This window comes from Drosophila willistoni (assembly GCF_018902025.1).
Source record: "Drosophila willistoni isolate 14030-0811.24 chromosome 2L unlocalized genomic scaffold, UCI_dwil_1.1 Seg196, whole genome shotgun sequence".
Classification (NCBI taxonomy): Eukaryota; Metazoa; Arthropoda; class Insecta; order Diptera; family Drosophilidae; genus Drosophila; species Drosophila willistoni.
Window position 1 is genome coordinate 5,522,914 of NW_025814048.1, and position 279,040 is coordinate 5,801,953.

Here is a 279,040-nt window from a genome sequence, read left to right on the forward strand (position 1 = left end):
CCTATTGACGACACTGTACTTAGTTTTTGTCCACATTTGAAATGTATTAAAGTAATATTTTTTGTTCCAAATCTATCCTAAATGAACAATACACAAATATTATCAGAGGTAAACATGACATTGGAGTGGTTAAATGAAATAAACATAATATTGTATCCTAGATTTAGGATTGTAAAATGTAAAACACTTGCACCCAAAAGTATGCTGTAGGCAGTCGAAAATTTTACATTTTTAGTTGTAAATGATTATTAAAATCGCTAACATCTAACAATTAGCTTATTAGTCATTTTTGCAACACGGAACATTTTTTTAATAAATAAATAACTGTAAAAAAATTTCGTCGACAATCTGTAGCATACTTTTGGGTGCACATTTTACAATCCCAGATCCACCACTAATTTCCATTGCTTGATAAATATTCAAAATGATCAATATCTAGTTAAATTTCTAGATATATCCAAGGCCCTTTCTCTTCACTCGATTATTTCTACAGATAATATCGCTTGATCAAAAGGCAAATTCTTCTTAATTGCATTCAATGTTAAACGATTACTTTTGTTTACACTTGTTTTTATTATCTTATCGCTTTAACGTTTATTTATATTTTCATTAAATTGTCATCATATGTTTTCTTTTTTGAATTGCATTGCAATATTTTATTTCACATGCTATTGCAATCATTAACGAATATTCACAAAGAAAATTGACCATGAAAATGGCATTGAATCAAGCACGGAAACAAAACAGGTGAACAAAACACCTGTATGGCCACAATTGTCATTTTCTAAGAGTTATTTAGTATGGATAGCAATTTTATAGTAGATTTCAACAAACCATCATTACCTTGACGTTGAAACTTTTCGTAAAACTGTATCGACAAGAAAGTCTCTTCGGGAAAAGGTAAAGAATACAGTGAAAAACTATGAAATTTTTTAAATATTTATATATTTTCAAAAAGCAAATATTTTATACCATTTAATTTGGCTAAATTTGCATAATCTGTGTGATCTTCTACACCAAAAATTAATGACATTTCTCTATATGTATATGTATTTTTCATAATCTATAGTAGATTGTCATCTATTCTATTCCACGTTGCCCAATCGAAATATTAACTAATTTTCTTCTTACCTTAGAGAATTATTTTGTCTCCCTTAAATTAATTATGAACTAACCATTGGAAGACAATTTCATTTAATTGAATTAATTTACTAAAAGTTCTACGACTGCAGAAGGTAGAAAACGTTCACAATTGATAGCAATTTTTGTTTCAAAGTAAATTGAAATATATCTGACAATTAAATAAAACGTCATAGGAGAACTGCAGCTGTCTCTGCGAATGTTGAAAAGTGTTTCTCTATCCAAATAGATTGACATATAAATATTTTATAGGGTCAACGTTTAGTTTACTTTCGCTTCACCTACATATATATATCATATATGTACTTGTGTAGTACAGGTTAGGCTTAGCCCACTCGATGACTTCTCATCAGAGTTTCCATTTTTCTTCAATTTCGTTATTTTTTTTTTTGGGTGTTCGCATGCAAGCAATACTTGTAGCAATGGCAAAACCATTACCAATATTCGATATCAAAAAAAAAAGAAAAAACGAAAAAAAAGGGTAACAACATTCACTCTCACTCACCCATAAGGCCAGAGCTAAGCAAAAGAAAGAGATAGTCAGGCAGTTAGTACAAGAGTGAGAGAGAGTATGAGAGCAATAGGTTTTGGGTGTATGCGTGTAGAAAAAAATTAGATAAAACACCTACGAAACGGCTGAATATGCCACAGTCGAAAAGGAAAGCGCGCGCCGAGCAAACCAACTCGAAACAAAAATCGAAGAATAATGTATGTAAATGAATAAAACCAAATTTAAGTGAAAAGTGTAGTACAAGCCATTGAAAGTGAAATTAAACATTGTGAAAGTAAAAGAAGAAAAAAAAGTCTCAAAGGACCTCTTGACCGGTAAACGACTGTTTGACGTAGACAGGGTCAAAACCCATTGTCAAGTTCAATGCACTACTTGGCTAAGAAAAACCACTTGAATGCAACTTTTGAATAATTCATATATGTTAATTTACCACAAAATAAGTGTCTGCTATGTGTGTTTGTGTAGGCGCGTGTGTTTGTGTGCATTTTCAAATACAGTTAATTGGCATTGACGATATTACTGGTCTAGAGGGTAACATGATTCGTTTTGCCTACCCCAAGGGACTCATCAAATTTGGGTCAAATTTTTAACTAATTTACTTTTATTTCTTACAAAACTGTGTCAATTGCTTACACGCAATTGCCTTAAATTGTTCATTTTTTTATTTGGGGATGGAGGACCAATTAGTCATTTTGGGGTTGTAAAATTTTTTCCTTTTCATTCAATGAAAACTTTAGCACGTGCCCCAAAACAAGTTGAAAAAAAAAAGGAAATAGACAAAAGGGAAAGAACCTTGAGGTTGGTCCGTTCATAAATACTAGCTTGAATGATTCAAACGGTATACAAAAATCGATTTCAATGGATATTCCTAATTGGTTTGTTTTTGTCAGTTAAGTGCGCGACCCATATAAGTATGCTATAGTTTCTTTTTTGCTTTTGTTTGACGTAAGAAACAAGTTAAATGCATTAAAAAAATACTGACCACAGGAAACTATAAAACTGTAGTTAAAATAAACACACATATGCTCTTTTAACCTCTACCTCTACCTCCCCTTTCGACCATCCGATTGCCGCGTTGTTCCCATTTCAAAACTGATTGTCTATGCAAGCACGCACCTCAAAAGGACTTCAACTGACCACGAACCAAGTCAGACACTGTTGAACTGTTAAAGGCAACGGATCTAGCCTAACCAGCCTAACCAGAAGCTTCATCATCCATACAGAAATGTTTCAAGTGAATCACTCGGATTGGAGTGATGCCCGAAGCCGTGGACTTTAATTTTTGTTCCACACACACGTTTAAATAATAAAAATAAAGCAAATAAAGGCAATTCATAATAATGCCTCCCAAACGACGAAGAAGATTTCATGGACTCTATTACCATTCATCGCCACCAAAAGGTGAGTAAAATATAATAAATATGTATATAATACAAACATAAAGGAATAATCATGTTAAACTTAATTGTTGACGGAAAGAATGGCTGAGGGCCAATAGCATGCCATCAAAAAATTTGCATATTGCGTGTTGTCCTCGTCGTCGTCAGCTCAACAAGTTTTTCGTCTCCCACCAACTTTACTCTGAAGTGTTTGTGTGTGTGTATGTGTGTAGAGTGTATGTTGCGGTGGAGTTGAAGTTGATGTTGGAGTATCTCACAGGCTATTAAGTGGCAAAATGCTAATGCGCCATTTCCGTGGCAATTTCGAATTGACTTTTATGGTTGTGTGTGAGCTAAACTAATTTACATGTCACTAACTAAATAAAATGTCTAGAAATATTCCTTAAGTGTGAGCTATGTATAGAATGTCTTGTACAGAAACCTTGACATATAGTCTTACATGTGGGTAAATGTTAATGACAAAACAAAATTTGTTTGCCATGCTTAACAAAGAAAGAATTTGTCACCTTAAAGAGAACCTACAATTTGGTTAGCCTTTTAGTTAGATTAATTTAGATTTATACGAGAAATGTTTTACCAGAAATCTTGAAAATTTTACTTAACATTCAAACTCAAAAAAAGACTTTCTTAAATATTTTTGGAGCAACTACATAAAAAGATACATAAAACAGCTTTTAAATTTTTATATACAGAGTCTAAAATTTTGTCCTCTTAATTTAAAAATATCATGAATGAGTTTGACAAAGTTTATAATTTCAGATAGATTTTAAATTTTTTAAAAAGAGTTTAGGAAGTTTGGAAACTTCTTTACCCTATAGGGAATGAATTACCTTAAAAATTTGTTAACTTTCAATGCCAAAACGATTTACGTTTCAAATTTTATAAACATAAAGTAAACACACACAATGTCTTTAATTTTTTAATGATAGATCAGAAATTTTGATTCAGAATAGATCGTTAACTAAATTTTTTAATTATAGATCAGAAATTCTGATTCAGAATAGATTTTTAACTAAAGCCGCATTCAGAGTTTTAATTTGATATTTCTAAGGCCCCCTCCCACTTGAAATGTTAATTGAATATTGCTGTAGTGAAAAAAGGCTATAAATTTAATAAAATACTCAAGAAGTTAATAGCAGATATTTAACTACGCAAAAAAGTGTCAAAACAAAAGAAAAAGTACATAATAATTATCTGAAGAAATGCTTAAAACAGTTTTACATTGCATTTGAAAAAGTTGACTTCTATTTGGAAAATGCAAGACATCATTGGCATAAAGGAACCTTCCTTCTCACGTAGTTGGTCCCTTGGCATTTTGGGTTATTTTTCAGACATAAGTTAGGTCAGAAAAAAGGTCAGCACGCGGAGTTTTTAGACGAGTCATGGACGACCTTTTCATTCCTTTGCAATTTTAATTGCATTTCATGTCAGTATTCTTTGATTTCACTATGGATTTTTTCTGCATTTCAATACACTTTTAACTTTAAAAAATTCGAACATTTGCCAAATTTAGGTCTAAAATGAATTAAAGTAATAAAAATTATCAACTTATTAAAGAATTTCAAATATTCACAAAATTTATGACTAAATTAGTGTGAGGAAGTTCTTTAAAAGTTCCCAAAAGATTGTCATTGGCATACTAAATGTAGAATACATTTGAACTAATAAAACCTTAAGTAAGTCATAGAATATCTAATTAGTTGGCAGCGGTAAATCGAACACAAGTAATATAACCCACATTTGCTTACTTAATTTTTAACGAATTTCATGCACCAAATAAGTAGGCTATGAAAACATGTTGAAGTAATTTCTTAAAGAAAGTATGGTTGGTCCCCTGCCAGAAACATATTTCTGGCCACCTATATCTGCTCTAATGAAAATGTTTACTTTTCCACTTACATAACACACACACACACACGGATACACATAAATATATATGTATGTCGGTGATTGTATATAAATACGTGACCTGCCAGTTGTGTTATTTATTCATGCCTCAACGAAGGAAGAGCGCGCGAACAGGACGCAATTATCCCTAGCCATTTTTTTTCTTTTGGTTTTTTTTTACTGTTTTGTTGCGCCCTCCAATCCTTCATCATCAGACGGTTGCTCCATCCTCTCTCCCCACCATTTGCATTTTATTTTCCTGTTTGACCACAACAGAAACAAGTGAATTGAGCTGTCCTAAATTCAACACCTTTCGTAGAATTTTAGTTAGCCAACGTAACTCAAACTTGGCAGACGTTAAAAAATAAACACACACTCACTGAACTAGCTATCCCCAACTAACAGGAAGGCCAACTGAGTAGGCATAGGTTACAAAGTTAGTACAATTTTATTTCGAAACCCACATCGTATATATATATATATTTATTTTGTAACTCGACTTAAACACTTTTTCTGAAAAAAATGACTATTTCACCTGCAGTAATGCCAATGAATCAGAATGGACGCAAGCGACGTGACAATGATGGTAAGTCCGGCCTTTAATCTATATACATTCATATATTCATATTCCTAGTATAGTTATAGTTGACTTTTAATTGTGGGAAAGTAACATTTCCAGCTGCGCTTTTCCTTTATCAATGATTTACATTTAGCCACGTGTGTGAGTGGATTCAATTTAAGGTTTTCAACCTTGAAAGAAACTTTTGCGTATTTTTCAAGTTGCAAAAATTTCCAAAAAAAAAAAACATAAAACGGAAATTGTCTCAAGTTTCACCCTCTTTTTTCGTTTCTTTTAATGCCACTTTAATGTAACTGAAAAGTCAAACATTTATTGCAATTTTACCTTTTTAATTTAGTTTTTTCTTCTCTCTTTTTTTTCTTTTTTTTGGCAAATTGCATGCCAACACGAACAGTTTGTACATCGTTTTTGGACTTGTTCCTCCCCCTAAGAAAAAAAAAACAGAATTGTTTACTCTTTGCGAGAGTTTGGGGTATATGGAATATTTTATTAGGCTATTGAACTGAAATTTCCACTAGTCAGGAGACATCAGATGTAAAAAGCTCTTAACTTTGTAAGCTTATCTATCTACGAATGCTTTTAAGTTATTAGTTTTTATTTCATTAGTTAGATTCAAGATGTTTTTTAAATCAGCTGATTCATCATTTTCGAGTGGACAAATTTTCATTAATTTTTACTTCAATTTGGAATAATTTATGCAAGAGTTCTTAGCTACTTAAGCTCTGTTTTCAATTAAGAAAATTACATCATATCTAATTTTATGATATCAATCAAAGGATATAATTGATAAAATCGAATTTAATTCGTATTGCCTATGACTTATATAATATGTGGAGCTCTATTATTATCATAAAAGATTCTGAAATCAGCAAACTCTCTAAATTTTCTTACCTTTAATATTAGTATCACATTTTTCATTTCACACAATACATTTATTAATCAACTCTTTATTTAAAATATATAGAAAACTTTAAGGATATCATTTAGCTATAATTTTTCTAAGAAATTTACCAACAAGACATATATTAAATAGATCCAGTTCCATAGTTCTATATAATAATACTCATACACAAAAAGAATATAAAAAAGATTTTAAAATTTAAAATGTAGTTCTTCTAGAGTATGAAATCATAATTCTCAGACTAATTGAGTTCGAACCTATTCAAAAAAGTATATATTTTTATAATTTGTATAATTGTTATATATCTTGTTTTATATTCCAACCAATATATAGGTACAACTGTTGTGTTCCACCCACAACTGTTAGTTAGGGTATAAGGAAAAGTGTGATAGATCATAGAAATATAATTTATTTTTGGGCCATGTATTTTTTCAATTTCCAATTTTCGCCTTTTGCGGCTAATAGATTTCTCGGTGAAATTATCAACTATACGTATCTGGATGCACGAAAAGGAGATTGGCAAATTGACTCGCATTCTGTGGGCGGGCCAAGGACATCGCCTATGCCAACAGGCTAGCAATAATGGGCGTGTCAAGCGTTTTTTGGCAGCAGTACCGCACGTTATGGTAAGCCCCATTCGATTTTCCCCTATATATATTCATAGATAAAATAACTTTTTTTCTCTACAATAGAATGCCATTAAGGATTTGCATCAGGCTGTTATAGATAATAATCTAGAGACCCTGCAAGTACAATTAGAGCCACCAGTACCCGCTGCTTTGGTCACTTGCAAAGATGGCAATGGTTTGAATGTTATTCATAAGGCAGCCGGTTTGGGTCATACCAAGATTTTGGAATATTTAATTGGCATATGGCCGGAAGGTGCCCATGAGATAGACATAACGGGCAAAACGCCGCTTCATTGGGCTGCGAGTGCCAAAAATAATATGCGCTGTTATACGCTTCTCACCCAGGCGGGTTGTGACGAAGAGGCTTTGGATTATGTGAGTGGGGCAGAGTGTTGTGTGTTGGGGGGTGGTAAAGTAATTAAAATTGGCTGCAAATTTATTACAGAAAATGAAGACACCTTCGTATTATCGTCATAAGCCTCATGAAATTGAGCGTGCCTTTTTGGTCTATGTGCCGGAAGCTCCACGTGTTTCGCCCGATAGCGTTACCGACTGGGAGGCCTTGAATGATGGCGAGAACGGGGTTGGTGGTGGTGGTGGGGGTGGTGATCACAGTACATCCCAAGAAATTGGCAAGGTTGGTGGTATAGAAAAACATTCCCGATGATAGTGTAAGGTAAATTCTTTTTTCCCTTTTAGAAAGCGATTTCGAAAATCGTTTCTACCCAACAAAATGGTCGCAAATCTTTAGATGATAGTCTAGAGAATACTTCAGAATTGGATACCATTGAGGGGTAAGTAAAGTGATGACGTATGACAGGAGGCAAGTTGGACAAGTGGGAAGAGTTTTGCTTCTTTTGGCTGGCTTTTTGGCTTGGATTTTGTTTCTTTATTTTGTTTTTTTTTTTGTTTTCCCTTCGGTTTTTTGCATTTTGACTAGTCTAAGTGCCAATGATGAGTTGGAAGACGATGACCTATCCAAGGTGGAGGAGAACGGCCAAGAGAATGGCAATGGCAATGACAATGGGGACGCAATGAAACGACGTCCCGAAACCCCAGCCACATTTGATCACAATGGTCAGGAGTCAGAAGAGAGTGAAGATGTGGAGGTTAGTTGGTTCTAACTAAAATATAGATATAGACAAATTTTTTTTGGGTAGATCAATTTTCGGTTTGAAATATTTTTGAGCACTTGAAAGCTTTTGCTGTCATATTTTACTTACTTATGATGCTCTCTTACTTACTCTCTTTCTGTGTGTGTTGTCTATGTGTGTTGTTGTTGTGTGTGTGAAAGTAAGCCATTGTCGGCCTTTAAACAAAAGCTTTTATTTTTGTTTTTTTTAGACCAAAAGAAACACTAAGCTTATTGTACATACAATAATAACAATATTATTGACTGGTAAAGATGAGTCGAAGATGAATTTGTATATATATATATATATTTTTTTTTTGTATATTTTATTTGGTTGTGGAAAGCAAATCAGTTCCCGACAATTGTTTACTTTTACAGAATGTGGCGAGAGATGTAAGCCAAGCAACAGAAGAAAATGGGAATGAGAAGGAGGAAGTTGAAGCAGCAGATCAGAAACAGCAAGATGAAGAACAGGTTGAAATGCAACAAGAAGAGGAGCAGAGCAAGCAGGAGGAGGAGCAGGAGGAGGAGAAGCAAAATGATGAGCAAGTTCTAAACGAAAAGACTGATGACATTGAAGAAGAGGCTAAGGATGATCAAGAAAATGATGAAACTGAATTGGATGAAAGGCAAACTAATGGAGATGATGATAAAGTAAATGATGAAGTGGCTGTTCCTGCTGAAAATGAAGATGATAATGCTTTAGCTGAGCCTCCTGCAGAGCCTATTAAAGATGATGATGATGATGATGACGATGAGGTACACATTGGCGTACTCTAAACTTTGTGAACCCGTCCAATATCACCCCGCCCACAAATACCCTTCTGTATCTCTGTAACTCTCTCTCCCAATCTACCTGTGTCTCTCTCTGTCTCTCTCTCTCTACAAGAAGTGTGTTTTATTGTAGTGTTTTTTTTTTCTCTCAATGCAAATTTTTGATTGATATTTCATTTTCTGTACTTTAATGTGGCGTTTCTAAACCAATGTGACTTGTAAAATGATTAAAAATTTCATCAAAAAAAAACCTAAAAGAAAGCAGTGCAAAGCAAACAACTAAAAACAATTAAAACTAACTGCAGCTTTACCTAAATAATCATTCTATTGTACCTACATATATATATATAGCCTATATATTTTATAAGATGCAAGTGTTAAGTTCTCTTCTAAAATGAAAAAATACAATTAACAAATTTTAACTTTCAATAAATTATTTGCAACCAGTGTCTTTTGTTCAAAAATTGCACTATACAAAAAAGACAACAACTAATTCTCAATGTGCCTCTTTTTTCATGTGTGTTATTTTCTATATATTGTGTTTTTTTTATTTTGGTTTTATTCTTAGATTCAAATCAATGCCAAAATACGCCTCCATTTTTTTGGTTTTGTTTTTGCACCACATGCATATCGATTGGCAAATATCAGCAGCTGTTTACTTCTAGATAGACGACTGACTTTATAATAATATGAAAGTGAGACGGTGGGGAAATGTGCAGCAGAAATTTCACTTTCATTTGCCAGGGGGAAGACTTCTGACATATATGTGGGTGGATTACGGTTTAGAAAGAGAGTGACTTCTCCAAGACACGGGGAGTGGGAGGACCTGTCATTGTATCCAAATGGCAACGGAGCATGCAAACACGTCAAAGGAGTAGAGAAAACAGTTGCAGGCATTAGATATAGCTATTACCATGATGTAGACGAGATATTCTCCTATTTTTAAGGGTCTCGTATAGTTATTTTACTATTTTCCATTTAACTGCAGTACCTTAAAACTGATTTATGATTTAAATTTGCATAAGGTGGCATCAAAAACTAATCTAAAACTGTAATAAACAAAACAATTTTTGTTTTTTTTTAGTGAGAAATATATAATTTTATTACACTTTATTTGTTGTTGGCACTCTTGTCTGCATACAAGTAGTATGCACTGTGTGTAATGTGTATTTATGTATATGTATCTATAGTTGTGGCCAGCACTTAGCCAAAAATGAAATTGTTAAAAACTGAAATGTAAAACCGAAAAACAAAACAAAAACTCCTCTTCAAAATAATTCATCTAGGATGTCATAACAACTGCCAAACAAAATGGTAAACTGGAAGAGACAGAACCCCAAATCGAGGCACAAGTGGAGCAACAAGAAGTCCAGGAGCCAGGAACCACCCAGGAAGATGCCAAGGAGCCAGAAGATGATGGCAATGAATCGCTTACGTCATCACTGGCCATTGAGGGTTTTGTGCAAGGAGCCTCTGAGGATTTTACAGTTCAGTCACAAACTGCAGCTTATCAAGTTGATGATGAAGTATACGATGCTAAGAATTATCCAACTCTATCTCTAGCTTAGTTGCTAATATATATCCTAAAGCACTTGGCTTCCCTCTCTAAGTTGCGCTACATCACCAACTTTCTTGGCTTTCTTTTGAATGGCTTTCAATGGCTGAAATTCGATTTTATTTTTTTATTTATTTCACCTTGCTTTTACCTGAGCACAATGTTAAACAATTGCAACAACTTTTTTATTAATTTTTTGTTATTTCTCTTCTTAGGACTTGCCCATGCAACAGATTGTGGAATCGGGTGACCTTGAACAGTTGGCTGAGATTGTCTTGAATGGCGAAGGTTCACGATTACTGGGACAAAAGTCCAAAGATCCAGATATTCAAGCGTTTCTAAATAATGTGCCTAGCTATATGGTAAGACAGATGTTTTTATTTGTTTGCGATGTAGCCAATGTTGTATGTTGTAGGTTAATCTTTGAGTCTATAGAATACGTAGTACATAGTATATAATATAGAAAATTCAACATATTGCTTTGCTTTTGTAATGGCATGTTTTTGGGTTTATAATGTCTACCTAATGCAAAATTGTCCTTATGACAATAAAGTATAAAAAGTTTGCAAATATTTTATATATTATTAATTATATATAATGGAAAGAACATATAAACTAAATAATTTTAACATAAAGTTACAAATAATATATCGATAGCATTTATATAGCAAGACAAAAAATGGATAATCATAGCACAAGAAACGATCTATCAGCTCAGGTCATGGGCGACTCCCTGGAGGGAGTCCAGGGGCTCTGTACGCCATCGAAATTTCCAATACTTTTTTTTTAACTCTTTTTATTCCGTTAAAAAGTCCTAAAAATGTTTTGTTCGGAGAGATTATCATATTGACAAAATGTCGAGATCAAAAATTACTACAATTACTGAGCCAAAATTCTGAATTTTATGATTCCCAAAAACATTTTATAAATCCGCTCATGGATCGGTTCAATTAATATCATATTTATTTATAAACCAATTTATAATCTTATAAAAGAATGGCTATTTAAATTAAATACAAAAAGATGAGTTCCCGGTCGCTAATGCTTAAGATATATGGAACTAACTTTGTAATTATCCATCCAATTTTAGAGCATCGACATTGCAATTCGTCACCTTCATATAAGTCATACCAGATTAGGCATGAAACCGTCAAAAAGCAGTTTTTGCTATTTGCTTCTCGTGCCTTAAGATTAAGACCATTTTGTAGTAGAGTTCTTTTTGTTAACCTTCGTTTCTTGAATTATCCGTAGAACTAAGCTTGGTATGATTTTTAGGCACATCTTCTAAATGGAGACATAGACTATACTGAGTAATTGACTCAGGTTAACTTATCATATAGACGATCTAGACATGCCTCTATTCCTTTATCTCAAAGTCGATCTACGAACTATGCTTGATAAACATTTTATGATTCTCTGAGCTGATTACAACCTCCCACACTCTGTAATCTGCTAAGAGTTTTCTCTTCCTCTACAAATGTCATTTATTCTTTCCTATTAAGCTCGTATGTATGTAGATAGCCGTAGTGTAAATATTCTAATCTGTTTGGCAGTTTTTTTTACCAACATATAAAAATTTCAACTTTTATCGCAACGAATGTGCTAATAAACAAACATTCTTAAAAAAATTTATGTTTTATTCTATTCAAAAATCCGAAAAAACTTAATCATGACAATTGCTATGCAATGTAATCACTCGATCTTTTCTTTATAGATAGTAATAGATAGAAAAAGCAAGTGATAATGAAAAATCAAAATTAAGAAACTGAAGAAACTCAAACTCATTCATCTCAATTTAGTGTATGGTTACTTTTGAATGAAGGAAAATAGGTAAAGAAACTTCTGGGTAAAAGTTAACTTCTGTCATCATATCGTATAACCAAATCAAGCCCATGGTAAACATTTTTATGGACTTTTCAAGCCATTTCGTAAGCCGAAACATAAACTTTCAACCTTTATGTACGCTCATTTGGGAAAAATGTTTGATTTGTAGCTTTTACGATTGCATTTCCTGGTTTTGGCCTACTAATTATGCATACGCCTGGTTTAATTTTTCTCTAATTTTCTTTTTTGGCTTTCGGCAGGAGAAAATCCATCGCGTGCATGATGCGGCACGTGATGGCAGTTTATTGGCATTGCAGCAGGCTCTGGATCGGCGGAAGTTTGCCATAGCTAAGGACGATATATCACCAAATGGTTCGACACCCTTGCATGTGGCCGTGCTCTTTGGACACACAGGTTAGAGCCAGTTATTATTATTATTATTTATATGCATTGGAGTTCATATTTTTTATAATTTTTCATTCTCCCTCTTCATTCTTGCTCACTCGAACAAGATATTGTACGATATTTGGCCTCTCGTTTTCCGGAGACCATGGCCGTAACCGATAATGATGGACGTACGCCCCTTCATTATGCTGCCACAATTAAGGATAATGGTCATTTTTACAATATGCTAATGCAATTGGGGGCCAATCCCAAAGAACTGGATAAGGTAAGAACCAAAAAAAAAATTAGGTAGAATTTTTTTTTTCTTTTTCTTTTTTAAACTTGATGAGAAGGCCAACACCTGGCTTGACTTTCAAATGTCAGAGCTGCAAGGCTCTCAAATCAATATGCCATAAATATAAAATTACCTCAAAAACAGAACAAAATAACTATTGTAGGGGAATTAGTTACTAAAACTTGCATTTAAAATTCAATAATAAATTACACGCAGCTGGGTCATACGGCCGAGTTTTATTTGGATATGGACAAATCGAAAGATATACTCACCTACACCGAATTGCTCAATGTTTTTGGGGCCGAAGAACTTGAGAACCAGTTGCTCAGTGATCAAGGTATGGGGGCATAAATGTACACTCTAAAAAAATTAGTAGCCGCTGTTAAAAAAAAAAAACACAATTTTATATTAATAAAAACTACTATCAATTCCTTGAAATTCGTCCTAAAAGTTATGACAATTAATAACTTATAATTATTTTCCTTTAAAACATTTAAAAAAATATATTAAATTATAGACATTGATATACAAAATGTTTCCATAAATTAGGAAAGGACCTAAAATGTTGACAGCCTTTCTTTTTGGGACGAATTTCTTCGAGTCTTCGTTTTGTTTTCAGTTTTTAGTTGAGTGTATTTTGTTTACCTACCCCACTCACCCACCAAGTCACTTCTTATTGCCTTGCTTTTTGTCTGACTTTAGTTTCACACACTCAACAAACACACACACACACTCACACTCGATTCAAGCAATCAACTCACCAACCCAAACATTTCAGACCACCCTCCAATCCAAGTAGAAATAATTAAAATCTATTCGTTTACTAACTCGAACTTCCGCACTGGACTGGTTACCCTTATGGCCTTCGTCCATTTAGTTCTCCGTCATCGATTTTCAGTCGCCTGCCGCACGTCCTTCACAGTCACACACTAACTTGACACACACACCATCACTCATTGTTCACTATTTACTGCCTCAATCCATGTTCATGCGTAATTTCGTTCAGGACGACTGTACGTTACTTGGCCTTTACCAGTCCAGTATTATTTTACGAAACAAACTAGTGACAACTGTAGAGCGGATAAAATAATAACTATTAAATAATGGCGGCAAATCGAGAATTCTTTAATGAAATAATTCACAATATTGATGATATATTTGGTATGTGTCGTGAAATTATTTAGCAACTTGCACTAATTGTTAGTTAAGCTTCTTACCTCCCTACCCCCCCGCATTGCACTTGCACCCGCCCAAAATTCTATAATGAATAATATCTTTTGTGCCTCGTTGTGGTGTGTGTGTATTGTGTCTCTATATATATATATATTCTAAATTCTTGTGATTGATAATCATCAAAAATTGAACAAAAATTCCACAATTTGGTTCGCTCAGTTCCCGATGATTTGCATAGCGCACGTCGTGAGTTGCAGGATGGAGAAATTTCGCGAACTTTGGAACGCTGTTTCAGTGTCATTGCCGAGTCGGGCAAACTGCTAAGCGGCACTACAGCCTCAGCCTTATCGCATCGGAAACCCCTGAGTGCATCGTCCTTACAGCTATCGGTTACTAGCTATCTAAGCCGTTTCCTTAAACGTGCCGTCTATGAGAAAATCAAGCGAAGGCAAACACGTTTGGATCACAATCTCTTCGATGTCTTGTGGCCAGCCATGCGGAAGACATCGAAAGCTCGCCATCTTGAAGAGGACATCAATTGTGGCATCATTGCACCGGATTTTGATGTCTTTGTGGTATTCCAGGAGTTTCTAGTGCCACTGCTCAAAGATATGCATTGCCTGAATATTGATGCCGACTTTAAGCCACATCCTCGTTTGGCCTACTTTCCCATGGATAATGGTGAACGTTTGAATACAGCGGCCTTTGTCTATGACGATGAATCGTTGCTGGTCACCAGATGTATAGTGGAGGCTTCACGTAATTTGGATCAATTGGAATTGCCATTGAATCTGACAATTGGTCAAATTGAACAAGCCGAACGCATGATGATGGGAAAAATATTTACAGCGAATTTTGCAGAGGCCATTGGTGAGACGGAATCGGGAAACTATTATACACTCACCGAGCTATTGGAACCTGATTCTGAGGTGGCCAATATGTTGACTAATTTGGGTCTAATGATATCACTGTTGGATACCAAAGATCTGGTTCAAGCGGCAGAGTCCACAGCATTCAACGGGGCCCTGTGGCCGTATGGGCGAGGTGTTTATGTCAGTTCGGCTCACAATTTGGCTTTATGGTTGAATTGTCAGGAGCATTTACGTGTGATTTCATCGACAAGTAGCAAAGATCCGGCTGATATGGGTGCGGCATATACCCGAGTTGGACGAGCTGTCACATATCTGGAAACGCAATTGCATTTCAAGGAGAGCTATCTACTTGGCTATCTGCAATCACGACCTGCCTTCTTGGGTACAGGCCTGAAAATGACAACCATTGTGAAATTGCCCAATTTGATGAAGGAATTGGATAATCTGCGTCATTTATGCTCAGTGCGTGGCCTTAGTATGGTGACGAATCGTCTTTCAAAGCTCACTGTGCGTCTTATCAATATGCAGAGCATGGGCATTGTGGAATATGTCTTATTCCAGGACTATTGTACAGCTGTCACCAATATTCTATCCTTGGAGAAGGACATGTCATTGACAAATTCTAAACATATTGCCACCATGTTGGTGAAAATATTTCGACGCAAGAAAAACAGCATTGTCGATCGAAACTAATGATCCACCATCCACCCATATTCCATCATCAAATTGTATATATATATGCTTATATCTACAGCACCAAATCTTATCCAACGATTAATACACTAATATACTTGTAGCCGTAGACCTTCTCCTCTATTCCTGCTTATGCTGAGCTTCTACGTTTCTACATACGCCGCACCGCCAATATCAAAACCGTGTTTCTCTCGTAATCGTAAGTTTCTGTTATATCCTTTCAGTTTTACACATAGTACCAAATAAAAAACAAAGAAAAAAACAAAAAAAAAACTAGTCCTAGTTGTGTCCTGTTGTGATGATGGCAAAGCCAAAGTTTTTAATATTATTTGCCAAGTTTTAATTTTTATTTTAAGTTTTCATTTCGAGCATCTCTCATGTGAATTGCGTTTACCTGCTTTCAATGTGTTCCATTTGTGGGGTTCCATCCTTAGCATTCGATTGACTAAATTCCTATTCCTCTCTGGATTCAATTTGCAGGTCCAAAGGCATCACAACCCATGAGCAATCTGCAAGCGAATCCCATCTTTAAGACCGAACAAGGCAAATATCTCGCAGATTGTAAGTTTATGTCAATAATTTTTATATTTGCAGATGGTCAAAAGTAAATTTTCTTTTTTTTTTTTATGGCTAAAAGATTTTTTCTTGTTTTCAAGGTGTAATTAATATATTAGTTTAGAAATTGTAAATTAACCATAACTGAATAATTTTTATTTTAATTTGATAGATTAATCTTTAAGAAACAAATTTTTTGCTAAATTATTTTTTAATGTTTAATGGTTAATATCATTATAGTAATTGTATTTACCTTTTTTAAAATGATCTTGGTATTTGAGATTCATTGAACTACAAAGCCTAAAAGTATGCAGTTCGAATTTTCATAAAAAAATCAAAATGTGAGGGAAAGCTGACAAAGGTCGCCAATTATATTTGAGGCAAATACAAGTAAAAAATACGTGTTAAGTTTAAAATTTTTACTTGATAACAAGAAATAAATTAACTTTTGCCCATTTTGCATTCTGAAAGAACAAAATTTATTAAGCACTCTAAAACAAATACCTACAATTTTCCATCTCTCTTAGCCCTCGCTGAGCCACTCATCAAAGCCCTCACGGAAATTGCCCAAAAACGTCCAAAAGATCCAGTGGCCTATCTTTCGGGTTATCTTCAGCAAATTGTGGGCGAACGTAAGCCCATTACAGAAGTTCAAGTTCATTCTGGTAGCAATAATTCCAGCACTTCGACAGCCAAATTGGCCAATAGTACGCGTAGTAATAGTAATAACAGTCGAGGTGCCTTCACCTCGAACAATAATGCAAATACAGATATTATAGAACTAGATGATGAATCCGCAGAGCAACAAGAGGCCGAAGATACACTGACCTCTCAGCATATGGAGGAAAGAGATGAGCATGGACAGAGTATGTTACATTTCGCCTGTGCCCGTAGCCATCGGCGTGGACAACTCTTTACATTGATCGAGGAATCCCGCATAGATATAACCTATCGAGATGAACTATATCGCACAGCCCGAGATGTGGCCCTGCAGGCCAATCAACCGAATAATGCTGCGGAAATTGATCGATATGTGGTGGCTCAGGCAATTATAGGTAAGAAAAATTAAATGAATTTTGTTTTTAAATTTAAGTAAATTTTCTCTCTATTTCATTAGGCAATGTGGAAACCTTTGAGCAACTGGCTTTACAGGGTTATGATCACATATTGGATTTGGAGGATGATAAGGGCAAATCTATAGTGGACGTAGCTCTATCCCGTCACAATGATGATTTGGTATCATTCCTGGGAAAATTACGCACCCTAGAAGAAACGCGTGAGGAACTTCATCAAATGATTAGAGATAATAATATGGAGAAAGTCAAAGAATTGACCTCTATAACAAATGCCAAGTGGTTCATTAAGACCAAAAACTATTATGGTAAGTTAAATGAATAGGAACCTGGACTGAAATTAACTAATCTTATACTTATTTATAAGAACTTCTTAATTTTTTGTTCTAAAAAGGGAAATTTATGCATATATGTAGGAACACCTAGGCGACTGAACAGAAAATAATCCTTAAGCCACTTTATATTTAATAACAATAGATTAACATATGTGTTTGAAAGAAATAAACAGAGACCAACACAACCTCTTCATCTATCAGCTCAAGCCTCAATCCTCTTCGATTATTAACCTATTGATGGATTTAACACTGATATCGTGCTGGGCATTTTTATATGCGTGAAAATAATTCTCTTTCTCTTCTCATTTTTTAAAAACAAACCTTTGTTCAAACGACTCTGACTCTGTAAATGAATTATGTATATTCGAAAAAGTAGAGCAAAACTTTGTTTCTTATTCATTCTCTTTAAGCCGGTTTAATTATAATTAATAATGTCGCTCTCAAAACCTAATTATATACATTCGCTTAAGAATTTACTTACTTACTTTTGGTTACTTTTCTTTACTAATACATTAGTCAGAGATGTAAACACCACTTTACATAAGAATCACTTTATTTTTTTGACACGTTTTGAAGTTTATAGAAAACAGTTTGTAAGTTTCATTAGAATCTCGACTATGCACTTAATCAAAGAGTGGATAGATAGCCATTTAGATAGTATATATTTAAAAACTTGACTAATGAGGCTACATATTGGTGGTTTTTATTAATAAATACAAATATTTTATATGCATTAGTAGTTGTGAGACTCACAAGGTGACTCTATCGACAAATACTTGTTAGGAAAAAGGGTATTTTTGGTACTTTTCATTTAATGCCTTATTATTCTAAGCCTGATTGGCTGGTGCGAATGTCGTCTTAGTATCCCGATAGCCTCTTTTTTAAGTGGAAAAACTTATTGTATGATTCATTGAAGATACTTTAATATCCCCCAATCCCATAAAGTCGTTGCAAGCTATATAATATATGATTTTGATATAAGTTAGCTATATTAAACTTCTATTGCATAGAAACTCATATGCAAAAGTTCAGCATTGTAGCGGTCTAGGAGGAGTTTGCGTTGATCAAGACATGACCTCGCCTCGTCGTGCCAATCCAAAATATATATACATTGTACGTTTTGGAGATGCTCTTTTCTTTTCTTTTCCTTAATATACTCCTTTGACAAAACACTTCTCGACATAGACATACGTAATATGAAAAAGATGTTTTTAAATTTTTGGAGGATACATTTGATAAAAACTTGAGCTCAATTGAGCATTTACTTTTTAGAACACGATCAAAAATAAATGTAGAGATTATTTTTACACTATTAATTTGTGTTTTCTTTTTACATTAAAGGTCGCACTGCTTTGCACATAGCCGTTCTGAAAGAGTCCGAGGAAATGGTTCAACATTTGGTTAAACTTTGCCCCGAGGCCCTAAAAATCACCGATAATGTAAGTGCAACGAGAAAACATTTTCGCTTTTAATTCGACTAATTTTAGTATCCTTTTTTTCCTTTTAGCTTGAGCGCACTGTCTTACACTATGCCATGGGCACAAATTCATTGGAGAGCGTTAGTCGAATTTTGATACAAAACGGAGCCAAACGTACGGCCAAGGATCTAAAGGGTCGCCAGCCTAGCTATTATTTCATTAATAAGGCGGATATATTACGTCTACAGGAGGAAGAAGAGGAGAGTCGTTGAGTTATAAGTGAAAGATCGATTATATTTAATTTTTAGTGAAATAATAATAAAAATAATAATAACAATACGCAAATAGAAACTAATCAGATGTCATTTAACTACAAGTTCCGTTTCATGAAAATCCAGTTGACAACTTTCCCTTGTGGGTATCATTATAAGTGATCCTGAAGTGTAGAGATTAGAGAGCGCCATGCCAACGACATGCCGTTTAGGCAGACAAGTGCAAGGCGTGATGATAATAGTGTTTCGTATGATAAGACCCTAGGGAGCCAGGCAAGCCAGCGAGTCAGTGATAAGATTATACTCAAAACCCCATTACGTTGTTGTTCTTACCGAGCTTCAATTGACTTTGACATGCCAGAGGCTAGCTAGCTAGAAGAACAATGACGTCGCCTTGACATCTGGACAAATGGACAATTGGACATCTGGACACGGGTCTTTCCCTTTTCATCACTGACGTTGTAAACTATGCCAATCATTTGAATTTCACTTTCTTTGACGTACACAACCACACACACACCAAAATGATTCTGTCTGTCTTTTTCTCTATCTCTATCTCTGGCTATATCTCTCTTCGTCTCTCTCACAGCTGGGTATATCATATCGCTTGGTCTCTCTTTGTTTTGACTGTGATTTTGTGCGGACTGAGCTAAACCCAACTAAATCACTGCGTCCGCTTTTATTTTATTATTATGTTCGTGTTTCGTTTTTTTTTTCCATTATCGATATCGATGTTTTTGAAGTGCGCTGATTTCATGTCCATTAGGTGAGTTGTTGGACTACAAATGGGTAAGTGTCAAGCAAGTTGTCAGGCAGTCCAAGTTCGATCGCTGAAACCGAAACTCGTGTGAAATCGAAAACAAAATACTAAAATGACAGCGGAAATCAATAAGGGTTAGTAAACCTCCTTAAAACGTATCCTGAGACCTCTCAAAGTGAACTACAATAAGATGTTTTAGTTTTAGTGTGCATAACAAAAAGGATAATAATAGAATTGCGTAACTAAAGTTATAAAAACTCTAAAGAAAATTAAATGAAATGAAAAAAGTTCGGAAACTTCGTGCCATTGCATAAGCAAGGCAAAATGTCTTAAAAACTTCGAAATACCTACGAACCGTTAAGTTTATTTTTTCGCCACGTTTAGTTTTTTAAAGTAAGAATTTTTATTGGTCCTACTTATGTTTATGGATTGATAAAAAGATATTTGTTTAGCTTTACTTTACTATTATTTTAGATTATCATCAATTTAATTTTAAACGAAGCCTAAAAAGCTCTACCGTGATTCTAAAAAATTCACTGATTTAATGTAGCTTTTTATTTGACATGAAACTTATAACTTCTTTGAGACTTCAATGTTCATGTATTTTCTTTTAAAAGAATGATTTTATAATATATGATAAAAAGCATTGCAAGTTTCTTAAAAATATATAAAAATCGTAATTATTAAGATAATATCGAGGTAAAACTCGTTCAACGGGTCTACAAAAGTGGTCAGAAAACACATAAAATACAGACTAAAATGCATTAATTTTGTAATTAACTTATAAAGTGAATACTTATACAATTTATTGATATTTATCTATAATCCAATGAAAGGATTAAACAACAGGAAAATGAAATATATATAAATATAAGCCATTGTATGGAGAACATCTGTTTTTCGTTTTTTATAGCAAAAATGTTTCAGTTTTGTTATTTTCTGTTAATTAAACACTAATTAAATGTTTAAAATCACTCAAAAAATGTTTAAAATAATTCAAAAAATGACTTCAATGATTTTTGTATATAAACTCTTTAATGGTTGATAAAAGAAGTCATTATAGATAAAGTTTGATTTATTAGCTTTTAGAGAGAAACTTAGTTTCATCAGGTTGAAAATTTTACTTTCCACAGAATACTAGAATATTATACATATCTGCCTACTTATAAATTTTATAATTGATGTACAGATGTTATCTAAAGTATGTAGGTACTTGTGATAAAACAGTTTTCGCAATTGAAGTACATTAAAGGTAACAAAAAACATTGCCAAATAAAAAACAAAACAGCAACAAAAAAAAGTCACATGCTTCAAATAAAATTATTATTCTTTGTGGAAGTCTTCATACTTGAGACTATTAACTATATATGAGAAGTAGTCTCATATAATCTGAAATGGATTAAAAACTGTCTTAACAAAAATCCATAAAAGTCAGTTACCCAGGCAATTACCTCATTGCTATAAGTATTTGTCACCAATTTATAAATAATGCTTATTACGATCGTGACTTTTGGAAACAATAATTATTGAGTTGTAAATAAACAAATTAGAGCTTTGATTTAATTTATTGTATAATCGCGCATTATCGCCTAAACATTTAAGTGGAAGAATTGCAAAGTAATTCTTGATAATCGGGAAGCAACGGAAATCGCTTTCAAATTCGATTGAAAGAAGATTTATTACGTGATTAAAATTAGCCACAATTATGAATAAGAAACCAGTCTAGAGTAGATTAATTGAAGAGGTTTTCCCCATCAAAATAAAAAAATCAAATTAAATATATTTTTTTTTAAGATTCTAATCGTTTCTCTTTTGGCAGGACCCGCGTTGGGCCAAAGACATGTACAAGCCTTTTTGCTCTTCCTTTCCATTGTTTGCAATTATATGGCCAAATTTAATGTCGGTGTGGCAGTTGTGGCCATGACTGATTCCGAGAATACGAATCCTGATTTTCCAGTAAGTATTTAGAATAATTAGAAAGTAAATTTTTCCTTTATTTACACTTGGATTTGTTTTCTTGTTGTTGTTTTTTTAGGAATACGATTGGAATGAAATGGAACGTTCTTATATATTATCCAGTTTCTTTTGGGGTTATATAATGACTCAATTTCTTGGAGGTTGGCTATGTCGTCGCTATGGAGCAAGGATTACCATGTTTATATCGACCATTGGATCGGCTCTGTTGATCCTACTACCCCCAGTCTGTGTATCCTGGGGCGGTTGGGAGGCATATTGTGTGATTCGTGTGTGTCAGGGATTATTTCAGGGATTACTTTTCCCCTGCATACATGCCCATCTGGCCAATTGGTGTCCAGTGAATGAACGCAATCGTTTGGGAGCCTTGGCCAATACGGGCATTGATTGCGGCACTTTGGTGGCCATGTTTGTCAGTGGCCAATTGGCTGCCTCTAGCATGGGCTGGCCAGGAATTTTCTATATATCCAGTGTCTTTGGAATAGTTTGGTGTGTTGTCTGGTTAATTTTTGGTGCCAATACGCCAAGGGAATGCAAATTTATAAGCGAAGCGGAACTCAATTATATTGAAACTTCCATCAATGCGAATCGTAAGGAAGAAGAGGTTAAGGAAAAGAGTCGTATTCCTGTGCCATGGCGTGCCATATGGACATCTGTGCCATTTTGGGCTCTAATGATCGTAAGATGCTGTCAATCGTGGGGCTATTCGACACTTCAAACCGAAATGCCTGCCTATATGAATGGAGTTTTGCTGATGGATATGAAAAGTAATGCCATTTATTCGGCTCTACCCTATCTCACCTCTTGGGTGATGGCATTTGTATATTTAATTGTTTGCGATATATTATTGACCCGCAATATTATGTCTCTGACTGGCATACGTAAGACAGTCAACACGTTGGCTTTGTGGATTCCTGCCTTTGCCTTGATTGGCATTGGTTTCCTGGACAGCAATCAAAAGACATTGGCCATTGTCTTGATGTGTGCCGATGTGGGCATTAATGCTGGCTCCACAATCGGTAGTACCATCAATACTATAGATCTATCCCCAAATCATGCGGGTATTCTAATGGGCATAGTCAATACCGCGGCGAATGTGATACCCATTCTAACGCCTCTGTTGGTGGGCATCATAGTGAAAGATAATGTAAGTAACCATAAAATACAAAACTCTGTCTCTCTTTCTTTAGTAATTTTCTTTTTGATTTCAGCATGATCGTGTTCAATGGCAAATTGTTTTCATAATCTCAGCAGTGGTATTCTTTGTGGGCAATTTGGTTTATATTCTCTTTGGTCAAATGACAAATCAACCTTGGGATGCTGCTGATTTCTTAGATAAGACTCAAACAACAAAGTTGCAAGAGGAAGGCCAACAGGCCAAGGCCATTGAGGCCAGCGAAAATGCATCTAAAACCAGTGATAATAATGTCGAAAAGACTGAAACCAGTTGAGAATTATAACGGCATAGACCTTAAATGGCATTTTACACACTTTTATGTGAATAATAATCTAAGTAAACTATTAACGGCTGGGCCGGTCCATCATACATTTGTACGTTCATATACATACCTAATCTATAGAAATTCTTATAATACATAATTAACTTTAGAAAACCAACAACAAAATGATTTATCTTTACTAAGATAAGCTATTATCAATTTGCTTATCTTAGTAAAGTGCTTAATCTCTGAGAGGGAGATTATTTTGGGCAGTCCGGGTCGAACGAGCTTGCGAATCGGACGTGCTAATTGACAGTGTAAGGATTAAGAAATAAATATAGATTTGCATTCATACATATATTAAACCCGAATCAATCTATTACAGTGAAATAAAACATATCAGAATATATGAATGGAACTTTTATTATACAGCGAATGATTTAAAATCCAAAAACTTAATTCATTACGCCTCGATTCACGTATCAGACAATCAGGTGACAAATAGCAAAATGCGTGACGCTCCAATTAAAGGTAAAACCAAAAAGACTGATTGGGTTTGAGGCTTAAATACAAGAATTAACTAACAATAAAAATAATCATTATTAGGACCCCTAATCGGAGTGCGACATCTACAGATTGGACTTTTATTTATGTGTATTTTCGTATCAAATTTCTCCAATGTGAATGTGGCAATTTCTTTGGTGGCCATGACGGATGCAGCTTCGGCAAATCCAAATCATAACGTGAGTTAGTAACTTTATATTAGAGTAAATTCAATACGACTGATAGGATTCCGAATATTTGTGTATCGTTATCACTATTTAATCAGACTTCAAGCATAAATTTGCGGGTTTTCAGTTCATATAGAATAGAAAGATATAGGAACATGTCAGACCGATCTGCTCGGATAAGCGAATATTACGAATCTTTGTAAAATTACAACACTACCTTGGTTTAAATTGTAAGAGAAAATGTTTATAGGCGGATAGAACCAGATTAGGAGACGGAGACCTCAATTTACAGCATAGAATATAACAAAGTGAATGTTTTAGAAGTTAGATATCGGCGATATTCAAGATAAACCAAATAAATCGAGCTTTCTTCTATATACTAAGAAATATCTAATTGGTTTTTATGATACTTTCCTGCTTTAAAATATTGTTTAGAGAACAAAGAGGCAGTATTTTTTGACTAGACTAAGAATAATCTTTCATCTAACATTAATTTTGTTCTTCTCTCCTTTTCGATAGGAATTCGATTGGTCTGAAACGGAAAAATCATATATCTTATCCAGTTTTTATTGGGGAAATATAATGACTCAGCTTTTAGGTGGCTACTTTTGTCGGTTTTTTGGCGTTAAAATGGTTTTGTTCGTAAGCATCCTAGTCTACTGCATTTTGGTGTTGGTAACACCTGTCACTGTGACGTGGGGCAGTTGGCAAGCCTTTGTTGTCATTCGTGTCCTAATGGGCGCCTTTAATGGAGTCTTGGTGCCAGGAGTACAACAACATTTGGCCAATTGGTCACCGAAAGAGGAGCGTACACGTCTTGGAGCATTTACCTATACGGCGTTTGATTTTGGCTCGATTTGTGCCATGTTTTTCAGTGGTTTGATAGCCACTAGTCCATGGGGTTGGCCTGGGATATTTTATGTGGCCGGCAGTTTCAATCTTTCATGGTGCATACTTTGGTTAGCCTTTGGAGCCAATAATCCTGGTGTATCCAAGTGTATTGGGGAAAAAGAATCTGCGTATATATTAAGATCCCAACCAGCCAAGGATTCAGCAAAAATACCCATACCCTGGAGGGCCATCTTCAGCTCAATACCCTTTATAGCGCTGCTAATCACACGTTGCTGTGGTACGTGGGGTGTTACGATACTGCAAACAGAAATACCCTCATATTTGGGTTATGTATTAGAAATGAATATCAAACAGAATGCTTTATACTCGGCATTACCATTCCTTGGCATGTTTATATTAAGCTATGTTTATTTAGTCTTAGCTGATTTAATATTAGGTCGACAATGTTTAACATTATCCCAATTGCGTAAGACTATCAATACTGTGGCCTTTTGTACGCCAGCATTAAGTTTACTTGGCATGAGTTTTATCGGTGTTGAGCATAGGACTTGGGCCATTATCTTAATGACTTTGGGACAAAGTGCCAAAAGTGGGGCTACTATTGGAAGTGCATTAAACTCAATTGATTTATCACCGAATCATGCTGGCATTATCACCGGAATCCTTAGTACTTCAAATGCTTTGGTATCGCTTTGTGCACCCCTCTTGGCGGGTGTAATCATAACAGATGTGGTGAGTATACAAATAAATATACGCGTATATATTCAGGCTCATCACTTGATAACATATAACTGACTTTTGTTTGATTGTAGAGCAATCGTTCACAATGGCAAATTGTCTTTGGAATCACCGCCTTTATCTATATTAGCGGTAGTTTAATTTATATCAAGTGGGGCTCAACGGAAACTCAACCCTGGAATGATGTGGATTACCTCAAGACAGCAGAGGAAATGAGACCTCAGCCAAGTAGACAGATGTTGTCTGATGTCAGTCAATATGTCAATACTCAAGATTCTTTCAAAAAATAAAAGCTCAATTATTTTTGTAAACTTTTTTTACTCTATTAAATTATTTTGGTTTGCCTCTTTCTTATATCAAAAAGACTGAAACCAGTTGAGAATTATAACGGGATAGACCTTAAATGGCATTTTACGCACGTTTATGTGAATAATAATCTAAGTAAACTATTAACGGCTGGCCGGACCATCATACATCTGTACGTTCATATATATAGTTAATCTATAGAAATTCTTATAATAAATAATTAACTTTAGAAAACCAACAACAAAATGATTTAAGTTTTCCTATTATCGGTTGGCTTATCTTACTATTTGTCGAAAGGGTTTCTAATAGTTGTGGAAAAATACTAAAGCAGGCTTGATCACTGAAGACGAAAGTGCTCAATCTCTCAGAGAGAGATTAGTTTGGTCAGTCTGGGACGAACGAGCTTGCGAATCAGACGTGCTAATTGACAGTGTAAGGATTAAGAAATAAATATAGATTTGCATTCATACATATATTAAACCCGAATCAATCTATTACAGTAAAATAAAACATATCACAATAAATGAATGGAACTTTTATTGGCGATACAGAGAACAATTTAAAAGCCAAAAACTTAATTCATTACGCCTCGATTGATGTACTAGGCAGGCAGGTGACAAATAGCAAAATGTGTGACGCTCCAGTTAAAGGTAAAACCAAAAAGACTGATGGATTTGGGTCCTTAAATACAAGAATTAACTAACAATAAAAATAATCATTATTAGGACCCCTAATCGGAGTGCGACATCTACAGATTGGACTTTTATTTATGTGTATTTTCGGATGCATGACGGATGCAGCTTCGGCAAATCCAAATCAAAAGGTGAGTTAGAAATTAAGAGCATAAACAGTGTAAAGTGGTCATATTAGTTCAAATTCAATTCGACTGATAGGATGACTTCAAGCATAATGTTTTCGTGTTTACAGTTCATATAAAATAGAAAGATATACGAACATGTCAGACCGATCTGCTCGGATAAGCGAATATTACGAATCTTTGTAAAATTACAACACTACCTTGGTTAAATTGTAAGAGAAAATGTTTATAGGCGGATAGCGCCAGATTAGGCGACGGAGAACTCAATTTACAGTATAGAATATAACAAAGTGAATGTTATAGAAGTTAGATATCGGCGATATCCAAGATAAACTAAATAAATCGAGCTTTCTTCTATATACTAAGAAATATCTAATTGGTTTTTATGATACTTTCCTGCTTTAAAATATTGTTTAGTGAACAAAGAGGCAGTATTTTTTAACTAGACTAAGAATAAGCTTTCATCTAACATTAATTTTGGTTTTCTTTCTTTTTCGACAGGAATTCGATTGGTCTGAAACGGAAAAATCATATATCTTATCCAGTTTTTATTGGGGAAATATAATGACTCAGCTTTTGGGTGGCTACTTTTGTCGGTTTTTTGGCGTTAAAATGGTTTTGTTCGTAAGCATTCTAGTCTACTGCATTTTGGTATTGGTAACACCTGTTACTGTGACGTGGGGCAGTTGGCAAGCCTTTGTTGTCATTCGTGTCCTAATGGGCGCCTTTAATGGAGTCTTGGTGCCAGGAATACAACAGCATTTGGCCAATTGGTCACCGAAAGAGGAGCGTACACGTCTTGGAGCATTTACCTATACGGCGTTTGATTGTGGTGCGATTTGTGCCATGTTTGTCACTGGTTTGATAGCCACTAGTCCATGGGGTTGGCCTGGCATTTCTTATGTGGGCGGCAGTTTGGGTCTTTCATGGTGCATACTTTGGTTAGCCTTTGGAGCCAATAATCCTGGTGTATCCAAGTGTATTGGGGAAAAAGAATCTGCCTATATATTAAGATCCCAACCAGCCAAGGATTCAGCAAAAATACCCATACCCTGGAAGGCCATCTTCTGTTCAACACCCTTCATAGCGCTGGTAGTCACACGTTGCTGTGGTATGTGGGGTAGTACGATACTGCAAACAGAAATACCCTCATATTTGGGTTATGTATTAGAAATGAATATCAAACAGAATGCTTTATACTCGGCATTACCATTCCTTGGCATGTCTATATTAAGCTATGTTTATTTATTGTTAGCTGATTTAATATTAGGTCGACAATGTTTAACATTATCCCAATTACGTAAGACTATCAATACTGTGGCCTATTGCACTCCAGCATTAAGTTTACTTGGCATGAGTTTTATCGGTGTTGAGCATAGGACTTGGGCCATTATCTTAATGACTTTGGGACAAAGTGCCAAAAGTGGGGCTACTATTGGAAGTGCATTAAACTCAATTGATTTATCACCGAATCATGCTGGCATTATCACCGGAATCCTTAGTACTTCAAATGCCTTGGTATCGCTTTGTGCACCCCTCTTGGCGGGTGTAATCATAACAGATGTGGTGAGTATACAAATAAATATACGCGTATATATTCAGGCTCATCACTTGATAATATATAACTGATTTTTTTTTGATTGCAGAGCAATCGTTCACAATGGCAAATTGTCTTTGGAATCACCGCCTTGATCTATATTAGCGGTAGTTTAATTTATATCAAGTGGGGCTCAACGGAAACTCAACCCTGGAATGATGTGGATTACCTCAAGAGAGGAGTTTATATAGAGCCAAGTAGACAGATGTTGGCTGAGGTCAGTCAATATGGCAATACTCAAGATTCTTTCACAAAATAAAAGCTCAATTATTTTTGTATACTTTTTTTACTCTATTAATTTATTTTGACTGAAACTAGTTAAGAATTATAACGGCATTGACCTTAAATGGCATTTTACGCACGTTTATGTGAATAATAATCTAAGTAAACTATTAACGGTTGGCCGGACCATCATACATCTGTACGTTCATATATATAGTTAATCTATAGAAATTCTTATAATAAATAATTAACTTTAGAAAACCAACAACAAAATGATTTAAGTTTTCCTATTATCGGTTGGCTTATCTTACTATTTGTCGAAAGGGTTTCTAATAGTTGTGGAAAAATACTGAAGCAGGCTTGATCACTGAAGACGGGAGTGCTTAATCTCTCAGAGAGAGATTAGTTTGGTCAGTCTGGGTCGAACGAGCTTGCGAATCAGACGTGCTAATTGACAGTGTAAGGATTAAGAAATAAATATAGATTTGCATTCATACATGACAAATAGCAAAATGTGTGACGCTCCAGTTAAAGGTAAACCCAAAAAGACTGATGGATTTGGGTCCTTATATTCAAGAATGAACTAATAATAAAATAATTATTAGGACCCCTAATCGGAGTGCGACATCTACAGATTGGACTTTTATTTATGTGTATTTTCGTATCAAATTTCTCCAATGTTAATGTGGCAATTTCTTTGGTGGCCATGACGGATGCAGCTTCGGCAAATCCAAATCAAAAGGTGAGTTAGAAATTATGTGCATACATAGTGTAAAGAGGTCATATTAGTTCAAATTCAATTCGTCTGATAGGATGACTTCAAGCATAATTTTTCGTGTTTACAGTTCATATAAAATAGAAAGATATACGAACATGTCAGACCGATCTGCTCGGATTCATTATCAAAGTAGATGTTATAGAAGTTAGATATCGGCGATATTCAAGATAAACTAGATAAATCGAGCTTTCTTCTATATACTAAGAAATATATAATTGGTTTTCATCATACCTTCTTGCTTTAAAATATTGTTTAGAAAACAAAGAGGCAGTATTTTTTGACTAGACTAAGAATAATCTTTCATCTAACATTAATTTTGTTCTTCTCTCGTTTTCGATAGGAATTCGATTGGTCTGAAACGGAAAAATCATATATCTTATCCAGTTTTTATTGGGGAAATGTAATGACTCAGCTTTTGGGTGGCTACTTTTGTCGGTTTTTTGGCGTTAAAATGGTTTTGTTCGTAAGCATCTTAGTCTACTGCATTTTGGTATTGGTAACACCTGTTACTGTGACCTGGGGCAGTTGGCAAGCCTTTGTTGTCATTCGTGTCCTAATGGGCGCCTTTAATGGAGTCTTGGTGCCAGGAATACAACAACATTTGGCCAATTGGTCACCGAAGGAGGAGCGTACACGTCTTGGAGCATTTACCTATACGGCGTTTGATTGTGGTGCGATTTGTGCCATGTTTGTTACTGGTTTGATAGCCACTAGTCCATGGGGTTGGCCTGGCATTTCTTATGTGGGCGGCAGTTTGGGTCTTTCATGGTGCATACTTTGGTTAGCCTTTGGAGCCAATAATCCTGGTGTATCCAAGTGTATTGGGGAAAAAGAATCTGCGTATATATTAAGATCCCAACCAGCCAAGGATTCAGCTAAAATACCCATACCCTGGCGGGCCATCTTCAGTTCAACACCTTTTATAGCGCTAGTAGTCACACGTTGCTGTGGTATGTGGGGTAGTACGATATTGCAAACAGAAATACCCTCATATTTGGGTTATGTATTAGAAATGAATATCAAAGAGAATGCTTTCTATTCTGCATTACCATTTCTTGGCATGTCTATATTAAGCTATGTTTATTTATTGTTAGCTGATTTAATATTAGGTCGACAATGTTTAACATTATCCCAATTGCGTAAGACTATCAATACTGTGGCATATTGTACGCCAGCATTAGGTTTACTTGGCATGAGTTTTATCGGTGTTGAGCATAGGACTTGGGCCATTATCTTAATGACATTGGGACAGAGTGCCTTTAGTGGGGCTACTGTAGGATGTGCATTAAACACAATTGATTTGTCACCGAATCATGCTGGCATTACCACCGGAATCCTTAGTACTTCAAATGCTTTGGTATCGCTTTGTGCACCCCTCTTGGTGGGTGTAATCATAACAGATGTGGTGAGTATACAAATAAATATACGCGTATATATTCAGGCTCATCACTTGATAACATATAACTGATTTTTATTTGATTATAGAGCAATCGTTCACAATGGCAAATTATCTTTGGAATCACCGCCTTGATCTATATTGGCGGTAGTTTAATTTTTATCAAGTGGGGCTCAACGGAAACTCAACCCTGGAATGATGTGGATTACCTCAAGAGAGGAGTTTATATAGAGCCAAGTAGACAGATGTTGGCTGAGGTCAGTCAATATGGCAATACTCAAGATTCTTTCACAAAATAAAAGCTCAATTATTTTTGTATACTTTTTGCCTTTCTCTTATATCAAAAAGACGGAAACCAGTTGAGAATTATAACAACATTGACCTTAAATAATATTTTACACACTTTTATGTGAACAATAATCTAAGTAAACTATTAACAGCTGGGCCGTTACATACGTTTTCTGTATACATTTGTATAGTTAATCTATAGAAATTCTTATAATAAATATTTAACTTTAGGAAACCAACAACAGAATGTTTTCCGTTTTCCTATTATCGGTAAGCTTATCTTTTTATTTGTTCGACATGTTTCTAATACTTGTGGAACACCACCCACCCACCGACTCAATGCCATTAATTAAAAGTACCTACCTTTTAAAATAAAACATATCAGAAGATATGAATGAAACTTTTATTGGCGATACAGCGAACGATTTAAAACCAAAAAAACAATTCATTACGCCTCGATTGACGTACCTGGCAGGCAGGTGACAAATAGCAAAATGTGTGACGCTCCAATTAAAGGTAAAACCAAAAAGATTGATGGGTTTGATCCAAGATTATCAGACTTAAATACAAGAATTAACTAATAATAAAAATAATAATTATTAGGGCCCCTAATCGGCGTGCGACATGTACAGATTGGACTTTTATTTATATGCATTTCGGTGTCATATTTCTCTAAGGTGAATGTGGCCATCTCTTTGGTGGCCATGACAGATGCAGCTTCTGCAAATCCAAATCAAAAGGTGAGTTGGAGTAATATAGTCTAGAATGATCATATTAGTTTGGATTTAACGCGACTGGTAGGACTCTGCAATTTTGTTTTATTATAGAATAAAAAAACATAAAAAATGAAAAAAAATTTTGTCATTTGTGCCAAAAGTCTTTTAAAAAATTAAGCAAAAGAGAACGGTAAAGTTATTTAGAATCTGTATTAAGCATCGATAAGAGGTGTGAAAATTCAAGAAGATGACTTTATAATTGTATGAGAAATATTGAAAGAAATCGCAGTTAACTACGAACAATCAGACCTATCGGATAAGATAATATTACGAATTTTTGAAATCCGCTTTAAACTTATTAACTATTCTTTAAGAAAAATTGTTTTTTATGCAAGAAAAAATGGAGATTCCTTAACCATTTTCAAAGTAGAATTTATAACTGTTCTTTAAATTTTTAAGGTTCTGTCGCGTTTTTTAAAATAGATAGATAGATAGTGTTGTTTTTTAACAGAAAATTTTCAAAGGCAGATGGAACCAGATTTTGAGAATTTGCAGCCTAGAATATCCAATAAATTTATTAAGGAACTCAACTGTGTATGTGCAATTCTTCAATAACTATATCAATATACCTAGACTCGAGGTTATGAAAGTTAAAAATCAGCGATATTCAAGATATCAATATCAGATTAGATATTTTTGTGTTTCAATGCTATGAATCGAGTGGGCAGAGCTTTCTGTTAAGTATTAAGAAATATCTAACTGATTTTGTCAAATCTTCTTGTTAAGAATTATTGTTTAGAGAACAAAGAGTCATTATTATTTCATTTAACATTAATTTTGGTTTTCTCTCCTTCTCGATAGGAATTCGATTGGTCTGCAGCGGAAAAATCATATATCTTATCCAGTTTTTATTGGGGCAATGTAATGACTCAGTTTTTGGGTGGCTACTTTTGTCGGTTTTTCGGCGTTAAAATGGTTTTGTTTGTAAGCACACTCATATACTCAATTTTGGTATTGGTAACACCCGTCACTGTGACCTGGGGCAGTTGGCAAGCCTTTGTTGTCATACGTGTCTTAATGGGCGCCTCTCAGGGCTTCTTGGTGCCAGGAATACAACAGCATTTGGCCAATTGGTCACCGAAAGAGGAGCGTACACGTCTTGGAGCATTTACCTATACGGCATTCGATTGTGGTTCGATTTGTGCCATATTAGCCACTGGTTTGATAGCCACTAGTCCATGGGGTTGGCCTGGGATTTCTTATGTGGCCGGCAGTTTGGGTCTTTCATGGTGTACAATTTGGTTAGCCTTTGGAGCCAACAATCCTGGTGTATCCAAGTGTATTGGGGAAATAGAATATGCCTACATATTGAAAGCACAACCAGCTAAGGATTCAGCAAAAATACCCATACCCTGGCGGGCCATCTTTACCTCAATACCCTTTATAGCGCTGCTGATCACACGTTGCTGTGGTATCTGGAGTGTTACGATATTGCAAACAGAAATACCCTCATATTTGGGATATGTATTAGAAATGAATATCAAACAGAATGCCTTATACTCGGCATTACCATTTCTTGGTATGTGGATATTAAGCTATGTTTACTTATTGTTAGCTGATTTGATATTAGGTCGACAATGTTTAACTTTAACCCAATTGCGTAAGACTTTCAATACTGTGGCCTTTTGTGTGCCAGCATTAAGTTTACTTGGCATGAGCTTTCTCAGTGTCGAGCATAAGACTTGGGCCATTATCTTAATGACTTTGGGACAAAGTGCCTATAGTGGGGCTACTATAGGAAGTGCATTAAACTCAATTGATTTATCACCGAATCATGCTGGAATTATCACCGGAATTATCAATACTTCAAATGCCTTGGTGGCCCTTTGTGTACCCCTCTTGGTGGGTGTAATCATAACAGATGTGGTGAGTATACAAATAAATAAACGACTATATATATTCAGCCTTATCACTCGATAACTCTTAACTGATTTTTATTTGATTATAGAGCAATCGTTCACAATGGCAAATTATCTTTGGAATTACCGCCTTGATCTATATTTGCGGTAGTATAATTTATATCAAGTGGGGCTCAGCGGAAACTCAACCCTGGAACGATGTGGATTATCTTAAGAGAGGAGTTTATATACAGCCAAGTAGACAGATGTTGGCTTAGGTCAGTCAATATCTCAATACTCAAGAATCTTTTACAAAATAAAAGCTCAATTATTTTTGCATACTCTTTTGACTCTCTTAAATTATTTTGGGTTTGCTTTTCTCTTAAAACGGGGCTTATCCCAAAATATAATCGGTAATCAGTTAGATTAGAGTCCACAAACATAAATAAATTCTTTGGCTTTCTGATTAGAATCGCAGCCAATAGATGGGCTGATTTCATTTTGATTTCATTTATGCCATTTAGTTGGGTATTGCATTTTGAACCTAAGACGTGAGATCAACAATGACCGCAGAGTTACCCAAAGGTAATTAAATTTAAAGTGTGTTATTAATAAAAAAAAAGGCAGATGACTTAAATTCTCCAATTTGATATTGACAATATCCTTGTCATCGTTAGGTTTGACAATTTTAATAGAAATTGTTATTGAAACGGCGCCTACAATAAAACTCTACGTCGAGTGATTGTGAAACGTGTGGTCGAAATTTAATTTATACTTGTTTGAATCGGATAATGAGTAGTGTGATTGGTAAATACACTTAAACACAATCTATGACAACAATAAGTACTTTTAATAAATTTAACAAGCTTTCATGACCTTTTGTTGACTTTTTATGTCATCTTTTTGTTAATGAAAATAACCAAAAAGTTTCGAATAAAGTTTCGCTCCCTGATGGTATATAGCTGGACGAGATTCAAGTTAAGACCTTAGCGATTCTACTTTTTATTCAAATATTATAAATTATGTTCAAATTGTTTCAAAAAACGTTTCTTTCTTTCTGAATAGAGTTACAATCGTCATACCATATGTTCAACTCCAAAACTAGTTGAGAATTATAATTAAATGTAGCGCGAAAAGCAACAAAACCTTTTGCACACCCGAGTTTACGCTTTGTGTTAAAGAAACAAAATTTTTAAAAAACTTATAAATAGGGGAATTTTTCAATAGTCAACAACCAAACTATAATTTAGTAATTTTTATTTTAACATAACAATTTTGTTTCTTTTTAATACAGAAAGTTTTATCGATTTTGCTGTTGTAATTTGTATATCTAAGAACCAAAAAAAAAAGCCAAAAATTAAGGCATTAAACAATACCATGTAATCATCACCATACATACATATAATTAATATTTCTTTGTTGAGTGTAAATTTCATTACACTTTATATAGTTATTGAGTTTTAATAGTTTATAAGGTAAACAACCAAAACACCTCCCCCAACACCCTTCTGAGCACATTCCGCCACCGTTTGCTATAACTGATTACTAACCTACTTACATACATCTATAGGTATAGGGACAGAGAAAGTAATCAAATTGAACCTTGTTCGATTGTCTCCTTAAACTTGACACACTTAAGTTTCCATAGCCACGCGAATTCTGGTATAGTAGCCCTCAGACTGCCCATAAATCACTTAAGTTTTTAACGGGTATTTACAACCAAGATAACATGGTTTCAAGTGCCTTAAACATATCATTGTACTTCTGAATTGTTTGTTGTGAATGAGGCAACGAAAGAGGAAGTGATAAGAAGATTAAACTGAATTCAAAAATTTACAGGACCTACGCTGGGAATGCGGCATGTCCAGGTGTTGCTTATCTTTCTGGATATCACCGCCATCTATATGGTTCGCCTCAATGCAGGAGTCTGTGTGGTGGCCATGACAAATTCCGAGACTACCAATCCCAATTTTCCGGTAAGTTTATTGAACTTAAAATGTTATCTGTCAGTCGATAATTAGTTTGGTTTTTGATTCACTTTCTAGGAATACGATTGGACTGAATTGGAGAAATCGTATATATTATCGAGTTTTTTTTGGGGTTACATTTTTACACAATTCGCTGGTGGCTATCTGTGCAAAAAATTTGGTGTGAAAGTTGTCATGTTCTGGGGTACTTTTGGATCAGGAGTCTTTAGTGCTCTAACGCCTTTGTTCATTGGCTTTGGCGGCTGGCAGGCTTACTGTGGCATCAGAGTCCTACTTGGTGCTGCTCAAGGTGTGATCTTTCCGTGCATTCATCAGCATTTGGCACGATGGTCGCCACCAAAAGAACGCAATCGTTTAGGTGCTCTGAGTCACACGGGAATCGAGTGTGGCAATGTTTGTGCCATGTTTGTAAGCGGCATGATAGCTAAGAGCGCCATTGGCTGGCCAGGCATATCATATGTCTCAGCTGGTGTGGCCTTTACTTGGTGTCTGCTGTGGTACATTTTTGCAGCAAACAATGCCACCGAATCGCGTTTCATTAGCAATGCGGAGAGAGATTACATCGAGGGTTCATTAAAGCATAACGAAAGTTATCATAAAACTGTTCTAAAGATCCCTTGGTATGCCATTTTGACATCAAAACCCTTCATAGCCCTTCTCATTGCACGTTGTGCTGAGAACTGGGGCTTGAGTACATTGCAGGCGGAAATTCCATCGTATATGAACGGTGTCCTTGGTATGGATATCAAGAGTAATGCCTTCTTTTCGGCATTGCCCTTCTTGGCCATGTGGCTAATGTCATATGTGTATTTATTATCGGCGGATATATTGCTCAGTAAGGAGTTGCTATCATTGACTGCTCTGCGAAAGACCTTCAACTCACTTGCTTGCTGGATACCAAGTGCCACCTTAATTGGAATCGGTTTTCTGGATGCCGATCAAAAGACTCTCGCCATTATCCTGATGACCATCAGTGTGGGTGTGAATAGTGGTGCGACAATTGGTAGTTCACTCAATACCATCGATCTATCTCCAAATCATGCCAGCATATTGATGGGTATTGTGAATACAGCAGCGAATATTGTTCCCATTGCAACGCCATTGACCGTGGGAGTTATTGTGGACGAAAACGTAAGTAATGAAAAATGTCAAAGCTGAAAATTTATTGGTTGTTGTTTGCATACAACGTAACAACAATATTTGAAGCTTCTAATTTACTTATAAATTTGTTCGTTAATCCCAATGAACTAAGTTGATTTAGGATCGAAGTCATATAATGTTTGTTGGAAAATGGTTCAAAAGGTGTGGGAAGTCGAAATCTCAAATGTGTCGTATGTATAGCTCCAACTTGTTTTTAATTTGTTTGAAAAATTTCGAATAACACTGTCAAATTACTCTTATAGGAACCATCGAAAACTCATTTATGAAAGTCCATTATGCAGATGATTGCGAAAGTACAAGTCCTACTTTACTATTAGTATTTTTTAGAGCCTTGAAAATATTTAGAAACCTCGTATCTTGGGCCATGACGAAGTTCCTCGTATCTCGGGCCATGACGAAGTTCCTTAGGCAATTTATGCCGTCTAGTGTTTCGTTTGGAAAACCCTTTTACACCTTATCGATGTTCAGTGAAGTATAGCAACAATGGCTTTTAAACTGTAGAAAGATGCACTTACTTAGACAGATTATCCCTTGTTTTCAAGGTTATCGAAAACGTCTTTATCTCTGACATTCGAAGAGTAATAAAAAGTTTATTTAAATTTGGTCAAAAGACTGCAAAGCATAGAAGTAATCATCTTTGACCATTAAAAGAATCTATGCTCGATCAGAACGATTCAGCGATACTGCGAATATCAGAAGATCGTACTGATCAGCCGATCATACGACTATATCTTAAAGTTTCTATTGAAATGATCAGTAGTAAATCGAGATTTAGATTAATCCATCTTTTTCTTAAGCCATTTTGAGTCGTATTTTTAAATGTATCAAATGTATAAAGGAATGTTTAGAATATTAATGTAGAATGTTTTATATTTTTCGTCTATTGGTGTCTCGATAAGATACCTTTTAATATGTACATATATTTGCCGATAACTGCACCAAAAATATATATTAAGTTAATTTTTCGTAGATATAATTCCGTTTTTTGTTATTAGAAAGAAAATTAATAACAACGGCTTTGTTTCACGTAGGATCAAAATATATATGGGCACCTCTTTAATATATGTTTCGGTATAGTCTTTAATTTAGGGTTTATTAAGTTTTAATTTTGGCTGCGAGAAAAGTTTTCCTTCGAGACATTGAGGGACTTATCGACATCTACTTTCAAATCAAATATTTGTGCCCACAGCTGTCTCACAATTTATGTTTTATCTATTTACAGGAAAATCGTTCGCAATGGCAAATCGTATTCATAATATCAGCTGTGATATTCTTTGTGGGAAATTGCGTCTACTTGGCCTTTGGCACAGCGGAATGTCAGGAATGGGACGCAGACGATTATTTATTGCCAAAAGAACCAGAACTGGCAACAAAATCCGCTAAAAATGAAACACTCAATGAAAAAAAGGCACCCGCTACACTTGATTTCACTAGATAGTACTACAAGTCGTGTGTGTATATACCAGAACAAAGCAAAAAACAAAAAAAAACACTCTTTGAAGAGGTAATCAAGGTAGATTACCCATTTCACTTGAGTTTTTGTCGCAAAGAGTTTTTATTTTGTTTTTGTTGGATTTGATTCGACTCGACTCTAGTCGTGGCACTTATCGCCTTTGATTTTTGTATTAATTCTAATAAGAGGTCAATAAATTTTTTATAAACTTAATAAATACCAAAATATTATTTGTTGTTAATTTATACCTTATCGATTTATTATTTATTTAACTCAAAGCATCGCTTTATCAATGGTTAGCAGGGTGCTTTCCCATTGGTTTCTGTCCAATTAGATTAGAATCAGGGTAAAAAAAAGGGTAAATATATAGATTTCCAAACCAGCGACTATATATGCATGTATTTGTGATTATCATTCATTCAATTTTGTGGTCTATTTGTTTAGTTTCTTGAACTTGGCAAAAAACGTAATGTAAACGTGAGCTAAACACAAGCCATAAATCTGTCAACAAATAATAAATAACATCCATCGCACCGCAGTTGTTGTTACGGGAAGAGCGTTAATTGGAGGAGAAAATGCTGTTTTCTTTCTTTTTTTTTTTTTGAAAAATTCAAAACGTTCTATGTGAATCCAATAATAATAATAATAATAATATTTACAAAATCATACAATGGCGATTTAACGACAACGTCATTCCATCATTTTGAAAACAAAAGAGGTTTTTGCGTCAATTTCTGGAGTTTATTTGCTTAAAGATACTGTTTATTGGAGTACTCCCCCGTTTCGTCTATTTAATTTAATATGGAGGGCAAAATAGGTGAATGATTCGTGTATGTTCGTCTAGCCGAGAGCTTATTGTTTTAGAAGCACCGTGCAGTTGTATAAATGTTGCTAATACTAGTCACCTAGACCCAGAACCATTTCGTATACCAAACGGTGCAAATCGTCGAAAAATAAAGTAGCTCAACCTTGCGAAAAAACCGCAAAACACATCCACCCACACACACACACACACACAGACACTATGGGCTATAAGGAAAGTAAAGGTCCATGGATTGGTATACGACATTTGCAGTCACTTTTATTATTTTTGGGTCTCACCGTAATGCATATAGCCCGTTTGAATGTCAGTGTGGCCATTGTGGCCATGACAAATGCCGAATCGACCAACCCAAATTTTCCGGTAAGTTTTTTTGACAAAAGTGTTACAAAGTGCAATCAATTTACTGACGTGGGTTTCATTTGTTTTTCCATTGTTCGTAGGAATATGATTGGAATGAAGCCCACAAATCGTATATATTATCCAGTTTCTATTGGGGTTATATATTAACTCTATGTCCGGGTAGTTTTCTTTGTCGTCGCTTTGGAGCCAAAGTGGTTCTATTTATTGCCTGCTGTGGCACTGCAATCTTTAGCTTCATCACGCCATGGTCCATTTCGTGGGGAGGCTGGCAAGTGTTTTGCGCCATACGCATCATTCAGGGATTGTTCCAGGGTGTCATCTTCCCCTGTGTCACCGAACATTTGGCCATGTGGTCGCCGCCGGAGGAGAGAAATCGTTTGGGCGCCTTTAGTTACACGGGAACCGATTGTGGCACAGTGCTGGCCATGTTTATAAGTGGCATGATAGCCAAAGGATCTATGGGTTGGCCGGGCATATCGTATGTATCTGGTGCTCTGTGTGGTGCTTGGTGTATTCTCTGGTTGATATTCGCCTCGAATAATGCTCCCGAATCGAGATTTATTGGAGAAACGGAATGCAAGTACATTGAATCATCATTGGAGCACAATGAAGATTTCCATGACCGCACAATTCCCATTCCGTGGAGAGCAATTTGGACTTCGGTACCATTCTTGGCTCTCCTGGTAGCCAGATGCTCCGAAACCTATGGCCTGAGCACACTGCAAGCTGAAATCCCATCATATATGAATGGCGTATTGAATATGGATATTCAGAGTAATGCAGTATTCTCATCCTTGCCCTTCTTGGCCATGTGGTTGCTATCCTATGTCTATTTAATTGTGGCCGATATACTCCTGAAGAAGAAATGGCTTACCCTGACGTCAGTGCGTAAGGTGTTCAATACGCTTTCGTTCTGGATACCAGCTGGATGTCTCATTGCCATTGGTTTCCTCGATGAAGATCATAAAAATTTGGCCATTATCTTAATGACCCTGAGTGTTGGTGTAAATAGCGGTGCGACTATTGGCAGTTCTTTGAATACAATCGATCTATCACCCAATCATGCTGGCATTCTGATTGGTCTAAGTAATACAGTGGCAAATGTGATACCAATTTTAACTCCTCTGATTGCGGGTCTTATTGTTGTAGATGAGGTGAGTCAAAACGAGCTGGGAAAATCCAACCAGGAAGGTTCTCAAGAAAAAAAAAAAAAACCAAAAAACCAAAACAATTGACTAATCGTATGTTATTTATTTTGTTTTTCTTTTCTTTTTTTTTTTAGCACGATTCCGGGCAATGGCAAATTGTTTTCGGTTTGGCTGCAATAATATTCTTTGTGGGCAATTGCGTATTTCTCATTTGGGGCACAGCTGAGGCACAACCCTGGGATGCAGACGATTATCTAGAGCAAAACAAGAAAGATGTCGAAACAAATCAAAAAGAAACAAAGAAATCAAAATCATCACCAAAATTAGCCATAAAACCACCAATTGAACCTGTATTAGAACAACAAATAACGTGGCCCGAACGATATACGGCCAAACTCATCGATCCCGAGTGATTTAGAGCGGAAGCAGACATTAGTACTTAGTTAGACCAATTATATAAATACTTATATATTAGTATTAATCAGTATTAAAGTTATAAGCAGGTTGTAATTTATAAAAGAATTTCTGTCGTGGTGCTATTAACTCTATTTATAAGGCATGACATGTTTGTTGGTATGGTGCAAAGAGCTTAAGTAAATTATTTTCAATTGATTTCAATTGAATTGTTGTCAACACTCAATTTCTCAAAGAGTTCATGTTAATCTAATCTAATTTTTTTATTTTTTTTTTAATTTATTTTATAAATACTTGTGTACATTTAGTGTATATATATATAATATTAAACCAAGCACATCCGCCAGAACCATTGTCAATGGAGAGTCGAGTCGAGTCGAGACCATTGAAGTGGAGTGGAGTGCTTTGGCATGGGTCTGAAACCATTTGTGACAGCTGTTTGCTTGTGATACTCGAAAGTAATAAAATTTGTTGACTTATGTACCGTTTCTTTGTGCTGTTTCTTTATTTGCTGTTATTTGTTTCTTTAATTTTGACTAAAAGTGTGCAGCTTTCTATATATAAATATGAAAGAGCCAACGACAAGCCTCTCGTTGAGTTGCCACTATCTCTTGGTCTAACTATTATATATTATTTCATTCTATATATATAAATAATATATGTATATGTATATACATATTATATATCTAATCAGTTAGTTAATTTAGTGCCAATTATCATTTAACGATCGTACATACATATATATATATATATATATATATATATATATATATATATGTTTATATAGTACACGTTTAAGCAATCCTAATGTAATTAGCTCCACTCGTCTGGCCCCCATCCAGTCTCTGGCCATTGAGGTGAGTGTGTTTTATGTTTGTTCATTGATAAGCATTTGGTATTATTAGTCAGTCAGTTAGTCAGTAAGTCTAGCGGCTACCGTTTTGATATTATTTACCCCAGTCATTGTTATGGTTTCCCTAACTGTATAAATATATACAGTATATATCTGCAGCTCTCAATGTCCACTTATTGGCGTAGTCCCCCGCAATTGGTTGTTATGACTTGCAATTGTTAACTAACCAGTCAATAAACTCAATCGAAAGTCGTGTGTCATTTAACTGATCAGTTTTTTTTTTTGTTAAAACCTACGCCAAAAAAAAATGAGAAGGTAAAACGTCACATAAAACTTGATAATCTACGTTTTCGCAACAGCAAGATAGAGATAGCAAAATGCTAGAATGAGAAGGATGATCAAGATATATAAATAGAAAAAGAAGTTCAACACAAAAATAGTTTTGTTTAAATAATTACATTTACTTAGAAATACTTATACTTATATTTAGAATTACATTCTTCAGTTTATTCTTAAGTTTGAGTTAGGTAACTGTAGAAGATTTATTTTTAGAGTGGCAAAAGATAATGGTAAGCTATTTTTATCCAGAATGTTGTTGTTGTTCTGCTAAACTGAATGAAGAAGGTGCACAATTTTAGCCAATTCGAAAAAAAAGTCAATAATAAATAAAGACAAGAAAAATAACACACGGACAGCAAAGTCAACAAATTGTATTGCCTTCGAATATCTCAAACAGCTGTCACAAATGCAATACTGCAGATAAACTCATGTCTAGCCGTATGACTAACCCCGCTTAAATTCTTTAACCATTATTTTCTTCAGTCTTGTCATTGTATTACAGGCGTATATCTTGAGCAATTAAAGAAAAAACGTATATTTATATTTTTTGGCATCAGCCATTCTTGACTAGATAACTAGACTACATGAGCCAACTAAGCTTCCTTTCTTTGACTCATCGTTTCCTTTTTTCAGTGCTGAATGGTTTAACTTTATTTTGGACGAAAATAACTGGTTTGACTTATTTATCAGATAATAACAATAAGTAAAGGGTTTTTATTTTACTGATCACAGGCCAAGTTTCTAAGAGCTGCACTGAAACGGGAAATTCGGCCGAAGATATAAGATAAGTTTGATGATGGAAGTAAATTTCTACTATTTGTAAACGTTGTTTAGTCGTAAGATCGCTTATTGTCATTTTCCAAATTGTACATAACAGAAAACATTTTCAACGTTTCACAGTTGTCCCTACAAAAAGTATTGCACCTTTAAAAAACATTATTGTCTTATCCCCTTTAAGTCCCTTTATTTCTTGAGATAGTCTAGCAGAAATCACATGTTCTACATTAGCATTACCATGAAACCTTTGCTAAGCCCTATGACTTTTAGTATTTAAGTATAAAACTTAAAAGGATTCAAATTTCAGCAATTTTAGAATTTAAATAATAATTTAATTTAATTTATTTTTAGATTTTTAGCCAATTTCTTGGAATGAGCTTTTCTTTTCATTTATTGAGATTTATTGCCCACAGCTAAACATTTTTTTATTAAACTAATTAGTTCCTGGTTAATTCCGCTCCTTCTGATAGTTGTCAAGAAAGAGATTAGCCAAGTCTCTATCTGCCTCTACCCAATAACATATAAATTTCATTGTTATCTTTTAAACTCAATTTCCTTCCTGATAATAATATAGCCCTATCTTGTTTCTAACACGTTAAAAACTAAATTTTGTAAAGTATATTAAAGTTTACGCAGCCAGAAAGTATGCAACACAAATTTATACCCATACACCCATATCTACATATTGCGAATTTCATGTAGATATCTACATACCGCCAGAACGTTTATTCAATTCAAGATTTAGAAAATTTGTATTCTCAACCCAACCCCATAGTGGTCGAAATATTATTTTCAGCCCGAAAAATGGACAAGTTAAGAAAAACCATCTAAGTGATCTAGAAATTGTTCTTTTTCTGAGAGGAACCGATCCTCTGTACATTCGGGGTTTAATTACTTTTCAGTAGCTTATCAGAAACGTTCCATAAATTGTCTAGCAGGACAGTCCCATTCAATAATAAAGAAATGTTGTTAACAGTTTTCATTAAATTTACACTGATTTGTTGGCTAATCAATGCTTGAGCACGTTTTCTTTCCATTTCATCGATAGGGGGGGCCCAACCTAGAGAACCTCTTTTGATATTTTGGTTTTTCATGCATCTAGATTCCAGTTTGCAAGTTGTTTGCAGCAAACTTGGGGGATTTTGTGCGAAAAACGAAACTGGTTTGTCATGGCTATGCCACATGCATTTGGACACACTCGCTCAGTGATTGATCAGTGTGATAAGTAAATTTGTAGGCAACAGACGTCTTTGGGCAACAGAACGTCACCAAATGACTGTTACTTCATTCAATCTGGTGACCAAAGGTTAGTCTTTTAATTAGAATAAAGAACAATTCAATTGAATTTTCAATTTGGTGGTCTTAGCTCCCACATTGGGAGTGCGTCATTTGCAGGTGTTGTTTCTTTTCAGTTGTGGCGCTTTGGCAATCCACCAGCGTATGAATCTGAGTGTGGGCATTGTGGCCATGACCAATGCCAATAGTTCTAATCCAAATTATCCCGAATATATATTCACCGAACAACAGAAGTCTTATATATTGGGTAGCCAATTTTGGGGCTCTTGTTTCACTCAATTGATTGGCGGCTATCTCTCTAGTCGTTATGGTACCAAAATATTGTTAATGTGTATATCATTAATCACATCCCTACTGAGTCTGGCCACACCCTGGGCCGTATCATTGGGTGGTTGGCAATTGCTATGCGGAGTCCGTTTTCTTCAGGGTCTAGCCATGGGTGGTAGTTGGCCTTGCTTCTATACACATTTGGCTAAATGGTGTCCCAAGGCGGAAAGAAATCGTTTGGGTGGCATCATGCAAACTGGCTTGGATATTGGAACAGCTATAGGATTCGCTTTGAGTGGTGTATTGGCTGCTTCACCCTTTGGCTGGCACAGTATATTCTATGTGCCAGGCAAGTCAAAGAAGAGTCAAATAAGTCAAATTTAAAGGAATAATGTATTTTACTTACAGGTTTTCTTGGGCTCTTGTGGTGTCTTTTGTGGTCCCGCTATGGTGCAAGTTCTCCTGCTATGTCGCCATTTATTTCGGCGGTGGAACTCAAATATATTGAATTGGCTCAGGAACAAGAGCATTCCCATGCAAGCACTGCTCCTCCAGTGCCCTGGCTGCAAATATTTACCTCTCGGCCTTACTTGGTGTTGGCGTTTTGTAAAATGAGTCAGGCGTTTAATTTCTATACACTAATGCAACAGATTCCACGCTATATTCATGGCATATTTCGTTATAATATTCAGATTAACGCTTTACTCTCCGCTCTGCCATTTGTGGTGATGTGTCTAATGTCATATTTTTTTGTCTTTCTGGCTGACTACTTGACCCGGCGCTGTAATATACCTTTGGTTGTATTGAGAAAGACCATCAATTCGTTGGCCTCTTGGATTCCGGCCGTGGCCCTGATTGCTCTCTCCTTTGTCCAAGCGGAGAATGTCTTGGGTAGCATCTCTTGCATGACTGTCGCTGTGGCGGCCATTGCAGGACAGGCCATTGGCAGCTCTCTCGCCTAATTTCGCTGGCTTATTATTTAGCATAAGCAATACTTTGATGAGTTTGGCTGGCGTGATATCGCCTCTAATCATTGGATTGACTGTGGAAAATGAGGTAAAAGAAACACTCAAGACACACATGTTTCATATATATCATTTGATTATATCCTTTCCAGTCTGATCGCTCTCAATGGCGTTTAGTTTTCTTGGGCATTGCCCTTATTTTATTTGTTGGCAATTTGATGTATGTGATTTTTGGTCGCATGACTGTGCAACCCTGGAACGGTCCCAGTAAGCAAGAGGATTCTAGTCAAGACACAAGACAGGGCTCTCAGTCTGAAGCTAGAACTAATCAAAGTGTGGAAAAATTTGCCTATTTTTAAATATTATTTATAATTTGTATATTTTAAGCTCTTCATTAAAGATCTAACACAGGAAACATTCTTTTTTTTGAGTGAATTTTATCTACTGTTATTAATGCTAATCTCAAATTAGTGTTCCTTTATGTGGCATAGTCCTGTTTTTTAGTGAAATACATGAAGTACCTCTAATTATTTCTTACTAATTAGGTACCATCTTCTCTGGATTGGATCACGACTGCTGTCAAAACTACCGTTAGAAAAACTTGAAATCTCAAATTTTCCCTTTAGTTTTTAGAAATGATTTTAGACCCGTTTCTTTTCTGAAGTTTGCTTTTAAGCTTACATTGAGTTTGTAAACTTTTTTACTTTTTGTATACCAAAAATTTGCACGCTTTATCCAATCGGATTGGGTTTAGTTATATTAATCTACGCTAATTAGCTTCACTTAAGGCATAAATCTATATGAAGTAACTTACTGCATATTTTTCATAATCTACCAAAATGAATTACCCATTGAATGTCGTATTACTCGCCGGACTTTACCTCGGTCTAAGCCGAGCGGCACCATTCTTAAATGAACTTATTGATTAAAATTTATGGATTGCTTTTGTTTTCAATAAAACATTTTTTGCTTGATTGGATGAAACTTTTTTGGTAGCTTATTATTTGCAGATCTTTTGTCAACTTTCAATTAACTATTCATTACAAATATTAGCCTTAAAAAATATCGTTTACCCATCACTATGAAAAGCGGTTTAACATCTGCTATAATATTGAAGATTGTGCGGTTGTTAGCCAGGTTTCGTAAGGAATCACACGTTAGCCTGACTATAAATGTCAAAGTACTATGAGGTTCAACCAAAAAATCTGTTCTGAATTACAATTAATAGCTTGTTACACATGATCATCTTTCAGATCATCTGCTTACTTACAGTGATCTATTAAGGATCACCCTGAAAACGTTTTCATTAAGGGTTTTTAATTGTAAAATGTTTGATTCAAAAACTGATACTGCAAGTTTTTAGTCATAGACAATTCTATTCTGCATGGTATAATTTGATTTACGTATTCTCTTCGTTCATAAAAATAGTTCTAATTGTTTTCTGTGGATTCGATAAAGTTACTTACAATTTTTTACACCTATTGGTTACACTTTTGCGCGTATATATAGTGACTTTTAAAAGTTTGCATACAATATACCTCAAGATGAAGATTTTAATAGTTGTTGGTCTATTCGCTTCAATTTGCCTGGGTGTAAGTCAAGCAGCTTTTGGAATGACTATCTGGCCTGCTCTGGACGATCTTAATGATTAAAAAGTTTACTTAAATTGTATTTAAAATAAAAATGTAATTTAATTTTGTGTTACATATAACAACTTCTTTTTTTCCCATTAATTGAAATGGACCAAAAGCCACTTTCGCCTACAGCGGTTTCTATATAAATGTTATAAAGATTTTTATATCTGATAAAAAACCGCTTCAAAATTACGCTCAAGGGTTCTGCAACTTGCTCTATCACCTTGGGTTTAGGCAGAGGCTTTTATCATGGCTTATATCACAGAAGCAGACTAGTAACTTGGTTATCACTCAACACCGTCCTCTCTACTACAGCTAACATTACTCGTTATATAAGACAAGCAGGTGCGCTTTCGGAAATATACAGATATTACGCCAATTAGATATACTAATTAGTGATAGTAATGAACTTCTATATAAAGCACATTTTCAAATGCTGTTTAGAAACATAACAAGATGAACTTTTTAGTAGTATTTGCCTTATTTGGACTTTGTCTAGGTGTCAGCCAAGCGGCACCAGGGATTCATGGAATCAACATACCTTCTTTGAACCAACTTATGGATTAATATTTTTCTAGTGCAAATGCATTTTAATATATGTATAAAGATAAAACCAAAAATAAATGTTGAATTTGTTTTGTTTCCATAAGATAAACGAATGTGTCAATATATTTGATATGTCGTAAAAAATATCAGTATTTTACGAAGGGCTAGAAAAAACACTTCTGTTCACATCAATTGCCACTTACAGAATTTCATTTTATTTGATTTCTCTAGTGATTCAAGATTATCTCTCTCTGCTAGAGTGCGCTTATCTTTAATTTAAGATCTTTGTATTGCACAATGGGTGTTTTTGGAGTTTATCATTAGGGATAACTATACTTAGCTTAAATATTACTACAGTTGTATATCGCAATTATACTTAAAAATCGTATTTAATATCGATGTGAGATATATGTATAATCTGTTTAGAGTTTGGGTGTGTTCAAGTCAGTCATATTAAAAAAGAATGGCTTATTATTTACATGGTCTTAGTTGGCTTCCGCAATCCTTTAATTTAGCTTTACCATACTGATTTGTTGAAACTGATTAGATTATTTTATGCTGATTAGTTTCACCTATTGCAGGCAAAAACGATATTGTATATAAAGAGCATTTTTGAATATCGTTTTTTAATTTATCACGATGAACTTCGTTTTGGTCTTTGCTTTATTTGTTGGACTTTGCCTTAGTGTGAGCCAAGCGGCACCTTTTGTTGCCGCATTGGACATACCTTCTTTAAATGAACTTATGGATTAACATTTTTCCACAATCTAGTAAAAATTCTTTTTAATATATAAAAGATAAAACATAGAAAATATATTGAATTTGCATAATGCAAATGATAAATGAAAATAAATAAGGTTTATTACTATTACATCATTTTTGAATTGTTTCCTAATAGTTGCTGTTAGCATTAATGTTCAAGACACTATATATTAGAATAACTGTCTAATAGGGGTAGAAAAATATCAATATTTTAGGCTTACAATGGTGCTCATAGACTTAAGCCACAAGACTTCAACCAAGAATTTAAACGAAAATTAAGTAAAGTTTTTATTTCACAGCTTTAATTTTTTGTGCCACATTAGCTCTTTATATCAGTGCTCTAATAGAATAATAACAAAGTTATAAAAATATATATTCAACGAAAAACTTAAAAAATTTGAAACCATCTCCAAAATGTCCTGCTCACACACTTAAGCTACATTGAGCTAAAATTGTCAAAACTGTGTTATTTTTTTTTTTTTGGAAAGTTGTGCTATTTATCTTCTAAACTAAAATATTGAATACTAAATGCGTTTCCCAAAACAATTTTACCGCTATGGCTAAAAATAAAATCACAAATCCGGCCGAAAAGAAGCTAATATGGGAATATCTATACTAACAATACAAATAGACCAAAATATCATATAGATTATTACATATTAAAAAAGAATGGCTTATTATTTACATGGTCTTAGTTGGCTTCCGCAATCCATTAATTTAGCTTTACCATACTGATTTGTTAAAACTGATTAGATTATTTTATGCTGATTAGTTTCACCTATTACAGGCACAAACGATATTGTATATAAAGAGCATTTTTGAATATCGTTTTTTAATTTATCACGATGAACTTCGTTTTGGCCTGTGCTTTATTTGTTGGACTTTGCCTCAGTGTGAGCCAAGCGGCACCTTTTGTTGCCGCATTGGACATACCTTCTTTAAATGAACTTATGGATTAACATTTTTCCAAAATGTAGATTGGCAAATCTAGTAAAAATTCTTTTTAATGTATAAAAGATAAAACATCGAAAATATATTGAATTTGCTTGCATTCCATTTTATCGCATTTGCAGTTGTACTTGGGCGACGTATTGAATTTCATATTGATATTTTTTGCATCCCTATTCGGAAGTTTGTTTAAGTTAGGCTATGCCAGACAGGATGGGTCCCCTTTTTAATTCGATATACGATTCGATATTTCAAAGAGTAGAATGTAAAATACTGAATAATATATTTTATATTTCTGACACCATGTACAGCTGCAATCATAAAATAAACTAAAAGCCATCAGTTACTTTTTGATGTTAGAGTCACAATGCCAAAACTACAACATAATGGTACATTTTTTAACAGGATGTTTGGGTGGCATTTTCTGAACTCCCTAAAAAAGTCCATATATTTTGGGCACAGAGTTTCATATAAAATATAAGCGACAATAGATACTAATAAGAAATATTTCATTGTGAAAGCTAAAACATTGGGAAATAAAATTGTGCTTATGGGGGAACTTTTTTACAAATCAAATTTTGTAGCTATAGTCCTCATAGTCCCTGAGATCTAAGCATTTATACGGACCTGGCTATATTGACTCAGTTGTTGATCAAAAATTTATATAAGTACTTCATATTTCACTTTTATTTACATATATTGCATTGTACTGCGAATACACCTGACTATTTAAAGCATAAAGTAAACAATTCTTGCAAAGAATTATCAATGTATTATTTTATTACAAAAATGAAACACATAGAAGAAATACATATTCATTGTGGAGTATATCGATCCCCAAAAACTCTTAGTTGACAATGTCATAGGAAATTATTACGCAGTAATAAATTTGACGCTGTTTTTATTGACTTCCGTATTCCTAACCTTTACCATTTCGATTCGTTGCAGTTGTTTATACAATTTTTTAAAATTGGTTTCCCTTCTTAAAGTCCAAGATTTCTATATAAGGAAAAATATTCTCTCACTGTTGTTTAATCTGTGACAATGAATTTCGTATTAGTTTTGGCTCTTTTCGCTGGACTTTGTCTGGGAGTGAGTCAGGCTTCACCAGGAAGACTTTCAAAAGGAGCTCTCGAGCAGCTTGATGATTAAAAATGTTCACCAAAAAGAAAAAAAAAATGCACTAAAATTTAAAATAATAAACAAATAAAAACTTGAACCATTTAGTGAGTTTCTATGAGGCCAATTATTTGTGAGAATCAACTGGGACATTTTTGCATTTAAGTTTTTGAAGACCTTTCAAAAAAAACTATATAAAAACAAGAAAGATTATTTTTCGCTTTAATTGTGCGTGGCGCTTTTAATTTAATTTCATTGGCTCAAATAAGTTTCGTATTCCAAATATTTTTGTATTTTGTATACAACTTTTATGCATTATGAGAAATTTCTTACTAAACTTACTTTAATTGGATTTTTCTATGTTTCTACTACGATAGTCAATAAAGTAGGCTTTTCGACTCTATGCTAGCTATATGTTATCCTTATATTTTGAAGGTCATCATCGATCGAAGGGAATTTGGTGAAGTTTTTAATAAAGCGATTCGACACAGTTGTTTAGAAAAATATTTCAAATTCGTTTCACCTATTAGAGTATAGATATAAATTAAAATATTTCCTTATTGTTGTTTAATTTTAATACCATACACCCATAGGGTGAAATGGTATATTAAAGTCGCCAAAATGTATGTAACAGGCAGAAGGAAGCATCTCCGACCCCACAAAGTATATATATTCTTGATCAGGATCAAAAACTGAGTCGATCTAGCCATGTCCGTCTGTCCGTCCGTCCGTCCGTCCGTCCGTCCGTCCGTCCGTCCGTCCGTCCGTCCGTATGAACACCTAGATCTCGGAGACTATAAGAGCTAGAGCCACCAAATTTGGTATGCAGTCTCGTGTAGTATGTACGCTTATCGAGTTTGTTTCAAATTTTTGCCACGCCCCCTTCCGCCCCCGGAATTTACATAAAACTGTTTTTCTTAAAAAGTATGGCAGATAGAGACATCAAATTTGGGTTATATACTCGTTTAGTTAGCGCGCACAAAATAATTGTTCCAACTTTTTGCCACGCCCCCTTCCGCCCCCGGAATTTACATAACTCTGATTTCCTTAAAAACTATGAAAGCTACCGACATTAAATTTGGTATGTACGCTAGCTTAATAGACGCGCAGATATTGACTATTTAAAAATTTTGCCACGCCCATTTCCGCCCCCGAAAATTAAACAAAACTGATTTTCTCGAAAACTAACAAAGCTAAAGTCACCAAATTTAGTATGTATACTGGTTTAGTATGCGCGCAGAATACATATATTTTAAAAAGTTGCCACGCCCACTTACGCCTCCATAATTTAGAAAAAACCGATTGGCTCTTGCAATTTTTTGACCATCGCGATCAAATTTGGCAGACTAATAAATCTTATCTATTTCTATCAAACTACCAAATTTGATTGAAATCGGACTAGAAACATGCAAAATATACGTATGAATGTATTTTGCTACGCGATCCATAAGGGCAGAATTGGCCGTTGTCTAGTGGCGGCGCTAGAGTGCTCGTGTGTTTGTAGAGTGAGCGAGATAGCATATGGTATAAGGCATGTTAAAACAATTTAATAGACATACATTTGGTTTTCGAAATTTTAAATATTTGTTTCACCTGGTGTATGGTATACCCAAGTCGGCGAGACGACTTACTTACTTCATTCACAATGAATTTCATATTCGTTTGTACTATTTTCTTTGCGCTCTGACTGGGATTGTGTCAGGCTGTACCAGGAAATCTTTTAGTCGGAGCCCTAGACCAGCTTGAGGATTAAAAAGGCAAATTTAAAATAGGCAAAAAGGCAAATTTTCATACTATGTAATTGGTATTAAACAATTCTTAAGTATATTTAAATTCTCAACAGACTTTGCAAAAGTCGGAAATCTTTTTAAGAACTTCTGTGTCTTTAAGTCTGGATATGGTTACGGAAAGTTAAATTTGATTCACCAAATAAAATCAATATATGTACTTTACCGATTTGTTACAGTTGCCATTTTAATTTGTTTCACTTACAACTATTACTTCCTATATAAAGCAGAGCTAATGTCAATTGTTGTTTAATCTATCAAGATGAATTTCGTATTAGTTTTGGCTCTTTTCGCTGGACTTTGCCTTGGTGTGAGTCAGGCATTACCAGGAACTCTTCTATTCTCAGCTTTGGACCATCTCGATGATTAAATATATTTTTATAAAAAAATTAAAAAAACAAGAAATTTATTTTGTTTTTGAATTGTTTTCTTCGAAGAACAAGTTGTAGAAATACATATGTCTTGTAGATTTCATTTCATTTCTATAAATTTTCAAATGGCAATCAAATGTCGCAAATGTGGGGATGGAATGGTAACGCTGTAAGGCCAGACCTACTCTCGAAGCAGCTGATCGACGAGGTGGCAATGAAAGAGAAGACGAAGTCGCAAGGCTGAGTGGAAAAGGAAGCGTCTAGAGAAAACGACTCACGACGAACGACGCGTGTGTAAACGAATCAATACTTAATTTGTCAAAAACCCATTGTTTCTATAATAATTAACTAATTAAATAAATAATATACCTAATATAACAACTATTCTAATTCTTGTGGGCACAAATCCTACACAAATGTTTTCTTTAATGTTTGGACTACCAGATTTATCAAAAAAACTATTGCTCCAAGTGTGTCCAATTTGAGATTGTTGACTGTTTTCAACTCAACTTATAGCTTCTGATATTCTCTGCCCAGGATCAACTAATGCCAAAAGTTACAGTAATACCATTATAATAATACCATTCTCCCCTTCCTCCGCCCCCTCGCTATATGTGTAGTTACGACATTAATCCAATAAACTACTTCTTTAAGAAACACATTATTAGTTTCAATTATATTGGTTTTACAATTAAGTTGATGCTTTATCATATCTCAAGAAACATTTTTTAATCATTCAGTTAATCTGATTGGGAATCCCAGGCATCTAGTGTATCGATGTATGTAGTTTTCGTCTAAGCTTATGGATGGCCCCTCTAGTCTACTCAAGTGATCAATAATTGAAAATAATAATCAGGCTGGACATAAATTTTAATATAATGACGTCTTCTCGTGCAAACTCCTTTAAAAGCAGTATTAATATTCTAGCCATTTCTAGCCTTAAGTTTTATTTAAATGTATGTTTAACCCTCTAATGCCCAAGAGTGCCCAAGGCTCATTAATACTGACTATTTTTTAAATCATTTGGAAAATTAATTTATGTTAACAAGTTTTATTTGTTTATACCTAACTAAAATAAACATCCAAAAGTTTCAAAACAGTACTAGTTTTCATTGTTTCACAAACGATATAAAAAATAGATAAAGAATGTATTTCTATCCTATTCTATCCGATTCCTACTTATCTATTCCTATCTATTCCTTATAATATATTGACTGAAACAACTGAAATTCTTGGTATCGTTACGGTAAGATCGATTTGGAGCAGTTTTGGATTAACTTCCGCATTTCTAGACATCAGAAAAAATAGCTAGAGTGTATCGATTTGTTACAGTTGACTAGAGCATTTTTTATTTAATTGGTTTCACTGATTAGGATTAAGAATTACTTCCTATATAAAGCGGAGTTAATGTTTATTGTTGTTTAATCTATCAAGATGAATTTCGTATTAGTTTTGGCTCTTTTGGCTGGACTTTGCCTCGGTGTGAGTCAGGCACTACCAGGACTTATTCAATACCCATCTTTGGACCATCTCGATGATTAAATATATTTTTATAAAAGAGTTTTGAAAAAACTAGAAATTTATTTTGTTTTTGAATTGTTTTCTTCGAAGAACAAGTTGTAGAAATATGTCTTGTAGATTTCGGTTCATTTCTATAAATTTTCAAATGGCAATCAAATGTCACAAATGTTTTTTTAATGTTTGGACTAACAGTCCATCGGAAAAACTATTGCTACAATTGTGTCCAATTTGAGATTGTTGACTGTTTCCAACTCAACTTATTGGCTTCTGGTATTCTCTGCCCAGGATTAACTAAGGCCAAAAGTTACAGTAATACCATTATAATAGTACTATTCTCCATTATAGTACATTATAATACATTATTAATTTCAATTACATTGGTTTTAAAGCAATCATTCATTACTTCAAAAAGGCTCAATATTTCAATTTTAAGTTATGTTGATGCTTTATCATATCTCAAGGAACATTTTTTAATCATTCAGTTAATCTGATTTGGAATCCCAGGCATCTAGTGTATCGCTGTATGTATTTTTCGTCTAAGCATATAGATGGCCACTCTAGTCTATTCAAGTGATTTATAAAAATAATTAAAAATAATAATCAGGCTGGACCCAAATGTTAAGTTATGCACGTCTTCTCGTGCAAACTCCTTTAAAATCAGATTCGTAGAGAAAAATAGAGGGTTCAGGTGGCTTACATAAAATTTTCTCCAAAAATAAAATCTGTAATACGTATATCATTAAGCAGCTATATCCTGTATTTATCGTGTATTTTAGTAAACTAAAATCTTCCATAACATAACCTCTTCACATTTAGTACTCTAAATGTCATTTTAATGTACATATCGGAGTTAAGTGAATAAATGAATGAATTCATGTTTGCATTTGGTCCTTAACTTACGCATTCTTTTTCCACCACGCTTATTTTGATTTTGAAACCAAAAATATTTATGAAGCATTGAGAATAAGTATATAAATATTCTTGTAAGGGCAAGAATTTATCCCTATCCTATTCTATCCTATTCCTTATAATATGGACTGAAATTCTTGGTATCGTTACGGTAAGATCGATTTGGAGCAGTTTTGGATTAACTTCCGCATTTCTAGACATCAGAGAAAATAGCTATAGTGTATCGATTTGTTACAGTTGACTAGAGCATTTTTTATTTAATTGGTTTCACTGATTAGGATTAAGAATTACTTCTTATATAAAGCGGAATTTAGGTGTATTGTTTGGTAATCTATCACGATGAAATTTGAATTGGTTTTTGCTCTATTCGCTGGACTTTGCCTTGGTGTGAGTCAGGCATTACCTGGACGGGTTTTCGTTTCAGCTCTGGAGCAACTTGATGATTAGAAATGTTTACCCAAAGGATGAATTAAAACTATTAAAAAAAAAATTTATTTTGAAACGTTTAATTTATGTGTTTTAATGTTTTCCAAATTAGATTAGTTAGCTTAATTAAAGGAAGTCCTTTTCTTTGTTTTTTTTTATAAAGTTCAAAGTTTTGAGATTTTGATCAAATTTTCTTTGAAAATATCAAAAAAGCTAATGTCGGCTTGATTGCTTCAACATGTCTGTAATATTTTTACAAGTTCCAAACTCTTTTTTTGGAACGCCTTTAATTAATGCACAGACAAAACCTTTATAAATACATAAAAACATTTTATTATTATCAGTTAAAAATATTTGTTTTACTTGGGGCATGGTATACCTAAGTCGGCGAGACGACTTATTTACTTAATTTTTTCATAAACATATAATAACGAATTCTTCTAATTTATTAAGGCGGATTAGAATAATTTGAATCAATTGGTTTCACTTAAATACCAAACTAATGGCCCACTATATAAAGGACAATTTCGTGTTAGGTTGACAAGTCAATACAATGTACTTTATTTTACTCTTTGCTCTACTCGCTGGATTTTGTCTGGATGCTACCCAGGCTGCGTCTGAATGGGCCAAACTTACCAAGCCTGCTTTAAACACACTTCTTGATTAAAACAAATAAATGAATTAAATATATGATTGACACAAAATAAATATTATCTAAATACATAAAGTATTAAATTTACCTTCGCAAAGAAATACATTTCAGCATGATTCCGGATATCTTCATAATTAGTTCAGTTGCCATTTAATCGGATGTTTATGTGTCAGCTTTTTGTATGAAGTTACGAAGATGTTGAGAAATGTCTTTCTTTCTTTACTTGGTCTTGGATCGTAAAATATTGGTCTGATAGTTTATAGAAGTCCAGAAACAAATTTTCAGCTCTGTAGCCCTGACAGCCTGGGATCAGTTTGCCCTGTTCCAAGCGGACGGACGGACAGAAAGACGGACGGACAGTAGGACGGAAGGACATGACTATATAGTTCAGATAGTTCTGATTAGCCAGATAATATAACTTTAATATGGTCGCAGATGATCCCTTCGGTGCGAATGAGTCATTCAAAGAAGGGACGGTAAATAATGATTATTATTATTTTTTCACTGTGGTTTAAAAATCTGCGATGATTACAGTCCCTGTTGCAATATGAATGGTTTCCTATATAAGGCACGTTCTGGTTCGTTAATGCTAATGAAATATATATTGTTTGCTGCTCTGTTCGCTGGACTTTGTTTGAGTGGAATCCAGGCGGACAATTGGATGAAGCCTTTGTCTGATTTAAAAAGCCTTGATGATTGAAAATATTTAAGAATAAAATTGTAAAAGATTTGCCTTTTGGTTACAAGTAATCAGCAATCATAAAACATAAATGTATAAAACATTTTTTCATATTTGTTTGTACTTATTAATAACAATAAAATATAAGGTAACGAATGTTCCAGAACATTTAGCATTCTAATGTCCAGCCTTGACGGTGATAAGGCATAGGTACCTGGGAGACCTTACTACTACTTGCTATTACTAATACTGAACTCTGGGACTAACAATAAATCAAAACCCAAAAAGCAGAAAAAAACTATTAAAACTATATGTAGTTGACACTTACAAGGCTTTTATATAAGCCACAATAACCAGTCAAGATGATCTTTCCAGTAGTTTTTTTCTGTGTACCTAGTCTTTTTTTCAGGTACAAGTCAATCAGAAACTATTGCATGATATAATTTCAATTGCATACTTTTTTTTATAAGAGAATTTAAATCAATTCGTTTTACTTGCTAAGAAAAAATATTTTTTAAATAAGGCGCAATTTTAAACATTCCGTAGATTACGAACGGATTAAACTGGATTAAAATATTTTGAGTTAATTTGTGTCTCTTAATAGCAATTATCTAGGCTTAAAATAGCTTACTATATAAAGCAGGTATTTTGTGTAGTGTTAATTAATCTATCAAGATGAAATCTGTTTTGTTTCTTGCACTAATCGCTGCACTTTGCTTGACTGGGACCCAGGCGGGCACTATACATAACACTTTTGCTGATTTGAAACAACTTGCTGATTGAAAATTACCAATAATAAAATAGTTAAAGACATGTCAATTTGGATTGGACTAATGCTGATTAGCAAGACTGCTGAGTCATGCCAATAAAACAATTATGATAGTCTTTTGAACATAACAAAGAGAACAACTTTTTTTTGGTGTAGATGGTTTGTTTTTGGGGTAGATGGAACCAGAGTGCTAGACTACCGTCTACCTGACCTAATCCGTTCCTGTCTTCGTTGCTCTCTCATAACCTCTGCAGCAAAGTCGTTTAGTGCCTTCTAGACTTCCGAATCCTGAAGCATCCTGCTTACCAGGTTGTATGGCTTGTCCACTTACCTAGTGTAGCGTTTAGGGATCTTTTTTTTGGCGTCGTATCCCAAGCAGTGGAAGATTCGTGGCCGAATCGTTTCAAATACCTCCTAAAGCGGCCGTGTCAGCTAAGGATTTGGGTTAAGTAGAAGTTAACGCCTAGACTTTGTTTAAGTGAAACCCAGCCTGGCACTCGGAATAATAATTTTGCTGATTTGACACAACTTGATGATTGAAAATATTTCATAAATGATATAATTCTATCAGTCTTGTATTTTTGGTTTCGACTAATCGCAATGAGACTGTTCACACATTTCTCATTCTCAAGGTGACGTTTCAGACCCCATAAAGTATATGTACACAGAAAAAAAGTGCTAGACAAGATGCCACCCACTTGACCTGCCATTTAGGGAGGGACGGACTGGTGATTCCAATCCCATATCATGTTAACCTTTGATAATATTTGCTTATTTAGGATAGGTTGCAAATAAAACCAGAGGGCCGGGGCTAACTTCGACCGCGTCAAAGTTTGTATACCCTTGCAATTTTTGTGGTACGAAAGAACGGCCTACATAGCAACTAACGAAGATATTGATCAAAGTCACTGTTTTCCACCGATCGTTTCTATGGGAGCTATATGATATAGTTACCCGATCCTTATCAAATTTGGCACAATCATTAACAGATATATTAAACTAACAAATGTTTAATTTGAAAGCAATCGCGTCAAAAGTAACGAAGTTATTGACAAAAGTCACTGTTTTCGAAAGATCGTTCCTATGGGAGCTATATGATATAGTCACCCGTTTTTGATCAAATTTGGCATAGTTATTTATATGTGTAATTAACTTACCAATATTAAATTTCACGACAATAGCTCAGAAAATAACGAAGTTATTAAGAAAAGTCACTGTTCGTGACTTTGCCATTTGTATGGGAGCTATATGATATAGTGATCCGATCCGGTTGAATCCGAGATATACAACGCCTGCAGTATATACAAGCCTACATGCAAAATTTCAGCTCTGTAGCTCTTAAGGTCTAGGAGGAGTTTGCGTTGATCCAGACTGACGGACGGACGGACGGACGGACATGGCTATTTGAACGCGTCTCGTCGTGCTGATCAAGAATATATATACCTTATGTGGTCGGAGATGCTTCCTTCTATGCGTTGCACACTTTGGACCAAAATTAATATACCCTTTTTGCAAAGGTATAAAAAAATACATGTATGTACATATTTAGTATTAAGTTTTTCTTAACAAAAAAATAAATTCACCATGAATTAAACTGACTTCCGCATTTCTTTATATTAGTGTTGGTTGATTATCATTATTTATTGTTTCACTTATTATTTACGCTTATTTTTGTTATATTTAAAACTCTTTTTGAATTTTGTTTTATAAATCTAACAACATGAATTTGATGCTGGTTTTTGCTCTGTTTGCAGGATATTATCTGAATGTAAGCCAGGCTGCACCTAATTGGGAATTTGGACCTGTTTTGGATAAACTTGTTGATTAAAATATGTAATAAAATTTACGATTGAAACAAAATTTTAAAAAGCTATGAGTTCAAGCTGACTTCCGCATTTCATTCTATTAGTTCAAGTTAATTTCCATTATTTACGCTAACTTATTTACTTGCTTGGTATTTTCCTATTTAAGCAAATTTTTTTGAATTTATTTAAAATCTAATAAGATGAATTTTATAATGGTTTTTGGTTTATTCGCTGGTCTTTCTCTGGGTGTGAGCAAGGCTGCATATGGAATAAATAGATAATCTATTCATCATCCAGACCTGGCCCAACTTGTGGATTGATTTTCAAAAAACTACATGGTTATAGTAATTAATAGGGCTCAAATAAATACTTAATTCTAGCACTTTGACCTCATAATATACAAGCAAGAGAAACTTTGAGTTGTTTACGATTTACTTTTAAAGGCCCACAAACTGAAAAATAATGGGGAAAAGATCAAACAAATCGAAGAAAACATTTTGATTTCTTTATTCCCAAGATTATATTATACATTTTAATTGAACATTATTTATTCCCAAGATTATATTATACATTCTAATTGAATATATTTATCCGCTTCAGATAATATCAGTTTTAAAGTAATTATTATTAAAAATATCATTTGTCCTTGTCATTAAATTTCATTCTTATCAGTAAATTTGCATGGTATAATTTAATTTAAAAAACAATTCTATGAATTCATTAAAGCGTATTATATCAGTTAAGGTTAATTTGTTTCGTTATTATTATGCCTATATAAGGCAGAATTTCAAATATTCATGAAATATCGAACGAGATGAAGTTCCTAATAGTTTTTGCTGTAATCGCTGGAGTTTGCCTGGGCGTAAGCCAAGCTGCACCTGGAAGGAAATCTGCCTGGCCTGAATTAGAGAATCTTGTTGATTAAAAAATTATAAATTGCACACAATAAAGAAAATTTATTGAAATGGTTGTCTATGTTTTGCTCATGTATATACATCATTATTAGTTATTAGGTGCATTACAATTTTTGTGAAACTAAACCTTACAACTTGAGGTAAAAAGTTTTTTTTGTGTCATGGATCAGTTTCATTTTGTTTTTCACGAATTGATTAAACCAGATTTAAATATTTAGAGTTGATTTGTTTCACTCGGTAGCATCATAAATGGGTTCCTATATAAAGCAAGTTTTTGTTTAGTGTTTCTTAGTCTATCAAGATGAAATCTGTATTGTTTGTTGCTCTGTTCGCTGGACTTTGTTTAAGTGGAATCCAGGCGCTCCATTGGCTTGTCCATTTGGCTGATTTGAAAAATCTTGATGATTGAAAATACTTAAGAATAAAATTGTAAAAGATTTGTCTTTTGGGTTCAAGTAATCAGCAATCATGTTTATAAAACATTTTTTTATATTTGTTTGTACTTATTATTAACAATAAAATATAAGGTAACGAATGTTCCAGAACATTTAGCATTCTAATGTCCAGCCTTGACGGTGATAAGGCATAGGTACCTGGGAGACCTTACTACTACTTGCTATTACTAATACTGAACTCTGGGACTAACAATAAATCAAAACCCAAAAAGCAGAAAAAAACTATTAAAACTATATGTAGTTGACACTTACAAGGCTTTTATATAAGCCACAATAACCAGTCAAGATGATCTTTCCAGTAGTTTTTTTCTGTGTACCTAGTCTTTTTTTCAGGTACAAGTCAATCAGAAACTATTGCATGATATAATTTCAATTGCATACTTTTTTTTATAAGAGAATTTAAATCAATTCGTTTTACTTGCTAAGAAAAAAGATTTTTTAAATAAGGCGCAATTTTAAACATTCCGTAGATTACGAATGGATTAAACTGGATTAAAATATTTTGAGTTAATTGGTTTCACTTAATAGCAATTATCTAGGCTAAAAATGGCTTCCTATATAAAGATGGATTTTTTGTGTAGTGTTAATCAAGATGAAATCTGTTTTGTTTCTTGCACTAATCGCTGCACTTTGCTTGACTGGGACCCAGGCTGGCACTATATATAACAGTTTTGCTGATTTGAAACAACTTGGTGATTGAAAATTACCAATAATAAACTTTTTAAAGACTTGTCAATTTGGATTTGACTAATCAGCAGTCATGCCAATAAAACAATTATGATAGCCTTTTGAACATAACAAAGAGAACAAGTTTATTTTGAAGTAGATGGTTTGTTTATGGTGTAGATGGAAGCAGAGTGCTAGACTACCGTCTACCTGACCTAATCCGTTCCTGTCTTCGTTGCTCTCCCATAACCTCTGCTGCAAAGTCGTTCACTGCCTTTTAGATTTCCGAGTCCTGAAGCATCCTGCTTACCAGGTTGGATGGCGTGTCTACTTACCTAGTGAAGGGTTTATGGATCCTTTTTGGCGTCTTTAGCCGTGTTAGCTAAGGATTTGGGTTGAGTAGAAGTTAACTTCATCATGACGCCTGGACTTTGTTTGAGTGAAACCCAGGCGGGCACTCGGAATAACAATTTTGCTTATTTGAAAAAACTTGATGATTGAAAATATTTCATAAATGATATAATTGTATCAGTCTTTTATTTTTGGTTTCGACTTTTTAACAATCAGGCTTATAACACATTTCTCATACTTTATTAGACTTATTAACTAAATCTTCTTAATTTAAGAATAATTTAACAAAAATTAAACAAAAAAAAAATAAAAAACAATGAAGATCTTGTTTGCCGGCTTTAGACAAAAATACGTATAAGCCACAATTTCATATACGTACATATTTTTCAAAAATTAAATAAGATCATCTTTCTTGAAGTCTTCCGTGTATACGTTTTCCGGGTACAATTACTCCATGGTATAATTAAAATTATATACTTTTTTGTAGCAATTCTTAAAACATAATATAATGATTTAAATTCATTCGTTTTACGAATTAGTCACAGATATAGTTTCCTATAAAACGCACAACTTCAAGTGTTTTTCCAAAATCGAAAGAGATGAACTTCCTAGTACTTTTTGCTGTAATCGCTGGAATTTGCCTGGGTGCAAGCCAAGCTGCACCTGGACAGAAAGCCTGGAAGCCTGATCTAGAAAATCTTCTTGATTAAATTACGACAATAAAGAAAATTTTCTTAACAAACTTGTTAACGTTTTATTCAATTTCAAGAATTTAAGATTATATTCTCTAAAATTAGTTGGGATTCGAATGTAGAAGGTCTATTTAAAATATTAAACCTTTCTTATTGGGCGCATTGATACTTTGTATGAAAATATAAAATTTCTAAGATGGTTGTTTTTGTGGCATGGAGAAGTTAATAATCCATAGTTTAATTTTTGCGAATCAATTAAACCAGATTAAAATATTTTGGGTTAATTTGTTTCACTCGGTAGAATCATAAATGGGTTCCTATATAAAGCAGGTTTTTTGTTTAGTGTTTCATAATCTATCAAGATGAAAACTGTTTTGTTTTTTGCACTAATCGCTGCACTTTGTTTGAGTGGAACACAGGCGGGCGCTCAATATTACGCTTGGGCTGATTTGAAACAACTTGATAATTAAAATTATGTTATAAATAATATAATTTTATCAGTCATGTATTTTTGGTTTCGACTAACAACTAACAACAAAGTAAAAATAATAATTTAACAACAAATAAAAATAAAAAAAGCAATAAAGATCGTATGTGCTGGCTTAAGCCAATAATACTTATTTATATTAGCCACAATTTTGTATACATATTTTTCAAAAATCAAACATGGACGAATTTGATAATTATATTCTCTAAAATTAGTTGACATTCGAATGTAGAAGGTCTATTTCAAACCTTTCCTATTGGGCGCATTGAAACATTGTATGAAAATATAAAATTTCTAATTATGTAAGATGGTTGTTTTTCTGCCATGGAGAAGTCAATAATCCATAGTTTAATTTTTACGAATCAATTAAACCAGATTAAAGTATTATGAGTTAATTTGTTTCACTCGCTATCATCATTAAGGGCTTCCTATATAAAGCGGGTTTTTTGTGTAGTGTTAATTAATCTACCAAGATGAAAGCTGTTTTGGTTTTTGCACTAATCGCTGCACTTTGTTTAAGTGGAACCCAGGCGGGCAGTCGGTATGTCATTTGGGCTGATTTGAAACAACTTGATGATTGAAAATATTTTATAAATAATATAATTGTATCAGTCTTGTATTTTTTGTTTGGACTAACAACTTTAATGGACTTTTTAAAAAAATCTCTGTAAATTAAAAATAATTTAACAAAAAAAAAAAAAAACAATAAAGATCTTGTGTTGCCGGCCTTAGCCAATAATACTTACTTATATAAGCTTTTTATTTCTCAAAAATCAAACAAGATAATGTTTCTTGTGGTGTTCCTTGTGTAGACTTGACCTTTTCTAGGTACAATTATTCCATGGTATAATTGAAATTTTATACCCTCTTTATCGTAGGAGTTTTTAATCAATTAGTTTTACTAGTTAGCAGTAGAAATCGCTTCCTATAAAAGGAACAATTTTAAATGTTCTTCAAAAATCAGACGAGATGAACTTTCTATTGATTTTTGCTGTAATCGCTGGAATTTGCCTGGGTGCAAATCAAGCTGCACCTGGATTTCTTTTTCAATTAAGACCTGATTTGGATAAACTTGTTGATTAAAATATTAAAAATTTTAGGGCAAATTTGTTTTTTTTTTATCTCCATAAAATAGGCACTTTTTTGGAATATGCCTATTAACAGTTAATTAATTGTCGCATTTAGAAATCGAAAACTTTAAAAGTTAAAAGTAAAGTAAAGTTTCTAAAATAAAATTAAGTAAATAAGTCGTCTAGATTCATTTTATAGCAGTATAGCACATGCTATCTCGCTCACTCTTACAAACGCTCCAGCACCCTAGCACCGACAATACCCTACAGCCACCTCCTTATGAACCTGATAGTAAAATACGATTATACGTATAACATAAATATTTCAATTCCAATTTGAAATAAATTTGGTAGGTCGGTGGATATGATAGTATGTGATGATAGTAGTACTTAATGATGAGGGGCGTGGCAAAGATTTTAAATAATCATAATCTGTGAACATATTAAACGAGTCTACATACCGAATTTGGTGGCTAGATTAACAAGATTCTGATCAAGAATATATATATCAAACATATTAATATATATTTCGAGTACTGGCAATCGATCTGGTAAACAGCAAAGCAAATTAAATTTTAGATGATTTGGTTTAATAGTATTCGTTTTTCAACATTGCTAAGCCAAAAAAAGGAGTTTTAAAATTAAAAATACAAATTGGACAGAGTTATCTTAAAAGCCAACTTCTAAAATACCGAAAATTTTGATCGAATTCTAGAATACCGCCATCCATTTAGCCACATTTTTGTTATTATATCTACGACGCGTCGTTAGTTCTGGAGGATAAAGTTTTCCATGCTATAATTAAAATATTTCCAATTATTTCTTTTCATCTATCAAATATTTAATTGAGTTCGTTCCACTTAATTGTAATACAAAGGTTTTCCTATAAAAAACACATTTTGGATCAACTTGTCACAACACATTTTTATCAATCTAAGACGATGACATTCTTTTCCATTGTTTTTACGGTATTCATTGGTTTTTGTTTAAATCTGTCGCCACTTCAGTTATATATGGCTGATTTAAAGCAACTTGAAGATTGAAAATAATTATTATACAACAATGCGCCGGCAATAAAATATTTCTTCACACTTTTTTCTGTTTTTGTCTGTCTAAGAATCTGTCTGTAATCGCGAGGTAAGGTATATAAGGTAAGGTAAAGGGTATACCTTAGTGACGAATATTCTCCATGTATTGGATTTTCTATTTATCAAACTAAGACACATCTGAATACATTTTTTACTACGTTACCCGTTATTTCAAAGGACAGGCTACCAGATTAAAAATTGAAACAGTGTTTAAGCCGAAGCAAAGATGGTATATTAAACATTATAAAAGGAGCAATTTAGGGAAGTTTGACTGTGATTGTAAAAAAAGTTCAGTCAATGATTCAATCTGCAAACGATAGCAGAATTACCTTTTGCAATGCATTTATAGACTGGCTTTGTTTCTTCTATCTATCTGTTGAATTGAATTATTGACTGCTTCTAATTAAGAACATAATATTACAATTTTTAGGTTACCCAATTGGAACTAACACTCAAACGCAAAATACGACTTATATTAGGCTGATCATTTTATAGAGGTTACTTTGTTCGTCTTAGAAAAACAAATTTTTCACGCTAAATTAAAATTCTTCAATTCTTCATTGTTCAGTTGTCGACTCAGCTTCTCATGCTGATCAAGAATATATATACTTTATGGGTTCGGAAACGTCTCCTTCTGAGACGGCATAGCCTACTTCAGCGTCTTTGATATTTGTTATTGTATCTACAACGCGTCGTTAGTTCTGGAGGATAAAATTGCCCATGCTATAATTGAAATATTTCCAATTATTTCTTTTCATCTATCAAATATTTAATTGAGTTCGTTCCATTTAATTGCGATGCAAAGGTTTTCATATAAAAAACACATTTTGGAGCAACGTTTCAATCTAAGAAGATGGCATTCTTTTCCATTGTTTTTAAGGTATTCATTGGTTTTTGTTTAAATCTGTCTATTCGTCATTCGTTTATGGCTGATTTAAAGCAACTTGAAGATTGAAAATAATTATTATACAACCATGCGCCGACAATAAAATAAATCTTCACACTTTTTTCTGTTTTTTTCTGTCTAATTTCCTAATCCGACTATTATCAAAGACAGTAGCGATGCCACGTAAGTTTGAATTGATTTGAGGGCTAAAGTGATTACTAAGCTGCTTACTTAGTAATCAGGAGTAAGGAGGTTAGTAGGCGATTACATTTTTGTATTGAATAATGTTGTACATTGGTGCGATGGTATGTTTGATTACATTTTTGTCTACTGTAATCTAAACTGAGTATGAAAAGTGGCCATGGCCGTGTAAAAGTAAGCCTTGCTGTAAGCGAGAGGTAAGGTATAGGAATAAGGATAGTGACAAAATTGTCCATGTTTTACTTTGGATTTTCTGTTTACAAAACTAAGACACATTTGAATGCATTTTTTTACTACGTTAGCCGTTATTTTAAACAACAGGCTACCAGATTAAAGATTGAAACAGTGTTTAAACCGCAGTAAAGATGGTATATTAAACATTATTAAAGGAGCAATTTAGGGAAGTTTGACTGTGATTGTAAAAAAAGTTCAGTGAATGATTCAATCTGCAAACGATAGCATCATTATCTTTTGGAATGCATTTATAGACTGACTTTGTTTTCTCTATCTATCTGATGAATTAAATCATTGACTGCGTCTAATTAAAAACTTCATATTACAATTTTAAGTTTATACAGTTGGAACTCAAACTCAAACGCAAAATACGACTAATATTAGGCCGATAATTTTACAGAGGTTACAACATACTTTGTTCGTCTTAGAGAAACAAATTTTTCACACTAAATTAAAATTCTGCAATTGTTGTTTTATGGAATTAGTTGATTTTTTTTCACATATTTGCGATAAAAATGTTTGCCTATATAAAGATCATTTTTGATCACGGTCTTTTTCATTTTGAAATATGAAATTTGCTTTGGTTTTCCCTTCTCGCTGGAAGCTGTTTTACTCTGACCCAGGCGGGTCAGGGCTATTGGGCCGACTTGAAGCAACTTGAAGATTAAAAATAATGAAATAATATGTAGTTTTACTATTTCGATTACAAATTAGCGATTAAGCGCTCACAATAAAAAATTCCTTCACAATTTTCTGTGTTTTACCTGTTGGATTGAGATACCAAACTTGTTTTGTCCTGTATAAAAGTTTTGCTCTTTATAGGGCTCATTATATTTATAAGTTACAGTATCTAATTTTTAATACGACTATTTTTAAAGTCTTTCAACACCAGAATTAAAAAGAAAATATAAGATACGAAGATAAATTTGAACAAATACAGATCAAGTTACAAAAGTGTTGATAAAGGGACACAGGAGAATGCCCATAATATAATATAATATTACTGCCACTGTTTGGGAGTTATATACGAATGTGGGTGTTATATATACGAAAACTCCGCTTGTTTTATATATATTTCCATTTGTAAAAATAAGTCTCAAAAGAATAAAATTACTACTATAAGTTAGACTTTATATTAAAGGACAGGCTACCAGATTAAGGAAGAGCAGAATCGTCGACAAAAAATTGATTTATCTGAAGGAAAGAAGATGTATAATATTAGAAGGATTGATTGACTGGTTTCTCTATGTGTCTCATGTCTCGATCGTGGTATTTGTTACGTAAAAATATTACAAATATATGGCTGATCTAGATTACTATGTCGTTGGTTCTGGTTTAGTAAACTTTTCATGCTATAATTTACACATTCTTTGATTTTTTGTAGAATATTTAATTGAATTCGGTTCGCTTATTAGCGATGAAAGTGTCTTTCTATAAAAGGCACATTTTAGATCACATTTTTTCAAAATAACAAAATGAAATTTGTTTTGATTTTTACGGTATTCGCTGGACTTTGTCTTACTGTCAACCAGGCGGGAACTCTTCATTCCCAGTGGGCTGATTTGAAGCAACTTGAAGATTGATATTTAAAATTCAATAATATACACTATTGTAATTTCGATTACAAATTAGCGATCATGCGCTAACAATAAAATATTTCTTCAGAGTACTTTTAACTACTTTCAAACTACTTTTCCTGATTTATGATATATTAAGATTGTGAGCTTTACTTAAAAGTTTGAAAAGAAATAACAGTAAAGCCGTTTTTTGAGCACTTAATTCACAAATGCATTTTTATCAACAATTTTCACTCTCATTGTTTTTTTTTTTTTTTTTTGGCAAAATGGGCGTGTCATTTTGCCCCCCCCGGTGGAACACTTTGCAACATTTTGCCCAAATAAGTATGCTAAATATATTGATTTTCACAGTACTTTTTATACAAACGTTGCAATGTTTGATTCATTCTTCAAATTAAAAGTTAAGATTCATAAAAAAAACCTAAAGAGAAAATCTATAAATCCCAGCATTTATTTTCATACAAAATGTGTTTTGAAAATCAGTAATTTTAGTGTTTTTCTTAGCGTAATGGCCAACTTGGCGCTTTGAATAGCTGCCCTTTGGTTATTTGTTGGAATGTAGCTCATTAGGAACATTTTAGAAATTGGTTTTTCTGTGTGCCTCCTGTCTCGATCGTGGTATTTGTTACGTAAAAATATATGGCTGATCTAGATTACTATGTCGTTGGTTCTGGATAAGTAAACTTTTCATGCTATAATTTACACATTCTTTGATTTTTTGTAGAATATTTAATTGAATTCGGTTCTCTTATTAGCGATGAAAGTGTCTTTCTATAAAAGGCACATTTTAGATCACATTTTTTCAAAATAACAAAATGAAATTTGTTTTGATTTTTACGGTATTCGCTGGACTTTGTCTTACTGTCAACCAGGCGGGAACTCTTCATTCCCAGTGGGCTGATTTGAAGCAACTTGAAGATTGATATTTAAAATTCAATAATATACACTATTGTAATTTCGATTACAAATTAGCGATCATGCGCTAACAATAAAATATTTCTTCAGAGTACTTTTAACTACTTTCAAACTACTTTTCCTGATTTATGATATATTAAGATTGTGAGCTTTACTTAAAAGTTTGAAAAGAAATAACAGTAAAGCCGTTTTTTGAGCACTTAATTCACAAATGCATTTTTATCAACAATTTTCACTCTCATTGTTTTTTTTTTTTTTTTTTGGCAAAATGGGCGTGTCATTTTGCCCCCCCCGGTGGAACACTTTGCAACATTTTGCCCAAATAAGTATGCTAAATATATTGATTTTCACAGTACTTTTTATACAAACGTTGCAATGTTTGATTCATTCTTCAAATTAAAAGTTAAGATTCATAAAAAAAACTTAAAGAGAAAATCTATAAATCCCAGCATTTATTTTCATTCAGAAGGTGTTTTCAAAATAGGTAATTTTACTACTTTGTTGGCGTGATGGCCAACTTGTCGCTTTGAATAGCTCCCTTGGTTACTTGTTGGAATGTAGCTCTTTTGGAAATGTTAAAAATTGGTTTCCTCTATGTGTCACCTGTCTCGATCGAGGTATTTGTTACGTAAAAATATACAAGTATATGGCTGATCTAGATTACTACGTCGTTCGTTCTGGATTAGTAAACTTTTCATGCTATAATTTACACATTCTTCGATTTTTTTTTCTTTAGTTATAGAATATTTAATTGAATTCGTTTCGCTTATTAATGTGTCTTTCTATATAAGGCACATTTTAGATCACATTTTTTCAAAATAACAAAATGAAATTCGTTTTTATTTTTACGGTACTCGCTGGACTTTGTTTTACTGCCAGCCAGGCAGAAGCTCTTTATTCCAGTTGGTATGATTTGAAGCAACTTGAAGATTGATATTTAAAATTAAATAATATATATTGTTGTAATTTTGATTACAAATAAGCGATCATGCGCTGACAATAAATGAATTTGTTTCGATCATTAGTTATAGAGATGATTTTATATTTAAGGATCAAATTTAAATGTTGTTTATAAAAATTAATTTGGTTTTGCTTATTGCTCAATAAACTGGCCTTTATTATAATTGTTTTTATTGCATATTTATTTATATTATCCTGTATGATTAGTAATAATTTATTTTTTGTAGTTTTTGATCAGATATCAGCGATCATTCGCTTCCAACAATAATTTCTAACAGCTTTTCTTGATCTGTGATAAATTGAGTACGATGGTGAGCCCTACTTAAAAGTTTTAAAAGAAATTAAACAAAATTTAATTTTGTTTAACTTTAACTCTTATCCTAAAACTGTAAAATATTGTTCCTGAACAATATAGGTTTAAAAATTTCACACGCAGCAAGCTTTTCTTAACATTGAGAAGCAAATATCGTGGTACAACTATAATGCCACAAAACCTTTTTCTACCAATTCAAAATAACAGACCCTAATAATTGAAGTTTAGTTGTTTCACTTATTAGAAATTGCTTTCTATAAAGGGTTCAATTCCAAATATTATTTAGAAATCTATCGAAATGAGCTGCTTTTGTTGTAGTCGCTGGACTGTGCCTGGGTATAAGCCAAGCTGCACGGTCCCAAATTGATTTGATTTACACAGTACTTTTTATAAGAACGTTGCAATGTTTGATTCCTTCTTCAAATTAAAAGATAAGATTCGTAAAAAAAAACCAAACGAACGATTTTTTGCTAGTCTTAAAAAAAAATCAATAGTTCCAAGCATTTATTTTCTTACAGAAAATAAATCTTGTTTTCAAAATCCGTAATTTTACTGTTTTTCTTGACGTGATGGTTATTTGTTGGAATGCAGCTCTTTTGGAAAAGTTTAAAAATTGGGTTTTCTGTGTGCCTCCTGTCTCGATCGAGGTATTTGTTACGTAAAAATATTATAAAAATCTGGCTGATCATTTCATCTAGGTTACTAAGTCGTTAGTTCTGGATTTCCAAACTTTTCATGCTATAATTTACACATTCTTTGATTTCTTTTACAATATTTAGTTGAATTCGCTTCGCTTATTAGCGATGAAAGTGTCTTTCTATATAAGGCACATTTTAGATCACTGTTTCTATAACAAAATGAAATTCGTTTTGATTCTTACGGTATTCGCGGGACTTTGTTTTGCTGTCAGCCAGGCGGGCTCTCATCATTCCATGTGGGCTGATTTGAAGCAACTTGAAGATTGATATTAAAAATTCAATAATATATACTATTGTTATTTCGATTACAAATTAGCGATCATGTGCTAACAATAAAACATTTCTTCAAAGTACTTCCAACTACTTTCTAACTACTTTTCTTGATTTATGATATATTAAGATTGTGAGCTTTACTTAAAAGTTTTAAAAGAAATAACAGTAAAGCCGTTTTTTGAGCACTTAACTCACAAATACATTTTTATCAACAATTTTCACTCTTATTTTTTTTTTTTTGACAAGACTTACGTTTCATCTTGCCCCCACGGTTCAACACCCGTATTTTGCCCAAATAAGTAGGCTAAATATATTGATTTTCAAGGTACAAACGCTGCAATGTTTGATTCTTTCTTTAAATTAAAAGTTAAGATTCATAAAAAAACTTAAAGAGAAAATCAATGGATCCCAGCATTTATTTTCATACAAAATCTGTTTTGAAAATCAGTAATTTTACTGTTTTTCTTAGCGTGATGGCCAACTTGGCGCTTTGAATATCTGCCCTTTGGTTATTTGTTGGAATGTAGCTCATTTGGAAAATTTTAGAAATTGGTTTTTCTATGTGCCTCCTGTCTCGATCGTGGTATTTGTTACGTAAAAATATTACAAATATATGGTTGATCTAGATTACTATGTCGTTGGTTCTGGATTAGTAAACTTTTCATGCTATACTTCACACATTCTTTGAGTTTTTTTATTTAGTTATAGAATATTTAATTGAATTCGGTTCGCATATTAACGATGAAAGTGTCTTTCTATATAAAGCACATTTAAAATCACTGTTTTTCAAAATAACAAAATGAAATTCGTTTTGATTTTTACGGTATTCGCTGGACTTTGTTTTACTGCCAGCCAGGCGGGCTCTCATCATTCGATTTGGGCTGATTTGAAGCAACTTGAAGATTGATATTTAAAATTCAATAATATACACTATTGTAATTTCGATTACAAATTAGCGATCATGCGCTAACAATAAAATATTTCTTCAAAGTACTTTTAACTACTTTCAAACTACTTTTCTTGTTTTATGATATATTAAGATTGTGAGTTTTACTTAAAAAATTTAAAAGAAATAACAGTAAAGCCGTTTTTTGAGCACTTAATTCACAAATGCATTTTTATCAACAATTTTCACTCTCAATGTTTTTTTTTTTTTTTTGGCAAAATGGGCGTGTCATTTTGCCCCCACAGTGCAACACTTTGCAACATTTTGCCCAAATAAGTTTGCTAAATATATTGATTTTCACAGTACTTTTTATACAAACGTTGCAATGTTTGATTCATTCTTCAAGTTAAAAGATTCATAAAAAGAACTTAAAGAGAAAATTTATAAATCCCAGCATTTATTTTCATACAGAAGGTGTTTTCAAAATCCGTAATTTTACTGCTTTGTTGGCGTGATGGCCAACTTGCCGCTTTGAATAGCTCCCTTGGTTATTTGTTGGAATGTAGCTCTTTTGGAAATGTTAAAAATTAATTTTCTCTATGTGCCTTCTGTCTCGATCGTGGTATTTGTTACGTAAAAATATTACAAGTATATGGTTGATCTAAATTACTATGTCGTTGGTTCTGGATAAGTAAACTTTTTATGCTATAATTTACACATTCTTTGATTTTTTTTGGAATATTTAATTGAATTCGGTTCGATTATTATCGATGAAAGTGTCTTTCTATATAAGGCACATTTTAGATCACCGTTTTTCAAAATAACATAATGAAATTTGTTTTGATTTTCACGGTATTCGCTGGACTTTGTTTTACTGCCAGCCAGGCGGGCTCTCATCATTCCATTTGGCCTGATTTGAAGCAACTTGAAGATTGATATTTAAAATTAAATAATAAATACTGTTGTAATTTTGATTACAAATTAGCGATCATTCGCTGACAATAAAACATTTCTTCAAATTTGTTGTGTTTAACCAGTTGGATTCAGATATATGTAGTTAGTTAGTTATTTTAATATGACATCTTTTAAAGATATGGATGCTGTTTATAGTGTTTATCACTTATTATATAAAGAAAGAAGTAAGTTTGAGTATTGCATTTTAATGGTAATAACAAGGGGTTCATATTTATGAAGGGATACAGGCTGCGGTTTAACAAATTAATTAATTAAAACAAGTTATTACCTAAAATAGTAAGCAGCACTAGAAATGGATAATTCCTGTACAAGGCAAATGTTTTTCAGAAATCGATCAAAATGATGATGCTCTTAGCCTTGGTTAAAGCTAAGCACCTCCTATAGAGCACCAGGCACATCCTGGCCAGGATTGGAGGAACATGTTGCTTAAAAAATTTATATTCACAGTCAAAAAAAAATATATATTCATTACTTTTTGGCCATTTAGCATCGCAGTCGCATATAAAGTTTTAAACTCTTTTCATCGTGGAGAAATCAAATTGGCATATCATTTGAAATTACAAGTTTACTAAAGCATATTAAAACAATTAGTTTCACTTATTAGCAAAAGAAATGCCTACCTATATAAAGGACAATTTCAAATGTTCTTAAAAAAACGATAAGGATGAAATTTTTAGTAGTTTCAGCTGTAATTGCTGGACTTTGCCTGAGTGTAAGCCAGGCTGAACCTTCACTAAGAAGAGCCTGGCCAGATTTAGAGAAACTTATTGATTAATTTTAACATTATGTCAAACACTGTTTCAGTTTCAAAGCGAAAAACTACACTGAAATCAATTTAAAAGGGATAGTTCTAAGTTCTCTAGTTTTAAAATAAATTAAACAAAATAACTTTTCTTATCCCAAAAAGGTAAAATATTGTTTCTATACAGTATTACTTTAATAATTTCACATAGATCAAGATCCCAACATTAAAGAAGACCTTTCTATGGTACACTTCATTAAAGCAGACTGCAATAATTAACGTTAATTTGTTTCACTTATTAGCAATAGAAATGGCTCACTATATAAGGCACAATTGCAAATATTTTTCAAAAATCGATCGAGATGAACTTTCTAGCTGTTTTTGCTGTAGTCGCTGCACTGTGCCTGGGTATAAGCCAGGCCGAACCTTCAGTGAGAAAACCCCGTCCTGATTTGGAGACACTTATTGATTAAGAAATTAAGAGTTGTAGTCAATAAAAAAAAAATGTATTAATGTGAATTAATATGTTTGAACTTTGTTTTTAAATATTAGCTTTATCTAGTCAAAGAGATCTTTTTACATATATACGTATATGAGTAAAATCAATTTCTAAAAGATAAAGCAGCCAATACTTACTTTTGTCATTGGGAACATCGTAGTTCCATTAATTGTAATATTAAGTTGAGAAATATGAATTTTGTTGTGCTTTCTGCTGCATTTGCTGGACTTTGTTTGAATTGTATTGGTTGTTTGGCATTGCCTGTCTTAAGGCAATCTGAACTGATTAAAAACTGTAAGGTTACCAATTTTGTTTCCTTCACATAAATATTCAATAAAGTTTTAAAAAAAAAATTTGTTTTTTCGCAACCTGCTTTGTTATTAATCAACTGACCCTTACAGAAGTTCTATTTATCCGATCTGACTGCAGTTTGAAAGCCGCATTTGGTTTTGCCGGAGATTTTATAGTGTTTTAGTCTTTGACCCTGATAATGTTTTCTCATTCTGTCTCTTTCTAGTTTGCTTGGCCTGCAATTTACATTTCCTCTTCCCCTTTGTAAGGGTTTGTTTGATAAAATACGTATATCTGCAGCTAATTGACTGATGTATCGATGCGTCAACAGCCTTTCCTGAATATAACTTGTGTTCTATTTATCCTATGTTGGAGTTATTTTTCTGAAATAAATTTACGTATTAAAAACTATCTGAATACTTAATTTCATAAAGAAACTCCAAAATCTTCAATGATTTTTTTCTATAGCTCTTAATGATACCTCAGGAAGATTCACTCACAATGATTTTTACAGAAGGACGCACTATCGGATATGGCTATATCGGAGTTTTTATGCAAATAGAACGATCGATTTCCAATATGAAAGTTAGGAAATAAATGAAAATTGGACAACGTTTATCAGAGTTTTCGAGAATTTTCCACAATTTTGAAAATTATTTTTTTTGTCAATTTATCTATAAATAAAATTAGTCCATGGACATATGTAAATATGTCCTTTTTTGTGATAGTAAATATTACCCTATCAAGATTAATATTATTAAATAAAAATGTTTTAAAAGAAATTGGATTAAAAAACATAAGGAAACTTGTTATGCATTAAAAGAGATAAATCTACTAATAAGGACTTATTTAAAGGGATCATTAAGTTTCTGATTGATGACGTGGAATTGTATGGCTAATTCATATAAAAATTATGCTAATTTGTCAAAGATACAGTATGATTATTGTACGTTACGTAAACTTGTTTATATAATGACCAACAACTTTTTGATATGCCAATTTGTAAAAGTTGATTACGACAAGTTACGGTAATTAGTTTCTAATTACAGCGAAAAAAAAAACGTTCTATATAAAGCGTGTTTTCGCATATTGTTTTAACTTCTATTAAGATGAATTACGGATTTGTTCTTGGTCTTTTTGTTGCACTTTGTCTGGGTATGAGCCAGGCCACAGAGGTGTACTACCAATGGGGAGCCCTGTCCGATCTTGATGACAAGAAATAATCATTACAAAAAAATTATTGGAGGACGAATCTCCAGTTAATAAATCATTTCTCTCTAAATTATTGTGTTTTAATTGAAAAATATCAAAGGAGCTAACATCGGCTATGCCGAAGTTTATATACCCTTGCAGTCCTTGGTAATAATAATTTTACATGTTCAAAATTTGTTTTCTGCAACTCAATTCATCAATATACAAACAAAACAATTGTACTCTCTATTTTACGATTTGTTCTTCTTCTTCCCTCATTCCCAAAGCAAAGCAACGCACGCATACACATACAGTTTATGTAGCGTTGCGTCTGTGTGTGTATGTATGTACCCTGTTGATGACGAAAGACGTAGTAGACAGCAAGCAGCGCTGCCGGCAGAGCTGGGAGCAGAGCCGATTATTATATTGAGTGTAACTTGTGTTATATTTATCCGATCACATTCAAATTTTGGGATCTGGGGTTTTATATCCAATATTATCGCATGTAAATTTCATAGCATACTCCAATTTTTATGAAAATGTTTCATCTAGTTCTTCTAGAGCTATATGATATAGTGGTCCGATCCTGATGGTTTTCATACTTTATTTTTCCCGGGTAATAAAAAACCCCGAAAACAAATTTCAGCCCGATAGCTCTTAAGACGGCTGAGTAAAACGCATACGCACAGACGGACGGACAGACGGACATGGCTATATCAACTCAGCTTCTCATGCTGATCAAGAATATATATACTTTATGGGGTCGGAAACGTCTCCTTCTGTGCGTTACAAACATCTGACCAATTTTATAATACCCTCTGCAAGGGTATAATAACAAATACATGTATGTACATATTTAGTATTAAGTTTTTCTTAACAAAGAAATAAATTCACCATGAATTAAACTGACTTCCGCATTTCTTTATATTAGTGTTTCATTTATTATTATTCATAATAAGTTTCACTTATTATTTACGCTTATTTTTGTTATATTTAAAACTCTTTTTGAATTTTGTTTTATAAATCTAACAACATGAATTTGATGCTGGTTTTTGCTCTGTTTGCAGGATATTATCTGAATGTAAGCCAGGCTGCACCTAATTGGGAATTTGGACCAGTTTTGGATAAACTTGTTGATTAAAAAATGTAATAAAATTTACGATTGAAACAAAATTTTAAAAACTATAAGTTCAGGCTGACTTCCGCATTTCATTCTATTAGTTCAAGTTAATTTCCATTATTTACGCTAACTTATTTTGTTGCTTGGTATTTTCCTATTTAAGCAAATTTTTTTGAATTTATTTGAAATCTAATAAGATGAATTTTATAATGGTTTTTGGTTTATTCGCTGGTCTTTGTCTGGGTGTGAGCAATGCTGCATATGGAATAAATAGAGAATCTATTCATCATCCAGACCTGGCCCAACTTGTGGATTGATTTTCAAAGAAACTACATAGTTATAGTAGTCAACAGGGCTCAAATAAATACTTAACTCTAGCACTTTGACCTCATAATATACAAGCAAGAGAAACATTGAGTTGTTTACGATTTACTTATAAAGGCACACAAACTGAAAAATAATGGGGAAAAGATTAACATAAATCGAAGAAAACATTTTGATTTCTTTATTCCCAAGTTTATATTTTTATGCAAAATTTAGTTAATAAAATTTATTATTAGCAAAAATCGATTATAGAAATACTATTATACATTCTAATTGAATATATTTATCCGCTACAGATAATATCAGTTTTAAAGTAATTATTATTAAAAATATCATTTGTCCTTGTCATTAAATTTTCACTTATTGTGCGATAGAAAAAAATTCTTGTCTTATTAGATAACACTTTGTAAACTTTGTCTGGCTTGCACAGGCTTTTTCAATCTTGGAATTCCCTGGGTCAACTTAAGGATTAACAATCATTGATTCGAAAATAATATTCTAGTACCAAACTAATTGCAGTCAAAAGAGATATTCATATATATTTTTTACTGTGTTTAATTAAAGATATAAATTAGATTCATTTCTGTCTTCTGCAAAACTTTGCGAGCTAAGAAACCTTGACATTTTCACACATTTCGTTACAGTCGATCAAAATAATTACCGGAAGCCGTTCCAGAAAAAGATTTCCTATATAAAGGAAACTTTTGTTGATTGTTGTTTAAACTGTGAAGATGAAATTCGTATTTGTTTCTGCTCTCGTAATTGGACTTTTGCTGGGTGTAAGCCAAGCAGCCGTTTTTTATCATACTAAGAATAGCTTAGCCCAACTTGATGATTAACCATAAATATATCTAATAAAATGGTTTAAAACTGTTAAATAAAACATTTGAATATAATCCTGTAGAAAATTATTTCCGCATTCTTAGGAATTTACTTCACAGATCTTGACATTCTTGCCATTTCGTTACAGTTTATGAAAACAACTTAAACTAATCCGTTTCACTTTTAAGCGTTAAAAGAGTTTTGCTATATAAAGGCAATTTTTGATGCTCGCTCGCTAATCTCTAAAAATGAAATTTCTATACGTTTCCGCTATCTTGGTTGGACTTTGGCTGGGTGTAAGCGAGGCTATCTTTTTGAAGGAGGCTCATAATAGCCTAAACCAGCTGGCTGATTAACCATAATTAAAATGAACTAATTAGTTGTTAAACAACAATAAACTTGTTTCATATATACGCTTGCTTTTTAATTGAATAGAAATCTATTTCAATTGAAATATCCCACAAAAATTGATCAAGTTTTTTTTTAAGAGAACTTCACATTTTCACCATTTTGTTAGTGGTAAACTATATTAATTACTACTACTACTATAATTATTATTAAAGCAAATCTTTATTGTTGTGCAGAAGAATTTTGAATTGATTCCGCTCTCTTTGTTGGTTTTTAGATGCATGTAAGCCAGACTGTCAATAATAATTTAGTTTATTAATAATTAGTTTATTTAATAGTTAAGATTGATAAGTTGTTAGCAGATACAAAAATACGACGTTAAGGTATTCGTCAACTAGCTTAGGCCACTGCAACTGGACGACTGCAAAGTCTCGACCTCCACTTCTTGTCATCTTTCTGACGCTCGTTATATTCACACTCTTTCACTTCGACAAAAATAGATAAGACCAATTTAATATACGTACATGAAAATTGGTAAGAATCTGTATAAAATTCTTGGTTGATGTATTTGATAAACAGCAGTAGAACATTTACCTATTTCAATAAAAAGAAATCTATTGCAACTAAAGGTTTTTCATCCATTTTCCTTTACCATCTAAATATATTAAATAACGTTGAAAATAAATGCTATGTAAATATGATATGTCAGCTGCACAGACTTAAAAAAGTCTAAACTCTTGATAAAGAAACTTTAAGTTAAATGAAATAATTTGGAAATAAAACATATATTGAATTGAATTGTATAGAAATTTATTTATACTGATTTATAAATTTATTAAAATTTATTTATTATTTAGGAAGAACTTTTGTCAGTTAGACGTTCAATTAACATTGCCATAATTACTTTGTAAAGTACTTTGATGACGAATTTGAAGATCCACCAATAAAGAAATGCCAAAATTGCCATATTTTACCTAAATAGCAATGAATTTTAACTTTTTTTTTTATAATTGAAATATATAGAATCCTTAAAGAAGTTCCTTTTTAAGTATATTAAAGCACTTAATGAATTTTCAGATTGATTTTTTTGAGTTTCGCAAAGCTATACTAGAAATTCGTTCCAAAGACCTTGACGCTTTCCCTGATTCGTTAAGGTCGATTCAAATAATTAAGACTAATCGGTTTCACTTATTGGTGATAAATTTGACATTTAATATAAATCACTTAATGACATCACTTTTTTATATAATATATATCTATGTATTAAAATGAATTGTATGTGGTTATTATGGAACCTTGGCTTTAGGTGTAAGCCCAGCCAAATGTGTCACGAATCGACCAAATTGGGGAATTCCTTGCGACCGAAATTTGTATCGCGCAGATAATAAACCGTCGATTCGTTAATCAGAGACATTACAATAGTCTTTAGACCCAGCATGGAGGCCAATTTGTATTTAAGAGTGACCGATTTAATTAAATTAACCAACTGACCGAGAGATTGTTCTTCCTGTTGGCGACTTAACACTGCACCTTGTGTAGATTGTACCAAGTATCTAGAGAGAGCGAGGGGCACGAATAGATTATTAGTTTTCTCTAACTATAGTTTATACGTAAGCCATTAACTTACCCCTTGACAGCTTGTTCAATAATGTCGTCATTAATGACTTGATGACAAAGATACTCTTTTAGATAGTTTCCTTTATGAAGGATAACAAATTGACACAGCAATGCCTCACTCCAATTAAGATCGTATCCATAGGCTCGACTCAATATCAATGATTGGGGCACACTAAATGAAAATTATATTAGATTTTTCTGGACTTTTTCTTTTTGGCAGTTCTCACCTTAAATTTGTATTGACCAAGTCGCGAAAATGTTCCCTTGATTCAACGCCAAGAACACTTGCACAAATTGGTGTACTTGACGTGATCATGTTTGAGGTAATCCTTTTTTCCGCATGATTGTTACATAGGTCCAATTGCATGGCCATTAACTCTGCCTTGGCTACATTCTGTTGGGCCAAAAGCAGTTTGTTATCCAATAAATAATTCTCTGTGGAATGGCTAAAGTTCTCCATGGCCCGTTGAAGTAAACTCTGCACTTCGCTGCAACATTTCAGTTTGCCTGCCTGTTCGTATTGGTGACGTATTCGTGTTATCAACCCCTGACCATCTTGGGCCCACATTTCGGCCAGCTCTTTGTACATGAGGAAATGCAGGGCAGCCAATCGTAGCAGTTCTTTGCCATTATTCGGTTGATATTCACGCAAATAGCTTAAGATGGCCTGGCGCAGGCCCAACTTCTGATCATCCTCAAATTGGCCGAGTAGAGATTCAAACTGATCATTGTCTATAAGGGCATCGAAACAGTAATACATTTCTCGATACCGGGCAATGCCGATGAGTAGACGTACAATCAGAGACCAAGATCTCGCCTTGGTTAGTTGGCTGTTCAAGTGTTTGGCTCGCTGCAGCACATTGGCAATGCCCTCCATGGAGCACTCATGGACAAAGCATAGATGGGCCTTTATCAGTAGTTCCACATAGATTTGATTATGTTTCTTATGCGATAAGACTTGTGGTCCAGCATTAACGGATTTCGGTATGCCATAGCGTGCTATGATCTGTGAGAGACGTTCAAAGGCCTCACTCTCCTCATGGGGCTTATTATCCTGAAATCTTCTGTAGGATTTTAAAGCATCACAATAATCCATTAAACAGTTGCCAAGGAGAGTGGTATTCGGGGCCAGTTCTAGGAATAAATGAAAGTCACGATCAATATTATGACCCCAGAGATTGGCATTTCGTAAGGCATTTCTTGGCTCTTCCAGAATATAGAAACGTGGCCGAACCATGCATGTGGTTAGCTCTAAAGCCAAACTTTCAGCTATTTCCAACGGTGTCATTCTCGTCGATATGTGAATATCACTCACAACTAAAAGTCGCTGCAAGCAATCCTCATCGGCAGCACTTTTCAGTAATATTGTGGCATCTTTGGTACGCAACACATCCATGTACTCCTTATCCAAGTACATGGCTGCTCTATAAGCCATAACGATGCGTCTGCCCAGTTCTACGCCATGTTTTAGCTTTGAACATATGCCCAGAAGGGTATCCAATGTCTGTTGCTTCTCTTTGGCTGGAATCTCTTCGAATTCGACGGCATCGGATAGACTATCGGATAAATCACTGGCACATCTCTGATTCAGAGAGATTCTATTGAATTTGGGAAATGCACCTTTCTCCACCTCACTCAGCAGTTGACGCTCTTTGATGGCCAAAGTGCTTATGGTGGTCATACCCTCTGCTAGAGCCATGGCAAAGACTATAAAACGCAGATCATTTGGTCGAAATTCGAATAGTTCCTGCAGCCGCAGAGCCTCCACAATGTCTCCCTCGTCGAGTAGAGTATTTAGGAGTTCATTTAAACGTGTTTCCATCTCTGGGGTTAATTTTGATTTGTTTGCTATACTAAGATCATCGATGCCAGCCAGTTCTTTCAGTTCCGCAAATGATTTATATAGTACACATCGTTCTTTAAGCATTATTTGCTCAAAATATTCTGAATAATAGATTTTAATTGCTGGCAATTCATCTTCGGCTAGCTCCAGATAACTCCATGTCATATCATATTCAATTTGATCTCTATCGAAGGATTCATTGGGAAATAAATGATGTTGCTTGATGACACTGAGACAGCTTTTGAGAAGCTCATAACGTTTCAGACCCGATATTCTATTGGCTGCTTGTAGCAGGAAGTTAACCAATATGGCTGGTGGCAAGAAATGTTTCTCAATCTCTCTTTCATACTCCACTTGGGGACGCAACTCTCCCCTGACCAGTTCATCCAGCCATTTGCCATAGACAATATCATCTAGCGGCAGTTGAAGCATTGAGGCCACCTCTAAAGCCTCTTCATAGGCTTTGACCTCTGTTAAATTCTCCACCAGTCGTTGATATTCCGGACTGTTACGACCCACAAGTTGCTCCAAATCAATAGAAAATTGTCTCATCCATTTAGCGGACACAGCAAAGACCTTGTCCAAGAGGCAAAAATCCAAAAGATCACAAATATCACCCACATCTGAGCGACAAATGCAATTAAGAAATCTTTCTTGTTGCAGAATGCAATCGAAATTCTTTTCCAATTGTGTGAGAAGCAGGTTAATGGAACTCTTCATCAGCAATTTACGTGGCTGTAGAGGACACAAAGGCAAATTAACCCGATCCTGACTTAGGTAATAGAAAAACTGACGCAACTCGTCTATGGTTGAGTCACTAAAGTCCTCCTGGTGACTGGTCAAATGCAGAAATCGGCAGAGATGTGTAAACTTGGAATCCTAAAGAAAGTGAAACTTTGAGAATTTATTTCCCAAGCCCTTAAAAATGTTCACTCACCGTTTGAAATATAATGAAACTATGCAGCAAAGCATTGACCTGACCTTCAAAGACGGCTCCTCGCACCAGAGACCATATCAACTTGGTTGAATTACTATCCTTTAAGGAGAGATGAGCCTCTTTTACCAAAAGTCCCCATTGCCCACTCGTAACAGCCAGCCAGACCAGCCAACACCAGTCGCGATTCTGCTCACTCAGAGTGGTGGCCAGCACCGCCAAAATAGGCATTTCATATTTCACACAATTTCTTAATAGATTCAGCCAAGTGCATTGTGGATTTTGATTATACATCATGTCCATGAATTTTCCAATATTCTCGATTGGCTCTCCATCAGGCAGATTATTCGTGGAGCTGGTTAGCAGAATGGCAAATAGATCTTGATTATTGCACGAAAAAGATTCATCTCTGATTCTTTGTGATAGATTTCCAGCATCTTGATTGGAGCTATTTGAGGAATTGGTCAAAGTATCTTGTGATGAAGCTGTAGTCTGCTCTGTACGTCTGAAATTTCTCTTGTGATGATGATGATGATGATGATGGTGATGATGACTTGTCGTGGTGGAGAAAGGAGGGCAATCATAGCTAAGAGCTTGTAGCATATGAAGACCCAAAGAATTAGTCTTAAAGTGACCTAAAAGTTTTTTTAGTTCACTCAAAGGCAAATCAAAGTATTGAAAAATTAATAGCAAAGGCCACCAATCATCTCGTGAGGCATAATATTTAAGCAAATTCTTTGGAAATTCATCTAAAGCATTGCGATTAGCCAGACATATGAGAGATTGATACAATTCCAAGGGGAATTCTTTGGGCTGGGCTATCAATTGCTTCACAATTTGTTGATCCCAATGGCCAAGCATTTGCGAGTAGCTAACATATTCCGTCTGGGATTTGCTATTCAATTGCCGTTGCAGCAGAAGAAAACTTCTCAAAAGTTGTGTATCGAAACCCAACATCTCACAACAGGCCACACAATGAGTGACCAGATCGGCATCTCCTGCATTTCGTAAGGCCAACTGGGTGACCGTTTCACAGGCATGATACAATTGGGCTCGTGTTATTTGGCCATATAACTGCAGCTGTTCGGTTATCAAATAATAAACCGCATAGGCACTTCTTTGTTGCTTTATATAATGGGTATAATTCAGTTGAGACTTTCTGGCATAACGCTGACTCAAGCGGGAGTTTGAGAAAGACCACAATTCCGAACTATGTGCTTCCAGATTGATCTTTTTGAATTTAAGGAAAAGTTCGTGAGGCGTTGGGACTCCTGAGGGATGACCTGTTGGTCCATGATCGAATCTTGCAGATAAAGACTTGAGATAAGGCACTCGACTCAGACTGGTTGATGTGAGGAAACCCTCTAGCAGTCCAATACTGGGTTCTTGATTTAAGAAATCATAAAATGTCAAAAGTGGATGCTCTTCCAAGGGCTCTACTCCATGATGGGTTTCTTCTAAATATGTCTGAACACTGCGGGCTATCTGCAAGTGGTAATACAACGATAAAGAAGAACGCGGCAAGAGTTTTACATCAAGTCTTACCAGTTGAAATCCCTCAGTTTGGTTTAATGGATGCTTCTTGAGGTCCATAATTAATGTAAGAAGTGGCCCGAGTTCACTTTGACTATTTGCTAGCGCTTCCAGAGCTGCAGTGGGTACACAATCCATCAATAAAAGTCTATAATAGCCACGCTCGAACAAATACTTGGCCAAGGGCTGTTGGCTTAGCCAATCTGCATGCTCTTTGTCCTGAAGACAACCCATGGTGCATAGGCGACGTAGCTGAGTGGAAATATTCGATGATTCATCGGCAAAGAAGTAACCAGCCTTGGCAAAAAAATTACGCAAAACTTCACAAGGTTGCTTCAATTGCTCCACGCCATAATCATACATGGATGCATCAATGGGCCAAGATTCAAAACACTGCTCCAACTTTGATGGGGCAGACTCTGCCTGAACTGTAGCCCCTGCTCTCTGGCGACAAGTGAGCCATTTAAGCAGTTTATCCATTAGTTGATTATCTACCAGATGCTGCCACACAAGCTCCTTGTTGAGCTCCACGAGAAGAGTCTCATTGCCATTGGCAAAGTAAAGTTCAACCAAAAGCAGCTGCAGTGACTCTTCCGGTAAAGACATCAAGGCCTCGATATTTAAACGTGGAATTTGAACCTTATGCCGGGTCATTAATGAACTGCATTCACGTAACTGTTGGACCAAAGACCAATAATAAGTCAGGACAGGCTCTTCCTGTTCATAAAGCTGGGATTCCTTGCTTCTCAAATGGTCAAGAACAAATTCAGAGAGTTCCTCGTCCTGGCACTCGCAGGCGTATTGATAGAAGAAGCATTTCACGTCCTTTTCCACATTTCGTAGAACATTTTCCGCCTTACATACAAGACGTTCGGAGAGCAATCGCTGGACATAAGCCTGGACGACATCAAAGAAATAATGACGATACTCCTGCAGGGGAATCTTACGCTTCTGTGACCAATATTCCAAACAGAAATCAATATGTTCACCTTTGGTGGCAACCTAATCGAATTAATAGAATCAGCATTAAATGTTGCTGTTTTGATTTGAGCCTTACTTGCCTCTTTGATTATGGCGATTTCACCGATGCCCGACCAACTCTTGATGATCTTCTCCTTGCCCTGGACATGAGTCTGGCTCTGACCGGAATGCATTTTGTTTCAGCAGTGGACTGGGTGGGGTCTTTTCACTTTTTCTTGCCTATGCGGGTGACTATCTAGTTGTTCTGGTTTCCTTTTTTTTTCTTTTCACATTCTCTTTGTTTGTCGGAAATCAACTGTTGATTGTTCACAAAGCAAAACGTTCGCTCAGCTGTTGCTTATCACTGGCAATGGAACTGGTTCCAAAAGAACCAAACTCGCTACAGTCTAGCCACCATATAAGGAACCTACCTATCTGGATGTGCCTTAAAGAATCCTAATGTAAGCTAAAAGACTTCATATTTTTTTAGACTGTTGTAAATATTTTATCTTTAGGAGGTCAAGCTGAATTTCAATGTATCAAAGTCAAAAAAAAAAAAAAAACAGAAACAGAAGTTTTAAGTTTACTATTTAAAACTTATAGATAAATAAAACAAATTTAAAAAAATCGAATTCCAATTTCAAATCGCAAAACTTAGAAATAAATATCAAAATGTTGATCTAACCATAGGATATTCTTTAGGCTCAGAATTAATACTCTAAGGTTGAAGCCATTTAGGTTCTGACAACTTTTTTCACATTTTTAAACTTTCTATAAATACAGAAATTATTACTCGAATAAAGTAATATTTATTTATAATTAAACTGCCTTATTTAAAAAAGGTTTTTGTGTAACTATTAATTTGTCAACTTTTCTGGCCAACTTTATCGTTTAATTAGTTTTACCTGTAGTCGGATGTTATCGTTTTCTAGAGTTGCCAGATTGTCAAATTGCTTTCAAATTCCTCAAGTTGGCGGTTCATTTAAAAAACGTCTCACCGCCAGATGGCTGTGTGGGTATTAACTTTCATTCTTTATGCTCTTAATTTCTTTTTTTTTCTCGTTTTTGTTTTTGTAACATGATACTTCAACCCAAACGTCCTTCCTTGTGAAACAAAAGTCAATTTCAAGGAAATTCTGCACTTACAAGTTCATACCAAAAGTTCAACTCAACATGTGGGGCTTGCCTGCCTGATGGCAAGACCACACACACAAAAAAATTGACTACCCTACATTAATAACAATTTTTAGTTAGAATAGGCCATTTAGATTTGCAATACAACAATAAGAACATCCGTTCACAAGTTGAATAAATCAAAAACATAGTAAACCTCAAACACTTACAACACGACCAAAAGACAGAAAACTAAAGTCAAGTTTTCCAAGAAGCAGTTAGTAAATAAACTAAATTATAACTAAGGTCTGAACCCGCTTCCTCAATTCGGTCCCTAGCCACGACTTTCTTCATAATGACATATGAACTTGGCGAGGTGCCATTTATAATTTTCACACGACACACGAGAAACTTGTGTCATGTAAATTTGTTGTTTATATCCCAGTACGGATGGATTCAACCTTTTCAGGTTGCACTAGCATAATTATGCCTACTTATATTCTTTATAAAACAATTATGTTGAAGTAAAAAAAGAAGACCAAACCGAAATGAAAAATGTGAAAAAATGTTGTCCAGATATTGTTATTATTGTTGTTGTTGTTGTTACCGTTTTGGTCACTTTACAAATAGTTAACAGGGGGCCAGGCCAAGAGTCGGGAGGGGAGGAAAGCTTTATGGGTTGCCGTCTCCTCCAGCTCATAGTCTTTGCAGCGGGTGACTTGACTTGGCTATCAAACCGGTTGTCCCTGCTCTTAGCTCTATGTGTGTCTTTCTATGTTTGTATGTGTGTGTGATTTATAGTTACGCACAAGCGCGCAAATCCAATTACTGGACGACTGGCAAACTGACAAACTGAAGCATATAAGCAGATAGAGCGGCAGCAGCAGCAGCAGCCACCAGCCGACAGCCGAGTCATGGCCCGTAGCAAATACCGCCGCCAGGTTATAGGACAGAGAGCTGTCGATCTTCACATATTGAGGCTCCCTCAAACTTGAACCAACTTACAGTAGACATTCGTTAAGATAAAAGACTGCACGAAGAGGCATGTTGCTCCAAGATTGGTAATAAATATCGTTCTGTTCTTATTTCTTTCAACCAAGTGCAATCCGAATTACTATTTTAGAACTACTGATCTTCATTTAGTTCAGCATCACAAAGATATATGTCGTTCGGTCTTTTGAATCAACAGACTCTAAGTCAATCGAAAAATTGAGACGATAAATTGCTTTAAATATTTTTAAGGACTTTATATCTCGGATCACAATTTCAAAACTATTGATTCTTATTGTGATTATCATCATCCCAAAAATCGTTAGGTCTAACGACAAAAGTTATTTATTTTGACGTTTTTGTCTTATTATCAATCTATTTACTTTTAACAGATTAAAGATATGTTAGCAGTTTTAATATCTATTTATGTTCAATTGTTGGATTTTTTAAAGACAATGTATAATTTTCGAGTTTTAAAATATATATACAAAAATATATATTTAAATAGTGCATTCCAATTTAGTTATTTTACTTCGACAAACCCTTTTTGAGACTTTCTAAGTACATATTTGAGGTTTCAGAAACGATTCAATCTAATTTAAGTTTGCAGTTGAATACAAAATTAATCTTAAATAAACCATTTTGGTATATTTTGGTGACCATGTGTATCTAAAAGTGATTTTACTCGTTCTGTTTTCTAAAAGTGTTGTACAAATTTTCCAGGCATTCAATTCCAGCAAGCACAAACTCCCACAAAACGATACGAAAATTTTCTAAAAAACTTGGCTTAAACGAATCCTTACTCGACTTTGATTCAGAAAACTATAATAAGACACGATATTTTAAGTTTTATTCAAAACACATAATAACTAAAGTCTCTTGGTTTTAGTAAATTTTGAATTTTCTCTGGTCAATCTGATGATATTAAATTAAGTTTCTTATAACAAATCTTTACTGTGCCAAACATTAGAGATAAATTTCTGTATTGTATCTGCTTTCGATGTTTACATCATCATTTGGACCCCAAATGGCGGAACTTCATTTTTGGCCACACACACAAAATGTCGTCCAATTGGGACAGATCGGTCGGTCGGTCAGATGGTATGCTTGGTCGTCATTTTCTTTTGTTGCATCTTTTTAAAAATACATGCAGTTGGGGCATCTTTATCTGAGAAAATTGAAATGTATGTCATAATACCATTGGCATGCCGGGCAAAGTCATTCCTCTAGTGAGACGATTGCGTCTCACTGCCTCTCTCTCTCTCTCTACCTCCACCCTCATACTATGCAAATTTTCTGCCATATGGAGGAGCTATAAAAGCTGATGCCAATTGAAATGCAACTCACATGGAGACCTGCGCCGCTCCCTAGTCATATGAATAGTATATATATATATATGTCAATGGAGTGGTGTGTGTGTGTGTGTGTATGTTGAGTATTATTACATTGATTTGTGGCCTTTTTCTTTTTGCATTTAAGGGCCAAGTACGTATTTTGTAGTTGATTCCCACGTTAAATAGGTCTCTTTTTTGAAAAATCCATATCAAGATCGGGGGAGCTCTGAAAACCTGAGCTGGGTGTGTTCCGTAACCCCCCACCCCCACGTAGACATGGACACACACTAGTCCGGCTAACCTTCAACTGATATTTTGTATGTTTCTGGGGCTTTTCCTATGGAAAGTCAAGCCGGTCCTATAGAGATTTGGTAATAGCCTATGGGACAATAGATCGAAAGGGTTGGGGAGGGAGCAAAACAACAAATTGATTGATAGTCGCGGCACATTCCAAGCTTCTTCATCTCCCCTACACACACACACACACACACACATGTGAAACTTGTTTTTTGTCTTGCCAAAAATATATTACAAAAATTCGTTGATATAAAAGTGATGATTAATTGGCAAGAGTAGTTTACAACAACAGAGACAGATTTCTGCCACATTCTGACCTATCGCCGGCAAAATCGGTTAATGAACTGGAGTGGAAATTCATTAGAATCTGAATACATATATTGATTGGATTTCTGGCAACTGTTTAGATTAGGCTTTTGTTCTATTGAAATACTATATCTATCTATCTTTCTAAATATAAATATTTGCATTTGCTTGACCAACCTTTCGTTTAGTACCGTTAAATCTGCAAAAAAAATAAAATAAAAGAAGAAGCCAAAAAGAACCGGAACGATAAATTTACCTTCATTAGCACCTGGTTGTTAAATATTATGAAGCTTTCGATTTAACGGTTAATATATATATAGGTATATGTGTGTACTGAAAAAATATCAATATTTATTTCAAAATTATTAACTTCTCCTGGAGGGTTCAAGTTCGGTTTAAGGCTATGCGGGTGGTCTCCTTCTGGTTTGAAAATCAAAAGTGCAAACAAGACATAAATCAATTTTTCAGTTCTGTATTTTTTTTTTTTTTTTTTTCGTTTTTCAAGTGAATCACCAAATGAACGGCCTTGCTTATCAGCCGTTTATTTTTTTATTTTTTTTGTTGTTCATCTCTTTTGCTGTTGCTTTTTGAGCTCATCCTTTTAGCTACAATTTCTTTTGTATCTTGCCACACGTTTTCTCTCTCGCGGTGTCTTTTCTGTGTGTGTGAGTGTGTGTGTTTTTTTTTTGCCTTTTTGCCGCAACAGGTTCTTGGCTTCAGTTTTTCTACCTTGCTCTGCTTCTTCTTCTTCTGCTGCTTGGGTTTCTACATACTTCAACCATTTGCAAGAACTGGACAGCAAGCAAGCAACAGGTTCTGAAATTCACAGAGAGCAAGACAGCGAAAGAGAGAACCAGTGGGAGAGAGTGTGGCCTCTCGTGTTCTCTGTTGTATTCTCTCTCTCACTGAGTTATTGCTAGATAAGTGTTTTTTTTTTCTATATTAAATAAATAACGAAAGCAGCAAAAATACAACAAAAAAATACATACTAATAATATATACTCGTCGTACTCCGCATACCTGTTTGCTTTCCGACTCGAGTCTCTTGATAAGAAGCAACAGAGTGTGCGACCCCCATTAGTCCGCCTCAGAATGCATTTCAGTTTGTTGTGTGACTTTCCTCTCCCACAACACACACGTGTGTATGGGTTTTGTGTGCCTGTGTATGTTTGCCTAGCAGCTGTCAAATTTCCAACTGGGGTTTTTTTATGCCCCAGTCGGAGTTATACGGGAATATCAGGGGCAAATGCATGTGTGGTACACTTTACCTGATATTCCAGAAAAATATATTTTAACATAGTTTTTCCAATAAACGATAACAGAGGTTTTTAAATCAAAATTTGGTAAACTAAATTTTAAAAATGCAGTGTATAGACAAAGATTTGGAAATTTCCAATGTTCAGACCCATTTTTACTGGTTATACTGTATGAAGTTTAGAGAAATGTTGGGAAATAAACAAGATTACTTGGTTAATAACACTGTGTTTCATAATTACCAAAATTTTCTAGTCGATTCCTATGGAATTCTAAAGGTATTCTTACACATACATAAGTTTTCAAAAAAAACCCTCTTAAAATTATTTCTACTCTAAATTACTTTCATTTACGATATTAAGCTTCTAAGCAAATGTTTAATTAAATGGGAAACAGATAAAGAATTTAGAGGTTCAAAAATTATTTGGACAAAAATTAAAGAAATTCGTTATCCACACAAAAACAAAAAAAGTAAATGAAACATAAGTTTTCAAATTAAGATTCAAATTGTTTTTTGTTTTGAAATAATTTCTGGTGTCATCTGAAATCTGAAAGGGTAGAATTTGCAAATTTTACCAAAATAGTATTAAGCAAAATAGTGTTGCACATTGTAAGTAGTATTTTTCTCCAAAATCAATACTAAGATTTCTAAACCATTTGCTTGCTCTATAGTCGGAGCAAAAAAAATTTCTATTCTAAAAATGGAAAAACATATAAATATTCACATATCCCAAAATCAATTATTTTGAAAGAAGAAAATTCTAAATACATAGCACCCAAATAAACAAATATTTCTGGCACTATGAAATACAATTTTGAACAAATTTTACAAATTACAAATTTCATTAGTCTAAAATCTTATTAAAAGAAGTGCCTACATTTAGGAGCGTTTATAGATTTTGGCGTAGGATATTAACAGATATTTTACGCCATATTCAAAAATAAAGAAAACGGAAAAGTTAAAGTTGAATTCGTCGTTATCTAGAAAAGAAAGATCACATTGAAACTTTTATCTACGATAATTTGGATTACTATACAAAAACTGATAACTATACAAAATATGCCCAAAGTCAAAAATCTCCTAAAATTTCCTTATAAAATATATAAATCGTATAATGGACATGCCTAGTTCTAGATTTCCACTGGGTATTCATATACACCGATAAGGCGCACGCCGCTCATACACACACAGTTACCCAAACATACAGAGCGCACCGCACTCAGGTAAAGTCAAATGCACACGCTCTGGCTCTCTTTCTCTCTCTATGTGTGTTTGTGTGAGTGTATGACTCGCTCTCTTGTTAACGTGGCTTGTGCTGACTGAGGCCAAGCATTTTCGCAATTCTTTTATGAGCTTTGCCTTTAGCTGCTTCTCTCCGATCGGTCCGAGCGGGCCTCGAATTTAGTCTCAATTTAGCTCTCGTCTCGTGCAGTCAGTCAGTCAGAAGAAATCGAAAGACGACGCAAAACGGTGAAAGAAATCTGAAAAGAAGTCAGAAAACCTTTAACCGTCCGACCGACCGCCCCGCGTTGATTTTTTCTGGTTAGACCCCGCTTAGCCTTGCGATTGTGTGTGCGTGTGTGTTTATCTGTCTGTGCCTGTGTGTGTGTGTATTTGTAGTGCGGGTGTTTTTTCTGTGAGTGTTTCTTAAACACATCAAAATTTACACAACAAAAAAATAAGAAAGAGCTACGAAAAAAAGAATTTAAAACTTTATTTTTTAGTGAAAAAGCACGCAAAAAGCATGGTGTAAAAAAAAATGTGCCTCAAAGATTACACAAGAATTGTTTAAACAACAACAGCAACGAAAGAGCAACGAAAAAAAAAATGAAACTCCAACCAGCCAAAAACCAAGCATCTTAACCTTCAGCTTATAGAAAATATATCTATATATGTAGATATATGTATATATTTCTTTTAGTTCTTTTTGTTTGGTTGCATCTTCATCTTGACCAGCAACAAGTTTAACTTCAATTCCTGCTGCCACCAACTACAACAACAACAAAAACGGAATTTTCCCAACCAGTTTATATACATACATATATATATATATTTTTTGGCGCTTGCCATTTTTCCTATGCTTCTTTTTTTCATCTTCCAAGCATCTTCTTCTGACTAGCCAGCTTTTAGTATTATTTTATTACATTTTACTTTAAAGGTGCTTTGACTAGTACGTGGTTTTTAGCTTAGTTTTATTAGTGGCGCCTGACGATAGTGTGACTAAATAAATACAATTAAAATACTTAAACAACAAGAGAGAGAAATGCAAGTCCCATTTGAATGCATCCCCCAACTACACAGAGACCCAACAAAGACAAGCCCCAACATGAGGGGATAAACATGTAGGCAAAGATATAAAGGCTAAGACCAATATGGACAGAACAAATGTTGGCACAAACAATTCTCATTTATTGTTTGACCACATTTTAAATGTTTCTTTTCCCAAACGAAAGCATTTAATTGATTAGAAGTCTATGAAGTTTGTTTAGGTTCAAACATAAGAAGACCAAACATAACTAGACAGTTTCGGTTTTTAAGTTTGTTTAAAAAATAAAGGCAGTCATAGCAATTCAATTTTATTTTCTAAATTATTGTACAAATTTGTATTTGAATACAAATTTGTGTTCATTAAACAGAAAACAACTTTATATTTTTTATCTCAAAACCTGTAGAGCTTTTTCTTTTGTGTTTATTACAAATTGTGAACATTTTTCAATTTTATTTCCAAGTTTTGTAATATAAAATTATTTGTAATGAATTTCTAAAAACAATTTACACATTAATGTTTTTGAAACAAAAGATGCTTATTTTTCTAGACTTATACCAATTTTTATACAAAACAATTTCGAAACATTTGGATTTTGCAAAGAAAAAAGAGGATACAAACTGGAAAATTGTTTTTAAAAGTTTACTAAGGTTTCTTTAGATAATTCATAACATTTTAGTAAATCCAAGTAAATTTCATAAAATTTGAGGGAGATATATAAAAGAGTATTTTATTGGAAACAATTGTAAGAATTCTTAGCTAATTTATATTTTAGAAACAATTCCAAAAAACATTAGTCAATTATTATTTTGGCAACAATTGTAAAAAACTATAGAAACTATTTAATAGCAAGAAATTTGGAAATAAAATTGAACCATTTGATAAGACTTGAAATAAAAATATAAGGGAAAACATTCACCAGATTTCGAAAACACTTAAAAACAACTTAAATTTAGCAAACAAAATTTGAATAGTGATCGATTGCTGATGAAATTCAAACAAAGTAAACGAGGAAAATTTTATTTGTAAATGAAATTTTAATGGATTTCTATTAGGCATTACCTTAATCATCTTTCTTGCTTTTCTCTACTGCTAACCGGGCCATAATATTATATAGGTGGTATATAACAATAGCATCTTCGTTTAGAAATTTATTTTTTAAGGATTCATATAATGAGGCGCCCTGCTGTAAACAGATTACATCTCAAGTAATAGAACAAAAGTTAAATAATACTTACAAGTATATAGTCAGTTAAACGTATTACAATTACGTTAAAACTGTGGACTGATAACGAATGATAAAAACAAAATCTCTCTACCAAAATGAGACACTTTTTGATTTTATTTTGTATCAGTTGAGAGTTGGGAGTTGGGCGGCGGTAGAAAGGGAGGTGAAAAGGTAAATAGTTGGGCCTAGGGTTTCCATTGTCATATTCATGTGACGGACTTATCAGCTGTCTCTCTCACAGTCAGTAGGGACAAGGGAAGGGAGTTGAGGAGAGTCAAAGCCATCAGACATTCTCGCATAGCATCAGCATTTTCAAACTAAACTTGTTTGCTCGACTTTCTGTGGGGGAGGAGCGAGACGATGAGGCGACGGCAATAAGAAATTTGAGTTCAATACACTCAACGGGGCATTCATATATATGAGAGTATACAGAACGGGGGCGATATATATGTATGTGCATATTTTTTGATGTTTTTGAACTCTACGGATTGATTAAATTACAAGTGCTTTCAATTGGTGGAAATAAAGATAAAGATCTATTTAATTAAAACGCTGACTATAGACACAACGACCTTGCCATATTTGATGGAATTGGAATTGTATCTCACCATTTGTGTCAAGCTTCATTGGCAACCAGTTTGTCGCCCTCTCTCTGTCTCTCTCTCTTTCTCTCTCTCTCTTTGTGTATCTCTATTTCTCTTTATCTTATCGCTTTTGTTACCGGCTAAGTCTAAAATTTTTAATCTTATCTGTCACAATTAAGTAGTACAAACAGAGAGCCAAAAATTTAACTGTAACAGAAACAGAAACTTGGTTTTGTTTTTCTGTTTTTCGATTTCATTTCAAGTTCTTCTTAGTAACTCAAATGAAATTTATCCAAGTTGTAAATTGCTCAGAAACTAAGCTAGTTAATGAATTTTTTTCACTAAAACACAAATTGCGCATATTTTTGTTTGTATCTATTTAAGTGAACAAAAAAACAAAAAAAAAATGTGTAAGCAGCTAAGCAAATATATCTGTAGAAAGAGACAGAGAGTGATAAAAATAAAAAGATGGAAAATAATCGCACTAGTTCCAAAGAAAATTTGCCAGTTCATTGAAATAAACTTGAAGACAACTTAAGTAGAAGATTAAATGGTAGAATGATATGGCTAAAAGTTGTAGTTATGTATTTGTACCCAAAAAATCATTTGCCTAAAAACAATGTCCAAAGTTAAGACTTTATTATTAAATCTAATTGATTACATATCAATTTTTGTTTTACTTAAAGCGACTTAAATGAGTTTGTAAAGTAATTTGTGGCACAAATCTAATATCTTTATAAAATAGTTGTTAGGAACTTGTAATCAAAGTATTTTATATTTAATTTCAATCAAAGTAATATTTAAATACAATTTTGTCCATAAATTTGCTTTAGCAACAAAATCTTATAGATTTTCTTCCTTTCTTCCTTTCTTATTATAATGGATCTTTGTAAGAGTGACATAAAAATTCCTAAAGAACGGATTTTTTTTAGATACAGAATTGCTTACCAAAGAATTTGAATCATAAATAGTTTAAAACAGTATCAAATACTTCATATATCTACTAAAAGTTGGCAATATTGATTCAATTTATTAAAAAATATCTTCTATTTTAAGATTAAAAGTTTGCCATTTTCAGAAATTACTTCAATAATAACACTATGTAACTAGATTTTTGTCTATGGGTAATTTCCTAGTCAGTTAGGTCCCAAAAGTGTAGAGAACAGCAATTGTCCCAAAATAATTTTTCTTCTGTGGGAGCATATTCAGAAGACCAAGGCGAGCGCTTCCATCAGGATATAAGGGACTTTGAGCGACAAAAGCAAAGTTTCCGAAAAAATATTAGATGGCTTATAAAGAACTATGAGAAATATTAGAATTTAAATGTTTGACTTTTAAAGAAATAAAATTCCTGAGATTTATTTTAAGAACAAATATAGTTTTTCCTTAATGAAATAAGAAAAGTTACATATACATTATTATTCCAGCTGTCATGATTTCTGCTTTTTAGGATATGCCTTTAATTACTCTACCTTAAAATCAATTATATCATTCTTACATTCATTCACTAATTGAATGATAATCTTAAACAACATTCCACAGAGAACTCAACTAGCCCCACCTTACACAATTCCATATCAGCTGCTAGTTCATATCTTTCTTTCTGTATCTGTCTCGTTGGGGAATTTTTCATGTTAGCTTTCTTCTGTTATGAATTTTTTTTTTTTTTACAATTTTTATTTGCCAGAGCACAGAAAGTAAAGTGCTTTGGGGAATGTGCTAAGTAAATATTTGTGACATTTTGTTGCTATATAAAATAATATATTTACTTGAAAATGTTTCAACTTATGTGGAAAGCATCTCTCTTTCTCTCTCTCTCTCGCTCTTTCTCTACTCTCTTTTTGATAAGCATCGTATTAACCTTGTATGGAATAAGCCAACGACCTTCACAGTTTCCAAATTGTGGAAACAAAAATCTCAAGAATAAATCCGCATCCTGCTGTTTAAATGTGCGGAAGTAAAGTGAAGGAACCACAGGTAGTCGGGGCGCGGATTTTGAAGCGTTGACAAAAGATCATAAAAACGAAGAAGAAGAAGAAAAAGAAATGCCGAAAAACGCGTCGAAAACCAAAGTAAACCAAAAGTAGTTTCAAAATGCGAATTGAGAGACTGCAGCAGGCTGAAAGATACCATTGTGTGTGTGAGAGTGTGTGTGGGTGTGGGGTGTACCAAGAAGTGCAGCTTGGGAATCTGATTTTCCATTGCTTTTTTGTTATTGCTTCAAGCCATGTGAGCAGCGGCTACAAGCAGCACTAAAGAAGACGTTGAACTTGCTGCAGTTGCACTCGGCCCTTTTTGCTGCTGTTGTTGTTGTTGCGGAAATCCAGCAAACGAATTAAATTTAATTGTAAATTTATGCGTCTCTCTCTCTCTCTCACACTCTCCTCCCACCACTCTTTCTCTTTGCTCTAGTTGGTTTTTTCTCAGCTTGAAATGATCTTCACCTTTTCACTAGTGCCATTTCGTTTCATTTTGTTTTTTTTTTCGCTACCTGTGTGAGAATTGACAAAATTATAATGAGTTGGCAGCCTTGCCAACACCTAGGAGGTAGCTCTTTCTCAGGTAAATTTACCTATGTAGCCATAATCATAACATAGTTAGGCGGCAGGTAACAATTTCCATTCATACTTGTGTTTATTTTTTCTATACCGGATTCCGGAATCCGTCTTGTAGATTTTTTTTCTTGTGTTACGCTTGTTAGCTAAATTTATGACAAACCTTTTAGACCAAAAATGTGAGAGGGGGAGGAGGTGTAAGAGTACGAGTGGTGGTGTATCTGACATATCAATCTTTGACAACTCTTTTACACACACACAAACACATACACTTACAAATCCGTAAAGAAATCTAAATTCCATTCCAAGTCTAAGGCCACCTACGCCGCATGCAGATGCCTTGAGGCATGATAAGACCTAAAACACACACACACACTTATACACACACACATTTGAAGGGCCCTCTTATGAGTTAGTGAGATGATCAGTATGAAAAAGAGAACAATAAAGGAATTATATGGTCTCCCATTGTTTCGTCTTCATATATTTATACAATATAACTAAATAATCAACTATCTATCTATATTGAAGAGACTGTGGCAAATGTTTCTTTTAGGTTTCCATTTTTACGACTATTGAGCATGAAATTTAGGAAACTCTTGAGGTCGTTAGATATGATATCTAAATTTGTAGATATAATAGATTGTATCGTGCTTTGTTTCCATTTATGTTGTATTTAATGAAATATTAATAATATTTGAGCTTTATTTAATAACTTTATTAAGATAGAGCAACTATATAATTGATTTAATTGGCTAGTTATTTCTAACATTAGCAATTTATTAGTTGTTTAGCGTAATTTTATTGTAAATAATCCGTATTACAATATTTCCAATTAAGAGATTTAGCCTTGTAAGTTGGATGTAAAAACTTACCTGTTATATTAGATATTTGAAATGATAATAGATTTCAATTCGTAATTAGTTAGAAAAGGATTTTCAGTTTGTTTTGGTCCGTAAACTTGTTTAATTTTTCAGTTAAATAACTTAATGTTGACTGTTGTAAACTTAAGAATACGACAAGTTTAGTTATTTGTGATTTAGTTGTTTATTCCAAGGAATTAAAGTTCAATTACAATAATTTACCAAATGATATGAAATTGAGTGAACATTCGAATTGACGTGTCTATTATAACCTAAAATCCTTTTATTTTTTTTAAACAAGTTCTTCAAAATATTCTTGAAAAACTAGTTCTTAGGCACTTGATTTGAATAATCCTATATATCCCTTGAACAGTATAGTCCAGTCTCATAGATATCACATGAATTGAAAGGTATTGACTAGTAATTTTTAATTATACATGAAATGTGTAATCTTCATCAGCTGCAGTCGATTCAAAAATTAATTTTTTGACATTTTTTTAAAAACATTAAATTTGTAAATTATGTTAAATACATCAATTTTGTCAATTACTTAACGTGGATTTTATTCTGTAATTGGGAATGCGTTTCTTTCATCATTTTAAGGTTAATTTGTTTTCGTTTAACGAAATTTGTATTTGTAATGGAAACCAAATAAGTGTTATTCATATTTATCATCATTGTCAAAAATAAAACGTTCTAGACGCAGTTTCTCAAAATCAACGTATCGTAATTTTTGACGAGCTATTCAAAAAAACATTAAGACCATACATATATATTTAATCAATCAGAAAATAATCATAAAATAGTTTTTTATTTTAATGAAGTAAGCAAGTCGTCTCGCCAACTTAGGTCTACCAAACACCAGTATGATTATGAGCTAACTACATCGACATGGCTGTTGATGCTGATCAAGAATATATACATATACTTTATGGGGTCGGACAAGCTTCCTTCAGCCTTCTTTTGGCGACTTTAATATTCCATTTCACATAAAAAAACATTATTCAATTTGATTTGCAGTTTCAGTCCATGATTCCATTAGTTGTCAAAAGTTATTCTTAAATTTACACCAAAATAAGAGTTAAAAGTTTAAAGAATTAAATACTTATATATTTTGTATAATCTGAAAGCCTTTTTTGTCTGTTATTCGCAGTCTACATAAATATGTATGCAGAAAATGAACATTAGAATAGCATTTGGTTGAGCTCGATATGGAAATTTTTCTTTCTATCGCATTGTCAGAATCAGTTTTGTATTAGAACTATGTATGTACTTTCGAGGTGTCTATAGCTTTGCCTATAACTTTTTGTTGGTTCTTAATTAAAAGAACTTAATCAAGTTCAATAATTTGTTTGCCATGATCTGATCTCTATGTTTAAGAACTTTGCCCTTGTTAATTTGGCTATGATCTAGACTCTAGGCTTACAATTTTTAATACAAGAAATGGATTCTAATCGAATATACATTCTTTGTTATTCAATATTTATTTTAACGTACTATTATAAACAGTTACACTGTTGATTTGCATTTTCAACTCAACATGAAAGTCATTTCATTTAATTAGTTTTAATCGATCAGACTTTGTCTTTAGTTAGAGTAACACTTAAAAGATAACTAGATGGCTTAGCTAACAATTTTTGCTATGAATCAACTGAAGTCATTTACATCTATATATATATATATGTATATATATGTACATTCATTGGCTTAATAAATCATAAAGTGGACAATTTCCTATATGGGTTGGTTGGAGGTGACAAATTTTTGTTTCTTGCGTTCCAACAGCTCTGAGAGATCGTTCTGACCCTGCAAATTGCAATCGATGTGATTGGGCCTAGCCTGAATAACTCGTTCTCCATATAATATGGAGAAGGAGGGGACCACCAAATTGGGGGGAGTAACTGGGGTGGCAACTGTCAACTGAGGTGGCTGCTAGATTGTGTGTGAGAGAGATGGAGAGGCTTGTGCCCATTTTCAACTGGCGCCACTTTGTTTAAAAAAATGTTTTCCGCATATTTTTGTCATTTTGCATTTCGATGTTGTTGAGATTTTGTTTGAGTTTTGTTCAATGCTTGTGAGTGTCCACAATAAGTATGCCTAGACCAGCAAAAGTGTCTAATTTCGCTTTTCAAGCAATAAAACAACATAATGTCGACAGAGACAGCTACAGCTACAGAGGGCGACAGCCAAGGGGGCCGAGACAAAGAGGAGGCAGAGAGAAAAACTATTAGCTGGAAGCTATAGTGCGTCTCTCTGATTGTGAGAGATTTTCATAAATTCTACCTCAGGGAGCAAAATAATTAACAATAAATTGTTATAATGAACACAAAAGCAAGCCACGGGGAGGAGAGTTGTCTGGAAAAAAAGCTTTCACATGCCTCCAAAAAAAAAAACCTAAAAAATCATAAAGAAATGTTATGGCCAAAGGGCAGGAAAGTGCAACTGAAGGTTAGGGCAAATGTCATTGATTATTATTGTTGTTCAAAATTGAAAACTCAGTAAAGTGAAATTAAGTAGCAGTCATTATTACGGAAATGCAGTAAAAAATAGCCATTAAAAATGCACTTACATTTCCCCATAGTTTGGAATTACAAATAATCCCAAATAAAGCTTGATTAACAAATTTATGTTAATCAGCAACCGAAAATCTACATAATATTCTTTAAAAGTACTCTTCATTATATATTTTTATAGCATTTTTAGTAGTTTCAATTTATTTGTCGTAAATTGTTGTCAGAGGTCATGTTTTAACATTTTTTATTTTGCTTGTCATATCATTATTAATTAATAATGGGAATTCTACTTTATAAAGTCACAAATTTATTTCGACATAATGTGGTTATATTTGGTATTCCAATGTTTTAAATTAATGACTATTTAGGGAATATTTTATGCGTTTTTAGTGATAATCTCCACACTAATTCGCCTTTTTAAACTTTATAAATACCCGAAAGCGCTGTAATTCTATAATAAAATTTAGCTCAGAACTAAATTTTAAAGCTTTAATCAAATTTTATTCAGAATTCAATTTTAAACCTTTTGTAGATACGAAAATTTTAAAAATAAATCATACAAAACACAAAACCTATTTGGCTTTACTTAAAATTAATTATTAACATTATAAGCATATTATGCAGTCCAGAAATGAAAAATCGTTTTCGAATTCCAATTATATTTAAAATTTAAGTAAAAGTTTTAATATTTTTTATTTTTTCCAAATTTGACTGAACAATTTTAATATGATTTAGTAGTAAACTTGACACTAAATCGCCATTTGAAACTTCAGAAGAAATTTCAAAACTAAGTTCTATCTTAATCTTAATTTAGATAGATTTTTTACTTATCTGAATTTTGAAGAGAATGTCAGGAAAACTGTTAAGAAATTCAGTTAAAAAATATTTATAATCCCTTACAGTTATCGTTTCCTTAATCAATAGGACATCTTTCTACCAAATATGCCTACCAAATTCCCTAACAAATTCTTTGGAAAAGCCTTAGAAAACTAGGAATGTTCCTTGGATATTTCTTCAAATTTGGGACTGTAGGATAATTAAAACCGTTTTTTAGTAAATTTCATTGGGTTTTGTTTTTTAGAATTTAATTTTAATGTTAAGACCAAAAAAGTAAAGGTTTCTAATAATTTCCAAACATTTTCTCTTCTGGCAAGGGAAAAGCTGGCAGCAGAAGCAGGGCTAAAGCAAATGTCATTGCACTTATAGATTTATCTTCAAAACGTACTTTGCCCTCTCCATGGCACACTACCTCCACCCCTCTCTCTCTCTCTCTCTCTCTCTCTCTCTCTCTCTCGCTCTCTCTGTCTCTCTCTTTCACTCTAGGTGCTCCCCTCCCAATCGAATTTAAGTCGAAGCCTGTTTCTCTAGGGGGTTTTGTCAACCAAAACCAGAATCCAGTTTTTCATCCCAGAGAGGCTAGAGAATATATATATTTTCGCTCTCTCCTTTCCTTTCCCTGCGGCTAGTGTTGGAGCCACCCCGCCGACATACCAGTTCCAGTTCTAAGAGCCTCTCAGATTCAACTATAATTATGCATTAAACACTTGAGTATTTCTCAGAGTGGGGGGAACCCATGCCCATTTGGTCATCATCTTGAAATTTGCATAGCAAAGGAAGAGGGAGAGGGTTGGGGGGGAAACCATATAGAGTAAATGTCATAGTGAAAAAAAAGACGAACAAAAATTTGCGTGGGCCAAGAAATGCATTGGCCAAATCGCATTTAGGCAAGAAAAGAAATGAATAAAACTTGTTTATTGGCTTAGACGGTTGCTTGTTGCGCCGTTGGTTGCCTCTTGGGTCAATGTTATGTAAACCTGGTTCACTTTTTTTTTGTATATTTTTGAGCCACTGCCTCCTCCCCCAACACACACCACACACACACAGACACACACACACATAATACTCTTCAACTTATTACACAAAAACCCAAATAACTCAACAACAAAAATGAAAATGAAGAAAACCAAAACCAAAACTGAAACTAAAATCGATTCAATTTTCTCTCTTTATTTTTTTGCTTGGTGTGCTCTGTGGGCATTTTTTTTTTTGATTTGTTTTGTTTTTGTTTACTGGTTTTGCAGCCTGATGCGGCTGCGTCTGCGTCTGCTGCCGCCTGCATTCCAAAGAGACTCCAACTAAAGTCCGGTCTCTGAAGATAACACCGCGCGCAACAGCAGCAAAACTGACCAAAATAAAAGCCAAAAAAAATGTCAAAAAAGTGTCCACAATACAAAAAAAAAAAAATGTCGCCATAACAAATTAAAATAATTTCAACAAATATCATTTTTTTTCGTTGTTCGTTCGTTTTTTTTTTTTTGCTTTTGTTGTTGTTCGTGGTTATATCATAATGATTTTTTTTTTGTATTTTCCCCCTTCTAAGTAGACAGATGGGGCCTCCGAGATGAAAGGTGTTAAAACTATAATCACAACAAATCATCATTAAGAAAAACTTCAAAAAATATAAAGAAAGAAAAACTTCAAAAAAAAAACGAGACTGTAAAGATAAACGACATTAAATTTTAGTTCAAGAAAATGCGAAATCACAAAGAAAGCAGCGGAAACAGACAGACGATAATATCATCATCATCATCATCGTCGTCGTCGTCATCGTCATCAAGCTCCTCCAATTCCTCCTCCACCTCGACTGAATCCAAAATGGATAAAATGGACAATAATAATCAAAAGCAACATCAACAGTCTGGAGATGGCAAAGTTTTAGTTGTTTCGAAACTTTTGCTCAAATCAACATCAAACAACACATCATCGTCCTGCATGAAGGATAATAACAACAGCAGCAATGGTCATAGCCAACGGCAACGACCTGCATCCATCTCGCCCAGCAGCAACAACAACAACAATCACAGCAATGTCAGTTTCAGTTCCGCCTCAGTTGCCGGCTCAATACAGGTAAGTCATATCAACCGGTTTTTTGTCGTTATTCTTATTAATAAATCCTCTCCAAAATAAAATAAAAGTGCGCAGAATTCCAATTCCAAAAAATGACTCACACGCTGAGTGACTCGAGGCTGCCCTCTACTCCAAATTCCATCCTCCATCCTAAAACCCACGCACATTCGATCTTTGTTGTTCGATTTGATTGCCTTTGCTCCGATTCTTAATTGAATTATGGGACTGACCTGCATTTGCATTTGTTTAACCCGAATGGCCCCCCCATTGATGATGATTTCGTTTTCGATTGAGAAGAGACCCCAAAAAAAAAAAACAATACTGTGTCACGAAGACGAAACGGCACTTTATTTTGTTTATTGTTTCTTGTTTTTTTGGGTGAGGCTTTTTGGTTTTTGTTTTGTTTCTCAGGATCTCTTGCCTGGTAAATAAAGAAGCAGTTGAAATCGAGTTATTAATTGGTCATTTGGCAATGAATGAAGCCGTAGGAATGTTTCATTTGAGTAAGAGTGTGATGTTGCACATGCAACCTCTCTGTATGTGTGTGTGTGTGTGTGTGTGTGTGTGAGGAGCTCCATCAATGAAATGTTTGTATGAGTAGTTTTTTTTTTATGGCATTTTAAGCCTCAGAGTGAAGCTGTAGAAATGTTGCTGGCGTCGCAGCAGCTATTAAGAAGTTTATGTTTCTTTTTCTAAAATATCAATCGAAAGAGTCGCATTTTTTATTGAAGTCTATAATTTAGTTGATCCAATTAAAATGTATAGAAATATTGAGATATCTAGTTTTTGTTTGATAATGGTTTATGAGGCTGACAAGCCTATATAAGCATTTTTTTGTGGTATACCGTATACCGTAAAAGTTATCTATTTTATAAGTTTAATGGACCATAAGACGTCATAAGTTCCACTTTGTTACAGCATTTTGAATACTTTTAAGTGCTTTGTATGTTTTTTTTTTGCAAAAGTTTGTTTTTCGATACTTTCTTGGTTAATAAGTGAATGCAAATATTAAATATTGTAACTAATTATTACTTTATAGTTTTCTCAGTATTTAACTTTTAAATTTTCTTAAGTTTGGTTCATTATTTTTATGTTCTGTGATGTAATTTTTGTTTACATCATTTTTGATATTAGAAATTCGAAAAAAAAGGTTTTATAGACTATGCTTTATAGTTATGCCATAAATTAGACTTGTGTTTAAAGGGTACTTTTGGTTTTTGCTATAAAAAATGTATTATTAAGAGATAGTTCATTGAAATACCGTTTTACCGTCTTGCTATTTACCTTTTAAGTTTGTTTCAAGTAATCTACAAATTTTATAAAATTTATCAACCCTTTTTTACGTTCTGTTTTAACAAATCTTTTCTGGTTTATCAAATGAGTTTTCGCTTTTGGAAAAGGGAATAGAATAAATAAGGAATATAATGCAAAGTTATGATCCGACCAACTCAATAGATGGCTTTAACATTTTTCTTATCAGAGGAGAGATAGATATAATTATTATTATAGATAGATAAATTATTATATTTGGTAATCAAACAAAATACACGAAACAAATTCATTTGACCAAAAACGTTTTTAAACCTTTCTTAACAATTAAATAAATTTCACAATGGAGAATGATATCTTACATTAAAATAAAATTAGTGAATTTACAAATATTAAAAGTTAAAACCGACTAAAATCCAGTTTAGATAAACTTAAAAAAGGTCGAGATCTATACAAGCATTAAAAGTTATATCAAACACAACTATTTGCATATATAGTTGGCTTTTTGCAAATAATTGCTTTGATTTGTATTTTTGCAGTTAAATAATACAAATTTAAAATGTCTAAACAATGATTTTTATTTTTGAAAAAATACACATTAATTATAAAATGATTTGTACATATTATTTTCTGTATAAAAATCCAAAATTATGACATGAGAGAAAAAGCAAAAGTTATTTTTTAGCCTTAAGTAGGCAAACAAATGGAAAATTTGAATAAACATTTTTGTTTGTTTTTACTCTTAGATTTTTAATAATTATTTTCGCTCCCTGTTTGCGATTCTCTTAAAAAATTAACCATTTTTTGTGAATTGATCTCAAAATTTCTAAAAATAACCTTTCATGCGGCATTTGACTCATTGTTTTTTTCTTTTTTGTCTTTATTTGATTTAAATTTAATGATATTTAGCGTTGAAAATGTTAAAGTCAATTATTTTTCCATTCTTATGGCAAGCTGCTCCCATTTCTCTGCAAGAACATTGCCCACATAGAGGGAAGACAGAGAGAGAGATGGAGAGAGAAAGAGAGGAGACCCCACAAAAAAAAAAAACGAAAAAGATTCTCGTCACCCATTAACCTTAACTGAATTATTGTAAGCTTCTCTGCCTTCTGCCTTCCCCACAAATGCCACACATTTCGAAAGAAAAATGAATTGTTTGGTTTGGTTTTTCAGTTTTGGTTTGGTTTGATTGGTGGAGGGGCTTTCGTTTGTCTTTGAAAATGCAAAATAATTTACCAAATTAACGGTACCATTATCAACAGCGACGATCCGATCAATCAATGGTGAATCCGATCAATTAAATGTTGCCTCCAAGCGTAAAACGAAAGAAACTGAACAGAATCAGAAAACAGACAGAATCAACATTGAAGAAAAGAAAAAGAGGTTATGACCAGAGAAAGAATCACACACAGAGAGAGTGAGAGAGAGATAGATGGATAGATGGAGTGGCAAAGAAGATGCCGATGATGGCCGATCAATGGTCGAAATGTGAATGTCGACGATCTAGAGTCTAGCTTTGTCTGTATGTGAATTGGACCAACATTGACCTTATCATTGTAAAGATATTTTTGGTCTTTCATTTGCTTCGAGGGGGCGTTGATTAATCATCTTTGTTTTGCCCCCCTCGCCACCCCCCCAAAAGGCTTCAAATTTCATATGCGCGGATTGCTATCTATTGTCTATGGATGGTTATTTTTGTTTTTCATTAGCTTTTGTAGCTTGTGTAAAAGAGAATGTGCCGATCGATAACCGGACAGGTTATTGAACCGCTTTGCCAAGTTATATAGTAATATGTATTTTTGTAACGCTTTTTTTTCTACTTTTATTTTGAGTTTCTTTGAAAAAAAACGCTAATTACTGGCTAGATGCACACTTTAGTTCCAGTTATTAGACCTGGACCAAGCCAAAACAGCTGCTCTCATGGTCGATCATCTTTTTAGCCTATCTCCACTTGTCTTAGAACAAGTTTCCCTCAGTTGGCCACATTCCTTTCTAGGTTCGAGGTGATGCACCTCGAATCTTAGGGCTATTTATAGCAGCTATGGCAACTCCCTTGCAATCGAATTATTTGTGACTACCACTAACCACGCCCACTAAAACGACGCCAAGAGAGCTGACAAAACAAAACTGTAATGGTTAATGGGCTTGACGAAGGTCGTCAGCTTCTTTGTTTTTTGTTTTTTAGATGAATGCGCAGATTTCTAAAGAAAAAAAAAAACCCAAACAAATTATAAATCTAAAATCTATTATTATTATTATTGTAGACGTATATGTAAAAGGTTTTGAGTAGTTTTTGCCTCTTTGGTGGTGGGTTATTATTATTATTTTTTATTATCTGTTGCGTCTTCATTTTTTTTTTTTCTGCCGATTCAGCCAAAGCACTTGACTTGGTTGCATTGGAAATTTTCTTTTTGTACTCGACAAGACTCTTTTTGGAATGTCTTTAGTTGTGTTGGATGTATGTATCTGTATCTTTGATGCTGTTGAGAGCTAAACCTGAGGCGTCTAATCTGACAATGAGACCTTAATTGTTGCTTCATTTCCGTAAGCTTTCGTTTTTGCTTTACTCTCTGCGGAAATGAACGCATATTTCGCATATAAACAAAGATCTTTAAGCGTTAGGGAACTCAACCGACCAACCACCTCAATTATGGAATTTCTGGGGAACTGTGAGATGTGCCAGTTAAACAGAATCGATTGAGAGCAATTACAAAAAGAATGGAGCAACAGAAAAAAAAGTTAACTAATGAATGGTGTTAACGCAGAGAAAGATAACTAAATAGTTTTGCTTCTGATTTAATGTTTATAAATGGCAATTTCAAAAGAGATTCTAACTTACATACTTATATAAACATATAATAATAAATATTTTATAACAATATTGCGATATTTCTGTTAATTTTTAACCAAATCCAATAGATATTGTTGGAGAATATTGTTTTCAAATATATCGTAAGAAACTAATCTTTATTTGAAAAAAAACTCAATTTCTTAAAACATATTCTCTAACATTTGTTTAAAAAACAAAGCTCAAAATTTTCGCCAAGACATGAAAATTATTTCCACTTAAAGAGTAAAATATGTTAAAAAATAAGAGAAAATTTATTTAGCTTCTTTTTTATAAATTTTTTCATTAAATTCGACTTGTAATTGAGCATTAAAAAGTTAATAAAAAAGAAAAAGGGTACTCAAAAAAATTTAACATTAAGAAAGAAACTGCCAGATCAGTCGAATAGTCCCTAATTCAATAATTCAGATTAAAATATTTGGTTGCCAGGGCGGTTAAACAACGTGCCATATAAAAAATAGCATTTGCCAACACTGAAATCTAGCTTTAGTCGATTTTTTCACTTTTCAACGCTGAAATCTCGAGCTTAAGTTAATATTTACCAAAACTTTAATTAGTTTTAAATTTTTAGATTTCAACTTATGTTTGTGCAAAAGAATGTTAAAATGTTTTCTTTTACTAAAAGTCCTTGTAGCTTAGATCGCTTGAGAATGCTTGATTACATTAAAACTCTATCCAACATTATACATAAATTAATTAATAGTTTTTCATCTTTGCTGTAGTTGGGTGGCTAATCCTGATATCATTTCATTTGTATTTTAAGACTTTGTTTTGGTTAATAAATAAACACTTTGGGGTGTTGTTTAAGCGTAACTAATTCATTTTCATTTCGAATGTCTAAGCTTTCAAGTGGAAACTTGGCAACTCAAACAATCTTGGAGGCTCATTAGTTCTTGTATATGTTGTTAATTTTTTTGTTCTTTTTTTGTGTTTTTGTTCTCCTTCCTTCATTTCTTTTCTACTAACTGAAGTCGAACTCGTTTCTCACTCGTCTCTTGAGCGGCAATTAATTAATGCCAAGCCAACAACAGTCCAGGTAACAACAACAACAACAACAACAGCAAAAACAACAGCAATAGCAACAATGCCGCCTCTCAGCGCTAAATTCTAGCCAGATTCCAGCTAAATTGTTTGTGCCTGGCTTCAAAACTCGCTTTGAACTCGCACCGCCAACTTACTCTGGCTCTTAAGGATTGCCACTTTGTGTCTCTCACTCATTCCCATTCCCTCTCCCTCGTTTTTTTTCTTCTTCTTGTTTTTTTTTTGCATTTTGTTCGACAGAAAAAATTATAACAAATAATTGCGACAGGTGGTGCAACTCTTCGTTTAAGCGGAAAAAATTTCACCTATGTGCAGAGCTCCATTGTATGCATTTTCCTCTCCCTCTCTCTCTCTCTAGGCTAATGTTAATTAATTTAAGCAAAAGCCGAGTGAAAATGCACAAGCTTCCTGCTTCGATTCTTGAACTTCCCCCCACACACACTCACACACTTAGATAGACGACAGATAAAAAAGAAAATTTCACTTTTGTTTCTACAGACACCAAAAAAAAACCAAAATTTGAGGTCAACAGAAGAGGAAAACGAAAAAAATAAAAAATAAAATACTTGTTCCCATTATAAAACAAAAAAAAAGACAACAAACTGATGTCTGGTGGCTGGCTCTTGGCCTGGCTTGTTGTCTTTTGTTGTCTTGGCCATTGAAAGAAATTCTTGTAGTTATTCGACCATCGACAGCAACTTCAAAAACAAAAAATAACAGAAAAAAACTCATCATGTTAAGAGACAGCGGAGAGCAGTGAGAAGAGGATCTGATTTTCCTTTTCTTTTTTTTTAATGAAAAGTGAAAATATATATTTTTGGGGGTGAAAGAAAGCTTATTAATTGGTGACTATTTGTTTTTTCTTTGGTCTCGTATGCATTAGAGCTTGGCTAATTATTACAAAGGGTTTGAGTTTCGGTTTTTGCTAATTATAAGCAAATATCATTCGGAACAGCAAGTTGAAAGTTAGTTTTCTTTCAAGCTTCGTTGCATATGGTTATGACCTTCTGGAGAAGCTTTTTCGATTCTTGCTCTAGAGAGAGAGAGACGGAGACTTGAGAGAAAGAAACCAGTTTAATGGTATTTTGTTCTTGTTCCATGGCATGTCTTTTGATTGTTGTTTGCGTTCCGTTTCATTCCTTGTTGCCTGCCTGGCTAGTTGCCTGCCTGCCTGCTTGCCTGCTTGGTGCCAGCCTGCAAAACTTATCACTGGCCATAAATCTTTTTGGCCAGGCTAAGAGAAACAACATACCACAACACTCAGTCTCACATCAGACGCAAAATCTCAGTGGCCAAGAGACCAAGCCAGCCAGTTGCCATGCCATGACCATTACCAGTTCTTTCTGCATCGCTTGCTTTTCACTCTAAAAAAACTTATTTAAACCATAAACGAACAACAGCAGCAACAACAACAACAACAGAGGGAAAGAGAAGCGAAAAAAAACCCACCCATTGGGGTCAAGGATGCTTCAAGTCAACATTATATCCTGAAAATCAGTTAATGAGTCTCGCCTCTTTTCGACACTTTTCGACACATTTGGGCAAAATCAAAAATCTTATTATTACTAATGAAGCTCCCCCAAAATAAAAATAAAAGAAAAAAAGGGAAAAAGTAAAAGAGAAGCTAAAAGCGCCTCTCAGATTCACTTTCATTGTGCGGCGGCGGCCCCATTTAAAGGGACAACCGGGCCACCATCTGGTTCACTTGACAGCTGGCGAAAGGCGAGCCGAACCAAGTCGGACAGGGTCAGAGTCAATCATCCTGTTGGAAGAAAGTGCAAAGATGCTTGGCCAAATTGAAGATCTTCCAAAAAAAAAAAGAAAACCAGAAAAAAATCCGCACAGTGTGACAAAACGGACAATTATAAAGCGTTCTTTATGAAAATGCTTTGAAATTGGAAGCAATTGCCTAACATATTTTCTTTGTTTATGTAATTTGCAAAACGAAAAATATAATTTTACATCTATTTCTTGAAATTCACATCTTTTAACTTTAAAAATTATTAACAATATTTTTAAAAATTTAAATACTACTTGGAAGCACATTAGGCTTTGTGATAGTTAATTCTTTGAACTAGGACAAGATCTGCTACATTTTACTTAAGTATTTACATTTCTAAAATTGCAGAATAAAATATTAATATTCATTATTTTATTTAATTAAAATACTCAATTAAGTACATAAGCATAATCTGAAGAGCTTTCCTTAATTTAAACATATTAATTGCTTATTAATTGTGATAAAAGAGAATTCTCTTTGAAATCGATAGAAATTATGCACTTACATACATATTTAAATTATAATAATAATTTAAATAAATGTAATTTGATTTCATTCAAAGGTTTATTAGTTATTTATTTAAAATGCATTAAAAATTATATAAAAATTAAACAATTCTCACATTAAGTCTATCAAAATTGAGTAGATTCTTGATTTCAACCATTAGTTAAAGATTATTTCCCATTTGAAAGCATTCTCAAGTTACAGAGTTAATTAAATTTATAATTTTAAAAGATCTGTGATATAATTTGAAACCCATTTAACATTTTCCCTTTCAATGTGTTAACGAAATTTATGTAAATCTCATCTCTTTAAGGGAAACCCTAATTTAGTTTTGTTTACTTGTCTACGAAAAGTCACGTACAAATGAAAGACACGTTTATAAGTAACAAAATATAATATGGTGATCAAGTTGTAGAGTTTTATCTCCAAAGATAAACTATGCTCTCAACATGATATATGTATATCCAGCACAATCAGTTCTTAGGAATAATAATAAGTTGATTCAATTTATGGCATTAGCGTTAAATTTTAATTAAGAAGAAAATTAAAAGCTGTGGCTTGTTAAGCTAATTTAATTTATTTTGGAAATCAATTAATTTGTTCTACTATATGTTCAAAAAATGTTCAAAAAATTTGTTTACAGTTTTTGAGCGATAAAAAAAAGTTCGACTTTCGATTAAAATTTTTAGGAAATGGAAATGGAAATGGAGAATTTGCATTAAATTTTATTATCCACTAAAAACAACAGATTATATCTCACTTTTTTCTCTCCCTCAATCCAAATAAAAGACATGTGGACTTATTAGTAAAAGTTGTCTGCTATTATTCGAAGTTTCTTAGGGTAGAAGCTAGAGATTCTTTTGTAAAAGAAATTTTTAAATACATATTTTACACAAAATTATTACATTACATTATTACAATGCCAAATTTCTCATAACAACTTTTCTTGACAGTAGTAGAACAAAATATTATATCAAATCTTTTTCCTTTCGCCAAAAACCACCAATTGAAATAAAGATTTTATGTAAAGCTTTGGCTTCCTTTGAATGAATGTTAAAGGCTTGAGGCAAGTCTTTCTACTAACTACGTTGTCCTTATGATTGTCAGACTATACAACCTTTTACTTAAAATAACAAAAGGATTTTCAGAATTCCATTCATAAATTTTACTAAAAAATAGACTTAAAGATTTTCTCATTCAAAGACAAATTTACAACAATTCCCACATCCATGTTTAATAAACTTTCATATGGCCTTTTCCAAACAGGTTTTCTTTCTTCCACTATTTCTGTAATTCTATGTCCACATTATCTTGTCTAATTAACAAATATTAGTATCTTTTTCTTACTTAATAACTCAATATTTTATATCAATAAAATGGAAGAGAGAACATTTAAAGCAATAATCTTCTTCTTTATCCTTTTACATATACTTTCTGAATGGATATAAGGACAATATGTATTGGCCACTGTGCACTAGGTTACATACATATATTTGTATATGTTTTATATATTTTTTTGGTTTTTTTCTGGTCAATCGACGGTGCGGGCCTGCCGTTTTGTGACTGTGTCCAATTTGGGTAGAGATTGACAGCGATATGCGTTTAATTTGACGATAAATGTGCAATATGGCACGCAAGCTCAGAAAGAGACTGTAGACCAACTAGGGTGAGGGTGAGGGTGAGGGGAAGTGTGGGGAGTGAGAAGAAGGGGATGTGGAGGGATATTTGCTGGACGTTTAGTTCGCATTTTGCAATTCAATTCTAATGCCTTAAAGCCTTCAGGCTCTGAAGTTTTTCTGTTCGATTCGTGCTCTTGCCAAATTCAAATCGAAAATCGCCAAGCACGATCAAAGTTGAAGTTGAAACTCTTTTTGTTTTTGTCTTTGTTTTGTTTGTTGTTATTTTTCTTTTTGGCCACGTTGGCAAAACTGACACGTTTGCTCGCATTTTGATTGCAATTTCTTTTCTTCTCTCATGTCTCTCTCTCTCTAGCTCAGTTTCTCTTCTCAGACTCTGGGGCGCAAGATAGAGACTTCCACTTCAACTCCATTAAACAAAACAAAAATAGAGTCAAATTCGTGTTGGCCATTAAAAGTCACAGAGCGACAATGGAAACGCAAAACCGTTGGAAATTTTTACTCACGAAATGGAGATGAGCTAAAGTGAAAATTCCAATTGCAATTTCGATTTCCAATTGGCAGTAAAGAAAATAACAACTACAACTCAAAATGGCTTAGTTAGCCCTCTTATCATATTCATATGTATTCCGTCTGACTAACCTCCAACCAAAACCAAATGAAACCAAACTGAACTGAGTCATAACATCAAATGCTGACGTAGCCCACGTTTCGATTGCACTTAAAGCAACAATAATATTAATATCGCATATTATATAGACTAGATAGAAAGAATCCAAAAAGAAGAAAATAATACTTTTCAAGTGTCTGAGTAATCTTTGTTTAAGCTTCTGTCTCTCTTTTGGCCAAATGTGACCCCCCTTTATTAATGGGTGTGAGCAGTAGAAATAGTTCAAGGGGAAGCAAGCAAAATGTTGAGAATTATTTTTGTGAATGAAAACACGGGTGTAGGAATGAATGTGAATGAATGTATGACACACTGAAAGAAAATATTGTTATACCAAACCATTTACAGAGATTGACATAACAGGAAGAGATAATATTTGATATAGAAGAAGAACTGTTAATAGTTTTCTAAGTATGTGAAATTTATTCATTTAATTAGGCCAATTAATAGCTTTAGCCTTTTTAATTTTAATAACTGTTTTTTTAACTGAGTAATTTAGTTTAAATTCAATCATGCAATAGAATAATTTACACTATGAAACAAGACATCTTCTTATAGGTATATAATCGAGAAAGTCTACCAAAAGTTGACCACAATTTAAGACCACACAGAAAAGACTTAAATTCTTTGAGTTGTAATTTAAAATTATTGGAAAATATACATTTAAATTCCAAAAATATAATACAAAGAACCATAATTAATAATTGTCAAAAAGATTGAACTATTTACTTCAGCCAATCATAAAGTCTAAAAATAAATCAACCAACATTCAACATACTTCTCTTATTGTTAGATTCTTCTGCAATTCGTCATTCTTACCATTTTATTATATTTAAATTACAATTCGTTTTATATGCAATATATTACACATTCGATTTAATTTCGGCAGTTTTTTTGGAACCCATTTAACCAGTTAAATGATCTGACATCACGCTAACAAATAGATAAATTTGAGTTAGTAATTATGACACTTTTTCGGTGAGGTATTCCATTTTGACACTTCATAACTGTCTGAAAATAACATAAATCTATTTTTGTTAATAGATTAATGATTGTAACAATAAAATTTGACATCATGGTAAAAGCTATATGAAAGAAATTCAAAATGAAGAACTAGTCATACGTGAAAGGTTTTCCCCCTAATAATAATCATAGGTTTTTGTCCCCTTTAAACTTTCCCAAAGATTTGACATTGGAGTGGAAGAAGAAATCTCAAGTTTCGTTTGGTCTCTTCAATATTAATATTAATCAAATTTCAACTAATTACTTTGCTAAGCGAAATCTCTTGAAATTCTTCACTAACTCAAAATATTTCTGGAAATTTTCCATAATAATTATAAAAACAGTTGAAATTCTTTCCCATCCATTTACCTATAGGAAATTGTAAATTGAAATAGATTTACTTTTTTTTCGAGTTGGATAATTTAAAATGGTTTTCTTTCGTTCGCTTTTGAATCGCCCATGGGCAATGCTTAACACTCAATTCATCAAGTGATTTATTTAACACGCGCCTTTGGTGGACTGAACTGAACTGGACTGGACTGTAACTTGGAACCAGGCCTGGACTCTTTGGAGTCCATTCAAACCATTAAGAATTGCTAAAGGCTGCTCCAGCTGTGTTCCCCTTAAATGGTGACCCACTGCACCAGTTTTCCATCTCCGATTGATTTATTAGGCTTGGGCCTGAATTCTACGCTATGTGATGTTGCTGTTAGCTGCTACGGCTCATCCGGAGCAATTTCCCAGCTGATAATTATAGGGGAGATGAAGGGAAATCTTGAAAAGAAATAACAAAAAAAAGAAAAAGAGCGAGATATATAGTCAAATGGCAAAGTAAAGGGCCGTAGTAAACGAAATGAAAGATTGCCATTGCCCCCTCTGGGACAGTTGCTGATTTAAATTCGTGTTAGAGAGACAAAATAATTACAGCAATTGGCCAAAAGGAAAAAAAAAAATACCCCAAAATGAAACGAAACTGACGGCCACGACGAACAGACGTCAAATGTTTAAAACCAAAAAAGCAATGTGAGTGAATGATTTTGGACTTGCTTGCTTGCTTGGTCTTGGGAACATTTCAAAGATCATTAAAATTCTTGAGCCCGTAGGCCAGAGACACAGTAACTCTAAGACTTTTGGACAGGGACAGAGCATTAGAGACAAACCTTAAGTAGTTGACCCAGAAATAAGTTCTTATTGCCAATTGCAGGCTGTCATATACAATGATTATTACCCTGTAGCCATTTACGTGTGAAATAAAGAACGGGTATGCATGACTAATTGAAAACCAATAAATTATATATTATCAGACAAATCAGCATCATTAGGAAAGTCGATCGATCTGCAAATGTCCTTCATCAGAAAACCCTTTCACTTTCAGCTTTTATATCTTTATGATTGACTGTGTTCATTATTTCTCTTTATTTTAGTAAGTTTCCTGGAATATATGAAAATATTTTGTAGGTAAAATTACGGTTAAGGGTTTACTCCACAAATGTCTAACTTTGCAGATTTTTTTAATAAGTATAACAAAGAAATCTTTGTTTAAGTTTCGTATTTATAAGACGAAGCTCAAAAGCTTTTTGTCTACCGTTTGGAAATTTGGTTATTCAATCTGTTTTCAACACCAAAATTGTCTTAATAAGTTACATTTTAACTAGATTTGGCGTTGATGATATGGCCTGTAACATATGGAGACTTTATCAAAGTTTTAAGATATTTCTTTCAGACTTAAGGCCTTTTGTTTTAGCAATTTTAAGTAACTTGGGTTGTAAAATTGTTGTTGCTTCTTCTATTTTCTTTAATATTTTGCATATTACTTCAAAATTCTGGTTTAATAACTTTTTTTTAAAAGACAAGTTTTAACTCAGAAAACGATAGAACTTAATATTTTCAATACCAAAAATCTTTTTTGATACGGTAAATATGTTTATCAGGTAGATTTATCAAGATTCTTCCATTTTTCGCGTCCCGAAAACTTTTGAAAATGGTAAATACTCCGATTTGTTAGTCTTTCAAAATTCGTTTTAATTTCCAAAACATATTGGAGTTCGAAAATTAAATTAAAATATTGTTCTAACTATTTTGAAAATAAGTGCAAAAGAAAATATCAATGTAGATTTCGAAAAGGTGAAGATGTCAGTCATCTTCATCATATTTTCATATTTCACAATTTTCTAAGGAATAGGGTATAAATATTTAGTAATAATATTTACTAGTAAGATTGAATCTGATTCAGTTTTATACCTACTTAAAGTTTGATGAAAATTCTAAACCGTCAAAAGCTAGTCAAGTTCAATGAGTTCTATTTCTAAGTTTGGAAGTACTGAATTCGGCTTAGTAATAAAAATATATAGGTAATTGAATATTTTTGTTCTTTTAAGTAGCTGCATTCACTAAAAGACTGAACTCTTCTTCTTTTAGAGAGTCCTAAATCATTCGATAGATCATTTCGATCCTATGATTCCTATCACAAAGAGGCCACAGAGTTTCCCATAAAACGAAACGTAATTGGGTTAGGCGAAATATTAATTACTTGTAAAAAGAAAATGACTACATTTAACTGGCCTCAAGTTGTTGGCTTGGATTGGTTAGAAACAACAAAAATTGATGACACATTTCACTTTTATGTCAAATTAATGAAATTGCCCTCTCTTTTATTGACCACAGGGTATCTTTGAAGTTATCAGTCGCTTCTCAATTTGCTTACTGAAAATTTATATATATATACTTATTTATATTTATTTGCCATTAATTTTATATTTCTCTGGCGCCAAAGTCAAAAAGACAATCAACAGCTGCCCACATTTTGGCTACCTCAACCAATCCCCAAACAAAAAAAACCCAAAATGTGCAATAGATAGAGAAAAAGAGAGATAGAGAGAGACACCAATTCAACTTATAAGTCTCCATGTCTCAAGTCAGTCAAGTGGGTATCCAAAGGCTTGGTTGTCGTGTACCTCAGGTTTTTTTTTTCCATTTTTTTTTCTTTTTTTTTTGTATTTTGTTGGATTTAATATTTTTTGCTTTTTGGTTTTTCTTACAATTCGATTTGCTTTTATGAGCCCCTCAAAATATTATGCATACGAAGTGTGTGTTAACAGCTTGAAAACGGAACTATGTACATATATAAACTTACATAGAGATACATATATACACCTATGAAGTGTAAAGTGAAGAGTGGGTTGAAAAATTAAAAATATTTTTCGTAATTGCGTTATAAGCTTTGGGGGCTTAGTTAGTTACTTATGGTTATGTTAAGCAATTAGACTAACAAATCGATTGCTTTTCGGGCTCTACTTTAATTGATCAGTTCGAGTTCTTTCAAAGTGTATGCGAATATTGAATGTTTGGCAAATTTATTTTCGCATAAAGTTTAATTGAGTTTTTTAATGAGATTGTTTGAAGTGATTTTGTAAATGTTTGTTCAGAGTCGTAAAATATTGACAATTAAATTACAAAAGAAGAGATAGTGTTTGAAAATAAATTAAGTACATAAAGACGTAGAACTTGTAGAATCTTAATTTGTAAAACTTGCCTAGACTTTATATACTATTATTATTATAATTATTAATATTATTATCAGAAGAGGATATAGTTGTAAACCAGCAACCTAACTATTTTAGTCAGTAGCAACTATAGCCATAAATTTATTATTGAATTTCATTCTAAACTCTTTCTGTATTACTAAATAAACAGATAAATGTTGATTAAAACAACAAAACTATTTTATTTATTTAAAATGTTAGATAAAAAGTATTAATCCTACACGTAAACAAAAAAAATATGAGTAGCTACAAAGGTCTTGTACGCTTTATAAAACTTATTCTTAAATCAATTTGATTAGTAATAAATAGAAAATCATAAAAAGCAAGATCCTTAATTTAAGAAACATTTACCAGTTACGAAAAATTTTGTGCTCTTCCATAAAACACTTTCAAAGTCTAGAAACATCAAATGAAATATTCGACAACTATCAAAATAAAATTTGTTTTAGGCAAAACGTAGGCATTTTAATTAAGAATATATTGAATTTTATTATAATGGCGTTCATTTTGTGATTCGTAAGTCCTCAAAACTTATTTAATTCAGTTTTCATAGCTGGGCTAAATTAGTTTAATACACAGCCATGCAATTAATTGCAGTTGGGAAGTTTTTTTTATAAATTGGCAACTTCTTCTCAAGTAGAAACTAACAAATTTCTTTGGCAAGATCAGTATATTAATTATATTATATTAAGTAAAATGATAAGCAAAAGAAAATAAAAAATGTTTCACTAATGGGGTTTTTGTTGCTATACTTTGACATAAAACATAAACATAATATAAAGTTTATGTTGTAATTAAGTCGATTGTTTTGTTGTAACTTCATGTAATTCAGCGGAATCAGCATTCTTTAATTCAAATGCGATTACTAAGAGCATACTACAGAGTCTATATACATATGTATATAATATTAGAGAAAAGATGAATAAAATAGTGAAAGATAAAGCCAAAAACTTAAATCTTGATCGTTTGAGTCTTATTGATTATAATAATTCCTTTATTGATTATATGAATTTGTAATGTTTTAGCTGTAGAAATGTGATAGATGTTGTTATAGCTTAACACACTTCTTACACTTCTTAGTAAATCATCAACTTATTATAAGTTATTTTCACACGACCACCAAAAGCACATGTTGTTTATTTTTTAACTACATCAGGATTTAGTAAAATGACTCTTTGAAAATATGTTTTCACAAGAAATTTTCCATTTCCTTTTTATTGTTTTTTTTTTTTTGTGTGTTTTCGTTGATATCACTTCATGTCCAACTTCAACTTTAACTCGAACCCAGCTCAGTCGTCATTCAAGTCAACCAAGAGTCAACCCATTCGTCGGCTTAGGAGTATGGCTCTTAGCATTACTTAATCCGGCTTATTATATAGACGCTTTGGTCCGCTCCGCTCCGTTTGGCTGTCTATTTGGCTTGGCGCTGGTTCCGCCTCATTCCCTTACTCGTCCACCACACTAGTCGTCTCTCCTCAGACTTTTGTTATGTGTGATTTTACATTGGATAGTTTTGGATTTTTGGCGGCGATTTCTTTAAAATGGGCAACTTTGTTTGACTGCACTTCAAAATTTGAAAATTTCGTTGGCCAATTGCATTTTGTTGGTAATTGTTGTTGTTGTTTGGCTTGGCTTATCGGATTGCACTACAATAATTTTCACTTAATTATCTAATGGGCAAACAAACAAACCAAACAAAACAACAAAGGAGAAGCAAAATGTACAAAAACAAAATATATAAAATTTGTTGATTTTTGTTGTTTTTGGTTTTGGTTTTTTTTTTTAGCTTTGTGTTTGTCTGTAATTATTAGACGATCATTTGCAAATACACAGATGCACACACACACACATACAAACACACACACACATTAGATATAATAACTAATGATTAAAATGATTTTTTTCTTCTGCTTTGTTTTTCGTTATGCAATTGAGTGAAATTTCTCTTTTTTATTTTTGTCTTTTTGCAGGATGATCCACAGCTTCAGCATCAATCGCAGACACAACTCGACCAATGCGGTTTAACCCAAGCCGGATTAGAGGAATATAATAATCGTTCATCTTCCTACTATGATCCGGCAGTGTTTCATCATCAGAAGCAGCCATCGTATGCCCAATCTGAAGGCTATCATAGTTATGTATCCAGTTCGGATTCCACCTCAGCCACACCATTCTTGGACAAGTGAGTAGTAGTATTGGATAGTTGAAGTTTTGAGTTGAGCTCAGTTGAGGAAGAATTAAACCAAACACGTTTTTTTTCCCCCGCCTCTACCCCCACCCCATGCCAAAATGCCGCGACAATTATGAATTCTGTTTTGAAGTTTCTGTCTGTAGCTTTACACGAAAAGCCATAAAAAATTCTTGGTAAAACGTAAACATGAGACATTAAAAATTTCAAATAATAAAAGCAGCAGCAAATATGACCGAAACTGAAGAGACAGACGGCCAAAACAAGCAGCTTAAGCTTTATACTTTCAAGGTCCCTCAAGTGGGCTCTCTGAACTTGCCCCAAAGTTGAGTTTCTTCTCTGTCTTGTCTATTTGCCGATTTGAAGGCTGAAATAGTCAAGTCAAATAATTGTTGCTCTTTTTTTTCCTCTATTTTTGTTTTTTTGCGGCAGAAATTATTGTAGCACGCAATGAATTGGCATTTTAATTTCTATGTCTGGGTTCCTTCTCAACGCCTCCTCGCCCGCCTCCTGCCCCTCCTATCCATTTTAAAAGCATTTTCTCTTATTTCGTTCTATTCTGTTTTTCTGTTTCTTCCTGCCATTTAGATTACGTCAGGAGAGCGATCTATTGTCGCGACAATCACATCATTGGTCTGAGAATGATCTCTCATCGGTCTGCAGTAATTCTGTGGCGCCATCGCCCATTCCATTACTGTTGGCACGACAGTCCAACAGCAATAGCAATGGCAACAACAACAACAACCATAACCAGGCTGCCTCCTCCGTTAACGTCTCATCCAACTCAGCCAATTCCTCCGCCTCCGCCTCCGCCATCACCTCCATATCCAACAATAATCACAGCATTAATTCGAGCAACAATAATAACAACAACAACAACAGTTCGGAGAGCACTTCATCTACAGAGACTCTAAAATGGTTGGGCTCCATGAGCGATATCTCCGAGGCGAGTCATGCAACAGGCTATAGTGCCATAGCTGAGTCGGGTAAGCAAATTCCTAATCATAAATTAAGATTCTTTAACCAAAAAACGCAAAAAAAAAACACACAGCTTGTGTTCCTATAATAGCAAGAACTCGAGTTACTCTACTATTATAAAATTATCAAATACTCTAGAAACATTCTCTGTGTTTGCTTGGGGCGAAAGTCTTTGATTTCAAAAATATCAACTCAAAGAATTTATAAAATTTATTGAGACAAAATTTCATCCAAAATGTTCTAATTTTGTTTATCAAGTATTTATTTTTTGTTTCAATTTTCACTTCCATTATAAAACAATTCTCTTTGTCTCACCTCCCAAGGATTTCAAAATCTTCTAGAATTTTAGGTTGCATAGATATTTGAGCTCAGACGTCACAAATTACTCTAGAAAATATTATATTTTTTTTTTTCAATATTTTTAAAATTAGTGATCACATTTTTATTTTACATTTGAAAAATTATAATTTTTCGATTAAATCTCTAACGAAATATACTTCTACCTTATGTTTGCTTTATTTTAAGTAAATAAAAGCGGATGAATAAGTTTTTTCTATCAATAGTTTTAGTACTGCCAGCAAAATTTAATCTTAAAAAGACAAAATTAAGAACTCAATTGAAGAAATGACTAAATTATTAATGTCCGAAACTAATTACAGGGTGAAAAAAACCTACACATATAAACGTAGTGATTTTTTATTAAAAAAAAATACATTATAAAAATAATTTCAAAGTACATTATTTGTTTATTATTTTAAAAGAGAATCAACTCCAAATTAAAGTGTGTAGTTCATCTAGAGAGGCAAAGGTCCTTATACTAAAATTTTGATAAAGAAAACACAACATTCTCAACAAATTAAAGAGAATAATATTTTTACTTTGCCCGAAATGGATTCAAATTGGATATCATTAAATTAATTAGGAAGTATACAATTTTTGTCATATTTTCAAACAGTTTAAAACTTTATCAATAAAATTCGCTTTTGCTGGCCTAATTATTAAATAATTACTTTAAATAGCTACACTAATATGTATATCAAAGGGCCTTAAATAAAAGTAAATGTCAATCTGATTTCTCTCTCATTTTAATTGTTCTTACTTATAAATGAATTTATAACATTCTGACTGTGGGTTGAATATTTTTTTATTATTTTTTATTAAATTCATAATAACAATCTCAACAATCTATAATTCTCGTCCGATACATTACTACATATTACTTCAATTGAATGTTTATTACCTGTAGAATGTTTGACTACGCCCTTGCCTAATATAGAGTTAAGTATGCCAAATTTCTGTTTTGGCGACTGTTGGCCACTCACACGACCTTGGCTTATTGTTCCTTTGGTCCAAACATGACCCACTTTTACTTGGTTAAGTCATTTCGGGTTACATGTTCTTTGTTTGTTTGTTTTCTGAATCAAGCCCTAATCTTGCGATACGTCCATTCTATTTTATTTTGCAGTTTCCTCCTCGCAGCGCATTGTGCATAGTTCTCGTGTCCTAACGCCCAAGCGTCATCATAGCGAGAGTGTACTGTATTTGCACGACACTGAAACCTCGACGACGGCAACGACAATGCCGCCACTTGGTGGAGACGAAACGAGCTCACCCACCGATGAGATTTCGACAGCTCAACAGCCGTTGATGCGTATTCAACATCGTCATAGTCCCAGCTATCCGCCCGTACACTCAACCATGGCTTTGCATCATTTCCAGCAACAGCATTTAAGCACACAAAGTTCCTTGCCAGAATTGAAGACGACAAGAGTATCGAAAGCAACGCTTCGATCTCCACACTTGGGTCAGTCACAGTCAACGGGAGATCTCCAGCAAAAGCAGCAGCAACAGCCACGTCCGGGACAACAGCACAAGTCTAGCATTTCGGTGACCATATCCAGTAGTGAGGCTGTGGTCACTTTGCCACCTCAGCCACCTGCCAGTAAGCCAATTAAACCGCAGCAGCTATGCAAATCGGATGCCTTGAGCTGCAGTGCACCCAATGTGGGTGAATCGACATCGGTGGTGTCGCCCACCGATTCGTATCGCAGCAATCATCGACTATTTCCGGTTAGCACTTATACAGAGCCAGTGCATAGCAATACCTCGCAATATGTTCAACATCCCAAGCCGCAGTTTAGCTCGGGACTAAACAAGTCCAACAAGTGAGTGAGCTTCAACTTCCTTTTACATTCTCCTCTAATATATTTCTTTCTCTCTCTTTGGTAGACTACAACCTGTGATAACTCCAGGGGGAGCCACCGTTCAACCCACCTGGCATTCTGTGGCCGAGAGAATCAATGATCTTGAGCGCATACAAATGGGAGAACCACCGAAATTTGCCTATTTAGAGCCAACAAAGACACATCGCCTTTCCAATCCGGCATTGAAGGCATTGCAAAAGAATGCCGTGCAATCGTATGTAGAGCGACAGCAGCAGCAGCAACAAAAGGAGGAGCAACAATTGCTGCGTCCACAATCGCAGTCCTATCAAGCTCTGATTGTGGAACGCAAGTCTTTGCCCAATAATTTGAGTCCCATTACGGCAACCTCATCGAGTGGCAGCAGTTGCAGTTCACCCACACCACCACCACCGCCCCCAAGGTCGCGTAGTCTTCTGCCCAATATTCTAAGACGTTCCAGTTCGGCATCGGATTATGCCGAGTTTCGAGATCAGCATCAGCCGATGCCGCCTCATCATGCACAGCAACAGCAGCCACTTCATCCACAGGGAATTAGGAATATCAGCAATGCTGAGAAAATATCCTTTAACGATTGTGGCATGCCACCGCCACCACCTCCGCCGCGTGGCCGAGTGGCTATGACCACACGACGGACATCATCGGCCACCGAATATGCTCCGATGAGGGCCAAGTTGATGTTGCAACAGGCAGCTGCTTTGGCCCATCAACAACATCATCCGCAACAGCATCGCAACAATTACCCCAATAATAATGGTAATCATCCACATGTACAGGCTCCCGAACGTCCACCCAAGCATCCAAATTTACGAGTGCCTTCGCCAGAATTGCCACCGCCACCTCAGAGTGAACAACTGGATACCAGTTATACCTTTGATGAGCCATTGCCCCCACCACCGCCACCGGAAGTGTTGCAACCGCGGTCAACCGCTCCCGCGTCGCCCAATAGACGCAATAGTTTTGCTGGAGCCGCCTCCACGAGAAGCTCTGTTCGTGGAACGGCAGCAGCTCATCCCAAGGTGCCACCATTAGTGCCCAAGAAGCCAAGTAGCTTACAGGTAGGTGGATCCATTAGATTGCAACTACTGTACACCGTTCTAATCTGTTGTTTATTTGTTCCACCATCATCATCAGCAGCAGCAGCAGCAGCAGCATAAGCTCGTCAATGGCACTTCTTCAGTTTCCTCATCGTCGTCTTGCAATCTGCCCACAAATAATCGCAAACGTCCACATCAGACGCCACAGTTGCAGCAGCCTCAGCCCATCCATTCGGAGAGCGTTGGCAGCACTGGGGCGCCGCCTCTGCTGCCGCGTGCCAGACAGCCCACAGCCCACAATGACAATGTCATAGCCAGCAATTTGGAAAGCAATCAACAGAAGCGGTAAGTGAACTAGCTAAAAACTTATAAACCATTCTCTGTAGGTGGTTAGGCAAAATTTTTTGTCTAAAGCGGAAGGAAAAGTAGTAAAACTATTTACCCAGACACCCTGTTCAAAATTTTGCCCCCTTGAAATGCAATGCAGAAACACTATTAAGCAAAAAATTATAAACAAAAACATATCTTGCCTCATAGATGAGATGCAATAGCGGATCTCCTTTTAATTGAAGAACTTAAGACCTTTAAAAATAATCTGGAAAGACAAGTCACCTAATCTAAAACTTTTCGAGAGTTGTTGGTAGTTTTCCATTAGGAAAAGGTTCTATACATGAAATGAAAATACTAATAAAATAGGACCAATCGCAGTATTAATTCATGGAACACCCTGTATGCATTTTCAAACCATTTCCAATATTTCGTATCGTATTAGTCGAAATACAAACAAAATTCGAACATAATCCAAATGAAAGTCCATTATACAAGGCAGGAAGAAAAGAATATTTCAGTAAACAAAAGTAAATATGCAAATTTTAAAACTCTAACGACAAATGACACCCTATATTGACTTTTTTAAAACATATTTTAATGCGCCTTTGATTATTCTTACCCTTGAATAATGCCCTTGAATAATGAATGCCAACTAAATTTAGTGGTCAAAAAACTGCAACAAGTTTATCTCTTCTTGTGAGATCTAAAAACAATCGCAATGCTTAGAAACTGGAATTTAAACCTTTTAAATAACACACTGTACTTAACTTTTTGGAAGTTTCTTATACAATTTTATTAACGAAATTTAGTTAGTTAGTATATACTAAAATGCAATCCCACACTTAGCCTAGACACACTAACAAAAAATGACCCTATATTAGAGGAATTTATATCTAGACAAAAGCATGAAAATTTTTGCAAAATTTCTGGCAAATTGATTAAAATTCCAAGAAAAATTGTTTTCTTTCTGTTTCTCTCTGTCTGTCTGCATGGCTGATTCTCGTTTGATAATTTAGCATAAAGATTGCCAACCATGGGTTAAGCTTAATCACACACACTAATCGACCAAGGTGCGCCTCACAACGTCTCTCTCATATTGTTCTTGACCTTATCGAATCCAATTAACTTTAAGTTTTCAAGTCAATGAAAACGAACAACGAGAAATATGCGTGGCACAGTAGCCAAAGCCGCTCAAGCTCAGCTCATACTCCATTGAACTGGTTAATGAGCTGCTTCCTTTCAAACGGACTCGCCTCCGATACTACTCTACTGCTCCATAGTAACGTCAATCAGCTGTCGCTTTTTGGTCTAATGCTTAATTGGATTATGAAATAAACCAAATATAATAAGACAACATGCATACAGCCAATCGAGAGCTTACCAAAGACTTTCGCTTTCGACCCACTAAACCCCGAAAAAATATTGACTTCAATTGCCAATTGCCAATCTCCAGTTGTTGTTGTTGTATTTGAGCACCTGAACCAGAAACCCGAAACCCCCAACAACACACACAAACACAGAAAACAACACACAAAAATGTGTCAAGCTATAAATTTATGATTTCTTGAGGGGGCTCCTGGTTGGCGTGTGGGCAGTCCCAGTCCCCAGTCCCAATTCCATTCCCCCCCATCCAGTCATAGTCACATAGTTCCAGCCATCAGCCTCCACCCAGTTCTTTGTTCTCAGCTTGTATAGGTAAAAGCCAAACGAATTGAAATCGAAATTGAAATTTATCTGGTGAGTGGATGGAACAAAAGGTCCATTCTTTATTTGATTTTTAGTTTTTCGGTCTAGTTTTTGGTTTTTTTCTCTCTCCTCGGTTGACATTGATAGATGGAACACTATGCGTTTGGTTCATTAGCGCATAGTTTTTTTGGCAAACCAAATGAACATTTTTTTCTTCAACCACCACCAGTTTATGCAATTGACAGTGTGGATTCATTAATGATTGGTGAATTTAGTCGGAAATATTAGTAAGAATCTGTCAAAATAAGTTAGTAAAGGAAATTAGATTTTTTCTACATAACAGAAGTCGATTATAATCTCAACTTTACACAAAAATCTGTAAGAAATTTAGAAGTGCCTGGAATGTACTAAATTTAATGACAAACAAAAACTTTTGGCTTTAATTAATATACGTTTTTAGTTCGATAATATATTTTTTGTGTCACAAACTTTAATTGGAAATTACGTCTCAAGTAATAAGCATAATCTTTTCAGATATAGAAATTTTCTAGAAAGTTTTTATTCTCATTTAAGATTATGCTTATCAGTTGACAGACAATTTCCAATCCAAATGGAACATATCTGAATAGATTATGCCCAGGTTTACTTAAATATATTGAATGATACACCTCTATTCTTTACTTCAACAATTTATTTACACAAAATAAACTTATTAGATTAATTCTATATTAGAACTGATTATATTAAAAAACTATATTGTTATAGTTAATAAGATTATTGTTAATAAGATTGTTATATTCGATATGGTGACATTCAGGTTCAAAAGGGGAAATTGACTCTTTTATAAAAGAATTTTTGGATTTGAGGTGTAACAGTATTATAATTGTTCCAGTCTATGAACTCTATTCCTATTTACTCTATTCTAAATATTCCAACACATAAAAAGAAGCATAAAAAGACCATTTTAAGTTAAAATATCAAAAGCTTTCACCTACATCTTGAAATAATAGAATATAGTCAATGAAGTGTTCGATTTATTCTGCATTTGGTTAGTTAAAGTTTACTGTGACTCATAATTCATTTATGCAATTTTTAATTTGAGATCAAATTTTGATAGGCTAAAAATATTTCTGTCTCCTTATTAATGAAACTCCATATAACATTTTTAATTAGTCATAAAACAGGCAAAAAGTCAAGTTGAACTTCTACCTAATAACATAACCAAGTGATTGATCTTTGAAATCATTAACTGTGCTTTCAAACACATTAACAATTAAACTTACATAAGTTTTGAACCACTGTACGTGGAGTCCCCTTGTTCAATAATTTCTATGGCTTGTCATGTTTTTGTTATTTTTCTATTTTTTTTTTTTTCGTTATTTTTTGGCTTTGGGTTGACACCGTTGAAGACCTTTGCGGCACGATTTGTTGCAGCAGCAGCAGCAGCGGCAGCCGCAGCAACAGCGGGCAAGCAGCATCCAATCGAGCAGGCAACAGGCAGCGGCAGCACGAGACAAATATTGACACAATTTGTGGCAAAAAGAAACTTAAACTTGCCAACTTGTAAATGGGCTTGTCAAAGGAGAGCCCAGGCTTCATTTTTGGGTTCAAATGCCGTTCACCGAACGTGCCTAATTTGCATTTTGAAAGTCTCTTTTTTTTCTCCTTCTTTTCTTTTCTTGGCTTGAATATTTGGCGTGCAGAAAATAGAGCAAAGGGCAAATCACATTGTCAACATTTCTCGACCACCACCAATCACCTGACAGACGACAGACGACGACCGACGAAAACACATCGAATTAAAAAGGAGGTGTGCCATATGTTCTCACCTGACACGCTCTAATTATCGCCTCGCACAGCCGCCGCTGGGCGCAGGCGAGCATTTGTTCACATTAATTCTCTAGCAATTTGGCAACATATAAAATGCCTGACTGTTCCGAATTTCTGATGCTGGTGGTGGTGTTGGTTCCTATATTATTTTCAAATTAACTGCCAAGTATTTTTTTTGATTTCTGTTTTGTTGTTGTTAAATTGGCGACCACCACAGACCACGCGTCGTATAAGCACTATAAATCACTCATTCGCCATGTTGCACCACCAGCATCAAACCAGGCAAAGCAGAAATCAATGCTAGACAATTCAATTTACCAGTCACAAAAGAGTCGCGACTATTGCGATGCAGTTACCATGATTAGCGGAAAAAAACAACAACAAGACGACGTCGCCAACATTTAACAAAGTGTTTGCAATAATTTTTGGCGCTATCGCCAACTAAATATCGAAATTGAACAGCATACACAATGATCGATTGAACTTTGCCTCGTCTGTCTGATGATGCCGTTGCCGTTGCCTGTTGCTGTTGTCGATGACGATGCTGAGAGTGCTCAGTGGGATACAGACCAAAATCACAAAAGGTGATTGAATTTAATAGGTTTTATGCTCAAATCGGAATTTATATGCTGGCTTGCCAGCCAGGCCTTAAGGCCAAAAAGAACTAGATAAAAAGAAGTTAAGTAAACTATTTCAAAACCTTCATCGCAGCAGAATAAACTTGAAGAGAACCGCACATTTCATCTGTGGAAAAAATCAAAATAAATCTAAATGCATACGTTGCGGATACGAATAAAATTCTAATTAGTCTTGCAGTATGTTAATTTTTGCAGTAAATTTTACAAAATGTGCAAAGGCCAATTGTTCTTTAATGTGTGTGTGTGTGTGGGCATATTTCAATATATTTTTTAAAATGGTAATGCTTTTAATTAACGTGAGAATGCTTTTAACTCTTACGCTTAGGAAAACATGTTGCATTCGTTTCAGAGACGTTAAACAGTTGTCTACGGTCATCAAAATATTAGCTGCATTTGTTTTTTTATAGTTTTAAAAGTTAATTGTTCTACATATTTATGCATTTTCTGGTATTGTGCTTACATCACTTTGATCTTAATGTTTTTATGTTTTAAGTTACTTGGAGTCTTGCTTGCTTGTGAAACTAATTTTTATTTACAGAAATTTTTTAGGAATTCTTTGTTTTTACTTGGAGATAAAATGTTATGAAATAGTGAAAAAGCAATCTCAAATCTCAAGTTATTAAAAATACTACACCCATAAGGAGTGTGATTCTATTTAAAAGGAAAACTAGAATATTTTTCTTTGAACTTTCATCAAGAATTGTCTCAGCCCTCAGGCTAAGGTCAGTATTTGGTTATATCTAATATAATATTTATCAACTAGATTTCGACCTTTCTGGTGTTCTTAGCATTTGTTGACTTTGATACGCGTAATACCCAGTTGTAATTTTCAAAAATTCAAATTTCTAACAAATGTACATATATGATAATTTTTAAGCCAGCTAAATCAAAAACCGCGATAAATCGAAAATCGCATTATTTTACATTTCTGTGTAAATCGAAAGAAAAACTGATTCGCTTGCTATTTCGATTTTTCGGGAGTCGACTGTAAATGCAATTGGAAATTCAAAAATTCTTAATTTTAGTTATGAACTTGTATTACCACATAAATCAATCGACACACAATCCACATCTATTAAGACGATCATTTTTATTTGTAGAATGAAACGAATTTTAAATTGTTGCCTCAACGCTTTAATTATTATAATAATCTTTTTATTTGGAATTTAATGAATCTAGATTCGAAAATGCATGTATGAGATATATTTAAAAATAGTCTTTGTTTACGTCTTCGATTCAATGAATTAATGTAATTCTCTCCGTGTTGTTGTAACACCAAAACATTTGTTACAAAAGTATAGCCTACTTTTAAGATTATCATGTTGACACTAAAAATATGCAGTAACTTTTAAACAGCAAAGATCAGAGAATCTTAAGAGAAACTCAACCAGTTCTCTAATTTAAGAGAGAGAGATTGAGAGAGAGCGAGAGATCAACATTGAAGTAATAAAAAATACGTTTTAAATTATTTTCCGATTAACCAAAAAAATTATGATTAAATGAATCATAGATAATAAGTAACTAAATTTAGTCCCAATGAAAGGTGCCATACAAATTCCATAGGAAATATTCATGTAGTTGGGTTGACACCTGCCACGATAACGTTAAGAGAGAAAGAGTATTACTGTCTCTCTCTCTCTCTCTCTTAAACTCTCACTCTTGTTCTCTCTTGCTGTGGTGTGTTGTGTTGTGTGGTGAGCCGGCTCAAGTTGGTCTGCAGCTCCATTTGTTTGTTGTTTATTTTTCAACTTCAAACGAGTGAAAACCTTTGACGCGTTCAGACGTCCTCGGCGCGTGGCACCACCAGAGAAAAATATCGGCAAATAAAGACATGCGTGTGAAAGAAAAACCCCCGCAAAATTAACCTCTTTTAATTGTTGAGATAACCTCGCTCTCTCTCTCACTCTCGCTCTAACTATGTGAATCAATTGAAAACATTTTGTTTTTGGAAAAGTTTTGAAAAATAAGTCCGTCGTCACACCCTTAAAAGAAGTTCAAATGTTGTGCACACAACTGAAGAAATTTAAATAATAATTACATCTACAAATACAAGTTTTTTGCCGCCTCCCCAAATTGGATTTCACAATATTGGATACTGTCTATCAGCTGAAAATGGTTTTCGGCGGCAAATTTCGCATTAGAAGGTAAAGAAAAAACACGAATTTATTAATATTCGCATCTCGTTGTTGTTTGGTTGGGTCAGTTTCAGTTTTATTGATTGCTATTGATAAGCTTCTGACCAATTTTACCCATAAAGATTGTTAGACATGGCATAGATCATTTAATTCCATGGAATTTCAATTAATTGCAGTTGCGTAGAAAATGAAACTTCTAATAAGAATAGAGTATGTAGCTAGTAGCTGGTAAAACTTGCAACTACATATGTTCGAGGCTGCTGCTGCAGCGGCGGCGGCGGCTTTTACTTCAGTGCAACCATATTTAGTCATGATCAATGCCTATGCAACAACAACTACAACAACAGCAGCCTAACAACCAGTTGCTAATGGCTGACGATGACAGTTGGCTCCGTCTCTGGGCCTGACTTCGGCCTGGCCTCATCTAACCTATCTCTGTGATCTTTCGCAGACCGATCAATTTTCACAGCTGTTTCTCTCCGCGTGTCTCTTTGTGTGTCTTCAGGTCTTCTGTCTTTTGGTCTCGTTCCCTTTTTTTTTTCTTTTTGGATTTGCACCTGCCGCCTACGTGGCAAACAGAATGAAACACAAAGGAGAAATAAAAAGAAAAAAAATAAAACTTAGGCCACACATTTCCTGGCATGGCAAATTGGTTTTTATTTTTTTAACACGCGCCAGTAAAGCAAATCATTTGTCTCAAATCATTTTGTGTGTATCTTTGACATTTTCACAGTGTGTGTTTGTACTAGTATATAGTAACGACAAGTAATATGTATGTTTATATAAATTGGTTGTAAAGTGATTTATCAGTCTATTCGATGATTTATAAGATCTTATCGGTTTTTTTTTTTTATAGTATGTATGTTCTTACTAGGAACTGCACACAAAGCAACCTCTTTGTTGGCAAAAAAGGCATATAGAAAAAAAAATATATATACTTATGTATATAAATATGGCTAAAACCGGTTATGGTTAATTGCCCGGACAACTAACAGTCAGTCACACCCTCAATGCAGTTCTTTAGCAACCCTCCCAAAAGGAAAGAAATCGTATACATGCATATTTACATACATATATGTAACTGGAATGAGGATACTAAATAACTAACTTTTACCCTTTCTAAAGTAAAGTCTATGCGAATAGTTTGAATATATGTAGAAGTAATTTTCACAAACAAAAGCCTGGAAATTTATACTTTCCTATAATTTGCTGCTTTGGGGATATAATTATCCATTGAAATTCAATCTATTAGATCACAAAAGTTAGTTTACACTGCTAATAATAAGGATCAGCAACTATTGTGAAATAATAGGGAAATTTTTTTTAAAATTTACCATTTTCAATGTCAAGTGACACAAACCAAGACAAATTAGTTCTCATCTTTAAAATTAAAAAGGTTTTTAAAATTTAAGAACTCAAAGTTCGTTGCTATTTCTCTTAGCTTAAACATTTGAGGAAACAACAAAAAAGGATTGATTATTAATTAATTATTATTATATTTTAGAGATTTGATGTCGAAAAAAGTTTTCAAAATAAAGTACATAACACTTTGTTCCTTTTTAAACTATGAATTAGAATGTTATTATGAATATTTCATAAATTCAGAGATAATGTACATAAGTATTAAGATCATGAATTCGGTTTATGCCATAAAATTGCATATGTTTAAAGCCTAATTTGTGAATTTCTCACGATTAAACAAGGATTTTGTTAATAGATTCCTAGGTTTTAGGAAAATTACCTCAAGTTATAAGACCTGAGAGATACAAATCCAAAAAGCTTCTTTGAAAGTTCTTTTCGAATTCTGCCAAATACCACTCACAATTCATTGATCAAATTTATGATATAATAACTAATACGCTCCTTTTGTTAGAGTAAGAGTAAAATTCGTTTGCATAAACAAAAACTAACAGCCCCTTGTTGACTTTTTTTTAGAAGACTTTAGCTTTTTTGTTTTTGTTTTTTTTTAAGGTTCATTTTCTGTTTTAATTGAAACTTTGCACGAATTTCAACATAAAAACGACCGGCAAAAGAATGTGCTTGGCTATGGAGTAAATTTTTTTTTTTCTTTTCTTTTGTTGCTTTTATGCTTTTTATGCCAGTATAAACAAAAAGCGCACAATAACAACAAATGGGAATACTATAATCAATAAACATTTTAACTTTGAATCAAGCCAAGCAGCAGCAAATTGCCGCTGTCTTTTTTTTTTTTTTTTTGAATAGAAAAGAATCCAATGGAATTACTTCGACCTTCATTTTCGTCGAATCGATCGAACTTGTTTCTTCAGTTTTCTTGGTCTCTTTGATTTGTGCAGGGCTAAATGTTTATTATTAATAATGTGACGACTGAGCCTATTCAGCACAACAAATAACAAAATATATATCACTAAACAATAAATATTTATTGTTTTGTTCATTGCCAATCGATTTGCTTTTATGAATGTAAGTTTGTTTTTTTTTTTGGATAAAAACAGATTGAATGGCAAATTGTTTACTTACGCAATTTTTCAATTACAAAATGGGAAAAATGCTGTAAAAACAAAAAAACAAAGCGGAAACTTGCGATCAAATGCTGATGGGAAGTTCTCTGTATTTGATTCCTGGAATGTTTGTTCTTTTTAGTATTCGATTTTGAGTGAATGATACCCTAAGCCTAAGGAGGAGGAGAGATTTATATTTATCTAAGAATTGTCAATGTTGCTTCACGCGAAATTTCTCATTGAAAGCATCAATTTTCTTAGCTTAAGTGACTTTTAGATATAATAATTATAAGGAGTTTTATTTCGTGCTTTACTGAATAATTCAGCACAATTATAGAGAAAATAGGAAATAAGATCTCAATATACATTTTAATCAATTCTACTGAATTGAAAATTGAAAGTAAAATCATAGTTTCGAAATTTTATTTTAGAGGAAAAATTTTTAGTCGTTAAACAACAATGTAAAGAAGATTTCGTAAAAATCTGTAGAAATTCAAAAAGTTCTTAGAATTTTCAGTTTTATTTTGTGAAATATTTAAAAAGGCCAATCAGGCTTCACAATGGATTCAAAATATTGAGTCATAGGCACAGTTTTCAGTAGGAAATTTCACTTTTTTGAAAGGTTTTCTACATAAATAGTTACCTATTCGATTATAAATTATATACTGAAATGATACACTGGATCATCTCAAAGAAATACAGGAAAGCTTAGTTGGAAATATGTTGAAAATCTCTATACGGTTGCAAAATATAACATAAATTTCCACCTCTATATATTTTAACTTATCTACAACTTCGATCTTAATATGTCATATCTATGTAAAAGACTCGGTATGTAAAAGACGCGCTTGTTCTTTATTCCAAGTATACCCTTCCATCATAAGCCTACAGGGTAAGAATACAATGTCAAGAGTTTTCAATTAGCATGGCCACAATCCATAAACGATCGCCATATCGATTGATGTTCTATAATTTTAGTTTGAGGTCTTTTTGATTTGTAACACAGTCAAAGGAGAAGATAAATTGAAGGAGGAGGAGTAGAAAGAAATGTGAACAAAATTTTACAACTTGTATAAGTGAGTTTTTTTTTTATATGGGTTTTTCTGTTAATCGTTTTCGTTTTGTTTTTTTGGCGACTATATTTTTATATATTTTTTGTATTCTTTTGACAAAGAGCCCCGCGCGCACGTCAACACTTGTATAAATATCTGGATAAATGTGTATATATATCATTTTTTTATTTCAATTGAATGGCATAAATTGTTGTCGCTTCTGTCTTAATAAAAAAAATGAGTGTGTGTGTAAAAAAATGCCATTTTTTTAATCAACGTTGACAAATTGAACAATTTGAATATGTCAGATGAAAAAAAGAAATGAAATTAAAACGAAGCGGAAGCTCTCACATACTTTAATGCCCTGCCTTCCCCTTTCTCGATCTCTCTTCGTACTGTCTCTTCTGTCTGGGGTTAGCTAACCGTGTTCAGTTGAGACCTGTTTTTTCGAAATATATGTACGAAAATGTTATCAACAAATTTGTTAAACATGCGGCCACCATTAATCAAGTTCTTTCGATATTTATGCTAATTAGACAGTTGTCTGTGAAGACAAACTCGAAACTCGAAAAACTCATAAAAAACAAAAAAACACGGAGAGAAGAGAACTTGGGTAAAACGTGAACTAATTTTATTTCTATTTTTATTTTCTTTATTTTTGTGTGGTTTTATAAGAACCTCTAATTGCTCATTGTTCGTTTATGGAGGGAGGGTGCCTGTCAGTCTCTCCCTTTCTCTCATTATATGGCTATGTAAATGTCATTGCAGACAACACGTAAAAAAACGTTTTTGAAGAACTCTTCTAGTATGCACACACACACACTCATACACACAGAGAGAACACCACACCACTAAACCTCTCATTAACTGCAGGTGGTGCTGGCGGTGGGTCAGGCCCCCTCAAAACAGAACTTAACTCAAGCGAACTCAAGTGAACTACAAAGAGCCGCGTTAAAACAAAAAGCTTTTACTGAACCACATTGCATTGTAATTGTAATTTACTTCTTTTTTTTGTTGTTGTTGTTGTTTTTTGCCCTACTGTGCGTGTGTGTGTGTGTGTGTGTGTGTGTGTGTGTGTATTGTTGTTGTTTGTGTTGTGCTATACTTTCCCAACTTATCTGAAAGTGAACGGGGCAAAGCAATTGGTTTGTCGCTGTTACTCATCCACCCAAGTGTGAGGTACATGGGTATCTCTCCAGTTCCATTTTCAAGCTCAGAGTCAGCCAACCATCAAGTTGATAATCACAAAACCTACAGAAGTATCTGCGGGATACATTTTGTTGTTGTATATTTTTGTGTTCTAAATAACCAAATGAAACTAAATGAATGCCAGTGACAAAACAAAAGCAAAAGCTACAAAAATGTTTCAAAGGCAGAAAAATATGTTGATAATAACTGGGCAAATACACTATGAAGCTTTAGCAGGGAATAACTTGAAAAATTGGTCGAATGATATATATTTTTAACCTCTAAGCATATATTGTAATAACTATATATATACTTTTTTGAGGAACTGTCAAATATAATTGTGAAATCATGTGAATTTAGAGTAATTTCCACTTTGAGAAGAGTTACAACGACATAGTATTCTTGGATGTTCTCAATTTCGAATACTTTTGATCTTGAAATATGTGATTGTGGAAAAAATCAATGTTTTCTCCAGACAATGATATAGATTGATAGATATTTAGATAGTCAAAGTCGGTTAATAGAGGGAGGATGCAGTTATAAAGATAAAGTCTTATCTTATCCTATCATATCAAAAATATAAATTGACCACTAATATTTTAGACATGAAAACAGATATGAATCGAAGTATAGATAAATGGCTTTATAAAGTTATATGACTATAGGAAAAATACATAGTTATAAAAATACACATAGATATATAGACTAATAATTGTGTGATAATAATGCTGGTTTGATAATTAAATTGCAGTAAATATGGATAAATATATAAGTTATAGAGATTAACAAAAAAGTATAATTAGATGGAATTAGGAATCCTTCTACATAGATAAATAATGCATTTAAAAATACATAAATTAGTACTTTAGATTAAAAGTTTTAAAAATTTAATGCTTAATTCAATGCTTAAACAGGAATCGAAGGATAACAAAAAATGGTAATAGAAAATATAAATATAGATACATGAAATAGGCATATTAAAAGGTATACAAGGATGAACATTCAAAAATACATTCGAATTAAATAAAATATATATAGGTATGTTTTCAGATGTTTGAATGTACTGATTGATATACATATACACAGTTTATAGGAAAAGTTTAAGAAATGTTTAGTTAATCAAGTGTAATAATACAGTTTGTTTTAAAAAAGCCTTTCTAAGAATTTATATTTCTTGCCAAAATTACAAACCAGTATAAAAAACAACTTCTAACATACTTAATTTAAAACTTAAATTAAGTAACAGATCCATATCTCCACAAAAAGTAAATTATTTATTGATTTAAGAACGTGTTTTAATGAAAACAGAAGATGTATTGATAAAACATACAAAGAAACGTATTTAGTTAAACATTTATAAAAGATTTGCATGCAGAATAAACTTTGCGTAGTTCTCACAGTTGAAATGATATTAAAATGATTGACTGACTGACTGAGTGACTGATATATAGATATATGACTTTATAGCTGTCATCATTTGGCAGTTGAAAACACTTGAATGAAGTGTGTGTATGTAAATATGTATGTGTCTTCCGCCGTTATGCATACGATCCCCAACATGTGGGCAGTGTATGTATCCACATATAAATTCTGAATAATTATACCCGAGTTTCACACACACTCACACACACACACATTTTGTATACCTGTATATGTACATAGATAAAGAAGTAGCAAGTTCAACTTCAGCGGGCAAACAACACCAACAAAAACAAAAAGTACCGCAAATGTCAAGAGACAATGACAGAAAAAGAACAGCCACAAAAACAAAACAAAATGAAGTCAGATATGAAATGAAAATATAGCAACAGGTGCGGGTTGGTTGCTCTTGACTGTCAGATCAAGATGATTTCGGAAATTCTCAACCACATCAACCCAACAACAGAGGAAACAAAACCAAAAGTTCGAGTTCAAAGAACATTTGGCATACATTTTCCTTAATGTGCGGTTGGTTGAAGATAACTTCTTGTCGAGGAGGATGTCAAGGGAGGGACGGCGGTGAGGGGAGGTGAACTAGAATTTAAGATCCCGCTGAAAAATCTAGCTTCAAGCTGACCGACAAATCATTCACCCACAAGGTCGTGTAATCCAAAGAAACAAAGAAAAAAAAATGAAATAATTTTCAATTAGCTGCAAAATTAAGGAATATAAAATATAAACAACAACAAACAACGGCAATAAACGCTTCAGTAACCTGCGGCGAAAAGACACAGAGCCCCAAAGAGAGAGACAGAGAGAAAGACCAAAATCAAGACCAAGATCAACTTCCTTCTGACCAATTTCAAAACTGCACGAGCCAACTGCCCAGCACGCAAATCATTAAGAAATATATGTGAAATCATGAAACCAATTAAGAAGACGACAAGATTTACCCTGTAAGAAAAGGATGTAACAATTGACCTAAATTATTATTGAATTACTTTAATTTATACTTTCTCCTTTTATCTTAATGATGGCCTTAATCATTGACGCTAGTTTTGCTAAAGATTCAATAATTGATCAATATGATCAATATACCCTATCGATTTAGTGTATAGGGTAGGCGACAAAAAGATTTCACAAATTAACTTTATAACACGAAAATTTCTCGACAAAGATGCTGCCTACCTACTTGATTATGCCCCCTGCCCCCTGCCCCCATCTTACGGAACATATAAGTATATATAAATTAATAATTATGACTTGAAAACTGGCCAAAAAGGTAAATAAGTTTACGGATTGGTTTTGACGTCTTCCTGCTACTGTAAAACGAAAAACTTGCAACGACCCAACGCCATGACGATGGCGATGGCGATCGCGATCATTTGCAGGGCACGAAAATTGCTTTGACACAAAAAACAAGGGGGAAAAAAAGGCAACAACGAAAAAAACCGAAAAAAAACTCCGAAACGTATCTTTCTTTAGTGGGTCACGCGCGTCATGAACGGCGACGACGACGACGAAGACGACGGACCCAACACGGACAAACCCCCAGTCCAGAAAATGTGAAAACCACTGGACACAACCTCCAACCAGCGGCGGGCAGACATCCAAACCAGCCACAACCCACCCAGCCGATAAAAATCAGAAGAAACATGCGCAAAAAAAGACAGTGAAGACCAAAAAAAAAAGAAACAAAAGTCAAACCCAAATTAAATTTAGAGCACAGGCACTTGGCTGGGCTTTTGGGCTGTTGGGCTTTGGGTTTGGGTTTTTGGGGCTGGGTTTCCCGTGGCTCTGGAGCTCATGTTTAAATTGTTTGCCTAATTTGGTTTTTTTTTCTCTCTCTCTCACTCTTTTTTTGCTTTTTGTCTTTGTTTTATTTTCTGTTTTGCCCGCAATTTGTTTAAAATGTATTGCAATTAACATTTTTTAAACGCAACAATTTCACATTACATTTGCTTTGGGGGGTTTTTTTATGCAATTTTTTTTGTTGTTTTGTTTGTTAACTTAATTTTTGAGGTTTTTATTATGAGAATTGGGCAAGGTTTTGTTTTGCTTTTTTGTGTTTTGGTCTATTTGGAAAACCATGTTAATAGAGAAAATGTGATTTCATTTTGCAGATTTTTCTTTTCTTTGTAATATTTTTTATAAGATGAGTAGCAGAAGAAATAGGTCAAGCATCGAGTATAAAAAAGAAATCTTAAATAAAATTTATTTATTTATAATCTATTCTCTATGCTAAAACCTTAAGGTAATAAAATAGTTTAAACGATAAAATAATAAAGAAATAAATAACAGAAAAATAGGTAAAATGGAAAAGAAATCATTTTTAAATTCTAAAGATTTGCTGTCATCTAGATATTAAGGTAAAATGGAAAATCAAATACAATAATAATAATTTTAGATTCAATTCTAACCAACTCTTAATTGCAATAGAAATTATTGAAAATAAATTCACTTAGCAATCTAGAAGAAGAGATAACTCTCCTCGTATCACATTTGTCTATCTTAAACTAATCAGTCAAAAGCAAATGATATAAAAATGTTAAAGAAATCGCTGAAAATTAAATTCGGCTCTAAAAAGATATTAAGATATTCATTCATATTCTCATTTTCCCAAGCACATTATCATTATATTGAATTATCAAAATCATATCTTTTAAACACTGTGATTTTTTAAGAATTATTATATTAAATTTATATCAGAATATGGCACATGACTGAAGTATTGAAATTGTTATCACAAGATATGAAGACAAAGTCGATTGCAGATAGAAAAAGTTGAAAAAGTTACAATATATATAGGCACTTGAATTTTTGCATATATTATTGTGAATATATTGCGTTTCATTTCCTTTGTCAGTCATTTGAAATTTATCAGTTGTCAACATTTTCTTGGGCTTTCTTTGTTTTTGGCCACGTTACCTTTCCATGGGACACGTTCTCAGCTGCTGCGGCTGCTTCTGCGGCTGAGACTCTGTGTCTGTGGGCTATTGCCAAAGCTAATGACCAAGTCGATAACCGCAACCCAATCGGGTGTGTCGGCGTCTCTGTCAATGAACTTCAAGGTAAAATTACGTGCCTGCAATTATTCTGGATCTGGTGAGGAGGGGGAAAGCATTCACACAACCAGAAGAAAATGAGGAACGAAATATTTTGGTAGGCAGTTTGCATAAATTTGCGTCCCACTGTTGCGCAATGAGAACGCTAACAAACAAAAAAAAAAGGCCCAAAAGATCATCTCATCAATATTTAAAAGTGTTGTTGTTGTTGCTGTTGCGTGTTTTTGTTGTGTTTATAATAAAATTGCCAGCAATACCGTTAAAAGAGAGCAGAGGGATTGTATCTGGAATTGAAATTCAATTAGTGACTCCCCCACAAAACGAGAGATCATTAAACCACAACAAAAAATTTGAAAGCCAATTTCGTTTTATGACAGAACTTAAATTGTCACCCAAAAATACAGAAAAATCAAATTAAAAGTTTTGCTGGGCATTTTAAGTGATCTGAACAATAAAATGTGCTCCATGTGGGAGTGATAGGAATTGAAATTGTGTGTGAGACGCAGCTGAGAAATTATATCAAACAAAATGCGTTTGCATTATTCATATTAAAATGCTTTCACTTTCGTTTTCAGAAGACACGAAAAAACAAAAAGTAGAAAGAGGAAGTAATGCTTTTTTTCTGTATTCACTATCTTGATTATTATTCAAAATGGTAATTGATCTAATGCTTTTATTACTTTTACTCAGTTTCCATGACAATTGATAGGTCTATCTTAAGTAGTGAAGCTTTAATCAATATCTTTCATTATTGAAAGTCCTGTGACGATTAGATTGTGCATGATATCATAAAAAGGTCTTTGAATGATTAACATCAATGTTATTTAGACTATTCCATGCCAAGCCCTATAAAATGTTAGTTACGTTCATAAAACTTGACCTCGAGATAAAATAGAAACTAACAATCGAACTAGAAAGGTCGTTCAACTTATTTAACGATTGGAATAATAAATTGATTGATAATGATAATCAGAATTTAGTGCTACATAACTAACTATTACAACAAGAATATAGTTTGTTTGGTATACAATAGAAATATATAAGTAGAGTATAAAGTAGAGGGACTTTAAAAAGATTCCTATTCCTTTAATTAATTGGCCTATAATGCCGAAAAAAACCATGCACCTATAGACTTGGTTAGCAGCGTATACATATTTAAGGTTAAATAATTAAGCATAGAATTAAATGTTCTTAAAGAGGTTTCTCTCCAAAATAAGGTAAAGCAAAAATAGTTCTGTTTGGAGTCAACTTGTTATATATAGATATAAGCAATGGATTGGTTCTTAAGCCCCTTTAAAATTAGATTTATTGCTCAAAGTCAGAGATTAACAATGAAGAAAAACTTCTAATAAGTTCCAAGTTGACTGATCCACCACGTGCTCATTTGATAAGTCTAAAATATATGTACATATATTTAAAGAGATACTTGATAGACTACATAGAAATGGACTTAATTCATTGGGATATTTATAATTTAAGATGCAGAACTAGTGCAATTCCTTATAATAGCATTTGCTAGGGGTAACCGGGACTAAAGTCTAAGTAAAGTCCATGAACAATTAAAATTCTGCAAAAATCACTAAACTTTTTACTAAACTGTCTTCGTCTCTTTTTACTTCATTCAGCAAGAACCTTTAAAATTAGTCACCTTCTTTAGTTACGTCTATCAATTGTTGTCTATATGAGGCGATTTATTTACACAATTTGGTAGTAGGTACAATCATGTGATTCAGTTACATCAATAGTATGAGAATTCCATTTAGCATGGGAACCAAGAAAACACATTTTGTTGTTTATAAATTCCATTTGGTATAAACAATTTACATCTAATAATAAATAATAATTTAGTTTCGCATGAGAAAGAAAAAATATATTTTCATTATTCTACTTCTATTGCTTCCTTGTGAAAATTTTTTGTATGGAGTCAAAATATTTATCTAATTTACAGTTAGAACTTGCTACTAGAATATGAGAATCATCGTTCTCTAATTAGTGTTTATTGGTTTTAAATCGTTTAAGCAGAGAGACTAGTTCTGTGTGTCTCTCCCTCTCTTTCTGTCCTCACTGTGTGTCTCTCTGTCTTTTTCTCTGTTTTCTATGCCAGTTTTTAATTGTTATGTAAGTCAAGTGCATTTTGATATATCTATTTTTATAGCATTTTTTTTCTATTTCTAACATTTGGCCAATGCTCTACGCCCGCCCCATGGTCAGTTTAACATGATTATGATGACGATGATGACGACGACGACGATGTCGACGACTGTCATCAGATCTGATCACGTCTTGCCTGCCTTGGGCCAGAAAGCATGATAAAGATGATGATGCATATAATGATGATTATTGTTGTTACGACTTGGGCTATGGCTTATTGCCATGTTCTAACTGCCAATAATTGAGAGTGAGACAGAGTGTAGACAACCAGCGAGTCCAATGTCTAGACTCTAGACTGTTTGTTGTGTATATGTGTTGTCGTGATTGATTCTCTGCGAAATGCAAATGAAGCAGCAACAAGAGAAGCTGAAATGAAATGCAATCAATGCAATGCCAATGCAATCCCTTTCCACATAAGTCACGGTCATTTTTATTTTAATTTTTTTGCATTTCGTACGTGGCCACACCACACTCATACCTCAAGGCCGAGTTCCAAGTCAGTCATCAATTCAACTCCAGCTCCTCCTCCATCTCCAGTTGCTCCTCTTCGCGCTAACTAAGCAACAGCAGCAGCGGCAGCAGCAGCCGCATGACGAATTACCAAGTTGAAAGATGGAAGTGGTTTCTTTTCCTCTTTTTTTTTTACTTTTTTGTTTTGGTTTACACAAAAGACAACAAAAGGCAGACCACAAATATGCAATACACAATACACATGAGATGTAAATACTTAGCTATGGATAAAATTCAATGCGATTCGATCCTTTCTTTCTTCTGCCCTCTTCCGAGTGTGTCTCTGTGTGTGTGTTGTGTGTTCTTCAGGGAAAACATCAGTAAAAGGCAAGAAGGCAAACAATTTTCAATCAGCCAAAGAAGCAATTTGCAATACAAAAATGAAATGCAAACGAAACCAAATGCATTCCATTCGGGAATTCTCCTTTTTTTAGATTTTTGTCTTGTGTATGTATTTATAATATGAATGAAAAAGTTAAATCAATAATAGTTACACAGGATGAACGAATGAAATTTTGTTTACCCTATAAAGGATGTTTTCTGTCATCTCCAAACATTCTATTCGAGTTTTCAGTTCATTTTTAAGTAGAGAACTTTACATTTTGTTCCCTCATCTTAAAAACTTAAGAATCTGTATGCACACTAGCGCCATCTAGGAGTTTGCTAACTGCTGTATTAGTGAATTCCAGAAATTTAGGTATATACTAGACATATCTATACATCTAAATATAATATAAATTAACTCTAATCATTCTAAAATGTATCCAATCAATATGTCACATGCTTTCCTTTGCCCATTATAGACATTTCGTAGTTTTGTATATATTACAGGGTATATGAAAGACACTTTTTTGGTTCATTTGCTTGGCATAAATCAGAGCAAAACCCCAACAAAAACATTCAACAATTTATAAAAGCCAATATGTCACCGGGTCTGAGATGATGTCGAGTCTTCTCTACTCTATTCTCTGCTCTTGTTTCTTGGGGTTGGCATCTAATTTGTGTTGGCTAATCAGTTCCCAAAAATTCTTTCGGTGTAAATGGAACGGCGCCTTCTGTCATGTGGGCCACATGTTCATGTTGTCTTTGTTTTTGTTTTTGTCGTCATCGTCGTCATCGTTGCTAAATAAATTGTCTTTAGTTTAGAATTATGCCATTTATTTTTAGAGACTTCCTCAAAAAATCTTCCCAAATACAATTTCTAAATGAATGTTTCAAGAGTTGTTTCAGTTAGTTAAAGTTAAGTGTTCATAAAGATATCACCAAATCCTGACTCATGTGGCTATTGAAAATTGTCATTGGTTATCTTTTGACTTTAAGCTTTTTTTTTGCTCATTTTTTTCGCTGGGTTCACTTTTGTATACCCTTTTAATTGCTTAGGGTTCTATAAAATAGACATGGAATTGGGAAAGTCTTTTGCTTTGGCTGAGCAATGATTTTAATATACCCAAACAAAAGAGTTGTTGCCCATCGATCTGTCAAATATTGAAATTTAATATAGTTTACTATTTTAAAGACAAATTTATGGCCCCCTTTGTGCTCGTTTTCTCTTGTGAATTTGGTAAAATTTATTACCAAATATAAGTTCTTTCCATTATATGATGAGAAATTTATTACTTTTCATAGTCGTTTACTCTTAAATATAATAGAGAAGAAGAACTAAATGAATGTGTCTCTATTAGAAAGAATTTGCAAAGAAAGTTTTAACAATTTTGTTTGTCCAAGCCTTTTCTCCCCCTTTGATGAGTAGATAAAAAAGTGTATTCCATATTCCCTCATAAATTGTAAACCCATTTTTCCATTTGATGAGCGCAACATATATCTAAACTATATGTATAATATATAAAAATCTATATATATGTTTATATCATTTTTGTTGTTGTTGTTGACTCTCTTTTTTCGCCTCCCAGAAAATGCCAAAATTCAATTTTTGCTCGTTTCAGTTCAGTCGTTCAATGAAAAGCGTCGTTGTCGGTTTTTTTTATGGTTGGGTTCCATATATATGTATATATAGAGTAAATACATTTGGTTTATCGGTTTTTGTTATTTCGGTTATGCGCGAATAAGAAGCGTGCGGCTGCTGCAATTGTTTGATCTTTAAAACAATCAACAACAACGACTACTACCACAAAAAATCAAAAGAAAAAGAAGCGAAATCTACACAGATTTAACAATGAGTCAATGGTTTCAGTGGCTGGGCTTTAGGTAAACTTTTCAATCAGATTTCAAATGCCAAATAAATGAAAAGAAATATATCTATGCATATGCTTATTGAGCTGACGACTTTGAGATACTCTACAATAAGTGTAAATGCTTTGTTTACTTTGTTTATTTTTTAATTTTTAATTTAACTTTTAATAAGTCGAGTGAGTTTGTTCTTTCACTTAAAGTGAGTTATCAGCGGTTGCTATCATTTTTAACAAATCTGATAAGAATAAATCAATGAAAATTATTGAAAAATACTAAAAGAATTAGTTTATTTATATCTTTTGCAAGGAACGGTAATATTTACAAATAAATGAGCTTGAAATAATTAAGTCAATAAACGAAATCTATTTTAAAACAGTCTGACTAAGATTAAACAAAAAAGACTTTAGATGGAAGATAGAAAGATAGAAGATAAAATGAAAAAGACAAGTAGTAACTGATCTAAAAACATTATTTAAATATAAAGCCGATATAGTTTCATCCTAATTTCAATGTACTCTTTCTAACAGTGTAGATAAGTCTAGACATTTAAATATATAAAATCTAAAAAACCCCCAAAAAAAATCAAAATTAAATGCCGTCACACATCACAGAGTGATAGAAGGAGAGAGGGGAGGTAGTGTTGCCAAAGTGGAGGAGGAGGAGGAGTAGGAGGAGGGTGTGGACGAGGAGGAAAACATTTTAACCATATATGAGTTTTTAATTGCAATTTGCCCAAGTTGGCAATGCAGCAACAACCTTGAAAACGCAATTCCCATCCAGCCATCCGTTCGTCGTCCGTTTGTCTGTCTCGTCAAATCTTGATCTCGTTTTTTTTTTTGTATTTTTTATTGCTTTTCCACAATATATGTAGTAATTGCGTTTTTCATTTGCTCTTGGCATTCACAGAGACTTTGTGTTTTTTTTTTCTCTGTTGACGCCAAATGAATGCCAAATGTGTGATTTTCTTACCAATTTTGGGGCTGGGCCCCAGCCATGACGAACAAACGAAGGCCCGTTGCCTCGATTGGGGCTTCCTGTCCTGCTGCAAGAGGAAAGAGAGAGAGATAGAGACAGAGAAATATTTTTAGTATTATTATTATTATATTATATTATTATGCAGCAGCAAAAAAGAGTTCGTTAAACCTATAAAAAAAAGAGACACAAGAAAGATGACTCCTACTGAGTGGCCTCCCTCTTCCTCTTCCTCTCATCCTCTCTCTTTCCTTCGCTGGTGGCTCTGCCCTTCTCTCCTTGAAAACTGGGGAAACCGGAGAAAAGGCTAGAGAGAAAGAGAATTATGTTTATGACCCTCTAGGGTAACGCCCATCAAATTGAATCGGCTTCATGTTGTTGATGATCATCCAATGTTATCGTCATTATTTCTCTCCATATCGGTTTATCAATAAACCGTTAATTATCAAAAGCCAACTGCAATTGCTGTTGTCTTTACCTTATTCCCCCCACAAACCAAACAATACGCGGATGTGCATATAAATATATATATGAATCGTCTATATATATGTAGCAAAACAAAAGCTAGGAGTGGCTCCCATCAAACCAAAGCAAAGCAAAGCATATCCATTCGATCCATAGCATTTGGCTCACTGTCCAAGGTTTTGTAAATAGCCACAAAAAAAAAAAAATACGAAAAACTCTTAGAGCAAATCTCTGACTGAAGTTGAATTTGAGTTTGAGGCGTGGGTGTGGGTTTGGGTTATTGGGAATTGAAAACTCTGGGTGTTCCGCTCTAGAGACTCATTTTTTGTTTTTGTTCTACCTTTTTTAAGTGGCGCCGCCAAAAATAATACAATTCCTTATTATATTTCTTGGTGTTGTTTTTTTGCAAGCTAATTTTAAATTGGAGATTTTCTCAAGCTCATTAGCATATTTTCGGTTCTACTTTTTATTGTAACCTTGTAATGTCATCTTTTTGTTCTTGGTTCTGAGCTAAGCTGGTGAGAAGGGGAGATTTCTTATTGCAGATAAGAGTCTCTCGAGGTTCTTAAAGTTATTTATTTATTAAGTAAATATTGTGACACAAAAGGCCCATTCCATACACTGCCACATACCAACACTCCAACTCCATGCCATTCCATTCTCATACCCTTCCTTATATAAACATCCATATATATATGGATTCTGATTTCACTTGAAGATTCTCAAGCGCGTGACAAAGAAAATACGAATTGAATGGACTAGAGTTATTTCAGTTCCAGGAACGGAATGATATTATTTATTATTTAACAAAATTTAACTATTCATCAATTAGTCATGGGTGTTCTTTGTAGATAACTATAGTAGATTTAGTATATATACTAGCCAAATCTAGGTATGAGTTATACTCTTTAAATTTGTGGTTTTTATCATACATTTTGTCGCATTTTTTGTATTTTATAAATTGGTTATTTAAACCATAATATTGATAACAAAATACGTATGGTGTTTCATTTAAGGAAGTATTTATTTATAACCTCTATAAAGAAAAACGTTTATATCATCGATACTTCATAAAATGATGATAAATCCTTTATGCAATAATGTTAAATATCGGTTTATAACAATTTGATTTGTTTTTAAACGTTATATTATTTTGTTTAACGACAATTTAATTTATTTTGTGAAAGGTTTTCTTTTGAAAAATTCTGTTTTCTAAAAAAAAACGTATTTCTAAATATGAAAAGTATTTATTTGAATTTTATCAGCCTGAAGGCCTTTGTCGCTCTGGCTCAAAACTCATTGTAACCTAGAATTAATTCTTTTTTACAATTAAAATAATAATATTTGAATTTTATATAAAAATTTCAAAACTTTTGCTGTTATAAATTAGATAAGGTTTCTTTAATTTAAAAAGAGGGAAAGAGGGATTGCTTAATCCTTTAATTCCCTTTGTATTGTATCAACTTCAGGCAGGGTTTTTTTTAAAACGATTTTTGAAAACATTTGGTACTTTATTTTGCTTATTTCAAATGCTATTCTAGATTTATGTAAACTTTAAAGTAAATCCGCTCCTGAGAAAAAAACAATTCACAATTTGCTTCTTAAAAAGTAAACTCTCCTCTGTTTCTTCCCTCCCCCTTCATCACACTATCGAACTGATAATATTGACACCACAAACAGCTGAGAGTTTCGCCTTGCCCCACCATCAGAAATCGATCAATCGACTTTTGTTATGGTTTCTACTACTACTACGAGCAGCGTGAGAATTAGTTTGTTTTTCTCTCTTTTTGTTGTCCAAGATTTGCATAAATAATTGCAAACTGATGCAAACAAAACGATATCTTGATATTTTTATTGCTACGACCCATTAATTATGTTGAGTTAGTTTATTGATCTTAACCTTGAACCAATCGCAAACCAATAGTTAAAACTCTATTCTGGGCCATTTGAAATTTGGAAATGGAATTGAAATCACAAACAGAGAGACAGCCAGACAGACAGAATGAATGAAGATCATTGTTTTTTAGATTGTTTTTGGATTGATTATAGCTTTGGCTGATCATTAATATGGTCGAAAAGGTCAGACAAGACAGTTAAACAGTTTTCTGTGGGGGGAGCAATTAACTGTCCCTCACACCATTTGAAAACAAAAAAAGTTATTATTAAGACAATCATTATTCATCAATCGCTCACTTTTCTTTCCACAAACTGATTATCATATAATGAATCTTAGAATCATATCATTTGTAATAAGCTAAATGTATATATGTATATCCCGCTGATCTCACTTGAGTTGCATTTCTGCATATTTAGATGATATCACATTGGTAAAGCTTTTTATTTATGGAAATTTTTATAGAACTTTGCTAATGAAGGGCATCATAAAAAGACATGACGACGTCGCCAACGACGACAAGAGAAGAACTCTCTTAATAAATGATGAGATAAAAAACTTAAGTACTTAACATTTCCCTACAATTTGCCTTTTTACTGGTTTTTAATAGTTTTTGTTTTTCTGTCTGTCTTTCTTTCTAATGAAGCTGATGTGGAATTTTTGTTTGTTTCCTATACACAGTTTCTTTTTCTATATAGAAAATGGAAGTTTCTGCAATCAGTTGGCCCGGATCTCTAAATGATCTTTGTGTGACTGACTTTGGCTAGCAAGTAAATGTTACTTACTCTACTTCACCCACTTACTTACCCCCCTCTCTCTATCTCTGCCCTCTCTCTCTCTCCGTATATCTTCCCATTTTTAGTCTTCATCATTAGGTTTACAACAATGAGAAATCCGTATTCAGGGCAGTTCCTCCAATAGCCGCAACACTTTGGCATTCGTCGGCGGCTTTTGTGTAATATCTAAAAACAAAACCAAAACTCAAAAACTAAAGACAAGAAAAAAAAAATGGCTCAAAGACACTCTTAGCCATGGCGGACGTGTTGCGCATGCGCCTGAGGGCAATTTCAAGTGTATATGTGTGTGTGTGTACAATTTATATGCCAAGTGGGCAGAGAGTGAAAATGTCATTGGCAGATATGTCCGTCCGTTCGTCCGTCTATCCATCCGTCTGCCCGTCTATCTCTCTCTGTCTGTGCGGATGTGCATATGTCGTTTATATTAGCCAGCAACAACAATAAACTAGAAGGAGTACAGACAACTGTAGAGGAAGTTTTTCTCACTCCAAAAACAAAACAAAAAAAAAAGACCCGCATTTGCAATCAACTAACCTGCCTTTATAGACCATGTAATGTGTAAAGTTGTTAATAACGCAAATTCACCCCAACTACATTATTCGACTTTTTTTTTTTGCGTCTTAAGTGTGTGGTACTTAAGGTCAACGAATGACGAATTTGTAAATAAAATGAATTTCATATCAAACAGGAAATTGCTTGGCTCACTATGCAATCATCGTATGATTCTTCTCAGTAATATCTATGCAAAAAGTTTTAAACTAACAGAAAGTTCAAGTAATAAGCAGTCAATTTTTCAACAATTCGTAAAAAAACAAAAAGAAATTATCTTTAAAACCAGTTCTCTCTAGAAAAAAACGAAAAATTTACTAAATTTATTAATTTACTATATATTATATACATATAATAACTTACGATATATTATTCATTATTATTATATTGTTATGAATCAGAATGAAATTTATTATTATTTCTTATAATGATAATATTTTAATGATTTATTCTGATGTATGTATGTATGTGTGTTTCTTTGTTCCATGGGCAAAATTTAATTCACGATTTATGTGAATAGATATTTTAAAATTCATTATTATAATTATTTTTGAATCAGAATCAGTAGAGAACTGAAGACCTTGTTGTCAGTGCCTAATGATTGCCTAAATTTAATTTTTGTATTAAGGGCAATTTTCATAAATAATCAGAAATTTTACATATTAGGAATTGGTATATAATTCATTATAATTTTATTGATATTTAATAAATAAACATGTAATGAATATAATAATCAATTTGAATGGAGCTTTGATTAGTGGCTTAAAATGATTTTAGCTGAATGACTGTTAACTGAGACAAAGTGAGATGGTTAAACAGTTAGTCATCCATTGAAAGTAACATAAATATATATAGGCATACTTATATCAATCGGGTTATAATTTCCAATTTTCTTAAATTTATGGAAAAGGTATACGTACTTATTATCCATAACAATTCTTTCCACATTATAAAGTAGTTTTTGGGATTTTCGAAACGCTTTGACTTGAAACCATGGCTTAAAGTTCTCTTAAAAAACAATTTTAGTTGCTTCCATCAGTTAAATTTTATGAATATCAACTGACCCAATAACATAGAGTCTAAGTCTTAGACTTATTTGTTAGCTTAGTTAGTTTTTACGCAAATGACATAAAATTAATAACAGCTTAATGAGTTTTATTTGAATTTACTCCAAATCAAACTTTGATAAATATGATAACAAAAAAATGTTAACAAACAGTTTTTTAAAAGTATATGTTTACTTGTTTCATTTATTCATACATTGATTTCACTTCAATATTAAGGAACAATAAAAGATATATTCATATTTTTAAAGAGAATATATTTGAAACCAGCTTTTTACAAAATATAACAACCGGTTATATAAAAGTAATTGTTTTGGGAAATTATAATTTTTTATTTATAAACTTTTCACTTAAATTTCAAAGGATTTTTCAAGATATACCTATTTATAGAATGCATACAGCATTCTCTTTAAGAGTTCATTAAAGAACTTGACTGGGTTCAATGTTTGATAGTTTGAACAAAAAGTTACTACATTTTAACTAATTTCATGGCATAAACTACTTTTCCAACAGAGTGTGGGTAGTTAATTGCTGCCCTGGGGGAGGATGTTTAAGAGGTTGGAAAAACATTTTGCGAGCTTGTTTTTTTGTTGTAGTTTTTTTTTCTTTTTCTATTGCATCGAGAGCACTTCACCGAGAGAAGACAACACTCTCGATTATGTTTGGGATACAGTCGACTGGCCATGTTTTACATGGTTTCCCCCCCGTATACTCCACTATCTTCCCTTTGTTCTTTTTACCCTTTTGTGTGCTGCCTATTATGTGGTCGTATTTAGCGGCTGTTGTAATTATTATGACTTGGGTCGTTTTAGCTCACAAGTTAATTATTATCGGCCAGTTAGTTAGTTAGTCGAGTCACTTTCGACACTCTTTCCACTGGGTGAGGCGTTGGCTGGGCATCCATCTTCTCCTCCTCCTCCTCCTTCTTTTTTTATTCAGCATCTTCTCTGCATTTCCCAAGTATTGTCTATTTTAAGGGGGAGCCCCCAAGCGAAAAGCGCCATTAAATCGATTTTACATTAAAGAAATATTGCACAAGTAACCGGCACAGGGGCCTGGCCTCTCTTAATATTATCATCACTGTTGTTGTGGTTGTTGTTGTTGTTCGTTGTTGTTGTTGGCTGCTGCCAGAATTAATGGATCATAATTACACTATAGCCACAACAACCAGTAGCTGATTGTGTTCGTCGGCCTGCATTAGAAAAGAAAACAGCTACGAAAATTTTCGAACACAAAACATTTGAAGAGGAGGCAGCACTCACACAGTGCACAGTGGTGCAAAGCTTTGAAGATATTTAGGGAATAATTAATTAAATTGGTTGCTTAAACAGATATCATTATAATTTTAATATTTGTACGTTTTAATATCAGAGAAATGTAACATCAGAATTTACTTACTTTATTAATACGAACTTATTTTGTTTTCGTATTTTAAAATTATTAAATAAATTGTAGACAATTTTTTTGAGATTTAAGAAATAAAATTTGTTTTTGTAATATTCGAAATATACTTAACAATTAATCTGAGATTTGAATTATTAACGTCTACGATGAAACTAAAAGAAAAAAGTTTTAAAAAATTGTTTTTCCAAAACATTTGCTTCAGCTCATGTTGCCCAAGAACTTTTTATTTGACATTAAGTGGTTGAGGTCACTGTAAAAAAATGCCTTTATATGATAAAAGTTAGCCAACTTAATTTCTATATAGTAACTTTCAATTGAAGAATGAGACGGAGCTTGAAGCAAAAAGCATGCAAGTGAGAGCGAGAGAGATAGGTAGAGAACTTTTCTTTTCTTTTCTCTAATGCAGCTTCTTTCTGTTTTCTTTTCGTGCATTTTTCCTTGTTTTTTATTTCTTAACTTTTTTTTTTTTTTTTGAATTTTTCCCAGAGAAATTTATGGCATAGTTTGATGTACATTTTGTACGCTTTTGTGTCTCGGCTAAATAGGTGGAAAAATGCTGCAACTGGCATTGCCATTGCCATAGATGAGCTCGTTGGCCACTTGATGAGCGATTTGTTCTGGCTGCATTCAATGTTGGCCCTCTCCCCCGCACCACCTCTTAGTCGCTATATATCTATCTTTCTCCTCCTCCGGCTGGAAGAAAGCTAACTGCTTTTGATGGCCATCTGTTTTGTTTTGCTTTGCTTCTTGTTTATTTTTTTTTTCTTTCGTTTTTTATATCTTACTGTTTTTTTGACGTCATTTTGCGGCAAGTGAAAATGTGTGTGCCGCAGCAGCAGCAGCAGCGACAACAATCCGGTTTCGATCTGAGACTGAGGCTGAAAGATGTTGTGTTTATGTTTTCAACAACGGCGAACCGCAGAAACTTTGCCTTTTTTTTCGGCGAGATGTTTAAAACGTGATTTCCATGCGTCGCCAGTGAGTCCAACTCCAAGTCGAACTCCGAGTCAGAGTCTCTCATAGTGTGTGTAGTTTGGCATATTTAAATATGAAGAAAAAAAAAGTAAAATAACCAACACAAAATACTTTTACTATCAAACGAGAAACTAGTCAGCCAGCAGCAGCAACAACAACAGCTTGTTATATTTGTTAAAAAATCAACAAAAATTATAGTGCATACGCAATATGAATGATCAGCAAGGAGAGGCCGCATGGCCGAGGCCACTGACCATCAGTAGGACCCTCTCGCCAAGTGGTTACTGAACCCAAAAAGACAAACCAAAATAGAGGCGGGTGGCGATCACCTGATGAATCAACATTGATCAAAAAAGCTAATCACATCTAACGGTATATGAACTTATGCAACTTATACCAATAATTTATCAATTTTTTGGTTTTTTGTTGTTATTTGATATTCATAATTTGCATCACCTTAAAAACGCCCCGCATCTGCCTCCCCCCGCCCTCATAATAAGCCAAATTGTCTATTGAACATTTCATTTTTTTGTTGCTATTTTTTGTTTTATATGTTTGACCCTTTCTTTTGGCTTTGTGTTTCGTTGTTTTTTTGTTTCATTTCTTTTTTTCTCTGTTTTGTCTGTGGAAAAGAAATGCCATAGACCATTATTGGGAAGGTATTATCTAATATTAAAAAATTATAGTCTGAAAATTATTATTGGCATTAATCCCCTCAAAAAAAATACACCGCCGCCCCTTTTGACCCATTGTTGAGGGTGTTTAATATTTGCTTTTAATAGTCAGTCTTATGTCAGAGACTCTTTTTTTTTTCAAAAATTATCTTTTTTATACATTAAGAGGGGAGTTATGGTGGTGATGGCAGGGCGAAGGGTTACCTCATTACCAGAAATACTACAAGGTAATTTTGGAATCTCCAAATAGATAAGATAACAATTGAGGCTTATGTGTTGAGGTCGTTAATTTAGTGTAAGACAATATTTGGTCAGAACGACATTTCAAATTAGTTGTTAACAAGGTATTTGAAGGAAATTTCATTTTAATTGCACACCATCAATTTCCCAACACTCTTGATTATTTGTAATGCTGTACAACATCATTAGGTGAAATAAATTATAAATTTAGTTTTATGATTAACAGAATATAAAGTCTATTTAGTCATTAGACATACTTGTCATATCTGTAACATCATTTAACAAAGTTTAACAAGTATTGTCTATCTATCCTTACCAAAGATCATCTAGATATTCGGGATTTTAAACTGAACTTTTCTTAATGCATAACATTAGAGTTTCTTGTTGACTTGACTTACATCGATTAGCTAGTCACAGCACCATAACTTAGTCGGTTAATATAATAACTAGCGGACCTTAATTTTAACTTGATTCTTATCAATTTGCAACATTCTTGTATTACTTAACTCTTTACAACACTAATTACTGTTCAATTATGGCTATCGATTGGAATGAGGCCCATTTTTTTGCAAAATATAAGCCTGAACACACAAAATGGTTTTCTATCCGTGCTTCTGTGGGAAAATAATATAATAAGACTTAAAATTTACGAATTCTTTTGGAATATCATTTTCTTAATCTTACACAACACTATTTCTTTGTAAATATGCTTCTTTTTAGTCCTGCACAACACTTTTTTTTGGCATCAATACTTATTCTAATTAAATACAACATCTGTTTTGCCACAAAAACGACCTTCCCCACTAATATGTATGTTACTTGGCAAATTGTTTAGAATGGAACTTTTACCATAAGCACCTGAGTTTTAACACCTGTTCTTAACCTTGCACAACACTATTACGGTAACCAGTAGTTTGTTTTGGCTTCTCTTAAATGATTTATACAAAAGTGTCAAATTTGTGCCATTGTGCTTAGTTCATTCATATATATTAGCTAATCACGTTGTTGGGTTCAAGACAAGACCTATTCATTCTATTGCCTGTTATATGCAAATTAAATGGCTTTTGTTTTAATCCATCAAAGAGAGAAAAAAAACGAAAGAAAAGAAAAACCAAAATTGGCAAACAACAAAAAAAATACAACTGGAAATTGTGTTTGTTGTTTCATATTACTCAACATGGGCGAAATAAGCGAACGGAAGTGATTAAGAAAGGCCAACGCCAACACCAACACACACACGCACACACAACAAGCCACAACAAGTGGCTGCCATCATATCATCGGCAACCCCCCTTCCTACCTACCTTTCTCTGTTTTCCCTCTCTTCTATGGTCAAAGAAAGTGAAGAAGCTGCTGCTGCTGCTGCTAATGCTCTGTTGCCTGGGTCATAATCAAAGTAGACAAAAGATGCGGCCTTATGCAAATGCCACAGAGAGAGAAAGAGAAGCAAATTAGATAGATGGGAGGAGGAGAGGGGGTTTAGGGGAATCCATCTGCATTTTTTGGCATCTGTTAGATACAATAACAGCTGTTTCGCTGCCGCTGTTTCTGCTGTCTGATGCGATGTGATGTAAGCCAGGCCAAAAACCAAAGCCACTTAATTTATGCAAATGCGACAGCATTTCTTTCAAACGGGCTTTCTTTAGACTTTATTATATGAATCGTTTCAAATACATATATATATATATATGTATAAGTATGTATAAGTATATGGATATATAACTACTACAACCCATTGTTGTTAACACCTTAAAAATGATGATGGTAACAAAAAAAAAAAAACCTGGGGGTGGCCAACCAGAAAACCGACAAAAATATTTTGTGCAAAAATCTCTTCTCCTCAACATTTAACACAAAAACATAACAAATTAGTTTAGCACTTTTGAAAGTTTGTCAACGGAAGAGTAGCCAGAGGAGGAGAGGTGGTGTGATCGGTGAAAGGGGGGGAGAGTAGTTGGACGGGGGGTTTAGGGGGCATCGTCATACGCTTTGCACACTAAAATTGAGGGCCCAAAACTTTTGTCTTGTCTGGAACATAAAACTCTTTATAATTGCACTGTAAACATTTCACTTTCGTTTTTTATATGTAAGGTTTTTTTTTTTGTTGGTTGTTTTATTTTATTTTTTTTTTTTTTTTGGTATTTTGTCTCCGCATCGTGCACAGAATAATTTTTGTTAAAATCTTTCCTTCACTTTCGCCCAGTTCCGCCAAGAGATGTGTGATGCAGCAGGCGGCGAGGGCGTTTAGTTTTGGTTTTTGTTTTTTAACTTAACTTTAACTATCTGGAAAAGTAGGACTCAATTAGACAAAAACTCTTGTTGGCAGAGAGATTATGAGATTATTTTTTTCTTGCATTTGCATAATGAGTAGGAGTAAGAGACATCGAGGAGGCCAGAGAAGAAGGGGAGGGGGAGGATTGTCTGTTTTGTGTGCACCGTGGACTCTCGATCAAGAGTCGTGCCCGCAACGATGACCCTAATGGGTTGAGTTTTTGACCCTTGCTGGAACATGAAGTGACATTTTGTGGTAACGTCAAAACAAACGAATGAAATGTGACGAAATGGTTTTTTTTTTATTGTGGAAGGAGGTTTTAAAGTTAGTAGCATTTAGTGTTGTCAAACTTAGAATTGTTTAATTGGCAAGTGAGATAGTACTTAAACCATTACAGAGCACTTGAAAAACTTTAGAATTGAATCTAGTATTAGTAACTGAAACTAGTCTTAAGCGATTGTGTTGTAGTGAAATGTAGAAGACTACATTCTGTGTTGTAAAATGAGTAATTATGGCTAATATTGATAAATAATACTTTTAGTGTTGTTAAAGTGTTTTAGTATCGATAAAAAATAAACTTTTAGTGTTAATAAACGACCATTTAAAGACTAGAATTGAAAACTACAATAAAACTTGAAGATTAAAGAGTTGAACAGCATTAGACCATAAGTTAAACCGTAATTTAAGCCCAATATTTCTGCTTTAATTAGTGTTGTAAATCGTTAAATTAGTTTACTTAGTTTTTGTACCTGAAATATTGATTTCTAATGAATTCCTTTTTCTTTTTTGCCTTGCAGATCAAACTCGAAGGCCTCCTACCTACCGAGACAGAGTTTGGAGAAGCTAAACAATACAGATCCCGATCATGGCATTTATAAGTTAACTCTAACCCCCAATGAAGATATTGTGGCCCATCATCATCATCAATATCATCATCACCATACAAAACCCAGCTATGGTGTAAGTGGTGGCAAACTAACCAATAATCTTCCTGATGTCTTACCCTTGGGCGTTAAGCTGCAAACGCAAACTAAGCCACCGTTGTTGGCCCAACAACAACAACAACAGCCCAGCTCACCGAATGGTGGGGAAAATTTAGTGGTGCCACTACGTTATGGCTCCAACAATAACCTCGCAACGAATACACATTCACCCACAGGTGTGACATCGCCATATACCATGATCTATGGCCAGGCGACAACCGGAACTGGGTTGGGTCAACGCTATTCCTCGCCAGCTTTGGGTCAGGGCTATGGCAAGACAACGACACCGTATCTAAGATCTCAGTCATATGATATGATGAACAAGCAGCAGCAGGCACAACACTCAATGGTGACCCAGTCGCATAGTGATCTTAAGCAAGCCGCCCATGACCTCGAAACTACATTAGAAGAGGTGATTATGTTGCCGCCACCACCCACCACGCCCACGCCCACACCGACACCGCCACGCTTATCGCCGGCCTCATCTCAATCGGATTGCAGTTCATTGGAACTTTCTTCGAATGCCGGCGAGGGATCTCACATCTTTCGCGCTGAGGTTATTAGCACCACTTTGAGTCATCCTCAAACGAAACCGCCGTCCATGAATCGTCAGGAATCTCTAAGAGAGAATATAGAAAAAATCACACAATTGCAATCGCAGCTAATGTCGGCTCATATATGTGAAACGGGCATATTGCTGGGTCATGCCAAATTAGCAAGTCCAAGTTCCAACAAACCAGCACCACCACCACCACCGCCACCACAACCAGTAGCGAGTAGTCCTATTTCTCCAACTACACCGCCGCCGCCGCCACCGCCCCACACTTGTCCACCAGCCCACGATGACACCGATGAAGTGGTTGAGATGGGTCTGCAATTGATGCAACGCAGTGAAATTGTTCTGATAGTTAATCCAAAGCCAATTACCATGGATATGGCTTGTCAAACTGATGATTTATTTGATCGCGAAGCATTGGATTTGTTGGTGGAGCAGCAAGAGCAACAAACGCGCACCACATTGCAGCCACGTCAACGTCAACCCATTGAACTGGACTATGAGTTACTGAGTCGAGAGTTGCTCAAGCTGCTTCAGCCCAGCGATAAGCTTGTCGAAATTCTAACACCAAAGAGCTGCAAGCCAACCCATGAGTATGTCAGCAATCTATATAATCCAGATGTTCCCCTACGTCAAGCCAAGCGAGATGTGGGCACATCGACACTAATGCGCATGAAATCCGATTCGAGTGAAGCATCAACGCCAGAGATATCGGGCAAAATGATCAATATAGTGCAATTGCATTTAACCGATCCCAGTGGCGAGGGCACGAATTTAATCAAACAGAAAATGGTAAGTTACTAACAAAGAGGAAATCCTTTGCATCTATTCTAACCATTTATCATTTCTTACATCGCCAGGATGAACTCCTAAGACGATTGAACCAAAAAATAGGCTCTCTGAAGCGTGAACAGCAAACAATTGGAGAGGAAAGCTCCATGAATGATAAATTGGGTCAAGAGCTATTTGCCCAGCTGGCCGAAAAAGTCCGTCCCAGCGAAGCCTCCAAGTTTCGTACCTATATCGATGATGTGGGTCATATAACTAGCCTGCTTTTGTCCCTGTCCGAGAGATTGGGACAAACTGAAAGTAGTCTCGAATCGAGACCACAAGATAAGGTAAATTTCAACCCATTCACCCATAAAGCAAATCAATTTGTATAATAAATGTATAATTTTTCATTTGCAGAGCATTTTGGAATCGAAACGTGAACGTCTGTACGAACAATTGGAGGAAGCTCAGCGTCTGAAGTCCGATATTGATCGTCGTGGCACTACTATTGCCTCATTGTTGGGCAAACATCTCACTGCCGATATGTGTGCGGATTATGATTATTTTATCAATATGAAGGCCAAACTAATTGCCGATGCCCGTGACTTGGCCGAGAGAATCAAAAGCAGCGAAGAGCAATTGACCACGCTAAACGATGCGCTAGTCCAAAGTGATTGCTAAACAAAAAGAAAACAAAAAAAAAACACTACACGAAATTAAATTAGTGTGCTACAGTTTTAGAGTTTTTGGATCGAATAATTTTCCCTGCTGTCAACTTAAAGTTGATAGACCTACGAGAGAGTATTCGAGCCGACAGCAAGAAATTCGTTATACATACGACTATAAGAAAACTATTAAGAACGATGTGCTTAATCTTAATATTTTATAAAGATGCAACAGCCACACAAACACAACACACACACACCAACACACTCACACACACACTATATATGTATAAAATATTTTATGTTCATTTGTGATTTTCAATTTAGCTTGTAGGTTTAATTAAAACTAAATATAAAAAATATATACCGCAAAAAATAAATATTAAAAGACATTTTTATGAATTTTTGACGGGGTGAAATTAACCAAAAGGCCTAAAAGTAGGCAACGTTTTTTGAGAAAATATTTTCAGCTCAAAGTTTTTAAATGGGCGTTAGTTAGATCAAATTTTTTATTGATGCTGATAAGTAAAAAATAGGTTTGTGGATATTCTTCGGATATTCCCTTTAGTTTTCTTCAAATGAAACATTAATAGTCCTTCTAGTCCTTTCTAACAAAGGAAGGACTTTTTCTATTCAGGGCTATGTTTTTCTAAACGATTTCTCTGTAATATTAAAATTCTTTGGCAAGGATTTTTTTTGACATTTTCCTAGCAAGCTGTTCAACAATTTGCCTAATCGATTTTAAGAAATTTCTCGACGACTTTATTTAACATTGGTGTTTTTATTTGATTTTTTTTGCAAACTATTAAATAATTTAATAATACTAGCACTAAAATAAAATAAATAGGATACTAGCAAGGTGCAAGGACTTTGTCTTGGTCTAGGCACTAATTTTTACGTTAGCTTGCGATTTACTAGCGATTCGCCAAATGAATTTCTTAAATTCATCTTATTCATTATTCTTAGCAAATTTGTCCAAATGTTTGTTTTTTCGATTTTGTCAAAACTTAGTGTGTCGAATTGTACGTTTAAAAGAGCAAAAATGATTTATTAATAGCGCAGTAAGGAATAAGCAAATAAGCATGTCGAAAATTGATCTACATATGTATGTATGTACAAGTTATACGAGTCTGCTCTTAATATGTAGGAAATCCTTCAAATTAGAGCTATCCGGCTTCGAATGGGTATGTGACAGAGTGACAGATGTAAAAATCGAAAAAATTATCGTCCGAAAATAAGCAACAGGAACTCTAAAATTCACATGGAACTGTAAACACTTTTGGGAATGTCCTCTCCTTGAAAAGAAGCTCTCCTTGCATAAATCTTTCAGGCAGACTACTTGAAAAACTCCTTATAGTTCCTTAGGCATTTTACATATCTACAATCTGGATTTATCATGGGCTATGTCGATTGGGATTTTAATGCTAGTTAAATATATATTTATAAATTGTTACTGTATCGACTTCGAATTGCTTTTGTTTTGGCTATAATGTTTGAATTTAATAGGATTCTTTAACCTCCATGAATGCATAATTTAGAAATTGCCTATTGAAATTGCTATACTTGAATTCTTCTTAATCATATTGACTTCAAATCGCCCGCCAAGTTTGCTGCTCATTTTGTTGTGTCTCTTTCTTGGCATTTACATTTCGCGCTCTGTCTGGTCACACTGACATGAATTAATTTTTGTTTTTGTTGTTATTTTTGGCTGTTGTTAAAGTTGTCCCAGTCCCAGTTACAGTGTCTCCAGTTATTTTGATTTATTTCGCTTTTGCATCCAGATTTTTTGCACACGTTGCAAGTTTCCATTGTCGTTTGCTATGTTCCAGAGGAGATTTCTCGTCAATTGGATACGAAAGACAACACTCGGAAAGAGCACAGGAAATCGAGCTTATTCTTACAGCAGCAACAACAACAACAACAACATAAATAACAACAACATTAATATAAGCAATAATTTACAGCGCAGTTGGCATAGATTGTAAGTAAATTAAGTCATTTCACATGACCGAATAATAAAGCAAATTTAACTTACAGAGATTATCGAGCGATTAGCATGGCCAGTACGGATAAAGGAGGAGCCGGAGCTGGACCTGGAGCAGCAGCCAAGTCAGGCAATCGTCTAATCAACTCTAAATCACCTTATTTACTTCAACATGCCTATAATCCAGTGGATTGGTAAGTATTTCATCCCATCTGACCATTGCTTTCACCTGAGACTTTCTTTTCTCCTCTAGGTATCCCTGGTGCGAGGAGGCCTTTGAACTGGCGCGCAAAGAGAATAAATTAATCTTCCTATCGGTGGGCTATTCCACCTGTCATTGGTGTCATGTGATGGAACATGAATCGTTCGAGAATCCCGAGACAGCGGCCGTAATGAATAAACATTTTGTCAACATCAAAGTGGATCGGGAGGAGCGTCCCGATATTGATAAGGTCTATATGCAGTTTCTACTCTTGTCCAAGGGCAGCGGTGGCTGGCCCATGAGCGTTTGGTTGACTCCCGATCTGGCTCCCTTGGCTGCTGGCACTTATTTTCCACCCCATTCCAGATGGGGCATGCCATCCTTTACCAAGGTCCTGGAATCCATAGCCAATAAGTGGCAAACAGATCGAGAATCCTTGCTCAAGGCGGGGTCCACTGTCTTGAAGGCTCTGCAAAAGAATCAAGATGCTGCCGCAGTGGCTGAAGCTGCTTTTGAGCCGGGCAGCGCGGAGGAAAAACTCATGGAGGCTCTTAATGTCCACAAGCAGCGTTATGATCAGGCGCATGGTGGCTTTGGCAGGGAACCCAAATTTCCAGAGATTCCTCGCCTCAATTTCTTATTTCATGCCTATCTGGTGACCAAGGATGTGGATGTTTTGGATATGGTTATGCAGACTTTGGATCACATTGGACGCGGTGGCATTAATGATCATGTCTTTGGTGGTTTCTGTCGCTATGCAACCACAAGGGATTGGCATAATGTGCACTTTGAGAAAATGCTATACGATCAGGGACAATTGATGGCTGCCTATGCGAATGCCTACAAATTGACCAGAAGTGATCTCTTCCTCAGCTATGCTGACAAAATTTATAGATATTTAATCAAGGACTTAAGACATCCGGCGGGTGGTTTTTATGCCGGAGAAGATGCTGACTCCCTGCCCACTCACCAGGATACGGTTAAAGTGGAGGGTGCATTCTATGCCTGGACTTGGTCCGAAATACAGGAGACTTTTAAATCTCAAGCTCAGTGTTTTGGTGAAGTTTCGCCAGAGCGTGCCTTTGAGATCTATACGTTCCATTATGATCTACAGCCAAAGGGAAATGTTCCACCGGCAAGTGATCCGCATGGCCATCTTACTGGCAAGAATATACTCATTGTCAAGGGTTCCGAGGAAGATACTTGCTCTAATTTCAATTTGGAATTGGAGCAATTGCAGCAGATTTTGGAAACAGCAAATGATATACTCCATTCGGTGCGTGATAAACGACCCAGGCCACATTTGGATACGAAAATTATATGTGGTTGGAACGGTTTGGTTCTCTCTGGTCTCTCCAAGCTGGCCAATTGTGGCACCACCAAACGTGATGAATATATGCAAACGGCCAAGGAACTGGTGGATTTTCTACGTCGTGAGATGTACGATAAGGAACGCAAGTTACTACAAAGATCCTGCTATGGTTCGGGTGTTGAGGACAATACCCTCGAGAAAAATGAGTATGTAAAATAAGATTATGGTCCTAATCCAATTCTAATATCCTTTTTTCTCCTCTTTAGACTGCAAATTGAAGGGTTTCTGGATGACTACGCTTTTCTTATCAAAGGTCTTCTCGATTACTATAAAGCCTCATTGGATCTAAGTGTTTTGAGCTGGGCCAAAGAGCTCCAGGAGAGCCAGGATAAACTCTTTTGGGATCAGCAAAATGGTGCATATTTCTTCTCACAACAAAATGCCCCAAATGTCATAGTTAGACTCAAAGAAGGTAAATCTGGCCAATTGCCCCAATCTCAAGTTCCCCCACTCAGAATATATTTCTCTTTCAGATCACGATGGCGCCGAACCCTGTGGCAATAGTGTTTCTGCTCGTAATCTTACTTTACTCTCCCATTATTATGATGAATCTTCCTATTTGGAGAGAGCTGGAAAACTTTTAAATTTCTTTGCCGATGTCTCACCCTTTGGCCATGCCTTGCCCGAAATGTTATCTGCCCTATTGCTACATGAGAATGGCTTAGATCTGGTGGCCGTTGTGGGACCCGATTCATCGGATACCAAAAAATTCGTTGAGATTTGTCGTAAATTCTATATTCCAGGCATGATAATATTGCATGTGGATCCCCTTCATCCCGATGATGCCTGCAATCAGCGGGTACAAAACAAATTCAAAATGGTCAATGGAAAGACTACCGTCTATATATGCCACGATCGTGTCTGTAGAATGCCAGTAACCGATCCTGTGCAACTAGAGGAGAATCTTATGGCCAATTTCTTTACCGCCAAGCGGTAAGAAGAATTCATTACTCGAACTAGTGATTAGAATAATTAACATGAGAGAGAAAAAAAAAGTTTATAGTTATTAGTAATGTGTTATTTGCTTTTTTCGCTTATAAAGCGAAAATCCATTTGCCAAACGCAAAGTTAAATTCTATATGTTTATATATATATATATATAGTTGCGAATAAACTTTTTCCCATGCGTTAAGTGGTTAATCTTTTTCTTTGGACTTATGCATAATAAAATATATATATTTAACTTTACGAACCTGAGGTCACGTCTATATAAAAATAATCCGTGAAGACGATCGCCGTAAAAGATTAAACACACACTTTGTGTTTTTATTGAACTTAAAAGAATATTCAAAAGGTTTAATAGATTATTAAAAGATTTTAAAGATTAAAATCCAAGCAAAAGGTATATACAGATTTATCATATATATGGAATAAATGGACCATGGTTGTTCATTTTTGACACCTTTTCAAAGATTAATATATGAACTTCACTCCTAATTCTAATAAATTAATCTAAAAAAAGAAAACAAACAATAAAAAATCTTTGCAAGGAGTTTATACGAACTTTAAAGTTGTCTAAAGATGGACTTAAAGTTTTTTATTCTCAAACAATTGGTCAAAGGATTATTCACATGAGACGCCAAGGCTAAGTTAGTTTAACTTGAAGTTACTTGAATTTTGTATTTGCCTTGCTTGAAACATTAAATCGTTTTACCCCTGCAGAGTGTAATATAAATTTAATAAAATGTTTGCAACGCAGAGATCTTAATTTCATGATTTATTCGAAAAATGTTTAGTTTTATAGCCCATGTTTCTATACAAGATTTTTCCGATATATTCATTGACAATACAAATTATTAATTCTTAGACAAAACCTAAGAAGTAAGATGTAAAGTACATAAAATTATTTTTAAGTTTTACTTTCATGCTCAAAAATAATAATAAAACTTATATTTTTAGGCATGTAAACAAAACTCAACTTGAATCATTATTTAGCGGTTTTTTAAAATACTTGTAAACTTGTAAAAACCTGTTTTGAAGAAGCTTTCGAAATAAATATCAGAATCGAAATTTAGACCTGTTTTTCGTATCCAAATGCTTTGTTTCGAAATTGTCAATGTGGAGACAAATTTATGATCAAAATGAAGCTTAAATTAATATGATTCTAATCAAAATTCGTTCAAGCCATAAAATAATGTAACCTGTTTATTCTGGAAAAGTTTACAACTTTGCTTTAAAAAGGGTTAAAAACGACATCAAACGAAATGATAGTGATTCTCCAAATGGAAACCCCCCTCCTTCCCACCATTGATTAAATAAAAAAACTTGATTTTACCTTCTTTTCACAAAGTACAACACATTGTTTTTGTGCATTTTGTGTTTTATTATTGGAATCGTTTCATTTCGGTTTTTTGTTTGTTTTGTTTTGTTGTTTCTCAATGGAGCAAAAAATACTAAAGTCGGTGACCCATCCATCGGTTCGGTTCTATCTGCTCCGCCATCAGAGGCAATAAAAACTAAGAAAACTAAACTAAATGCTCGTCCTTGTGGGACAAGGACAACTAAATGTAATGGAGAGAACAGCAGAGTACGGTTCGTGGTAGTCGATAATCGCGGTAATAATCATAATCGTAATAATAGTAGTTCTTTTTTTTTTTTGTTTGTTGCTTGTTTTGTTTGTTTTTGTGTTTTTTTTTTGTTTTGTTTTGTTTGTTTTTGTTTTGTAGTAATAAAAATAATTTAGTTTTGAAATTCACATTCATCACATTGCTGGTTTGCTGGCGGCCAACCAAAAAATCATCTGCATCAACTTTATACCGATCTGACCGGACCGAACCTCTCAGGTGTCGGCATCGGTAAACCTCATGGCCGCATCAAAACTGTCGACAATGGTCTCCATGCGCTCATGATGCTCGAAGCGGGCAAATTTGCGTTCCATACGGGACCGACGACGACATGTTCGTGTCCGCCATAGGAAACGATAGCGGGTATCCTCTTGCTCTTCATCATATTCGGGCGCTGAGACGGAATCCTCATCGGTTTCGCGTAGAAAATCTTTTGGATCGCGATGAATTTTAAAGATCTTTGTGCCCGTCGTCGAGCCAGCATGGAGCTTGGATATGGTGCGCGAGGCATTCAGTATGCCTCGCGTGCTGGCTCGATTCTTGAGATCACTCAAACGATTTGTTATGGACACCGCATTGAAAAGCTTTGACAGCTCAGAGTCAACGCAGCGTCCAGGTCGTCGTTTGCCATTCTTCACATAGATGAAGTGATTAATTTGATTATCAACAGGCACCAAACTGCCTGTGGAGCAGGTGGGTGAGCTATTGCAAGTGCCATTATTGCTACTGCTCCCATTCAAATTGACACTCGTCGAGTGACCGGCGGCGGTGCTGCCGATGATGGTGGTGTTGTTGGTGGTGGTGGTGATGGTGGTGTTGTTAGTGAGTAGCGTGGGCGTGGAGGGCGGTGCTGGTGGTGGTACATGGGGCATTGTGTAGCAACGTTGACGTCCCGCCCCCAATGGTAAGGGGCCGTCAAATAAATCGCCACTGCCACTGCTTGGCATATCCATGGACTAACCAAGATTTGTACACAAAACACAATAAACACACAAGCAGAAACACACACACACACACACATACAGGCACAACAAAAGTAGAAGAGAGAAAAAAATTTATCGTCGTGTTTGTATTCGTTGGTTTTTTTTTTCGTGATGTTTTTTTTTTTCGCATGTGGAGTAGGCAGCGGCGACGGTGAATGGCGCAGAGAAGGAAACCGAAAAAAATGGGCGTTAGTAAGTATTTCACTTATTTTCCATTTAGCCATTTATGATATTCACCTGCAACAAACCCTCCACCTCCATATATTGGCGATCTTGGAGTCTTTTCAGTGTAAGTTGTTGATCCATTTTCCAAAACAAAAACAACAAGCATAACAAAAATATACGAACCAGTGTGACCCTGGTATGCGCGAACATCAGGCAGCAGCCTTGCCAGATTAGATTAACACCGTCTTCAGCATATTCAGATAATTTATCGACCGCTTTCCCCTAATTGCGCCGATAACCGATCATTTTTTAAGCTTTAGCCTAATTCAAATTGTTTAAAAATTCACAAGAATGAAATTTAAAGTTATTTTAATGGATTGTTAAGGAAAATTGAAGAGGGCTGTTTCAATATGATTTTACACACTTGTAGAGGGTATTAAAAAATTGGTCAGATGTTTGTAAAGCAGAGAAGTTTTTTTTTATTTGGCCATCTTTAAAAAACTCAAATTGAAAAAAGACAAATTTACGAGTGCAAACCATTTTAATTTACCATAAAAATCGAAATGTAAACATTTTGTTGAAATTATTCAAGATTCAATTAATCATTAAACAAGAAACGAGAATCCTTTGTATTACATTATAAAAAAAATGTCTTAGTTTATGAGTTAAAATACTAATTTTATATTACTTACTAAAACAACAAGCAATAAATGATTTTATCTACTTAGGCTTGTATAAATCAATAAGTATTTATAATTATAATTAGTCATAAGCACATGTCCAGTTGAGATGATGCAGTATTTTTCATTTGTTAATAACTAAATTATAATAAAGTTCCATCGCTTATATATTACAAGATCATACATAAGTTGGTAAAGAAGTGAACATATTTTATTGAAGATAAACTAGAAGACAAATTTCTTCTCCAGGTAAAGTCAATAAACGTATGCTCCTTAAAGAATCAACTTTGGATGAAAAGGAATAAAATAAGCCATAGCAGTTAAGATAAGTAAAATATATGAATTTTTATTTTAAATTTTTTTTAAGAACAGGACTTGCTTTATCTTCCCAGCAGATTACGGAAAATAAGTAAGAATTCCTACTCAAAGTTTTCTAGGCAAAACCTTCAGTTGAGGGTTTTGTTGTTGGTGCCAAAATCCATTTATGTTGTAGTAGCTGAAATGTTTTCTTCCCATCTTCACCCACCCTTTTTATAAATTAAAATAAACAATTTGATAGTTATTTAGTTTTGAGTTCGTTGTTTGTATTTTCAGTCTTAATGTTGTAATGGTACATTGGTAATTTGTTTGTTTGTTTTCATCGCAGCATCTTGTGGTCATCGAAAGGCCCCCAGTTTTTAAACGGGGTAAACAAATACATAATTGTTCCACAATCTAGGATCTGGATTATGGAATAAAAAGTATTTTGCTTACCCCAGACAAAGGATAGCGAATGGAGATTATCTATAGAGCACACACAAAGTCATACAAATCTCCATTAAGTTGACTGCTCTATATCAATCTCTCTTATGGCTCAAAAGTTTTGATGACACTTCGCGCCCAAGGACTCTGCACAAGAAGCTGGATTTACAATACGGTTTTGGATATTGGGACAGTCGCCACAAGCTGGAGATATGGCGTGGTGGCGACGAATCCGAATACCCTAACAGTGAGGAATGAAGTGTTTCTGGCGTGCCTAAATGACTGTCTCGCAAGGAGCGCAGGAGCTAAGCTTTAGCGTGCCAACCGCACGAATGGCGTTTCGTGAGCCATCGTAGTGCGATGTTAGACGAGCATTTTTGACAAAAAGTCAAATAAAAATGTTTTATTGTCGTAAACGACAAAAGTTTTGCCCAGCCAAAGCCTACTGTAGAGATCCTGTAGCATAGAAAGCCTTGTTAATTAACTATCAAAAGCCGCTCAAACCATGGCAAGACTCCGCCAGAGCTTCATTAAGTCCAAAGACAGAACGTCGCCATAGGTTTCGTAATGCCAAGAACAAAATTTAGCTAAAGTTTCATCTTGTCACGGTTATCACAACTTGGGGTAGCAATTAGTGTTGGCTTTCTTGCAAAAGGGCTCATAGTTGATTCTGGCCGGACGGGGGTTTTTTGCCGTCTTCATAAAGGAACTTGGAATGAACCCAGAAAGAGGTTAAATGCAAATTTGTCAGAGTAAAGGCGAACCTCTACCCTTTCATATTCACACTGATCTCATCCCGGGTCACTCTTCGTCACCAAATGGAGACAAGCGGTTGGGTGAGCTAGAACGGGCGGGGAAAGAAATTTTTCAACTAAGAAACATCAGTTAGTTTATTAGCCTCTTGATAGATCTGTAATAAGGTTTTATCCTCACAAAATTAAGTTAATATCTAACTTACGCTAGACATTAACAAAAACTGTGAGGCAAAACCGAATTGCAAGACATCTCAAGGCCTTTGAACTGACATTTGACGAAATCCTTGTTTGAAAAATTTCCCTCCCTTTCTGTTCTGGCTCGGTTATGGTAAACAAAGTTTACCGAAGTTTCAAGTTTCAAGTTTGGTTGCACAATTGTTTTCTGGAATTGGCGTTCCTAGCCAAGTTAGCCGCATGGCAGCGAAAAATAGTTGGTTTGTATGATTAAACTGGCTTCTCTTTGCTCCAAGAAGTGCTTAACCTCTAGATAGTTCCAATAAAGTGTAAACTCTATTGAAATAATTTTGAGGTTAAACAAATCTCTTTACAAAAAGAGCAAAAATTATAGGAAAGAGAAGCTTCCCCCTGCTTACCAATACGTCACTTAAGAGCGGTGATAGGAAAAAGAGTATGAGAATGATAATGAGTCTATTTTCTAGGTCTCCTCCTCCTTCTCGATCTCTCTTTCTGGTTACTTCTCGCTGATATTTGTGGCGTTTAGCGCGGCGGAGAAAAGTTCTTGATATTGGTGAGGGAGTGTATGTGTGTGTGTGTGGGGGGCATGTGAAGAGAGCTGTTGATTACGTCATGCCCCCTCCCTCGATGTTTTTTTTTTTTTGTTTCTTCTGCTTTAGTCATCTTGGTTTGCATCTGCAAGGCGTTTACGGCAATTCTCGTATGTATGACCACGGAAATTACAGTGGGTGCAGCGGGTGTTGCGACGGGCACCACGTTGTGGTCCTGCCGAGGCTGCTTCATCCTCCTGATTATTATGCTCGATGATGCGACCCTGTTCGAGCAGCTCCTTGAAGGTCTTCACACTCTGCCGTGTAATGTGTTTGCGGTATTTGATGCTCAGCAAACCGTAAAGGAAGTCCAATTCAGTTTCTTCATCATGGCGACCCTCGGGTAATTGGGCGAGTAGAGCACGCTTCTGCACGACAAATGTATCGATGGGCACGTTGTCTGCCTGTTTTTGCTCAAAGAACTCCATGTAGATCTGATAGCTGGGCTTGGTGGGCGAGAAGTGTTCACGAATGAGACCAATAGCGTCCTCCCACGTTTTGGCCTCCTTACGAACTCCCTGCCACCATGTCGATGCCAGGCCATAGAACAACAAAGAGATACCTTTTAAGGCATTCTCATCGCTAATGCTCTCCAATTCCTTAAAGGTCACAATGCTGGTAATGAATTCCTCCACTTCTTCATGATTACGTCCGCCACCAAATCGATGAGTGCATGAGCTGAAGCTACCCTTTGCCTTTGATGTGCCGGCAGCTGCTTCAGCTCCACTAGCAACTGCACTATTTGCAGCACTAACGGCGGTGGCTCTGACGGCGTCGATGAGCTCACGCAATTGCTCATTGGTCATCTGGATGGTGGTCATTTTGTAGTTGTTGTTGTTGTTGAAGAAGTATTTCAAAGCAGTATTTTAATGTTGTTGTTTCACAGCGAACAAAGCCAAATTGTTTGAAGCGAATGTTGCCGTTGGTCGTCGTAGACTGAATTGCTCTTCACAGAGCACAAGTTTATATACCGCCGACATTGTGAAATTGTCAATATCGAAAAAGCTATACGTATTGGACTCTCAGCAGAGCGACGACTAGTGAGAGGGAAGCGGCATGTGAGTCATGCAAATGTTTATACCTATGTATAACCCAAAAATTGGTTTAGACCCGGCAAACGTTTATATTGTTGATAAAGAATGTTATCAAAATTACGATTAAAATATTGCTATATGTTGTCAAAGTTATGGGCATGTTCAAGGGGGATCCACCTCTCAAATAAAGTTTAGGTTTAACATAATGTAGTAAATAGATGTCATAGGTTATACTCAGCGGAAGGCGGGGAGGGTGGCAGAGAAGGGTATTGAAATTGTTATTGTATGGCTATTTTTTTCCTAATTGCATTTTGGCATGAAATTCTTTCTCTGACTAATAAAATTAAATAATTATTGTGTTTCCATGAACAATTAATATGTGATAGGAAAAATCTAAATGTGCCACAATCAAATAATAGCCATTGCCATTGAAATAAAGTATGAATTATTTTAAAATAAAATTTATTTTAAATCATCTAATATTGGTTAACCTTAACCTATATTTAGTTAATATGAGACAACTGACAATTCTACGCAAACCTTTTGTTTGAAAAGATATGGAAAAAAAAGCCAATCACTATAAATCTGTATGTTTCATTATTTATTTAATTCCTCAACATAGATATACAACATTATCAGGATAAATATATACATATATTTATGTATGTTTGGTTTGTATGTGTGTTCTAAATATTAAGAACTTAGTTACTTAGTACTAGGAAGTCATCGTTCGTCGAATCGAATAATTTCCTATAGATTACTAATTACTAAGATAAGAAATAAACGTGAAATAAACAATTTGATAGTTATTTAGTTTTGAGTTCGTTGTTTGTATTTTCAGTCTTAATGTTGTAATGGTACATTGGTAATTTGTTTGTTTGTTTTCATCGCAGCATCTTGTGGTCATCGAAAGGCCCCCAGTTTTTAAACGGGGTAAACAAATACATAATTGTTCCACAATCTAGGATCTGGATTATGGAATAAAAAGTATTTTGCTTACCCCAGACAAAGGATAGCGAATGGAGATTATCTATAGAGCACACACAAAGTCATACAAATCTCCATTAAGTTGACTGCTCTATATCAATCTCTCTTATGGCTCAAAAGTTTTGATGACACTTCGCGCCCAAGGACTCTGCACAAGAAGCTGGATTTACAATACGGTTTTGGATATTGGGACAGTCGCCACAAGCTGGAGATATGGCGTGGTGGCGACGAATCCGAATACCCTAACAGTGAGGAATGAAGTGTTTCTGGCGTGCCTAAATGACTGTCTCGCAAGGAGCGCAGGAGCTAAGCTTTAGCGTGCCAACCGCACGAATGGCGTTTCGTGAGCCATCGTAGTGCGATGTTAGACGAGCATTTTTGACAAAAAGTCAAATAAAAATGTTTTATTGTCGTAAACGACAAAAGTTTTGCCCAGCCAAAGCCTACTGTAGAGATCCTGTAGCATAGAAAGCCTTGTTAATTAACTATCAAAAGCCGCTCAAACCATGGCAAGACTCCGCCAGAGCTTCATTAAGTCCAAAGACAGAACGTCGCCATAGGTTTCGTAATGCCAAGAACAAAATTTAGCTAAAGTTTCATCTTGTCACGGTTATCACAACTTGGGGTAGCAATTAGTGTTGGCTTTCTTGCAAAAGGGCTCATAGTTGATTCTGGCCGGACGGGGGTTTTTTGCCGTCTTCATAAAGGAACTTGGAATGAACCCAGAAAGAGGTTAAATGCAAATTTGTCAGAGTAAAGGCGAACCTCTACCCTTTCATATTCACACTGATCTCATCCCGGGTCACTCTTCGTCACCAAATGGAGACAAGCGGTTGGGTGAGCTAGAACGGGCGGGGAAAGAAATTTTTCAACTAAGAAACATCAGTTAGTTTATTAGCCTCTTGATAGATCTGTAATAAGGTTTTATCCTCACAAAATTAAGTTAATATCTAACTTACGCTAGACATTAACAAAAACTGTGAGGCAAAACCGAATTGCAAGACATCTCAAGGCCTTTGAACTGACATTTGACGAAATCCTTGTTTGAAAAATTTCCCTCCCTTTCTGTTCTGGCTCGGTTATGGTAAACAAAGTTTACCGAAGTTTCAAGTTTCAAGTTTGGTTGCACAATTGTTTTCTGGAATTGGCGTTCCTAGCCAAGTTAGCCGCATGGCAGCGAAAAATAGTTGGTTTGTATGATTAAACTGGCTTCTCTTTGCTCCAAGAAGTGCTTAACCTCTAGATAGTTCCAATAAAGTGTAAACTCTATTGAAATAATTTTGAGGTTAAACAAATCTCTTTACAAAAAGAGCAAAAATTATAGGAAAGAGAAGCTTCCCCCTGCTTACCAATACGTCACTTAAGAGCGGTGATAGGAAAAAGAGTATGAGAATGATAATGAGTCTATTTTCTAGGTCTCCTCCTCCTTCTCGATCTCTCTTTCTGGTTACTTCTCGCTGATATTTGTGGCGTTTAGCGCGGCGGAGAAAAGTTCTTGATATTGGTGAGGGAGTGTATGTGTGTGTGTGTGGGGGGCATGTGAAGAGAGCTGTTGATTACGTCATGCCCCCTCCCTCGATGTTTTTTTTTTTTTGTTTCTTCTGCTTTAGTCATCTTGGTTTGCATCTGCAAGGCGTTTACGGCAATTCTCGTATGTATGACCACGGAAATTACAGTGGGTGCAGCGGGTGTTGCGACGGGCACCACGTTGTGGTCCTGCCGAGGCTGCTTCATCCTCCTGATTATTATGCTCGATGATGCGACCCTGTTCGAGCAGCTCCTTGAAGGTCTTCACACTCTGCCGTGTAATGTGTTTGCGGTATTTGATGCTCAGCAAACCGTAAAGGAAGTCCAATTCAGTTTCTTCATCATGGCGACCCTCGGGTAATTGGGCGAGTAGAGCACGCTTCTGCACGACAAATGTATCGATGGGCACGTTGTCTGCCTGTTTTTGCTCAAAGAACTCCATGTAGATCTGATAGCTGGGCTTGGTGGGCGAGAAGTGTTCACGAATGAGACCAATAGCGTCCTCCCACGTTTTGGCCTCCTTACGAACTCCCTGCCACCATGTCGATGCCAGGCCATAGAACAACAAAGAGATACCTTTTAAGGCATTCTCATCGCTAATGCTCTCCAATTCCTTAAAGGTCACAATGCTGGTAATGAATTCCTCCACTTCTTCATGATTACGTCCGCCACCAAATCGATGAGTGCATGAGCTGAAGCTACCCTTTGCCTTTGATGTGCCGGCAGCTGCTTCAGCTCCACTAGCAACTGCACTATTTGCAGCACTAACGGCGGTGGCTCTGACGGCGTCGATGAGCTCACGCAATTGCTCATTGGTCATCTGGATGGTGGTCATTTTGTAGTTGTTGTTGTTGTTGAAGAAGTATTTCAAAGCAGTATTTTAATGTTGTTGTTTCACAGCGAACAAAGCCAAATTGTTTGAAGCGAATGTTGCCGTTGGTCGTCGTAGACTGAATTGCTCTTCACAGAGCACAAGTTTATATACCGCCGACATTGTGAAATTGTCAATATCGAAAAAGCTATACGTATTGGACTCTCAGCAGAGCGACGACTAGTGAGAGGGAAGCGGCATGTGAGTCATGCAAATGTTTATACCTATGTATAACCCAAAAATTGGTTTAGACCCGGCAAACGTTTATATTGTTGATAAAGAATGTTATCAAAATTACGATTAAAATATTGCTATATGTTGTCAAAGTTATGGGCATGTTCAAGGGGGATCCACCTCTCAAATAAAGTTTAGGTTTAACATAATGTAGTAAATAGATGTCATAGGTTATACTCAGCGGAAGGCGGGGAGGGTGGCAGAGAAGGGTATTGAAATTGTTATTGTATGGCTATTTTTTTCCTAATTGCATTTTGGCATGAAATTCTTTCTCTGACTAATAAAATTAAATAATTATTGTGTTTCCATGAACAATTAATATGTGATAGGAAAAATCTAAATGTGCCACAATCAAATAATAGCCATTGCCATTGAAATAAAGTATGAATTATTTTAAAATAAAATTTATTTTAAATCATCTAATATTGGTTAACCTTAACCTATATTTAGTTAATATGAGACAACTGACAATTCTACGCAAACCTTTTGTTTGAAAAGATATGGAAAAAAAAGCCAATCACTATAAATCTGTATGTTTCATTATTTATTTAATTCCTCAACATAGATATACAACATTATCAGGATAAATATATACATATATTTATGTATGTTTGGTTTGTATGTGTGTTCTAAATATTAAGAACTTAGTTACTTAGTACTAGGAAGTCATCGTTCGTCGAATCGAATAATTTCCTATAGATTACTAATTACTAAGATAAGAAATTTTTAGCATCCTAAGATTTAGTACTTTTAGTATTAAGCAGCTTAAATCTTAAAGTTTTTTTTCCCATTTTCCCTTGTTAAATTATTTCACACACAAAAATGCAATCTCAGCCAAAATCATATACGTACTTATATTCAGTGTATGCATATGTATATGTATGGATGTATACACTGATGGACAAATAAATAGGTGTGAGTCTCAGATTTGACAAATGACCATATTAAAAATATATGACAAGTTCTACGATCATAAAACTGATTCTCAAAGATTCTTAGTACTACATGAAGTAAAATAATTAAGTCCCAAGTATAATAGTAGGCCTTAAAAAACTTGTGGGCTGTTTTGATCGGTTAACCCAAAAACGGCCTGGTCATTATAATATATGTGATTAGACATCTTTTCAAAAAGGGGATGTGCATACGAATATGGAACAAATTATCGAGAATAATTGTAAATATTCACGATACCAATGGTATCCATAGTAACATATTTTTCAAATTATTGCCAACTAAAAAAGTGGGTATATTACGAAAATATGGTCAACAAATTTTTCAAGGCTGGTAATTATTACAGGGAATGACTTATTTTACTTCATGATACTAGAACTAATCATTAAGAATCAGTTTTCCAATTGTAGATCTTGCCACATCCTGAGACGCACACCCATTTATTTGTCCATGAGTGTATATACTGAACTGATTAAGAAAATTAACAATTATGAATGCAAGCAATAAACCAAATAAAATTAAAGCAAACTATAAAATTTATGATAGATTCTAAATGGTTCATGAATAATATAATATATATATTAATCCAACTATTAAGCATATTCATAGGTATTATATATGTATCTATTTCAAATTGTAATTTACAATAATCGAACCAAAAAATTGTAACCACCTTCGTAGGGAAAATATTACAAATTAAATTATACTGTATGTCTCATTAGTTATCTTTAAAACACACACATTTTCAATTTAGTTTATGCTAATTTTAGGGCATGGACGGAAACTAGTTAACATTATTTGCTATCGCTCTTTGATGATGTCAGCGAAATTTTCTGAGAAAATTATCAAATGGTTTAAATCAAATTCATAATCAAACATTTAAAAACATTTCTTCTTCATAAAAATAATATCGATTTTGGTATAATTCCTTTCCACCTGCACACCTGTTGACCTTATCTTGTTCAAATAGTAATTAGCTTTATATTTTTAATGGGAAAGGGGAGTTACTTTTGTTTAGTAAAATAAATGTGTCGCCTATTCCCACATATATGTTTTCACTACATACATATATAATTACATACATATAAATATGTATATAAAGAGCAAAAAAAAAAAATTCATGCCGGTTTTTCGATATCGAAAAAGCTTGCTCTCGTTATAATTAATTATAGTATATAATATAGCTTTCAATTTCACAACAACCAGGCATACAAAGAGAGAGAGAATGAAAAAAAAAGCTGATTCGGCAAACGATTTGTTATTTCAGTTGGGCTCACAGCTCTGAGGGAGCATAGTTTTTATTTCTTCCGTTGAATTGTTTATTGTTTATTTCGTGGTTCAAGATGACTCAGATGTCAGATGAACAGTTTCGTATATTAATCGAAACTATCAAAGCCCTGGCCCCCGTTAAAGAAGAAGAACCCGTGTCGAAGGGGAGTTTTAGCAATTGTCCGGTTCGTTTTAGTGGACAACGAGATCACGATGCTGTCGATGAATTCATCACAGCTGTCGAGGCCTACAAGGAGGTGGAGGGCATTAGTGATAAGGATGCTTTGAAGGGTTTACCCCTACTCTTCATAGGCATTGCTGTGATGTGGTGGAAAGGTGTGCGTCGCGATGTCCACACTTGGGAGAATGCCATGCAACTGATACGGGATCATTTCTCACCCACTAAACCCTCGTATCAGATCTATATGGAAATCTTTGAAACTAAGCAAGGGAGTGCAGAGGTCATCGATCAATTCGTGTGCAAGCAGCGAGCCTTGTTGGCCAAATTGCCAGAGGGCAGGCATGATGAGGCCACCGAATTAGATTTCGTTTATGGTTTGCTGCAACCCAAGTACCGAGAGAGTATTCCCAGACATGAGATTAAAGCATTTCGCGAGCTTCTCGAAAAGGGAAGAAATGTTGAGAGAACTAAACATTAATAGGACTAGTTTAATTTTAGTAGATATGAGTTAGAAATAAGTTTTAATTATTAGTTAATTAAATTTACCTAAAACTAGACATCACTTTAAGTAACCGTTAAATTTATAAATAAAATAAAGTAATGCAAATAAAATTGACACCCAATCGCGTAATTACATTTTTATAAGTTTTTTCTAATATTTCTCTAAATAACCCCAAAACAACATCTGCTATTTTTTTTCGCATTTTTTGCATTGACTAAATTTGAATTTGAATTTCCCACCACAAAGCGCAGTCCGATAGACCAATTGTCAGGCTATCGATATTATTGCAAGCAAATGTTATCGATATTTCTTGACATTGCCAATAGCCAGCACTAACAGCGTGGTACGTACGTTCATAGAATTTTCTGTCAAAAAATTGCAAAATTGTCAAACTCACGTCATTTAGGGAGCAACTTCATAGCTGAACAATTGCCTTAAGATAAAGGGCAATGGATTTTATAAAAAGTTTTTCCCAATTATCAGACTTTCACTGCAATTTCAGATTTGTAAATCTGTTGCCTTCGCCGTCGTCTTTGTTGTTGTCGGCTTTTATTTTCATGCGAAACTTATCTAAGGAAGTGCAGCAGCAGAAGCCGCCGCCATGACCACAAGCAGCGAGGATGTTTTGCTGCAAATGGGCGAAGTGCGCTACAAGAAGGGCGATGGCACCCTTTATGTGATGAATGAACGGCTGGCCTGGATGGCCGAGCATAGGGACACGGTCACCGTCTCCCATCGCTATGCAGACATTAAGAGTAAATTTTATTATTATTTCCATTTGAAACTTTATTAATTATTTTGCTTGGTTTTTCAGCCCAAAAGATCTCACCCGAGGGCAAGCCAAAGGTGCAGCTTCAAGTGGTCCTGCACGATGGCAACACTTCGACGTTCCATTTCGTCAATCGTCAGGGAACGCCGGCAATGTTGGCTGATCGCGATAAGGTGAAGGAGCTGCTGCAACAGTTGTTACCAAATTTTAAGCGCAAAGTTGATAAGGATTTGGAGGATAAGAATCGCATCTTGGTAGAGAATCCCAATTTGTTGCAACTCTACAAGGATTTGGTTATCACAAAAGTCCTGACCAGCGATGAATTTTGGAACACGCATGTTAAAGATCATGCGCTTAAGAAGTTGTTTAAAAATCAAGAAATCGGTTGGACAAAAAATCTTTTAATTTAATAAGAACAACTATCTAATCTGTGTTAACTTTTGTTTTAGGTGTTTCTGGTGCCTTTTTGGCAGACATCAAACCTCAGACGGATGGCTGTAATGGTCTTAAATATAACCTCACAGCGGATGTTATCCATTGTATTTTCAAGACTTATCCCGCCGTCAAGCGCAAGCATGCTGAAAATGTTCCATCCAAAATGCCAGAATCGGAATTCTGGACAAAATTCTTTCAATCGCACTATTTTCATCGTGATCGTCTGACGGCTGGCACCAAGGACATATTCACAGAGTGTGGCAAAATCGATGATCATGCTTTGAAGGCAGCCGTGCAACAGGGAGCAGGTGATCCTCTGCTGGATCTTAAGAAATTCGAAGATGTACCATTGGAAGAGGGCTTTGGCAGTGTCTCTGGTGATCGTAATGTGGTCAATAGTGGAAATATTGTCCATCAGAATATGATTAAAAGGTTCAATCAGCATTCCATAATGGTGCTCAAGACATGTACGAATGTGAGAGCTCCAGCAGCAGGGGCAACCAATGGTTCGGATGTGGCCAATGGTCCATTGGGTGCTTCAGCTTATACAAATGGCAAATCCTCCTCCTCCGGCGCCTCCACCAGCAAGCATCAAGCCACTGAGTCTGTCCAAAAGAATCCAGATGAGCCACAATTGAAGAAACAACGTCTCATCGAGAAGATACACTATTCTGACTTGGGTGATCCAATCATTGATGTTGATGCAATGGACCGGGACACGATGAAAATGGCACAATTGGATCCCTCTAAAGTGGAAAGATACCTCAATGGTCCCACACAACATCATATGTATGATAATCAAAATGATTTATTAAATTTGGACGATTGCCAATACAAGTTGATACGTAATTCTGAAAATTGGCTAAATCGTAATGCTTCTCGTAGTGTCATCACTTCCAAGGCAGCAGTTAATGCTCTGGGTGAACTGAGTCCGGGTGGCATTCTTATGCGTGGCTTTCAAGAGCAATCGGCGGGACGTAAGTATTTTAGTTCATTTACCATAAATGATAATCTAATTTAAACTTTTACAGAATTGGTGCCCTCCGACTATCATCGTGAGCTTAGGCATTTGTATTTATCGCTTTTGGAACTATTGAAACATTTCTGGAAATGTTTTCCACCTACAACCGATGAAAGGGAAGCCAAAATTCAACGCATGCATGAAACTTTGCAGCGCTTCAAAATGGCCAAACTACAGCCGTTTGAGGTAAGAAACAAAAAACAAAAGGTTTTATTCAAAGAAAGAATTCAAAGATTAAGTTCTTACTATTATGTCTGAACTCATAAGACACTGTAAATATATATTTCGCGTTCAGATGGAACAAATGGAGGATCAATTTTTATATAACTTGGTTGTAAAACTAAATAATTTTGCTTTATATACAAAAGACGGTGTTGAATTCGATCAAGACTTTATCAAAGACAAATAAATCCCTTTTATTTTTGAAGCAGTTTATATAAACTTGTATATTATTGGATAAGTAAATAAATATTCTATTAAAATTGATCAAAATCGATTGACTATATCATACAGCAATCGCAAAAACTTGTCATAGAGTTAAATTTATGGTTGCAGATAAAATTTTTTTAATATTCCAAGGGTAATACAAACTTTGTCTAGTTTAAAGTCAAATTAGCTTTTTAGTTTAATTTACTTAACTTTGATTACTCTTTCAGAATCGCGCCATGCACGAAATCTCGCCTCTGCGTACATCTTTAACCCATCATATGAACAAATTGCTGCGAACCTCTAATACAAAATATGTTACATGGAAGGATCGTAAATTGCGCAATAATAGATAACAAACCACGCACACACACACAGAACACCTCTCCTATAGCAAGTCAATCCCCTTAAGGGCTACACACTTCATCATAGCGACTTAGGATCTAAGCATTATATATGTTAAGCCTAAAAACTATCTAAAAATAAATAATTATTGAACATTATTTTGCAATTATCGTTTATGTTAAAAATAGATATTCTGTTCTCTCTCTCTAAGCTCGTAATTTTCAACAGACGATTCGTGATTGTGGTTTGTGGTTATATGTTTTAGTTAGTTAGTTGCTTACTACAAATGCATGCGCCAATCAATTAGCAACCCTTTTTTCGCATGGAAACAGAAATTGTAATTTATCTAGAAAAGAATTTGAAAAGATTTAGTCGTTTGCTGATTACAACTCGGGAATGATGTGGAGGCATTTGATAGTTCTAGGTCTACTCTTGATCCAATCCTTTGTAAAGGCCACTTTAATCTTTGAAACTAATTCGGAATTCGGTGTAAAAATGTTTGATGTTAAACTAAATTCGATTGATTTAATTTCGATTTTTTTTTGTAGATTTTTATGGCAATAGCGACGCCATTAAGTCTGAAACATCGCAATGTATTTTTGTCGTTTTCATATGAATTTAATTACTATCAACCGGAACATATTTACAAATATCCACCCATATTGGTAAGCTATGTTTAATTCGTGATCAGGATCTTGCCTGTTTTTTTTGAATGAAAAATCAAGGAGGGGTTTACTGCAGTTTTTTAAACGGATGTATTCAACTAAAAGCATTAAACTTTTTTTCACGAACAACTTTAAAATAGTTTATAGAAAAGTATATATATAATGACAATTATTAAGGATAATGGTAAATCTTTGGAGTTTATTAGGGTAACACACTTCCAATAGCGATTAAAAATCATTTAAGATTATAAAATTATAAATAAAAGTATATGTAATTCCGTTTTTAAATATGGATTTCGATAGAAACAAGTTGTATTTTTTGATAAAAAACTGAAAATACAAAGGATAATGTAGAGTCCTTGCTTTTACATATTTCAAAAAACAACGCATGTCTTCAAAAATAATATGAAATCAAAATATTTAAAAATTTATAACTAAATTTAAAATCTAGTCTTTTTTATGCCCGATTTTGAAAATAACAAAATTAAGCATTTTTATTTCAAAAGAACACCCAAAAAGCTTTTGAATTGGTTCACTAGTTTTTAAGTTTTAATTTTTTTTTTGTAACGACTTAATTTTAATTTTTTTAGCATTGTAATGAGAAAAACACCTTTAAAATTTTAGAAATTTTTTTAGACATACTTCACGAAATCTGACTTTCTTTAAAATATAAATTAGATTTCAAAGAGAGTGTAGTTTTGATAATCTTACTTCAACTTAAAATAAACATACATAACTGAATTACTTTGAATGGTCAAGAACAAAACTTTTATCTGTTTTCACTTGAAATTTAAATGTATTTATCAGGCAAAGTAAAGTTTTTTGCTTTGCCCGTTTTAACGAACACACAAAAATATATAATAGATTAATTTTAGTCTCAAACTTACAAAATTTCACTTAAGAAAAGGAAGTCTAAATTGGGTAAAAGTTCCCTTGGGCGGTTAATAGACATCGATAAGCCAAGGCAGAAGGCTAATTAGCTTGGAAAATGTCCTGCGCTCCTTATGGACATTTTTGATCTGTTTTCATGGTTAAGGCCTTGCTCAGATCACAAGATCTTTTATGAAGTAGATCGAGCCAAAAATATTATTCAAGCATAACTAAATAAATTTGTAAAATGTTTTTCGATTTTTCAGATGGGTGACGACTGGCAGGATAGTTATTTGACCTATAGTACCACAGGAGGTGAAGGCAGATCCGTGAAAAATAAACCAAAACGTTCACTGACCATAATGAGTAGGACCAATTTCTATACCATGCTAAAGGATAAACTGGAAAGGTAGGATATCGAGACAAACAACAACAAATACTTCTTAATATGATCTGTTTTTTTTATAGAACTGGTTATCCCGCTGAGGCTTGCCTTTTGCGTTTAATATGCGAGACAAATGCCTCCACATTGGGTGAAGTGAATGGCTTCTTGGGAAATTTAGTTCACATTATTTTTACGTTAGTATTTTTTGAATTTTAAACAAAGGCGGTTAACCGAAAGCTTTGTGAAAGCTTGGGTTGGTTACCATTGTGAACCTTTTCGAAATGATGAATGGAATTTCTTCTTCCTTGCACTTAGACCCAGTACATCAAGATATGAGCATCTATCAGAGGAATATTACGAGGCTGAATGGTGGGGAAGCCATCAACAGGATTGTTCATTGTATGTCCCACAATGCAGACATAATGTCTTGGATTTAATATCAAAACCTTTGGATCAACTTTTAAGAAATGTAAAACCAAATAAATACAGTTAAAACTGCCTATAACTGATTCTTCAATGAAACGAAATCCATTTTCAATTAACAGCTTTCCATCAGACCTTTCTTTGTGGCCATAAGTAACTCCAGTTGTTCAGTTTTAAAAGTCTAGTCTATGAAAACGTTTGTTAAAAAATACAAAAATGAGCTACTTAGCATTTATTTTATTCATAATCAATTGGAAATATATAAATTCAGCGTTGTTATTTACTACCAACTCGGAATATGGTGTAGGTAATATAAACCTGTGAATTTCGTAAAAGGAAATTATTATAATTTGTAATAATTATTGAATCTTGTGTATATTAGATCTTTATGGCCATATCAGTACCCTTGATTTTGCCACATCGCAATGTCTTTTTGTCCTACAATTACGAATTTAATTACTATCAACCTGAACATGTCTACAAATATCCACCGATTTTGGTAAGTCTGTCTATAATGAGGAATACCTTTGACTCTTATCTCTCGATTGTCCCCCCTTTTTAGATGGGCGACTATGAGGATAGTTATTTGACATATCCGACATCGGGCAGAGAATGTCATAATTGCACTCTGGCAAAGAATAACTCCACCGCAGCTTCACATCCTAATCAAAGTAAGAAGCTAAAGAAGAAGACCACCACCACAACCACCACAAAAGAGCCAACACGTGAGAAGCGTTCATTGAGTTTAATGACACGTTCGGTATTCTATATAATGATTAAAGATAAACTAGATAGGTTTGTGCAGAATTCCATCTTATAACTCTAAACCATATCTAATATTGAAATATATTTACAAACAGATCTGGTTATCCAGCCGAAGCGTGCCTTCTACGCATGATATGCGAGACAAATGCCTCAACATTGGGTGAAGTGAATGGCTTCTTGGGAAACTTAGTTCATATTATCTTTACACCGAGTACTTCAAAAGATGAACATTTATCACAAGATTATTATCAGGCCGAATGGATGGGACATCATGGTCAAGATTGTTCATCATATAAAGAACAGTGTAGAGAAAATGTTTTAGATCTAATATCCAAACCAATCGAAGAGTTATTAACAAATGTTGTAAGAAAAAAACGAAAATAAACCAGTCATAAGAAATTGTTCTTTTTTTGGGATTAGTTAATTAACAGTTGTTTATTGAGTTTAAGACAAAAAACAAAAACCTTTCTTGCCGAGTGATGAACTCCAACAGAAACCAGTTGAATGCGGCTAGCACTAGGAGATGAACATGGTTTTCATATTGATTTGTATCTTTGCTGTGATAAGCTGCATTGAAGCGGCTTTAATCTATACCACAAATTCGGAATTTGGTGTACATATATTTGTATAAAGTGCAATTTGGTTACAGTAATTTCTCAAAGTGTTTTTTGTTTTTAACAGATTTTTATGGCCATTTCTGTGCCTTTAGGTTTGCCACATCGCAATGTTTTCTTGTCGTACAATTATGAATATAATTTCTATCAACCCGAACATATATACAAATATCCACCAATATTGGTAAGTAATTAAAATTCTTTTCGTTGATGTATTTTAAAAACCAATGATTACCGTTCAGATGGGTGACTATACAGACAGCTATTTGACCTACCCAACGACTGGAAGAAATTTCAATACCACAAAGTCACATGGAAAACGTGATCTTCGTCTGTCGTCAATGACTCGTTCTGATTTTTATGTCATGCTCAAAGATAAAATGGAAAGGTGTGAAAAAATCTTAACTTTTGACTCTACTTTGTCTAATTGGTTCTTTAAATTTCCCATTAGATCTGGCTATCCGGCTGAGTCTTGTCTTTTGCGTTCAATATGCGAGACAAATGCATCGACTTTGGGCACAACAAATGGTTTTCTAGGCAATTTGGTTCATATAATATTCTCGCCCAGCAGTTCAAGAGATGAGAATTTACCCCAGAGATATTATCAAGCCGAATGGATGGGTCGTCATAAGTCAGACTGTTCAATGTATACGTTAGAGTGTAAGGAGAATATCTTGGATTTGATCTCAATGTCAGTAGAGCAAATTGTACAAAGAAGAAGGAGAAAATAAAAAATGTTTTACGAAACTTGCAAGTAGCTTTGGGCAATTTATTTACCTAGCCAATTAGACCGCTTTAAACGTGTAAGTACTTTCGCGTTCTCACTTTACTTTGCTACGAGGTTCTTCTTCAATCGAAGTTCAGTTGCTTCTGAAAACTCTTGAGGTAAAAATGCATTTAATTCTAGGCGCATTATTGGTGCTAACATTTTGTTTGAAATCAAGTGATTCTATTATACCCTTTACCAAGGCCAGTACTCATGGTGTAAGTTGACTTAACCATTTTGTTAACATACATTTTTTTTAAATGATTTGTTTTTTTTTGCAGATTTTTGTGGCCTTAGCTGTGCCTATACAGTTGCCCCATCGCAATTGCTTTGTCTCTTATAATTTTGAGGCCAACTATAATTCACCCGATAGCTGGGGCATTTTTACCATATTTGTAAGTCATGACCAAAACAGACTATAAAATTAACACTCAACGAAACAAATTTTTCAAAAAGGCCAACAATTAACAAGTAAAATATGTAAACACATTTCACAAAAGGCAGACAGAAAGAATCTAAAACTGGAATTTGATCTGAATTTTTATTCTAGCAAAATGGACCCATTGAATCAGATGAATCATTGGAAGTTGAATCTTCACGTAAAATTTTAAATGGTTATGGAAATCAAACTCAAGAGGATGTGGAGGAGGAGAATGGGGCAGAAGAAGAGGATGATGATGCGGAGGTGGAAACGACCACAGCAATTCCAACCCAAACTTCTGTTGTCAAACGCAAAAGTCGTTCTCTATTGACACGTTCGAATATCTATCACATACTAAAGGATAAATTTGAGAGGTAAAATTCAAAAAAGTTAAAAAATCCCAAAAACTGTTTTGAATTTTAAATCTTTTTCTTATAGAAGTGGTTTTCCTGGTGAGCCGTGTCTGCTGCGTTTAATATGTGAAGTTAGTTTAAGTGAATTGGGTGAATTTAATGGAGTTGTGGGCAGTCTAATGCATGTGATATTCAGGTAAGTCTCACTTTATCTTCCCTTTATCTCTTTCTTATTAATTTCTTTCATTTTTCAAGCCCTTCAACATCAGAACCTGAAGATTTACCATTAAAATATTATCAGGCCGAACACGATGGCTGGCATGATAATTGTCATTATTATAAAGGCAATTGCCGAGAGAGTTTATTAGATCTAATATCGGAACCATTTGAGATGATATTAAAGAGCATAGAACAAAATGAAATGTAGCAAAAGATCAAATAAAAAAAAAGAATTCTGTGAAAAGTTGACCTAAATTTTATTTTTGGTTTTAATTAACAAGTTGTTTGTTGTTGTTTTTTTAATTGATTTAACACTTTTTGGCAAAAAAAAAGATTTCTTCTTTTTCTAATATTGTTGGATTCGAAGAATCTTTGTTCAGTCGAGCTAGTTAAGTCATAAGCTAAAGATGTACATTGTATTATATTTAGTATTTATATTAATCAAATCTTTGGAAACTGCTTTGGTATGGAATACGGAGGGTGAGGCATCGGTGAGTTCAAATATAAAGAATTATTTCTATGCAAGACTTATGAATATGATTAAAGATTTTCGTTGCCATAGCCGTGCCTATTGATTTGCCACGTAAGGAAGTGTTTCTATCATACAATTTCATGGCCTCCTATAGATTGCCAAAAACCTGGTCAAAGAAAACGCCAATTTTTGTAAGTTTTTTTTAAGCCAAAACTAAAGAACATGAAATTAATGTTTAAAAATATTCTAATAGAGAAATGGCAATGGCACGAATCCAAATTGGGATGATGATGATCATCATCATGGTGGAGTAGATGATATCTATGATTATTACGATGATTTCAATGGACATGAACATCATCATGGACCGCCAAGAAACCCCTCTAAGAAACCAAAACCTTTAAAAAATAAAACCAAGAAAAAGAAGAAAACAAAAAAGAAGAAGCCAAAACCCACAAGTCATGATAATGAACATAAACACAAAAAGAAACACAAAAGGCCACATACCACTGAATCTAGCGATATGGATGACTATAAAGATTTCTTTGAGGGATTTCCAGTAGATGGCATGGGTGATTCTATACCCAGACATCGAGCTGAAAGATCTTTGCTATCAAGAACTAAATTCTACGAGATCCTTAGTCATCGCTTTGAACAGTAAGTTTTATAAAACTAAAATTCATCTAATTAATTTATATTTTTCTTTAGACACGATTTGGGTTCAGGTGACAGTTGTCTTTTGCGCTTAATTTGTGAGACGAATAGCTATCAATTGGCTGAAATAAATGGCTTATTGGGTCATCTGATGCATATAATGTTTAGCCCCAGTAGCTCACACTATGAAGCTCTGCCTCAACGCTATTATATAGCTGAAATGCATGGCCAAAGGAAGGGCAACTGTGAGGCTTATCATCGACAATGTCCACAAAGTGTACTCGATTTGATCACGCAACCTGTGAAACAGGGGAAATACAGCAATAATTAAATTAAAACCATTTCTCGATTTCATTTTTATTTTAGGTGCTCTTCATAAACATTTTCAATGCTGGCCAAGAACAGGTTTTCATATAATTTCTTGCCTCTTGGCATTTTTTATTCGCCTTTTGCCATAGATTTGTTGGACAATTCATCATTAGCCTGGAGTAAGCACAAAGGCTATAGAATAGAGCATGTCTATCACAAGCATCGATCTGGTGGCTCAGTTTCGTAAGCTGATCATATTTCGAATGAACCAAATTTGAGCAGGTCCCAAAGTTCTTGACATAGGCATCGATTAGCAAAGGCATACCAAAGGCACGCTCCAACATGGGTCGAACTTGGCTCAAATTCAATTGATTGTGATTGGCAGGCAAGGCAGAAGTTGCATTGAAAATGCAAGCCAGACGGCACTGAAGAAGATTTTTTTCAAACAGAAAGCTAGTCAGAGGTATTAAATATCTAAAAAAAATTATATACCCACACTTGGCTGGGTTCCAGAGCTGCCACATTCACCATTATAGACACCCCAATTGGGCATGGGAGCTGGACAACAGATTTGCACATTCTGAAAGTGTGAATTACATTTTAATTTGTCCTACAAGAACACATCTTTTTTATATTTAGAACCTGCAGAGACTTGGGTGCTGTTGGGCATTTAGCTGCCATCAGAGGATTTAAATAGAAAACGAGTGGAAGATACAGATATATTTGCAACCACATGATTCAATTTTAGTTTCACTACTGCAAGTTTTTCCTGCATTTTCCAGGCAGTTTGCGTGCATAAAATACAACAGATTACATAATGATAACAAGTGTACAATAAAAAACATAACTATAAACTATAACAACGTTCATATACTCTGTCTCATTAATTAACTATTAGTGTGAAATGAATGGAAAGCGATTTACACAAATATCTACTTTTCTCTAGTTACTTGTGAAAAGCTCTTTGCATCAATCAAATTATCCGTTTAATTCCATTCCATGGTAATAAATAAGAATATGACAAACTTAAACAGTCATAAATTATTGTAATAAAACAATAAAATATTCAGAAAGTCAAGTATTTTAAAAATATAATCAATGAAAAATTTAATGCATTTTTTATTACTATTAACGTTTAAAAAATTTTAGCATTGCATTCCAAATTAAATTTTAAAAAAATTACAAAGGAAATAACACAACAGAGATATATGCCTTTGAGTCTTATGTTAATCGATTGTTCAAGTCCTTTGAGTCTTATGTTAATCGATTGTTCAAGTTCTGCATTAAGTTATTTAGTTAGAATTCTACAAACAGAATGATACATAGCAGAATGATACATACATATGTATATATAGACGTAGTCATACAACGCTTAGTACGAAAAAAAGTGGCCATAGGACAGGAGGCCCGGGCTTGTTACGAATGACCCTAAGTAAATTTTGTTTTTACTACCTCTACTCACTTCGACCTAAGGACACAGGCTTATGAAATATATAAACATGAATTAAACTAAAGAAGTAAAAAATACTAAAAGTGATAAGAGAAAAATAGGATAGGTTAAAGTAAAGATGACTAATTAATTACGAGCGAGTAAGGACAAGAGCGCAGTTTTTATAACCGGAAGCGATGTTTCCGAACCAATTACGTGGCAAAGTCACTACATAGTATACGAAAAGGTTCATGCAGAGCCAAGTTAGTTGTACAGGTATGAAGTATAAGCGGTGTGTAATTTTGGGTTCTTCTAGATGGAACAGAAATATTAATCTAGCTTGACAGCTCGGAAGAGTCTATCTCACCATTAGAAGCCTTGTAAAGGAAAGTTACACCAAGCACAACTCTACGATTAGTTAAAGAAATCGACTAGAATAAGATGGAAGTTGTACATTTGGATCCCAGGGCAAATTACGAAGTTAGAAAAATAGTTTTTTTTTGGTTTAAAATATTGCTTGAAGTATTGATTCAAATTGGGAGCTTAGTGCTATTAAAACATGCTTCACAAGTTGATGGTGGAACAGTTACATTTTCTTTAGTCCTTACAAAACTGAGGCTAAGGCAAGGGCTGTTTCATTAATACTGCTTGCAACCGTCGGTAAAGCAGGGGGATTTTTTCATCAGTTTGATCAGTGCTTACAAAACTGTCGACTGAGAAGTGAAACCTTCATCGTCACACAATCTTTGAGTACTTCAATGATTCATAAACGGAGTGCTCAGGCAATTTCTCAAAACATATTTACATCGATTTACAAGTTTTTTCAAAACCATGTTTCATTTTGGTGTATAACATTCCTTTTAAGGTAGAAGAGTTCAACAAAACATAATGTTCATTATATATGAAGGTATCTGCTAAATGAAACTACAAAATCCATTAGTATTATGCATTCTTATAGACATATCTATATTGAACAAAATTTGTATCAAATTCTGAAGAATATACGATCCATTAGTTTGATTTTCTTCCAACTTGACGCATCCCAGTTACTCAAGCCGAATGGTGTACAAAAAACTTAGACAACTAATTTATTGTGTCATTTCATTTTTGAAAACATTCAGTAAAAATTCGAAATTAAAAGATAAATAAAAATGCCTTTAGGCTTAAAGAGAATTTTCCTTATACTCTGGATAGTTTGGTATATGCTCCATTTAGCTGAATCTGAGGGCAATTTGACATGTACCAAAATGCTGGATACGCGCAGTCAAGACGAATGCTGTGGCAACAATGTTCTAAGCAGATTTATGTTCGTGACAACAAATTGTTCAAAGTATTGGGATGATTTTGACACAGTAAGAGATGTTTACTACGTATATGTGGTTCCAAAGAATTTGATTCTTATAATCCACTATTTTGATTTCAGTGCCGATATGAATGTCTCTACAATAATTGGAATCTGCTGGATAGTAAAAATAAAATCCAGAGACCCGAACTGTATGACATGATCACGCGACTATATAATCCACTCAATGGTTACAACAACTATGGCTTAGCCATGAAGCGTGCCTTCGAGGATTGTGATAAGCTCTATCTCAAATATGCGGATTTTGTTTTGCTCTATTCCGCACAAGCTCAGAATTATTTACGCTTGGATAAGAATTGTGAACCTTTTGCATTGTACTACGCCCAATGTGTGTCCGGAAATCTGTTTATGAATTGCCCCAAAGAATACTGGAGAGATAATGTAATGTGTAATGAGTATAAGACTGAGCTAATATCATGTAGCAAATACTTGGGATTGACAACGGTACCCAATGACGATACTCTTAATGAGCCAGGATTGAAAAAGAATGGAGCTAACGGACATAGAAAACGATTGATCGATTCTATTATGCCAGTCATTCTCTTTATGTTTATTGGCTTTTTAAGAAACATTTAATATAACTGCAGTCAAATGTAATAAAACAATGTTGACTCCAACAATCATTGTATTAGTTATTTGAATTACATCTATGCTGAATTTAACGCCGCACAGTGGGGCCTTTTGTCATTTTACATTGCAAAAATCATAACTTCTTAACCGATTAAACAATTTAAAAATTTTAAAAGCATTTGATAAAGAATTCCTCAATCTAGAAAATAAATGTTTGCCAGGAGTGCTGGGTGTCCGTGATGCTGTTATATTCAATATTCAATAATATTAAAAAATGGAATGAAACACTTTTTTAACGACTGAGTGACATTTTTAAATGTTTTCATTCGATCGAATTAAAATTTTTTCTAGGTTAATTTGGCAAATTTGATGGCTATTGATATTGATCTAATAAACTCAACATATCAGGACTATTGTTGCTATTTTCCAAATCCTTTTGCGCCGAACAGGCTGCCAGCATGTTGAAAAGGTCTTAATTTTCCCTAACGCGAAAAGTTTTCTATATATTAGTGTGTCTGAACCTTTTTGATTTCGATTTCAAAATTTTTTAGGATTCATAATCTGTGAATTATTCCATATCGATTTCATATATCATCATGAAAAAAATGAATTTTCCCAACGCTATTCGGGCAGAGGCCCAACTGTGCGCCGCGTTAAACCTAAATTTCAGACAAGTTATCTTTGCCGCCAGCAGGATACATTTTTTTGGGGGGCCCACATTCGAGTACAAGCCATATAGACTCGGTTATTGCATCAATCGAGAATAAATACGACATATTCATTATATAAGATAAAATTCGCTTTTTTCTGTGTATTACAAATATAATAAAATACTTTTTATCCGACTTGCTTTATTATACCCTTGCAGAGGGTATTATAAAATTGGTCAGATGTTTGTAACGTACAGAAGGAGATGTTTCCGACCCCATAAAGTATATATATTCTTGATCAGCATGAGAAGTTGAGTCGATATAGCCATGTCCGTCTGTCCGTCCGTCCGTCCGTCTGTGCAAATCAACTTCAGGCCGCCATCTTAAGAGCTATCGGGCTGAAATTTTTTTTCTGCGCTTTTTATTATCTGGAGCAGATCAAGTATGAAAATTATCAAGATCGGACTACGATATCATATAGCTCTAGAAGAAACATTTTCATAAAAATTGGAGTATCCCCATGAAATTTACTAATATAGTTTTGGATATAAAACACCAGATCCCGAAATTTCAATCAGATCGGATAAATATAACACAAGTTACAGTCAATATAAATCGGCTCTAGTACGTCATTGCTTGAAACCCACAGAGCAGCTAAGCACACGCATACACACACAGACACAACGCTATGTAAACTGTATGTGTATGCGTGCCAATCGCAGCATGCAGTATGGGGAAGAAGAAAAAGAAATGGAAATGATATTTAGGAGGTTTTGACTGTGCATTGATGAATTGATGATACAGAAAAAGAGTTTGGAACATGTAAAAATATTATGGCCAAAGACTGCAAGGGTATATAAACTTCGGCACAGCCGAAGTTAGCTTCTTTAATATTTTTACTTAAGATTACAGTAATTTAAGTTTGACTAGGAGGTATTTAGAAATTTGGAACCAATAAGCTTATATTATTTCTCAATGTGTATATATTTTTAAGCCATTTTTCATTCCAAATCGATTAAAATGTCGGGGATCACCAGGACAAAATTTGCTCTATAAAGATTTAATCTTGGAAAATTACTTAAAATTGAACTTTGATTTACTTTGTCCAGACATTATAATCGTAAATGTCTAGCCAAGCCCCCATTTTTATAAAATCTCTATTTTAACCTTTAGACTCTGTCATAATTTATTCTATATATTCTAGCAGACTTTATAATCGTATTCGTCTAGTCAGGCCCCCTTTTGGTCGTCTACGCTTGGACTTTAACCCTCTCCAAAATTTGGAAATGAACTACGTTTTCATCACCATGACTTTTCGAAAATTTCAATTTTTTAAACGGTTTTGTTTGTTGTATCATTTAAAATCAAACGTGACCTTTATTAACTAATTAGGAATGTCTGGTGTGATTAAATTTTTTTAATCGCTCGATTAATTGGCTTAACATTTTGTTGGCGTATATATAGAGCCATGATCTTTGGCAAGGGCTTAAAATAAATCAAATGATGGACAGGTTTGGAGCTCTGTTGATATGGATATTATTTGGAATATTGGATTGGCATTCTATGGCTGAGGGGACTGATTGCAGTAAGCCGCCGGATTTCTCAGTGAGTCACCATTGAGCCAGATAAGGTATCTAAAATTCTTGCTATATTTGTATTATATGTTTTTTCTTTAGACTTTGCAGACTTGTTGTGCCAGCCCCACGATGACATTTGAGGCCTTTAAGAGTCAGTGTGGCAAATATATGCCTGCAGGTAGTCCCAGACTTTCCCCAGTGAGTTAAATTTATCAAATTATGAGAGTTTGTCGATAATTTCGATTGTCCTCTTTGCAGTGTCTCTATGAATGCATATTTAATGCCTCAAATACTTTGGATGGCACCGAAATAAATGTACAAAATGCTCGAAATATGATGCAAAAGATTTTGGGCAACAATCAGGGATTCACTGATGCCTACACTGAAGGACTCGAAAATTGCAGCAACTTTGTGGATGAGATGATGAAATATTCCCGACGACGTCCACCAGCATTGCCTGGCGTCGAAGTATGCTCCAGTTTGCCAGTGTTGTTTGCCATGTGTTCTCAGAAATATGTTTTTGTTCACTGTCCGCCAGCAAGTTGGACCAATTCAGATGCTTGCGAACATTCTAAGGAGTATTCACTTAATTGTCAGTCAACTAAACAATCACGTGGTGGATCATCCCATCGTGTTGGTTAATATGACGTATAGCATGATCATACGATATTTGTTTATTTGAGTATATATACACATATTAAAATCAAAAATATTTTTATTAATGTGCAGCAATTGAAAGTTTTGCATCAAGTTAATGACTAGAATATTAAATGGATATCATTTCCGCTTTCAAGTACCATATATATAGAGGGCTTTATAGGAGTGAGCCTGATGTACAGATTGTTCAAAATGTTTTATCTGTTGAGTGGTTTGTTATATTCCGCTTTAGTCGGTTTTGTGTCTAGTGGTGTTATCGATTGTAGTCGTGCTCCAGATATGTTTGTGAGTATAAAAAGCATTCCTTCTTTTCCTTGTCCCACTAATTTCCTTTGACTCCTTTTTGTTTTCAAGGCCATAAAAAATTGCTGCAAGTTGCCTGAATTGAATTTAACTAGTTTTAATAAGAAATGTAGCAAATATGTGGCTCGCATAACTCCTGTAAGTCTGACAACTCTTCCAAGTCTAGAACAATTTCATCTTCTTTTTATAAAATTTTTAAATTTCAGTGTTCATTCGAGTGCGTTTTTAATAACACCCAGTCCTTAAATGGCACATCCTTAGTCCTACCGAAGGTTGAACAGTTGCTACAAATAGCCCTGAATGGTGATCAAAAAGTTATCGATATCTATATGAATGGCTTTCGGGAATGCTCCATGCAAGAGGCGGAAATGTTGCGCTCCCTGAAACGACGTCGCATGGAGGTTGTTGACAATTGTAGTCCAATGGCTGTCACATATGCCATATGCGCTCATCGTTATGTCAATATCAATTGTCCGGAAGGCAGTTGGACCAATAGCCAACAATGTAATGAGGCCAAGGATTATAGTATTAATTGTAATATGCCCAAAGGGCGAAAGGCGACTTAAGTCAAGACAATCAAGTTAAATTGAAATTCATGAGAAATTTATTTATTTATGTTATCTTTATCCTAATGCTTGTTATCCAAATAAATGGAATATTTACACTTATAATTCAGATTTTCTTTTATATATTCATGTATGAAGTTAACTGAGGGTAGAAATGCTAACGCAATTTCTTAAGAAAGATTTCCGACAAGTAAATTAAACATATTAAAGGGTCAATAATAAAATGATGAATCAAATTAAGCCCTGGAAAGTTCTTATTGCAAAATATTAAGATACCTTTTTTATCATTGTTAGAAAATTACACTTTGTTTAATAAAAATAAACAAAATAAAAGCATTAGGGCTTAGAAAAATTATGAAACATTCTAGAAACTTGACAATGTTGACATAAACAAAAAACACAATGTGCAAATTATATTTATAATTATTAATAAAGATAGTCATAAAGATTTTAATTACTAAAATATAAAATGACCATTTACCAAAGGTCGATTAGCTGACCCTCGACTTTGCCCCAAAGTAATAGTATATATATGGACAAATTTCGATTGAATTTCAAATTAAAATATCATGGTGAATTTTGAAGTTTTGATTAGCTTGTTTTGCGTTCTGCTTGGGGCAATTCATTATTTGCCTTTGGCCAGTGCTGAGGATTGCAATGAAGCCCAGAGTAATAAAGTGGGTATTTTACAATATAAAACTTAACCGATAAATATTTTCAAATATCCCTTACAGCATATCCTACATAATTGTTGCAACGGACCTGTTTACAGTCTAGAGCTCTATAAAGATGTCTGTGCCGAGTATATGCCAGAAGGCATACCAAAAGTTTCACCTGTAAGCTTATCCAATGTGTATTATATAATAAAGTATTCCAAGATTTTGTTTATCCTTCATTTTCAGTGCCTTCATGAATGTGTTTATAATGCCAGCAATATATTGATTGGTGATCAAATGAACTTGGATAATGTGGAAGTAATGTTAGAAAAACTACTATCTAAGGATTCCGTTTTCCATGAAGTGTCTATAAATGCCTTTAGGGAGTGTTCCAAAAATATAGATGAAATGAAAAAGTTACTCAAACGTCGTCCTTCTCCAAATCCAGGCATGGAGCAATGTTCCGCATTGCCTTTGATGATGTCAATTTGTTGTCAGCGATATATGACTTCACATTGTCCGGAGAGCAAGTGGAAAGCCACCGAAAAGTGTGAAAAGGCACGTCAATGTGAAATCACGATGAACAATCGAGGTTAATTTTTTGTAATATTATCCAAAGTATATAATTTAATGGAACATTAAATGGATTTCTAATTCATCCCTTAGTGATTGATTAATGATTCCTTAACTATTAATTATTTGTTTCTTCAAAATTCATTAATGATTAATTATTGATTCGTTTGTGATTCTAAATGATGCTTTTATGATTCCTTGATGATTAATTAATGATTTAATAGTGATTTACTACTAACTCTTCGTTTGTATTTCTTAAATGATGCATTTATGATTCCTTGATGATTAACTAATGATTTAATCATGATTTTCTACTGATTCTTCAATGAATTGCTAGCTATACTTTAATAATTCATTAAAGTTTTCTTCATGATTCATAAATTTTGCTTTAATGATTTCTTAATAATTCATAGATGATTCCTTAATGATTCCCTAAAGATTATTCAATGAATCCCTAATAATTTCTGTATGATTACTTGATGATTCATTGATGATTTACAAATCAGTCCTTAATGTTTATGTTTTGATTAATTGATGATTCATTATTAATTCTATATTAATTAATAAATAGTTCATTAATGATTCAATAGTGAGCTTTAAATGATTTCTAAATGATTGCTTAATGAATATGTTATGAACATGTTATGTAGAACAACAACAATAGCCAAGTTAGACGTTCCAAAGTTTTTTACTACATTAAAAATTCGTCATACAAATATAGTTAAAACAAATGTCAAACAAAAAGCGTAAGGTTAGTTATACATTTAACATTAAGTAAAAAATAAAATATTAGTTTAGAGTGATAAACAAATATAAATAACAACAATCTCTTTAGTTAGTTAACTTCTATCGCCCACCATTAAAAGTAGTGAAATAACGAATATAATTAAAATGTGATTTCCGTTTAATAATAACCTTAAATATGTCAGATCTTTAAACCTAAAGTGCTTCAGGATGCGGTCGATTAAATTGACCAACTCTCGACTTTGCCCAGTTTGTGGTATAAATATAGATCAATTTTGATAGAGTTTTATATTCGAATTTTGAACGTCATGGTCAAGATTGGAACTCTGATAAGCTTGTTTTGGACTCTACTATGGTCAATTTATTATCTGCCCCCGGGGGGCAGAGCTCTGGATTGCAGAGGGTTGCAGACTAAAGTATGTATATTTTCGATCTAAATGAACATCATTACCCAAATCTAATTATAAGCTATATCGTATGGTTATCTCTTTCAGTATATTATACATAGTTGTTGCACTTCTCCCAAAGTTACTATTGATGCATTTAAGGACGCTTGTGGCAAATATATGCCCGAAGGTATACCAAAAGTTTCAGCAGTAAGTACATAAAATATTTAGTTGACAAAATTATGAATTTCCTTTGAATTTACATTATTTATGTTTAGTGCCTTCATGAGTGCATCTATAATGCCAGCAATATATTGAACAACAATCAAGTTAATCTCGTTAACGTTCGCAAAATGATCCAACAGGCTTTAGGTACTGATTCTGATTTCACGGATGTTTTGGTTGAAGGTATTGGCAATTGTTCTGGTTCCATAAATGATATGAAAAAGACGATGAAACGTCGTCCACGACCGTTGGCGGGCATGGAAGTATGTTCTCCATTGCCAATGATGATATCGGTCTGCGCCCAAAGATATGTGACTACACATTGCCCCGAATCCCAGTGGATACCAACCGTAACTTGCGAAAATGCACGTCAATGCGAAATGTTAGGATAAACATAAATGGCAAATAATCATTTTTTTTGTTTTTAATAAGGCAATAAAACTAAAGCAAATTGCAAGTATTTATAATTAAATGGAACATTAATTTGATTTCCGTTCTTTGTTTATTTTTATATATATAAAAAGAGAACCACTTTCAGTTGAACTGAAATGGAAAGAAATGCCATTCTGGTTAAAACTAATCCTCCTACCGCTAATCCTTTTGGCTGCCATGGCAGCTGACTTTGATTGCGAACATCGTCCTGAAATATCAGCTATTAAAAATTGTTGTAAAATTCCAACTTTATCCTTGACAAAATATAATGAAAAGTGTGGCAAGTATCTAATAAACGGAGCCCACATAACACCCGTAAGTAATTAAAACCAAATTCAATTATTATTATCTATATATAACTTTACTTGTTTTTGCAGTGCAGTTTTGAGTGCGTTTTTACCGCATCGAAGGCTTTGAATGGCACTAGTTTGGTTGTGGATAATATTGAGCCTATATTGAAAAATGTTTTCAACAACAATGAGCAATTTGTTGATCTCTATATGGATGGATTTCGTAATTGCAGCAGCCAGGAGAAGGAAATGATAAAGGTATTGAAACGTCGTCATATGCCAGTGACTGGAAAGTGTACTCCATTGCCGGCAATGTATTCCCTATGCTCGCATCGTTATGTCTATATCAATTGCCCTGAGGAGAAATGGACTAATAGTCCAACCTGCATTGAGGCTAAAAACTATAGTCTTAATTGTGAATTTAGCCATTCACATGGCCCAAAGAAGGGTTAACAAAGAGTCTTGAATGAATAAATCACTGTGTGTAAATTGCTTTCAACACTGATATTCTTTATTTAAATTTAACAATCTAACCAATCCAGTTCATTTATTTGAGGGCTAGAATCACAGCTACCCAAATCGGAGGTGACTTCATTTTGATCCTCATTCACTGTGGCCAAATTGACTGCAAGTTTGTTTTAAACAATAAAAAGTTTAAGTACATTTTATAAAGTTAACACCTACCTAATTCTTGTAGACTCAAACCAAAGTATTCTGCATGTTGATTGAGAACCTTCTTTAGCATTTCCGTATCGACAAAGCCATCTTTAAGTACTTCTCTAAAGGGTATAAGCACAGATTCTGTATTATCCTCATTTAAACAATCCGTTTGCCAATGATCAAATTCTTCTAAATCATTCTGTGACAGAAATTAGCTAAAGAGCAATTATTTAATTTAATTGAATGTACCTCTGGGCCGACAATGAAATCCTCTAGAGCAGCATTTAAGCCATACCAAAGAGATATAAATAGGAGGGCAAAAAATATCAACTGACTCATAATGTTTATCTGAAGGGAACTAAACCTTGAATGATCAAACAATTTATGGAAATTTTTTTTTTGTTGTGTCGTTTTTAAGGTTGACCAAATCGCATTATGTTATGGCCAATTAGCTGGCTAATGACCACACAGAATCAGTTTCATCAGATAAGAGAGAAATAATGATGATACGACCAATAACAACAAACAAAATATAAGTATTTCTAGAAAGTTTTGTTTATTAGTTAAGTGTTTGGCAATGGTACATGAGGCATTGGATTACATTGATGGGCAAATTCTTTGGCCACTTGACATTGACGTTCAGTCTTCCACATTTGTGCTGGACAATTTAAAAATGTTTCCGCATTAACACAACTGTACAGCATTCCAGCAAATGGTGAACATCCCTGAGGTAAAACCTTATACGAATTGATATTCAAGGATCTCTGATGGCCCTCAACTAAATAAAGTAGAAAGAAACTTATTTCTCTTCGTCATCTAATCTCTTGAGGAACCACTTGAACTTACTATTGTTTAGGCAAGTTTGAAAAGATCGTAGAATATATGGCACTATTTCACGATCTTTTCTATGAACATGCTGCTCAAGGAATTGCTTAACTTTATCCATATGCAATTGTCCATTGACCAAGGCTCCAGTTTCACGATAAATGCAATCCGGATAACACTAAAAATCACACAAAATGAATGTGGATTGGCCTAAAGGCTTTGATTTAGCTTACCAAATGTGCATATGCTGGATATTTCTCATTTGCCGTTTTTAATTGATTAACATATTTATGACATTTTTGTGGTACATCACCCATATTGATCTCAGGTGTGCGACAGCATGAATTTACATCCTGCAAAAAATTATTCCAATTCGTAGTTAAATCCATTTCCATTCGAAAATTTGCACTTACAAAATTGTTGAAATTCGGCGGCGCTGAACAATTATAAACATTATTTGCCTGCACAACGTATAAATGGAAAATCGAAATTAAAATCAAAATTGTTTTACACATTTCAACGTTCAACTTTTTCTTTCACTGTCACCCCACAAAATGAATGAAATTTTTGTTTGCTTTCCATTCATGGGGTTTATATATGCCTACAGGGGCCAACGAATAATCAAAAAAAATATATATATTTTGGTTGGTTGAATGCTTCAATTGAAGGTTGACCCAGCCAATTCGGGCATGACCGACAAAACAGAAATTTTCGGTTCTTTTTTTTTTTTTGGTTTGGAAAATACCACTAGCATCTGATATCTGGCTATATAATTGTGATGATTTGTTTTGGTTTTTTTTTTTTTTGGAGTGAATCAGCATGCTGATATTCAAATGAAGTCTCTAGAGTGTGAGTAATCCTTTGCCTATTCGGTTACTGTTTCCTTAATTAGCTGGGCCATGTAATTAATGAGTAAAAGCTTGTAGAAGCAAAATGGTATGGTAAGGGGAGGGTAAGGGGGCGTTGAAAGAAGAGATTCTCCTGCTAAGTAATTGTTCTTGTCTTTGTGTGGAATGTTGGTGTAGGTGTAAGTGTAGGTGTATGAGTGTATGTGGTTGGTTTGGTTTCCTTGCTTGGCTTATGTTAAATTCTCCTTCTTATTGCCTCCCCTTTTTTCCTTCAGTCTATATGCTCAGTGATTTCCTTCATGCTCTTAACCGCTAAGCCAGCTAAAAGATGAAATCATTTCATCGCCTCACAGAGACATTAAGGTGTGCACTTGATTAAATGTTCTCTACACGGGGTAACTGTCTCTGTGTGTGTGTGTCTGTATCTTTGTGGGTGTTAAATTTTGATTTTATATGACTTTATATAATTTTAAAGATGCGAGTTAGAAGACAGTGATGATAATGCATGAATGAAAAGTAACAATGAAAAGTAACAATAAATAATTAAATGTACTATTATTATATAAATTAAAACCTTTAAAAGAAAAGCAACTAATATGTTTATTAGATTAGTCAAGACATCCAAAGAGGCATTTATCGTTTAAAAATAGTAATAGCATTTTTTGTTTTTCATAACTTAGAAATAGGAAATTATAAATTTCTTCTGGGCTGGGAAACATTTTCTTCTCGATTTATTGTTACATCTTATATTATGCTTTGGAGTTGTGACAATATCATCCTGAAAGGGTTTTAAGAAATTCGAAATCCTTCAGTAGATTTAAGGTATATAGTTTTTTTCATGTGAAGCAAACTTCAAAGTTTGAAGTTCAAACCTTAAATACCGAAAAACATTTCAAACAGCCCTTGGGTCAAGGAAAACAATTTTTTTTTGAGTTCAATTTGTTCCTAGTTTAGTAAAAAAATACATAATATAAGACATAATATCACTTATATATGGCTCAAGACATCACTGCAAATAATCGACAAATTCAGCGAATTGTGTGATAGTTTTGAAAGGATTCTTCTAGGTCACATACGCGACATTTTTTCCAGTGTAGTTATCAGAGCCGTTTTCCACAATTTTACTCATGACATTAGTATTTGAGATAAGAATACAAGCCAAAACAATAAAGTGATATCTATGAGATGCAACTGACTTATTTTTAACGACTTAGAAATTCTACGATAAGAAAAGTCTAAAGGTAGTAAAAATTATAACGATATAAACCTATAAAACTTAATAAGTTTATTCATGTTTTATTATAAACTCTACTATTCAATTTTCACCCAAAAGTTTCAGGCCTTTGTTTTAGTCTTTGGTTATTTTTGATCAGCCAAAGCTATGATATGCTTGAAGCGCTCTTTTGGTTCATTGTATGCATAAAATTTAAGTTTACCTAAAAAAGTGCAATTCTACGATTCCCGCACACGAAATACAGATCGAATAATGACCACTTCTTTTTTAAACTTATAGTTTCTTAAGCATTTATGGAAGCAAGGAAATATTTTGAAGTACGTAGCAAATAAAAAGAATTTTTTTAAGGATAATAAAACATTAAAACATAATTTTAATTTTATTTGGTAAGAAATGCCAAAAACTTGAATATGGGTCACTTTAGTTGCCTACAAAGTTCGGCATTTAAAGTGAAACCAATTGAAATGCCCATAAATTCATATATTCAATTCAGAGTATAAAATAAGCTAAAAATTCTAGCTAAAGTTCAGAGTCTAGTTTTGGTCGATATGAATACCTTTTGCCTTGACTACGGTCAAAAAAAATTGGCCGCATCAACTCAGACAAGCAAGCAATTGTAATCTAAACTTGTATATGGTTGAATCAGCTTAGCATTTTCAGTTTTTCCAATGAAAAATTGTCCTTGTTCAGCATACAAGGCTTATTCAATAGTAATTCATTTATGGTCTCATCTCTAACAATAAGCAACATGTGAAGAAAATTTTATTTTCTCCTAAAAAAAAGACAAATTTCACTCCGCCCCAGTCTATTGTCGAAGTAATCTGAAATCTCATTTGAAGATTTTAATTGAAAAATTTCTATTGAAGGCATTTTTAAACCTTGTAACAATAGAGAGACAACTTTTTGCAATCAAATGAAGAACAATGCAACAAATACAATCTCTGATGAGTAGTGTTTTCCCTTTTTTCTTTTTTTTCTTTTTGGTTATTGAGTGGAAATTGAAAAAGTTGAATGCCTTTAATCAATCGATTATAGTTACAAAAGGTGAACAAAAGTTGTCGAGTAAAACGTTTAAAAAATGTGCCATTAAATTTGCATGCGTGACAAGGTTGAAAAATGCTTTAATATGCACAGAGAAACATGGGTGCAAAAGTGTATGAGATGAGGAGTCTGGAGGATACAGGACAACGAACATGTCTTTGCTTTTGGCACTCACAAAAACACAAAAAAATAATATAAAATAAACGTCGAGAGACGTAGAGTGTTGTGTGAGGAAAGCATTTTTTAAATTGAAATTTAAATGCTTTTGAGTGGCAGTTGACATTAGCATTTGTTTGAAAATCAAACAAGGCGAAGATAGGGATAACGCTAAACTGGAACGCCCCTAAAAAACCGTCACCCACCACCCACCACCCCACACATGTGTCAAGTGCCATATACAGCAGCCCGCATGTTGGCTAAATGTTTATTATTGTATTAAAACAATGTAAAATAGAAGGTTTTTTTTGGTTGTTTTTTTGCGCTTCTGTCAACAATTTAATTTGAAGCGAATATATTTATTTTCCAGGAATTTTTTGGGCTAGCACCTGTTACCTGTTTCTATTGACATTTCAATAAATGTCAGAGCACGAGCCTCACTTGAGTTTAATTTGATTAGCAAACACACACACACACACAAATTGAAGTGTCTTCTGTTTTATGAGTATATTCAAAATTTACAATTAAATTTATCTCCCCCCCGTAAAAACAACTTCAAATGCTAGAAGAAAAAAAAATCAAATGCAAATGGAAATCGGAATTTTGTTAGTTTTCTGCCAGACCTAAGCAAACATTCAAAGTAAAAAAACAACAAAAAAAGAGCAAAATACTCAAGTCAAATATTTGCATAAATCAAATAAGCAGAGTTTTCCTTTAGGCCTAGGAAATTGCAACCAAAACCCCAAACAAACTCCTCACTCCTCCTTCTCACAAGAAGCATCCCCTGCCAATCAGTTTCCAATGTAAGGACAACCTGTTGCCAGGTTTTAGATAAAGCAGCAGCAGCAGCAACAGGCAGGACGACTCTGATTTGTGGATGGTGGAAAAAAGCTCAAAAAAGCTTTCAATTTCCCCAGGAAGAGGGACAACATTTCGCGCCTTTTTTTGCCGTTTTTGCCGAAGTTGATACTGAAGCCGATGCGAACGAATGAAAGTGGTAAGAATGGCTCCTTCTCATTGAAGGCCTTGTTAAGATGATATTTGTCAGTTATCAACGGCAACTGAAAGTGAACGGTTCGTGGCAATAGTAGTTAATGAAATTAAAAGAATTTCAATCTTTTTCAAAAACCAAAAAATATAAATGATCAAAAAATATAATTATACAAAAATTTTTGCGTAAAGTGTAGAATAAATTTTGTAGTAAAAACAAATATAAAATTTCTATAGAAAATTATGATGCGTGTGTGTGTGTGTGTGACTCCATTAAAAATTGTAAATAATAAAACCACAAAATAACAAACTTAATTCTACACATATTTTATATATGTCAGTGTTTGTTTGTGGTGTGAGTGCCCGAATACGTGTGAGTGTGTGTGTATATGTGTGGTATGTGGGCGTGTCAATAACCCAGGCAACAGCAAAATAGATTCCCACATATAAAAATACTTAACCATAATCATTTTCTAGCTTAGAAGGCGTTAAACACATTTAAGCCGGGTCAAATAAAGTGGCAAGAAAGAGGACAAAGGAATCAACCAACTAAGTAGATATATACATATATCTGTGTGTGTATGTGTATGTTTGTGTTAAATCTGTGGTCAGTTCCCTTTTGAACCTCGATAAAGCAAACTACAACTGGGCTAAGTAAAGACAACACAAAAAAAAATCAACAAAAAAAATTGAGAAAATAGGTAAGTGAACAGAGAATTTTAGAGCGGCTTGTGGAAAGGGCAAAACCAAAAAAAAAAAAAAGTTTGTGGTTAATTAAAACACCTGAAAGTATACACACACTCATATACACACACACACAGGAGACCTACACTCATACTCTTACATGGCAAACAATTGTAACGCACAATGCAAAAAATCTCAATCATGAAAAAAGGAGGACAGCAAAAATGGTGCATATGGAGGGAAATAGTAAAGAGAGTGGGAAAGAGAGGAAAGGGAGGGGAGAGAAATGTTGAGATTGGAAATTGGTTTATTGTTCTGTGCAATCGATACATTCCCTGGCTACCAATCAGCTAACCAGTTGCCCAGTTACCTTTAATTGCCAAACCAGCAAAAACCAAATAGAAAAATACAAGATATACAAATCAAGAGGTAAACTTGTTGCCTACTTTTTGGGGTTACCTTTTTTTTACTTTGCTTCTTCTTTAACTAGTAAAGGCATTTCCTGTTAAAGGGGAAAGCGGGTGAATGGTATGGTTTGTTTTTGCAAATCTCTGCCAAATCTTGTTTTTACACGCACATTTCTCAGTTTTCGTAATGTGCATTAAAAGCGAAAATTTTTTTCTTTTTATTGACCTAATAAATAACAGATTTAGCAGGCAAAAAGGGACCCAAGAACCTGGCTTGGTCCATTCATGATGTGGTTTGCCTTTTGTTATTGATGATTTTTATGAGTATAAGTATCGCTCACGTATGCGGCCCGTTCGTCGTTGCCGGGTGAGACAATAAAACTCGACATTTGTGTGAATGTGCGACTACTTAATATCTTGATGACTGACTGACTGACTGACACGTCTGGACCCCTTTTCAAGCCTCCCAACCAGTCAAACAAAAGTCAGGCAGTGCGTGAGAGATGGTGAGCGGTTAAACGGGAAACGGAAGTGAAAGTATAAAAGCCACGCAAAAGGAGGCAGGATGCCTAAGTGGCAACTGCAAATTATGATATTTGTCTAGAGATTGTTTGTCATTTTCCGACAAAAGAGAAGCTTATGAAAGCATTCGACTTGAATAGGAATGTATATAGTATAGAAACTCTCACGTACAATGTTAAAAACTAAACTTTTCCCTAATAAATTACCGCAGGTTTGTTGTAAATGTTTCAAGGCATGTAATTAATTAACATTAATTTAGACCATTCAAAGTTTTTGAAAAAAAAAGAAGGAAACTCAGTACAATAAGTCTGAAATCAAGTCAAATGAAGACAAAGGAACGAAAATAATGCCAGACTTAACTAGATGGACTAACAAGGGCCTAACAAAAAGTTAAAACCAGACAGAACAGCTTGATAATATGTAAGCTATAAAAAGTTTAGTTAAACAAATGGATAGTGAGTCAGTGCAATAAACAAGATAGTGCTGGAAAGGATTTTCTAATATTTATAGACATTAATTACATATAAAGCCTTTCAAATAAATTGGTTAGTTGTGGTAGTTTTTGCGACCTTTGTGTTGATATATATTAAATTTTTTTGGATCAGGCTTTAGGTCATTTTTTCAAATAAAAATAAAAACCTTGTTTTTGAGTTTATTTATTTTCCGATATATTTCGGTTGCGCAGCGGCAACCGTCTTCAGGGCAACTACAATAAAATACAAGAACATTTAACAATTATGTGACATTTGTCACCTAAAGCCTGATCAAAAAAAAAAAAAAAAAAAAATTTATATAAATTGGTTAGATTATCTTAATACTTTTGAAATATCTTGCTAGTACGTAACCAGTCTTAGATTTATGTTTTAAAAACTGAATAACAAAATTAGTACAAATACATAACACAGGCTGACATTTTTAAAGTCATGAAAAAGTGTGGGGGTTGGGGGTGATGAGCACGGTCTGTGTTTTTATGCTTCACGTCATGATTTCGGAAAAATGCGTTGGAATTATGCAAAATGACGCCATTTGAAATATTTTATAGTATAATAGAAACAAATTAGTATATTAATATATATTCTTTGAATATGGTTCCAAAATGAGTAAAATTTTAACCAAAAAGTATGCAATAGGAATTCGAAGAATATGCTGCCTTTTAATTTTAAAGAATTATTGGAAACTTATGCATCTAAAAAACTGTTTACTAGTAATTTTTGCAAACAAGAGTTATATTTCTTGAACAGGATATATAAATTCTGTTAAAAATGTATAGAAAAAATTTGTAATTTCTTATAGTATACATTTGAGTGCCTATTTTCCAATCCCAGTATGCAGTCAAAATCAGCGTACCCGAATTAGTTAGGAACACCTCTCAAGTTAACTTCACCAAAAATCATGTCGGCCGGTGTAATTAACTTTAATCATTATTAACGATTTAGGCAAATCTAAAACATATTTTAAGCATGCAATCTGAAATGTTTTCATGAATCATAATTATGATTTTGTAAACTGATGTCGAATTTAAACTTACTTTCCAAAAGTAGATTATCAAATTGAAAATTAAATAGTAAAATAAGATGGAAAACTAGTCATTACTGTCAGAACTAGGTCAGTTTGTGTAAAACCAAGTCCAATCAAATGCACTGCGTTGGAGCTCTAACAACAACAACTTGATTGATAACCAAACAAGTCAAACACTCTCAGCTCAGACTAATTGATGACCACTACAATTGACAAGCAATCGAATTGTTTGATTGTGGGAACTGAACACTTGAATCACGTGTGATAGGATAGTAATAGTTAGTCCTATGACCAACATTGCAACTGACTGCCAACTTAGGTTCAGCTATTGCACATATACATAGATAAGTTTTGCTAGCATTAAAATAAGTATCTTTTCATAACATTAATATTGGACTCACTGTACAATAAATACGTGTATCAAAAATAACAAGAAAAGATTATGTAAGTTACCTAAGTATAAAAAAAAACAGAGATCTTCTTTGGAGTTTGAAAATGTAACAAAAACATAGATTAGATACATCGACCTCGAGAAGGGAAACAAAGGTTTTGTTATCATGGCTTTTGTTTGCCGGCTCAAGGTCGAGGTCGAGGTCGCCAAAACAACCTACTAACTAAATGTGTTTAGCTCGTAGATATTTTGGGAACGAGCAAGATAATCAGTGGCGAATTAGCTGCCACAGGCCATGTAACATCAGCCGACAATTCACATGACTCCTCTATCATTTAGCCAATAATAACGTATACGCATAGTAAGCCAGCTTTGCTTCAAATAATTGATGTTATCGTGACAAAAGTTCACACTTAAATACATTTTATTTCCGCGAAATTAAACTAAATGCGTTTACATCTAAAAGGTTCTTATTAAATTATTAACAAATAATATATAATACTTATTTTTTAAGGTATTTTTATTTATTAAAAAAACAAGATATCCAATATACGTGATAAGTCTCTCTGTTTAAAATTACTCCAGAAAAAATATGAAATTAATATCTTTTTTTACTCCATCAAAAAGAAAATTCGAAGAAAATTCTTTAAGATTTCCCAACATGTAAATTTGTAAATTATTATTTCATAGCTCTAAGTAAATCTAGATTAAGGCTAAATCTGCCACTAAAAATAATAATGTAATAAAAAACTACTGTAGATAAAGAAGAAGTGGATAAGTTCAAGATGCAAAGAAGTAAAGTCATAACTAATCAAATATGTTCTGACAATTTTTCGAATTTCCAAAACAAATTTTTCATAATTTCAGCTAAAAAAAAATTTTAAAATCTTTTCATCAATTGATACCGACTAATTAATCAGATGCATTAATGTCAAACTTTTCGTAGTCTTCTAGTACTTGAATTTCCAATTGTTGACCAAAAGACAAAATGAATTTATCAATTTCATACCTTTATGTGGATCAAGGATTCAACAGAAGTATTATAAAAAAATAGCGGACTAGCATGACAGATGCTAGCCTCTGTTGGTAGCATCATGACTCATGACCGTGACGTGCGCTCAAAATTAATCCAAGCAGGGTGTCAAGAGTCGCAGATATACTTGAGCACATTCTTCTTCTTTCAAGACTCAGCACCTTGCAGTGACAGGGCATTGGGAACTGGTTTACCCTTTGAGATTTCCATGAAATCGGCGAAAGCAAAAAAATTACTTGTTTTTTAAAGCGACAAATATAACCCACTAGATTCTGTTTGCCTTTGTATGGCACAGCGTCTTCTGTTTTCTTTTTTGCAAAATTCTGCCCTGTGTATTTCTGGTGAGGTATTTTTTTATTCCGGCTACTAGGTGTTGGATCAATGTTTAATTTTGTTGTGTTCCAAGGTGGTGCAGTTTGTTGCCAAAGTGTTGTTGGTTGGCATGGAATGTTGTGTGAATTGCTATGTTCTATTATGTAGTCTACTGTAGAGTTGTTAAGAAATATTCATCCTTATTCTTTCATCATTTTTATTATCTTTGAATCTTTTTCGATCGTTCGGTTTAGTTATTTTTTACAACCTTTTTAATGTTTACTTATTGTCCATTTATGATAAGATCGATATGTATATATACCTATTGTAAGCAAAATACTTAAAATCCAACATAATCTTAAAATTTTTTTTTAAATAGAAAGAAATAGGCACTTAAAAAAGTATTTCAAGCATTAAACTATTAAAGCAATTTCTTTATATAAATATCCAAATAATATTTAACAAGTTACGATTATCTTCAATGAATTCCATTGAAGTTTAATTAATCAGACCAACTATGAGTCTCCCCAAAGCCCATTGTTTTTGTTTTTGTTTTCTTTCATTGACTTTTGTAAAATAAAATTCCGCACATTCTCTGAAATGCATAATCTTGTTCATATGTTTATATATATTTATACCTACTTTGCATAATTTTTCAGGGTCCAAAAATGTTTTCCTATTCACAGATGCAATGGCAAATAAATTCGTTGCATTTGCAATTTTACAAGAATTTCTGTTGGCCATAAAATTGTATGTGAAACACAACTGTTTGGATTTCAAATGTTTTATTCAATTCTTAATCGATGCCAGAACAGTTTGTGTACCGTAAACGAATACATAATTATATTTGAATACAGCATCAGCAAAGTGGCAAAATTCGTTGAAACACATAAAATATTTAACATCGGAATTTATTTTCGAAATTGAGTTGGAAATGGCAACAGACTTGATAGATTATAAAATTTTCAGATGATTGTGGTCCCCGAATATTTTTGCTCGACCAAATTGTGTAATCCAATATCGAAAGATATTGTTGTTGGAGGTGCGCATTATAAAAATTAAATTTTTTTTTACCTTTATGTTCGTGTACAGAAAAGTTTTAACACTTTCCCAGTCGTCGTCGGCTTCATTTTATCCCGTGTTTAATTTAACAATTTAATTACTAATACACAAGAATATTCTCCTGCTCCTGCACCAGCAGGTTCCACTTACATTGACTAAGTGTGTGTGTGTGTGTGTGTGTGTGTGTGTGTGTCCTTTGCTATTTACATACATGGCGTATACGTTATTTTTTTTACAGTGCGCTGTGTTGTGTTGTTATGTGGCTTGCTCATGAATTTTTAAATGCGCATCGGCCTCATTGTTTTTTCCCTCTCTTTGCCCGCCACCCACTCTCCCTCTCTCTTTCTTTCTTTCTTTCTCTGACTGCTGTCTGCATATAAAATTTAATGAGCTACAATAATGAGAACTGAGCTAAAAATAGCCCCTTTACCCCTCCAAACTTCATCTCCCACTTCTTGGCCTTTTTTTTGTTCTTCCTTTCTTGCTGCTGTCCTGCAGAACGATAATGAAAAGTACAGCAACAATAACAACAACAAAGAAAAAATGTGAATAGAATATAAATGTTGTAAGCATTTGAATGTGGGTATACCATGTATTAAATGAGAAACTAAATTTCAAATTCATACATTTCCTTCACGTACTGCAACAAAGAGGTTATGCAGTTTCTGTTTCTCTCTTATCGGCACACTATCGGAACGAGAGTTATATATGATTTTGTATAATTGAATTGGCGATTCGGAGATTTTTTAATACACACTTACATAGCCAAGATGTTCCATATTTTAGTGCCATATATTAAAATTGCTAAGATAATAGATTTAAAAACTATTAATGTGATAGTCAACTGAGAGTCACGTTTTATAAATGGATACAATATACGAACAGGATTCTTTACTTTGCCTGTTTTTGTTGTTTATTTTGGCCACTGAATAACAGTTTTTTGTCTTTTCATTTGTTTGTTTGTTTTTGTTTAATTTTCCAGTTATAGAAATAGTTATACAGGTGTGCTACAAAAATCGCCGTCAGTTTAAATTCCGCGCGGAATCCAATTCGCTTCAAAAAAAAAAAACTAGAACTTTGAGTGATTTCATTTTTTTGAACGTAGTTAGTTGGGTTTGATAGGGTTGTCATTGTCTATCAATTAATTTTACCTGCATTTATAGAGCTTAATAATTATAGACATAGCGAAAAATTACTCAGAAATTCGATTTTTCTTAAGAAAACAAAATTGAAATTTGAAATAGCGGGCTTACATTTTGATACACGCCAACAACACGTGAATGTTGCCACTTCAGGAAAATATTTGTTGTTTTTTTTTTGCAAAATACAAGGAAACTACGCGATTTTTAAAAAAACTAAGGTGTCATTAAAAAACCAATGTTTTTGTTCATGTTTTAACACATAATTTTGTATTAAAGCATCATACATTTTGTTTTCGCTTTTCGAACTGGACTATGTGGTAACCATGTTGTGTCTGATAAAACATGTCTAGTAATTTGCTAAAACGTAAAATTAAACAAATAATTACATCAAACCTTTTATTATTTTAATGCAAAATCATCAGTAACTAAACAACTTGTCTTAGGACATTCATTTTTCTAATAACAACTTTGGATGTTTGAGCTGAAGATCGCTAAAAATGTCAACTAACTGTTGCCAAAAAGAAATCTCATAAAATATCACTCTGTATTATAATTTCCGAACATTTCATGGCAAACCAAATAGAATTTTCAAAGGGAAAATTAAATTTAATCTCAATTTAGGTAACTTTAGCTCGTTTTGTCAGAGATTAAGGTGGTTATCGACTTGGTAATTGATGCTCATTAAGAACCATAAAGGGGTAAAGTAAATGAAAGCTTTAACCTGGCGACCCTTTTTAGGTTGCAGGGTATTAAAAACCAAAGAGAAGATTTTCTAAAGAATAAGCATAAATTTTGCTCTTTGGATTATGATGAGTTTTTCATTTTCACTTCATTTTTTTGTCTGCTGTTTTTAATGTTTGTTTGAGTTTGCTTCTCGAAATTCTCTAAAGAAATCCTCGGCAATTGCATGAGGCGTGGAGGAAAAGGGGGGATGGGTATGGGGAAAGCGTAAACATTTATAAGCATTAGTGCCAGAGCCCGGAAATTGCAAGAACATTTCGCACATGTAGCACAAGTATCAAAGCAACAACAACGGCAATGACAACAACGAAAAAAAAAGGAAACCTACAAGGATATCCTCCGCATCTTTATCCTCCTGCTGCTGCTGCTCTTTTTTTTTGCAATTGTATGTTTTTCCTATGTCGCCTTTGGGCAAATCCATTGTGTGCAATCGCATGAGATTAGATACAATCTTCTATAATAGCGTGTACAGATAGAGCATGGATATAAATAGTAAGTGAGTACGGTGGGGGAGGGAGGTAGTGAAGGGCGGAGTAAAAGTGTATAGATACTACACATACATACATAAATGGTATTTCCTTTTTTTTTCTATACTCAGCTCTCTGCATTTTATTTGTCTATCTTCATCTATATATCTATATCTATCTATGTCTATATTTATATGTCCATTCCTGTTTTTTTTTCTTTTTTTGTTTGCTCTTTTGGTTGTTGCTGTGAACAAATATTTTATGACAGACAGGCAGCAGCTTCGGCAGTTGGGAGATTCATCATCAAATTTTCCCTCCCTCTGGATGACCACCGCCCCCCAACCAAATGAGATTTGTGTCAAACTAAATTTGCATTGACAGTTGCTTCTGGGTTTTATTCATCTTCTGGTAATGTTTTTTGTTGTTGTTTTTTTTTGTATGCCTTAATTGAAATCAAATATGCAATTAGCAGTTTATGGTCATAATTTGAGGACGCCAAAAATTAGGCAGTTTTTAGGAGCCAGTCAAATTTATGAGGCAATTAACGCAACGCTCTGCTAAGGATCGTATTTTCTACATTTTTCCCTTTTCCAGTTTCGCTGTGTCTTTTCTTGAATTAAATTGTTGACTGTTTAAGTTGGCCAACTTGGCGTATGTGTAACAATTTACAATGCTATCTTCCCCTTTGCTTCTTTCTCTTGGCTCTTTCAACTGGCTTTATGTACTTACATACTTAACAAAAACTTCGCAGAGTTTGGCCATTTTCTCTTGCTTCTCTCTCTCTCTCTCTCACTCCGAGTGTGTGTGTGTGTGCGCCTAAGTAATAATCTACTCGTTTCTGCCTTACAAGTATATGGCGCTAATTTATGTGTTAGGCCAGACATAAAGAAAACAAAAGAATGAGCAATATGTATAAAATGAAATGAAAAATAAAACGAAAGCAACCAAGGCGCAAAACAGTTAGTAACTAAAAGTAAAGCAACACTCTCGGTCTTAAATAAAAGAAGCTAACGAATTTATTTGGTTCACTTTAGTTGAGCAAATGAATGTGAATCAAAATGAAGTATTTTTTAGACTTATACATATGCCAAATTCCTTCTGTTTAAATGGAGTCTAGTTCAGTTCAATTTAGGTTTTTTGGATATTTACATATTTACAACTGTTAAAATAAAGAGACAGTAACAACAAAAAATAATTAAAATTGAAAAAGTTATCTTATTATATGTTTTAGAGTCAGTTATGGGTCAAGGGTTAAACTAGTTTATCATTCAATCTTAGTATAGATAAAATATATTAAGGAGTTGCTCTTTCAAAATCTGCTTACCATTAGAAGGAGTGTTTGTAGACGGCCGGAAAATGTAAACTTGTTCTTTTATCAGATAAGAAAACACACACGTATAACGGAAAGAAAACAGGTGAAAATTATGGAAAATACAGAGGCAAAAGGCAATTCACAACCTTCAATGAATGACAATATACAGGAGAACTGCTCGTCACGCCTCTCAGTGTGGCCGTATTCTCCTTAGGGAAAAATCCCGTACTTCAATCTCTGCTGTTCACACAGTCGCGTGAACAATTTTAACTTAACATTTTGGCAAACAGTCTTGACGATTTCGACATTTATTAAATTATTAACACAATAACTTTAAAATAAACAATTTTGATTGCATTTTTAAGCATATTTTAAAATAGATACGACGATGTGATAGGATATTTTACATGGATGACTGATTATTTATTTCTTATGACCCAAAGTATAGACATAAACTAAATTTCTTTAAGAAATTTGCAAAGTTTTGTAGATTATGTCAGATTAAGTACAACTGTCATAGCCAAAAATACATACACCAAATTTAAAATTATGTTAGCTTTATTATATGTATATTAATTTTTCCAAGCTCTTTTAGTTTTTTGTTTCAGGTTTGTAAAAATAAGTGAGTTAACCCAATGAAGTTTAAGTATTTTCAAAATATGTCCGAGAATGATCAACAGATCAAAGATCAAAAATAGCAACAGATTTCGATGTTTTTTAAAAATCTCTAAATCAAAAAGGTAGTTTTGCCTCTAAAATGATTTTTAAGAGAGTTCTGAATAATTCTAGAATACAGTACAAAGGGAAGTGCCCTACGTAATAAGAGCGATCACACGATGTAAGTAAGTACATATTAAGTACAAATAGTAATAAATGTCATTATTGAGGAGCTAACTCCTCAATAGAAAGGATCAAGTCAAGATAAACAAATAGAAGCAGTCACTTATAACTTTAGGTTTGAAATTTATATTATTTACTTAAACTTACTTCAACTTGAAATCAGTTATAAAAGCACTTACAAATAGAAACTAAAAAAATTCTAAGTTACGATTTCCTTCAGATGTTAGTTTTCGGTTAATACGAATAAGTGATACCATCCAGAAAAAACACTGAAAATTGGAAAAAAGAGATGCCAACTACATAAATATTTCCAATCAAAGCCATTTCCGATAATGGTCTGGAAGTAAGGAAAACAAATTCAAATGTTTATTATGGGTTATTTCCTTCCTTTGGGTATCAAAATTTTTACTATTCCAATAAAAAATCAATAAGAAATCCAACTAAAATAGAGGAAGGAAAACTATTGCATAAAAAGAGGTTTAACAACATTTTTCACTGCCAAATACAAAATCTTTATTGATTGAAAGATGCGTAAACCAATTTAACTCAGCAGATAACCATTTCAGAATCCCACCTATGGGGTTTTTCTTAGTTGGAGGGTGGGTTGGGGGGCGGAAGGTAAAGGCCAATGTTGAACTCTTTTCCCTTGTCATCACTTAACGCTAATGTTTGAGAATAATAAATCGAGGGCAAATTAATGCCTTGTTTTTTTTCATCTCTGACTTTATAGTTGGTATAAACTGAAAGGGAACCTTTTACGCTCAGCGTTTTCCTAGAAGCATTTTCATAAATTCAGCTCGAACCACTTCCGTTTTCCCGTTCACTTATTTATTGCACTCACTGTTGGGTCGCTGGTGGAGAAGGGATGGTGGGAGGAAGCCTTCTGGTCTACCCCATCTACATATTTATTATCTGTTTACATCAATATGCGTGTGTGTGTGTATGTGTGTGTTTGTCGGTTGCCTTTGCCTCATTTTATGCTCGTGCATTAATGTAATGATGCATCATTTATGCCATTTATTATCAGGACATAAATGTGAGATTTCAGTTCCAGTTTGATGCTTTCACTTTGACTTCCTCATTGTGTTTTGATTTTTTTTTCTTTTCGTTCTGGCCACGCCCTTTTTCTGGCCACATAATTGCCATAGCTAATTTCTATACCAGGAAATCTTGATTTGGGTCCACACTTTTTCTCTGCTCTTGTGTTTTTTTTTGGTTTGAGGAATTTCTGTGATGCGTGTGTGGTTTTCAGGCGAAGGATGCTCCTCTGTCTGCCTTTGATGGCAAATATTTAATGAATTTTTATGGCACTACAACTCCTAGGCATACCCTATAACCGTTTGGGGTGCAAAAGGGTATAAAACTCACCAACAACAGGTTGAAAACTAAATCGATAAAATTCACAAATTGGTTTAGTTTAGAAATATTTGTCTTGGGATTTATGAGTATTAATAGAAAGGAAAGTTAGAGGAAAGGAAGTTTACCATATAATCATTAAGTTTTATATCTAAAATAGGTATTTTTTGTTGGGGCTTAGAATAAAAATCAAATATATAGTAATATTGAAATCTTTCCCAATGTCCTAAATTTACTAAACAAAATTTGTTTGAAGCAAACAAATAAAGAGATAAAAATAAAAATTACTTACCTTAGTAGTTGCGTGTTTCCAATTTAAAATTTCCCTTTTTTCCTGTTCCTTTGAAGGTTTTATTCTGAAATTAACTCACTCGTTTCATTCATTTCTTTCGCTTTGCGTCAATCTATTCACTCACTATATCTTAAAAAAAAACCAACCAGAGCTTTGATACCGTTTTACTCACACGCACACACACGATCAATACACATTTCATATTTTGTTTTTGGCTTATTTCTTTTGCATTTGCTTAGCAGTAGTGACGGCTACTGCGACTGCGACGTCAATAATTTCGCTCACACAAGCACATCGGCTGTCACTTTTCACAAACACACTCACAATTCCTATTGAAGCAGACTGCGCGGCGACAGTGAGGCTCAACTCTATTTCTCTTCTGTCGGTAATGGCAGTGACTGCGACGCTTGACTCCCTCACTTAAGAAGATAAACCCAGAGCAGAGCTTTGATCGCTTTTCACTTACACACACACACACACACAATCCTTAGCATAGAATGAGCAGCATTCGCTGCAGCATTTGCTGCTGCTTCTTCTTTCAAGTAAATCTAATAAACACATAAAATTCAACAATCAGGAATCCGATTTCAATACAAATAGCAGCATTCGAAAGCTAATTGCTTGATCTTTATGGCACACTCATTTTATTGCAGTTTCTTGCAACTTAGCACACTCAAAAATATAAATTAAAAGGAAATATTTACGAGCGAAACGAGCAATACGCGCGAATAAAAATCTAACAGTGATGCGCAAACTTCTACAAGCTCTGGGCGCTCTCTAATTTCAAGCTAAATAACGCTAAAATTGGGTAATAGTGGCAACGCCACCATATTTATTGAAATTTTTTTTTCATCCCAAGAGAAAATGCAAATCGCCAAAAAGGTTCTATTATTAATAAATGACTAGAAAAAAGTTGATTTCAATTCGTTTTCCCTTAGATGTTCAACCAAATTAAATAAATAATGAATTACTTTGGTTATTCACTTAAACTGTTGAAACTGTTCATAAATTCGAAAAGTAAATTGTAATGGACTAACTATGAAATTAACTGGGCCAAATTAAGGGCCTTGGGTTTGGGATATAAAGCCACATTTAGCAAAGTGAGGCCCTTGAGCTGATAAACTTATGAGCAATATTTTCGGAGAAACCAAAGTATAAATAAAATCTGGTTTTAAATTGTCTTTAAGCCCCCCGCTCTTGTCCCGGAGTTTTCGGAGAATTCGGCCATGGAACTTGAGTGTTTTAAAGATTCCGTGTTTCAACGGAATACTTTATTTATTTAATAACTTCAATATAAAGCGAAAGTGCTGTGCAGCTTTGGTAAATTGAAAAAAAAGGAAACGAACAAAAATTTCAATGTTTGCACTGCTTGCAAGTGGTTTAAATGTGGCAACTCGTCCCCTTTTTTGGTGCTACCGGTTGAATTAAAATCCTCATCCCCAAGTAAAAAAAGAAAGGGGTACACTGAAGTCGTGACCCCCCCACCAGTAGAGTTAATATATGCACGACCCTTTTGCGAGAACGTTAAAGCTGGCATACCAATTTGTTTCTGCCATGAATTCACGGTACTTTAAACCGCAACCAATGTCAGGCAATAGACAAACGCTAGGGTGCTCGGTGGCTAGTAAGGAACACACCACCAACGCAATTAACACACACAAACTGCGGTATGGACTCGAGCAAGTGTGTGTGTGTGGGCGAATGAGTGACGTTGTGTAGGAGGAGGTGGGTGGAATCTATGCCATGGTTAGAAAGCATATTGAAGTAGGAGGCGAGGTAAGGGTCAATGCAGGCAAAAGCATACAGCACTGCCCCATCGAAGTTTGGCCTGGAAATTGTGCATTGTGCAGTGCTCTAAAGCAATCAATGAAAATACATACGTTCGATGTGGAGGGAGGAGAGACAGGAACTTTATTAGATATTGGCAAATATTATGTACCAATAAAATGGAAAATTTCTTGAATGCAAAGAAACTAGTGAGAAATTATATTTTCAGACTTTATTAAAAACCATAAAGTTAATTAAGGACAGTTTTTCTTTTATCAATTTGAGGGAAATGAGGGAAAATAAGTGATTCAATCGATAAAGAACCTGCCACAAACTTCAATGAGTAAACTCCCTTTGTGTAAAAAGTTATTAACTTTAATTGTTTCATTTAATAATTCAAGCATAAAAGAGACTCCCTCTTTCTTGTACACACTCTCCCTCTCTTCTTTTTTTCTCTCTTCCCCTATCAGTCTGTGAAAATTCCCAAATGTATTTACAATTTCTATAAAGTTTCAATGAAACTGTTTGTCCCAAATGGCTTACATATTTGTATTTTCAATTGCTTTAAATATTTTGTTGTAACCTTTGACATTTGTGTAACCCCCCCAGGAGTGGCCGCAGCATGTCTACAGTGTGACCCTGTATAACCAACGCCAAAAACCAACTTGTAACAGCTAGCAATGACTAACCACAAACCCCAAGCTGCCGTTGGCGATCCATTAAATACGAGTAGCATCGATATCGATTCGCTGTGGTCATCCTCATCCTCATCCGCCTCATCCTCGCCGTCGTCGTCGTTTAGCAATCTCGATGAAATCAATCAAAGTGTGGAGTTTCAATGCCTGATGCAGGAGCATTTGGAGGCAACGACCTATGGCAATTTGAGTGACCATTGCCTAACACAATTTGATTCTATTCTCTGTTGGCCACGCACTGCACGTGGCACATTGGCGGTCCTGCAATGTATGGATGAGTTGCAGGGCATTCACTATGATAGCAGCAGTGAGTAATCATATATATATACATATACATGGGGTATAAATAATTATGGTTAACCCTTTTTCCGTGCCCTCTAACAACAGAAAATGCCACACGATTTTGTCATGCGAATGGCACTTGGGAGAAATATACAAATTATGATGCCTGCATGCATTTACCTGCACCGGAGACGGTCCCCGAGTTTGAGGTCATTGTGGAGCTACCAACAATAATCTATTATATTGGCTATACCATCAGTTTGGTCTCTCTCACATTGGCCCTCATTGTATTCGCCTATTTCAAGTGAGTATAAAAATATCAATAAAACTTTAGTTGGTCTGGAAAAGTTGGATTTGATTGAATATAATAGGCTTTATAGGTTTAGGATTAGATTTGCAGTGGTCTATTTACTGAGAAATGCGTAGATATAAATTGCTTTAAATAAAAAATTATCAATAGATTGAACAAAAATTGAAATATTTCAAGTAGAAAATTTAACAATTTTCTTCCTTACCTACTTGGAACTTTAAGGTCTATCTGCCCTTTCCATTCTTATTCTCTGTAGATGGGCTTAAACCGTATCCATCTGCTTTTCCCTTCAATATCTGAATAGAATTAGTTATAAATCTTGTATATTATGGGAAAGTAAAAGCAGTTTACTTACCATTTAATAGAATATCAGTCAAAACAACAAAATATACTTTATTAAACTAAATAGGTATTTGTAATAGATAATTTCATTGTTTAGTATTTTCCATCTATATCGAAATATTCCCCATATTTTATAGGTTTAACTTACCATTAGTAAGGTAAAAAGACTGGAAAAGGCGGAATCATCCGCGTATCTCTTAAATATCTTTAAAGAATTAGACATTGTTATAACGAAACATAGCTTGTCTAGTACATAAGAACATAATGTTAAAACAAATTATTTTTAGTATTTTTCATATTTTATATTCCATAAATTCTCATGAAAATAGAGATGTCCCCAGATTTACAAATTTCAGTGCTCTTAGACTTTATTACAAGAGTCTCGGAAAAACATATTTTAATTATTGTCAGTCTTTCTTTATTTACACCTAGAAGAAAAAACATCAAAGCTTTTTAGGACTTATTATAGTAATACAATAACAATTAAACCACTTAAAGAATTGTAAATTAAGTGACTTGGGAGTATAGAAAATCAGACCTAAGTACCGAGAACACAAGACGTCTTAAATTCGTGGCCAGCACTGCATTTAATATGCAGTAAGAAAACGTTTTCGACCTTAGTTTAAAATAAATAGAACAAGTCAAATGGTATACCAAATAGAAACAGAAATATTAGAATTTAAGAATTATAATTACAAATACAAATTGATTTTAATTTTCGAGGTCTTCACAGTCAAATAAATCTTCAGATTTCTATCGCCTTACTTGAAATATTTCTAATTAAATGCTTAACTTTAATTTTCTATAGAGAGTTACGTTGTCTGAGGAATACAATTCATGCCAATTTGTTCTTCACCTATATAATGTCAGCTTTATTTTGGATTCTACTGTTATCTGTGCAGGTAATAAATGCAAAATATATCCACACCATCAATGCTTTCAACTGTTTGCTTTCAACTTGATCTCTTTGCAGATTTCCATACGCAGTGGTTTGGCTAGTTGCATAGGTTTGGTGACCTTATTTCATTTCTTTACTTTGACTAATTTCTTTTGGATGCTTGTCGAGGGTTTATATCTATATATGCTGGTGGTCAAGACTTTCTCTGGTGACAATATACGCTTTAACATTTATGCCTCCATTGGCTGGGGTAAGTGATAAAGGTTAAGGCCAGAAAAAAAAGGTAAGCCTCTAGCAATTAACATTGTCTGCGTCGTCTCTCGCTCACCAGGTGGTCCAGCCTTGTTTGTCATCACGTGGGCGGTTGCCAAAAGTCTGACAGTCTCTTTGCACACAGAAAAGGTGAGTCTTTATATATTTAAAATCTCTCTGTCTGTCACTTTGCATCTTGTCATACTAGTATGACATCAATTGCCCCTGGATGGAGGAGACCAATGTGGATTGGATATTCCAGGGTCCTGTCTGTTTGGTACTCATCATCAATTTAACCTTCCTGCTGCGCATCATGTGGGTAAGTGGAAGGAGAAACAAAGCCAATTATATGCCACCCATTTCTTTTTTCAATTCCTTTTTTTGTTTGCCCCCCTCCCCAGGTCCTCATCACCAAGTTACGTTCGGCCAATACCGTGGAAACTCGTCAATATCGCAAAGCTGCTAAAGCTTTGCTGGTTCTCATCCCACTCTTTGGTATCACCTACCTGGTGGTTTTGGCGGGGCCATCTGAATCTGGTCTGATGGGTCACATGTTCGCCGTACTACGTGCTGTATTACTGAGTACACAGGTAGGTGATGGATCCCCCCAATCCCCTCACCACCCATCTCAATCATCTTGTTTGTTTGTTCTTATGTTTTCTCTGTGTTCTGTTAGGGCTTTTCCGTTTCGCTTTTCTATTGTTTTCTCAACTCGGAAGTGCGAAATGCTTTAAGACATCACATCTCAACATGGCGGGACACGCGAAACATTCAGCTCAATCAGAATCGACGGTAGGTAGAATATACTATATAAATATATACACACACTCTCTCACATTATTCGGAAGAATGCCTTAAATCCTTAATAACTTTTGACATGTTTTGTTTAGCTACACAACCAAAAGTTTCTCTAAGGGTGGTGGCTCTCCGCGAGCTGAAAGCATGCGGTATGTTGTGGCAACTTTGGAAACTAGTTAAAGTACTTTCTTAATACGTTCGGATAGAACTAGTTCGTGGCAAAAATTATGAAAAGTTGCCAACTATTAAGAAACATGTATTCTTAAAGCGAACTAAGTCTATCGAGCTGTCTGTAAAACTATATCAATTCATCATTTAAGCATTTGTTTCGTTTTATTTCTTATTTTGATTGTGATCATAGAACTAGTTCCACTTTATTTCCCTATAATTTGTAATATTTATACTCAAAAGCATGAATGCATTTAATGTTGATGAGTATAGGAAATAGTTCCATTTCAAATATAGTTGCATTGAATTAATTTACTTAAGTTAGTCATACATTTTCCTATAATTCCAACTAACCATATAATTAGCATGACTAAATTTACTTTGTTTGTTGTTACTTTTTGAAAGTTTAAACATTTTGAACTAGTTCTTTTTAGTTTTTTTTTCACTAAAACCTGTTATGCGGAATTAGAACTTATTCTTTTCAGTTTTCTCTTACGTAGATAAGCCTAACTAATTAACTATCATATTTTTTCGTTTAATTCGGAATGCTTCTTAAACTTTTTCCAGGGTTTAGTTTAAGGAACTAGTTCATTTTTGTTTTTATATTTAAAAGTCACTTTTTTAGTTGTATGCTAAGGAATCCATGATAATTAAAAAGTATAAACAATTTATCATTATACATAATTTTTGAAGCTTGATAAGTAATTTTAAGAGCTCAATTCGAACTAGTTCAATGACCATAGTGGTGCAATTGAACTAGTTCACTCATCAAATCTCATTACCAGCCCACTGACCAGCTACTATGGCCGCGGAAAGCGCGAATCCTGCGTCAGTTCAGCCACCACCACCACCCTAGTGGGTCAACATGCGTCCCTAGCTGTACATCGTGGTTCCAATAATGCTTTACATATGCTACCCACATCGGGCTGTAATAATACCACATCGGGTAGTACTCTAAGTGTAATGCCCAGAGCCATTAGCCCACTTATGAAGGTAAATTGGCAAGTAAAATTTAATTTCTTCTTAATAATACTTTTTCCGTTCTCCCCAAAACAACAAATTAACAGCAAGGACTCGAGGAGAATTCTGTTTAAGGAGTGAAATCTCAGCTTTTATGCTGTTCCTTTTTACTAGGCAAGATTTTTAGCAAATTTGGCAAAACAATGAATCTAAAGAGACTGAACTTTAAATTTGTAATTTTTGTTTTAACCTTTTTGTTTTCATTTCCAACTGGAAACGAGTTTACGGAGTAGTTAACTATTAATGAAAGGCCCGACCCCCCCAATAAATGATTCAATGTTTGAAAACTGTTTGATGTTGTAAAGCGACTGTCCCGTATTATTACCGCCCCACCACCCCCCTTTGACCTCTTTCAAATACATATGTGTATATAAGTATAATTGTATGAACAAAAACTATAGCTGTTAAATGTAATTTATTGTGCAAAACGAATTCTATAGACAAAAACACAACTCATACAGAAAATATAACTACAATAAATGGTCTATTTTACTTGAGTGTATGGAGAGAGCGTTTCATTTCATTGGTAGACTTTGGTTGGGGAAATCGGATGGAGATTCGCGTATATGTAATGAAAATATTAAATATTAAATTTGTTCTTGTGGAAGGCTTGTTCTCTTTATCCATCGATTCATATGCACATCTTAAGGCGAAAAATTTATTGGGATAATTTCTTTTGGAACAACTTCCAATCACTATAAATATAAACTAGGCAAGTCACAAACTGTAGTTATATACGTCATATCCTAGGATATTGTACTTCCATGTATAGCATATATAGTGGTGGCCACGAATTTATGACTTTTTCGGCTTTCGGATTTTAGTTTTCATTTTCTCGATTTCCAATTCATTTAATGAAAAAAATGTTCAGTAATTTGTTGGGTTTTTGTATTCAGATGACGAACCGTAAATATGGTAATTATAGTTATATAAACAAAGAAGAAAAACAAAAGTTATATACCATATACTTATGTAGGTACTTAAAAGACATGATATGGATACCATTCTGACTTATATCTTTTAGTTTTTAAAGTTACAGATTTTAATAATGTTATCTTAATAGCAATGGCATATAAACTTCATTATATTGTAATAAGTCTGAACGGGTGTGATCCAGAAATGTTATACAAAACCATAAAACAAATAATTTGTTATACTTTGTAATGCCTAACAATATCTTTGTTTTAATTTAATTACCTTCATAAATATTAATAAACGTCTTTTAAAAAGATTATACTTATTGGGCTATCAAGGAACACACTGGATTAGCCTCAACAGTGAATTTCACTTCAGCTCCATCAATTTAAAATTTTTCAGATAAAAGGTTGATCCAGTCTAAGCAGGATGACATTAAATTAAATGAATATTTGTGTGAATAAATGTGGCTTTAAAATATTAAAGAAATCATTTGAATCTATTAGGATCGATAAGCAAAATGAATACTAAAAGTGTTTTCTTCATTCTTCAAACCAAATTGTTTTCTAAGTTCGAAAAATTTAAAAAGTCTCTTTAAACAAATTCTTTAGAAAATATGGATAAATTTAAACCATTTTTTCAATTACACTAAATGCAACATTAATTTCGTAATTCTTTATTAAACTTTATTACTCATAAAAAGCATTCCAACACTGGACTCATTGAAACATTTGACTCTTTGCAGCACTTTAATTGTTTGTGAGCCTCTTCCATTCCTACATAATTTGTAACTTCAAAAAGTTATTTGATGGTCTTTAATATGGGAAACCCCCTGACAAATTCCGTTAGTTTCCATGAATGAAACATCAAAGTTAAAATTTGTTGCCGTGGAAATAATTTCAATTTTGTTTTTTTTTCATAATTGGAATAGTAAAAGATTAAACAAACTGAAATGAAGGAAAGTTTTCCATATGTTTAATTGGATGAGAGGAGTTTTTGACCTTAATTAACCATATTTTCGCAGTGTTCCCTTTAAAATTAATATTAATTTTTTTTTGGCTGAAAAATGTGTTCATTGACCCTGGCTAATTGTTGGTTAATTGGTAACGGCAACGTTAGGTAAACAATGTGGTGAAACCTAAAACAAGTTAAATGAGTTAATTGACCCAAAAAAATAATGAAAATAACTTGAAGGGTATAAAAAAAAGCAGTCGATAGATATACATACTGTAAAGGACTTTTAGGCCCAATCAAAATGCATAAAACTTTGCCGACAACTACCAAAAAAAATGTAAGAAAGAAACTCATAAATATTCCATGCATAAGTCAAAAGAGAATAAGGGGACACCAAGAGGGTTTTTTGAGGAGTATTTTAGTAAGAATATTGTATAAATATGCCAGTAGTTTTCTCCATTCCATTTTGTTGTTTGTTTTGTTGACTTGCATAAATGAAATATGCAGAGAATTGTTGTAGCATTTCTTTTTCGTTTTCTGTTTTTGTTTTTGGTTTTCTTTATTCTTGTTGTACATTTCATATGCAGAATTGAAATGTTTAAAGTCAACAAACATTTTCTTTATATGTAGAATAAATAGCTCAAAAGAGAAAATGAAATCAAGTCGACTTGCCGGCGAAATTGAAATGGGGGAAGAAAAAAAACTGTTGGTAAAGAGCCAAACGGAAATTGCCATGCAAATGTAACAAGCGCACGCATTTCCGTTTCGTTGCACACACACACACACACACACTTCCTGAGTGAGAACCTCCATTCTGACACTTTACACTTTAGCACCACACTCCACCGCATCCCCAAGGAGCATATCAAGTGCACTCATCATCTGCGTCCTTAGTATAGTCTCATCAACGCCTTGAAAGTGCCAAAAGTTGCACCTGAAAGGGATGCGTCAGCTGCCTGGCAAAGATAACACTCGAAATGTTGGAATGTGGGGGCAGGGGCGATGGTGTGGAGTGTTATGTAAGTAGTAAACGAGTTACCACAAAAATGCCAACGCAATTGTAACATTTTAATTAACCAAATTGTGCGCCAAAATGGCAACTTCAGCGCAAGTAAAAGAAATGGAACTCAATTAAAAGTCGCTTAGGCATTTCTCTCCTTCTCACTCACTTGCCACACAGCCTCCTTAACTTGGCCAAGTTCAGGAAAAAGGTCTGACTGCCACTGCTTTAATTAACTGCCTGACTTCAAGTGCTAGAAATTTAAGGCTCATAATCAAAGGAACTGGCCAACAAAAAAAGAAACCAAAAAAAAAAAAACACGCCATTAACAAGTCGCGCGCAACAAAACTGAAATAAAGTTAAAGGTCAAAATGAGCGGCATGAAACATTAATTGAGGCTGAGGCAACAAACCAACCAACCAACCAGCAAAACAAAAACAACAACAACAACAACAACCACAACTAAAAGTGTTGGCCTTGAAACAACGGCAAAACCAAAAATTTATATATAAAGTATGTATCTATATAGTATACATTACGTTCTCCATAAATAAACAAAATCAGACGGATGTGAAAATTTTCCAAGCTATTCCCATGACAATTTTCTTCATTATTTTCATCAATATTCGTTTCTAATTGTTTTGGAAGAAGAATGGTTTGAAAACTTAAAAGTTTTTTTGCCATACATAGGAGTTTGAGAAGTTGATGTCAGACTTAAAAGTTATGGTATCTTAAAAGAACTTATAAGAAATTTTGTATTGAATAACAATATTGAGGCTTTTTACTTTAAGACTGCTTTTAAAAACACTTTAAAACACTTTTATGAGAGTTTTAAACTTGAAAGCTCTAAAGGTATTTGAAATATAAATATAAATATTTAATGGACTCTTTATCAATTAAAAGACTTAAGAATAGAGCAACAATTTTTGTAGTTATTCAACTTTCTAGTTACTCAACTAACTGAGGATCTAAGTATAGAATTTGGAGAGTTATTCTTTTTGGGAAACGAATTTTGTACACTTCATATGCTAAAATAACGATCTTCAGGGTTAAAAGATCAGACCCTATCCAATAGACTAATTTACCTTTAAACTACTTTTCATTTGATTAGAACACCGTCTGAGACATAGAAAGGTGTCCTAATTTTATTGTTTTTGATATGATAAGAAAAGGAAAATGTTTCCTGATAATCCTATAAAGCTAAGTTTTATTAAATTTTTACAACTTAACAGAAAATAGGTTATCACATATGTAATAAAAGTCTCTATAAATGCATGAAGAATAAATTAATTTCAAAATAGCAAAAGTACACTTTTGAGAAGTGTCATAGGAAATTGGCCAAGTTTAACATTTTTAATTTATTTTAATACACCATAAATTTAAAATGAAATATATCTGCAAATTTACTTTCACACTTAACATTTCATTTACAGTCAATTAACTTCTAAATATATTTATACCAAGACTTCTATTTTAATTTTAGCTGAATTCCAAAAGTTTCTAAGAATGTTTTCATTAAAAATTAGCAATTATTAAAGTCACAATTTGAATGCAATATTTATGGCTTAACTTTTTTTCCCCTTAAGTGAGTATCTAAAGACTTTCTTAAATTCCTTTGAAAGTAATGATTAAAGAGCAAAAATCTATCTTCGAATTTGCTATGACCTTAATTAAAATTGCTTACCTTTGGTTTCCACTCTTTTTTGTTTTCATTCACATCTGCCTTGCTGAGGTTATTCATATACATGTAAATATATATAAAGTTCATAGTCATTAATTCTGCCCGACTGACTGTATGTGATTTATATGTTTTTGCCTCTTATTTTATTCGCAGAATTTTTTTTTGCGCAAATCTCTTTTAATTATGGTATAAATATATTATGAATAGTGCAGAGGTTCTTCAGTTTTTCTCCACCCTCCACCTCTCTCTCTCTCTCTTTGACTTTTCCTCTATGTTGAAGGAGAAAGTTTTGCGCCTAGTTGGCGTCTCTTTTTTGTTCTTCTTTTGGCAAAAATGTTGCTCTCACTTTAATCTCAAGGCATAAAATTAATTTCATCTGACGTGGTTTTCGCTCGACTGAACGTTTGTGCCTAAAAATGCTGAGCCGCAGGATATGTTGTGTAGGTAAGTAGGTCCTGGCCTCTCTGTCTCACAGCTGCTGCGATGATGGCCTGGCCTGCTCTTTGCCCCCAACTCTCCTGTGGGACCCGTGAGCTCCCCCCTGTATTATGGCTAATTAAATATTTGGGCTTGCGGCAAAACGAAACTGTCATTGTTGCCCTCAAAAAGTGAAACTTTCAAAAAACAAGGAAACAAACTTAAAGCTGACAACTGAGACAACTTTTGCCATGTTTCAGCTGCTGCCCATCATCCCTACGAAATTCCTGCGGTTGACAACGTTTAAAAAACAATTTCCTTTTGGCCCGCCAATGCAAATCGATTGGCGGGTGGATGGATGGGTGGGTCCTGCTTCTTTGACTTTAGCTTCCGGCGTCTCTTTCAGGATCCTTCACGTTGCATTTGCCTGCAGCATTAACCGGGTTTCCTTTTAATTTTCTCTTATGTTAGCTCTCTTCGCTTCAAATCTTTTAGTGCCCTCTTGATGAGCTACAGTGCCATGCATACTAATTAATGAGGATATAGACCATCTATTTAATACTCTATTAGTGTAAAAGTTTTATCCCCAAACCTTATAAATATCGTTTCTTTTGTCAATTGCATTGCAAGCTCTATAGGGAAAAAAATCAATCAAAATTGAGTGCCAAAGTGTTTGGCGTTTAATTGATTGCTTCAACAGCATGAGAAAAGCCAAAAGGAAGTCACGAGGAAAGTCTGCAAAGTAAGCAGAAAAGACACCAAAGAGAGAAACGCATGACTGGATAGATGAAAAGGGGAGTAAGATGCTTGAATAGATTCCAAAGCAAACGAATCCATCAATGCCAAATGGCTGGAGTCAAGCAGATTTTAAATGTGTGCCAAATTGAAAACTTAAAAGGTGACAAAGTGTTAATCATTTCATAAATGAATCATAATTAAAGTCATTTAAGTCAATTTAAAGGTATTTTCCAGAGAAAACCACAGCAAATTAATATATGAAAATGAGTAACTGACATGTAAATAATTTGATGAAAACAGAAACTTTAAAGATTTTTGGTAGAGACATAATGTTATAAATTATTTCTATGCAAGACTAGTAAAGTTGTAGGTGGTTGTCATGTTGTGACTTTTTCACTATGGATTTGTGGTTTCAATATATATGATAAAGTCCTTGTTTTCAAATGTCATTTCAAAATGGGTAGACTTATAAAATGGCAATTCAAAGAATGGAGGAATTCTTTATGGGTTTGTGAAAATTTATGAGCTACTTTTGTAATTAAATTATTCAACTTAATATTATTCAACTTAATATATATAGTTTATTCTTATTAAAACTTAACTAATTTCCATAGAAACGTATTGACTAATCTTACCTCACTTCGTAGGTGTCTATGAAAAATTTGATGGCAACAAATGGTGTAATTTTTTATAAATGCCGAAAAATGGTTATTAATTGAATAAATAGAGAAATTAAAACATAACAAATTGCAGCTACTAAAATTTCGAAAATAAATTTCGGGTGCTGGAATAAGGAAGTGATAATTTTAGACGAGATTCAATAAGTTTTCAAATAAAGATAAAGTAATAAGATTAAGTTTAGTGAGATTTCGCTTACTTATTTTTAAATGTTTTTAGGCAACTAGTCCTATTCTATTTTGAACTTCAATACTAGGAGACAACTTAAGTCAAACCATGAATTCAAGCCAAAATTTCCATTTTGTGAAGAGACATCATTTTAACGTTCTGAAGTATCTCAAAAATTGTCCACCCACACAATATTTTAACTTTTGAGATAGTGTGCAGTTCTATTAGGGTTGACATAATGTCATACATACTTCTTAAATTTAAGCCATCAATTTCCGTCTTAACTTTCAAGTAGAAAAAAAGTGATTTAACAAAAACCTTTTTTTCGACTTAAAGCGTTTAGATGATATTTTATTATATTTTTTTATGTATGTATATCTCTTAGTAAATTTTAAATAATAACTACGATTATTTATTGTTATCCAATTACCAACTACCAACTTGAGTGAAGTAGGTTACTTAATTTTAAATAAGGGGCACATACTTGGCTCAAGAATTTAATCCTTTTTGAACCTTTATTCAAGTAGGATAAGCTAGATAAATTTGCATACAAAAGTGCTTTAAGCACATTGATTGTTGCTTATGTTCAAGTAGAGAAGATTGCTTTAAATAACATTAAATTTTCAGTTTATTTATTTCATATTTTATAACAAATCAATTCATTGGGTACGTAGTAGGAAAATAACATAACAGTTAGATCCTTGACCTAAATATTATAACAAAGAAAAATCATTTTAAAGTTTTTTTTGTGACTCAAATTGTAGAGATAGGAAAACCCCCAAAAAAATTAAAAAAAAAGAAAATAATACAAAGAATTTAAAATAAGAAGAAGGTCTTTTTATTTCAATTCAAAGGTAAAAAGAACTTTAGTCAAATAGTTCCTTTTATGCAAATAATGAATAATTTCACCAAGAAGTACTAACTATAAAAAATTAACTACCAAGAGGTATTTAATTTAAGTAGTTAGTGCACTTATATAATTAAAGATACATTTTTTTATCTCTAGCTAAGACAACACAAAGAAAATAAAGAAATAGAAATAAAAAGGATGTCAATCTTGAGTCAAAGCGCACTTTGGAGCACTTAAGTCCTAAAATTAAAACACAATTTTATAGTAAGTATGTACTTGTTGTAAGTACTATTTACTACCTAAAAGAAGTTAATTTAAGTAGGTAGTAAATTTATACACTTATGAATGTGAGTTGAAAGTATGATAAACAAATAATACTTGAATTAAGTAGTGATTCAGCGAACTAAAATTAAAAGAAACATAAGTAAAAATCTCTTTAAATTAAGTAAATGTGCCAAAAATACTGACTCAAATTGAAATAGTTTTAAAGTATTTTTGTGTGAACTGCAGTTAAATGAAATTGCTCAGTTGACGAATTTTTTTTGTCACTAAACAAGTTTTTACTCATTTTAAACTATTTACGAAATAATTTTCCCTTCTTTTATTGCCATTTTTATGACTGCGTTATTCATACGTTTTTATTTCTTTGAATTTTTCTTCTTTTTCTTTAACGCGTTGACATTTCCAACTTTGCTCAATTTCATTTTTCTTCGTTGCACATTGAGAGCATTGAAATTTAATACTTTCAGCAGAAGTTCCTTTTGCTAAAACTTCGTTCAACAATTTATTCATATTTCTACACCGCAGAAACCGAAACAGGAGTAGGAAAACAGTAGGGGGTAGGAAGTAGAGGGAGTAAGGAGCAGTAGCAGCTGCAATGACATTTTCCAGCTTAATATATGCAACAAGATGCAGCTGGGGGTTAGCCAAGAGACTTAAAAAACATATATAAAATATATGCCATACATACCAAGATATGCCACCTTTTGGTGGGAAAACGAGTAAAAGCACAAGAATACAAATAAAGGATAAAGTTTTCCATTTTGCGGTTTGTTAAGGCATCCCACGGTAAATCAATAAACAATATTTACAACATTTTCAAGCCAAGTCAACTTACACCGGCTGCTAATTGGCCCATAAATAATATGAAACAACAACACAAAACAAAAAAGAAGCTCCGGTATGTGTAAAGTAAATATCTTGGCAAAAAAAATATCTTAGCTTATCTAATATTACTTTAAAGCACATTCCATGAATAACCTTTTTGGATAAACCAAAACCAAATGTTGGCCTTTAAATATCCATTTTTGCGTGTGGCTTATAGAGAAAGTTTTATGTTTCTTTCGTTTGGCCACTTAATTGGTTTTTTGAGGGTGGCTTTACCCTTAGCCACAGAAACCTACAAAACCATCAGAGATACAGAAAGACAGAGATGGCACGAGGAACAGAGCGGGAGATAGAGAAGATAGAGAAAGCAAGGGGCAAGCGGTATATGATAACTTTGACATCATCTTTTTGGCTTGCAGTTTTGCACTTTCTGCAAAACGAAAAGAAAAGGTCAAGAGCACTGGCCAAAACTTTTGGCCATCTGCTACAGCTAAACTTTCAATCCAACATCTACTTCCTTTGCTCTTTCACTTGGTTTTACCCAAAATTCTATATGTTTATAAGTATTTCTCAGCCCACTATTCTTTTTTTTTTTGCTCTTCCTTTTATGACAGTCGTATTAGCCAAACGACAAGTGAAATATGTACATATATATAAATGTATTTATTTTTCTTTCATTTGGTCTTTGATACCCTAGTAAAATGCAACTAAGGAAGTCCTTAGGGAGACATGTTTTCGTTTCCGATTCCGAATGTTTTGTCGGAATTATTTTTAGCAAAAATTAAATGTGAGAAAGTTGTAAAAGCAATGAAAATGCATTTGACTTGTTCTTGTTTCCGATCGTTTTCAATCGACAATAAACGACAACTAAATTCTATGTAAAATACATGTCGGAGATTGAATTAGGCATTTCTGAGAATTTGAACTGTGTGCCTACTTTTAAAGCGAATTGATCAGTGTTGAGTAATGAATAACATAACTGATGCATAACTGTATAACACTAGAAATGTGCGATGACAGTATATGCTGTCGTCGAGTGTGGCTCAGTGTGCGGTTGAGAGAATTCAGTCTATTTTACTATTGAAATTCAACCTGAACGCACGTCGAGACCAATACGATTCACGAATCCCTGAAACCCCCATCTCCCCGATATGTACAATCTTTTAAGAACTTAAATTATTTGCCAGGACTAGAATCAAATTAATTTAAAATTGATTCATGAAATAAAAACATAGTGGGCGAAACAAAAGCGTTTCGAACTTAGCTTCGAAAACAAAATGAGTGACATTTCATCTCGAATTGAGGACAGCAATTTGAAGAATGGCGAGGATTTACTCTGGATTTACGTCTGAAATCGACTCGAAAAAGCGAACAGGATTGAAATATATGAATATTTTTAGTTTAGACCACCACTGAAGAGTATATTTAAACATTGTAAAAGATGTTCAATTTAAATTTTTACCAATTAAGTTGAGATCTTTGTTATTTCTTTAAAAAAAGATTAATAAGTATTGGATTGGTTTCAAAAAACGGAGTATATGTAAATATTTAGATAGTTTTTTTGCAAAAATTTTTAAATTAAAACCGAACTCAGTGAATTATGAATTAATCGATCTTTTTTTAAAAAAAGTATTAGGAATAATAAATATTTTCAATTTCTTCCAGCAAATAGCGATTGTCCTAGCAGAAGTAAATTAAAGATGTTTGGTTGATATTGACAATATGATGAATTATTAATAGACGTCTGCATGAATGGCAAAAAAAACACATTCAAATGTACAAAGTCAAAATTGAATTGAGTGAATACTTGTACAAAACGAAATGAGAATGAGTGAGTGACTGAAGTCGTGTTTCACTCGGCTGCTGAAAAATATACCCGAAAAGAAACGAAGTGAGTGAGTGAGCAGCAGAAGTAATTAAATGTTGTATATTGAATACATTCGAATATTGACAGCTGTTTTCTGCTGTGTTATCTGTTAAAAGAAAGAGGAAAAAATAAAGAAAATATAGAAATGTATTTTTTGTTGTGAATTATTTAATTTATATATATATTTATTACATATAATTTATATTTGAGTTTAAAAACATAATTTTATTAATGTTATTTGGATTAGAAGCTATTGAACATCGCTTTTCTGTTATTAAGTTTCTTGCGATTGAGAAAGTTCTCTCAGAAGCTGCGCTGCTGGCTGGGATACAAAATATTTGGCAGCTGGTTTTATGCAGTATTGGGAAAAAATGTTTGTGCATGTTCCACCAGGCCAAAACGTCAAAATTGGTTGAGTATGGAACATTTATGTTTGTATAGCCTGCTATTTCCATTTCAATCTGATCTGTATTGGAGTTAACCTGGACAGCTTCTATGAACTCATCAAATTCATCGCTAGCTGTTTGAGTTTCAAAAGTTTCACAACTTGACTCTACTAAAAAATTCTGCATTATAGTTTTGCAGTCATTTATTGTTGTTTCCCTTTCATTTTGAGAAAATTGCTTTAGCTTATTTGTTGGTGGAAACAGAAACAATGCAATGCTATGATATTTTGATAAATTTGGAGTAATTGTATCCAAAATTTGAGATCGTAGTGAAAACTTCATTGATTCAATTAGTTCAATATCACTGTATTCGAACTGACATTTTTTTTTTAAATTATATATATTTGGTAGAACCAAATGAATAGTCGGGCGTTTAACTGCTTCTAGTTTTTTGGAAACGTTTTCAAATGCTTCTAACAGACAGACTATGGCAGCTAAATTATTCTTATTAATTCCTTCAATTCTATATTCTTGACCTTTTCCTTTCAAAATTGAAATTATTTCCGTCCAATTACTATCTACTGACTTAAGCAAATAGTATACGGTGTTCCAGCGTGTTGGGCAAAAGCTTTTTAGCGAGAGACCCAAAGAAGAATTAGCTCCAGACTTTTTAAAATACTTCACCAGCTTTGTACAATGTGATACAATATTTGCAAGCTCAGGAACAGACTCAATTAATTTCTCGACGGCGTTGTTCAATAAATGATTGACACAATGAATTTTTTCTAAGTTGCAGAAGGCTTTAACCATGTTGGACCCACGATCAGTAACAATAACTGGATTGTCCTTTTCGAGGTCACATCCAAAATCTCCTAAAATGTCGCCGATTTTTGCACGTACATTTGCACCTAAACAAAGAATAATGAATTTAACACTTTTACATATGTACATATTAAATATAGATACATACCTGTGCAGGAGACTTCCTTCATTGACTTCATGGCTAATAATCTGTCAACAAGAGCTCCATCCTTAATGTAGTGTATGGTACAGGACAAGTAAGACGATTTCAAAAAATTGTCTGTCCATATGTCACTGGTAATGGCGTATCCAAAACTCTTACATTTTTTAATTTCATCTTATAGACGGTCACAACTACACATTTTGTTAGTAATACTGAAACACAAGCTATAAACAAAACAAAACACAAAAACAACACGGTGGCATTTGCCGACAAATACATACATTTCTTTCTGCATCTTCGCCTTCCATTTCACACGTCTGCACACAATTTCCCAAAGCACAAAGTGAGTACACAAAGTATTCTGCGAACTACTTGAGTAGTTCGAATGTTCTCGAAGTTTTCATTTCATTTTGCTCTCCTTTCGTGATACTCTCTTTTTCGAGACGAAACACAAAATGTTCGTCTAGCGAAACAGTACTATACACATTCGTCTCATTCTGTCTTTTTCACTCACTCATATTCTACTCAATTCGAATGTACTCAATGTGGCTTTGTTTTGAATGCATTCATGCAGACGTCTAATTATTAAGTCCTATGCCTCAGACCAGCTGTGTTTTATTAATAATCGTAAACTTATCCAAGGTTTAACTTAATTGGGATTAAATCAGCCGTGGACTCAAAGCAGGGAGGGAACACATTTTCCAGGCTCATCTAAAACTTTTATTTTTCAATAATAAACCATAAAAAATAACTTTAACGTAAGTATAACCACTCAATCTCAACTTAATTCTACACATTACAATTTTTTGAGCATTTTCCTAACATTGATTTCTGGAGAAACTAAGCGTCCAGAAAGTCATTTTGGTATATCCATACTTGTATTAATTCTTTCTGAACTCCATGAATTCATAGAAATTAAAATTGTTAGTTTTATAGTACATAAAATTAAAAGTAGTTGTCAATTTTCTGTTGGATTCGGTCTATATATCTTATCTTCTGTTAAAAGTTTTAACTTAAAACTAATCTATGATATCTTAAAATAGACAACTTTAAACTTGTCTAGGAAGAAACATCTGGATATTAAAGTTTAAAAAAGAAAAGAATCATTAATACTAATGTCAAAAGATTTCTTAAATTACGTTTAAATATTTCTCTATTTTTATTTCAGAAAATAAATAGAGCTTTAGACCTTATAGTTCCATTAAAGAATTATCCTTTAAAGCCCATTAGTTTGTATATATCAAGTTCTTGATTTAACTAGGGTATACAAAAGTCCACAGGATCGACATTAACTTGACCCTTGAGAATTTTCTCCCCTTTTTTTTTGGTGCTGAGTGAAATTTAATTTATAAGCTTCAAAAGATACAAAATGTGTTGCCTACCTGCCACTTTCTGGTAATTTCCGGTTTTCCCATGCCCCACAAAAGGAATGTACATCGTCTTTTGGGTTGAACAAACTTCAAAAAAAGAATAAAAGAAAGAGAAAATGTGTAGAGGGAAAAATCAACAAGTGTTGACATTTGTTGAAAACTTTTCTGGCCTCCACTTTTCTCGCACATTTCTGACATTTGTGTGTGAAACTTTTCCTTCTTCAGGTCGTGTATTTAATTGTGTTGTCTTTAATTTAATCAAAGGTAGCTTAAGTCGATGCCTAATGGCAACTAATGCAATTTGCATTTCTTCCTCTTAATATTATTTGCTTAAAATGTTCATCACTTTCAATTAAAGTCACTCACCTTTTGCCACCTTCATTTCAGTATAATTTTTGTTTTTTTTCGGAAAACATCAAAAGTCTTCGTTCCCTTATAGCCAATCCTTTTTTTCCACTTCCATCTTCTCGGTGCTCGTTGTGCCCAACGTGCCAACAACAAAATGCAATAATTAATTGTGTTTGGCAAGCCCTTGGAGAAGCAAGATAATAATGCAAAAAGCATAGATATCGCCCTTCACAATGGGCGGGGCCTTTGGCACAGGTGTGGCCACCGCTTTCGACCCGAAGACAAGCCAACGTACAGGCAAGGCCTGCCATTGACAGCCAAGGCATAGACAAGGGCATCAGAAGTCGAGATAAGCAAAGAGCAAAAAAGCAAAAAAAGGGCTTTTGCATTTTTTGGCTACCTTTTTTATGCTCTTACCAAAATGGGTATATCTATATTTCTTAGAAGTTGAAGCTTAGAAGTACAACTAAATTTTTCAACAACTTTCTTGTACAAAATATAATAAAATTCACTATTTTAATTAAGCCTTTTACAAAAAGATGTTCAACTTTCAAAAAATCAGCTAATTATTTTTAAACTTTTTCAAGCTTGAAATTGAGGGATTTGAGAGAAAGATTTTCTGTTTGATTTCATAATGTATTTTTATCTTACTCTAAAAATCTTGCTAAAAAAAATTTGAATATTTATTTTATTTATGTTTCTCTACAAATATTGAACTTTTCAAAATATATTTAATTCTTTCTGAAAAATTTTCAAAATGTTTATTTAATAAGGCTTGAGATAAAAACAAAAGAACTAACAAATCTTGTATAATTTACAAAAAAAAAAATAAAGCTCTAGGCAGCTAAAAGATCTTAAGCTTAATCTTATTATTAAAAAAATATTCCATTAAACAAAAACCTATCAAAAGTGCGATAAAAGCAGCTTAAAGATTTTAAGCTAAATATATTTACTAAAAACATATTCCAATAAACAAAAACTTATCGAAAGTTTGACTTTAATATGACTTCAAGTTCGTGTATATTTAAATCTAAACTTTAAATACCAATTTTTCCAACTAGATTGCTTAATCATACTATTACTTGGGATGTATAGAAGATCATATTAAATTAAACTTAATTTAACCATTATAAAAGTGATTTGATTTAAGCAATCGATTGTAGTACGAATGCCTTGAACTACACACCTGGATTGGTCCTTCCCTGAGCCTACGAGGAGTACCTAATCCTCAAAAATGTCATTAAGTCTCACATAAACAGCCGAGCCAAAAATATATTTTCTTCTTACTACCAATCTATGCATTTACCTAGTAAGCTTCATTTTGAGACAAAAATTTGGTAGAAAGTGTACAAAAACTTCACCATAAACGATAATAGAAATTCCAAATTCTTTGTTTCTTTTTATTATATGGCTCTTAAGTGGCTTACTTGTTCGTTGGGTTTCTTGTTATTGTCGCATTAGGACTCTCCAAATTGGCTGGCGTTTTAATTGGCACACATTAAGTTGGGACAACGAGGCGTATAAGTGTTAATATGCGGTATGATTGCAACCTGGCAAGTGGTAAAAGTGTTTTCGCATGAAAATTTTGTATGAATTTTCCATTTGAATGGCAACCATTCATCTCCATGATAAATGCTATATATATATGTATATATACATGCGTATACAAAAATATAAATGCTCGATTTCTCACATACTTCATCTCGCTTTTGTGTAATCGAGCATGGCAAATCAATACGCACAACAATTGCTATAGACCATTTATAGATATTTTCGATTTCTTCACTCGAATGACATGGCATACAGCAGCACTCAAAGTAATTTGATACCAAGCAAAAAAAAAAAAAAAGAAGAACTTTTCTATGGCTTTCTAGTCACTCATTTTTTGTGTCAACGTTAACAAATTTCATATTTTCGCTGGAAAAGTTGCGAGGGTTTATTCTCTCCCTTTTTTTTCCCTCTTGTGCATTTTCTTGTTGTTCGATTTACAAAATTTCTGTTGCTGCTCAGCCTGACATTTCTCACATTTCCAATTACATTTTCATCGTAAGCGCTTTATATTCCTTGAATCCGAATGTTATGGTACTCATTAAAGTCTTTCGAAGGATATTCTCACTTTGGCAAAGTTTAAATACATTTGAATATACAAATTTTATATTCTAGATCGAGATTCGAAAGCAAGTCGATCAAGTTGATTAGTTAGTAGATTAACTAATTGAATGATGATGATTAAGTGGATGAACTCTGTAAAGTTTTATTTTCATTAAATATTATATCTTTTAGTTATAAATGTCAGTCCAAAAATTGATTAAAAATTAAAAAATTCGCAAAAATTCGCAATAAGAAGGACTCTTGTTTCAATTCCAGAAGAGTGAGTCATTTCGATAACATTTCGTCTTTCTCTTCGGTTTCAAGCCGAATAACTTAATTTAATTACCGATATTTTTAGATAATTATATTTTTCATAAATCTAAAGTATATTAAGAGAAGTATTAACTACAAGAAGGTAAATTTGGTGCTGTCAATAAATGTTAAGAATTATTCTGGCAGGTGAGAAAAAAGTTTGTGAACGACATATAAATTGCATGTAATAAAATTGATGTTGAAAATAGATTTTAAATTATGGTAATTTAATTTTCATGACTTTTTTTGTTGCTAGGTATCTTTTGGGTTGACTAATGTTTGTTAACTTAAAATTCAGTTCACACTTGCTTATGCATTGAAATTGGATTCATAGCCATATGCATGGGGAAATATTTAAACAGAATTTATTATACAAAAGTCTTTTTTCCACTTTCCTGCCAATTCTCTCTATCTCCTTTGGTTCTCTCTGGTTCATTGGTCTAGTAGCTGCCTCCTTTCGTCATCATCATCATCATCATCGAGTTTGTCAACTTAAAATACAAAATTTAATGCTATTCGGGTTGGCTTTTGATTTGACTTCAGAACTGAATATCAAAGCGTCTTTCCCAGCCTTTCACATCCAGATATAAGCAATATGGACATTGATTGCATTAAGACTATGGGGATGCAGATGCAAATGCTTGTGTTGGCACTTCTTCTATTGACCGCATCTTCGATGGAACTATATCGTGTGCCTTTGCATCGATTTCCCTCGGCTCGTCGTCGCTTTGAACAGTTTGGCATACGGATGGAGCGTTTGCGTTTGAGATATAGTGTAATGCCACGTGATGGAGAGAAATTGAGAACTGAACCACTGACAAATTACTTGGATGCACAGTACTTTGGACCAATTACCATTGGGACACCACCGCAGATTTTTAAAGTCATCTTTGATACGGGTTCGGCCAATCTTTGGGTACCCTCGACTTCGTGTTCCCCTGCATCGGTCGCCTGTATGATTCATAGTCGTTTTCATGCCAAAAGATCGACTAGTTATTATCCCATTGGAGCACCATTTGCCATACATTATGGTTCGGGAAGTTTATCGGGTTATCTATCAAGAGATACCGTTCGTGTGGCTGGTTTGGAGATAGAGAATCAAGTTTTTGCCGAAGCCACTAATATGCCCGGACCAATATTTTTAGCTGCCAAATTCGATGGAATATTTGGTCTGGGCTATCGCAGTATATCAGTGCAACGCATCAAACCTCCTTTCTATGCCATGATGGAGCAGAATCTCTTGGCCAGTCCGGTGTTCAGTGTCTATTTGAATCGAGATGTGGCAGCCAAAGAGGGTGGAGCTCTATTCTTTGGTGGCTCGAATCCACAGTATTATACTGGCAATTTCACCTATGTTCCGGTAAGTCGTCGTTCCTATTGGCAGATCACAATGGATTCGGCACACATCAAGGATTTGAATCTATGTGAGCAGGGCTGTGAGGTTATCATAGATACGGGGACATCCTTCCTGGCAATGCCCTATGACCAGGCAATGCTTATCAATAAATCGATTGGCGGCACTCCATCATCCTATGGAATGTTCTCTATACCCTGCGAACAAGTGCCGCATTTACCCACAATGACGTTTCAATTGGGGGGTAGAAAATTTCATTTAGAAGGACGTGATTATATCTTTAAGGATACCTATCAGGATGGCATTGTGTGTGCCTCGGCCTTGATTGCTGTTGACCTACCTTCGCCCAGTGGTCCATTATGGATATTGGGTGATGTATTTCTAGGCAAATATTATACAGAATTCGATATGGGTAATCATCGCATAGGATTTGCCGATGCCAAAACTTGAGCCTAATAATATTGAGTGGGCAACTGAGAAGAAAATCAATTTCAGTATTCATAATTTGTTAGTATTTTCAGAGAGTTAATTAGCATTAATGTTATTTATTATATTTATTTTATATAGATCTTAGTCTATGAAGTTTTAATACAAAGTATGAAATGGGAATGAAGAATTAAGAACAAATTAAATTTCCCTTAAATTACCACGACATTTAATTAAAATTCTATACATTTAACAAATATTTTCTTTTCAACTATATGCATGTGAAAACTAGAATTTTTCGTAGCAACTTTCTTTACTTTAAAAACTAAAAAAAATTCCTTACCAACCAGTGGCGGACTAAAGGCAACTTTGCCTACTTCACAAACTCAAAATATTCTTTAACTGGTGGCGGATTTATTGGTGTGGATTTCCTAGACCATGTCGCAGTATTCTTTATGTTTAATATGTCATATGTTAAACTGTCTGAATTTATAAATTCATATGTAAATAACGTTGTGATATTGACAATATTTTTAGTGGAAACTGTTTTTCAGGCTATGTTAGTTCATATTTTGTTTGAAAATTCTTTTCCAGGAAATGGTAATTAGTTTTAGCAGACAATCATTTACGTATCTTTCTTGTATTCTTTGTTCCTTCTAATAAGAACAGTCTGATTACAATAATAATAGATTAGATGGAGATAATAGTACTCCACCCTTCTTTTAATTACCTAGGACCTTAAATAGTACGCTAATCTTAATGAGCCTCCTAATGAATTACAGATGACTCCTTATTTTAATCAATTTCGACTTCTTTTAGAGTTATATATTTAAGCGTAAATGGCGAAGGGCCTTGCATTTTCTTTTTGTACTTGAATATATACATACATACTGCATATTTTGAGCATAAGATTGAAATATTTTCGAGTCTTCTCGTAAGCAATTATAACAATCATTTTGAAATCAAAAGCGATTCAAGGTAATTTCCGTTAAAATAATGTTCCAGATGCTTAGCTGGTTACTCCGCTTTTGGTTATAACTTTTCTGAACTTTCCCACATGTTTATTTTGCCATCATTAGACGCCTCAGGACATGTTTGGCGTTAAGTTAACTCCGCCTATGCCTCCAAAGGAATATTTTTGCTCATTTCTCGGCAATGCCCTTTCAAGTTTTCGTCATAATTCAATAAAAAATGCATTTACCTCTTTACATCAGTGGAATTGTTTGTCAAATTTATAAAAATACATTAAATAGATATGGTTAATTCCATATAAATTTAATACATACCGCTTATCTGTTTGTTAATCAGATGATCAGATGAGTTTCCTTTCAACAAGTTGTTAGTTTACCTTTTAAGACTAGAAGCTAAAGAAATACTGACTGCTAAGGTCTTCGGCTATATTAAATGCAGCCAAAGGAAAAAGAACTTAATTATATTTTTTACAAAAAAGATTATATACAAATTGTGGATTAATATGGAGGGCTTAGAATTACGATACAATTCATTTCCTGTACAAATTTTCATCTACATTGTTTTGCCATGTCCATGAAATCCATTGGATTATGCCAACAAATTTTAAATGAAGCTTAGAATATATTTATGAAATATTCAATTTTATTTATTTTATTTATGTATTTTTTTAACAGCACCACAGCTCCCATTAACGAGCATCTGTTGACTCCTGTCAAATTTTTGAATAACCTGCGTCATTTAGTTTGTTTTTGACAGCCCAACCATGCCGTGAATTCTCGAGCAAATAAAAGGAAATCGCACCAAAAACCAAACCAGCTGTCGAAACAGTTTGGTTTGTCTGGTTTCATGGCGACAATTTTTTGTTTTCATAATCCACATTCATCTAAAGTAAACATGAGGGAAATTTATGGATTTACCTGCGAATGCTCATGTTGAAAAAATTGTCCCTAATTTTTGTCTTTAAATATAAAATGTTTCCATCCATTTTAAAGTCTAGTCCTTAATGTTAGTCTCTATTTTAAATATACATATGACTTTAATTTACCGAGTCTACAGACCATTTGATTGATACAATAAACAAGAAATCAATGAATTTAATTTGTTATTTTGTCAGTGTAGCGAAAAATAATGATGGATGCCTTTCAGCAATCTGTTGCTATTTTTGGCAGAGGAGCAAAAATCAAAACAAGCATTTTATTATTATTTTATTACCTGCTCCTCAATTTCGGCAGTCTTTGAAGATGAGCCGCCTCCAACCATCTCAGGACGCCCACTCAGCCTCTCTTCACTCATACACATATACAGATATGTTTGTACATGTATTCCCCTTGCATTATCTCCTGACGTCATTGTCCTGGATCCGTGGGTTGGTATGAATTGGGCTTGAGCCTTCACTCTTGAGTTTTCTTTCAGTTAATGAAAAATGGCTTGCAGGCAATACGCTGAAAGATGTTGTTAGCATGGCAAAAAGATAAAAAGTATTCAAGTTTAAGGAAAAAAGAAAAAAAAATAAGGGTTGGAGTTAAAGTTGAAAGTGTCCTTTTGCGTAACTTTCATTTGGCACTTACCAACACTTGCCATTTTTGGTGTTTTCGCTAAAAGTTGTTGGCTTTAAAATGAATAAAATAAATCGCTTTAACTTTACGACTGAGGCTCGGCGGTGTTTGAATTTGAATGGTCCCCAGTTTTGGCCGCTTGTCCTGTTTTTTGTTTATTTTATTCCTTCTTACTTTCTCTTGCGGGTGCGTATCGTTGCGGCTTTTACGAGATGCCTGCAAATTTCTTATAGTTAGTTATATACATTTATACCACATACATACAAACATACTTTGCCGTATTTTTTTTTATAGCCACGCTTCGTTTGCCTTAGCCGCCTTTTCTTTTCCGTTTTTTTTTTGTATTTCTTACTTCTGTTTGGTGGCGACTTTTCTTTTCACATTGACCTTTTCTTTTGGCTTTTCCTTTTGGTTTTTCGTTTGCTTATGCTGTTGCTTTTGTGGCTTACATGGCCCTTTATTGATACTTGCCTGAAGGCGCAAACTGCTTTTCAGGAGGTCTTTTTATAGGTCTTGTTGTTTTTTCTTTTCTTTCTTGGTCATGGTCTACACAACTCATATTCCCTTCTTTTCGAATTTTGGCACACACACATTTGTGGCTTTTTTAAAAAAAAAGAAGAACGAGAATGCGGAAAAAACTGTTGACTTTGCTGGCTTTCGTCTATTTTAATTTTGTGGTAGATGAGGGAAAACTAAACCTTAACCTTTTTTATAGATACCCTAAAGGTGAAAGTTTTTTTGAAAGGTAGCTTAAGCTGAACAAAATGTAGTTAAAACTTTTAACACCTGTAACTTTAATAGTTTGGCAACACTGTAAATTGGTGTTGGCAAATTTTTATTAACAGCATTTGCTCTTAGATCTTTGTTACTTTTCCATTTTAAATCAAATTATATATTGATTGCAAAAATTTTAGAGACAACTTCCCTTATTAGCTCAAAAGTATAAAGCTCTGCTGTGTGGTTTTAGGATTTGTTGACCAATACTGAAACTTTATTCGTTAGCCAACACAGTTAATTGGTGTTGCCACTATTCGTTTTACTGGCAGCATTGTTTGGAACTTTGCTTTTAGATCTTTGTCACTTTTCAATTTTGTTTTAATCAAATTATATATAAATTCCATAAATTTTAATGACAACTATCTTTCTTAGCTGAAAAGTATAAAGCTTCGTTAACCAACACTAAAAATTAGTATGAACAAAATATGACATCAATTGGTAGCTCTTAAGACCTACCAACACTATAGATTAGTGTTAACAAGTTAAAAGTAAATCGTAAATAATAGTTGGCCACATTGTGCAAATTTGTTTTCATATAGATTAAAGCTTTTGGTCTTTTCTCATTGTGTACAAGTTTTTGATAAGGCATAAATTATTAGTCAAAGGCTGAAAAATTACTTTTAAAATTGGAAGAATTTTGGTAATACTTTATTTAACTAAAATTACTTTCTCAAAATACATTTCTTAAAGTTAATACTAACCAGAAGGCGCAGATTTCTCTAATTTCAACTTCACCTCAAATAAACCTAGGGTATTTCGAGCTTTTAATCTTATTTTCAGTATCCCTTTTTGGTTGTCACTTGTAGCTCCATAACAAGGCTAAGCGAAATTCCTGCTAAGGCATTAGTTGAGCAAATAAACCCATATAATGACTGGCCATTAGGCAATTTGCCTAAATTGAGCATTTTAGCATATCTTAACTGAAACTTTTTCGCCATAGGTACACACACTATAATGACACTTTTTCTGGTAAAGCCTTTATCAATTGTATTGCCCTACATAAAAATGAAAATCCTCTTGGTTTTTAGACTTTGTGGAACGGAGAGGCGAGAAAGAGGCCCGAACTAGGTTGTTCTACTGAAAGCGGTTTTATCGAAGCTTTTTACCATTTAAATGCTAAGCCTTTGACTGACAAGCCAGAGGCAGTCAGAGGCAAGCAAGGACTCTGACTCAACTCGGTTTACAGTTACTGTATTATTGTGCAATGACAGGATTCTGATTCTGCTTGCCAGTCCTTGGTGCTTGGTACTTGCTTCTAGGGGTAAAGAATTTTACCTCGTTCCGTGCTGCTGCATTGCTCTGTCAACTGGGATTTGCACAATCAACACGAACTACGAAGGGTGGCGACAACTGGAAACGTTCCTTTTCTTACTCAGTTGTCAAAGTGCTTTTTATCGATTCGAATTAAATTGTTAATAAAACAAAACAAGGGAAAAAGAATTGGAAATAATATGTATGTACATAGAATAGGATGAATTTCAAGTGCCAATTGAAAAATGGAAATGTACCGAATCATAAAAAATGGAAAGTAGCGGCAACTACAAGATACATACACACACACACACGCACACCCACACATATCCTGCACATGAAATGGTTGTCAGGATAATCGCCATGGCAGCTTTCGTTTCGGTGCTCATTTTGCCTTTTGTTCTGTCGCCTGACAAAAGATTGCCCTAACCGCCTGCCACTGACAACAGCAACAGCTACAGAAACAGGACCAAATGGGATGAAGGACAAACAGGACCCGGGGACCAGCAGAATTAAATCATTCGATAAGATTATGCAGGCAATTTGTGATGCCAGCCAGCCAGCCCCAGCTCGGCCATCCACCATTGTCCTCTATCGTGTTTCCTCTTTCATGCCTCTTGTCTAACATGCCTCCTCTATCATTTTTTCCGCATCTTTCGTTTTCTATGTAAATTTCATTTTGCCTCTACTATTATTTTTTAGCTATATTATTAAATTTTTCATGGTCTACCCAACAAAATTGGCCAACTAATGACACTCAAATCCGAGCTAATGAGTCAATAAGACAATTTTAAGGTAGCCACAAGGATAAGTCCTTATGAACAATGGAGACTAGGTAAGCTTGGCTGTCGCCATCATGTGTTTGCTCTAGAGTTATTATATCATTTAATTACTCTATTATGGTCATCCTTAGCTTCTACAATGCGTTGTCCTCTAGTCACTTCAAGGACAAAGCACTTTAATTTGAATTATTCTTGGCCTAGCCCCTGCTGTGCATGTGCTGTGGGACATAGTCATTTTGACATCGGACATAGGCAAGTGCATTTCATTTCCAGAACTTTTGGACGTGAACATGTCCACCTGTCTCAATTCTATGGTCAAAATGTCAATTAACTTGGCTTCGTTTTCGTTTTCCAAGCCATATCAATTAATTTGCTCTCTTACTTTTGCCAAATGAAAACAAATACTTGAACTTGCCCCAAACCATTATGCTTGATGTCCTTCAAGGTCCTTAAACATGTATATATATATACACACACTTATATATAAATTTGATATAAATGTACTTACATGTTTCAAGTATCAGCAGCTAGTGGAAAAAAAACACACACACACACGCACAGAAAAAAGTAGGAGGGGAAAAAAAAGGAAATGACAGGAGAAAACATAATGTGTGCCTCACATATCATTTATCAAAAATCCTTTTGTGTCTGCCAGGACTTGAAACATTAATCTATAAGCATCGTTTCATGTAAGTGGCCGCTCTTGATGGCCGAGGGTAGCTATTCCACTATCGAAGTGTCTAATAAACTGTGAAGATTTTCTCTATCTAAACTAGTCCTTGTTAGATTTTTATTGTCAACTGATGCAATATGCTTCTCTAAGGCCATGCACTGCAATCCATATGCGAATTGGTTATTAAAGCTATAAAACTCACCGATGATTGCATAACATTTATTCCTATCGAATCAATAATTGCGTCATTTTGAGTCTGTGAAAGATTCTGTCCTCATTGTGGCGTCAACTGGCGCAGATTTCCAATAACATTTTAAACAATGCAAAGCACTTATTGAGCTTCATTTGCAAGTTGGCTAAAATATACTCAACCTCATTTCATTGGAAATGGTTAGCCATCAATTTTTAGATTATTACTTGGTATAAAAATGGGTTGTTGTCACTTCAAGGCGTACCTTAGACAAGTTGTATGTCTTAAACCTATTAATTAATTGTAATTAACCCTGGCTCTACTATAAAAAGGCATAGTAAGTCCAATATGAAAAGAGCACAATGCGGCTAGATAACAAATAACATCCTCTCGAGCAGTCCTCGGTACATGAGTTGTCTAAGAGGCCAAATCAACAAAGATCCGTGTTCAAATCCTCCAGCCTAGTATTTAGATGAAGTTTTCGTCTAAGCCGAAAGGCCATAACTGCTACTGCTTAGAAAATATGGATGTTCTATCTTCTATTTACTTTTTCTATAAGTTTTTTCTTTTCTTTTTTTTATTTATTTTTCTATAGTTTTTTAAAATTTGTGTATTATTTTATTTTATTGTATTAGTATCACTAATTCACACCAATAATAAAACTTGATGAAGACAGTTTAATAGTAATTTGCGGTATAGAATAACGCTAAGCTCCACTTATTTCCGTAAGAAGTATTTTGTAGATTCTGGCAAAAAGGTATTTTAAAGGCACCTAATTTAAAAAATCCCAAATACCTAGTGACCATATTATTTAGCAGGAAAATGGCAAACTAAAAATATTGAGCTGGCCTTTACAGTATGAATTTATTAAGTGCAAACTTTACAATCTGAAATTTTCGATAGCTTTAGTCTATTTCATGCTTACTATAATTATTCAAATGCATTATCTTATATAACAGTTAAAAGAAGTGCTAACGCATTGAGATTTAAGATATTTTGTTGACGAACATTTTTAGTTTATGGTCATAAATAGAATGAAACAACAATGTATACAAATTATTGACTAAAAACTGAAAAAATATGGAATTACACCCCACTTTTTATCGTTCTTAGACTTTTTGAACCTAAAACATTAGACTTCTCTTTAAAAATGTAAGATTTTATTTTAATTTTTTTTTAGTTTTTTCTGTGAATATACAGAAACTATCTTTCTCTTATTGGCCAATGAAGCTAGAAAGATGTCAAATGAGCAGTAGAAATCCCTTGCCACCTGCTGTATATCTGTGTCAATGTGTAGCGAAGCAAAACGATAGACTGGCACCGCAGATGCTAAATCTAAACCGCACGGATTGCAGGATGCTAACAGGCATCGTCACCGGATAGTGCCTTACAGCAACTCACGCGAACAAGCTAAAGCTACTAGACTGCACCAGCTGCAGGAAGTGTAAGGTAACGGATGTTGCAGAAATGCTCGAACATCTCCTATGCGAATGTGAAGCATTGGTGGGCCACGAGGCACAGGTAGCTGGGAGCCTATTTATTGAACTCGTTTTAGAATGTGGTTAAACGAACAATCTACCAACTCTTGGCTGCAAGTCCAGCATCATGATCTACTTGGGACCCACCTGCCGGACCTGCCCTAACCCATCAGCTTTTAGTAAGTAAGTTATATTTTAATAAGCTTTAGGCCGAATTACTTTAGAAACTTCAATTTCCACTAAATGTTTTACATTCTATTCAATTGATTCGTTTCGTTTATTAAACAAAAAGTAAAAAGAAAGAAAAATACCAAAAACTGATACAATTTTATGAGCTGCTCAAAATAATTGTTATATTAATAATAATTATTGTATATTAAATTATTATGTTAATCAAATACAAATCAAGAAGTGATGATTATTATAAAATTTTAAAAATAAAACTTATAATTAAAATATCACTTACAAATTAAAAGATATTTTGTTCATATATTTTTCTTATATTTATCATTAGCATTTGTAGTACTGTAGCATATTATATATAGAAAAAGAATAGTTTTAGACTGTCATCTCATAAAGGTAATAAGACACTCTTATAAACTCCTCAAATGACCTCCTTTTCAGCACTTTTGTTCAATGATTGAGTAAGAGGATTCTTCTACCCTAATATACGATGTCTTAAGTTAGGTTCAAAGCTTTTGAGCGCTATTTTTCTCAACATTGTTTTTGGTGGTCGTGCCAACCAGCATCGAATGTCAGGCGAAAATACAAAGTTTCAGCTTTTAGTTTCAAGGACACACACACACCCTCATGGCACGGCACATACGCTTCAAATATCCTTCAACCTTATTCTACTCATTGCTCATTTGCTAGTCATTTTCTAATAATCCTTGCCAGCCGGCTTTTCCGTTCAACTGTCAGCCACGGCGGCTGTTCTCATTTTTTACACACACTCAACACAAATTACACATACGCCGTGTGTTCGCCTTCTAGGCAAACAACGTGTTTGTTTACCTCGTGTGTGTTTGTGTGTGTGCGCCTTTGTTTTACCCTCTATATATGTATATACGTGTGGCATTTTCATTGTTCGATTTACGACAACAAACGTGACAATGTTAACGCTAAATTACACAACAAAAGCAACAACAAAAATCAAGTCAATGGCATCAAACTGATTTTACCCAATTTTTTTTTCTATGTCTTAATAGTTTAGATGCTTCGTGGGGCGGGTTGGGCGCGGACTTTTGTTGAAGTCTTAAGGTCTTCTCGTGAAACGAGATTTTCGTTTTGTCAACAAACAAAAGAAGTTACCCTAAAGCCACATAAATAGCTAATTAAGTGAAAGCAATTAATGCTTAAGCTGGCTACGTATATCGACAACCTTTATTAGTAGAAACTCAGACAGAAAATGGCAAAGTAAATGTCTAACAATGTAGAAAGTATAGGTTAAGATAACCAACTGTTATAGAGAAAACGCTTTATTTTTAACATGGAATATTGAACCTATGAGATTGAGATATTAAATAATACACAAAATGTTTTGTTGATGAAAATATTTGTCAACCAGGAATAACGTATACGCCGGGTATGTCAATTGGGCTAATAAAAATTGTGGCAATGAAGGCAGTTGCAATATTAATATGGTTCAAATGGTAAAACATTCGAAATAAAATTTAAAAAAAAAACTTCAGAATCTACACACTTTAGAACTTTAACCAATTAGTTAAATTTCTTAAAATGATTGTAAATTTAAAAAATCGATTGCTTTCGAAAGAAACTATTGAAAAATATAGTAATAAATTCTTAACAATCTGGTATAATATTCAGAAATATTTGTAGACCAACATTAAGTGGGCTTAATACTTCAAAAAAGATTGAATTATGTTTTATATAAGTATGGCTTACAGCTTTTTTCAAGCAGAGGTTCTAATCCTTATGTATATTCTAAGAGGTTCTAATCCTTATGTGTGTTTCAATCCTAATAGATACTAAACAATTAAAGTATAGCAAAATAAATATTAAAGCAGTCATTTGCAGCAGTCTTTTAATAAATAACACGATTTTTTTTCTGTTTCTTTTACAACAGTTAAGAACGAAGACCACTTGACTTTTTTTTCATGTCACTTTTTTTTCCTACTCAAGATATAATCCTTATTGTAGGATTGTCCTCGAGCATAAAAGTTTTTGTTTAATTAACATTAAACTAAAGTAAAAATTAATAAAAATAAATACTCAGTATTCGCTTACATTTTCTTAAATGGATTTTCATTATGCGGATTACTTTGTGATTTTAACCTGTCTCAAGGCTTATCATTTTCCAGCAACCTGCATATATTCAGCTAAATGATTTTCTTGGAAACAATCAGTGTTCGTTTCTGTAAATTGACATCGTTGAAACCTTAATTTTCTGATGCGCTAAAAACAATGTCAACCTTAATCAAAAAGAAGCTTTTGTTCCGTTAAATTTAACAAGAAATTTGCAAGAACCGCTATTGAAATTTTTTAATAAATTTTGTATAATATACCTATTTCCTGGCAAAGCATTTTAATCATATAAATTCATTTTTTACCGCTTTTAACCTTGGCATGTTTTAGGCGTCAAAGGAAGGCCCTAAAACAAAAATTGGGAATAAAGTAACCTTTACTGGTAAACAGTTTAGTTTAATTGAATTAGGCCTATAATTTCTTTAAAGGATTCATGTGCTAAGTAACTGACCAGCCCAAGTGAAGTCATTTTGTCTTAAATTGAAACTCGTGGAAAAAATGGGCGAAAACTAAGATAACAAACATTATCTTAATAGAATAGCCAACAAATAACTACAAGAAATTGTACACTGAGTTAGTTGGGAATCGAGTAAATCAGACTAAAAGCTCGACAATAAAAAACTGTGCTAAATTCGTGACTCCCACTGTATATACATATGTAGTTGGCGTTAATAATAATAAATTTTAAATACAACACGTTTGAGACCTTAGACTTAATATACATTTAACAAGTTATTTAATTTTGAAACATTTTATGCAAATATTGATCAATCACAAATATTTTCAAGAAGTATAGATCAAACCATTTTAAATGAATTATAAAAGAACAAAAATTACATTCGCATGCTTCAAATTACAGAGTTGAAAATCTCTTAAAAACAAACACCATTATCGATTATTACTCATGATTTTAATCTGCAAAGTAAGCTACCTATTTTAATATTAGATTTTGTGGTATCTCATTAATAGTGTCGATATTTCACTCTTACAAAATGATTATCGGATTAAAATCCTGTATATGGCAAAAAAAATATTTTACATTTTGTGTATTTTCATTTTATTAAGTCATTCAGCTGTCATTTCTCTCAGCTTTTGTGAGTATATTGACTGTGATATGCATACTAATTAAGTTGTTCGAGTTGGAAAAGGTTGGACAAATGCCATACACACACAGACACAAATACACACACACACACACACATACTCGCATACATAGCTTAAAATGGTTTTTCATTTTTTGGAAAATGCTGCATAATAAAGCTAATCAGGCATGGTGTCGAGTCCTTGGCTCGTTTAGCAGCTTAGTAAGGGGTAGAAAATTTGAATTTGAATTTGAATTTCACCAGACACAATGAGAATGTGTCAGTGGAAGAGAGAAAGAGAGAGAGAGAGAGTCAAAGTAAGGGTTTTGGGCAAAAGAGCGACGCAATTTTCCTGGCAGTTGGCAAATGATTTTTAGGAAGCAAAAGCTGATTACACTTTATTCTGGCCACTTTAAATGATGAAGTGCGGCAGCTAGCCAAGAGAGAAGAGATGGCATGTCTGTCAGTTGGCTGAAACACCAACGAACACCAATTACGCCATCTGTCTGAACTGAAAATATGTTTGGCAAAACAAAAGCTAATTGCCGGGGTCTGTCTCTTTCCAATCCGGGTTAGACCACAAGAACAGCTTGTGCTTGTGGTTCGTGTTCATGTTCTTGTTGCTGTCCATTTCCTGGGTTAACCTCATAGGTAAACTGGTAACATGAACATGACATCTGTATCCTCTCTATACCCCCCCTCCTTCTTCTCCTCTTACTTTGTGTTTTCCTTTCAGTGTGTCACTTCTGCTTGTTTAACTGACAAAAAAAAAAAAAAGAAAACTTTTTTGGCGCCCCGTTGTCAAAGTCATTTCTAGTTGCCAAACTTCCCATATCCCCAACACTCACATTGCTCACACTCGGTCAAAGATTTATATGAAATCGAAAAAGTTATGACACCTGGACAAAGGTAAACATAACTATAATTTACTGAGTTATGTATAGGTAGATAAAACATTCAAGCTAATTGAAATGAAGGACTCACAAACCGGGAAAGTGTAGTATATGCAATTCCGTGTTAGCTGTAATAAATCTTTACCAATATTTCAACCGAAGGGAAGCTTAAAGAGGTCAAGTAGAGGTACTGAGAAATCAAAGTTACAATTTTAGTCGACTGAAAGAAATTTTGAGGAAATTTCTTAATAATTTTCTTGATTAATTTTTTCACTTAATTCCTTAGGGAATTGCTCAAAAAATTTGGAATTACTTTTAAAGAATACTATATTTATTGATGAACTCATTGATTGATTGGGAATTCGTGACAAATACCCTGAAAATTGCTTTGATTTTCATGAAATACCTTTCATAAATTTTGAAAAGAAATTTTTTTGAAAATTGGTCCAATTTTTTGGCACATTCCTAGACAAGTATTGATTCATGACTTCATGAAGATCCCCTTCAGTAATTCCTTGTTAAAAAAATGAAAGTTAATTTTGGAATTTCTAGAAGATTGCTTGAAAAAATCAAACCTAGGTAATCCTAAATGATATTGTTGAGGAATTCCGTCAGAAATACTTTTAAGAATTCATTAGACAATTACTACAGAGTTATTATTTTAAAACTTTTACTTGAATACCTAGAGAAATACCTTGAAAAATGCCTATGTCAACACCATTCGAATAATTACTTAAAAAATTATGTGAAGAATAACTTGAAGAATTACTTGAGGAATTACTTAAAGAAATACTTTAAGAATTAGTAGAAGAATAACTTGAAGAAGTGCTTAAAGAATTACTTAAAGAAATACTTAAAGAATTACTGGAAGAAAAACTTTAAGTATATCTTGAAGAATTAGTAGAAGAATTTGTCAATTTCCTATCCGAAATTCCTTGAAAAACTTCTTTAGGGGCTCATTGAGACTTCTTCCTTTATGAATTTATTAATAAATGGATTCGTTGTTCTTCCTTATTTAAGGAATATTTTAATAAATTTCAAAGAACTCCAAAGAATTTCTTCAAATATTCATGAATGAAGTCAAATCTTGTTCTAAAATAAAATTCAAATTGCTGACCACAAACGTAATGTAAACATATTCATAACGTCATAACGAATTGTGAATCACTAAGTATATGCTTCCAATAGACTGAGCTTTGCAGTTGCTGCATTTTGAAGAGGTTGAAAACATTTGCCACAGCAATGCAAATCAACTATCAGGTTAAATTGCAGGCAAAACATCTGGTCAACTGGCAAACTGTGAATTGTCCCCACTGGTTTGGCCTGAGTTTGATTTATGCACTTTAGACTTTTTGACAAAGTGTTTGGTTTCTGCTTCCGCTTTAACCCGTTCGCTTGGTCGTTCGCAATTCCCTTTTATCCACTTCTTCACACCCCCCACCCCACTCCATTCCTTTTTCATATAGGACAGAATGTTAAAGCCCGTCAGGCTACTTCCGCATTTGTGGCCATGCCAATTGCCCATTGTCCCAGTCATTGTTGAAGTTCCATGAAAGTTACTCGTGCATAGTTCTGGAATGACCTGACCATACACACATACCAATACACCTTTCTCCCTTTCTTTCTTTCTTTCTTTCTTTCTTTCGTTGACTCTCAAGTTGAATTTTATGCTTGCCCGCTTACATTGAATTATATTGTGTATACACAAACATGAGTGTTTGCTCTTTTCAATACCCTGTAATCAAGAGATTTTGAGAGTATATAAGCATGTAAGTTCTTGAAATGCAAATTAATGTGTTTGATTTAATCTAGACGTAAAATTTTACAAACTATAGGGTAGAAATAGGTAACAGCTAAAGCGGCTTAAGACTCGACTTAACTCTATGTATTTAGATATCAAACATCGACCTCCAAAAAAACAAATTTTATCTTTTTAAATTTTAGTATATAAAGCCTTGGAGAATAATAAGCCTATATTTCTCCTTCCCGAAATGCCAGTTTCTCAAATACCCAAAGTATAATATATTTATCGTTATCTTTAACATCCTATTTGCTAATTCGATAGATTTTCCATTGATTGGTTGTTAAGAAGATCAATCGTTAAACCAAAAGAATATATATTCTTCTCGTCGTAATATTACGACGAGTCTCAGGATCGAATCTAAAACCAAATTTGGAATGGGATACAATCGGAAAATGCTAATTAAAAATAAATCAAAATAGGACATTTTTGGGGTGACATAGCTCTTTGCCTTAAGGATACTACAAAATCGATACATGTTCCATTGTAAAGAAAAAACTATATAATTTTGTTCAGAATACAATCTATTTTCAAAATTTAAGGATTTCTTATTCATGCACCTCCTTTTAGATCCGTTTCTGATGAGAACTATGACACAGAAAAAGATTTATCGACTTAAGTCTTTTTAATAGTTCATAAGAAGGGTAAATTTAGTGTAAATGTTTAATTTATGTAAGTTAGCACACGCATCTCTCCAAGGTAGGCCGACCCCTACAGAACAAGTCGGAGCACGGTTGACCCAATACTAACTTCCTATCACCTACCATAAGCACTTTCTTTTTCACCTTTGTAACCAACCCGTTTCTGCTGACTTCACTGGAAGAGCGACCTAATCTCAACATCTGTCACAGTACGCTCAATAGACGTTGATCAGCCCTCTTGAGGTATATTTAAGGCCCCGATCTCTGGAAGAGTCGTAGTCTGGCTTCGGAACTAGAAGTACATTCAAGTGATTAATGAACGAATTATAACGTTAAGTCGAAACCTCTGTGTAATTAGTTTCATGGTAAACTAGTGCTTAAAGAAAGAGTCTTGTGTGTCATCTCACATGTGTATCCGAAGGATCGTGGTAATGCCACAGCCCGACATGAAGACACTTATGATAGACTCGTAACTGGCTTCCGAGCAGGGACCAGATTCGTTTCCATGGACCCGAGTCGTACTTAAGACTCGTAACTTGTAGTTAAAAAAAAACTGCCATCAATTTTAAAGCATCTTTAAAAAGCCCTTTGTTTTACATAAATGGAAAAATATTAACAATCAGTTATAATTTTTCTTGTATTGCCCAACAATAAAATAAATATTGGTATTATCTACTATTAGATTCATAAGGCTAACAACTTCAAATATTTAGAAGTTAAAAGTCAAGTTAGACGCTCTTTTATTAATATATAAGTTTTTTAAGCCACTCGTAAGATGGCTTACCTGAACTAACAAAGTTTTTTGTTAAGTAATGAGTACCTACAGTCGCTCTTTAAGAAAAAGTCTGTCAAGCATACTTAATTTTTATGTTAAAAGGAAATGATACCACATACGAAATTGGATAAAAATCAAATGAAAAATGTCTTTTGATTCTTCTTCTTTTCGTATGCTGGAGAAAATGCAACATTGGGCGCCACGAAGGACATCAGAAAGTTCTTGGGCGCATTAAACTATAAAAAAAGAACGGAGAGTAGGGAAAATATTAGTACAAGCATTAAGGCAGACGTAAACGAAATAGTGGTTAAAAGTGTGTTCATGTGGTCATAAGTGGAAAGTGCAATGCACTAAACTGATGAAAGAATAGTACTACAGGGTATTTCAAAAAGAGACTCTTGAATATTTACCTAGATTTTTTTGCAGCTAGGATTTGCATTTTTTTCCTTTCACCTGAGTCAAGAATGCAGGAAGTAAAGGTAACAGGCAAAGGCGGCAATAAGTGAAGAACTTCTATGGAGACTACTCCCTAGGCACTTGAAGTTGTTAGCTCGAAAACTATAGAAAGTTTGTATATGTATACATACATATATACTTTGTAATCTTATCAACAGATAAGAAGTCGCTGCCGTTGCCTGTTGTAAAGTTTTTCAACTGTTTTTGACAAGCAAAATTCATCAGCATATAACAAAAGAAAATTTCCATGAAAATTTCTTGGAAATTGTTGCAAGTCTTTGGTTTTTCTTTTCTGTGGCTGTTGCAAAACAAAAAAACTTATGCTAGAGAAAGTTTTGATTTCAATGAGAGAAAAAGAGAGAGAGAAAGAAAGAATGAGAGGGAATTATATAATAATTACAATTTGTTAAATTCATTGAGCTAAAAGTTTCTTTTTTTTCTGATATCAATAATTTGAATAAAATTTTTTCAATGCTGTCCATTGTAATGAATAAAGATAATGGTAATGAAACATTTAACTAATTAAAGTTGCATCAATTGTTATAGGCCATTCCACTTGCCCCCCTTTTTTCTCCTCCTCCTCTGTTTGTACCATTTGCATGCATTATATGCAGCGAGCAAAACTAATTAGTCTTATCATGGTAATTGTTTATATTGAATGGTCCACAAACGATGAAAATAATGCACATTTTATTAACAGTAAAATCGAGAGCGTTGGCAACAACAGAAAGTTCGTAAGGGCAAAGGGGTAAGTAGACTTTTAAAACTTTCAAAATATCGACATAAACATAAAATATGTTAAGAAACAATAACGACTTTAGAATACCCTGCAATCAATGAAATATTCTTGATATGAATTTGAATAGAACATCAAGATAATAAGGGATTAGCTGAACGCACTTCGTTATATTAAAGGAAATATGTAAATATTAAATAAATTCTCACTCGGTTCACTTTTTTTATTTCAATTTTTGATTATTAATATTATTCATTTATAACTTACTTTATTAAAGTAAAGATATGATTGAAATGATTGGAGAGTATTTTTTCTTTACCGACTTGAAAATCTTAGAATCTGTTGAAAAGTGCTGATTCGCTTTAAAGAGGTCGATGACTCTTATTTCCCCATATATTGATAAAATAAATAGTGTCTGACATAAAAAAATTCTAATTTAATTACAAACTTGTAATTAAAGTTGTCGTTGAATAAGCCCTTGAAGTAAGTGCCTGCCACTGAGAATTGGTATGAAAAAATTAAATATATGTACATACATACTATAACGATAAAACTCTCAAGCATATTTGGTACTATAACAAAATGGTAAAATTATATGAGTTGCTTGCAAGAACTTTTTGAGCTTAGAATATAAAAAAATATACCAATGGCATATAAAACTGTGTCTTTAGACAAAGGCGAAAAGAAATTCTTATATTTCTTAAAGAGCTGAACCAGCTGGGTCATCAGTTCGCTAAGCTATTTTCAAAGAAAAAAGAATATGAAATTCATTTTACGGAGAGATTACAAAAGTGTGGTGGCCTTAAATGCCGATCAGATAGGTATATTTGTACTTTAATGTCATAAAATACTTGGAACAAAAGCTCTATTATCATCATAGTTTGCTTTATTTTTATGAAAAACCAAATTCAAATGAATCCTTTTTTGATTACGGCTTCAGTAACAGCTTAGGCATCAAAGGAAACGTGTGAAACTCTTTGATTCAGTTGATTTTGGATCGCTAAGTAATGCTATTAAAAAAATTTTTTTAACTTAAAATAAACGCATATTCCTAAAAAAAAATATCACCGTATACTGAACAAAAGGAATAATTGGCAGAGATAAAATTTAAATGAGAAATATAAAACGAGTAAACACAAAAGATATAATTGTATATGGTCGGTGGGGTTGTATATAAATCTATTCTTAAATAGAGCTATCAAAATTATTCGTCTCTTTAAAGTAAATACACCTGAATCTATGACAATAACTCTTATAATACCAAGCTATAATGGGAATTAAGAACTAACAGATTCCTTTATAATAATCTATACATATATATATATGTGTGTAAAAGAAAGTCGTGTTCGTTCAAGTATTTAATATAATTCGACAGAACGTCAGGTACGAGTTTAATTTCGGAGCAAAAAAAAAATTGAGCTGGTACAGGCCTCCAGATACATTTTTTTAGTGCTATTCTGAGTTCACTTCAAAATTGTAATACCATTCTACAATCCATTAGTTCAACACTAAAACCAGTTGGAAATTAAAAGAGGAAAGCAAAGCTTACAACTCCAAAGTTTACCTTTCACTTGCATATTAGTGTGAGAAATAACCGACTAATCCCGACTAAATAAACCAAGTTCACATTAAATGAATTCTTTCTTGTTATTTTCTTGTTTTTCTTCTAAATCACTAATTCTTAGCTGTGAAGGATAATTTTGTTGCTCTTGGTAAATACGTAATTTACATCACTTTTCATTTTATTGATTTCCCTGATTAAGTAATTAACCGATGCCTTGAAAATGGCTACCGCAAGTTAGGCATTAGCCCAATCAACACACAGGTGAGCTCTGGCCCCCCATAGTGTTAGATATTTATGATGGCTTACCTAAGTTGCGGTTAAGTTTTTAACTCGACGTGCAGTTGCCTTAATTAACGGGGTGCTAATGGCTCTGAAAATACCAAGGGGGAATAGTGTGTGCACGATTACCATACCACAAGGCACCCGTTAGAACTTGTAGACTGTTATTAATGGTTTCTCACGAGGTTTGGCTTGCCGTTCTTTGTTTAAAGTTGTTATTTACTCTTAACTGACAAAAATTCATAAAAAAAATGAAGAAAACAGAAATTGAAATTAAAATGGTTTAAATAAAGGCAAAAACTAAGTAATATGTAGGTGAGTTCTTCTGATCTAAGGCAACCCCTATATGCTTAGATATTTTTACTTTTAAATGAAAATGGTTTCTTATGATTGAAAAAACAAGGACTTTGCCAAAAACAAAAATTATCATTTGTAACTTTTTTATAATCCATCTATGGAAGTCGTTAAAAATGGTGAGCTCGATCAAGGAAAAGTGTGAGAAAATGCATTTTTGCAGCTTTGTAAAAAGAAACAATGAATAATAGAGCCACGCCCACTAACAGCTGCACTTACAATAAGTCTTCAGATGGGCGTTGGCTGGTTTTATTCTTTGCCCAGCAAACTTTTAATTTGTAAACCGGACTTTTGTTTTTCTTTTTTTCCCCCCCTCTTTGACTTGACAACAATTTGTAAGGGAAATGTTGTTTTAGTTAAAGTGTTAAATGTGTAAAGAGTACAAAAGGAAAATGTTAAAATTATTTACCATAAAAGTTTTCCCCTGCTACTCATGCCATTTGATATGTCAACCCTCAAGCCAATCATCATTGAAATCCCTCATATGATTAACTTTGTGAAAAGTCAATCAGTTAGTTTAGTTTAGTTTAGTTTCTCAATAATAAATGATGTCAAATGGAAGAGAGAAAAGTTAACCCACTTCAAAGATGTAGTCAGGCTTGAATTTAAATCATTGAATGAATGAATGAATGACTGACTGACTGAGCGAAAGCTGATGAAAATGTTTGATGTGTAAATCCTTTGAGATTTCTATGCTCCATTTTTGTGGTTTATTTTGTTGATTTATATACCAAATGTTAGGCATTTAGACAGCTTCAGCAAACGAAATATGTCGAGAGAAAATATGTTGGGTAATTTTTTCTTATAGGCTTACCTCAACTTTAGGTAAAAGACGAACGACCGCATGTTTTTTCTCAAACTCTTGTTTTTTTGTTTTTTTCTGTTGGGTGTTTCCATTTTAAATAAATAAATCTTTGGGGTCTAAGCTCCAAGCCAACTCCTTCATTTTCTCCTTCCCTCATTTGCCTCTTAATGGGGGCAACATACAAAATACAACAAATTCTGTTTTCCGTTTTTACCCCACACAGAAGAAAAAAATTATCCTAGAAAATCTGCTTATGCTTTTTGTCATTCGGTTAAAGGCCGTTTTAGCCGTTTGAAATTTATGCAAATGTAAACGAAAATAGAAATAGAAAATTGTTAGGGGAGACAACCACAAAACAACAACAAAAAAAAAATACCCAGTATCAAGTAAACAGTTGAAATTTTTGAAATTGAATTTTAATAACACAAAATGAAAATCAAATGAAATATTTAATGAGATATTAATACTAGGCCCAGAGTGAATGTAAACTCGTTTCTAATTAGTTCATCAAACCGAAACGAAAATGGAAAATGAAAAATGGAAAACTGGCAGCGAATGGCAGCTGTTTTTGTTTTTGAGGAGGTGAAAAGAGGGCGTGATTTTTCATTATATTTGAATATATATTAAATTTTCTGCTGTTGCTGTTGTCATTTTAAATGCAAATCAATCGGCACAAAAAAGTTAATCAATATTTGTCTTGCTAAAAAATTGACTATTAAACGAGCCAAGCAACAGGCGTTGCCATGATTCAATGCCAGCCAAGTAAAGCAAAGAAAAATGTGTGTGAAAAATGTGTTTACTCAAAGAAAAGCAAGTGCCAGGTAAAAGTAAGAGAAAAGTAAAAGCCAGGTGCAAGCAGAAAATGCATCAGGCAAAAAGTAGCAAATGAATTCACAAGTTACATTAAGGTAATATACTAAATGAAACTTAACTATTCGTCTAGTTAGACTTGATTAAAGTACAAAAACTTAATGGATTACTAGTGGTAATAAATTAATGTAAGTGACATCGTTTAGCTTTATTCACCAAATTAACTAGCAAGGGCAAAAACTAAGTGTTTAGTAATAAAGTAGGCATGAAGAAGCCATTGAAACGTTGTTTAAAGTTATGATAGTATGAAGTATTCAACAAGCTAAATTAAAAATGATCCTTGGCTCTTAAAACATATTGCTTACCAAACTTTGTTGCTTTTAATATTAGGGTCTGGTTAACTTTATGACACCAAAGATTAAAAAAAGTTCACAGATTAGTTAAGCTGCTGTAAATTTTGTAATCGCTATCGCTAAATAAGTTTCAGTTTAAGAGTTGACTTAAATAAATAACTAACCAACTTGATTATCCTCACCAACAGCAGATTTTACGTTTTCTTTACAACATTTTAAAATTTGTAGAAGCAAAATCAAACACGTGGACTCGTTGCCTTCTTTTATAAAGGTTTAAATGAAGAGATTATTTAAAACTTTAATAAATTACATTTTCGTTCACATATTTCCAAGGAAATATAAATTTTATTAAATTTTTTTTGACATTATGAAATTTTCTAGACTTTAGGCAGATTGAGTTATTCGAATGGCCAGAATAAATAGGAATAATTTATGTTTTTTTTTTACTTTTTGATTCCAGACTTGGCACCGTTTATTATACCCTTGCAAAAAGGGGGGTACGAGTTTTCTTAAGGGTTTTTAAATAAATGGTTTTTCCACTTTGACGGCTATAAGTAAAGGTAGAGTTACAAAAAAAATTGCAAGGGTATACAAACTTCGGCGCGGTCGAAGTTAGTCCCGGCTCTCTGGTTTTTGCATTTCTTCATTAGGTTTTGATTAGATCGGATTAGCTTCCTTGAGGACATAAACTTATTTACCATCAATAGATTTTTAGATAAGCCAAAAAAAAGCTTCCAAAACTTTGACTAAAACACAGAAACCTTTACCCAATATATGGCATTTCATGAAAACTGAAAATAAATTAAAGGATATCGAAATCTCAACATAAACTTTATATTTTTTGCATAGAAATAAATTAAAAAGAGAATTGAAGAGGTATGTCTTTTTTCTTTTTGAATGGGCTTAAGATATTCAAAAAAGAAGCGGTGGGTGAAGTTGGGTTTCACGGAGACTTCAAAATATTCAAAATTCAATCTAGAAATATAAAAGGTTTTTCTCAAAAAATATCTGTATAATATGTTTGGGATACTCTGTACAAATGTGTATGAAGTACGCAAGCTGATAATCGCCGATCCTAAATAAGTGCTGTACCAATCGAATTTCCGAGTATGTGTTGTGTTGTGTTTAGTGTTGATCCATGATAGAGGAATTTGTCATATCCCATTACGTAGACAGTTTGATCATTGTCACGTTTGCTTACTTGGGATACTTGGCAGCCATACGTAACTCCTTATGCTAAAATGGTTATCCTTTTTATTTCGAGTATCAATTTCCTATAGGTTCTAACCACAATTCATTTTGCCTATACTTATAGCATTTGTATAAATTTTTTAACTCTAATTCGGCCCTCCAGAGTAACAATCTGCAAGGTATTGCAGCAGAAATATAGATCAATATCTAGCTAGAATGGTGCCATGCTTCTAAGTTAACCTTAGTAACCTCTTTGTTATGGCCGCAATGCGAAGATTTTAACTTTTTGGGAGCACAAAAGATGCCTTATTCGTGCCTAACGTGTAAAAATGGTCGCCGAGTTAACCAAAACCAAAAAAATTAACATGGTCTACAAATTTTCAGATAGAACTACACAGATCTCTACACACATCGACTTTATAGAGTCATTTACTCCAATTGCTTATTCAAAGCTTAACAAATTAAAATAATTAAAAATTAATTACACCTCTTGATAGTTAATATTTAACTTAACTTCCCCTTGAGTAAAATCCACTTCAATATAATCCTCTCCGTACATCTCACAGAGATAAATGGCTTAAGATTATGGAGACCTGTGCTTGCACCTGGCGCTGTTGACACAGCGATTATGTGTCATTAAAAATTACAACAATGTTCTGGATGCCAGGTGCAACGGAAATCGCAATGCACTGCAGTCCATTGCAATTGTCAGACATAGCACCAAAACCCAAATCAAGTTGGCCAAGTGATTTTCCAATCAACGACCCTCCAGCTAGTCAGTCGCACTAGTCGAACGCTGGAATGTGTGTGCGAACGGAGAGTCATTTGACATTGCACAAAAATTTTGTGCCAAAATGAATTTTGAAATCAGTTCAAGAGATTCGCTGGGACAAAAGTCGAGCACGAGTTTACTGTTTCGGAAATGGTTTGGCATTTATGAGACCTTGAACTTCTGGGAGTAAAAGTTGTTTTCATATTTTTGCTCGCCGACGGCAAAGTTTTTGGCCAAATTATCTAAAGTTTGCTAATAAAATGTAAACAAATTTACTCGATTTTCGATTGTTCTACAAAAAGGCTACATTGTTAGTGATTTCCTATATATATGTATAAGTTATAAATTTTAACAATTGTGTTTTTGTCTTTTACTTCCTGTTTTTTGATTTTGTTTGGTCTTTTGTCACCGCAAAACAAAAACTGCTGATAAAAAGTGTGAGAATTCAGAACGTGCCATACAAACAATGGCCATGGCCAAGATACAAGATAATAGAAATTTATGTGTACACTCTAATACACATGCACACACACACACACTCACACATACACATTGTCCAGTTGGCTAACTTTAAGCATTGCCTGGGTTAAAGCCTCAAGCTCTGAATGCAAAATGCAAATGAAATGCTCTGCGGACCGAATGGGTGATTAGGGCAGGCAAATGAAGAGAGAGAGAGAGAAAGAGGAAGGAAAAGCAAAAATTGTGTGGATAAAAAAGAGGTTAGAGGGTTGGCAAGGGAGCGGACAGAAGGCGAGGCATGCATAAATTATTAAATGCATTTTGCTGAAAGGCAGAACAAAAAAAAACCAACAAGGAGAAAATTTAAAGGCTCTGGGACAATACAAGAAATGAAAATTCTATTCTTTGTCACATCAAAGTAAAATTTTATGTAAAACTTTTGACCAATCAAAAGGTTTTGTCTTTCTCTATCTCTCTTTCTCTATATATATCTTTATGCATATTGGATAAGTTTGTTAAGTGAAATTCTGCAAGTTTTTGCAGCTAATTTCGTTTGCATCTTTTCAGAGTTTCAATTGCAGCCATACAGATGCATAAATAAGAAAAGTTTACTCTGACAAAAAAGGGACATTACATATCACAATTCTTAATTGCTTGTCATGTAAATTTTTCATTTACCAACTTTCTCTTTCACTCTCTGTCTTTCTGTATGGTTTTTTTTTTTGGTCTCTCTCGACTCTGGGTCTTTAATCTTGGTATGGCAATTTATTTTGATTGTTGTGGCAATTAAGTTTGACTTCAACTGAGCTCTGACTCCATGGAGCAGCCCTCTTCCAGCCCTTTTCTTCCATTTACTGTTTCTATGTCTCCCCTTTTCTGACTACTATAAAAATATCAAACTTCTTGTCTCTTTTTTTTTATTATTTCTTTGCTTTATATTTTTGTTTGCTGCAAAAACTGCATAAAATGCTATTCTTTTCATATATATTGCATACTTATGGGGGCTACGGGCTGTTGCCAAAGAAATATTACGTATACGCCACATGCGACCTGATATGTTCGTATAAATCTATAAATAAAAATAGCAAACATAATAAAAGTGCTTATATAATGCACATTTTAAAGTTGGAACCCATATTTTTTATACAATTTTCAAAAATAATAGATAGGATAACAAAGAAGTACAGTGGAAACTCATTTCTTCTATTTACCTGCTTGTGGCACTCTCCATTATTTCAACGGGAAAATTTTACTCATTATGAACTCAGCAGTTGCAACTTTCGACAATTATAACAAGTAAACAAAATTTTACGATGCACAAACATTGTATTGCGAAACGAGTCAGTTTGTTGTTGATATCAACACGCAACGAAACAAATAAAGTTTCACTCACAAAATATAATGGCGAAACGCAAGAAATTCTAAGTAGTTCTTGTGAGAATTTTAACATAAAACGTTCTTAGAAATCTTCCACAATTATCACTGTGACTAGCGAATTTCGACGGTATAATAAAACTATAAAAAATGTACTGTCGAAATTGTCATGATTTGTAATTATAATTCTAGATATCAAACACTTTTTGTAGAGATTTATGTAAAAAAATTAATAGAAACTGGATCAGCAATTTGTATGACTTAGCAACCTAAATAATATCATGAAAATCGCTGATCCACTTATCATTTTTTTTTTTTAGTTGGATTAGATATCTTCTATATATATATATATATATATATATATATATATATATTCTTTATATATCTATAAACCTAACCTTTATTTAAAAACTGACAAAAGTATAACCAAAAGAATTTGAAATTTTTGAATATATTATTCATACCTTTTGCCTTTGATGTTATTTAAAGACTTATGTATACTGGCGTACCTTTTTTCTATATGTTGAATAAGAAATTTAAATTTCTTCCTCGTCGAAAGAGATATATTAAGGAAAATTTGCGAGATATATACAACTTTTTTAAGCCGACTAAAATTCAACATCAAAGAAAGAATTGAAAGAGTTCTAAAGAGTTCTGCATCTGAAAGGATATTTACCTTACCCTCAAAGTTCACTATGTTTATGAAACAAAAACAAACAAAACAACCAGCTTAACATATTCATAATATGTATACGTATGTATATATTTCTTTATTTTGTTTATGAATTTCATACTTTAAAATATAACCAAAACGATTTTGCAATTTTGTTAAATATAATATTGAATCGGTCTCGATTTTCTTACTACTTTAATTCTGTGAATCAGTTCTCGACAATAAGCAAATTTGTGAATTATTGCAACAAACCTTTTCTTTAATTCTTGACAATCAAATGTTTCTTCTGGTAAAAATATAACTATAAGAATAAATCGCGAAGTCTAGATCAATGGTGGATCTATGCATGTAAAATGTGGGCAAATTTGTCCAGCTAAATTATGAAAATGGTATTTGGAGTTTGCTTATTGTAGCGTATAATGTCTCATCTAAAACGAAAATGTGTTCCATTTAAACATCAGACTACGCTTTAAAATTTGATTTTGAGCCCAAAAATTCCAATTTTTTAGGACAAGCTTTGGTGGATGTTATAATTAATATGGTCGAATTCGACATTTGTTGTTAGTTTTGCGAAAATTGGGGTAAACAAATTGCATAAACAAAAAAGAATGTTTTCCTCGTTTTATTAGCTTGACTGCGAAATTTAAAAACTTTAGCATTTAAGTTGTAATATATGCCTCAACATTTCATTTAATTAATTTTATAATTATTTATGATGTTCCCTCGTTATAACAATAAGTTCATTGGGAGACTTCTCTCTCATCTCTCTGGAACTCATAACATGTGTATGAGACAAGTTTAAGAAAACAACAGAAAAATATCTTAAAACCAACGCTGAATTTTGTCTGAAATAGATATAACCTCTAACCACTGAAACATGAGCTTGCAGCTATTAATTGGATGTCCCATTCTTAAAATGTCTTCGTTATACCTATACAAACTCACAATTTGAATTCTTCAAAAGAATATATTTTTTTCTTCGCCTACCCGGAATTCTTTATTCACCTCTCGTAGTTCTATTTATGGCAAATTGATGAAAAGTTAACATTTTTATACCACACACAAAATATATCTAAAAATGTTTTGTCACCTACGAAATATGCCAACTCATGGCAATTATAATAGCCCCAAGTGTCAAGAGAAGTTAAGACCACTGAATATGTAGGAGAGGTCAGGGGGATTTGTTGGTGTCATCTTGTTAGATGGGTAAGCGTGTATGCGTGTGTATGTGTGTGTGTGTGTTGGTCTTTAGGGGACGTTTCCACATTTGCCAAATTAAGCCGAGAAACGAGAAAGCGAGAAATGCAAAAGAGAGATGGAAACAGAATCAAATGAAGAATATGTGGGATGGCAAAAGTGGCCCGTTAGTTTTGCGTGCCTGACAGCCATTCTACATATGTCGCAAATGTGTGTGTGTGTGTGCATGTGTTGAGCCTACATTCGGTTTGTCTGTGTCACGTTTTTCCCAACAGTCAAAACATCCGCCGTTGTTAGTGTCAGTGGCATGGAAATGACTTCATTTTAGCTTTTATGTATACATATATCGTCAGCTCCAATGTTGTGTGTGTTAGTGCGTTTGTGTGTGGTTGTGTGAGGTTAGAGGGCCTGATTTTAGGCTGTGTGTGATAACTGTTTATTTACATTTACAACAATCAAATGTTAGACACTTCGATGTTAACATTTGATTATATTCCAATTTAATGTTAGTTTTTATTTTTTTTTTATATGTCCCACCTATAAAATTAAATTGAATTGCTTTGCCCCTCTCTCTATCAATCGATTTGTCCACCTTTATAGGTTTAATTCTGTTTGATTGAATCTGGTTTCAGTTCAATCAAAATTTTACCCTGCCAAACTCAATTATACTGAAGGGGAAAACCCTCGTCTACCCTGAAACCAGCTAACCATAACCACAACTACAAACTACAAACTGCAAAACTGCAACTGCATTTGATGCCCTTTCAAAAGGTGTGTTTTCCCTCAACTATTACTACTACTCCTAACTAGTTGTGTGTTTGGTTAGGTATTTGGTTAGATGTTTGCTGTGTCTCTTCTTTTCTGGATTTTGCCATTGTCGTGTCGTCATTTTCAGCCACTTGGTGGCCATAATGTGCGACCACCAACGCCATTGCCGCTGCCACACACTAATGCCAAAACGATGGCAACAACATCAGGGCCATCTCGTTTGCGTTTACATCTTCTTCCACTACCACTTCTTATGTGGCTTCTGGGTATGAAACATTGGTGCAAATGTTAACCGAAAAAGTTCACAGACGATGAAGACTACATATTACTTTTCAAATTTTTCATTAATGTTTGCAGTATCATAAAGATTAAAGTAAATAATCAAAAAAAAAAATTTTCGTTAACCACAATCGTTTCCATTATCCCCGACCTTTCAGTATTACTTCATCGGGGGGAAAAGAGTTTCAGAGTTGAAATTCGAGAACAACAGAATTATAGATTCAGTAAGCATATATGTAAATATGTTTCTCAATTTGTTATATTTGAAAAGAAAAAGTCTAAATCTAAGATTAATTATTTTGTATTGAATAAGAAGACATTGAAGACATCTTAGCTGTATTATCCACGTTTATATCGGAACTTCGTTTTATGGGTAAGAAAATATGAAAATAACGTTGACTTTTATTTATCCTAGCAAAAGCTTCTTAAACCTCGCAGCATATCCTTCACTTTTAATATTTTTGAAAATTAATATATTTTCACAAATATATATACACAAATACATATATGTATTTATTATTATTTTTTTGAAAATTTGTTTATGCGAATCAATTAAATAAACGTGCTCGGAGTCATTTATTAAAACACACAAAAATGGCCAAATTATTTTAAGGAGAAATGACATTGAGTTATTATTATGTTTGAACAGAGCTTTTTTATTTATTACTTCAGGGATTTGCACCTAAACATACTTAACCTTATTAAGGTGTCTTTAAAGAATATTCAAATTTTGATACTCTTAAAAATAACAGGCTTTGAAGCTACTTCAGTCGATCTGCTGGAACACCTTCCAATGAAGTAAGCAACATAAATACCACAGTTCTTCAAAATTTACTCAAAATCTTGGTTGGACTGGTCATTGACTTTCAAAACACAGTTTTCATTAAAATTAGTTTTATAAAAACGAGTTTAAAGATTAACACGTCTCAAATTAGGACCGTCCAGTACAACTTTAAAAATAACCGCAGGATTGACTTTAAATTTTCACAGTGTTTTCATTAATATTTTTTATCAAAGTTCTTACCAGATGTAACAACTTAACTGTTTAAATTATTTCAGCCCTTTGGCAAAGTCGGTGTCTTAATGAAGATTTACCTTAACTATTTTTTGTTGTTCTTAAGTTAATGGTCCCTAAGAGAACACCTTTTCTCCGTCTGTTTTATGAGTTTCAAAGGCTCAAAATAATGAGAATAATCAAAGAAATTGTAAGAAAAAACTATGACAACTTTCCAATCTGTATGAGACGCCTTTAAGCATTAGACTAGCGTTAATTCATTTTCATTCCTCACTCTTGATTGCCAAATTTAAATCCAATTCATCGACTATTGTGATCTTTTGCATTAGAACACCTAATTTCCTTCACTTGACCTTTACAAAACACCAAGAATTTCGTCTTTAAAGCACTTTCGTACCAATGTGCCATGCCAGTGGATATGTGTGGCTGTGGCTGCGTTTCGTATGTCTGTATGTGGTTTAAAGTGGGATAGCTGATAATGATGATGACTGAACATTTGCTAAATCAATTTAAAACATGCGGGTGCGGATTGCGTGTTGTCTGGGTGACAATGCGTATCTAAAATGGAAATTGCTTCTCTTCTTCTTCATTATTATCTTCATGCCAACATTTTAAAGTGAGTTTGAAAAAGTCAATGAGATTTTCAGACCCCCCACCCAAAACTCATGGTTTGAGAACTAGCATCAGCATACTTAAGTACGAGGAGTGTTTTTGCAATATGTACTTAAAATTCTTTTAAGGATTTTCATTTTGTTGGAATTCAAATTGTTTAACTGATTTCACATAATTCATAGCCTATCCTTTAGGCGCCATGCCATGCTAATTTAAAACAAAAAAGTGTTTGCAGTATCCTGCAGTTATTTGTTTATAGAGTATATTGTTTGTGACAGGTAATGAATAGAAATGATAATTCTGTATATACTGCATGTAGTATATACTGCATTTTTAACTTTTGAAATGGCTGCTGATGACCTTTAACCTTTTTATTATCAACGTGAATTGGCTTAAAATAATGAAAATATTTTAATAAATAAGACACAGCTTGCTTATAAATGGTGGTGAATTAGGGAATGAGATATATATTTTATGTAAAGCAAATCAATGTACAAATTTATTTGTTCTACCAGTTTTTGATTTTGAAAAAAAAAAAATATTATTAATATTGATTTTTGGATGAATTTTATTTAATTTTACCATCCGTAGATAATAACTTGTTGTAAAATGGAAAATTTAAAAAATTGTTCGCCACAAATTGTATAATTATTTAATGTTTTAATAATGAACAAAAAAAAAATCCTTGAGTCTAAATAATTGCTGAATGTTGTTCTTTCGATTTTATTTGTGATTTAATGTTATGTTTTGAATGATTTAGTTTAAAGTTGGATGTTTTTTTCATAGATTCTGTAATGGTAGGCCATAAATACTTTTAAAAGCTTGTTTTCTAATATTCCGGATAATGTTTCGATACGGAAAATATTTGTATAAATATGATAGAAATTTTAAATAAAATAATTGTAATCTGTACATTATTACGTCTATTATCAAAATCAAAAGATTATTTTAAAGGCAGCCTAAAAGAGGTGATTAGGTTGTCTGTTTATTTATTTTAACAACCATAAAGTTCTATAATTAGCAGTCCTTGCTCAAGAACTTCAGAATTGCAATGGCAAATTCTGCCATCAACACTATAACTAGTTGTGAATTGCAAAACAAATTACGACGATGAAAGACACTCATCTTATTGTTAGTTCTACACAGTATTTCCTAATTTATTCTCAAAAGAAAGACATTTGTTTTGTAATTCACAACTAGTTTTAGCGTTGTTAGCTAAATTTTTTTAAAGACATTAAAGTACCTTTAAAACTCCTTTTGAAATGATTAGACTGTGAGTACTTTTAGGATTTTTGGGTCGGAAATAATGAAACTGATAATGATTTTGTAAGGTAACCCACCCGTTTTCAATACTTTTCTACCATCTCTCGAATCAGTTTCAACGGGCAAAGAGATTTATAGGACGGGCAACTGTATCATTACTCAAACTCATTTCCCTTAAACGAGATAAACGAATAACAAATCAATCCTGGTTTGATATGCCCTTGCACGATATTAAATGACGTCCTAATGCATATTGACAAGGAGTGAGATGGCACACATGGATTCTAACTTAATGCAGGGTATTTTCATGTCGATATTCATCATAATGAAATGATTTTATTTGTTTAATTACATGACAGCAGCAGCAGCAGCAACACCAGTAGCAAAACTCATTAACGCATAACGGGAATTGGCAGTGGACTGGCGTCATAGTTTGGTCTCTCTCATTCATTCGAGCTATCTGAATGGCTTTGCCTTGCCTGACTCCCTATCTCCCTCTTTGTCATTCTCTAAATGTTTGTGCATTCCAATTCTGATTATTTGCATGCTACTATGCAAATACCAGGCAGAGCGAAAGAGAGAGAGAGAGAGAGAGAGAGAGAGTGATGGAGAGACCAAAAAGAACCGTTATGATGGTCATATACACAATCTCGATGTGTAAATATTTGTGTTGAAAAAAAATACACACACAAAAATGAAAAAAAAACACAAAAACCACCCTCAACCCCCACACCGCACCCCCCAGAGCGATGCCAATTCTCTGGACTTTTCATATTGATTTCATTTAACATAGATTTAAGCTGCCGCCGTTCGAGTTAATGGAAACACATGTGCGGGACAGAAGAGAGAGAGAGCGGGGGGTAAAATGAAGCAGTGAAAATGGTAAAGATCATGGTCACAGAACCATTTTACCATAATAAATTTATAACAAATGACATTTGGTCAGCACAGCCTAATAAATGTGCAGCTATTTGTCCTAAGGCGACCATTTAAGCAATTGAACTACACACACACAACCACCCACTCAGTCATACACACACACAGTCGCACAGGAGCTGAAAACGAAGCAAGAGCAATGACAGGATATGTATGGCAGGTCCATGGCATGAAATATTATGGCCAACTTGTGGAATGGAGGTCTCTTACGGTATAAATAGTTTGATTTACTGATGCTGCAAGGACTGCAAAAAAACAAAAAAAAAACAAAGGAAAACGAAAAGGAAGAAAGCGAATTGGAGATATGTAATAACCAAGGACACCAAAGTGGAGTGCGTTTTCATACACTTGGCCCCAAGATGGGTCAATTAATTTGGCCAGTAAATATAAAATGTGTGTTATGAGATAGGCAGATGTATCTTCATTTTGCTTACCACAATCGAAAAACCACTAATGAATATATATTCCGATTAAAACATTGATTTTTCTTACATATATTGATTAAGTATGCTTGAGCAATAAAAATTGACTTCGATCTTTTATCCTGAAACTCTTTTTCTTCATCCCGCAGAGCAAACAAGAATCCTAACTAATATGAATTGTCCTACTAACATTCATGTGATAATCTGTCAAAAATAGTCCTTACGTTTTTTTAAATTGGAGACTATTTTTATCTCTCCTAAAATTAAACACCTTATGACCTATTCAAAATTTATGAAATTCCTTTTCAATTGACCAGAGAGGGAAACATTTTTTAGAGAAAGTTGTTAGAGATTTTATGTGAAGAACATTTCAAGAACGACATTATTGGTTTCCAATAAGAATTATAAACCATAAAAAGCTCTATAATTTAATAGAACAAGTAAAAGTCTATTCATCTGCTTAGTTTACAACCTTTTTAGTATGTTAAAACAAACCTTATGTTTAAAGAAAATGTAAAATGTCTCTTAGAAAAAGCTTTCACATTACAAAATGGAAAAAAATAAGTCTACAGAGAAGGTGCTGATAAATATGGATGAGCAATTTATATATTTTCCCAGCAATTTATATATTTTCTAATCATACACGAATCTTATTTAAATCTTTTTTGAATAGTCATAAATTAGTTGATTTTCTGAACATGCATTGTTGGCACAAAATGGTATCTTAGTCACGACTCCTCCTGACTCTATTTAAAGTAATATATTTAATAATACACGTCGATAATTGGGTCTTTGTTAATGTATTTTATATAAATCAGACTTTTACCATATGGAAGAGTCATTTTAGTGTTTTCTTTTGCTTCTTTTATTCTCCCTTTAGTCACCGACTTTTCTATTCAAGTATGAAAATAATCATGTTTTAATCAACGTGTTGGTTTAAAAAAGACTCAACAAGGTGATTTCTAATAAAATAATATTAAACTTTTTGGTGGATATAAGATATATAAAGTTGACTAACATTCAGTGAAACATATCATTTACTTTCATAAATATGTATGTATGTAGTTAACTTTCTGGATCATCCATTCTGGATAATGCATACATATATACAAATCTTATACCGGAATCAGACTTAACACAGATAGATAATTTTTAAGATTTTATATTGTATTCTCAGCAATAAGTTTATATTTAAATTTATACATTCCATACAATTAGTAGTTAAACCAACAAACTATAGCTTTAAAATTTATTTTATTTAGTTTAGGGTTTGAAAACTGTCAACAGTAAATAAATTTTATTTATATATTATTAAAAATTGTTTTCTAAAATTCTGATTGTCATCTTTGACATAAAAGTCACATATATATCTTGTAAATAGTTTGATATACATAGATAGTATTTGCTCTTCTTCTCTGTCTTGTTCTAATATATTACTATGAACCTATTAAATAAGGTATAGAAACATTCGTACAAAAATATATACATATTTTCTTTATTTTTAGTTTGTGCAGATTTTCCTGTCATCGAGGTGCTGATAAAAAGAAGAGCTCCTGCTGCTATTGCTCCTTGATCAATTAGGTTGTTTGCGTTTTGCTTCTGGTCCTGGCCCTGCTCTTGGCATGTAAACAAGTTACAAGTCCTCGAGAACAGAAAACGTGTCATTAATTAGAAAGAATGAGAAAGAGAGAGAAAAAAAAAACAATCCAGTGTGATAAACATGTGTAGTGAAAGACAAACAAAATGTATTTTTATTACGTGCACATCGTTAATCAGTTTAAAAGTTGCCTTATTGAACTTTTTTTGTAGCAAAATTCCAATTAAAATTTCAAAAGGTTTCATTGTTTTCACAATTTTGACTAACTGGATTCATTGTACAATTTGAGAATGTTGAAATTTCATAAATTTTCTTTAGTTTAAGAAACTAACTTGCCACTCAATTTATTGGCTTTATCTTAAGACGTGGTTAAATAAATATCACGTATACGCCATGTGAGCTTATAATATTCTGGAAAGGTTTAACAATGATTACTAAAGATAGCGCCGGGCCAAAATTTACAAATTTTAAGCGTACTTAAGATAGAAAACGGCAAACGTGAAAAGATCCGGGTGGAGGTGTCGTAAAGGTGTAGATACCGCCCAGAAATAACAGTCTTTCGACTAATTTTGATCTTTTTTCGGCCACACTTAGCAGAATTTTCAATTCACATACTGACAAATTGCCTTAATCACAACACTACTGAAATTACCGAGCCCAGAATTATTAATTTTCTTATTATAAATATTTTTTATATCCATCAATAATGTTAACTTTGTCCACAATTCCGATAATCGTATACCCTTAAACGTCTTAAACATTCATCTAATGTCATAATATTACATATATGTATGATACAGGCAAAGTTCCACCGATTCACACCTATCACACATAAAATATTTAAGCAATAATCTAATTACTTTCGTTAAAGTTGTCCTGCAAGGAAAAGCTACAAACAAACTCAACTAAGGTTTAATGCATAATACATAGATTATTTGGGGATTTAAATTTACCATTCGCCACATGCTCTAACGGCATTTGAAAGTCAAAGCTTAAAAGGTTTTATGATTTTCGAATTGAGAGTGTGCGTGTGTGTGTGATTGATTTAGACAATGTATTGAGCATATTGGGTTCACCTTGACCTTCTGAGCTAATATTGTTTCAACGTCTTCAATGGCATTTGGCACAAAGTATTTTTAACAACCAGCCATGCCACACTATTTAATCCGCAAAATAATGTCCTCGGATAATGACCCCACAAGACCAACACATATGCTCCACCGATTTGCTCTCTCTCTCCCTCTCTATCTCCTCTCAGTTTTCTTTTAAGATTTTAGATTTTACAGCTTCACCAATGAGGGGAATACGTTACTCTACGTGTGTTGTTGGGCCATTAAAAACCCGGAGCTTTACTTACGCACGGACGGGCGCAATTGCCATTTACTAGGTGACAAAATCAGTCAAGTTGAAGTGGCAACTCAATCCCAAAAGTACCCTGTAGAGACGAACGAAAAAGTTCATGAGGTTGTTTAAGAAATTTATAATCGAATTGACAGAAATATCCATATTTTGGATGAATTGCATAAGCAATTCTACAATTTCTTAGAAGCTTCAACAATATGTATACATGTATAGAAACTTTTTCGAATAAGTTTTTAATATGTTAGCAATCACACAATACGCAATCACACAATATCTTTGTTCAAAAAACAAGTTTTGAAACTTCGTTCTAGATTTACAATAAGATTAGAAAAGGCAAATCTTCTGTCTTTTTTAAGAGGAATGTAAATTTCAAAAGTCGAATAGAAGTTAATTATTATATTTTTTGTCTTAGAAATATAAATTTTGTCATAAAGTTGATTCTCTTTATAATAGTTAATATTACAACATATTACATTATTAAAACATTACACATTTCTAAAAAAAAAAATGTTATAAATAACTCCTATTTCACTTTGATCATTATTAAAATTAAGTAATTATATAGCATATAATAGTATTAAATTCATAATGTTTAATTTCGAACATATATTTTGTGTCTCTGGATCTCTTTAGTGCCTAAAGCGGTATGGGGTAAAAAATTAATGTTCTGGGGACAAATTTAGAATAGTTAAGAGCTACATAGGTCCTCACTTAATTTGATAATAGTTACGATAAATTTTGAAAGTATAAAAAAAAAACTGTTCTAAAATTAACCCCTTAGCTGCTTCTCGTCTTGTTTTTACAGCCTTGTAACAAACTCCACACTCTGGGGCCACTTTTTTGTGGAGAAATTTCAAAAAGGTTAAGTAAATTCTGTTTCCAATTGCCAATAAGTTCTTAAGAGTATTATTAAAAATATATCGCGTTCAAAAAGGTTAGTGTTTGATTAAATGAACACACTTACAATATAACTGAATGTTTTAGTAACTAGTGCCTTTTGATACTGAGTTTTATTTTAAAATCAAATGTAATAACAAAAATTGCATTGCATAGTTGAAAATTCTAAAGTTATACCTTTAGCGTTGTATTTTTAAAATAAGCAGATTAAATACTACACAATCCTTATATTATTTTAGAGAAATAAATTAAATTGTATTCAAATTAAGTTCTTTTATCCTGAGATCACAATTAAAACATCTTGCGAAACATTTTTAGACCATAGTGGAATTTTTTTATCCCTAACACGTGTTGTTTTATCATATTTAGTGACCGAACTGTCGAGATTTTTACTAGGTAATGAAGCTAATGCATATATATATACATATATTGCATATATATGTTATGATATTAATCCTTCATTTGGGCTATCTAGAAATTTCAAAATTGGGTTATACCAGAAGCTGATGTTAGCTATGATTTTAAAAGTATAGTTAACAATATTAAATGATAAATATGTACTTAAGTGCTTTTCAGTATTGCCAATTATCGTAGAACTAATCATAGTTAAGCTATTAGACCATTTCGTAATGCAAAAAAGAGTTAACAACTTTCTAATATATTCCTGTCAATTTGTTATTTTGTGATAAACAAAATATATAAATTTTGTTTTCTAAATCCCATTATAAGCAAATTAGCTAGATTTTCGAGAATTTTTATTAACTAAATGGAATCGTGTTTTCCTCCCTTCTCTAAGGTGCTAAATAATACTAAATTTAAATGTTTACGTCACTGAGCAATCAAAATGTTGCTGAAAATTTGAATAATCTTCATGCCTGATAGTTTTTAGGACAGCATCGATTAAGGTTCGCATAAACTCTTCTCCGTGTATGGAATACCCTTTACCACATGAACGCGTGGCGTATAAAAACGCATTGAAAATAAAATTCCGCTACAATCACATGACCATAAAATCAAACATAATAAAAGAGGGCCAAGATATGGGTTAGCATGGTGAAGCGTTTGCGGAATGGAACAAAAAGGAAAAATGGAGTGAATAAAGGTCACATAAAATTCGTGTATATAAAAAAGAGAAGAGAAAATGCTTAACGATTTTCTTGTTATAGACTGCATTTTATTTGTTATTATTTCAATGGGATAACTAAGTTGGCCTGCATATTATATTATATATACCGTACATATATATTTATAGTTTTTTCCTTTTTATATATATATATATATATGTATATCAATGCAATTTTCTTTCACAATCTTGCTTCTAATATTTGTATGTGTAGGTGTTGCATGTGTGTTTGTGTGTGTACGTTTACGTATACGTAAGTATGTGTGTTTGTGTCTAATGTGTAGTCTCAATTATGATCTCATGGGTATCCAGATCGGGTACCGAGAACTTCATAGGTAAATAATCATCGGGATGCATATGAGACATTTGATTAACCTCCAATTGTGCCCTCTCATGATCCTCATGGCATTTGCTCTCATGTTTCTCATAATCGGCAAAGGTATCAAATATGGCACGACAAGCCATACACTCGAAAAAGCTTCTACAACAAAGATAGGAAATATATTGATAGTATTACTTGAGCATAATAAGGAAAATATGAAATAAACTTACGGTTTCTGCTCTGCCTCCAGCCTCTCTCTCGCCAATGCTGCTGCCGCCTGTATGGATCCTGGCACATCGACATCTACACCCTCTTTGATATGCGATTGCAGATGACGCTTAAAATTGGACAATTGGGTGAAACCCTTCTCACAGTAATTACACTGATAGGGCTTGGCATTGAGATGGCCCAGCTTGTGTTTCTTGAGGTTAACCAGTTGTGAGAAATAGCGACCACATCGTTGACAACGGAACGGCTTCTCCCCCGTATGTGTCATTTTGTGGCGTTTCATGTTGCTCTGCTGGGTGAAGGATTTATTGCAGAAATTGCATGTGAATGGCCGCTCCCCACTATGGACAGCATAGTGTCTTTGCAAGTTTACCGCCTGGGCAAAGGCCTTCGAGCATATATTGCACACGAATGGACGCACATCGTTGTGGACCTTCATGTGACGATCCAAATTGCCCGAATTGCAAAAACTTTTCGAGCACAATTTGCATTCATATGTCGTTTTATTGTGATTGTGCGCTTCCTGACGATGCAGCGTCTGGTCGCGTTTGGTCTTGAAGGTCTGCAAGGAAATAAGGGAAACGTGTGAGTAATTGTTCGATAGTTTGGAGTGGGTGGATGGGTGGGTGGGTGAGTGAGTGTTTGAAGTCATCATATGATAAAGCTTTACAATTGTTGGTAGCAGTCGGGAATAGTGTCTCGGTATACTTACGCGGTCGCAACGCTTGCAGGTAAAAGTGGGTGCCGTCTCGTCGAATGCTAACTCGATGGCCGCCATTGTTGGGCCCATCTAATCCGACATTGAGATGCTGTGGCTGGTGTTTAATGGTATTTGATACCCGTGTATTTGTTCTTAATAATTGAAATAATTAAACAAATTGTGCAAAAAAATGTGAATGTGTTATGGTACGGCGTTGCCGGATCCTAAAAACGGTAATTTTCACGTTTCTGGCAACACTGCACAGCTGTTCTGCTTAGAAAACGGTCACCCTTTAATTATGTTTTTCAACACTATTACCAATCGGAGATGTTGCTGAATTAGTCACATACAAAAGTTATTTGACCAGTCACTGTGAAGTTTTGAAATAATAACAATGTTATGATGTATTATTAAATGAAAATAAGCATTTTAGGTTAAATATAAAATATTTATATTTATTTTATGAACTGACTTTTTTACACATTAATACACCACCAGTAATAATATAATGATATAATAATAATATAATATATTAAATTCAATTATGTTCTACTTTTAAATCTTAATTTTTTTAGTTTTATTTATCAATCTGTAACAAGTTTCGTACTTTAATTTATTTAAAATATGTGTTGTTATTTGCAATCAATTCCTGCTTTCCCTTGACCTGTGACCCGTGACAAGTAACGGGTATTTCGTGTGGGTGATGCACAAATAATAAGCATTAAAGTGACCAGAGCTTGCTGGGCTAACTATAAAAAAAATATATATTAAAAGAAGAATTGTAACACAAAAATTTTGTTAACATTTTGTGGACACCAAATAATGGCCACCTATTCCAATCAGCACTGGCTATTGTCCCACATACGCAACTCCTTCATATCCACCGATGACACTGGCATGTGCGAAACTGTGATGCTCAGCAACGACCTTCCCAAGGAGTATTTGAGGAAATTTCAAATAAATGTGAGTGACAGCGCGACGGGGAAGCCTCTGCCAATGCGAAAGGGAGCACACAGATTGAAGAGACTATATATGTATTTACTATATGTTCCAATTCCAGTTTCAAAGCGGACGTTCTGCTGGGAAAACAAAGTCTGCTGCTTTGGCCAAAAGTGACAGAATTATCCGCAATCCCGATGCACCGTTGCAGGAATGTGACTTTGTATGCTATCCCGGCCTAGATTTAAGTGATGATGAGGATCTGGACACATCGACACACTCATTCGACATACAAATGTATCCCGAGGTGGGTGCCCATAGATTTCGTTCGAATACTGCCCAAAAACTCGAAAAATTGGATATTGCCAAACGGAAAGCAGCACGAATCAAAAGTATCAACTATAATGAGGAGGCCCAGCCGCCCGAAAACAATGATTTCTTTAAGCGAAAGGAAGTGGTGGCAACCCACAAGCAAAGACCCAACACCAGCAGCAGCAGTAGTAGTGGGAGTGGCCAGAAGAAATCACCAGACGATGATCTATCCGATGAGGGTGTGCAAAGCAAATTGACCGAACAATTGGCCAAGAGTCCAAAGCAAACTCAAAATCGTTTTATCGAATATGCCCGCTTTGATGGCACCGCCCAAGTGGGCATGCCGACCAAACGTATTAATGTCTATCTGAGTATGCTAAGCGAACCCGAGCGTAATTATCCGCTTAAAATTTGTGTTATATCCACTGCCAAAATAATAGAAGTGATTGGTTTCGTTTGCTACAAAACCTCTGAGCAATATCCCGCGGTACCCCTTAAATCCATTCAGCATTATGCCCTCTATATGACTGAAGATAATGATGATATGGAGGATTTCCCACCGCTAGACAATCGTGAACCATGC

At 33.9% G+C, this 279,040-nt stretch overlaps 31 protein-coding genes and 5 long non-coding RNA genes across 44 annotated transcripts in view; 26 read left to right on the forward strand and 10 right to left on the reverse strand.

Moving 5' to 3' along the window:
* Window positions 1-2,824: 2,824 nt before the first annotated feature.
* On the forward strand, window positions 2,825-9,072 carry LOC124459665. Its single transcript, XM_047010187.1, has 8 exons — window positions 2,825-3,052; window positions 5,480-5,524; window positions 6,885-7,045; window positions 7,112-7,423; window positions 7,494-7,685; window positions 7,748-7,842; window positions 7,989-8,157; window positions 8,559-9,072. The coding sequence occupies exons 1-8, from the start codon at window positions 2,992-2,994 to the stop codon at window positions 8,958-8,960; spliced, it is 1,437 nt and encodes a 478-aa protein (XP_046866143.1). The 5' UTR covers window positions 2,825-2,991; the 3' UTR covers window positions 8,961-9,072.
* Window positions 9,073-10,242: 1,170 nt separating this feature from the next.
* On the forward strand, window positions 10,243-19,446 carry LOC6640072 (arginine kinase). 4 transcript variants are annotated; one of them, XM_023174867.2, is made up of 10 exons: window positions 10,243-10,480; window positions 10,725-10,871; window positions 12,594-12,747; window positions 12,846-13,003; window positions 13,229-13,349; window positions 16,231-16,311; window positions 16,833-17,360; window positions 17,423-17,686; window positions 19,055-19,152; window positions 19,221-19,446. In XM_023174867.2, exons 2-10 carry the CDS (start codon window positions 10,734-10,736, stop codon window positions 19,401-19,403), a joined length of 1,725 nt encoding a protein of 574 aa, XP_023030635.2. In that variant the 5' UTR covers window positions 10,243-10,480; window positions 10,725-10,733; the 3' UTR covers window positions 19,404-19,446. The 4 variants fall into 4 exon arrangements, with proteins under 4 accessions (XP_023030635.2, XP_023030633.2, XP_023030634.2 ...); XM_023174865.2 differs by lacking the exons at window positions 16,231-16,311; window positions 16,833-17,360; window positions 17,423-17,686; window positions 19,055-19,152; window positions 19,221-19,446 and adding an exon at window positions 14,405-15,861; XM_023174866.2 differs by lacking the exons at window positions 16,231-16,311; window positions 16,833-17,360; window positions 17,423-17,686; window positions 19,055-19,152; window positions 19,221-19,446 and adding an exon at window positions 14,405-15,861 and having other exon boundaries at window positions 10,243-10,441.
* Window positions 19,447-20,230: 784 nt separating this feature from the next.
* On the forward strand, window positions 20,231-23,752 carry LOC6640069 (putative inorganic phosphate cotransporter). The gene is made up of 4 exons (XM_002063262.3): window positions 20,231-20,297; window positions 21,983-22,119; window positions 22,199-23,284; window positions 23,349-23,752. The coding sequence occupies exons 1-4, from the start codon at window positions 20,276-20,278 to the stop codon at window positions 23,586-23,588; spliced, it is 1,485 nt and encodes a 494-aa protein (XP_002063298.1). The 5' UTR covers window positions 20,231-20,275; the 3' UTR covers window positions 23,589-23,752.
* A 7-nt stretch (window positions 23,753-23,759) lies between these two features.
* On the forward strand, window positions 23,760-26,187 carry LOC111519862 (putative inorganic phosphate cotransporter). The gene is made up of 5 exons (XM_023182174.1): window positions 23,760-23,893; window positions 23,962-24,107; window positions 24,183-24,319; window positions 24,827-25,891; window positions 25,972-26,187. The coding sequence occupies exons 2-5, from the start codon at window positions 24,086-24,088 to the stop codon at window positions 26,185-26,187; spliced, it is 1,440 nt and encodes a 479-aa protein (XP_023037942.1). The 5' UTR covers window positions 23,760-23,893; window positions 23,962-24,085.
* Window positions 26,188-27,632: 1,445 nt separating this feature from the next.
* LOC6640067 (putative inorganic phosphate cotransporter) lies at window positions 27,633-28,876 on the forward strand. Its single transcript, XM_023182173.1, has 2 exons — window positions 27,633-28,586; window positions 28,667-28,876. The coding sequence occupies exons 1-2, from the start codon at window positions 27,633-27,635 to the stop codon at window positions 28,874-28,876; spliced, it is 1,164 nt and encodes a 387-aa protein (XP_023037941.1).
* Window positions 28,877-30,068: 1,192 nt separating this feature from the next.
* On the forward strand, window positions 30,069-34,193 carry LOC6640208 (putative inorganic phosphate cotransporter). Its single transcript, XM_023182172.1, has 5 exons — window positions 30,069-30,567; window positions 31,905-32,041; window positions 32,879-33,596; window positions 33,714-33,943; window positions 34,026-34,193. The coding sequence occupies exons 1-5, from the start codon at window positions 30,069-30,071 to the stop codon at window positions 34,191-34,193; spliced, it is 1,752 nt and encodes a 583-aa protein (XP_023037940.1).
* A 285-nt stretch (window positions 34,194-34,478) lies between these two features.
* On the forward strand, window positions 34,479-38,572 carry LOC6640207 (putative inorganic phosphate cotransporter). Its single transcript, XM_002063258.3, has 4 exons — window positions 34,479-34,500; window positions 35,755-35,891; window positions 35,961-37,034; window positions 38,287-38,572. The coding sequence occupies exons 1-4, from the start codon at window positions 34,479-34,481 to the stop codon at window positions 38,500-38,502; spliced, it is 1,449 nt and encodes a 482-aa protein (XP_002063294.1). The 3' UTR covers window positions 38,503-38,572.
* An 880-nt stretch (window positions 38,573-39,452) lies between these two features.
* On the forward strand, window positions 39,453-41,501 carry LOC6640206 (putative inorganic phosphate cotransporter). Its single transcript, XM_002063257.4, has 3 exons — window positions 39,453-39,700; window positions 39,781-40,854; window positions 40,983-41,501. The coding sequence occupies exons 1-3, from the start codon at window positions 39,542-39,544 to the stop codon at window positions 41,259-41,261; spliced, it is 1,512 nt and encodes a 503-aa protein (XP_002063293.1). The 5' UTR covers window positions 39,453-39,541; the 3' UTR covers window positions 41,262-41,501.
* Window positions 41,502-44,374: 2,873 nt separating this feature from the next.
* On the forward strand, window positions 44,375-46,174 carry LOC6640205 (putative inorganic phosphate cotransporter). The gene is given in 5 exon segments (XM_002063256.4): window positions 44,375-44,537; window positions 44,598-45,143; window positions 45,203-45,743; window positions 45,745-45,850; window positions 45,912-46,174. Coding segments are annotated over 5 exon segments (1,434 nt in total). The 5' UTR covers window positions 44,375-44,503; the 3' UTR covers window positions 46,119-46,174.
* On the reverse strand, window positions 46,120-47,925 carry LOC124460037. The gene is made up of 2 exons (XR_006953991.1): window positions 47,030-47,925; window positions 46,120-46,969 (listed from the first exon to the last, which is right to left on the reverse strand). It is a non-coding gene; the product is annotated as an uncharacterized LOC124460037 (long non-coding RNA).
* Window positions 47,926-67,196: 19,271 nt separating this feature from the next.
* LOC124460052 lies at window positions 67,197-68,044 on the reverse strand. The gene is made up of 2 exons (XR_006954005.1): window positions 67,496-68,044; window positions 67,197-67,387 (listed from the first exon to the last, which is right to left on the reverse strand). It is a non-coding gene; the product is annotated as an uncharacterized LOC124460052 (long non-coding RNA).
* A 2,921-nt stretch (window positions 68,045-70,965) lies between these two features.
* LOC124460026 lies at window positions 70,966-71,547 on the forward strand. Its single transcript, XR_006953985.1, has 2 exons — window positions 70,966-71,143; window positions 71,276-71,547. It is a non-coding gene; the product is annotated as an uncharacterized LOC124460026 (long non-coding RNA).
* Window positions 71,548-73,689: 2,142 nt separating this feature from the next.
* LOC124460025 lies at window positions 73,690-74,589 on the forward strand. Its single transcript, XR_006953984.1, has 2 exons — window positions 73,690-74,235; window positions 74,373-74,589. It is a non-coding gene; the product is annotated as an uncharacterized LOC124460025 (long non-coding RNA).
* Window positions 74,590-79,853: 5,264 nt separating this feature from the next.
* On the reverse strand, window positions 79,854-85,961 carry LOC6640028 (spatacsin). Its single transcript, XM_002063254.4, has 6 exons — window positions 85,654-85,961; window positions 84,605-85,594; window positions 83,063-84,544; window positions 80,510-83,004; window positions 80,293-80,454; window positions 79,854-80,218 (listed from the first exon to the last, which is right to left on the reverse strand). The coding sequence occupies exons 1-6, from the start codon at window positions 85,744-85,746 to the stop codon at window positions 79,993-79,995; spliced, it is 5,448 nt and encodes a 1,815-aa protein (XP_002063290.2). The 5' UTR covers window positions 85,747-85,961; the 3' UTR covers window positions 79,854-79,992.
* Window positions 85,962-92,252: 6,291 nt separating this feature from the next.
* Window positions 92,253-159,605, forward strand: LOC6640027 (protein Shroom). 4 transcript variants are annotated; one of them, XM_047010155.1, is made up of 10 exons: window positions 92,253-92,483; window positions 103,237-103,763; window positions 120,024-120,235; window positions 120,830-121,227; window positions 122,685-123,384; window positions 123,449-124,478; window positions 124,555-124,802; window positions 157,235-158,768; window positions 158,837-159,094; window positions 159,165-159,605. In XM_047010155.1, exons 2-10 carry the CDS (start codon window positions 103,389-103,391, stop codon window positions 159,426-159,428), a joined length of 5,019 nt encoding a protein of 1,672 aa, XP_046866111.1. In that variant the 5' UTR covers window positions 92,253-92,483; window positions 103,237-103,388; the 3' UTR covers window positions 159,429-159,605. The 4 variants fall into 4 exon arrangements, with proteins under 4 accessions (XP_046866111.1, XP_046866112.1, XP_023030547.1 ...); XM_047010156.1 differs by having other exon boundaries at window positions 124,558-124,802; XM_023174779.2 differs by having other exon boundaries at window positions 92,253-92,389.
* Window positions 159,606-161,098: 1,493 nt separating this feature from the next.
* LOC6640026 (spermatogenesis-associated protein 20) lies at window positions 161,099-164,102 on the forward strand. Its single transcript, XM_002063252.4, has 5 exons — window positions 161,099-161,393; window positions 161,450-161,590; window positions 161,650-163,116; window positions 163,177-163,382; window positions 163,444-164,102. Exons 1-5 carry the CDS (start codon window positions 161,233-161,235, stop codon window positions 163,905-163,907), a joined length of 2,439 nt encoding a protein of 812 aa, XP_002063288.2. The 5' UTR covers window positions 161,099-161,232; the 3' UTR covers window positions 163,908-164,102.
* A 1,137-nt stretch (window positions 164,103-165,239) lies between these two features.
* Window positions 165,240-166,867, reverse strand: LOC6640025. Its single transcript, XM_002063251.4, has 2 exons — window positions 166,755-166,867; window positions 165,240-166,490 (listed from the first exon to the last, which is right to left on the reverse strand). Exons 1-2 carry the CDS (start codon window positions 166,821-166,823, stop codon window positions 165,750-165,752), a joined length of 810 nt encoding a protein of 269 aa, XP_002063287.1. The 5' UTR covers window positions 166,824-166,867; the 3' UTR covers window positions 165,240-165,749.
* Window positions 166,868-167,921: 1,054 nt separating this feature from the next.
* Window positions 167,922-170,593, reverse strand: LOC124460028 (activity-regulated cytoskeleton associated protein 1-like). Its single transcript, XM_047010160.1, has one exon. The coding sequence runs from the start codon at window positions 170,462-170,464 to the stop codon at window positions 169,709-169,711; it is 756 nt and encodes a 251-aa protein (XP_046866116.1). The 5' UTR covers window positions 170,465-170,593; the 3' UTR covers window positions 167,922-169,708.
* Window positions 170,594-171,265: 672 nt separating this feature from the next.
* On the reverse strand, window positions 171,266-174,155 carry LOC124460027 (activity-regulated cytoskeleton associated protein 1-like). Its single transcript, XM_047010159.1, has one exon. It carries the CDS (start codon window positions 174,024-174,026, stop codon window positions 173,271-173,273), a length of 756 nt encoding a protein of 251 aa, XP_046866115.1. The 5' UTR covers window positions 174,027-174,155; the 3' UTR covers window positions 171,266-173,270.
* A 2,358-nt stretch (window positions 174,156-176,513) lies between these two features.
* Window positions 176,514-177,308, forward strand: LOC26529093 (activity-regulated cytoskeleton associated protein 2). The gene has a single exon (XM_015178887.3). It carries the CDS (start codon window positions 176,591-176,593, stop codon window positions 177,173-177,175), a length of 585 nt encoding a protein of 194 aa, XP_015034373.1. The 5' UTR covers window positions 176,514-176,590; the 3' UTR covers window positions 177,176-177,308.
* Window positions 177,309-177,501: 193 nt separating this feature from the next.
* LOC6640024 (general transcription factor IIH subunit 1) lies at window positions 177,502-180,353 on the forward strand. 2 transcript variants are annotated; one of them, XM_047010158.1, is made up of 6 exons: window positions 177,502-177,542; window positions 177,702-177,954; window positions 178,014-178,352; window positions 178,418-179,380; window positions 179,435-179,610; window positions 180,081-180,353. In XM_047010158.1, exons 2-6 carry the CDS (start codon window positions 177,801-177,803, stop codon window positions 180,204-180,206), a joined length of 1,758 nt encoding a protein of 585 aa, XP_046866114.1. In that variant the 5' UTR covers window positions 177,502-177,542; window positions 177,702-177,800; the 3' UTR covers window positions 180,207-180,353. The 2 variants fall into 2 exon arrangements, with proteins under 2 accessions (XP_046866114.1, XP_002063286.1); XM_002063250.4 differs by lacking the exon at window positions 177,502-177,542 and having other exon boundaries at window positions 177,686-177,954.
* Window positions 180,354-180,415: 62 nt separating this feature from the next.
* LOC6640132 lies at window positions 180,416-182,609 on the forward strand. Of its 2 annotated transcripts, XM_015178717.2 has the most exons (5): window positions 180,416-180,684; window positions 180,744-180,860; window positions 181,997-182,139; window positions 182,199-182,309; window positions 182,431-182,609. In XM_015178717.2, the coding sequence occupies exons 1-5, from the start codon at window positions 180,592-180,594 to the stop codon at window positions 182,606-182,608; spliced, it is 642 nt and encodes a 213-aa protein (XP_015034203.2). In that variant the 5' UTR covers window positions 180,416-180,591; the 3' UTR covers window position 182,609. The 2 variants fall into 2 exon arrangements, with proteins under 2 accessions (XP_015034203.2, XP_046866118.1); XM_047010162.1 differs by lacking the exons at window positions 180,416-180,684; window positions 180,744-180,860 and adding an exon at window positions 181,628-181,927.
* A 145-nt stretch (window positions 182,610-182,754) lies between these two features.
* On the forward strand, window positions 182,755-183,687 carry LOC26528912. Its single transcript, XM_015178877.1, has 5 exons — window positions 182,755-182,841; window positions 182,921-183,037; window positions 183,101-183,152; window positions 183,192-183,333; window positions 183,399-183,687. The coding sequence occupies exons 1-5, from the start codon at window positions 182,755-182,757 to the stop codon at window positions 183,685-183,687; spliced, it is 687 nt and encodes a 228-aa protein (XP_015034363.1).
* Window positions 183,688-183,826: 139 nt separating this feature from the next.
* LOC26529797 lies at window positions 183,827-184,886 on the forward strand. The gene is made up of 5 exons (XM_015178926.2): window positions 183,827-183,916; window positions 183,985-184,101; window positions 184,160-184,305; window positions 184,369-184,720; window positions 184,825-184,886. The coding sequence occupies exons 1-4, from the start codon at window positions 183,827-183,829 to the stop codon at window positions 184,646-184,648; spliced, it is 633 nt and encodes a 210-aa protein (XP_015034412.1). The 3' UTR covers window positions 184,649-184,720; window positions 184,825-184,886.
* Window positions 184,787-185,906, forward strand: LOC6640131. The gene is made up of 5 exons (XM_023182171.2): window positions 184,787-184,901; window positions 184,965-185,078; window positions 185,234-185,478; window positions 185,543-185,653; window positions 185,713-185,906. Exons 1-5 carry the CDS (start codon window positions 184,809-184,811, stop codon window positions 185,882-185,884), a joined length of 735 nt encoding a protein of 244 aa, XP_023037939.1. The 5' UTR covers window positions 184,787-184,808; the 3' UTR covers window positions 185,885-185,906.
* A 177-nt stretch (window positions 185,907-186,083) lies between these two features.
* On the forward strand, window positions 186,084-187,133 carry LOC26529442. Its single transcript, XM_047009963.1, has 4 exons — window positions 186,084-186,167; window positions 186,223-186,339; window positions 186,402-186,805; window positions 186,857-187,133. The coding sequence occupies exons 1-4, from the start codon at window positions 186,084-186,086 to the stop codon at window positions 187,131-187,133; spliced, it is 882 nt and encodes a 293-aa protein (XP_046865919.1).
* A 31-nt stretch (window positions 187,134-187,164) lies between these two features.
* LOC6640130 lies at window positions 187,165-187,792 on the reverse strand. Its single transcript, XM_023174783.1, has 3 exons — window positions 187,754-187,792; window positions 187,608-187,691; window positions 187,165-187,536 (listed from the first exon to the last, which is right to left on the reverse strand). The coding sequence occupies exons 1-3, from the start codon at window positions 187,790-187,792 to the stop codon at window positions 187,165-187,167; spliced, it is 495 nt and encodes a 164-aa protein (XP_023030551.1).
* Window positions 187,793-189,628: 1,836 nt separating this feature from the next.
* LOC6640129 (general odorant-binding protein 66) lies at window positions 189,629-190,520 on the forward strand. The gene is made up of 2 exons (XM_002063246.4): window positions 189,629-189,892; window positions 189,964-190,520. Exons 1-2 carry the CDS (start codon window positions 189,692-189,694, stop codon window positions 190,477-190,479), a joined length of 717 nt encoding a protein of 238 aa, XP_002063282.3. The 5' UTR covers window positions 189,629-189,691; the 3' UTR covers window positions 190,480-190,520.
* A 4,159-nt stretch (window positions 190,521-194,679) lies between these two features.
* LOC26529210 lies at window positions 194,680-195,522 on the forward strand. The gene is made up of 3 exons (XM_023182169.2): window positions 194,680-194,903; window positions 194,961-195,062; window positions 195,129-195,522. Exons 1-3 carry the CDS (start codon window positions 194,796-194,798, stop codon window positions 195,477-195,479), a joined length of 561 nt encoding a protein of 186 aa, XP_023037937.2. The 5' UTR covers window positions 194,680-194,795; the 3' UTR covers window positions 195,480-195,522.
* A 1,897-nt stretch (window positions 195,523-197,419) lies between these two features.
* On the forward strand, window positions 197,420-197,985 carry LOC124459991. The gene is made up of 2 exons (XM_047009964.1): window positions 197,420-197,557; window positions 197,620-197,985. The coding sequence occupies exons 1-2, from the start codon at window positions 197,420-197,422 to the stop codon at window positions 197,983-197,985; spliced, it is 504 nt and encodes a 167-aa protein (XP_046865920.1).
* A 770-nt stretch (window positions 197,986-198,755) lies between these two features.
* LOC6640041 lies at window positions 198,756-213,051 on the reverse strand. The gene is made up of 4 exons (XM_023174784.2): window positions 212,890-213,051; window positions 199,251-199,370; window positions 199,039-199,195; window positions 198,756-198,970 (listed from the first exon to the last, which is right to left on the reverse strand). Exons 1-4 carry the CDS (start codon window positions 212,890-212,892, stop codon window positions 198,756-198,758), a joined length of 495 nt encoding a protein of 164 aa, XP_023030552.2. The 5' UTR covers window positions 212,893-213,051.
* LOC6640040 (diuretic hormone receptor) lies at window positions 203,857-222,372 on the forward strand. The gene is made up of 12 exons (XM_002063241.3): window positions 203,857-203,987; window positions 217,742-218,134; window positions 218,215-218,413; window positions 219,570-219,663; window positions 219,735-219,909; window positions 219,991-220,061; window positions 220,120-220,230; window positions 220,313-220,501; window positions 220,588-220,703; window positions 220,802-220,858; window positions 221,663-221,870; window positions 221,945-222,372. Exons 2-12 carry the CDS (start codon window positions 217,813-217,815, stop codon window positions 221,969-221,971), a joined length of 1,569 nt encoding a protein of 522 aa, XP_002063277.1. The 5' UTR covers window positions 203,857-203,987; window positions 217,742-217,812; the 3' UTR covers window positions 221,972-222,372.
* A 15,897-nt stretch (window positions 222,373-238,269) lies between these two features.
* Window positions 238,270-239,749, forward strand: LOC6640039 (lysosomal aspartic protease). The gene has a single exon (XM_002063240.4). The coding sequence runs from the start codon at window positions 238,339-238,341 to the stop codon at window positions 239,545-239,547; it is 1,209 nt and encodes a 402-aa protein (XP_002063276.3). The 5' UTR covers window positions 238,270-238,338; the 3' UTR covers window positions 239,548-239,749.
* A 1,822-nt stretch (window positions 239,750-241,571) lies between these two features.
* Window positions 241,572-242,822, reverse strand: LOC124460045. Its single transcript, XR_006954001.1, has 3 exons — window positions 242,324-242,822; window positions 242,064-242,267; window positions 241,572-241,937 (listed from the first exon to the last, which is right to left on the reverse strand). It is a non-coding gene; the product is annotated as an uncharacterized LOC124460045 (long non-coding RNA).
* A 33,163-nt stretch (window positions 242,823-275,985) lies between these two features.
* On the reverse strand, window positions 275,986-277,437 carry LOC6639915 (zinc finger protein 239). The gene is made up of 3 exons (XM_002063239.4): window positions 277,219-277,437; window positions 276,509-277,068; window positions 275,986-276,437 (listed from the first exon to the last, which is right to left on the reverse strand). The coding sequence occupies exons 1-3, from the start codon at window positions 277,294-277,296 to the stop codon at window positions 276,230-276,232; spliced, it is 846 nt and encodes a 281-aa protein (XP_002063275.2). The 5' UTR covers window positions 277,297-277,437; the 3' UTR covers window positions 275,986-276,229.
* Window positions 277,438-277,957: 520 nt separating this feature from the next.
* LOC6639914 (stress-activated map kinase-interacting protein 1) overlaps window positions 277,958-279,040 on the forward strand; it is a 2,224-nt gene continuing 1,141 nt past the window's right edge. Inside the window, exons 1-2 of the mRNA XM_002063238.4 lie at window positions 277,958-278,169; window positions 278,267-279,040. The exon at window positions 278,267-279,040 is cut by the window's right edge and continues 1,141 nt beyond it. Of these exons, the coding sequence (XP_002063274.1) occupies window positions 278,029-278,169; window positions 278,267-279,040 (915 nt within the window). The 5' untranslated portion in view covers window positions 277,958-278,028. The remainder of the gene's footprint in view (window positions 278,170-278,266) is intronic.

Excerpts from the sequence above, each read along its gene's own strand:
- LOC6640132 (XM_015178717.2), top strand. The coding sequence starts at position 180,592 with ATGATGTGGAGGCATTTGATAGTTCTAGGTCTACTCTTGATCCAATCC. Across the intron at positions 180,685-180,743 it reads AAACTAATTCGGAATTCGGT|ATTTTTATGGCAATAGCGAC; the intron begins GTAAAAATGTTT and ends TTTTTTTTGTAG. Across the intron at positions 182,140-182,198 it reads CTAAAGGATAAACTGGAAAG|AACTGGTTATCCCGCTGAGG; the intron begins GTAGGATATCGA and ends TTTTTTTTATAG.
- LOC26528912 (XM_015178877.1), top strand. The coding sequence starts at position 182,755 with ATGAGCTACTTAGCATTTATTTTATTCATAATCAATTGGAAATATATA. Across the intron at positions 182,842-182,920 it reads CTACCAACTCGGAATATGGT|ATCTTTATGGCCATATCAGT; the intron begins GTAGGTAATATA and ends TGTGTATATTAG. Across the intron at positions 183,153-183,191 it reads TCCGACATCGGGCAGAGAAT|CTTCACATCCTAATCAAAGT; the intron begins GTCATAATTGCA and ends ACTCCACCGCAG.
- LOC111519862 (XM_023182174.1), top strand. The coding sequence starts at position 24,086 with ATGCGTGACGCTCCAATTAAAG. Across the intron at positions 24,108-24,182 it reads GCGTGACGCTCCAATTAAAG|GACCCCTAATCGGAGTGCGA; the intron begins GTAAAACCAAAA and ends AATCATTATTAG. Across the intron at positions 24,320-24,826 it reads CGGCAAATCCAAATCATAAC|GAATTCGATTGGTCTGAAAC; the intron begins GTGAGTTAGTAA and ends CCTTTTCGATAG.
- LOC124459665 (XM_047010187.1), top strand. The coding sequence starts at position 2,992 with ATGCCTCCCAAACGACGAAGAAGATTTCATGGACTCTATTACCATTCA. Across the intron at positions 7,843-7,988 it reads GAATTGGATACCATTGAGGG|TCTAAGTGCCAATGATGAGT; the intron begins GTAAGTAAAGTG and ends CATTTTGACTAG. Across the intron at positions 8,158-8,558 it reads AAGAGAGTGAAGATGTGGAG|AATGTGGCGAGAGATGTAAG; the intron begins GTTAGTTGGTTC and ends TTACTTTTACAG.
- LOC6640069 (XM_002063262.3), top strand. The coding sequence starts at position 20,276 with ATGACAGCGGAAATCAATAAGG. Across the intron at positions 20,298-21,982 it reads GACAGCGGAAATCAATAAGG|GACCCGCGTTGGGCCAAAGA; the intron begins GTTAGTAAACCT and ends CTCTTTTGGCAG. Across the intron at positions 23,285-23,348 it reads GCATCATAGTGAAAGATAAT|CATGATCGTGTTCAATGGCA; the intron begins GTAAGTAACCAT and ends TTTTGATTTCAG.
- LOC6640028 (XM_002063254.4), bottom strand. The coding sequence starts at position 85,746 with ATGCATTCCGGTCAGAGCCAGACTCATGTCCAGGGCAAGGAGAAGATC. Across the intron at positions 83,005-83,062 it reads GTTTCATTATATTTCAAACG|GATTCCAAGTTTACACATCT; the intron begins GTGAGTGAACAT and ends CACTTTCTTTAG. Across the intron at positions 80,219-80,292 it reads ATTGAACAAGCTGTCAAGGG|ATACTTGGTACAATCTACAC; the intron begins GTAAGTTAATGG and ends CGCTCTCTCTAG.
- LOC6640041 (XM_023174784.2), bottom strand. Across the intron at positions 199,196-199,250 it reads ATCCAGCATATGCACATTTG|TGTTATCCGGATTGCATTTA; the intron begins GTAAGCTAAATC and ends TGTGATTTTTAG. Across the intron at positions 198,971-199,038 it reads TCAAACTTGCCTAAACAATA|TTGAGGGCCATCAGAGATCC; the intron begins GTAAGTTCAAGT and ends TACTTTATTTAG.
- LOC6639915 (XM_002063239.4), bottom strand. The coding sequence starts at position 277,296 with ATGGGCCCAACAATGGCGGCCATCGAGTTAGCATTCGACGAGACGGCA. Across the intron at positions 277,069-277,218 it reads CCTGCAAGCGTTGCGACCGC|ACCTTCAAGACCAAACGCGA; the intron begins GTAAGTATACCG and ends ATTTCCTTGCAG. Across the intron at positions 276,438-276,508 it reads CTGGAGGCAGAGCAGAAACC|AAGCTTTTTCGAGTGTATGG; the intron begins GTAAGTTTATTT and ends TCTTTGTTGTAG.
- LOC26529797 (XM_015178926.2), top strand. The coding sequence starts at position 183,827 with ATGAACATGGTTTTCATATTGATTTGTATCTTTGCTGTGATAAGCTGC. Across the intron at positions 184,102-184,159 it reads ACAAATATCCACCAATATTG|ATGGGTGACTATACAGACAG; the intron begins GTAAGTAATTAA and ends ATTACCGTTCAG. Across the intron at positions 184,306-184,368 it reads CTCAAAGATAAAATGGAAAG|ATCTGGCTATCCGGCTGAGT; the intron begins GTGTGAAAAAAT and ends ATTTCCCATTAG.
- LOC124459991 (XM_047009964.1), top strand. The coding sequence starts at position 197,420 with ATGGCAGCTGACTTTGATTGCGAACATCGTCCTGAAATATCAGCTATT. Across the intron at positions 197,558-197,619 it reads ACGGAGCCCACATAACACCC|TGCAGTTTTGAGTGCGTTTT; the intron begins GTAAGTAATTAA and ends TTGTTTTTGCAG.
- LOC26529093 (XM_015178887.3), top strand. The coding sequence starts at position 176,591 with ATGACTCAGATGTCAGATGAACAGTTTCGTATATTAATCGAAACTATC.
- LOC6640027 (XM_047010155.1), top strand. The coding sequence starts at position 103,389 with ATGCGAAATCACAAAGAAAGCAGCGGAAACAGACAGACGATAATATCA. Across the intron at positions 124,479-124,554 it reads AGAAGCCAAGTAGCTTACAG|CAGCAGCAGCAGCAGCAGCA; the intron begins GTAGGTGGATCC and ends CATCATCATCAG. Across the intron at positions 158,769-158,836 it reads ATTTAATCAAACAGAAAATG|GATGAACTCCTAAGACGATT; the intron begins GTAAGTTACTAA and ends TTACATCGCCAG.
- LOC6640131 (XM_023182171.2), top strand. The coding sequence starts at position 184,809 with ATGCATTTAATTCTAGGCGCATTATTGGTGCTAACATTTTGTTTGAAA. Across the intron at positions 184,902-184,964 it reads CCAAGGCCAGTACTCATGGT|ATTTTTGTGGCCTTAGCTGT; the intron begins GTAAGTTGACTT and ends TTTTTTTTGCAG. Across the intron at positions 185,654-185,712 it reads CTAATGCATGTGATATTCAG|CCCTTCAACATCAGAACCTG; the intron begins GTAAGTCTCACT and ends TCATTTTTCAAG.
- LOC6640207 (XM_002063258.3), top strand. The coding sequence starts at position 34,479 with ATGACCGCAGAGTTACCCAAAG. Across the intron at positions 34,501-35,754 it reads GACCGCAGAGTTACCCAAAG|GACCTACGCTGGGAATGCGG; the intron begins GTAATTAAATTT and ends AAAAATTTACAG. Across the intron at positions 35,892-35,960 it reads CTACCAATCCCAATTTTCCG|GAATACGATTGGACTGAATT; the intron begins GTAAGTTTATTG and ends TTCACTTTCTAG.
- LOC6640039 (XM_002063240.4), top strand. The coding sequence starts at position 238,339 with ATGGACATTGATTGCATTAAGACTATGGGGATGCAGATGCAAATGCTT.
- LOC6640072 (XM_023174865.2), top strand. The coding sequence starts at position 10,734 with ATGCAACAGATTGTGGAATCGGGTGACCTTGAACAGTTGGCTGAGATT. Across the intron at positions 10,872-12,593 it reads ATAATGTGCCTAGCTATATG|GAGAAAATCCATCGCGTGCA; the intron begins GTAAGACAGATG and ends GGCTTTCGGCAG. Across the intron at positions 13,350-14,404 it reads CCAGTTGCTCAGTGATCAAG|TTCCCGATGATTTGCATAGC; the intron begins GTATGGGGGCAT and ends TGGTTCGCTCAG.
- LOC6640129 (XM_002063246.4), top strand. The coding sequence starts at position 189,692 with ATGCCTTTAGGCTTAAAGAGAATTTTCCTTATACTCTGGATAGTTTGG. Across the intron at positions 189,893-189,963 it reads ATTGGGATGATTTTGACACA|TGCCGATATGAATGTCTCTA; the intron begins GTAAGAGATGTT and ends TTTTGATTTCAG.
- LOC6640024 (XM_047010158.1), top strand. The coding sequence starts at position 177,801 with ATGACCACAAGCAGCGAGGATGTTTTGCTGCAAATGGGCGAAGTGCGC. Across the intron at positions 179,381-179,434 it reads TCAAGAGCAATCGGCGGGAC|AATTGGTGCCCTCCGACTAT; the intron begins GTAAGTATTTTA and ends AAACTTTTACAG. Across the intron at positions 179,611-180,080 it reads CCAAACTACAGCCGTTTGAG|AATCGCGCCATGCACGAAAT; the intron begins GTAAGAAACAAA and ends TTACTCTTTCAG.
- LOC6640208 (XM_023182172.1), top strand. The coding sequence starts at position 30,069 with ATGGTTTTGTTCGTAAGCATCTTAGTCTACTGCATTTTGGTATTGGTA. Across the intron at positions 32,042-32,878 it reads CTGCAAATCCAAATCAAAAG|GAATTCGATTGGTCTGCAGC; the intron begins GTGAGTTGGAGT and ends CCTTCTCGATAG. Across the intron at positions 33,597-33,713 it reads CTCGGCATTACCATTTCTTG|CATTAAGTTTACTTGGCATG; the intron begins GTATGTGGATAT and ends TTTGTGTGCCAG.
- LOC26529442 (XM_047009963.1), top strand. The coding sequence starts at position 186,084 with ATGTACATTGTATTATATTTAGTATTTATATTAATCAAATCTTTGGAA. Across the intron at positions 186,168-186,222 it reads ATACGGAGGGTGAGGCATCG|ATTTTCGTTGCCATAGCCGT; the intron begins GTGAGTTCAAAT and ends ATATGATTAAAG. Across the intron at positions 186,340-186,401 it reads CAAAGAAAACGCCAATTTTT|AGAAATGGCAATGGCACGAA; the intron begins GTAAGTTTTTTT and ends ATATTCTAATAG.
- LOC6640130 (XM_023174783.1), bottom strand. The coding sequence starts at position 187,792 with ATGGCAGCTAAATGCCCAACAGCACCCAAGTCTCTGCAG. Across the intron at positions 187,692-187,753 it reads CAGCACCCAAGTCTCTGCAG|AATGTGCAAATCTGTTGTCC; the intron begins GTTCTAAATATA and ends TCACACTTTCAG. Across the intron at positions 187,537-187,607 it reads GCTCTGGAACCCAGCCAAGT|TGCCGTCTGGCTTGCATTTT; the intron begins GTGGGTATATAA and ends AATCTTCTTCAG.
- LOC6640026 (XM_002063252.4), top strand. The coding sequence starts at position 161,233 with ATGTTCCAGAGGAGATTTCTCGTCAATTGGATACGAAAGACAACACTC. Across the intron at positions 161,591-161,649 it reads GCCTATAATCCAGTGGATTG|GTATCCCTGGTGCGAGGAGG; the intron begins GTAAGTATTTCA and ends TTTCTCCTCTAG. Across the intron at positions 163,383-163,443 it reads CATAGTTAGACTCAAAGAAG|ATCACGATGGCGCCGAACCC; the intron begins GTAAATCTGGCC and ends TTTCTCTTTCAG.
- LOC6640067 (XM_023182173.1), top strand. The coding sequence starts at position 27,633 with ATGGTTTTGTTCGTAAGCATTCTAGTCTACTGCATTTTGGTATTGGTA. Across the intron at positions 28,587-28,666 it reads GTGTAATCATAACAGATGTG|AGCAATCGTTCACAATGGCA; the intron begins GTGAGTATACAA and ends TTTTGATTGCAG.
- LOC6640040 (XM_002063241.3), top strand. The coding sequence starts at position 217,813 with ATGACTAACCACAAACCCCAAGCTGCCGTTGGCGATCCATTAAATACG. Across the intron at positions 219,910-219,990 it reads TTATGCCTCCATTGGCTGGG|GTGGTCCAGCCTTGTTTGTC; the intron begins GTAAGTGATAAA and ends CTCGCTCACCAG. Across the intron at positions 220,859-221,662 it reads CCGCGAGCTGAAAGCATGCG|CCCACTGACCAGCTACTATG; the intron begins GTATGTTGTGGC and ends TCTCATTACCAG.
- LOC26529210 (XM_023182169.2), top strand. The coding sequence starts at position 194,796 with ATGGTGAATTTTGAAGTTTTGATTAGCTTGTTTTGCGTTCTGCTTGGG. Across the intron at positions 194,904-194,960 it reads ATGAAGCCCAGAGTAATAAA|CATATCCTACATAATTGTTG; the intron begins GTGGGTATTTTA and ends TATCCCTTACAG. Across the intron at positions 195,063-195,128 it reads GCATACCAAAAGTTTCACCT|TGCCTTCATGAATGTGTTTA; the intron begins GTAAGCTTATCC and ends CTTCATTTTCAG.
- LOC6640206 (XM_002063257.4), top strand. The coding sequence starts at position 39,542 with ATGGGCTATAAGGAAAGTAAAGGTCCATGGATTGGTATACGACATTTG. Across the intron at positions 39,701-39,780 it reads CGACCAACCCAAATTTTCCG|GAATATGATTGGAATGAAGC; the intron begins GTAAGTTTTTTT and ends CATTGTTCGTAG. Across the intron at positions 40,855-40,982 it reads GTCTTATTGTTGTAGATGAG|CACGATTCCGGGCAATGGCA; the intron begins GTGAGTCAAAAC and ends TTTTTTTTTTAG.
- LOC124460027 (XM_047010159.1), bottom strand. The coding sequence starts at position 174,026 with ATGACCACCATCCAGATGACCAATGAGCAATTGCGTGAGCTCATCGAC.
- LOC6640025 (XM_002063251.4), bottom strand. The coding sequence starts at position 166,823 with ATGGATCAACAACTTACACTGAAAAGACTCCAAGATCGCCAATATATG. Across the intron at positions 166,491-166,754 it reads AGGTGGAGGGTTTGTTGCAG|TCCATGGATATGCCAAGCAG; the intron begins GTGAATATCATA and ends AATCTTGGTTAG.
- LOC124460028 (XM_047010160.1), bottom strand. The coding sequence starts at position 170,464 with ATGACCACCATCCAGATGACCAATGAGCAATTGCGTGAGCTCATCGAC.